The sequence below is a fragment of the Mytilus galloprovincialis genome, chromosome 1 (assembly GCF_965363235.1).
Source record: "Mytilus galloprovincialis chromosome 1, xbMytGall1.hap1.1, whole genome shotgun sequence".
NCBI lineage: Eukaryota > Metazoa > Mollusca > Bivalvia > Mytilida > Mytilidae > Mytilus > Mytilus galloprovincialis.
The window spans coordinates 37,220,044-37,436,005 of NC_134838.1; the positions used below are offsets into that span (position 1 = coordinate 37,220,044).

The 215,962-nt window shown below is 32.1% G+C and overlaps 6 protein-coding genes across 11 annotated transcripts; 3 read left to right on the top strand and 3 right to left on the bottom strand.

Moving 5' to 3' along the window:
- Positions 1-2,868: 2,868 nt before the first annotated feature.
- On the bottom strand, positions 2,869-25,096 carry LOC143073330 (tax1-binding protein 3 homolog). Its single transcript, XM_076248783.1, has 4 exons — positions 25,012-25,096; positions 12,629-12,781; positions 4,275-4,352; positions 2,869-3,109 (listed from the first exon to the last, which is right to left on the bottom strand). The coding sequence occupies exons 1-4, from the start codon at positions 25,051-25,053 to the stop codon at positions 2,930-2,932; spliced, it is 453 nt and encodes a 150-aa protein (XP_076104898.1). The 5' UTR covers positions 25,054-25,096; the 3' UTR covers positions 2,869-2,929.
- Positions 25,097-25,310: 214 nt separating this feature from the next.
- LOC143073338 (nucleoporin NDC1-like) lies at positions 25,311-53,879 on the top strand. 2 transcript variants are annotated; one of them, XM_076248794.1, is made up of 16 exons: positions 25,311-25,427; positions 30,166-30,286; positions 31,173-31,274; positions 31,783-31,951; positions 34,567-34,690; positions 36,349-36,457; positions 40,589-40,634; positions 43,298-43,430; positions 44,164-44,256; positions 45,007-45,088; positions 48,663-48,809; positions 49,450-49,547; positions 51,119-51,233; positions 52,047-52,147; positions 52,836-52,987; positions 53,624-53,879. In XM_076248794.1, the coding sequence occupies exons 1-16, from the start codon at positions 25,395-25,397 to the stop codon at positions 53,685-53,687; spliced, it is 1,689 nt and encodes a 562-aa protein (XP_076104909.1). In that variant the 5' UTR covers positions 25,311-25,394; the 3' UTR covers positions 53,688-53,879. The 2 variants fall into 2 exon arrangements, with proteins under 2 accessions (XP_076104909.1, XP_076104919.1); XM_076248804.1 differs by having other exon boundaries at positions 36,352-36,457.
- Positions 53,880-56,895: 3,016 nt separating this feature from the next.
- LOC143073348 (uncharacterized) lies at positions 56,896-135,962 on the bottom strand. Of its 5 annotated transcripts, XM_076248816.1 has the most exons (69): positions 135,873-135,962; positions 130,985-131,877; positions 130,255-130,459; positions 129,603-129,766; positions 129,165-129,251; positions 127,842-127,974; positions 126,971-127,122; positions 126,466-126,544; positions 125,875-125,953; positions 124,663-124,753; positions 124,046-124,175; positions 123,618-123,721; positions 119,806-119,982; positions 119,111-119,326; positions 118,341-118,518; positions 117,493-117,600; positions 117,020-117,058; positions 113,467-113,627; positions 112,729-112,951; positions 112,249-112,400; positions 111,446-111,603; positions 110,786-110,841; positions 107,267-107,296; positions 104,194-104,268; positions 102,406-102,569; positions 101,573-101,662; positions 100,975-101,110; positions 100,423-100,577; positions 99,912-100,060; positions 99,150-99,223; positions 98,860-99,029; positions 98,195-98,209; positions 97,333-97,419; positions 96,841-96,973; positions 94,879-95,247; positions 94,421-94,474; positions 93,629-93,801; positions 93,170-93,256; positions 92,778-92,907; positions 92,044-92,283; positions 90,850-90,981; positions 87,823-88,052; positions 85,433-85,519; positions 84,936-85,068; positions 84,108-84,259; positions 83,198-83,352; positions 82,642-82,736; positions 81,853-82,040; positions 81,094-81,183; positions 80,216-80,342; positions 79,613-79,770; positions 78,745-78,893; positions 78,244-78,362; positions 76,221-76,384; positions 75,879-75,968; positions 75,103-75,232; positions 73,241-73,395; positions 72,805-72,883; positions 72,336-72,414; positions 71,726-71,856; positions 70,134-70,712; positions 69,178-69,338; positions 68,711-68,803; positions 68,465-68,594; positions 67,872-67,889; positions 62,723-62,877; positions 62,145-62,302; positions 57,468-61,215; positions 56,896-57,177 (listed from the first exon to the last, which is right to left on the bottom strand). In XM_076248816.1, exons 2-68 carry the CDS (start codon positions 131,834-131,836, stop codon positions 60,984-60,986), a joined length of 10,044 nt encoding a protein of 3,347 aa, XP_076104931.1. In that variant the 5' UTR covers positions 131,837-131,877; positions 135,873-135,962; the 3' UTR covers positions 56,896-57,177; positions 57,468-60,983. The 5 variants fall into 5 exon arrangements, with proteins under 5 accessions (XP_076104931.1, XP_076104957.1, XP_076104966.1 ...); XM_076248842.1 differs by lacking the exon at positions 107,267-107,296; XM_076248851.1 differs by lacking the exon at positions 117,020-117,058 and having other exon boundaries at positions 135,873-135,961.
- Positions 135,963-136,108: 146 nt separating this feature from the next.
- Positions 136,109-144,523, top strand: LOC143073369 (uncharacterized protein C8orf74 homolog). Its single transcript, XM_076248863.1, has 5 exons — positions 136,109-136,219; positions 139,016-139,208; positions 140,303-140,706; positions 142,858-142,999; positions 144,125-144,523. Exons 1-5 carry the CDS (start codon positions 136,169-136,171, stop codon positions 144,247-144,249), a joined length of 915 nt encoding a protein of 304 aa, XP_076104978.1. The 5' UTR covers positions 136,109-136,168; the 3' UTR covers positions 144,250-144,523.
- Positions 144,524-150,803: 6,280 nt separating this feature from the next.
- Positions 150,804-176,571, bottom strand: LOC143073378 (eukaryotic translation initiation factor 3 subunit I-like). Its single transcript, XM_076248874.1, has 9 exons — positions 176,453-176,571; positions 162,671-162,851; positions 161,912-161,977; positions 161,392-161,532; positions 160,267-160,388; positions 159,730-159,840; positions 153,052-153,141; positions 151,858-152,024; positions 150,804-150,974 (listed from the first exon to the last, which is right to left on the bottom strand). Exons 1-9 carry the CDS (start codon positions 176,453-176,455, stop codon positions 150,893-150,895), a joined length of 963 nt encoding a protein of 320 aa, XP_076104989.1. The 5' UTR covers positions 176,456-176,571; the 3' UTR covers positions 150,804-150,892.
- Positions 176,572-186,444: 9,873 nt separating this feature from the next.
- On the top strand, positions 186,445-194,326 carry LOC143073384 (NADH dehydrogenase [ubiquinone] 1 beta subcomplex subunit 7-like). The gene is made up of 3 exons (XM_076248887.1): positions 186,445-186,632; positions 193,219-193,387; positions 194,163-194,326. The coding sequence occupies exons 1-3, from the start codon at positions 186,509-186,511 to the stop codon at positions 194,260-194,262; spliced, it is 393 nt and encodes a 130-aa protein (XP_076105002.1). The 5' UTR covers positions 186,445-186,508; the 3' UTR covers positions 194,263-194,326.
- The last annotated feature ends 21,636 nt before the right edge of the window (positions 194,327-215,962 follow it).

Here is a 215,962-nt window from a genome sequence, read left to right on the forward strand (position 1 = left end):
AAAAAAAAAAAGAGTTTATTCAAAGCACTTAACAAAACAATGTGTATTTTTAATTGGTGTAAGTGTGAAAAAAATTTCAATCTGAAAAATCTTGTGCAACAAGCCACTGTAATTCCAAAAATCTTCTTCATACATATTAAACTGATATAACCTAATATTACTCTATGAATTGAAAATCGCCAACCACATTTACATATATACCGATATATTTAATAAAAAATATCACTATAAAGCAAAAGACTTTTTAGTACATGTTGAAAATAGTAATTTGAAAAATCCTAATTTTTTTTGTAGATCATAAACAAGAGGTGAAATAAAGCTGTCTTCAATGTTTTTAATCTTACAAACTCTTTGATCCATATATTGTAAAACAAAAAAAAGCTATAAAAAAAGTTCTTGGGAGGTTAAGCACATTATAAAACGAACCTTACATATATTCAATAAATGCTAAATTGTGTTCAATGCAAACGCACAATATTGACTTTGATGCCCAAATAAAAAAGACTATAAAAATGTAAATACAACCACTTGACTAATACAGCATGATCAACAATTCAAATGAGAATAAAAACAACAAATACTGTGGATTCATATATTTTCTTCGGTACCAATTTTCATGGACTTAGAGATAATGCTATTTTTGTAGATAGGTAATTTCGTTGCTACTCAAAAGTTTGTGCATAAACCAGAAGACAATCATACTTTGTTGACCATTTAAATTCATGGTTCCTCTATATCCATAAACCAGAAGACAATCATACTTTGTTGACTATTTAAATTCATGGTTCCTCTATATCCATAAACCAGAAGACAATCATACTTTGTTGACCATTTAAATTCATGGTTCCTCTATATCCATAAACCAGAAGACAATCATACTTTGTTGACTATTTAAATTCATGGTTCCTCTATATCCATAAACCAGAAGACAATCATACTTTGTTGACTATTTAAATTCATGGTTCCTCTATATCCATAAACCAGAAGACAATCATACTTTGTTGACTATTTAAATTCATGGTTCCTCTATATCCATAAACCAGAAGACAATCATACTTTGTTGACCATTTAAATTCATGGTTCCTCTATATCCATAAACCAGAAGACAATCATACTTTGTTGACTATTTAAATTCATGGTTCCTCTATATCCATAAACCAGAAGACAATCATACTTTGTTGACCATTTAAATTCATGGTTCCTCTATATCCATGAAATCAATGAAAATTGGTATCCCTTGAAATACAATGAATCCACAGTACCTTACAAAACAACCAACGTAATCAATGATATATATTTCATACCAAGAGGAAACGATCTGTATAAAATAGGCCTTGAAAATAACAAAAGAATAAGTGTGCTCAATGAAATATATTTCATACCAAGAGGAAACCATCTGTATAAAATAGGCCTTGAAAATAACAAGAGAATAAGGTATAAGTGTTCTGCTTATGACAAAATAAATAAGATTCTTGTTTGTAATGTTTTTTCAGTAAATACATCATTTGTAATTGAAAAGAGCTTCCCTTTTGGTAAGTGAAATTTTTCAAAATTTGTTAAAAACCATTTGAAAGCAATGAATTTGTAAAGATTTGTTTATAAAAAAATTATAATGTTGAAGCAAAAATATATTTGCCTATAATTTTGGAAAACATGTGGCATAGAGAAAGGAAATTGGGAATAAGTCAAAGAGACAACAACCCGACCAAAGAGCAGAAGACAGACCAAGACCACCAAATTGCACCAATGGGTCTTCAACACATCAAGAAAATCCTGCTACCCGAGACAGGCTTCAACTGGCCCCTATTAAAACAATGATGTATACTAGTTCAGCAAAATAGAGCCTTACTTAACTCTGAAACAAACAAATGAACCAGAATGAAAAATAAACCACACAAGACTAAAATAGGCTAGAGGTACCCTACTTTCGCTATGTGCAACATTCAGTATGATTTTGTATTGCTACTTATTTATTGTAATTAAATTTTGTTAAAAGAGCCAATTGTACAAGTACACAAATATTTTTTTTTCTCCAAAAGACTTTTAAAATGTTTTCTATGATCTTCTATGACCACAGTTTCTATACATAAGACATTTTACATAACAAAACATGATTCTATTTTCACATCTACTTTTTACAATACACAAATTCAACACTAATGACAATTCATTGTAATAAAATCTTAACAAGGAGCACCTCTTTAGTATTTTTAACATAAAATAACTAATGTACAAATGAAAACATATGCATCTGAAAATTTACTGAGATTCAAATATTTGTTTCATGTTACAATATTTATTTTCAATTCATAATTTAGGAAATTTTTTTTTTGCAGAATCTTTGAATTGCCTGAACAAGAAAGTTTCGTAAACCATTTGAAATTCAATCTAAAACTTGTAATACAATGTATGTGCCTACAGGTCTTACCTTTTAGTTTTAAAAGCTACAAATATTTATCAGAAGCCATAATCTAAAAAAACAAAATTCATTGATGAAATATCAAATTTTACTACTGTAGATTAATTTATTTTTTGTGGGTACCAATTTTAATGGTTTGAAGAAGGATATTTGTTTTTTTCTATCTTGCCAATGTTTGCATACAAGCCTATATGAAATTTATACTTTATTGAACACTAAAATTCTTTCTTCATCTGTTCCCTAGAAAATCCATGAAAATTGTTACCCACTAAACTAAAATGATTTTTGGGTTGAAAAATATAAAATGTTATTTGAATTTGGTGGATTTTTTTGTGGCTGAACACATAATTTTTATGTTTAGTATGAAGTGATGCATACAAATTTTGAATCTTTGTATGTGTTTGATATAAATGAATCAACGAAGGCAAGTCCTATACTGGCTCTTATGAAAACATTATTATCTAAAAATATTAAAATACAACGAATAATTTGATCCTATTTTAACCCAGACTACTGATACTGCATCGGATAATCTGGTTGTTGATTATATGCCTGGAACTGAGGTTGCTGTTGGTTTTTCTGTAAATTTGGCACACCTTTACGATAAACTAGCATATTTAAAACTGGTTTCCTCTGAATATACTCCACAGCCTTACGATGTGTGACTACTGTCATATCATGACCATTTACCTGAAATATAAATACATGTAATTTAAATCAAACTTGCTGCTCACAAGCCGATTACTTCTAGTTTGCTGAATGGTTCAGTTAATATTATATGCATTTACAGTTACAGTACTTTTTTTCTATCCCATTGAAAATGAAGTACTTTTCACTCAAATTATGAGGAAAGAAGAATGTGTCCATAGTACACGGATGCCCCACTCGCACTATCATTTTCTATGTTCAGTGGACGGTGAAATTGGGTAAAAACTTTAATTTAGAATAAAAATTAGAAATATCATATCATAGGGAACATGTGTACTAAGTTTCAAGTTGATGTAACTTTAACTTCATCAAAAACTACCTTGACTAAAAACTTTAACCTGAATTTCGCACTATCATTTTCTATGTTCAGTGGACCATGAAATTGGGGTCAAAACTATAATTTGGCATTAAAATTAGAAAGATCATATCATGGGGAACATGTGTACTAAATTTGAAGTTGATTGGAATTCAACTTCATCAAAAACTACCTTGACCAAAAACTTTAACCTGAAGCAATCGGATACACAGACGCACGCACAGACGGACGAACGAACGGACGCACAGGCCAGAAAACATAATGCCCCTCTACTATCATAGGTGGGGCATAAAAATCATTTGCAGGGTGAACTATAGTTGATAACATGTCATTAACTCTCTGCTTGCAAGTTGTCTGATTGGCAATCATTACCACATCTTCTTATTTTTTACATTTTTTTCTATGTACCAAGTTTCAAACTAATGAGACCTTACTTAATGTAATAGGAAACACAACCAATAAATCTTTGAAAGAAAAGCTTTATGCATGGAAATAGTTCTAAAATGTTCCTAAAAAAGTTATCAAAGGGAAGGTAAGCCATTTTGGATTGAAAGACAGGGTCAATAAATAAAATCTTAAGATTACAATAACAAAATTTGGTGTCCTTTGGTTAACTCTATCACTATGACAACTCTGTAGAAGTTGAACATGGGGGTATTGGTCACTCTAACTGCTTTATGAATGCTCTACCTTAATTCATCAGATATTCCTGCAATATACACTTACCAGTAAAGATCATGATTTAATCAGGATTTTTTTATTACATCAGTTGCTCAAGAGAGCAACCATTTAGAATGGAAAAAGGCCCTATATTTTGATGTTTTAAAGTACCTGTAAAATTTTGTCATGAACTGTTAATCCACATCTTGCAGCAGGTCCTTCGTCATGTATGTAAGTGACATAGATACCCTGAAATAGAAAGTTTCTCCCATATTTTAATAATAAAAATAACATATATACCCTGAATATAGAAAAAATAATTCATTCTTTAAACTTTCATGTTTTATTCACATTTATAATTCTGCAACTAAGACTACAGGTCGAAGATACTCTAAAGGGAATCAAAATTCACAAGAAGATGAGAGACTGACATAACTTTACAATATATTTTTGTCTACCCCCTTTTAGTTACAAGGTCATATATATAGAAGCCTGCATTCACAATATTTCAATATTGGGAAACTTCATTATCTCAAACCGATTACAATCCACAAGGACTGAAACTTACAAAATGAAGAAAAATTCTAAACCATAAGTATTGTCTATTAAACTTTAAGAACTCTATTGATTGACAAGTTTTCTGTCTTTTGACATCAAAACACAAATTCTTTTCGACGTCAAGGCCTTAATTATATTTGTTGCAGGATGCAATCAAAGAGACCATAGCACATACCATTGTACAATGTCTAATCAATTTTCAATAGAAATTACATTTTAAATATTTGTTTAGAGAATATATCAACATTTCTTATTATTCTCTAACCAAATAAGGAAGTGGTGTGTTTATACGATCATAGAATATCGAAATAAATTATATTTATAGTTGATCATTCATATGTACCTCTTTCATTTTCAATACAATATATCTATGTAGACCTTGTATATAAGTAATTTTAAGAGAGACGTCATAATGTCAAGATTTAGTAGGGGGAATATTTTAACTTAAGTATAAAGATAAAGAAATAATAATATGTTATGTTGAGAACTTATGGTGCTGTAAATTTCAAACTTTAGCTTTGTACTTTGTTTATCAGATATATATAACTCAACAATTGGCAAAATTGAAGTTTCTCATCGGTATTGGGACGTATACATCCAAGTACCTATACTTAAGTATGACCACGAAAATAAGAACTGTACACACTAATATTTACATACGTATGTAAAGTAAATCTCATTTAATACATTCTAAAATCTATTTCATCTCGAGAGAAAAGTCAAATGGATGACTATGTAATCGATTGCTGATTTATTACATTTTAAATGAACTTTATTAAAAACAATTTTGCAATGTCATACAAAAAAGGTTAAAAGTGCGAAAATAAATTTCAAAATAGAAACTCTTATCTGTACTTCATGATATGCATCTATGCACATTGTACTTTAAGTGAAAGTATGTTGGTTGTGTTTAATTAAGCAGAAAGCAAAATAAACAATAAAGCAAAAGCATTTCTTATTTTTCAACCATTAAAACAATAAGTAGGTTCAACTAAATTTTGTACTTAAAACTCTTTTTCCTTACCCCCTACAACACAGAAAATATTGAATACTTTGTAGCAGTGTCATAAACAAATTAAATGACTTAATTACATTGGGTAACCATGTGTTCTGTAAGGCAATCTTACTGACATCTCTCTACTTTATACTGTAGTAATAAATTTAGAAATGAATGTATGTATTTATTATTGTTATCCCTATTAAATTTCTGGTAAATATTTGAGATATAACTAGACATCATTCAGATGGGAGCCATCTCTGTGGGCCTTGCTGTGAATAACATGTGGTAAAAAATTTGTATCTTTATCATAGGACATGGGTTTGTCAACTGAAACCCATTTTTTTTTACATTGATGTTCAATCTAAGAAGTTGTACATACGTTAGGGAAACTGCTATTCAGCCCTTATTAATACAATTGCATACATTTTGTGAAGGGAAATCACTACTGAAATTATGAATGTAAATTTTGTTTTTAGCAAAACTTCTTCTGTCATAATTTTGCATTGATTAAAACATTGCAATCATTTCTGAAATTACAGTATCCATCACTTTCCATAAGCCTCAAAATCTCTACAACCAATAAACAAGTCTCTTTGAAAATTCCAAACATGTTGAGTTCTTTACATTCACATTTAGATATGAGCAAAAGCCTAACCCAAACAACCCAACTAAAGAGTAGAAAGTGGGGAATGTTTCAAAGAGTCACAAAACAACCCGATTATTATTATATTAATAAGGTTGTTAGTTTTCTCGTTTGTATTGTTTTACATTGTCATTTCGAGGCCGTTTATAGCTAACTATGTGGTATGGGATTTGCTCATTGTTGAAGGCCATACAGTGACCTATAGTTGTTAATTTCTGTGTCATTTTGATCTCTTGTGGAGAGTTGTCTAATTGGCAATCAAATTAAACCACATCTTCTTTTTTATATAAAGATTAAGGCATTAAACATCATAGAACCATTAGAATGGTGTCAAAGTCATGTGACACCTTTCTATCTTATGTAGGCTAAATATAGTTGGCTAATTACTTACAGCAATTGAGAAACTTATATAAGCACAAAAAACAACAAACGCATTGACCATTTATAAACCATAAAAGGGGCAGTATGATTACAATGACTAATATCCTCTTGAATATGAGGTTTGGCTCTGAAAGAAGGTACTAGCATTACACTGCAACAAAAGATTCCTTGTTAATTCAATGTTTATTTATAAACAGGTATTTCTAAACATGCAAAGGTATAATATACCTTATTTAATCGAAGTAATAAAAACTATGATCAAAAACTCTGATTGAAATAATTAACAGTTTAATATCAAAATTAGAATCTGTTTTTTTTTACAATCATGGCATATCGATCAAAGTTTAGAACAAATCTTTCTTTCACCAGATCTACAAGTGATAGTGTTTTTATACTTTGGTCTGATATCTTGAAATTCTTTATTCTTTTAATATGGTTTAACACTACTATTTACTTGTACATCAAACAGGATATAATTATATGTTTCACAGAACCGAACACAAAATTGAGCCTAAGGCTACCAGGTTAGACAAGAGCACATCATAGGGTGAACTCTAAAAATAGCAAAAATGCTGACATGACACACCAGGATTGTTGTCTTATATTATTAATTAATCAATATTTTGTTCTAGCTGATCATTAACACATGATAATCTTCACAATCATTAAAAAATAATTGACCATAAAGAATGTTAGGCCCCATGAATTTTCATTTATGAATGATTAATGGTTGCCAAAAATTCAGTGGCAAATATTACACATATATGCAGAGCACCACAATATTGATGAAATATGAATTAACTGTACAACAGAGTTTCGAAAAACTAAGGATTTTCTTATTCCAGGCATAGATTACCTTAGACATATTTGGCACAACTTTTTGGAATTTTGGATCATCAATGCTCTTCAACTTTGCACTTGTTTGGATTTATAATTATTTTGACACGAGCGTCACTGATGAGTCTTATGTAGACGAAACGCGCGTCTGGCGTACTAAATTATTATCCTGGTACTTTTGATAAACTATTTACACCACTGGGTCGATGCCACTGCTGGTGGACGTTTCGTCCCTGAGGGTATCATCAGCCCTGTAGTCAACACTTCGGTGTTGACATGAATATCAATAATGTAGTCATTTTTATAAATTTACTGTTTACAAAACTTTAAATTTTCGAAAAAACTAAGGATTTTCTTATCCCAGGCATAGATTACCTTAGCCATATTTGGCACAACTTTTTGGAATTTTGGATCCTCAATGCTCTTCAACTTTGTACTTGTTTGGCTTTATAATTATTTTGACATGAGCGTCACTGATGAGTCTGATATTTAGTCAGGCAAATAAAAAGATCTGACTGACCAAAATATAATTTACTGGTCAGATATGAGGATCACACAGAAAAATTGACAAAATCTTTCTAACCATTGGACAGACAGTTGGCAATAGTAGTCTGACCTACCCAAAATTTGCTAGAAATGTCAGGCAGTCATGCATATTTCAGGACCTCTTAAGTTCATAAGGAAATATTCTATAGGTCAACACAGTGTCCTACTTGGACACTCTGTCTTGGTTTGTACTGCTCAATTCCAGGTGCTTGAAACAGTAAATACAAATTTAAAAGTATTTGGTTTGACCTTGTCAGGGATCAAACACATAACCTCCTACACTCACTTTGCAAATGGCTCACCACAAGACCACAAATAATCACCATTGATAACGAATGAATGAAAAAGTTGAAAGTTTATGTAAACAAGGTAGACTTAAGTACATATGTGAAACTTAAGACATAGTTTAAAAGAAAACTTTCGGTCAAAGTACAGTAAAAATAATCTTTCTTTTCATTTTTCACACTCTTTTAAACCAAAAACTAATATTTCCCTCAACATGCTTCATCTAAATAATCCAAGGTACTCATGTTTGTAGTCTTCATATAAAAACAAATATTGGGATCTGGCAACTCTTTCTAAAACAATTTGAATTGTTAGCTATTACCAGGTACATGTACTCACAAGTTAAACCCAAGGTATTAAATATTTTTGGTAAACAGGATGTTGATGAACAATCAATGTGAAACTCATAACATGGTATATCATGCTCTTATTAAAACTGATTTAGATTTTCAAAGTGCCTAGATATGTTGTTCTGGACAAAAATTGACTGAAATTTCATACATTCTTTATCCATTATGCATTTTATGTGTAATAGAATTCAAGTATTCTGTAAATAGAAAGTGGATGAGGAATCAATCTGAAAATGCCTAACCACATGAAGCTTGATTCCATATTTCAGTAAAAATAACTAGAGCCTGTGTCGCTCACCTTGGTTTATGTGAATATCAAACAAAGGAAGCAGATGGATTCATGACAAAATTGTGTTTTGGTGATGGTGATTTGTTTGTACATCTTACTTTACTAAACAGTCTTGCTGCTTACAATTATCTCTATTTATAATGAACTTGGCCCAGTAGTTTCAATGGAAAATGTTAATAAAAATTTACAAATTTTATGAAAATTGTTAAAAATTGACTATAAAGGACAATAACTCCTTAGGGGTCAATTGACCATTTCGGTCATGTTGACTTATTTGTAAATTTTACTTTGCTGAACATTATTGCTGTTTACAGTTTATCTCTATCTATAATAATATTCAAGATAATAACCAAAAACAGCAAAATTTCCTTAAAATTACCAATTCAGGGGCAGCAACCCAACAACAGGTTGTCAGATTCATCTGAAAATTTCACGGCAGATAGATCTTGACCTGATGAACAATTTTACCCCATGTCAGATTTGCTTGAAATGCTTTGGTTTTTGAGTTATAAGCCAAAAACTGCATTTCACCCCTATGTTCTATTTTTAGCCATGGTGGCCATCTTGGTTGGTTGGCCAGGTCACGCCACACATTTTTTTAAACTAAATACCCCAAAGATGATTGTGGCCAAGTTTGGATTAATTTGGCCCAGTAGTTTCAGAGGAGAAGATTTTTGTAAAAGATTACTAATCATTACGAAAAATGGTAAACAATTGACTATAAAGGTCAATAACTCCTAAAGGGGTCAACTGACCATTTTGGTCATGTTGACTTATTTGTAAATCTTACTTTGTTGAACATTATTGCTGTTTACAGTTTATCTCTATCTATAATAATATTCAAGATAATAACCAAAAACAGCAAAAATTCCCTAAAATTACCAATTCAGGGGCAGCAACCCAACAACGGGTTGTCGGATTCATCTGAAAATTTCAGGGCAGATAGATCTTGACCTGATAAACAATTTTACCCATGTCAGATTTGCTCTAAATGCTTTGGTTTTTGAGTTATAAGCCAAAAACTGCATTTTACCCCTATGTTCTATTTTTAGCCATGGCGGCTATCTTGGTTGGTTGGCCGGGTCACGCCACACATTTTTTAAACTAGATACCCCAATAATTATTGTGGCTAAGTCTAGTTTAATTTGGCCCAGTAGTTTCAGAGGAGAAGATTTTTGTAAAAGTTAACGACGATGGACGACGACGACGACGGACGCCAAGTGATGGGTAAAGCTCACTTGGCCCTTTGGGCCAGGTGAGCTAAAAAAGATGTGGTATGATAATGATTTCCAATGAGACAACTCTCCACAAGAGACACAGAAATTAACAACTTTTGGAGTTCCTGGGAAAGTGTGATGACAAAATTTAATACATGTGGTCCAAGGACACAGTAATCATCCTTTGTTTTTCGTTGTCTACGAACATAGTCCCTAGTGTGAACAGTGTATAACTTGCATCTTTTGTTTGATACAATTTCCCAATTTATTTCTTGATATTTAATGCATGAAATATTAAGTATGGGAGTGAAATTACATGTTAAAAAAATTTTGGTGCTGAATCTTTATGTTAAGAAGTCATTTGGTTCAGGTAAAAAAGGTCAATTTTATTAGGTCTGAAGCTGTCAAACTGAATTATAGACCCCCTTAACACAGAATTGTCGGTACTTTGAGTTAGAGTTGGTAGAAGTTTCTATAATTTTGATATTATTTGTCCCACTATTATTAAACTACACTGTAAAAATCTTTTTGAGATAGAGCAGGTGCTATTTTTTTAATTTGAATTTATTGTCTAAAATTAATGCACTACCAAATAAATGTGTTCTCGGGCCATTTGTACATGGCCACCATGTTTAAGAGTCAATAAGTTTTCAGTGTGGATGAATATAAAAATGCATCACTTAAAGCTTGATACCAAATTTCATGGAGCTCTGATTTGTAGTTCCTGAGAAATAAACTGCTTGCTAAGCGCAGCTCGATACGCCCGCAGAGGTCCAACCCTGAACAATTGGGGCAAAAATGTACACAATACACGTCTGAATTTGGATTGTAATTAAATATTTAACGTATTATAGGTTCCAGAATAAATGAAGTCAAAGAACTTGAAATTGGTAATATGAATTAAATTTTGTTTAATTAAAGATTTCTTGCTGTTGTGCAATACACTGTGCTGTTGCGCAATACTTAGTAAATCTGTTGACAGATTATAAACAAATAAAGTTCAATTAATAATTAAAGTCATATTAGAAATTTATAACTGGAGGCTCTAAAGAGCATGTGTCGCTCACCTTGGTCTATGTGAATATTAAACAAAGGAAGCAGATGGATTCATGACAAAATTGTGTTTTGATGATGGTGATGTGTTTGTACATCTTTCTTTACTGAACATTCTTGCTGCTTACAATTATCTCTATCTATAATGAACTTGGACCAGTAGTTTCAGTGGAAAATGTTAGTTAAAATTTACAAATTTTATGAAAATTGTTAAAAATTGACTATAGAAGACAATAACTCCTTAGGGGTCAATTGACCATTTCCGTCATGTTGACTTATTTGTAAATTTTACTTTGCTGAACATTACTGGTGTTTACAGTTTATCTCTATCTATAATAATATTCAAGATAACCAAAAACAGCAAAATTTCCTTAAAATTACCAATTCAGGGGCAGCAACCCTACGATGGGTTGTCAGATTCATCTGAAAATTTCAGGGCACATAGATCTTGACCTGATAAACAATTTTACCCCCATGTCAGATTTGCTCTAAATGCTTTGGTTTTGAGTTATGAGCCAAAAACTACATTTTACCCCTATGTTCTATTTTTAGCAGTGGCAGCCATCTTGGTTCCATGGCCCAGTCACCAGTAATATTTTTAAAACTAAATACCCCAAAGATGATTGTGGCCAAGTTTGGATTAATTTGGCCCAGTTGTTTCAGAGGAGAAGATTTTTGTAAAAGTTAACGACGACGGACGCAAAGTGATGGGAAAAGGCCCTTTGGGCCAGGTGAGCTAAAAATTAAAAGGGAGCTTACATCAATAGATATAAATCATTCACCACACTTTCATAAGAACTGCAGAAAGCATTTTTGAGTATTTGTCTGAAAACTGGAAAATCCCCCTTTTTTATGGATAAAACCCTGCAACTCAGAAACGTAAAAGCTTGAAAGGGAGCTCATTTCAATAGATATAAACAATTTACCACAATTTCTTGCATGTTAAAGAATTCTTGAGTTATTGTACGAAAACAGGAAAATCTACCTTTTTTTTAATGTATAAAACCCCAGAACTCTAAAACATAAAATCTAAAATTTATAAAAAACAAAAGGGGGCTCACGTCAATAGATATAAACAATTAATTTTTTTTTAGCACAGTTTAGTTTAAAGAAATGTACAAAACACTGGAATGCCTAATAGGACATGTATCTCAGATTTGCGGAAATTCACAGTGAAAATAAAATGCCTTTTAAAGTATTTATTCAAACACTTTCTAAAACCACAGATCAAGGGAAATAACTCAAAAGAGTAGCTGTATTATAATTGCTTCTGATCGTATGTAAAGTCACTTTACAACTAAAAATAAACACATAAAAGAAATTGCAGCCTAACATTCAAATAAATCTTTTATCATGTTTAAGTTACCTTATCAGGGTATCCTTGAGGGCTCTTTGAATTATCTTGGTCTATTCCTCCACCAATTCTAAATCCACATTTATATTTAGGTTTGCCATCAGCTCCCATTATAGGATTACCTAACTCATCTTGTTCTGGATCTTTATTCAATACCAATGGAATCTAAAATCATATAACAGAATCAAAATGGCTGATGTCTACTTTTAATGGTAATTATACCTTCTTTCAAACAATCTGTTGAATGGAATTTTGAAGGTATCTTTTCCTCAAAAGGCAAGGAATACAACTAATACTAATATTTATCCATTTAAGGGAATTCTTTTTATTTCTTTCTTGTAAAATCTTTGTTTTCAGTTAAATAGAGACCAAGGATAGATAGCAGAGGCTGGAATTTACCTATTTTTGTTTGACAACTTATGCTTTTTAAGGGGACATATGGTTGGAACCCCATCTTTATATACAAGACTTTCATGTGTTGGAATACCCTCTTTTAAAAATTTGTAAGGGTTCTACAGAATCCAGTGTCTCGCCTTCTTTTGCTGTTAATTGCAGGCTCAACAAAAAAGAGGAAAAAATCAATAAAAATATTCCTCTCGATACTTTCTTTGGTTGTAAGAAGCTTTTATCCCCTGTTTATAAAATTTATAAATGTTTTAAAAACTTTAACTGCAGACTGTATGTAATGTTAACTGGAAGAAAAACTAAGTTCATTTCTAAGTAAAATATGGATAAACAGGTACAAAATTTTAACAAAATTTCCTTCCAGATACTAGACATACTAGCTTTTGATCATAAACAAGCTTCTGTCCAAGTTGGTACAAATCAAGGATAGTATAAGAAAATTATTAAAATTTGCAAACTTTAACCACAGAGTGAGTGAATGTATTATTTCCTGGTAGAAACCAGATGCTCCGAAGGGTGCAGCTTTATACGACCGCAGAGGTTGAACCCTGAATGGTTTGGGCAAGTATGGACACAACATTCAAGCTGGATTCAGCTCTAAATTTGGATTGTGATTAAATAGTTGACACAGCATAGGTTTCTGACACAGAATGAATGTGGTCTAATGAACTTAAATTTTTTTGCCTTTGAGCAATTCACTATGCTGTTGAACATTAATCCTCTCAAAAAAATATTTGAAGAAATTTTCTTTTTATTTATGAAATCTGAAATGAGAAAAATTGAACCCCCAATTTTTTTTCACATCCTCATTTCCCTTATTCCAAAACTGATCTCAATTCAAATTTCTAATGGAGTTTGCAACAATAACTACTCATTTAAATACATCATAAAATATTAAAATGTAAAAAAAAGTGCTTGTTATCACTGAATGGTAAAGATTGTTTTAATTTATCGGTTGGTAGTAAAAGTGAATATACATTGTATATTGTGTAAAACAATGATTTATGTTGATTCAACTACTATTCTGGACAAAGAAAGATAACTCCAATTGAAAATTTCTTGCTATTGCGCAATATTGTGCAATTAGATAGTTCTTGCTATTGCGCAATACTGTGCAATTGAAAATACTTGCTATTGCACAATACTGTGCAATTGAAGATTTCTTGCTATTGCACTGAAAATTTCTTGCTATTGCACAATACTGTGCAATTGAAGATTTCTTGCTATTCCTGAATACTGTGCAATTGAAAATTTCTTGCTACATGTATTGCACAATACTTAATATAATAATTTTGGATCCTGATTTGGACCAACTTGAAAACTGCGCCCATGATAAAAAATCTAAGTACATGTTTAGATTCAGGCTCATTCAGCATATCAAAGAAGCCCAAGAATTCAATTTTGTTAAAATCAAACTTAGTTTAATTTTGGACCCTTTGGACTTTAATGTAGACCAACTTGAAAACAGGACCAAAAATTAAGAATCTATATACAACAAGCTATTATTTGAACTTGGAATTATTTTTAATTATGGAATTTGCATAATTTCTTGTGTTTAAAATTTTTTGATAAATGTCATGTTTATTTGGTATTATAATCTTTTGAGCGGTAAATTACACTTTCCATACAATTTATTTTTGTTAGATAGTGTTGTGCGCGGCACAGCACATTCTATTGAAAATATACTATTTTCTTTGTAATAGAAAGTGTTGTGCGCAGCACAGAACATTTCAGTACAGAATAAACATGGAATTTATTAAAAAATTCAATAACAAGAAATCAAGCAAATTCCATAATTAAAAATAATTCCAAGTTCAAATAATAGCCTGTTCTACACAGTTAGATTTGGCATATCAAAGAACCCCAATTATTCAATTTTTGATGAAATCAAACAAAGTTTAATTTTGGACCCTTTGGGCCCTTATTCCTAAACTGTTGAGACCAAAACTCCCAAAATCAATCCTAACCTTCCTTTTATGGTCATAAACCTTGTGTTTAAATTTCATAGATTTCTATTTACTTATACTAAAGTTATGGTGCGAAAAACAAGAAAAATGCTTATTTGGGCCCCTTTTTGGCCCCTTATTCCTAAACTGTTGGGATCTCAACTCCCAAAATCAATCCCAACCTTCCTTTTGTGTTGATAAATCTTGTGTTTAAATTTCAATGATTTCTATTTACTTATACTAAAGTTATTGTGTAAAAACCAAGAATAATGCTTATTTGGGCCCTTTTTTGGCCCCTAATTCCTAAACAGTTGGAACCAAAACAACCAAAATCAATCCCAACCTTCCTCTTGTGGTCAAAAACTTTGTGTCAAAATATCATTGATTTCTATTTACTTAAACTAAAGTTATAGTGCGAAAACCTAGAAAATGCTTATTTTGGCCTTTTTTGGACCCTAATTCCTAAACTGTTGGGACCAAAACTTCCAAAATCAATCCCAACCTTCCTTTAATGGTCATAAACCTTGTGTTTAAATTTCATACATTTCTATTTACTTAAACTAAAGTTATAGTGCGAAAACCAAAAGTATTCGGACTCGGACGCCGACGCCAACATGATACCAATATATAACCAAAGAATTTTCAATGTTTGCGGTCGTATAAAAACTAAGTCCATTCATAAGTAAAATACAGAAAAAATGAATATTTTTTTTTTACAAAATTTACTTCTGGATACTATCTTATGATCTTAAACAAGCTTCTGTCCAAGTTTGGTACAAATCCAGGATAGTTTAAGAAAGTTATTTAAATTTTAAAACTTTAACCACAGAGTGAATTTAATGTTTCCCACCAGAAAAACTAAGTCCATTTATAAATAAAATATGAAAAAAAAGGATTTTTTTTTTACAAAAATTTACCTCTGGATACTATATATTAATCATAAGCAAGTTTCTGTCCAAGTTTGGTAGAAATCCAGGATAGCTTAAGAAAGTTCTTAAAATTTAAAAAACTTTAACCACAGAGTGAATATTTGTGGACACCGCCCAGGACAGAATGTAGGATCGCTATGTCTCCCTTTTTCGACTAAAGTTGAAGGCTCGACAAAAATGGCTAGATCAGGACCAGGATAGCGATGAAACAAAATCAAAAGCATCAATCGCCATAGTTTGAAAGCAGTTTAATAACAAACATTTCCTAAAAATTATTTTCTTTTTCATTTTATGTAAAGAAATGGCCATGCTTCACATGGGTTATGTAAGTACATGTAATAACATTTATTGTCTTGAGTCAAATGCACTTTTATCATCACAGTAATACATAATATTCTGTCTTACAATGACTAAAACCCATATTTTCTATCCAACAAATTAAAACAAATATTATCTTGACCCAATCATTTTATTTTAAAATATATGGATAAAGGGAGAAAATTGGTTTTATGTAATTGATACAAAAACTCAAGGATACAAAAGCTAGACATCAAATTGGTCAACATACATGTAGGTGTGTGATGATAGTCACCTACATACATGTATTGTGTACATCACATGTCTGCTCTAAATACTGAGTTTATTCAAAGTGTGAATAGCTAATAATAGAGACTAATTGACACTTTTTCTTAAGGAATAAAAGCACTAAGCAGAACTTAAGAAGACAATCCTTGGTATGCAAGTACATGATATCCTAATGGAATGTATTTTCAACAAAAATTATAAAAGCAACTGATTCACTTTAATGATTTTAATTTCAAACAATTTCTATATTTTCACTAAAATTTTGCAGGCTTTATATATATAATTACTGTAAATTCAGTAATACATGTGCATGTACTACTTTACAAGGCCAATACAATTATTAAATCAATTGCAAAGACATTTCCTTGATAACCATTCATGTCATTTTCTTAAAGAAGGCTACTTTTTAATTTTTCTTTTAAAAGTCTTTATTAAAATTGACATAGCATATCTTCCTATATCTATATATGCCATTATTTTGATCATATAGTGACATAAACTGTAAAAGCAAAGATAGAGAATTTCTTGACTATAAAACTTAATAGCTATGAAAGTAAATTGTTTCTGATGCAACTGAATATATACCTTTTTTAACCATGTTTTTTTTTCAATTTGCTGTGCATAACTCTTCAAGTCTTATATATAAGAACATGTGTACTTCAAGTTACCTTGAAAACCTTAATTATAGAAGAGCGGCGAAAAATACCAGTCAAACAAAAAAATCGAAAATAATCTGACAACGCCATGGCTTAAAATGAAAAAGACAAACAGACAAATAATAGTATGTACACAAGAAACAACACAGAAAACTAAAGACTGAGATAGTAACAAGAGCACAATTATTTGTTGTCAGAATAGAATCTTGTATGGCTTATGATTGGATGATACAGGATTGGAATTACTTTTTGAAAGCTAACCCAATTAGTTATAAAATTCTAGAAAATCAAATTCACTTGTAACACGGTATAGAAAATATATTCAATATCTGCATGTGAGAGCCATTTATTTTTAGAATCAGCCTTTTTCACTACTGAGTCTATGCAAAGTGTGAATAGCTTACATACATGACATATAGACAAGCTACATGCAGCTGACTATGCGGCATGAGTCTTACTTGTTGTTGTCAGTTGGTATCTTGTGGAGTGATCATGTAAATATTTTGTCAAACATTATGACACTAAATTAAAAGTAAGAGCTATGTATTTTTTTAATCAAGTTTGTGAGTAGAAATGAATTGCAGTTTTGATTAACAGGTATATTCAGCTTCAAAGTATGAAAGGTTTTAGTGTTATTCTTTAACCTTTTTTATAATTGACTTTAACATATGCTTTAGTCACCCTAACTTGAGAATGAGTGCTCTCATTGGTTAAGTAAGATTTAGGAAACTCCAAAAGTGGGTGTGGTTTCTATCTGTCACTAAATTATTAAAATGTCTGTATTAACAAAAATCAGTCTCAATCTGCCATCAGAGTAGAGACAGGAACAGGATTGTACTGCTTGGCTAGCCAAGATGCATTTACCATGTGAATCCATACTTAAAATTACTCATACATGTACAAAACATACATTGAAATTAGGTTTAAAGACAACAATGATAACACAAGATGTATACACAACATAGCAGGACAGTTTTATGCTAAAGTTAAAGATATGTATAATAAAAGTAAGCTATGTGTCAGAATTGACAACCAATCAACTCCTTTATTTAGATCATTTATTGGAGTGAGACAAGGGGATGTTTTAAGCCTGAATTTATTCAAACTTTTTATTAATGATCTCCCTGATGTCTTCTTGTGCTAACCATGTCAATGTTAATAACCAAAGGGTTGATTGTTTAATGTATGCTGATGACATTGTTATTCTCTCAGATTCACCAGAGGGATTGCAAGAGAGGTTAACCATGCTTAACAATTACTGTTCTAAATGGTGTCTGAACGTAAATGAGAACAAGACAAAAGTTATGATTTTTAATAAAACAGGGAGACATTTTAATCTCCCTTTTTACCTAGGTGAAAAAGCTATTGGTTGTACATATAATTAAAGATTTTGGGAATCACTTTTATACCCAGTGGAAAATTTTTTCAATGTAAAGATGAACTGTACAAAAAGTCTATGAAAGCATGTTTTAAATTACAACAATGTATGTCATCGTCAAAACATAGTGTTTCATTTACTTTATTTATATGACCATACTGTAAAACCAATTTTAACCTATGGATGTGAAGTCTGGGGTATGTTTTCTGTAAACTCAGCTGCATGTAAGAAAAATAATCAATATATTTTAGAAAAGGTGTTTTCAAATGATACATCTGAAAAATCACATATCAAATTTATGAAATATGTTCTAGGTGTAAATAAGAAATCCAGTAATCTTGCTGTGACTTCTGAACTAGGGAGATACCCACTATATTTTTATATTATATTAGCAATGTTGAAATATCATCATCGACTCGATAATTCTAAGAACATGTTATTATATGATGCATATTTATGTAGTAAAGAACTTCACAATAATAAAGTGAATACATGGTTTTCATGTATAGACTGTATTTTAAAAAAGCTGGCCATACAAACATGTAATTTAAAAACCAGTATCTACTCTTTCACGAAATTTATTAAAGATAAGCTATATAAAAACTTTCTCCATTTCTGGAAGGAAAATAGAAATTAAGTTTTACAATCAGATCAAGGTAAACTTAGTACCTACGGTATTTTTCCTTTAAAACTCTATTTTGTTTTAAAAAATATTTGGATCTAAAAGATTTTAGATTAAGACAATCAATCTGTAAAATTAGAATAAGTGCTCATCCATTAAGGATTAAGACTGATAGATATGCCAAACTTTATGTGAATAGGACACTGAGAAAATGTTTATACTGTACATTAAATAAAGTTGAAGATGAGACACTTTGTAACTGAATGTCCACTATATATTGATAACAGAAATGAGTTTTTTACTGAAATTTCTCTAAATTGTAATAATTTTCAATCTTTAGACAATTTTTCAAAGTTTTTACACAAGAAAATTTAAATGTGTATAAATGTTTAGGAAATATAAAAAAGAAGATGTGGTATTATTGCCAATGAGACAACTATCCACAAAAGACCAAAATGACACAGACATTAACAACTATAGGTCACCGTACGGCCTTCAACAATGAGCAAGGCCCATACCACATAGTCAGCTACATGTATAAAAGGCCCTGATAAGACAATGTAAAACAATTCAAACGAGAAAACTAACGGCCTTATTTATGTAAAAAAAGAACGAAAAACAAATATGTAACACATAAACAAATGACAACCACTGAATAACAGGCTCCTGACTTGGGACAGGCACACACATAAATAATGTGGCGGGGTTAAACATGTTAGCGGGCAGACTACACGAAATACGTCGGACCGTCGGACAAATCCGGTGAATAATGGATCGGTCTGGTAAAATTTTGTTGAATTCCGGTCCGAATGTCCGGTGTTTTTTTTCATGGAACATTCTAGCAAAATTGCCAAACGATCTCAAATTCATTTTCATCTTTATTATTCATCACAGCGATGTTTATTTTGTTCAACCGCTAGCTTTATGCCGAACATCGACAACCAGTAATGTGTAAATCCGGGTAAAAACATATCTGACTGTCAAAAACAACAATGGATGCCATCATTGGCACAACCGGAAATGTAAATAAAACCGGATCAGATTCTGGAAATGGATAAGGATAATTCCGGGTTTGCCGATTTGAATACAATAAATGAATAAAAATCCAAGCAGATCACAAAATTTAGCTATGAAATATAACCACAAGAATTGAAAACCAAAAGATATATGAAAAAGAAAGAAGAAACAGGAAATAATATTTTATACAGAAACTCTAAATTATGTTTAGTTCACAAACATTGTCAAAACCTAATAAAATGGGACATTACTCTTCACTGAAATGCATTCAAGCAATTGTGCACAACTTTCATAACAATATCCCCTCTTGTTACATCATTTTGTTTTAATTTGTGCATTTTGGGGAGGAGTAGGGCACAAAAAAGTCATATGTTTGTTGTTTTTTGTCGGATAATATACAATTAGATGTAAAAAACAAGAGGCTCTCAAGAGCCTGAATCGCTCACCTTAATTTTTTTGGTTAAATCTCTCATCAATGATTATTTTGGCTTTTCAATTTATTTAAATGTTCTTTGAATCGTCCTATTTTCTTCAAAAGCAAAAAAAAAAAACATTTTCTCCTATGTTCTATTTTAGCCATAGGAGCTATGTTTCTGACATACAAGGAAATGAAATATAAAATTTATACTAGATACTCTGAAACTCATTTAGCCTAAGTTTGGCTGAAATTGATACAGCAGTTTCAAAGGAGAAGATTTTTTAAAGTAAGTCAACATGATGAACAAATTGTGAAAAAGTCTTTAAAGGGCAATAACTCCTTAAGGGGTCAATTGACAATTTTGGTCAAATTGACTTATTTGTAGATCTTACTTTGCTTAACATTTTTGCTATTAACAGTTTATCTGTATCTATAATAATATTCAAAATAATAACCAAAAACTGCAAAATTTCTTTAAAATCATCAATTCAGGGGCATTATACCTGAAAAACCAGTTACCCAATTCGGCTGAAAATTTCAGGACAGGTAGACCTTGACCTAATAAATACTTTAACTTCTTGTCTTATTTGCTCTAAATGCTGGAGTTTTTGAGATATAAGCCAAAAACTGCATTTTACCCTGTGTTCTATTTTTAGCCATGACGGCCATGTTTTTTGACGAAATAAAAAATAAAGCACAAACTTTATTTTATACACCCTACTGATCATTCAGTTGAAGTTTGGTTGAATTTGGTTTAGTAGTTTTAGAGGAGAAGATTGTTTAAAGTTAGCAAATATGATGAACAAATTGTGAAAAATTGTCATTAAAGGACAATAACCCCTTAAGGGGTCAATTGACAATTTTGGTCATATTAACTTATTTGTAGATCTTACTTTGCTGATCATTTTTGCTGTTTACAGTTTATCTTTATCTATAATAATATTCAAGATAATGACCAAAAACTGCAAAATTTCCTTAAAATTACCAATTAAGTGGCAGCAACCCAACAATGGTTTGTTTGATTCATCTGAAAATTTCAGGGCTGATAGATCTTGACCTAATGAACATTTTTACCCCATGTCAGATTTGCTCTAAATGCTTTCGTTTTTGAGATATAAGCCAAAAACTGCATTTGACCCCTATGTTCTATTTTAAGTAATGGCGGCCATGTTTTTTGACGGATCAAAAATCGAAGCACACACTTTGTGCAGGATAATCTAAGGAACAATCATGCTAAGTTTCATCCAAATCCATTCAGTAGTTTCAGAGGAGAAGATTTTTTAAAGTTAGCAAATGTGATGAACAAATTGTGAAAAATTGTCATTAAAGGACAATAACCCCTTAAGGGGTCAATTGACAATTTTGGTCATATTAACTTATTTGTAGATCTTACTTTGCTGATCATTTTTGCTGTTCACAGTTTATCTTTATCTATAATAATATTCAAGATAATGACCAAAAACTGCAAAATTTCCTTAAAATTACCAATTAAGTGGCAGCAACCCAACAATGGTTTGTTTGATTCATCTGAAAATTTCAGGGCTGATAGATCTTGACCTAATGAACATTTTTACCCCTGTCAAATTTGCTCTAAATGCTTTCGTTTTTGAGATATAAGCCAAAAACTGCATTTGACCCCTATGTTCTATTTTAAGTAACGGCGGCCATGTTTTTTGACGGATCAAAAATCGAAGCACACACTTTGTGCAGGATAATCTAAGGAACAATCATGCTAAGTTTCATTCAAATCCATTCAGTAGTTTCAGAGGAGAAGATGTTTGAAAAATTGTTAACGACGACAGACGACGACGACGACGACGACGGACGCCAAGTGATGAGAAAAGCTCACATGGCCTTTTAGGCCAGGTGAGCTAAAAATTGGTCTGGTAAAATTTCATTCGGTCTGGTAAAGCTAGGATGCTTACCAGACCGAATGTCCTGTAAAAATAAAATTCATTCGCGTAGTCTGAGCGGGATCCCAACCCTCCCCCTAACCTGGGACAGTGGTATAACAGTACAACATAAGAACGAACTATAAAAATCAATTGAAAATGGCTTAACTCAGGCCAAAATAAATAAATAGTGTGTTTCCTATTTCACCCCAAAAAAATTAGGTAGGGTAGGTAGGTAAAACATTTTATTTTATGAACACTTTTTATTTTTTTCTATAGATGACAGCAGCAAAAAGATTCAAAATGAAATCATTTGATGTGCCAACATGCTTCTTTGATAGTTATAATAGTACTTAATTAAATCTACAGGTTTTTTAATTTTCTGTTTTAGTTCTCTGTATTAAAGAAATATGAAAATAAACTGTTATGCAAATTTTATGAATTTCATGGGTCGTAATAGGAATATGTTCTTGGCGATTAATAATCTTAAAGCAAAAATGGCAGTGAAAAATCTGGCATGGTCATGATGGTATTATTGTTTGGCCTAATTGAACCTAACAATGTAAATGACACACAGGGTATACATGTGGGAACAGATTCCTACCCCCTTTTTTTTTAGTTGTAAAAACACTGCAAATCAATGCTAAGCAGCAACTTATGGTTTTTTGAGGGGTAATACTCTTGCACCCTCTTTATTTAATATATAGATGTGTTTTGATGTTTGACAGAATTTAATCTTGAAGAGTGGGGTTCTGATAATTGATATTAAAATTTCAGGTTTTGAGGAGTGAGAATCTCGTCTTATTATTAAAATATATGGAAAAAAATTGTAGATATTAATAGGACATGAATTTTTTTCCTTCTCTAGTATAAACTGTTGTGGGACTAAGAGAAAATTTAAAGGAATAAAAGTAGACATGGTGCTGGGACAGATTCATTTGTAAATGAACATGAATCATACACCATGTCTGCCTACTAGGGAAAGCTTTCTATTTCTTGTTACACATTGTCTGCCCCTTGTGGTCATTAACTCAAACTGTCAAATCCTCAAAAGCATTAACAGCCGTTTATGTTGAGTCCTGAGAACATTTTTTTACAACATTCGTAAGAGCATTTTTTACAACAAAAGCTGGATTGATTTTAGCAGTATATTGATCTCATTTTTAACTCTTAAATTATTTGCCGTCAATTATTACCGACCGAATAAGATACAGTCTGTCCAATCTGAAATGATTCTGACTTTTGGTCCAAAGAAGCACTGGTACAAAACGAGATTTTGTTAATATATGTATATATATATATATACTGAATACACTATTCACTATATATACAAATATTTAAAAAAATATCTCGTCTTGTACCTGTGCAAAGAAGTTGAGCAAAATGCATAACTTCGTAATTTCTTCCGTCTATAGGTCCATCATGGTGTTCTTTAAAAAGATTCATCATATCGTAATTATCCGGAATTAATGTCATTATATTTTGCAACCATGTGATCACTTTTTGCATATTTGACAGCTTATACGCTGCACGGTTGTCGAAAAGCCATGCTTGTTTATTTAAAATCTTGGTTTTTGAAACGCTTGACTTATCAATATTGGTCATAGCTATCAAACGTTTTGAAGATCTGTAGTTTTCTAAACGAATAGTCGGATCCGGACAGACCAAAAAATCCGAATTTTTTAAAAAATTTTTAATTTTTGTCAATAAAATGTTTCGGGTCGGCGTCAGAAACGGAGGTAGGGTCGGGAAACCGGAAACACACTATTTATTTATTTTGGCCTCATCAGATGGACAAATATACAAGTGGAAGTATTTATCTAAAAATCTAGAGATAAGGAAAAGTTCAAATATAATAAATGCAAATTAGCCACAAATATACATATTTTGAGTGGTATCTAATTTTAAATGTAATATTTTATGTAAATTGTATTATCTGGTTCTGTCCTGGCCTTTTATAGCATTTTTAATAGTATTAAACAATGTTGTTTTCTTATATGTCTCTAATTTATGTCTAATCTTATGTACTTGTATGTAATGTCATGAAAGCTCTTTATAGGGCCCTTTAATTGGAAATAAAATATTCTTATTCTTATTCTTATTATAATAATACATGTGATTTAAGTGATAAAGACACTGCTGTAAAAATATCAGAAATAATTTCAGTTTATTCATCAAAGAAGTTATAATTTTTGCATGTTGGAAATATGGAATAGTTCAATTTTGTACATGTCAGACACTTTAAAGAGTATAGAAAAATAAGATGAATCAAAATCTTTCCCAACCAATTTTTACATACTACTAAATGCCAAAAAAATCGTATTGTACTTATCTAGGTATAATTTATAGGATTTTTAACTTGAATCATAGCCATAGGGATTTCAATCATTCAAAATCAAATTTTAAAAAAAATTTCTGTTGTCAGAGTGATTGTTGGTGTCAAGAGAACTTTAAAAAGTGTCTCACTAAGCGTGAATTGAGCAAGCTATTATCAACTTATTCAACTTCAGCATCGTCAATATAAATTCATAATAAAATATCTCTTACACTGTAACATTCCAATGGATCACCAGCAGTATGACCAGCCATGTTTTCAAGTTCTAAAAATAGGAACAGGTGCCCTTCAACTGGTTCAACTTTCATTTTCGGAATCAATATATATCGTTACCAGCAAGAGTAAATGCAACCAGTTTCAAATGAAATTTAATCTTTGTTAGAAAATTCATTTGGTTCTAAAAATCACTGTATAAAGGATAAAATGAACTGGTGAATTACTAGAATTTTAATTTCAAAGCATTTAGGGTAGAAAAAGTCTCGCAAACACGTAGACATTTTTCGGGTGGACTATTTTATTAATCATTTCGAGGTAAAGGTCCAAAAGGTTCCAAATGTCTGAATGGCGCCTATTTTGAACACATGAGAAATTTAGTATGGAAACGATAGAATCATGGTTCAAACGAGAGGTTTGACATTAAAATCTCATGATAGTTTACCTTTGTCACAGTTATATAGAATCTACAGATTGCACCCCAAAATCTGACATGAAAAATCCAGCTTCAAAGCAGATCCCTATTTATTATAAAAGAAAATGATGTAACACCCCATCAATCATTGTCTTAATCAAAGAACTCCTGCTTCACAAATAAATATTTAATTATATTAAAGGAATAATAAAGAAATGTGATAAGTTTTTTTTTTTTTAATTATGAGATAACGGTACCGGTCAACTGCTAGTGATGAGAGGGGTTGGACCTTTATCAGGACTTGGGGATTGAGTGTTTTTAAGCTCGGGATTTCTGGATTGATCCTTTCAGGATCCAGGAATTCTTTTTTTAAATTTCAGGTTGTCAGGATTTAAATTTCTTCAAATAGGAGACCTCAGGATTTCATGTTTTTAAGCCCTGGATTTCGGGTTCAGGACCCCTTGATGAATCCGGGTTCTGGTCATTCCAATCATGTTCGCTCCCATTCACGTTCGCCTCCTTTCACATTCGCACCCTACACGTTTGCACCCAAGGCCAAGTTCGGATGGAACTCGAGTTCTGACTAGAGTTCTATATGAACGGTAAATAGTTTTGAAGAGTAAGGTCTCTAGATTACCGGAAGTACAAGGCCCCTACTCTGAATATGTTAACATTCAAATTTGATTGGATTGATGTCATAACATCCAGGACATCGAGTCGATCTCTAGGAACCCTGCCACAACCCAGGGCTCCTTGAGGCCAAAAAAAAAAATAGGTGTGTTTCCGGTCGCCTGACCGACCCTAATTTTTTGGCGCCGACCCTAACTTTTTTTTCCCGGAAAAAAAAAAAAAAAAAAAAATCTGGATTTTTTTCGTTTTTTTCCGGAAACGGTTTTTGTTTAGTATAGCCTTTGAATGGCATCTTTTAAACGTTTGATTTCAAATAAAATTTTAATACAGTAAGCATTTGTGTGATACAGATTGAAGTCAAACAACGGCATGGCTTCTGCTATGGCCATCAGTCAAAGTGTGTTATCAATAACAATCGATGAGTGTCCACACAGGAACGAGAAAAAAAGTATAATAGCCCCATTTTCTAATTCTACCACCTTTATTGATATATTCAATCAGTATCATGACTGGATTAAAGAACAATGAATTTACTGTGACTGGAAAAAACCATGAAATATCTCCCACATTGACAGTTGGGGAAGTTGTGCAGCTTAGGAATAAAATTGACAGTATAACAAGTTTACAATGTTTTGGCATTTACTTCTGACAGTCTTTTCTAATACAAGAGGGAAGCCAAACGTTCAATTTAGGATTAAATTTAATTTTAATATCTGATATTTGCTCAACCATAGCCCCAAAACTCAATTTGTAATTGATTTTCTTTTAAACAGCTAGTATATAATCAAAATTTCAAAGATTTTCACCCATCCCTCTATCATGTTATTAATATTTGGTATTTGTAGAAAAGCTGGCATCAGTTCTGTGAACTAAATTGTCTGAAAGAAACTGATTATAAAACAGGTCTTTGCTGAGACAGACTTTGATGGGCTTTCTGTGTAAGACTATAGCCTGACCCGTACAGATGGCATATCAGTTCTGAAAAGTTTGAAAATTTTATAAGCTGGAAGTCCTGGCCAAGTCTTCTGCAACTTTTGAACATGGACTATTCATATCTTGTATACTTTATACAATGAACTGATGAAAATATTAAACCTGAAAGAATAACAAACTGATTATAAAAATACACAAAAAACAACCGAAGCAGGCCAGTAAAAAAAAAAAAAAAAAAAAATACCTACCTACCGACCCTAATTTTTTGGGGCATGCAACAGGAAACACACCTATTTTTTTTTTTGGCCTGAGTTCTAATGGCGGGAAAGCTATATCCAATCATAGCAGGTGTTATATATGACCATGTCAATCCAATCTACTCTTGATATCCATCCGAACTTAGCCTAAAGTAAGTTTGCACCCTTCACACTTTTGCGCCCAAATTTTATTTAAACCATCATATACTATGAAATACAAATTGTACATTGTATCTTCATAACATTTTTTTGGGGAAAAAAATAATAATGATCAAGTCAAAATTGTATTGGTTTTGTGTTTGATAATTTGTAAATGCGTTTTGGAAAGTGTATTGCTATATATATAATATTTAGCCATCATACTGTCATACTTGTCCAAACACACATGAGATCAAAGGAGACAAGCTTTTAAAAACAATTATCTTCCATGTTTTTTATTTAAAATCTTCAAAGTCTTAGTTGTACCAAGCTAAATAAATGCAGTTATTTACATCAAAGCAAGTTAAAAGACTTAAAACAACAATCATGATTATTAAACTCTAAAAAATAACACCAAATTAGGCTGTGTATAGATACCAATTAGCAGTAATCATACATAATTAATATTTAATAATTAATCATCAAATTAATAAAAAAAAAAAAAAATATATGATAATTCCTTAAATTTTATTCAAGAAAATAAAATTATTTGGTGTATAGTCCAGACCAACCCAAACATCATCGGACCGCAGGTCATGACCTGTAAAAAACTTGAAGGTCCGCCACCATCCTGTGAACTACAGGACCTCCTGTCCTGTACATTTTTTGCAGCATGCAGTATTAAAATTGGGAAAAATGTGTTGCTATATCAAACAAAAAATACGGTTTTCCTCCCGAGATCAATGAAAAGCATTTGTTTTTATATTAATTAGGATCGCGGAAATACCCTAGTCATATATATAGATATATATATGGACAACACAAATAGTAACCCTATCAGAACAAAATAATATAAACAGCAGCCAATGAAATCACGCTTCCATTGACGCGCGGCGAGATTTTCTTGTCAACTATTTTATGCATTCCCTGAAAATCGGCATTTCTAATACGACTTCTTCTTTTTAAAAACATATTATAAGACAATTTTAAGGCTCACTGGCTTGTCCCCTACTGCCTAAACCCTTTCAATTTGAATATTTTGAAAATCTTGTATCTCGATTGTCATGTCCGTTGCGTCAGTTTCCGGCATTTCTTTTTTTCCCAGTTCATTACGCATGCGCCGGAAACACATGTTGTAAACAATAACATGAGTTTCCTCTGTTTTTATGATGGGGCCGTGCCTGGTCAAAAACGGAAGGCCGATGATCCAAGTACAGCACGCCAAAAAAAGTTGAGACATGGAAAGCGTACGGGGAAAAGCGTGGTGTCAGGAAATTTTGTGACAAATGGAGAGAAGGTAGAGATTGGTTGACATTCAACAACAAAAATGAAACTGGCATGACTTGCTCATAATTTGCATTGAGCTGTATAAAAATGGGAACACATCTACACCTTCCAACTTAAAAGGACAGGATGCCTTTCTCAGTACAGGATAGTAGTTTTGGTTTCTTCATTTATCATAGTCAAAGGCACTCAGAATGCAGGATTTTGCATCTTATTTTTCAAAATTTTTCGGGGGGGGCATGCCCCCCAGACCCCCCCCTAGCATGTTCGTAGCGCTTTGCGCTGCTCACCGGTGATAATAAGTAGGTCCTGTAACAGAAATGAAGGTCCTGTAAAAAAAATTTGTTACTGGACCTCATGACCTGTTAAAACAATTTATGTTTGGCTGGGTCTATTATATATATAAAAAAATCTAATAATTCAACTGAAATTCTAATACCAATTTGGAGCGAAGGTGTAGGGTGCGAACGGACTTCAGGGGAGAACATGCAAGGTGCGAAAGTATATTGGGTGCGAACGGACCTGATACCCCCTCCGCCCACCCCTCAGTGATATGAATTCTTAGGTTGGTTTTTAATTTTGTATTTTTGTATTGTAATTGTGCTGCACTCGTTCTATTTGAGCAGTCAAAATGCGTTGACTGTATATTTCTATGTGATCTATAGTCACAACCCTGATATCACTTTTCCTCATGAATATTTAAAAAGTAGACCTAGAACAATATTGGAATATTCATGATGACCTCTTCAACCTGTCCTTGTCACATAATTATTGTTAGCATCATTTTGGGAAAAAAATTAAAGTGCGTCAAAATCTGTAGATTTTCATATCGTCTAAAAGAAAGAGTACATTTTATCGTCATGCACCAAAAATTACTGTTAACGTCATTTGAGAACAATTCTTAACGTTAATCGTCCTGAAAGTTCACCTGTTACTACCGTCATGCTTAGCCACAGGCCCAGCAGCCCAGGCTTGTAAAATTGCTTTCGGTCATGTAAAAATCCTGAACATGCCAACAGAATTTAACAAAATAAATATTAAAATTGAGCTTTAGTCCTGTGGTGAAGATTTAAAAGTTTACAGTGACGACTGATGACACTCAACTAGCTCAGTAAGTGAAATGCTACAGCTGTACATAAACTTACTCAACTGAACAATTGGAGAGCAAAGGCAATACTATAAAGAACATGCATAATGTTTTTACAAAATCACACACCATCTTGTTGCCAAATACATGTACCAAGCAGATATGCTTTATACCCAATCTTACACTTATTAAGCCAACAATCACTCAATCATAATTTAACAGAACTGTACAGAACATTTTTGACAGAAGTCCAGGATTAACAATAATCAATGCATTTACTCATTTTGTGTATGCCTGTTGTTGATTACATATTTTTTATGAAATATTGAGTTCTGTGGTGGCAGCTTTGTGTTGCTATGATACATGTTGTTGGTTTGTTTTTAACAATATTTATTCATTCCATTTTCAGGTGCAGAGTTGGAGAACTGGAGCTAGTATTTGTTGGACAGTGATTTCTCTTCCTGTTTTGTTCACAGTTTATACTATTTTATCACATTTCTACATCTTCTATCCTTTCACATGGATTTCAGGTAAACATATGTATAAATATTATACTCAGGGATCACAACAGGTTATTTAATAGTAGTGGTCCTCCTAACTAGAAATGTCTAGCACCAGCCCTGAATGTCAATCACCATTTTGAATTTTTCATTACCTACATTTTTAAAATTTTAGATTATAGCAGAGAATGTTTCTTCATATATCATTGTATATGAAAGAAGATTGAATTTTGAATGTTAATAAATTTTTTTCCAATTTTCTTTATTGATTATCTTAAGATAGAAACACACATGAACAGATACCAAGTATTCAGTGTATGTATAAATAAATAATTGCAAAAATGTTTAAATTCCTTATTATTTTGTCACAACTTAAATGATTATGAGCTCTAACCCTGAAAATGAAGCTGTGATATTTGATATAAACTGTGCCTGTGTCCATTTAATTTTGATTATCAGTATTATGAACTGATTTTTGTGGCACTTTTATGTATCTTATTTACCAATTATGAGCAACATGTTTTGCTTGTAATCCCCATCCATGCATTCAATTTGTTATCTTTAATGTTATGGAATTGAAACTGAATACTTGAAGATGATGATATCTATTATTTGTATAGTCAAACTACTGGATCTCTAGCCTGTCAACTCTAAGGCTGTGAATTTCTAATCCTGTCAACTCTAAGGCTGTGAATTTCTAATCCTGCACACGGCAGGTGTGCTGGACTCCAATCTTAAATGAATAGGATTTTCAGTTTGCCAACCAGAGGTTGGCGGTTCTGTTCTAGCACTCTGGCTTCCTCCACCAATAAAAACTAACTGCCATGAAATAGCACAATAGTGTTGAAAGTTTAGAAACAACAATCAATTATTTAATCAATTTATTTTTATATGTGTTTTTAAAATTGTTTTTCAGGATCTATTAGTACAGTATTCTCCGCCTCCTTCGTTTTGTTATTGTTGCTTTTGATCCTAGTGATAGTAGTGGTGTGTGTCTTTTCTATATCATCATACACAGGTAAGAATGATGTAATCTCAGGTAGTTAAAGAACAATATACAAATAGTTTTTCTATATAAACTATGATGTTGGGTTATAGAATACTGTCCATTATTTGTTTTCAATTTTAACTGTCTGTAATTGCTCACCTGGTCCCTATTTATATATTACTATGAATGAACTTAAGCACTTCTGAATAAAATGACTAAATTTTGTCTGTAGCTCAACAATTATGAGTTTTAACCCGTGTGCTCTTTTTGGATATGTTGGACACCTACTCCAGTGTTTTGATCCTTTGAACTAAAGTGGGGGTATGCCAAGCAGAACAACATGTGCATTCTTGTTATTTTTGGGCAGGAACATGTGTGGTGTTCCTTCTTGTAGTCATTAAATTTTCTAAGTGAGCTCATCAGCTTTGGATAGAATATACATTTGTACTGTTTAGTGTGTTTATACATCCTATAAGCTGTATTTTTTTTTTTGGAATAAAGTATTATTATATTTGATGCATAGCAAATTATCTTCCAGTGATTCCAGAAGTTCCTGAGACACGTCTTCACAGTTTAATTCAGTTATTGACCCCGCCACGACCTGTACATGGTATTGTATATGTGATAAGTGGTGCCATCTGTACTTGGATTTGTTGCAATGTTTTAGGGGGAAGATATAGTCACCTTTCTGTCCAAATTGCAAGCAGGTTAGTAATAACAACCTTATCATGTGAAAATAAGAAGATCTGGCATCCATCAGAGTTCAAATAACAAAGATAAAAGCAATTGTATGTCACCGTTTGACCTTCATCAATGAGGAAAAACCCATATTATATATAGCCAGCTATAAAAAGCCTCTGTATGAAAAATGTTAAAGGAGTTCAATTAAGAAAACTCACGGCATAATTTAAACAATATAATTTATGAGAAAAAAGAAAACCTACCATATTTTTTTGATATTTAACATTCAAGTTTTTTGTTTTTTAGCTCACCTGGCCCAAAGGGCCAAGTGAGCTTTTCTCATCACTTGTCGTCTGTCGTCCTTCGTCGTTAACTTTTACAAAAATCTTCTTCTCTGAAACTGCTGGGCCAAATCAAACCAAACATGGCCACAATCATCATTGGGGTATCTAGTTTTAAAAATGTGTGGGATGACCCCACCAACCAACCAAGATGGCCGCCATGGCTGAAAATATTAGAATTTAGAAGTAGAAATTGTCAGTTGACCCTTTAAGGTAGCACAATACAAATATTTTGTCACTCCCAATCAGACAACTTTAAACTGATGTAATTCATTTCATCCTTCTTTATATTTTATAAATGAGGTACCAAAAGAAAGAAGAAAGATTAATCTTTCAAATTGTGATAATTTCATTATGAAATAATTATTACATGATTAATTATTATGTAATTAGTTGCTATATTGTGATGTCCACACTTGAATGAATTTAACTTCTTTGTTCTTCATAGCATCCCAAAATATTTTATATATTCTTGTACAACACAGCCTGACCTCCAAAACTGTATCTCAGATTTCCGAAAACATCAATAGAACAAATTTTACACCCAATTGAATTTAGTGGTCTCTTATGAATTGATGTTGCAAACTTCATTGAAGATTTATGAGAGAATGAAATACAATAGGAAAAATCTGAGACACAGTTTTGGAGGTCAAACTGTGTTGTGCAAGAATCTATAAAATATTTTTGGATGCTATGAATAACAAAGAAGCTAAATTCATTCAAGTATAGACATCACAATATGGCAACTAATTACATAGCAATTAATGATGTAATAATTATGTCATAATGAAATTATCACAATTTGAAAGATTAAACCATCTTCTTTCTTTTGGTACCTCATTTATAAAATTTAAAGAAAGATGAGTGGAATTACATCATTTTAAAGATGTCTGATTGGGGATGAAAAATCTTTGTATTGTGCTACCTTAAGAAGTTATTGCCTTTTATAGTAAATTTTTAACAATTTTCATAAATTTTGTAAATTTTTGTAAATTTTTACAAATATTTTCCTCTTCTACTAATGAGCCAAGTTCATTATAAATAGAGATAATTGGAAGTAGCAAGAATGTACAGTAAAGATAATTCAGACACATCACCATCACCAAAACACAATTTTGTCATTAATTTCTCATGTGTCCTTTGTGTAATATGCACATAGACCAAGGTGAGCAACACAGGCTCTTTAGAGCCTCTAGTTTTAAGTTTACCAACCCTCTTAACCAAGGCTTCCAAAACGGTCATATATTCCGGACATTTGTTTAATGTCCGATAAAAGTCCGGCTGGGCAAAGCATGAAACGGTCATATATATACTTTTTAGTTTTCAAGGCTTTTTCGGTCATTTTAACATAATTCACGATCTTTTTGACATAACCTTTTGCCTTTAACATCCACACATTTCCGGTCAAAAAAGTGACATGATGATTAATTACTATCAAAACAATCTCTACTTCAATGCTCCCTAATTTTAATCAAGGCGAATTAGTTGTTGGACAGTTGAAATCTACCTGTTCAGGTAACAGGTGAACTATTTTCAGTACTGGACATTGTATAAATTGATCGGTCTAGATTATTCACAATTATTTTCTTTCATTTCAGCGGTTTGTATCTAATTGATTTAGTCAAAAAGATTCAAATTATAAGAAAGTAGTTTATCCCATGATTTTATGAAAAATTGAAAAAGGTTTTAAATGAAAAATCGTCAGAACTACGATGTCTGAACTAAAACACGTGTGCACAAGTGGGAAATTTAATTATGCATTCTACATGTCTACAAAAATGCTAAAATTATCATTGATACCTGTATCTAACGTTCATTTTAAGTATTTTGTTGAAGAAATAACGTGGAAAGAGCTTCTTCGCTTAGTCAAGCTTTGTAAACGTACACGGATTTTACGTATCCGTTTATGGTCCATGTTTTACCATTGTCAAGTCAACATCCGGTTTGAGAAAAATGTGGTTTTAAAAACCAAAGTAAAGTTTTTGACAATGTCATTTTGCACAATTAAAGAGTCTTGGGCAGATATATGAGCACGCTGATATGCACACTTGGAATGATGCACTGCCAATTTAACAGTTTACATCCGAACATCAAATTCATATCAAAGTAAAGTTTAAATCGTTTTTTTTTAATTTAATGTCAATTATTGGAATGACCATCTGATTACCATAATTGCCTTTTGTGACTAAGTCTTAAGGGATTAAAATCAGGATCAGATTTAAAATGTCCGGCTGGCTCAAATATTTTTTGGAAGCCTTGCTCTTAACTATGTCTATTTATTATGTTTTCTGTATTTACAGTAAGAGTTACATGTTGAATGAGTACCATTTGTTCCTGGTGTTGTATGGAATCTACAGTGGTTTTATGTACCTGATTTTTCATTATGTACACTTTAACAACTATCTACAATTTAGTATTTTACAGGTATGGTAAATTTATCACTTTCAAAACTGTTTAATGGGACAGTCAAATCTGCATAAAAGACCACCTATATTAAGCAAAAAACTGTTATAAGACCATTTAATTTAGGTTCCTCTCTAGTGCATTTCATGTACAGTGAAACCTTTTTTAAGAGACTTCCTAAGTGAGAGCAAGAAAAGGGGTATTTTATTTTTAAATTAATATAGATTCAATCTATAAAATAATGCACTACAAGTGCATTAATGGTTTTATAATATATGTTTTTTCAACATATACCATATTTTTAGCTCACCTGGCTTTTCTCATCACTTTGTTTTCGTCGTCCGTCATCGTCGTTAACTTTTACAAAAATCTTCTCCTCTGAAGCTACTGAGCCAAATTAAACCAAACATGTCCACAATCATCATTGGGTATCTAGTTGTAAAAAATGGGTCCGATGACCCTGCCCGTGAACCAAGATGGCAGACATGGCTAAAAATAGTACATAGAGTAAAATGCAGTTGTTGGCTCATATCTCTAAAACCAAAGCATTTAGGGAAAATCTGACGTGGATAAAATTGTTCAATGAGTTATTGTCCTTTATAGTCAATTTTTAACATTTTTCATAAGTTTTGTAAATTTTTGTAAATTTTTACAAAATATTTTCCATTGTCACTTTTGGGCCAATTTCATTATAGATCAGAGTTCGCGAAAACTTTATTTGACCCGTCAGTCATGGGACCGAGAAAGCAAGATTATTTGTCAGTCCTACAAAATTTTAGCCAGTCCTAAAAAAATCTGTCAGTTTGATCCTAAAATAAAAATAATAACATATTTTATCCAAAAGTAACTTTATTATTATTAGTTTTATTTTTCACAGCCACGGACAATAAGGACCAGTTCTGATCTTCTGATTGTTCAATTAAAGTCATTTTCTCTATCCATTTCATCATCTGAATCATTTTCTCTGTATTTGTTATCTCCATCTAAGATTTCAATCGCCGATTGTTTGCCATGAACAAATTTAGCAGGCCATGTGTAGATCGGCACTTTGGTTTCCATAGGTTTCAGTTTGTTTATAACAGGAAACCAGTACCGGAAATTAGCAGCATTAAACACATATTGGAATTAGTTGCAGTACAACTAATTACTGATAAAAAAGGTACTGCAACGGCCCTTTTTACATTGGTCATCGGGACCGACACTAGCTTTCAATATACTGGTCCGAGCCTCCTTTTGACCGATAGGACCGACAGGACCGACCATTTTGGCGAACTCTGATAGATAGAGATAATTGTAAGCAGCAAGATTGTTCAATAAAGTAAGATCTACAAACATGTCTGTGTCCTTTGTTTAATATGCACATAGACCAAGAGCCTCTATTTTTGTTGATTCATAACTGTGGTTCAAATGTTCAAACATATTTTCAGATCATATTTTTTCCCTGGTATTTTTATTATGGTCCTGCAAAAAAAAAATTTTTCGGGGGAGGGCAATATATATAGCTATACACTTGTCCGTCATTCTGTAACAAACCATTATACACAATTTTGTCTAAATTCCTTCTGATATTGGGGTGATTTTTTGCAGATTTCAAATCTTATTCCATATATATATGATAATTATTTCTAAATAAATAAAACGTATTTTAACTTATTTTATTTATTATACTTGTTTTTCAGCAGAGTAAATTTTTCCAGGTCAGAGGTCAAGTAGTGGATGTACTTTTGACATCAGTACAATGTACATTATGGCAAACAGCTTATTTTTATCCAGGATTCTGGTTACTAGGTAAGGATTAGAGGTTATTTAAATGAATTATTTAACTTTGGACTATGTATGGACTAATGTAAAATATATATATGAAGGTGGTACCCTAAGCTTGTCTCTTAAGAGATGCCAAATTATTATGATATTGTTGGGGATTCCAATTGGCATAAACAAATATGGATATTAAGGATTTGAATACATCAAAAACTTGAAAAATGTCTCATTGTTCATAATTTCATGCTGACAATGATCAAGATGACAGTATTCACATTTAATTCTTTTTTCTTTGACTTGATTTGTACCATGCGAATAATTCTATTTCTGTGTAAAGAATTCTGACAACAAAACAGATAAGACAAACAGCAGATTTAGAAGGAAATCTTACAATGTAACATGGATACTCCTGGAAGAGATTCAACTGCTATAATTCTATGACAGCTATTTCTCTATTATATATATATATATATATATATATATATATATGTAACATACGGCCACCGAAAGCTTTATTTTTGTGAAGCCTAGGTGGTCGTGTGGTCTAACGGGACGGCTACAATGCAGGCGATTTGGTGTCACGATATCTCAGTTGCATGGGTTCAAATCCTGGCGAGGGAAGAACAAAAGATTTGCGAAAACAAATTTACAGATCTTACATTGTTGGGTTGATGTTTAGACGAGTTGTATATACGTAATGTACACAGCAATGTATCACCATCATTGCTGGTGATCCGATGGATATATCTGTTGTAGAGTTGTTACTGACTCAAACGTACTTATAAATATAATTATTTTCTGTGACTATCTTGCATTAATTTGTAGGATCCTTCACTATAGATAATTGAGCTGATTTGTAACAATAACATCTCCATGCCTTATATATCATGTACTGTAGTACGATGCTAGATTAAAACTGATGAGGAAAGGTAACACATGGCCACTGAAAGCTTATTTTTGTGAAGCCCAGGTGGTCGTGTGGTCTAGCGGGACGGCTACAATGCAGGCGATTTGGTGTTACGATATCTCAGTAGCATGGGTTCGAATCCCGGCGAGGGAAAAACAAAAAATTTGCGAAAGCAAATTTACAGATCTAACATTGTTGGGTTGATGTTTAGAGACGAGTTATATATATATATTTTTTTTGATCTTTTGGAAAATGTTGTTTGTGCTGTATTTAGACCCTTCTACAACGAAATTTGTTTTACATGCACACATATAAAAATTGCGGTTTTTATCCAACACAATCATAGGTTTGAATGTAGTTTTCAATTAAGATTCGTTTATATTTTTCGTTTTGGGCTTGTATCATATTTTCCCTCCGGTTTATATGATCCGTTCATCCTATTGACTCTTAAAATTCAAGAGTCTATCTAAAAATGAGGGTACATTTTATATGGTCTTCCAAATACCGTTTCGATCCCTAACATCACTGAAGAGACATTTATTGTCGAAATCCAGATCTGGTGTACAAAAAGATATTGACACCTTATGTTTGTGGCATAACATCGTGGCCACAAGTAAATTGTTTTCTATTTAGTATTAGATTTATATTAAGATCCATTTTGTTACATCTTGTGATCAATTTTATTTGGCAATCGCCAATGGCAGGCAGCAGGGTTAAAGAACATCAGTTGTTCGACCTGTTAGTCAAATGCGTTTTGTTTAAATATACTTTTTCACTTTTTTGGTCTTTTGGAAAATGTTGTTTGTGCTGTATTTAGACCCTTCTACAACAAAATTTGTTTTACATGCACATGTATAAAAATTGCGGTTGTTTTCAATTTAGACTTGTATATATACACACAAGTCTAAATTGAAAACTACGTTCAAACCTATGATTGCGTTGGATAAAAACCGCAATTTATATATATACGAGTCTAAATTGAAAACTACATTCAAACCTATGATTGCGTTGGATAAAAACCGCAATTTTTATACGTGTGCATGTAAAACAAATTTCGTTGTAGAAGGGTCTAAAAACAGCACAAACAACATTTTCCAAAAGACCGAAAAAGTGAAAAAGTATATTTAAACAAAACGCATTTGACTAACAGGTCGAACAACTGATGTTCTTTAACCCTGTTGACTGCCATTGGCGATTGCCAAATAAAATTGATCACAAGATGTAACAAAATGGATCTTAATATAAATTTAATACTAAACAGAAAAAGATTTAATGTTATGCCACAAACATACGGTGTCAATATTTTTTTTTTTTTTTTTTTAATACACCAGATCCGAATTTCGACAATAAATGTCTCTTCAGTGATGTTACGGATCGAAACGGTATTTGGAAGGCCATATAAAAAGTACCCTCATTTTTGTCGAGCCTTCGACTTTAGTCGAAAAAGCGAGACTAAGCGATCCTACATTCCGTCGTCGTCGTCGTCGGCGGCGTCCACAAATAATCACTCTGTGGTTAAAGTTTTTGAAATTTTAATAACTTTCTTAAACTATACTGAATTTCTACCAAACTTTGACAGAAGCTTGTTTATGATCATAAGAAAGTATCCAGAAGTAAATTTTGTAAAAATAAAATTCCATTTTTTCCATATTTTACTTATAAATGGACTTAGTTTTTCTGCGAGGAAACATTACATTCACTCTGTGGTTAAAGTTTTTAAAATTTTAATAACTTTCATAAACTATCCTTGATTTGTACCAAACTTGGACAGAAGCTTGTTTATGATCATAAGATAGTATCAAGAAGAAAATTTTGTAAAAATAAATTTCCACTTTTCCGTATTTTACTTATAAATGGACTTAGTTTTTTTGCCAGAAACAAAACATTAACTCGGTGGTTTAAGTTTTTAAAATTTTTATAATGTTCTTAAACTATCCTGGATTTCTACCAAACTTAGACAAAAGCTTGTTTCTGATCATAAGATATTATTCAGAAGTAAATTTTGTAAAAAAAAAAATCACTTTTTCCGTATTTTACTTATAAATGGACTTAGTTTTTCTTCTAGTTAACATTACATACAGTCTGCAGTTAAAGTTTATAAGACATTTATTAGATTCATAAACTATCCTCGATTTTAACAAACTTGGAAGCTTTTTTCAATCAAAAGACAGTATCGAGAGGGAAGCGAGACACTGGGTTCCGTGGAACCCTTACAAATTTTTAGATAGACTCTTGAATTTTAAGAGTCAATATAGGATCAACGGATCATATAAACAGGAGGGAAAATAGGATACAAGCCCAAACGAAAAAATATAAACAAGTCTAAATTGAAAACTACATTCAAACCTATGATTGTGTTGGATAAAAACCGCAATTTTTATACGTGTGCATGTAAAACAAATTTCGTTGTAGAAGGGTCTAAAAACAGCACAAACAACATTTTCCAAAAGACCAAAAAAGTGAAAAAGCATATTTAAAAAAAACTCATTTGACTAACAGGTCGAACAACTGATGTTCTTTAATCCTGCTGACTGCCATTGGCGATTGCCAAATAAAATTGATCACAAGATGTAACAAAATGGATCTTAATATAAATTTAATACTAAACAGAAAAAAATTTAATGTTATGCCACAAACATACGGTGTCAATATTTTTTTTTTTTTTTTTTTTTTCTATATGTATATTAAATGACTGAATAAATAGTCAACGATTAATCTTACAGTGCGATGGATCATGTAATATGATTCTGTACACTACAAAATGTAACATATAACAAGTCAAAAAGGGTACAACATCACCATTAAATAACTATAAAATGAACAAATTTTAGATATTTCGGATAACAAATATCCTTCTTCGGTAATTGCACGATGTCAAATGAATCATGTCAATATATTCAAATTGATATACTATCAAAATCTTGAAAGTTTATACAATTTAAGCGGACACCACAGACCCTGGTACAATTTTAAAATTTCCAGACACGGCGCTAAAATTACAAACATATGCCAAATAAAAATAGTTATTTGCAATGTGAACTGGCACAACTCTAAATTTCCAAAGGTTGTGACAGTTTAGATGTTATAACATGTAATATATATCTATGAAGCTTTTTGTTCTCAACAGAAATCAAATTTCAGTTTATAAAACATGTGCCATACACTCCTATAGTCCTGTGGATTCATCCAATGTTCCTCAGAATACTTGTAACTTGTTCATTTGAAAAAAAATGTGTTTTCTTCGTTTTCAGGACAGGTTCCAAAAGATTGGATAGTCCACAATTTGTCACTCCTAAGGTAATAATAAAACTTTGTCATGTCAGTTGATGAAATATAGATCGATCCTGCCATTGCATCCACTTGATACAGTTAAATTTTCAAGTTTTCAACGCCTCTTGCCTAGCATTTTATGTATTTAAGATTTTAGTGTTGAGAGTGGAGAAATACAATTGCATGCCGCAAAAATCCAACAGGTTATTGTGAACATAGATTTTTATACGACCGCAAAATTTGAAAAATTTTTCGTCGTATATTGCTATCACGTTGGCGTCGGCGTCGTCGTCGTCGTCGTCGTCGTCGTCCGGCGTCCGAATACTTTTAGTTTTCGCACTCTAACTTTAGTAAAAGTGAATGGAAATCTATGAAATTTTAACACAAGGTTTATGACCACAAAAGGAAGGTTGGTATTGATTTTGGGAGTTTTGGTCCCAACATTTTAGGAATTAGGGGCCAAAAAGGGCCCAAATAAGCATTTTCTTGGTTTTCGCACTATAACTTTAGTTTAAGATAATAGAAATCTATGAAATTTTGACACAAGGTTTATGACCACAAAAGAACGGTTGGGATTGATTTTGGGAGTTTAGGTTTCAACAGTTTAGGAATTAGGGGCCAAAAAAGGGCCCAAATAAGCATTATTCTTAGTTTTCGCACAATAACTTTAGTTTAAGTAAATAGAAATCAATGAAATTTAAACACAATGTTAATGACTACAAAAGGAAGGTTGGTATTGATTTTGGGAGTTTAGGTCCCAACAGTTTAGGAATTAGGGGCCAAAAAGGGACCCAAATAAGCATTTTTCTTGGTTTTCGCACCATAATGTTAGTATAAGTAAATAGAAATCTATGAAATTTAAACACAAGGTTTATGACCATAAAAGGAAGGTTGGTATTGATTTTGGGAGTTTTGGTCCCAACAGAATAAGGGGCCCAAAGGGTCCAAAATTAAACTTTGTTTGATTTCATCAAAATTGAATAATTGGGGTTCTTTGATATGCCGAATCTAACTGTCATGACTGTGTATGTAGATTCTTAACTTTTGGTCCCGTTTTCAAATTGGTCTACATTAAGGTCCAAAGGGTCCAAAATTAAACTTAGTTTGATTTTGACAAAAAATGAATCAGTTAGGTTCTTTGATATGCTGAATCTAAAAATGTACTTAGATTCTTGATTATTGGCCCAGTTTTCAAGTTGGTCCAAATCGGGGTCCAAAATTAAACTTTGTTTGATTTCATCAAAAATCGAATAAATGGGGTTCTTTGATATACCAAATCTAACTGTGTATGTAGATTCTTCATTTTTGGTCCTGTTTTCAAATTGGTCTACACTAAAGTCCAAAGGGTCCAAAATAAAACTTAGTCTGATTTCAACAAAAATTGAAATCTTGGGGTTCTTTGATATGCTGAATCCAAAAATGTACTTAGATTTTTTATTATGGGCCCAGTTTTCAAGTTGGTCCAAATCAGGATCTAAAATTATTATATTAAGTGTTGTGCAATAGCAAGTCTTTTCAATTGCACAGTATTGCGCAATGGCAAGAAATATCTAATTGCACAATATTGTGAAATAGCAAATTTTTTTTTAATTAGAGTTATCTTTCTTTGTCCAGAATAGTAAGCAAGAAATATCTAATTGCAAAATATTGTGCAATAGCAAGATTTTTTTTTAATTGGAGTTATCTTTCTTTGTCCAGAATCAACTTAAATCTTTGTTATATACAATATACAATGTATATTCACTTTTTACTTCCAACTGATAAATTATAATAAATAACATTCAGTGATAACAAGCAGTTTTTTTTACATCTTAATATTTTATGATGTATTTAAATGAGTAGTTATTGTTGCAAACTCCATTAGAAATTTTAATTGAGATTAGTTTTGGAATAAGGGAAAGGGGGATGTGATTAAAAAAATTGGGTTCAATTTTTCTCATTTGAAATTTCATAAATAAAAACGAAAATTTCTTCAAACATTTTTATGCCCCACCTACGATAGTAGAGGGGCATTATGTTTTCTGGTCTGTGCGTCCGTCCGTCCGACCGTCTGTCCGTTCGTTCGTCCGTCCGTTCGTCCGTCCGTCTGTCTGTCCCGCTTCAGGTTAAAGTTTTTGGTCAAGGTAGTTTTTGATGAAGTTTAAGTCCAATCGATTTCAAACTTAGTACACATGTCCCCTATGATATGATCTTTCTAATTTTAATGCCAAATTAGAGTTTTTACCCCAATTTCACGGTCCACTGAACATGGAAAATGATAGTGCGAGTGGGGCATTCGTGTACTGAGGACACATTCTTGTTTTGAGAGGATTAATATTCAACAGCATAGTGAATTGCTCTAAGAGAAAACAAAAATTTTAAGTTCATTAGAACACATTCATTCTGTGTCAGAAACCTATGCTGTGTCAACTATTTAATCACAATCCAAATTTAGAGCTGAATCCAGCTTGAATGTTGTGTCCATACTTGCCCCAACCGTTCAGGGTTCAACCTCTGCGGTCGTATAAAGCTACGCCCTGCGGAGCATCTGGTTTACTTTTTTGTCACTTGATATGTTTGTAACATAAATATTAAGGTACATATGTTTGCTGTTTTATTCATAGTTTAGGAAATGAATAATGGAATAGTCTATAGAATTAATATTTTGAAGAAAAGTGGTTGAAATGGTTTTTTTTCTTTCTATTTTATAGATCTGAACAATCAGTAGACACTTTTTATGGATTACTGGATATCGGACTATGTTATCAGACAGTATTACTAGGAATATTCCTACATTTTATGTGGAGTTACAGTGCTTTGTTGTATAGGGTGTATTCCACAGAGGTACAGTATATATTTTTATGCTCCATCTAGAGGCATTTAGTTTCTCAGTCTGTGTGTCCGTTCCTTTGTCGTACTGTTCATCAGTCCACCCGTCTGTCCCACTTCAGATTAAAGTTTTTGGTCAAGGTAGTTTTTAATGAAGTTGAAGTCCAATCAACTTGAAACTTAGTACACATTTTCTCTATGAAAATATCTTTCTAATTTTATTGCAAAATTAAAGAGTTTTACAAATTTCATGGTCACCAGAACAGGGAAAATGATAGTGCGAGTGGGGCATCTGTGTACCATGGACATATTCTTGTTATCAGATATTATTACTAGCAATATTCCTACATTTCTGCTGATTTATGGTATGATTGTCAAAGACCATAGGCTGTTAACAACTACAGAATGATGTATGGTACATATATTATAAACTTAAATTTCTTGTCTGTATAGAATTTGTTGCTTATGTTGATTAAAATTTTTGAACAACCTATGTAGTTTAGGTGCAGGTAAGGAGATTTACAGCTACCAAACTGTTGAGGCTTTTGGCTACATGTTGAAGACATGATTGGAGCCTCTTTGTGGAAGGGATTAGATAATATGTTGTTCAAGTCTTAATGTTTTCCTTAATTTACAAGAGTTTTATGTTTCTGCATATCACCACATGCGTGTGAATTATTACCATTTATTCTTTGGAAAATGTTCTCATATTATTATGAACTAATAAATTTTTGTTTATCTTTTTCAGCATCATACATTTCCTATAGAAAGTGCTTTTGACAATACTGCAAACAGATGTTTGATAGATGCTATGACATGTCAAAAAGATAACCTTGTTAAGGTGAGGTTTACAAAATTCTTAAATTTAGATAACAATTTAAAAGAAAAAATGAAAAGTTTGTAGTGGATTAGAATAAATATTGATTTGCAATGAGATTTAAGTGTAAAACACTGCATGGTTAAAATGTAACTTCAAGACCTATACATGTAGCTTGTGGTATAATTCAAGAGAAAGTGAGAACTAAGTTGGGCTTAGGTATTACATTATTGAAATTGGAGCAGAAATTATTTACCATATGTATTTACAATATACAGATTGCATGAAAATAGTTGAATGTATTCTAGTAAATGTCCAAATTAGCTTTTTGAAATCTATTAACATGATTAAAAAGGATGAAAGAAAGAAATTGCTCATATATATACATGTATATATCATGGAAACTCAGGTACATGTAAATTTTACTTGAAACCCATCGCAAGCTAGACAAAAGCAGCTATTACTCTGAAAGTATTATTGCTTATATTGGGATACCAGTTTTAGAAGAATTTCAAGGTTCCTGAAACCAAGATTTACTGGTCCGAACAAAATGTTTATATATCTTCGATCAAGTCAGAAAATATTATCTTAAAACAGTAAAATTAAAATCCTCATTCACAAATCAAGTAGTTGATACACACAAAGAAAATGAATTCCATTATATGTTAATTTGTATGCTGTACAATTTTAACTGGATTGTTTCTATATGTTATATTTAACAGTTAGTGTCTATTAGTAATATTTAACAGTAGAGGTTATATCTTTTTTTTTTAGTATCTTGGATTCTTAGATCTGAGTTGGCTTTCAAAAAATTCAATAGAAAGAAGAGCTCAAGTCTTCAGTCTTAGTCAGCCAGGTAATTATAAAATATCAAGTAACTACAGAAGTTTATTGACTAGATCAAGGTCGTTATTACTTAATTTATTGTTATTATCCTTATGACAGTACCCTAGGTGCCATAGCATGTCCTCTTTAAATTGTAATCCTGCAGCATATCCCTAATTTGGTGTTGTTATCAGGGTTTTCCATTCATTTTGGCCTAACAGGCCAAAATGAATAAGTAGGCGGTCACCGGAAAGAAGGGGGGTCCGGGTGGGCTTGCCCCCCCGAAAAATTTTTGAAATCTAGATTCAAAATCCTGGCATCTGGTGAATTTTAAGACAATATTTCATGCTTGTCAAATTGACATACTACCAGCAGAACTTTTTTTTCTAAAAAATTTTGTCTGCACAATTTTAAGAGTTTGAATACTGCTATAATGTAAACATTGACAAAATTGAGCATACTGTTCAAATTCTGTATTGGATACAGCAATTTTATTTATTAGAAATTTTAATTATAGATAGGATGCACACTTTATTCTATATAATCATGTCTTTTAAGCTTTTGTTTTGAAATAATTTTGTAATATATTTAAGGTCAAATCCAAAACTAAACATGCTGTTGAAAAAAAAAAAACTTTTTCAAGTCATCCATGCATAACTAAAACAAACAAAATTGGATCTGAAATTAAGTCACACTTTTCATCTCTTCCTATCACACATTGTTTTTGAGTGCATTGAAATGGTTCCAAAGATACATGTAGTATTGGCCCTATTGGCAAGAATTCATAATGAAAATTACCATAAAAAAGGATAAAAAATATTTTAAAAAAGTATGAAGCCAAATGTTAATGATCACAAGAAGTAACATTTATAGTTTTGCTTTATTTCAAAATTAGGGTTTTAATTTTACATCTATATTTAATGCCACTCAATTGATGTTTTCTAACTACTAAGTCTTAGTGTCATGATTACATGTATTCTTGTTACGTGTGACTTAATTTTTCAAAATTGAATTATATTTTTAATTCTGTCTGACAGCAAATTTGATTTGTAAATATTCCTTTATCGTAGGAAATTTTCCGTATTTGCTTGAAGTATTCAGGCCTTTTGGGTCATATCAAATCAGGAGACAAATAATGTATTCCATGTCTCCCAATTTAGAGACATCTCTAGATCTGGAGGCTGTCTCCCGATCGGGGAATATTGACTAGCTGTCGAATCTTCGATCCAGCGTAGTGCATTTGATCCAAATTGACAATTATGTCATCGATTCATTCGCGACTATTAATAAAACACAACAGAACAAATTGAAAAATAATGCATGCAAACGTTATAAATTGTTTTATCATAAAAATCCACCCCTTTGTGTCGCTTAGCGGGGAAAAAAATCTGTGATGGAACGTTTCATGGTCAACAGTTCAACAAATGAAAGTTTTTAACGACCTTGACATTGCATGACTTGCATATATAGTCGATATCTCTCGGGATTTTTCAAATAAGTCTCTTTCGATGGATAACGGCCATGTGTTCCGATAGAAATACAAACCGGAACTCTCAAACGTAAATAAAACCTCTAGATAATAATAAAGTTACGACGCATAGAATAGTCGTATAAGTAAAATATGCACCTATTTTTTTTTTTGACTGATGACGATTGAACCGGCCAAATAACTGTTTGAAACGGTCAATTTGGCCAGCGGCCGGTTCTTGTGGAAAACACTGTGTTATACCCCACGTAACAAAGTTGCAGAGGTTATAATGTTTTTGACCCGTCCGTCCGTTCTTAAGTTCTGTTTCTTGTCATCACAACTCCTCTCAAATCACACAATAGAATTTCATAAAAACTGTTTAGATGATAAGGATATAATATGTAGATGTGCATATCGACAGAAAATTACAATTCATTGTTTTTCTAGGAGTTGTGCCCCTTTGAACTTATGCGCTTTAATGTACTACTACAACAGTTTGTCATCGCAACTCCTCTGAAACCACACAACAGAATTTCATGAAACTATGTAGATAATAAGGACATACTATGTAGATGTGCATATCGACGGGAAATTACGATTCAAATTTTTTTCCAGGAGTTACGCCCCTTTGAACTTATTCTTTAATGTACTACTGCAACAATTCGTCATCCCAACTTCTCTGAAACCATACAACAGAATTTCATGAAACTTTGTAGATAATAAGGACATACTATATAGATGTGCATATTGACAGTAAATTATGATTCAATTTAATTTTTTCTAGGAGTTACGCTCCTTTGAACTTATATGCTTCAATGTACATCTGCAACAGTTTGTCATCGCAACTCCTCTGAAACCACACAACAGAATTTCATGAAACTTTGTAGATAATAAGGACATACTATGTAGATGTGCATATTGATAGGAAATTATGATTCAAATTTTTTTTTCTTGTACAATTTTTAACCGGATTTTTGTGTCAAAAATGTCGGTTATTGATTTGGGGATGTACGGCGGGCGGGCGGCAACCAAATGTTGTCCGTGCATTTACTCATGAAGCGTTCAACCAAACCTTTTAAAATTTTAATATGTTGTTACTGACAACAAAATGGAGGTCAAGTTCAATAATGACGATTTTGACTTTTACCGTTCAGGAGTTACAGTTCTTGAAAGTTTAAAAAATGTTGTGTCCATGCATTTACTCATGAACCGTTCAACCAAACCTTTTTAAATTTTAATATGTTGTTACTGACAACATAACGGAGGTCAAGTTCAATAATGACGATTTTTACTTTTACCGTTCAGGAGTTACGGTTCTTGAAAGTTTAAAAAATGTCGTGTCCGTGCATTTACTCATGAACCAGTCAACCAAACCTTTTAAAATTTTAATATGTTGTTACTGACAATAAAATGGAAGTCAAGTTCAATAATGACGCTTTTGACTTTTACTGTTCAGGAGTTACGGTTCTTGAAAGTTTAAAAAATGTTGTGTCCGTGCATTTACTCATGAACCGTTCAACCAAACCTTTTAAAATTTCCTATTAGGAGTTTTGGTTCTTGTAATATTGATAAATGCCAGAACACAAATAAATGTTAAAGAATCCGGTTTACTGTCATTTTGACAGCTCTTGTCTTTTCTTACACTTATTTTTAAAAATTTCTCCAATGAAAATATGGGGATGTGGGGTATGTGAGCACACTCACTAAGGTTCTTTAATTATAACTAATTTCACATTCTGTGTTTTTATCATAAAAACCGTACATACCCAAGGTATCCACTTAAGGGATTCTATCGTACTGTAGATTTACCAGGAGTTGGTTTACTGTCGTTTGTAAAAATATATTTGTGTTAGACAAATCATAACAAAAATGAATGGTACCTTAAATAAACAGAAAACCAGTCGACATCAGGTTGCAATAAGCTTTCCCTCTCTATTTGGGGATATGTGAGATTGCTCACTCAATTTTTTTTTATAATTGTTAATTGTAAACTGAGATATTTGTTTGTTCACAATAGTTCACTAGTATGTTATCATGATGTTTAAGCAAATTATTTCCTTTGGTCAACAGGTTATTTTGCTATCAAGATAATATGTCATTTCTAAAGAGTTTTGGTAATATGTATATGTTTTTTTAGGAGGGCATCCTCACAATTGGAATAAACTAAGCACATCCTGTTTAACAGAAATAGATGCTCTCAACCAGAAAGTACAGGAAGAAAACTGGAAAGTATTTGTAAATGTTCCTGTCAGACAGACAGAAAAACCTACACCAGTTACTGTTGGTTAGTACTTGTGAATTTCCTGTCTGACATTATCGATTGGTAAAATTTATTGATTAATATTTATACAGTATCAGTTTCAGAATAGATGTTGAAAAAAAAAGTTACTCTTCTGAAAATGCGAACACAATATAAAAAAAAAGAAGGTATTTTGCCAGAAAATTAATATGTAAAATAAAATGAGTTTCTTCAAACAAACAAAAACAAATGAAGTTTATTCACTACTTACCTTAACACATTTTTATGGACTGTTATGTTAAAAATCGTCTAGACATTTTTGAAAAAGAACTGTTAAGGTCCAGAATAGGTCCTAAATAGTCTTTGTAAAAGTCAATCGAATAAAGCTGAAGTTGACAATGTTTTTTCATGGAGTTATGATCTGCTCTATCACCCTCTCAGCTATGTGTTATTTTATTTATTATACTGAATTTCTGTTATTGTCTTTTAAATTCTAAACTAAAAGTAATAAACTATGATCATGTACATTAGAAACTCCAAATTTTATAAAGCACAAATGATCAAGTGTCTCTGTGAACGTTAATAAGCCATTGGAAAGAGTAGAATGTCTCCTTCATATTTACCAATTAAATAGTCCATTTTAACATCAAGTATACACTTTTAATTATATGATGTTTAATTTCAGGTGATACCACTACTTTGTCTCATAGAACTACATCAGATAATACAGTAAATGGTACAGGAGATTCTCAGACTAACCCATCGACTACACCTAAGGAAGGGGTAAATTTTCAGTAGAGCTTAATAAACCGACAATTCTCTAAAATAAAAAAAAAACATCATGAATTTGAAAGATATGAAATCAAACATGAATTTTATACATTACACTGTAATGCATATGCTGACCCTATTGATTTTAAACAGGTCGAGAACTCTAGATTTCATGATTTCAGAATATATTTGCATAGTAATTTCCCAAACACAAGACCAATGATGGCCTTGAAAAACTGACCAATCGACTCAATGAACTACAATGCATTGTGGGCTACTATGAGTTTACTATCACTTGAAAACATGTGGAAGTAGTGGAAAAAGTGAAAACTAATATAGTGTCACTATATAATATATGGCCTTTGATAGTCTTGACTGATTTTAATCTTAGTTTCTTGTGTATAATTTGGAGTTAAGTATGACGTCAATTGTCACTGAATTAGTATACATGATTGTGCCAGCTAAAGGACTCCTCTGGGTGCGGAGATTCTCCACTGTATTGGAGACCCATTGGTGGCCTTCGGCTGTTGTCTGTTGTCTGCTCTATGTTTGGGTTGTTGTCTCTTCGACTCATTCCCCATTTCCATTCTCCATTTTATACGGTAAATAGCTAAAACATATTTTGTATAGTTTCATCCATTGATAAAGTCCATCGGTTGCGTATTTTATCCCAAAATATACCTCAGAGGTATTTTTATCGTTTGGCTGCTCTCCTATTGAGGTATGTGCAATATCTCGAATTATCTAAACCCTGTGGATCATATTAGATGCTATATAACCTTTTAAGTTTTCTGAAAACGTGCTTTGTATATAGAAAGAAGAAGATAAGGTATGAGTGCCAAATGAGATATCTTTCCATCAAAGACGCAATCTACTAAACTAAGTTTGTCTTATGGGTAATTGTGTTGATCACTGTTGCTTTGTTGCTGTCTGGCGGGTGAATACATAAAATCTCTGTGTCATCACCAAACATAGTTATGGCTATTATTCGGGTAATTCAAACACTTGTTTCTTCGCATAGAAACAACTCTTTATTAATCTGAGCATGGAACGAATACTTTATATCACGAACTATAAATGTGGATACAAAAAATGAAAAACTAAGCAAAATTGTTAATTCCGCATTGCACGAAAAAATGTGATGTATTTCAGTAAATAACACGTGTTCTTGTTTGATTGTAATCATGTAGTAGTCCATCATGCATTGTTACTCATTTAGTGGATTTGTCAAAAACCCAGGCAAAAATAAATGGTGTCACATGTAAATAAACAATTACATGTGCGAGAACATAAATATAGTATTATGCATTGCCATAAAAGGTAGTGTTCCCGACCTGTTAAAGGACTGTTTGTGGGTGTTACATTCAAATCTAATTGAAAATGTGGAGTTAATGTAGTACATATTCATCTGATCATAATTTATGTTTTCAAATTTGGAAATTAAAGACAATGCATGATCTTTGCCATGAAGTATATCATTCTGTTGCTTTGAAATAACAGAAAGTGTTAAACAAATATGCGCCATTGTCTTTTTAGGCATTTTAAAACACAGTTTCTAGTTTTTATTGACATTTTCTTTACAGATTCTGTCATATTTGAAGAAGAAACCATTCTTTAGTTTTTTCTTAATGGATTCACCTGATGCAAAGAGTAGACAACTCTTTCAAGGAGCACAATTACAAATATGGGCCATAGAAGGTAATGTTAGTTACCTATTAGGTTATTGATATGATTTTCGACAAGAACCCTTACGTGTTAATAATTTGAACGAGGACACCATTTATTGGATCTAATTAACAGTGATGAAGAAAAAAAAATGTTATAAATCAAATCTGCACCAACTAGCAGATTTTGTTTTGGTTATCCTATTCATTAAATTTAGATTTTTATATTTGATAAATAAATGTGTAAATTTGAGGGTGGATTTAGAAATGGTATATTTGTACTTTGAAATAAAAACTTTTTATGCCCCTACAGTTGAAGGGGCATAAAGTGTTACTCTTGTCCATAGGTATGCCCATCCAAAAATTGGTTTCCATTCTCTAACTTTAGTTTGCCTCAACCAAATGTTATGAAACTTATACACAATGCTTATTACACAAAACACAGAGCAAGTTCAAATTTGGTGGTGTCACATATATTACTCTTTTAAGTTCACCCTTTACTCCATAATGACGTCTGTTTAGAACCTCAGTTTAGACACTATGACTATGAAATGTCTGCATCAGACTAAATAAAATTTGTATCCAATATGAAAAGGATATTCATAAGAAATTTCATGAAATATTTGTTTTTCGCAATGCATTTTAAAGCATATTTTCAGTATTTTTTTGAAAAATCCTATGCGAATCAAGTATGCAAAAAGAAAAAATCCATTAGGGAAAGGGTTATGCCCCATTATAATTTTATATGCAAGCAGGGGCAACATCTGTGTCCCTATGACACATTTTCCATTTGTTTAACAGTATGTTTCTTACAAACACATTTTGTATGTCTTTTACTTTGTTACAGCATTATCTAACTTTGCAACAGCCTCTTATACAGAAGATAAGTTTGGTGTCGTACAGAGATCACTTCCATCTACTTTGACTTCCCTGCTTAATTTACAAGAGGTATGTAATACATGTACAAGAGAAAGAAATAAGCAATATTTGGGATTGTAAAGATTCAATTATGGTAATCCTGTAATAAAATCTATATAGATAAAGTATCAGGAGATAGTGGCAAAATTGGATATAACAGCATGATATTCCAAAACATTTTGTATCTGAACAAATTCTACCATACCTATATCCAAGTTAAGAACACTGTTAGCTGATTCTATTGAAACCAAAACTTTTGGGAGCTTATATTATGGTACCATTATATAAATATCTGCCAACTTACAGGATTTAGACATGAAATTATTCATTAAACCATTTGTGCTTAGTGCTTGATTTTAACAATATAACTGAACACTCTTTGTAAGGCTTGGAGATTTTCAAGATTTATTTATAGCACTACAATGTATATATTTATAGAATTTATGTCCACCATAAATATATTAATTGAATATTTTTGTTTAATGCTACTTTCTGCACTCTAAGGGGCCAGTTCTGATTTGTGGAGAAAGCCAGAGAATTTGGGGCTTATCATGGTCTGTAAAAAATTGTCAATACTACTCAATTAAGATAGGAATTGAAGACCCTGTTTGAACTCACAACCTCATTTGTCAAATACATAGCAAAACTTTTAACATATAAGAAAAAGAAAATAGCTATTAAGTGTTTTATTAAAAGTTTGCTCCATGTGTATTTGTAGAATGTTGAGAAGTATTTCAAACTAGCAGTAACTTCAAGCAGACGACAAACTAAAGATTCTATGACAAAGGATGCTGGATTGAAATATTTACTGCAGACAACATTGAAAAGTTCCTTGTATAAAATTGTCAACACATTTGGAAAACATTTAATGTAAGTTTGAAAGCAGTTGTCAAAACAATGAATTATTGAGTTAAATAACAATAATTAACATTGTTCTGAATAATAACCATTAGTTTTTTGGAGGAAATATTATTTGAATTTAATTTTTACCAAAAAAAGGAATGACATCTAATTATTCTTATGGAAAAAAGGATAATTTTTGTGACACTTCCTTAAAACAGTAGTCAAACAGTTTGTCTTTATATAAGACTGGCATCCTAAAGAAGAGAAACCTTTATCCACTAAAGCTTTCAATAAAATGCTGTAATGACTGAATATCATTGACAAGAAATACTTTTATGTAAATATTTTGTTTTAAGGGCATCTATCAAATTGCTCATAAGAGTTGATTTCATTGGAGCTTTTCGGTCTCTTTCCATGTTGTTGAAATTGCTCGATATTGAAAGTTTTTTACTATGTTTTTTTTACTAATATGACAGCCCGGTCTATCAACCTAGCCACATAAAGGAGGGACTCTTCTGAATTAGCTTATTGAAAGGCGTTCACTAAATCTCACTAACAAGGGATTTCCTTACAAGTGTTTATCATTTTTCCGGTTTTGTTTTTTAAATGCAAATTTCTTGATTCATATTTTTAACTATTTATTAATACAATTGTTTATTTCAGGAGTTTAAAATTACAGCCAGATGCAACTAGAAAGTTGAAGCAGTTTATTGAATATAAGGAATAGTTACATTTGAAAAGCATAAGCTAAAACAAAGACAATACATGTGCTTTGATTGAAAGACTGACGGATTGAAGACGTATGAGTGGCAAATGTCTCAGAATAAATCATAGTTTTTGTAGGAATAAATGCTGAAGAATGACTGAAAAGTGCTAGTTTTTTATGATGTTGTTTAAATAAATTTAATGGAAATATCAATTGACTTGTAATCTTTTTAATTTTAGTTTCTTGTGTATAATTTGGAGTTTAGTATGACGTCCATTATCACTGAACTAGTATATATATTTGTTTAGGGGCCAGCTGAAGGACGCCTCCGGGTGCGGGAGTTTCTTGCTGCATTGAAGACCTATTGGTGACCTTCTGCTGTTGTCTGTTCTATGGTCGGGTTGTTGTCTCTTTGACACAATCCCCATTTCCATTCTCATTCTCACAAACAGGTCTTCAATGCAACGAGAAATTTCCACACCCCGAGGTGTCCTTCAGCTGGCCCCTTAACAAATATATACTATGAACGCCATACTGAACTCCAAATTGTACACAAGAAACTAAAAGTTAAAATAATACAAGACTAACAAAGGCCAGAGGCTCCTGACTTGGGACCGGCGCAAAAATGCATACATAATTTTTTTATTCATAGAACATGTTCACCTATACTCATGAAAATTGGTATCCAACCAATAATAATGACTCCTCAGTAAGTCTGCTTACCCTTCAGAGATGATTGGTTATTTTGTGTTAAATGCAACTTTCATCACTTGCATATTTCTTGGTGTTTGGTTCTTATTTGTGGAGGAATAAATAAAAACAAAGGTTATCTACATAGTTTTGCATTGTAATAAAATTGATTTGAGAGACCTATAGTTGTTAATATCTTTGTCATTTGGTCCCTTATTGGATAGTTGTCTCATTGACAATCATACCACATCTTTTTATACATTTTGTACAGCATAGAACAGTTATCAAAGTGTAATTTAGCTTCAGCATGTAAAATACCAAAACTAGTCCCTTAGTATTGAAATTCAGAAATGTGATGATATATTTATGTAAATAAAAGGCTCCACTTGATATGATTAGAAGTCTGAATATATATAAGCATTCTGAAAATTATTTATATAGAATAATAAACAAACCTACCACAAAGTTCTTCAAAATATTTTCTAAAAAATTAAAAAAAAACAATTTCCGAAATATCAAATATCAATCCTCATTTATACAATATCTAAGAAATCTATAAAACTAACATTAATTATTTTTCTAGAAGTATTTGAATGAAATGAAACTTGGACAGAAGCTTTCTTACAGTACAGACCATATCCAGAGCAATATTTAGTAAACATATTTTTTTTCTTCAATTCCTGTATTTTACTGATAATTAATGGACTTGGTTTTATTTGTTTGTTTTTTTTGCTCTTTACCTTAGTCTGGTTTTTTTTTTTTTGCAGTTCACATTAAGATATAGTCTATGGTTTAAGTTTTTCATATAAAAGTCAAGGGCATAGCTAGAAAGAAACGATGTGCAAGCAACTACCACCGAGCGGTGCGAGGCAAAAAAATTTGGGACCCTTTTATGCAAATAAATGGGTTTTTTTCGGTTTTTGGTCATACATTGTCATAGGACAGTTATAAGAGGAGCTATATGTAGATAGGACTTATAAAAAATTTATGAATGTAAAACTATTAATAAATCTTCTGAATAGAGTAAATACATAAACACTGGGACTATTATACTAACATATATATGTAAGACTCAGATCAACGTCTGGTCTCTTATCGACGTCCGTTCCTCAAATCGACGTCCAAATCTGACGTCACAAAAAAATATCCTTCCAAATCGATGGTCTATTTTTTTGCTTCTCTAATCAGCGTCCAATTGTTAGCTTCTCTAATCAACGTCCGTTTTGGACACGGAATACAAAATTAACCAGAACCGACAGTAGCCGAAATCTTTAGACCTTAAAACAAATTATGTGTGATAAATAGGATTTTTAAAGATTTATAACATACTAAACTAAATATGTAAACAGGTTGTGATATCATTTTTTTTTCTAATTTTAGAGATTACATGAAAAGGAGATGTGGTATGACATGAATAATGTAAACAATTAAAATTATAAAATCTACAATCTAATTTATTAAAAAAAAAATCCGGAAAACAAATATGACAGACATAAACCATCGAAAACCACTGCACTATACATGCTATAGGCCTATACAGAATATAACGGGGTTAAACATGTGTGTAAGCGCTCAACCTACAACAGTTGTGTAACAGCACAACATAAAACAGTGCAACATTCTTGCGTATATGTTTCATCCAGGTGTATAACTCAGAAATTTGTTGTTAAATATTTTTCAGAGTCCATATTATAATACTCTAAAAACAATATTGGACGTCAATTTAAGAATGTGACGTCAGATTTGGACGTCGATTTGAGAAATGGCTGTTGATTTGAGGAACGGACGTCGATTAGAGGCTGGACGTCAATCTGAGTCTAACATATATAATATAGAATAATAGTCCCAGATGAACAACACATATTTGTGATACAGAATTTACTCAAAATTGTCCAAAATCTGCTCTCCGGGTCTAGACAGAAACAAACTTCTCTATTACTTTGTCAATATTCACACTGAATTCCTGATAAATATGCAGTCATGCTAGTAACTGTTGTTGTTCATTGTTGATTGTACATTTGTTTTCAACATACGTAGTACACTGATAGATGGCATGGTAGCACTCGCGAGATGTAATTAACTAGCGTACGTGTTTGGCATCGAGCGACCTCTCAATTGAATTCTTCAAAATTACATGTCAGGTCAGTTTCGTATGTCTCAGACAATGTTGAGATTTGTTTGTTTATTATATTTCCTACAACACGATGAAACAGATACAGTGCAAAGAAGCGATTTTCTGATAATACTAGACGAGACTCCACTCTCCAGTTCCCTTAGGCAGCAACCATTTGATTTTCTGGGGGGGGGCTATGGTTTTTTTTGGAAAAAAAAGTTTGTTTCCACCAAATGCCGTTATTTAATGATATTTTATCATTTAAAAAAGTGACATAGGTGTTTCCTTTAACATACAATTTATAAATTTTTTTTTTGCCATTTTTTTTTTTGCATGCCGAATCGATGTGCACTCAACTGCATGTTAGCGTGTAGGGAGCTACGCGCCTGAAAGTATATTACTGATCAAAATATAAAATCAATGTGATACATTTCTATCTTTATTACCCAATTATAAATTCACAGTACAAATTGTGTGGTATTATGCTTGTTTCTTTTTAACAAACTAACACTCCAATGACTTGGTGAAATATTTATATTTTAACAAGTGTTTATATGAAACTTACAAATGTAAAAATCTACTTCTATCCTAGAAAACAAGCAAACTGAAATGATGAATGAAAAATCTGACCCAAATCTAAAGTGCATTTTTAAAATTGATATTACAACAAGATAAAGTCAATAACAAAACACCAAAAAACTAAAACAACTAAGGCAGCAACCATTTGATTTTCTGGGGGGGGCTATGGTTTTTTTTTCTGTGCAAACTTTTTTTTTCGCCTGCGGCGAAAAACAATCTATTTTTTTCGCGAGAAGTCGAAAACAATTTTTTTCTTTCAATTTTAGCATTACATATAGTGGCAGCTGGGGGTGAAACAAACAATTTTTTTTTCTCAGAATCAAAAACAAATTATTTTTTTCTCCAAAAACTGGAAACAAACTTTTTTTTCCAAAAAAAACCATAGCCCCCCCCCCCCCAGAAAATCAAATGGTTGCTGCCTAACAATTTCAAGTTTTCCACAAAATCTTGTAGAAATAAATTAATAATGGATTTATTTCAAAGTATAAATCAATTTCAAAAGGGACACACTGTTGTCAGTAGACAAACTATGGATATGGAGATACCAGAAGATGTGGTATAAGCGCCAATGAGACAACTCTTCATCCAAGTCACAATATAAGTAAAAGTAAAGACACAAATTTTACCATTGCATTCAATAAGAAATAATGTTTTGTTTTATAGATGAGTGTTAAAATACATGTATGTCTCCTAGTCTTTTAAGTAACTAAATAGTTTACATTTAACTCTAGTCACTTTTAAACTTCAAGCAGATATGGCTAAATAAAATAAATAACCCAACTTCTAAAATACTCTATGGAAAATATGAAAATAATGTGATAAAGTATAGCAATTATTGATTTAAAGGCATTTTCCCAACAGTTAAAACAATGTAAAATTGAAAGTCAACACATATGGGTCACTTCAATCATGCAATGCCTTTAGCAAATGCCAAATAAAACCTCAAAACCAATCTAGAAATGTGAAAAATTCATGCTGCAACAATCAGCTTGATTTATTTATTAACTTCAAAGGAAAAAACAAATATGAAGACAATGAAAGTCACTAAACTATAATTGTCCTGGCTTTGGACAGGCACATTATTGTATTACATCACTTTGTGCCTGTTATTGTTTTGTATAAAAAGGGGAAGGCACACTTTGGAGATTATTTGAATTTTTAATTTATTTTTTAACATGAAGCAAGATGGGGAAATGGCACTGAAATGTTTGATTATTTACATCATATAAAATCTTTTTTTTTTAAATTGTATTTCATATGACAAAATTGGTGGATAAAATTCATCAATTTTGTCATCAGCAGATATACACATGAATAAATAACTAAGAAAATCATGGAGTGTATAAATAATGTTTAAGTACATGAATAGTAAATGAGACAAAAATAATTTATTATCACAGACAATCAAATATCACAGCCAGACATGAATAACACATACGTGTATAAAATTCTCCACAATAATCACATAATCGTAAATAGATAAACATTTATCTTAAAAGTAAACTGCATTTCTAACTTTGGGGTTTGTGTCTTGTAAAGCTTTTAAATTTACCTATTGAATGCTGGTTGAAAAATATGGGTAAAAAACTGTACAATGTATAAATTGGCACCTGTCAAATTAAAATTGGCACAAAATTTTCTCATATTGCTGTGCAGAAACAATGAACTACATTCATGTTTCCAGACTTGTATATGATATAAAGCACTTTACCATTATAACTGTTCTTTAGAGATCAGCACTTCTGCAATCAATAAGTTGCCATCAAAAAGTTATCTTTCAGCATTAAAAAACAATTATATTTTATTCAAAGTAGAAATTAATTACAATATAAAATGGACAGATGTACTAAAGACTTTATATGCACTCTATCCAGTACCTGTAAAAATCTCTAATGGGGGCAACATTTGAGATAATTCATATATACAGTTCGCCATAAGTTAAGCACCACCTATTTTTATTGCATCCATTTTTTTTTCATTTAAAAAAATCAGTTAATCCTCGAAAAAGAAAAAAAAATAATCATGAAGCAATTTTGCTAGCATATACCATAAACAAACCATAAACTTAAGTTTGGTCACTTATGCAGATTTTATGCATTTGAATTCAAAGAAATAGTGAAAGTTTCACAAATCAGAAACGAAATTTTATTTTTTTATAATAATTAATCACCCTATATCATTAAAAATCTCTACAAATAATCTTTGATATGTTCGTCAAATTTGATGTCAATTTTTGAGTCAATAGGATGTGTTACTACTCTCTTCCGGTGAAGTTCCGTAACACAGTGTCTCATAATACACAGTACAAGCCTTCTGAACTTTAATTGAAAAAATTTATTCCATTCATCAACAATTGTCCCTCTTAAATCAACAATATTTGCAAAGGTGGCTCTCTGCAATTGAGATATCTGCCAGTGGTATCCCAGTGTCAATGGCTTCTTGCTCTTTGTACTCAGTTACAATCCTTGCCCTGTGTGGTCTAGTGTTGTCGTCTATGTACAAGGGTCTTGACGCAAATGAATGACTATCTAAATGAGGGACTACAATGTTTCTGAGCACCAAATACCTGGATGTCTGTCAGTTCATGATACCCTGCATAATATGCATACACAGCTTACAACAGTATGTATGAGAAGCAACCCCATACTGTAACACCACCAGCACCGAATGCAGTCGTTGGGCAAATGTTGTTTTGGTCATAGGTAGTTTAATATCCACACCAAATTTGTATTAAGCCGTCTATTGGTCGTAACAGAAACCGATTCTTATCTGGCAAATGAACATTTTGCCAGCTTCTCATATTCCTGGGTCGATGGTCATTAGCCCTTTTAAACCTGATTATATGGTGCCTGACTGTTAGGGCAGGTCACTTGATGTGCTCTTAGGTAGCCTCTATGAGGTCAACAGACCAATGTTCACACTAAAACGACCACCTGGAGGCCAGTGGTGTCTTAGCAGTGGGGCAGGAGTAAATGGTTTGGCTTTTGCAAGACCAATAAGCAGACTGTCATCACGACAGGTCACGACAGGTCTTCTGGGCCTTGGTCTATCATTTACAGTTTCCGTGTCAACATGACGTTGTAAAAACTGCCAATGACGGTGTGATTAACATTGAAATGGTTACCTATGCTCCTAGTGCTCCTATCGGCATTTGACATGTCAATTGCTTGTGAACTTTCAGAAACAGATAACTAATGCCTTGCCATATTGTACAGTGACTTGGTGAAGGTCAAATTTCACCTGTACACTGTACAGTAGGAAGATGATGTTAAGGCATGGAAACAGTGTATTCGTAAAAGTGCTGATGACCTTTAATAAAAAGTTACTTGGGAGGTTCATCAGAGTTCAATTTTTTTGGTCTTTATGAAATTTCTTAGTGTATGTTATAGGCAATTCATACCACCAAATATAAATATTTTTTTCGCAATAATTACAAAAAAAGTTATATTTAGGTGGTGCTTAACTTTTGGCGGACTGTATATATGGAATTGTATGATAAAATGCATTGTTTTACTATTTTTAAAAGGTATCATGTGTATCTAACTTAAAGAACATAACTTATAAGTTTACATAAAATCATTTACCTTTTTTATACACATAACAAGGATAAGGAAATGTTACAAACAAGCAACTTTCTGAGGTCATTTTTTTTAACAATAAATACAAAACATTTTCAATTCACCTTTCAATATAACAATATACTGATTTACATATCTGTTTTTATCTAGGACTATTGGCAAGGACAATACATTTGCTGTAGATACATAACTAACAAAACAACTTTTTTTCCACTCTGACTTGTTACAACAGGGTGACATCTTATTATACCAAAACTATTCCTACTTGTGACATATTGATATAATTGCTCCTGCACATAATGTTTGAGTGAATTTTTGAAGTTCAGCAAACATTTGAAAGATTTATTCTAAAATATTTTAAGTTTCTACTCTATCAATTTCATCACTGTTTCTGTGTTCAGTATTATCAGGTGACTTGTTATCATCATTATTTTTAGTGAGTTTATTTGATTGATCATTTTGAGTATTGAGTTCTTCAGTGTTAGCACCATCTGTTTCATCTGCATTATTATTTTGATCTTCTTTCTCTACACGATCCATATATAACTCAAGCTCTGCTACACCAAGATCATTATCGTCTAGTAGCCAGCTGCAAGTTCAAAGTATATGTATTTTACATTTTCATGAATGAATTGATTCGAACAATAAATGATCTATGAAAAGCTAGCAGACCTACTGGTTGCTTCTCAAAGCTCATAATTTGACAAACAAATGAGACATCAAGAGACTAAAAACAAGAATGTGTCCCAAGTACACGGTTGTCCCATTGGCACTATCATTTTCTATGTTCAGTGGACAGTGAAAATGGGATAAAATCTGTAATTTGGCATTAAAATTAGAAAGATCATCTCATAGGGAACATGTTTACTAAGTTTTAAATCGATTGAACTTCAACTTCATCAAAAACTACCTCGACCAAAAACTTTAACCTTAAGCGGGACAGACGGACGGACAAATGGACGGATGCACAGACCAGAAAACATAATGCCCATATATAGGGCATAAAAATGTATATAATACACTGGTTTATTTATACTGTGTATTCATTATTATTCGTTGGATACCCATTTTCGTGGATTTCGTGGGTACACGTGAACCACCAATTCAAATGTTCAACGAAAAACAATTTTCTATAGGTTTTGTATGCAGAGATGGACAAAACCACGAAATCAAATACCCATGAAAACATAAGTCTTCCTCAATCCATGAAAATTGATACCCATCAAAATAAATGAATCCACAGTAAGCAAGAAAATGTAGCCCCTTAATACCAGGATTTCCAGCTCCAATATAAAAGGATGTTAGCAGAATCTGCCTTTTTTTTTTAAACATGACAGCTTAATAGAACAATCATTTTGTTCTTTCTGATTTAAAGTCGTAGAGACTAAAACATATGTCTGACGTTCACAATTTGAAGCCTTTTAAAAAATATTTGATGAGTATTTTTATTAAACAACCACATATATATTATGGTGGTATATTGTAAGAATTGAAGTAAACATAACAATCAAAACAAACCTTCCACAAGGAAATATGTATTTAGTTGTATCTGTAACTGATTCTTTCACAGAAACCTTCTCCAGGAACCATGCTGAACTTGGGCTATGTCCATGGTGTCCAACAATTAAGGCTTCTAACCTGCCTAAGTCGACAGCTTCAATAATGAAGGTGTCGGTCTAAAATTTAACAAACAGAAATCAATTTGTAATTAGAATAGAGTTTAATCATTTGTTTGAAAGAAGTCATTAATATTTTTAGCTTATTATATTAAAATAAAAAATCATAATACTCAATAAATTAAAAATCAATTCAATAATAGATCAAAGAGACTTTACTTGTTTTTTTCCCTGCTTCTTAATAAAGCATTACAGCGTTTAAAAGTATATATGCCAATATGGCTTTGCTACCTAAGAGTCAACAATAATTCCATGTATGGTACTGTGTAGGCTTAGTGCATTGAAAATCTGGCTAGGCCTGTTTATTTCAAATTTTATATCACTGAAATGTTATCACTCACTTATGCATATTATAAGTGCTGCTCCACATTTAACAACCACTGACCAATCAATCATAATACCATTCTGGACAGTTCTTACCTGACCTCTCTGGAATTTACTTCTTTTCTCTGTATTATGAATGAGATATCGTTTGCCACTATCCCCTAATGTACCAAACAGGTTAACATGTATAACTTCACTGGTTTCTGCTCCTTCTTCATCACCTGTCTCTACTTCTATTACATACTGGTTTACTAAAATACACCAAAAGGTAAAATTAATAATGAACAATAATAATCTCTATGTTTTTAAATGCTGGTTGAATTATGTAAGAGATGAAATCACTTTTTTGTTACCCATTTATATAAAAAAGTTTGCCTTTAAAGCAAATATTTAACAAGAATGTGTCCATAGTACACGGATGCCCCACTCGCACTATAATTTTCCATGTTCAGTGGACCGTGAAATTGGGGTCAAAACTTTAATTTGGAAAGATCATATCATAGGGAACATGTGTACTAAGTTTCAAGTAGTTGTGACTTTAACTTCATCAAAAACTACCTTGACCAAAAACTTTAACCTGAACTTCGCACTTTCATTTTCTGTGTTCAGTTGACCATGAAATTGGGGTCAAAACTATAATTTGGTATTAAAATTAGAAAGATCATATCATGGGGAACACGTGTACTAAGTTTCAAGTGGATTGGACTTCAACTTCATCAAAAACTACCTTGACCAAAAACTTTAACCTGAAGTCGGACGAACGAACGAACGGACGAACGGACAAACGAACGGAGGCACAGACCAGAAAACATAATGCCCCTCTACTATCGTAGGTGGGGCATAAAAAAAAATTTACAATGTGAATATGTGACACTATGAGTCATAAAAGTTAGCTTATGGTGGTGGAAAGGTAACTTTTAATTGTATCCATGTCTTGAACTCTGGTGGATAGTTGGCTCACTGGCAATCGTACCACATCTTATTATCATATAACCAGATGCTTTGCAGGGTGCAGCTTTATACGACCGCAGAGATCAAACACTGAACAGTTGGGGCAAGTATGGACACAACATTCAAGATTGATACAGCAATGAATTTGGATTGTAATCAACTTTTTGACATAATATAGGGTTCTGACACAAAACAAATGTCTAGTTCTTACCAATCTATTGTGAAATAATGTGCAATTAAAGATATCTTCTTGAAACTTTTCAAAAATTTGAAATTTAACAAATTTTGAAGAAGAAAAATTTGAACCCCTTAAAGAAATTGGACCCTTTTATACCCCCCACCCCCTTGGAGCAATTACCCCCACACTCACTCCCATACACTTAAACGCAAGTTATTGTCTGGAAACTAGAAAAATGCTTGTTTTTGGCCCCTAATTTTTGCATGAATGAGAAAATTACTCCCAAACTCTATGACAGCCTTCCTTTCGTGATATGAAATCTTGTGGAACAATATAAGAGAGATCCATACACTTACACACAAGTTATTGTCCAGAAACTACAAAAAAGCTTGTTTTTGGCCCCTTTTTGCCCTTAATTCCTAAACTGTTGGCACCAAAACCCCCAAAATGAATCCAAACCTTCAACTTGTGGTATTTAACATTGTGGTACAATGTCAGAGCAATAGAAATACTTATATATTAGTTAGTATTCAGAATGTAGAAAAATAATTGTTTTGGGCCCCTAATGCCTAAACGGTTGGGACCATCATACCCAAAATCAATCCCAACCTTCCTTTTCTGGTATTGAAACTTCTTATTAAATTTCAAAGAGATCCATTCACTTAAACTAAAGTTATTGTCCGGGAACCAAATGTGTCTTTGGCTGACAAGGCAGACAACATCATACCATTATACGATCCCCTAAAAAATTTTGCGGTTGTATGTAAATTAATACAATTTTACAAGTGGATTTTTTTTTCAAAAGAATTTTCCTCCAAACAAATTTAACTGATATGTGTAAACTTTAAAATGTACCGTCAGGTTATGAAAATCTTCTGTAAAGATTTGGATCATTTCAATGTAATCTCCAATGAAGCAATACTGTCATGTTTATACTACTATAGAATGATTCATTTTTGTTGATACAAATTTTTGTATATTGAACAAAAACTTGCATTTTTGTGGGTATTTGATCTCATGATTTGCCAATGTCTGTATACAAGCCTTTACTAAATTTGTTATTTGTAAAACATTTAACTTCGTTGTTCACTACTACCCATGAATCCCACGAAATCTGGTATACAATGAAAAATAGTGAATTCACATTATTCCAATGTAAAACTGTAGGAGATTTTGTACAGACAAATTTGTGACTAATAAACAGACTAAGACGGGACAAATCCAATATGTTTCCCAACATATACATGTAGATATGTAGATTAGACCTTCAAATAAGTGACGTTAAGCATTATACATAAATATTGGACATAGAAATATGATATCATTTTAGGTACACAGCATAATAACAAAACATGCAGCAGAAATATAAATAACACTTTATTCAACACATATATATTATCTAGCACATGCTACAGAACTAATTAAAACTTTGCATGCATCAACTTATGTTTATGAAATAATGATAAAACTGAGACCAATTAAAAAAAAACATCAAATGAAAAATCTTAAATACTCCAACCCCAATATAGAGGAGGAACAAAACAAATACTCCTTACTACTTTGTACCATAGATTATGATAAGATGGTCTCATTAGGGTCTAAGCCTGATTCAGGATTGATGAATATTTTGTCAGCAGCAAAACGGGACACTTGAAATTACAAGCAATGGACACTTGAAATTACAAGCAATATCATTACAATGAAAAGTAGGATACGGGAATTAGACAAAACAATAAGTGGAATCAGGGATCAGGCTTCCTAATTGAAACCTTTAATAACTTTCAAAAGTTTAAGGCAGATCATGATGAAGATGGTTTATATATTTAATAAAGAAATATCTACTGGTGTAATTGTTTGAACTTTTTTGCAAATGTATAATTATCAAAATTGTTATATCTTTTTAATGCACTTTCAACAGACGAGAAGATATATTTAGTTACAAAGTTGATATAAAGCATCCCTGCTTTAATTCTTACAACATATTGACATCCAACACTACAAATTATAATCGTTATTAATAAGTGAAATGTGATATTACTTCAAACAAAAATTATGTGTCTGCTAAACGCTAACGTCCAGTTTAAAAAATTTGAAAAACAAGAATGTGTCCCAAGTACACGGATGCCCAATCTGCACTATCATTTTCTATGTTCAGTGGACCGTGAAAATGGGATAAAATATTTAATTTGGCATTTAAATTAGAAAGATCATATCATAGGGAACATGTTGATCGGACTTCAACTTCGTCAAAAACTACCTCGACCAAAAACTTTAACCAAAACTTTAATCTAAAACGGGACGAACGGACGGATGCCCGGATGCACGAACGAACGAATGGATGAACGTAATGGGGCATAAAAAAATGGTAACAAAAAGGTTGGTCAACAGCCTTGTATCATATATATCTATAATACTAAAAATAGCGAGGTCCAATTTGTCAGCCGTCATGGGGTAAAAATGAGAAATCAAAGAATTCAACTTTATATATAGCTAATATAGGACAATGGTGTTGATTAAATATTACACCACTTCAGACCCTTTTGTTTTCCAAATAATTAATATTGCCAATAATTAACAAGTTCCATGTCGAATCTGATACCGATACCAATAGCATATTCACATGTTACCTATACCTTATCTGTACATTCCGCATCTGACATGCGCATCACCAAATGGTGTATTTAGGATTTGCTATATACATGGGTCATAAGCACAAGGATGACATTACTAAATTCTATCATTTTCACATTGTTTCCTATTGTAGTATTTTAATCAGTATGACTTTTAAAGATGACAATACGAATACTAAAAATCTAGACTTAAAATAAGCTAGCGTATAGGTACAGTTTCCAGTTTGTTAGCGGTCATGACGTAAAACATCGAATCAAAGAATTCAACTTTATTTATAACTGATATAGGACAATGCTGTTGATAAAATATTACTCCATTCCAGGCCCTATTGTTTTACAAATAATTTAATATTACCAATAATTGATAAGTTCCAGGTCGACGGGTTTAAACAGAAAGATTTTGAAAGTAGAGAAAACTGTGCATCTTATAATCAGCATGACTTTATCAGATGACAATATCAATACTAAATATCCAGGCTGAAATAAGGCTTACACATAGTTATATACTTTAATTCAGTCACGGTGGACCAGCGATTTCACGGGTGTGTTCTAGTGTACTGTATAATTCCAAAATATATTATGTTATGTACTAAACACAAAACTCAATTAACACTGAGGTTGTTATTTCGAATTCTGCACATGGCCGATTCAAATTTATTTGACCAGGATTGTCAGTTTTCCTATTGAAGGGTATTCACAGGTTTTCTCCTGGCACTCCATCTTTCTCCACCTATAAAACTGACCACCAAGAAAGTGATTAAAGAAGTGTTAAACATCAATTAATAGAATAGGGAATAGAAATTAGACATTGGAAAGGGACAAAAATTCAACCTGGCAACAGACCTACAGATCCTTCTAGAGTTGTTGGAAGGGTTCTTTATTGTACAGTATTACCTGAACTAATCATACCTGCCAACTTTTCAAAAAGTCCATGGAGGTTTTGCATGTAAGATGGCTCTTATAGTCCGAAAAAACCTTCAAGGGGGCCTTCAAATGTTAATTAATGTTGTTTTTTGGCTTCCTCATACTTTTAAAAGCCTATAGCAATTGTAAAATTAACTGTTTTGTTTAAAATTGTAGACAAAATTGCTCTTACAAAATTTCCATTTGGGAGTTTTCATGGGGGAAATCCCCACAAAAAGTGACAGTTGGCAGGTATGAGTATGACTAATAAAAACTATTATTATTTTTTTCAATAAACACTAACACATCTATCTTTGTCTATATGAGATATTTATAGCACTAACATAGCTGAATTGTATATGTGATGTAAATCACACTAATACGGTTAACTTTGTACATGTGAAAACAACTAACTTTGTACATGTGATATAAATAACACAAAAGTAATATAAATCACTTTGAACATGTGATAAAGACTAAATTTGTATATGTGATATAAATATGGAAGTTATTTGTTTATTAAGAGCATTCAAAAGCTAAGGTGAATATTGCCATAAAAAAATCTGACACTAACAACTCTTACCATCAACTCCTGAACTCTCTTCAAGAAAAATTAGAATCACTTATTTCCTTACATTATATATAGTATATACATGTACTTAAACATCCCAAAGGGAGACGGAATTGGTTAAGTTCTTCTTGTTTCTGAATCCGTGTATTTTTATTGTATAATTGTAATTTGTGGACTTTTGTAAAATAAAATGTTGTTTAAAATAAAAAATAAAACAAATAATATGCATTAACTTATTGTACTGAAATGATGTAGCAAAAAAAAACCAAACTAAACAAACTTAAGCATACAATGACAGCAAAAACTTTAAGTTAAGACCATTAAAATCTTAAGCATACAATGAAAGTTTTAAAATTGATTTGCTGTCCACAGCTCACCAATGTTTATTTGTAATTTTGCAGAAAGTTACTGAAGTTTCCTTTAGATTTGAGTCAAACATGATCGAGGTGACTTATAAATCCTGTGATCTGTATCCAAACTATCCATCTACAGAGACCATTTAACCAGATACAATCCATGAGTAGCTATTTTTTTAACAATTTTATTTCATTGTAATACTAATGCATGTGATGTTAATGATATGATTTCAATACTGTGTAACATACCTGGCCAGACATGGTTCTTATGGTGTGCTGGTATTTCCACAGATATATCACTTCCTGGGTCAGCTAAGGTCAAATTCTTGTTTACTGGGAATTCCATTGAATCATCTCTAAATAAGTCTTCCAGAATGATCTAATAAAAAAATAATGCCATTAAAAATCAAGTTTCTTAAACATTAATCATAGGCAAGACAACTGTTTGACTGTAATGATAGAAAATTTGAATCCTTTACATTTGACCACACATACCTTGTCGACAGCCCAGGCAGCTCCTGGTTTTACATCACTATGCTCCAGTCTTATTTTACGTGTTTCTCCAAGTTCTTCCAGTTCCAGTTTAATCTATAAATATGAAAGGTATTTTATAAAGTCTCAAATACAATTGTCAGTGCCATTAAAATTAGATGGAACTAGAGACATTACAAGCAAAGCTCACAAAATATTCTATGGTAGATATTGATGATTAAACAATAACCTTATCTTCTTTAACATTTATTAAGTCAGACTGCAGAAAGGTGAAAATGAGGTCATGGCCAGGTAATAACTAGTTAACAAAATTTGCATAATAAACTATTATACAAATATATAGGTGTACTCAAACCAAATTGTTTAAAATATAGAAGATTTTGCACATCTATTATCACCATTAACAAAAAAGTAAAAAATTTCCTCTTGTAAAACTCATGTTACAGATAAGAAATGTATATCCTAATTACCGGAAATATATCTGTGGTTCCTGCCTGGAACAGTCCTGTGCCAGGTTCTCCTAATGGTAACTGTCCTGAGTTACCAGCATCGCCAAATACTGTTAAGTAAACTTGATCATCAAACCCTTTAGACTCACCACTAGTGACCACTGTAACTTTGAAGTCTCCATCTACAAATATACATATGGTTTTATATTCTTTGGTTTCATCTTCTGACATCAGATTCGGACTTCTCTTGAACTGAATTTTAAATGTGCGTAGTGTTATGCGTTTACTTTTCTACATTGGCTAGAGGTATAGGGGGAGGGTTGAGATCTCATAAACATGTTTAACCCCGCCCCATTTTTGTGCCTGTCCCAAGTCAGGAGCCTCTGGCCTTTGTTAGTCATGTATTATTTTAATTTTAGTTTCTTGTGTACAATTTGGAAATTAGCATGGCATTCATTATCACTGAACTAGTATATATTTGTTTAGGGGCCAGCTGAAGGATGCCTCCGGGTGCTGGAATTTCTCGCTACATTGAAGACCTGTTGGTGACCTTCTGCTGTTGTTTTTTCTATAGTCGGGTTGTTGTCTCTTTGACACATTCCCCATTTCCATTCTCATTTTTATATCTCATTATTTTTTTTAAAGTCATTTACTTGACAGATCAGTTACATATCTTAATATATTTCCAGTGAACTTGTATTTTACTGAATTAGTTACTTATTATTAGAGTAGTATACATAAATCTGAGGTGGCACTATATCATAGTGACTTTAAAGATATACAGGTTTAATAAAGCGTTAAACCATTTATACCTTTTTCATTTATGTCAAAACTCAATATTATACAGTACAAACATGTTTTACATTAATGAAACATCTATTTTCTTGACTACAACATATATCCAGAAAAAAGCAAACTATTCAAATTCTGTGTATTTCTTAAACCTCCACACAAATAGTATAAGTGCCTAAGCTTACCAACAGGATCCTTTTTAGGAGTTTCTGGTTTGGGAGATACCAAAGGTTGAGTGGTCTCTGGAGATGGACTTCTAACAGGTTCATCAGGCTGTTGTTCTTCATACCTTGGGGATTCTATTCTTCCTGCATCATCTTCTGTTTTGACTTCTACCTCTCCTGGTTCAGGTGATGGGGACTTGCCTTTTGGTTCAGGTGATGGTGACTTGCCTTTTGGTTCAGGCGATGGTGACTTGCCCTTTGGTTCAGGTGATGGTGACTTGTCTTTTGGTTCAGGCGATGGTGAATTGCCTTTTGGTTCAGGGGACGGTGACTTCACTTTTGGTTCAGGTGATGGTGATTTAACTTTTGGTTCGGGAGATGGTGATTTGTCCTTTGGTTCAGGTGTTGGTGTTTTTGTGTTACCTTCTGTCTTTGCTTCTTGTTCTGGTAAAGTGTTGACTAGTGGATTTGGTGGAGGTGACTTTATCTGAGTTTCAGGAGTTGGTGATTTTGTTTGAGGTAGTGGGGTTGGTGTCTTTGGTTTTGATTCTGGCTCTGGTGATTTTGATTTTCGTTCTGATTCGAGTTTCTCTTCAACCACTGAAAAATAACATGGAATTTAGTGCTTGCAAAGCAAAAGTGCCAATTTTAAAATAAGAGTGGACACACTGAAATTTTTTCCCTGCTTGCTTTACGGATCATATTAAATTATGTTGAAAGTCTTTACAGTAAAAGTTTTACTACAATTATCACACAAACTTTAAATGATCACTGATGTAAATTAGGTCAAGGTCAGTTGAGTGCTGTCAGACAGTCAGATACACTATAAAATCATTACATATACACTAAATGTAGTTGACGTTTAACCTATAGTATATGGAAAACTGACCTTAAAACAAGAGTGTGTCCATAGTACACAGATGCCCCAATCATACTATCATTTTCCATGTTCAGTGGACCATGAAATAGGGGTCAACACTCTAATTTGGCATTAAAATTAGACAGATCATATCATATCATTAACACAGGTACTAAGTGTCAAGTTGATTGAACTTCAACATCATCAAAAACTACCTTGACCAAAAACATTAACCTAAAGCAGGACAGATGGACGAACAAATGAACAAACAGATGAACAAACAAACGGTTGGACAAACAAAAGAATGGATGTGCAGACCAGAAAACATAATGCCCATAAATAAGGCATAGTAAATGGGCCATAAAAAACTTCTCTTTGATCACAGATCCATGAAAATGAGGTCAGGACCTTTTGAAAATGACAGAAGGACACCAAAAAAGAATGCAAGTGTTTCTAGCTATGCATACACCCAATCATAACTCAATAGTATAATAGAGCAGTTACAAAAATCTGATGACCCTTCTCAATTTTTTACGGTGACAGATGTTACTACTTTTTATTAAGTCAGGTCGAACTGTTACTGTAATAAAAGGAAACTTTATCAGTCATTTATGAGTAAAATGTATGTCGATCAAGATAATTCAAAAGGATACAGATCAGACAATGAAAAACAAACACAAGCGTCTTAACACACATATTCATGATAACTTATCAAATGTGATTAAAAGAAAATATGTTAGTGAATAGATTTTACCTGGAGTAGGAATTTTAGGTCTGACTTTTGATGAAGGAGTTCTGTCCCTTAATCTATATGTTTCACTTCCAGGTCTCTTAGCAATCAAAGTTCTTTCTATTTTACCATCTCCTTCTTCTTTGGACAACCACCTATAAATAACATTACAAGTTGTTTTACTATTTCACTGAAACACACATACCGGTAAATTGAATTTGATAATTTTTACATATCAAATTAATTGATTAATCTATTTGTTGCAATACTGATACATAAAGGCTAAATAAAATTTGAATATCTCCAGATTATCTAGTTAAGCATAAAGTTGACTGATTTTCCCATCAGATTTTAAAAAGGCATAATGCTTAAGCAATTGAAAAGGATCAAAACCTATTACAACAACCCTTTCAGAAATAATTGGATAGGGGTTAAACAAATCATTTAAATGTGTCATAGCTATTATATTTTATACAAATGTACAGCACAATAATTTTATGAATTCTTTTAACTTTGAACACAGTTGCTACTAAATATACATTTACATGCCCTAGCAAACAATCTTCTTAAACTTTCATAAAATAAAATAAAATCCATTCCTTTAAATTTTTGTTAATTAAAGTCATCAACTTACTGATCACATGGGAATACAATTTCTTCTGTGGCCGTCTCTGATTCAGTAATCACAACCATCTGGAGGAACCAACCAGATCCTAACAAACAAATCAGGATTATATAAAGTAAAGAAAATTTTTCTCATACTTAATTTTTTATTAGGTTAAATACATTTATTAATTCTGAGTTTCCTAAAATTAAAGTTATTGAGAGAAATTTTGAGAGCGAAATTTTTTTACATTTTCAGTAATAAATTTCTGGTGAACAAGATTTACTGTAAAAAATTGTTCACAATGACACATCTGTCATAAATATTTTCTACTTAACATATGATAATTGCAAGTTAGAATTAACATCAGAAGCAGTACCAGTAATATAATGTCAGCATATAATGAATTAAAGGATTATTATCCAGGTTATCAAGGATCAATATCCATTCAAAAACATAATACAACATACAAAGAAAACTTATATTTATAAACATTTACCTAAACCTTCGTCATTGTGACCAATAACAACTTTCTTTAACTTCCCTAAGGATACAGCCTCAACAACAAATAAATCTTCCTGCAATTACACAATGTGATAATGTTTAAAAGATACAAGATCCATATACAAAGTGATACTGCATGTACAATCATATTTTACATATATTTTGAATTTAAAATTACTATAAAGTCCCCTGTCCTTTTCCAACACCTCTGACTACAAGTATATTTTTTTCAATTTGTTGTACTTTTTAAACAAATTCAGAAAACTGAAAGCAAAATATATTATTCCATTGTATGTAAATATTGATAGTGAAATAAGCATTTGGTTGCTTTAGACAATCCCATGTGAAATTGAACAAATCTTCATATTCATAATGTGCGTTTAACAGCTTGTAACAGAATAAATAAATCTAAGAACATTCCTGTAACTTACTTGATTCCTCTCAAATTTATCATCATGTGTTTTAGACTTTTTCAGTAATCTACGACCAGTAGTACCTAGTTCCCCATGTATGTAGATATATACATCAGAATCTGTACCAGCACTACGAACATCTCCTGTGTACGTCTTTATTTGGTATTGTTGCACTAAGAATAAAAATAAAATTTGATAGTGCATATAAATATTATACATATTAAAATTATTTTAAAATGTAACGAATAACCCTCAGAATTGTAAAGAAGAATGTATTTCTTTCACATAATAATAACAAGAGTGCACACGCTGAAATGTCTCGCCTTCTATACTAATCATTGATATTATGTTGATAGTCCTAAGTATAAAGCTTTATTACAATTGTCTCATAAACTTAACATTAACCAAGATAACTAAACAAAGACCAATGAACCATGAAAATGAGGTCAAGGTCAGATGAACCATGCCAGGCAGACATGTACAGCTAACAATGCTTCTATACAAAATATATAGTTGACCTATTACTTATAGTTTAAGAAAAATAGACCAAAACACAAAAACTTAACACTGTGCAATGAACTGTTAAAATGAGGTCACGGTCAAAAGAAACCTGCGTTACTGACATAAAGATCATAAAATATTTCCATATACCAAATATAGTTGACCTATGGCATATAGTATTAGATAAAAAGACCAAAACTCAAAAACTTAACTTTGACCACTGATCCATGAAAATGAGGTCAAGGTCACATGACATCTGCCCGCTAGACATGTACACCTTACAATCATTCCATACAACAAATATAGTAGACCTATTGCATATAGTATGAAAAAAACAGACCAAAACACAAAAATTTAACTATAACCACTGAACCATGAAAATGAGGTCAAGGTCACATGACATCTGCCCGCTAGACATGTACACCTTACAATCTTTCCATACAACAAATATAGTAGACCTATTGCATATAGTATGAAAAAAACAGACCAAAACACAAAAATTTAACTATAACCACTGAACCATGAAAATGAGGTCAAGGTCAGATGACACCTGCCAGTTCGACATGTACACCTTACAGTCCTTCCATACACCGAATATACTAGCCCTATTGCTTATAGTATCTGAGATATGGACTTGACCACCAAAACTTAACCTTGTTCACTGATCCATGAAATGAGGTCGAGGTCAAGTGAAAACTGTCTGACAGACATGAGGACCTTGAAAGGTACGCACATATCAAATATAGTTATCCTATTACTTATAATAAGAGAGAATTCAACATTACAAAAAATCTGAACTTTTTTTTCAAGTGGTCACTGAACCATGAAAATGAGGTCAAGGACATTGGACATGTGACTGACGGAAACTTCGTAACATGAGGCATCTATATACAAAGTATGAAGCATCCAGGTCTTCCACCTTCTAAAATATAAAGCTATTAAGAAGTTAGCTAACGCCGCCGCCGCCGCCGGATCACTATCCCTATGTCGAGCTTTCTGCAACAAAAGTTGCAGGCTCGACAATAAGTATCTTTAAATTTTCCACTAAATTTCAGTCGACTCATTGAATAACATTTCCTATAAACATGTATTTATGATTATACTCATTATATTTATCAAGTTAGATCAAACCTGATATTCTGTCAAGCAACACTGCAAGTATTACAAAATACAATCTTGATTCTCTTTAAAAGTTTATTCTATATAACCTTCTATTGTTTAAGTTTGTTTATAACCATAATATGGTAAATTTAGGGTTATTATAAAAAAGAAGATGTGGTATGATTGCCAATGAGACAACTGTCCACAAGAGACCAAAATAACTATGGCTATTGTCAGAATTTTATAATCCTGTTGAGATTCCTATAAGTTAAAGTTACCTTTAGGTATATTGATGGCTGGCCATGCTGCAGGCACTTCCTTCCATCCATCACTATAGTCATCAACAACCATCCAATCTTTTACTTCATAACTAAACTTATCACCCGTATCTAAATCTTCACACTTTATCTACAATACATTAAGAAATGAGTATCATCTTCACACTTGATCTACAATATGTTAAGAAATGAGATTCATCTTCACACTTTATCTACAATATGTTAAGAAATTAATATCATTTAAACAAGATAACCAAGTCTCTTTAACAAGAAACAGACAATCTTATGTAAATTTTATAGAGAAAGACACATGAAGTATTGTAGTTGTCTATACTAAAATCTTTTCCTGATTTGTGTACCTCCATAAAAAAAAACACACAAATTCTCTAGATAATATAGTCGCTTTAAACAATTTTTTATTTTAAACTCTGTAAAATGGTTCTCACTAACACCAATGTTTGTTTTACAGTATTCTTGAAATTTTTCAGTTACATCTACCACCTCACCATTGGAATACATGGAATATGTTTATTTTACTTTTCCAGGCATGATTTATGAAAGTAAAACTTACCAGCTTTTTTGTTGATCTATCAAGGTCACATTTAATTGAAAACATTGCGTAGACCATTAAACATGGTAACCTCAGATAACCTAAGTCCGTATATTTTTTTCACAATAAAAATGTCTCCCATAAAAGGTTTAGTTTTTTGTACACAGACTAGAAACATTGCACAGCCAATAGCATAATCAGGGATTCATTGGCTCTAATACATTACCTTTTTGATGAGCCATCCTTTATTGCTTGTATTATCTTTGAATCCAAGTCTGATCTTATATAACTCTTCTATAACTTCAGAAAACTTTGCCTGAAAAGAGTATAAAAATGATATTCTCAATTTCTTTCTCACAGTGATTTCCTAAACCAATGGAGTCAATGTATATTATTTTATCTAACCAAGAAACCATTTACAGTTAATGTCTATACAACACAGCAAATTCAGCATAACACAAATATCAAATCTTACTTGCAAGACCCATTGCTAACCTTGGAAAAAAAAAATAAAAAAATGCAAATAAAAAAATGCATTTCTTCTATGGCATTTCTAAATAGTTCTTACATCAAATACATCTGTCTGGCCAATCTGGAATGGCTTCTCCTTTGTTGTGACTATTTTGACAGGTTGTGTTTCTTCATCTTCTCCACATAGTATCATGACAATATCTCCAAAGTTCTCTTCTCCTTTATTACCACCAGTCTCTGCAGTCAGCTTCCATCTTCCTTCTTTAAGGATAAAAGTTGACATTATATAGAATTAAACACATTTTTAGAAGAGGCTATTAATCTGTAAAGTGGTTGATTGACTCACTAACTTAATAAAACTACTCAACTCAAATATGTGTTATTTTTTCTTTTAAATTGAACTTTCCTGGCACCAAATAAATCAGAACATGTGTATTGCACAGATGTATATTACATTGACATTGACATAGTGTTTACATAGGTTTCAATTTTTTTTTGGCAAAATGGATTAAGAGCAGACTTGGGGTAATTGTAATTGTAATCGTTAATCAGCTGTAATTGATTACTATTGTTCAAGTAATCAGTGTAATCATTAATCAGCCAAAAATCTGATTACATGTAATTTAATTTAATCAATTACTTTTCAAAATACCCTGTAATCATGATTACTTTTTGATTACATTCTGATTACAATGAAAAAAATCTAAAAATTGTGTTTTTGGTCATTAAATGAACCTCTTTGTTATTCATATATGATAAATTTTAAACATACTAAAACAGTTTGGTTACTTCAAGCATGTCTACTTCAGTAAAAAATAAAGTTACAGTATTGAAAAGTCATCATTAGCCTAAGCAGAGACATATAATACAATTATATACCTTTTTGGTAAAAGATATTGTACATACATGTATATTCATCGCTTTATAATAATCATATTAATATTTGATGACTGTATACTTTTTTTTAACCCTGAATTATAATCTTTTGTTAATTTTTGTGATTTTTGTCAATGTTGAATTGACAGGTAGGATACTAATTAAGGTTTGTTTTTATTGCAATTACCAATTGAGTATAGCTGTAGGGAAATATATATGATAAAAGATAAATCAGACATGAAAATTTATCTAATTAGCACAAACTAAATTAAAAGTTGGACAAATGTGTTGTTTAATTTTTTTTTGTATTTGGAATGGACATGTAAAATGCAATGATTTTTAGTACTTACATATTGTTTACAATTTGATTAAACATTTCTATTAAAACATAGTTTTAACTGGCAACTTCATTTCATCCATATTTAAACTTCCATAAACTGTAACTTGGAATACATATAAATTATAAAAGAGGTCAGAAGACAAACAAAAAAACTCTTGATTATGAAATATCGTTATTAAATTTAATTCAAAATAATTCAGAGATCATTGGTGATAAAGTGTTATGTATATATATACATGTATATGTAGTAAAATTTGGTGTTTATTTAAATAAATGAAGTTTAATTTGAAGTTATCATTTTATAATTGAACTAAATAAAATACTTTCTCAAAAATGCTATAGTTATATTGAACGCTTATTCATTCACATCATTCAAAATGTTTTGTTTTAAATTCATTGTAATCAGATGTAATCATGATTACTTTGCCAATGTAATCATTAATTTAATCAGATACTTTCAGAAATGATGTAATCATTAATTTAATTTAATCGTACAAATGACAAAGTAATTGTAATTTAATCAATTACATTGAAAGTAATTGGACCCATCTCTGATTAAGAGTATTCACCAAGGGAAAAAGTTGCAACTAACCAATCACATTTAAGTTTTTGTTAATATGCAATTCAAATAGAAATTATTTTATATTAACACAGAGAAACTATATTCAAATGAGATGATATTTTTGTCCTCAGGAGTAAGAAGAAACATATTCTGACCTTAATATCATTTTAACTTATAATAAAAGCCAGAAAAGTAAACATAACAGAAATAGTTTTGTGCTTTTCTATTTGTAAAGAGTATATATAAACGTTAACTAAAAGTTTTCAACTGTTAACATGAAATATGAAAATATTCTGCAAAGCATAAACTGTTTACATGAAATATGCGACAATTAGTTCTTACTAGATATAGGTAAGTTGTCTGATCCCAAGGCTGGTATAACAACATGACTGTTCTGTACAGCTGTTAATCTTATAGTCTCCTCTATTTCTGCTGGTGTATCAGATTTCTTCCCTATCCACCTGTAAGCATAATTAATGGTCACTAAAACTCATATCTATAAATACCAGTCATTAAAGATTGTCAAGAATAATATTAATTAAACATTTTTACTGTAAGTTCATTTATTATTCTTGACACAAATTTCATGGATTGGAGAAAAAATAAATTTCAATGATTTTTTATTTTTGGTTTAGTCAGTCTATCTATATACAAGCATATAAAAATGTGTTATTTGTCAAACATTTTAAATTGAGATTAATCTTTACTCACAAATTCCACGACAAATTTATATCAAAATAATGATAAAGTACATTAAAATTAATCAATTAATTAAGAATTATTATTTTGGCAGAAAGGAAAATTTCTACATGTTTTTTAAATGAAGCTAAAGTATTTACTTACTCATTATGAGAGAATATACTCTCTTGTGGAGCAAAGTCAGAGGTTTTAACAACAACTTTTTCTAACAACCAAGGATTCCCAGGTCCTTTTGTCACTACAACTTTCTCTAATTCTCCAAGGTCTACAGCATGCACAGTAAATATATCTATCTATATACAGAAAGATAATAACATTTATAATAGCATAGATGAAATAAAATCATAGTAATATAGATAGATGTTCTTTGTATTCAACTGCAATACATGCACAATCATTTTGTGAAGATTTGATAATCTGTAGATATCTGTAGAAATTGATTACACCAAAATGGTACATATACTATGTTTCACTTTAAGTTTAGGTGAAGAAAAATTGTTAAATTAAGTTGAGAAAAATGAGACTAAAACCTAAAGTAGGTGCACAACTTATGTGCAATCCTTCTGTGAAGTTTTCGGGAAATTGCAGGATTGGTGGAAAACTCTTAACTGGTACAATGTTTTGAAAAGTTTGCTGAAAAAAAGACTACTTTAGTTCCAGTATGAAAAAAGGAAACAAATTATCACAAACAATAATAGCAGGTGCACATCTTCAACATATGTGACAATCTTTCTGTGAAATTTCAGGGATCTGTGTTTTAAACTGTACGATGAGTTGATTATATGAACTAGGAATCCCTGCTGTTTTGTGATCTGATGTCAGAATAAAAGTTTGTATTTATTACATTTATGAAAATAATTTTCCATTTTTTCATTAGAAAGTCCAGTAAAATTCTTCTATTTACACATATTGTAGTGTTATAAACATGTTTACAACAATTTTTGATGATTAAATAGAAGGTTAGACACATTTAAAGTTTTTTGAAAAGATTAAGAGTTACAACATAACAAACCTGTCCTGTTTGGAATTTTGTTTTATTGTTCCGACTTTTACTTAAAAGCCGTCTGCCAGAATCTCCCAGCATTCCATACAAAGTTATAAACACTTGAGAATTGGTGGCTGCATTCATTTCTTCTTCACTTGTGTGAACTTCCACATGATAAGGATATACTGAAATTATACAATACATTTATTAGCCAGCTGTTATGAATGAAGAAGAAATGTGCATTCTACTCAATGCAAAAAATAGGAAATGAATTTAACTAAAATTGATACTCATGAATTTTATTATTGGACAAAAACTTTCATGAGACATGATTTCTTCATCATAATAAATTTAACACCAATTTTCCTTACTACCAGTACCAGTATTATTACATAATTTAAATTATCTCTAGCATATTCAAAGTTGTTTTTCTGTGTAGCTTGTGAAATCTGATAATGCTTAGTGTTATCAGATGATAAAAATGGACTAGCTCCTATACTAGTTTATAATTGAAACTATCAAATTCAGAAGATTCTGTGGAAGTGCCAATCAGACAGCTAAACTTTGCAAGACCAAAAACTCATCCTTTGTAAAGTAGTAAAAAGAAAATTACGTAAATATGAAACTTACTTTGTTTTTGACCTTTTCCTAATCTTAAAACTGGTAATTCTTTCCTACAATCACCTTTGACCTCTCCAACCCAATGTGAAAAGTCAAAGGTGAAAATATCTTTAGTATCATCATCTTCTAACTCAATCTGAAAAAAAACATGGACATAAATTAAAATATTTTCAAAAATGAATGAAATTGCAATTTTATTTTCAAGTCATATGAAACGAGTGAGTGGTGAAAAATAATGTTTATCCAATTCTTGAACCAATGCATGTATATATCATCAACTTAGTCCTCTGAACATGATTTTATCATTTTTTACGCAAATATATGGTATAATCGTCAATTTTTTTTTCTCTCTGTCTTTTGTGATTTAACAAATATGGCTGCTCATTGAATGCCGTGTTTTGAAGCCGAAGTTTACCGATTGTCACCTTATAGTAAACAAATAACAAAAACATGGGTATTGAGCATGTGTTTAACATGTACAATCAGATAATTGTTTATTTAAATGACAGATCCATGCGTATTGCAATCACCAGATTTTTACGAGGAGGGTTACGCTCAGGTCACTATGCATACGGAAAATATTTCGGCGAATTGGTTCCTGGAAGCAAGCAATTAAAAATAAGTAAACTTCTTCTAAATGTGGACAAATTAAAGAATTTTCCTCAGAAAAAAGTATATGTACATAAGTTGTATAATGAATACTATCCATTTAGTTATTAAAAAACATATGCATCATTTTTTTTAATTTGAGGTTTCATATGACTTTAAAACAGTATTATATCTTTATTTCTGTATTTTCTCCACTATCAACTTTCTTTCACATATTCAATAAATACAAAACAACGACTTGTTAATTATGAATGACCTGACACATATTTTATACCTACTTTTTCAGTTGTCCAAACAGATTCAGGATCCTCTTCATATCCTGCACAAACTCGGATTTTCTTGATTTCACCAACATCAATAGATAATCCCTAGAAACATAATATAAACTTTTTCACTCATATTTCATTTAAAGATAGGGATAGCACTCAAGGGTTCTCATCCTGAATTCCTCAAAAAAGAAATGTCAAATAAAAAAAATTGTGATTAAACTTATTTATTTTTTTCATCCTTCTTATCCTTGTATAACAAATTATTCTTTCATTTAATGATGTTAGTCTTTAACAAGAATGTGTCTATAGTACACGGATGCCCCACTCCCACTATCATTTTCTATGTTCAGTGGACCGTGAAATTGGGGTCAAAACTTTAATTTGGAATTAAAATTAGAAAGATCATATCATAGGGAACATGTGTACTAAGTTTCAAGTTGATGTAACTTTAACTTCATCAAAAACTACCTTGACCAAAAACTTTAACCTGAACTTTGCACTATCATTTTCTATGTTCAGTGGACCATGGAATTGGGGTCAAAACTATAATTTGACATTAAAATTAGAAAGATCATATCATGGGGAACATGTGTATTAAGTTTCAAGTTAATTGGACTTCAGCTTCATCAAAAACTACCTCGACCAAAAACTTTAACCAGACGGACGGATGGACGGACGGAGGTACAGACCAGAAAACATAATACAAATATTTATGAATGTTGAGTTTCATTTGAAATTCTCAATTTTAACATGTGAATTACTTAATACCTTGAACACATCAACATGACCTGGTAAAAATAGATCTGCTCCTGCTTTGTCAAGCTCTATTGGTCCAACCACAGATTGACTACCATAAACCATTAGTGATATCAAGCGAGATTTCTCACTTCTATCTAAACCTTTTGGAGGTAATCTCTCTCTATCAGCAGTTGTCACTGTACATGTGTAGACACCCTCTAAAGGAATGATAATTTCAAATGTTTAATATGTAATTTACATTTTAACTAATCGATATTCAATCAATTAAATTTGATTGTTCATCAAAAGGACAGAATTCAACAATATGAAAGATAAAAAAAAAAAATCTATAAGCTATGATGAAATTCATTTACAAAAATAAATGCACACAATTCATCAGCTGACAGATATAATGGAATTTTACGTCACAAAAATATCTCAAAGTCGTATTCTTACAAATTTCAGCAAATAAAAATAAAATCATTCTTCTATATTAAGGTGGTACCCAACACTTTCACTAAAATTAATTTGGCTCGTTTAATTTTCATAAAATTTTGTCAAAGTATTTACTTTGACCCTCTAACAAAAATATAAAAATTTCAAAAATTTTAAACCAACCGTTTTGTCAGAAAAAATACACTGGTTATATAGCAGTTTGACAAACACCAATTTTGATCATTGAGAAGCTTAATATTCCTTTTACAACACAATGTAATTAAAACGTTGAGCTGACTTATTTCCCTGTAGTGCTAGGTACCACCTTAAATCAAAGCAATCAATAGAATATTCATAACTGCAATTATTATTCCATAGCCTTACTTGATGTCCCTGAAGGTGGAGCCACTACTGGCATATCTCCAATATATGGCAATTCTCTCATCAACTTCCTGTCTTCACAACCTGTGTCCATCCATCTAAAATAATAAAGAACAATCATACAGTCATTTCACAATTTTTACAGTCAATAACATTAAATGGTGTTGTTTTATGCATGCATGTATATTTTTTCTTTGTTTGGTTTTGCATTTTTTTCATTTTAATAACATACAGTAGTCAGTGTTTTGCAAGTGGTAACAGTAACAGATTATTTGTTAAAGGCGAAATGCAGAAAAGATAATCATGCCCATTTGAACAACTGAAAACCAACCACAGCCTAAGGAAAATCCCATTAATTAACAACTTGATGTTGTATAACAAATTCATACTGGGATTAAGTTTGATTAGTTTCTATAGTTAGTCAATGGTTCCAAAAAGTTAGGAATAAAAATGCAAAATGTAAGATGATTCATACAGATCTCTGTACAGACTAAGATATTTCGACTACACAGAAAAGCTTGCAAGGCCATTCTTATTTTGTGATAAGAGTATTTATTACCTGTTACATGGAAATATCTTCATAACAGGATGAAGTTTGGATTTGATTTGTACACGTTCACAAAACCATCCCCTTCCTCGTCCTTTCTCATTATGACCAATAACAACTTTCTCCACTTTCCCAAGATCCAAACTTTTAATTACAAATTCATCAACCTGTGACATATGATAAAGGTAAATAGCTCAAAAAAAAATCATTTAACATTGCTAACTTGTCTAGACAAATAAAATCTGTACCCCTTTTTATACCAAAGGAATTTTAGAGGTCATCATAATGACAATCAGGCAGTAACAGTTTAAGATGATTCTTTGAATAAAAGTTTATCAAGTATTACAGTGCACATGTTTTCATTTCATATAACCATACTATTATGTGAAGGTTGGTTACAAATATCTTGTAATTGATTGCTGTCAAAACATGTACATGTATTGTAATAAAATACAGAAAGAAGTGAGTGAACAAAAAACCCATAATAAAATCATTAGCATGTCTGGAAATAAACAAGAAGTCTGTATAAATAGAATGAGAATACATGTGCTGTTGTGCCCAGTATATCCCAATATAATCAATAGACAGCTAATGCTCTGAAGAAAAGATTTTTAATTTGACAAGGCTATATTTACAGATGGCAGAGCTAAAATTTATTTTCTGGGTAATTATCTATCATTATTACGTATATGTAACTGACAAAAAATAAATAATTTTAGCACTAAAGATTTCTCTGAAATTACAGATCTTTTTGGTTTTAACATCTTTATGCAATATCATCTCTCAGACTTAAATAATTGGGATTTTAGTTAATGGTTTCCAATGTGAAATTGTTGTAATGTATATTTTTCAATGAAATCTAGTCATATCAAATTATTTATATACTACAACATTAATATTATTGAAAAGTTTAAGTTTTTACCTGTCCCTGTTTGAATGGAATTGGTGAGTTTGACTTTGACAGCATACGTCTGCCTGTATCTCCAAATTGACCAATGAGACAACAGAAAACATCAGCCTCTGTATCTGCCATATCCTGGTTACCAGTGGCAACATACAAGGTAAATTCATCTTCTATAATTCATAAAATATAAACACAAATTTTAGAATAGATACAAATATGAACATCAGATCACTTAAAAGGAATTTGTATAGGGGTTAACCTTAAAATTCATGAATCTATTACATAGGAATAGGTGATTGCCTTTATTGGCTAAAAACTTATAAGGCCTTTAAATATGCATTAGTTGCCTATAATTGCTAACATCCACTTTGACCTGAAAGGGTTAAATCCTTCAAACATGCTTAATCCAGCCACTTTCTAAATTTGCCTGTCTCAAATAAGGCGCCTAAGGTTAAGTAGTTGTTGTTGGTTCATCTGTCATATTTGTTTTTTATAAATTGATTTTTTATAAGTCAGGCCCTTAGTTTTCTCAATTAAGTGGTTTCATATTTTCCATGTCCTGCCTTTTATAGCTGACTATGCAGTATGAGTTTTTCTCATTGTTGAATTTTGCACAATTGCCTATGCTTACATCTACTTCGTTTGATCGTAACGGATAGATGTCTCATTGACACTCATACAAACTGTCCTTGTATTTGTATATACAAAATGTATATATATAACTTTATATGTAAATGCAGGTAAACAGTTTTCATTGACTGGTTTTTAAACAGACCCTATAAGTGTCATGGAACCAGAAAATGGTTTTCATATAGTTTTAACTTGGTCTTTCTACTAATTGCCTACCTTCTAATGGTGATAAATCTGGTCTAGTTACTGGTAATTCTAAACTCCCATCAGGATTTTCTTCAGTTCCAACTAACTCTTTATTAACTCTCATAATAACTTCTTGTAATGTGTCATGGTCCTTCATTTTCAACTACAATCATATGTAACATCCAAACCATTAACTATATTTTAAAAACAAGTTACCAAAAAAATCATTTTAAAGGTGACCTTGAATATTCAACAAATCAAAAACTTAACCTCGATTTATTTTAATAAAAAATCTGAAAACAAAAGTAAGAAATTCAAAAATTTTGGAAGGTTAATGTAAATAATGTGTGTGCATTGCAATTAAAAAGATTTCACAACCTGGATTTGTTACATACATCATTATTACAAATGCATGCAATAATTTCTGAATTTACAGTTTAACTTATCAGTATACGAAGCTTAAGGGATCTATGTCATAAATATTTATAGAATTCATATCTTTAAATTAAGACGAGAAAGGAACTTACACTTGAAAGGAACCATGGAGATCCAGTGTAGTCGCCACCAAAATATAATCTCACTTTAAATATTGCACCTATGTCCCCTATAGTAATCTGAAAATACAAATTTCACAATATAGTGTTCATCCTTAAAAGCATATCAAATAGTACTATCCCATATTTATCTAAGGTATCAATTTAAAGTAAAATGTATCACTAATTTAAAGTTTTACTTATAAATAGAAATAGCAAACTGATAAATAATTGATGAATGCAAACAAAATAATGATAAACTATTGTATAAATAAGAACAAGAGAGGAAAGCCAAAATCTTAACAAGTCAAAAAGAAATAAAAGGCATGGTTGATTCATTATTCTGATATAGTGTAAACTGATTATAAGATAAGATAAGATAAGATAAGATAAGATAAGAATTTTATTAATCTAATCAAGAACCAATAAAGGGCATCATTTTACAACACAACTAGAACACACCCGCGAAATTGCGGGGAAATAGAGTGTAAGTAAACTGTAAAAAAAATATACTGACTGGAGAATTTCAGGAGAGATATCAAAAGTCAAAGGTACTTAGGGACTGGGCACATTTTTTGCCCTCCCCCTATTTTCCAAATACCGATTTTTATACCTTCTGTTTTTCTGTAATCTATGAACATGCATATATAATTTAATTACAATACAGAGAATTTTAGAAGAGGTATCAAAAGTCAAAGGTACTTAGGGACTTGACACATTTTTTTGCCCTCCCCCTATTTTCCAAATACCGATTTTTATACCTTCTGTTTATCTGTACTCTATGAACATGCATATATACTTTAATTACTATACAGAGAATTTAAGGAGAGGTATCAGACGGTGACCGCCGTTGATAGTAAACCAGAGGCGGATCCCAGGGGGAGGGGGCGTTGAAAAAATTTTGTTGATTATATGGGGAATCACTGAAGCATGAGAGGAACACCCACCCCCCTTTTAGGTCAGTCAGTGCCCCCTCCCTTATGAAAAGTTCTGAATCGGCCACTGTAAACTAATTGATAGTAAATAGTAAATATTATTCATTTTCGTTTTCCTCCCAAAATAACCCAAACTGAAACATGTTAAGCAAGTATGATAAATGCTAGAACTCAAAATGATAGCAGAAAGCAAATTTATATACTTTATTCATAGTCTTTGTATGTTCAAGGTACAGAAAAGGAATTTATAGTAAATTATAACAAATACAGTTGTAGGTAAGTATGTACAGAAATATATCCGCAGTGACCGCCGTAGATTATAAACCACAGGCGGATCCCATTGGGGGCCTGGAGGCCCTGCCCCCGTTTTCGTTGAAAAAATTTGTTGATTATATGGGGAATCACTGAAGCATGAGAGGAATGCGCCCCCCCTTTTAGGTCAGTCAGTGCCCCCTCCCTTCATGATGAAAAGTTCTGGATCCGCCACTGTAAACTAATTGATTGTAAATAGCAAATATTATTCATTTTCGTTTTCCTCCCACAATAACCCAAACTGAAACACGTTAAGCAAGGATGATACATGCTAGAACTCAAAATGACAGCAGAAAGCAAATTTGTATACTTTATTCATAGTCTTTGTATGTTCAAAGTACAGAAAAACACAAACCGGAAGTCTAATCTGACTTAAAGTTTTGTCCAATGACGGGAAAATATCCGGACGCATTCTTTTTTGTTTTTATCCCAAAATAACCCCAACTGAATGATCATAAGAATGGATGACAAATGCGACTATACATGTTACCTATAGGACACAGAGGCATGATGATTAATTTATTGTGGAAGGAGGAGAAGCGACACCCAAAATGAGGTCTTCTCGTTTAATAGTATAGATATGATTGGAAAAAGCAAAACAGAAAACAAATACCATACTATAACGTTATGGACAGGATCAGAGCCTAACACAACATGTGTTTTATATAACTATTATATTAAATCTTATAACAATAAAATATTATATTATTTCATATATTTTGTTTACATCTGGATCTTATTTCTAAACCTTTAATGATGTAATTTCCTAGGCACATGAGAGTAGGTAAATGCTCATTTGTGAACAGCCATCTTATCATTAGGTAGTTCTTTAAAATTAGTACAAAAAGTGAAAACTTTATCAAATAATAATTTCCTCTGTTATCTGTCTATTATAAATAAACTCATCATATATACCAGGATTGAAATTTTATATAAGCGCTAGACGCGCCTTTCGTCTACAAAATACTCATCAGTGACACTCAAATAAAAAAATGTTAAAAAGGCCAAATATAGTAAGAAGTTGAAGAGCATTGGGTAAAAGATAATTTCAAATCAGCATGTTTTCAGTTAACACAATATTTTAAAGAACATGGTAAAATCCAACACATTATAAGCGATAAGCAATACTTAACATACATCAGTTTTGACTATTGATCTTTGATTGAATTCCATTTTATCATTTAGTTGAATAGGTTTGGACTGTCCGTTGAGTCCATATACAATCATATGGACCTCATCCTTGGTCCCTCCGTTACTGTCTGGTCCACAGTGTATCCACACAGTCCAGTTACCACCAGATACTTGTGGTCTTATATCTTTATAAAGACTTTGTACAATCTCTGATGGACAAGAGACAGGCATCGTTTCTATTAAATAAATTGGATGCAGTTAAAAGTTGAGCTATATTAAATGATGTAATAGCAGCTTTTGGAAATATACTTCAACATTTAAATAAGTATCAAAATTTTGTAAAATGGTGTTGACTGTTACAGTTGAGATTACTCAAAGTAATATTTAAGATAAATGCCTGCTAGATACATGAAATAGAATCCTGAAGTTTTATGCATTATGTACACATAAATTTCATTAAGATAATAAAATAATTTTGGGGGTTTATTTCTGTCTGTTTTGACATTTTTTGATGCATACATTGACTTTCAAGTGTAGTTCTGACAGATTTTCATTTTATTTTCTCTTTGTTGTCTACTAAATATAGAAATGGAATACAATACAAACTACAAACTACATTATGTGCCTGATTTCAGTTTCATTCGTAAACTAAATAAGTCTATTTAGTTGAAAAGTGAGAAGTACATATTTACAAAGGCGAAGGGGCTATAAGGGGCAAAATTGGCCCCACTTCAGAATCTATTGATATTTCCTTCAATTGATCGCTATGATATGGAGCTTATAAAACACCAAAAATTTTATAGTTATCTCTTTCGGTTTTCTTGTTATGACGTCGTAAAAATGGTAGGCCGCCTAAGCTTAAATATCAGATTTTTACGTATTTTATCCTTTTTTATGTATTGTGTACATTTTACAATAAATTACACCTCAAATAATCAACGTGAATACATTATTACTAGTGACCAATTTTATTAATACAATGAAGAACAAAATTGATATAAAGTTTAACTATTTAATTTCAGTAAAATAGTTGCTATGGTAACAACAAGTTAACATTCGTTCTATGTATGACCGAATTATAGAAATTTTTCACCAGAGAAAATCTACAGTTATCGTTTGTATAAAAAAGAAGATGTGGCATGATTGCCGTTGAGACGACTGTCCACAAGAGACCAAAGTAACACAGACATTAACAACTATAGGTCACTAAATGGCCTTCAACAATGAGCAACTCTCATACCGCATAGTTAGCTATAAAAGGCCCCGATATGACAATGTAAAACAATTCAAACAAGAAAACTAACGGCCTTATTTATTTTTCTTTTAACTTGAATAACCAAAAATGAGTTTTTGTGTACTTTAATGTACTCGGCTGATAAAAACACAAGAAGGTGGGACATATTACGTACTAGTATACATATAATATATGAATAAAGATCGCAATTTCATAAACTATACATTTCAACAATTAATGGCTCAACCTTAATAAAACTTAAATATTGTTAGCACATTTTTTATTTTTTGTTGTTAAGGTGTCTTTACAATATCATGATAATGTGATTTTAAACGACAAATGTAAAAAATTACGAAATGATGAAAAAACAATTGGATTTGATGAGACTCAAACGCACACCATCATGCCCATTGCGCAGCTTGAAGGCGATTTGAACCACATTGACACAGCAACTATTTGAAGTAAATAACTCATATTGATCATTTTGATTCATCAACATTAGGAACAATTTTTTTTTTTTTTTTTTTTCATTTCTTTACTTCTTATTCAAACTAATTGTTTATATCAATGATATGGCCATTTTATCATTGTTGATTATGTCATGGTCTAAATTATTTTTGTTTAACCAAACAGACGTTAATAGTGCAAAATGGAAACTGAAGTTTTCGTCTGGGGCGTGTTTTATTGGTCTCTTCTGCACATCTTCAGAATGTATTCTGGTGAAGAGTAAAATAAAAATTAATTTTGACGTCGAATATAGCAGATTTTTGTTATGTTGGATGACATAAATTAAGTTTTCGATGACTTTTTTTTTTTAGAAAATTAAGATACGTCCCGTAGACATGCATGACTGTAAAAGTGTGCTCTGTTCGTTACTATTTTCTTTGTGCTTTCCTATATCTAATTTTTCTAAACAAACCAGGCTTAATCTCCCGCTATTTGATTTTTTTAAAGAATAATCTTACACTGCATGAAAAATCGTCAATGTTTGTCTGGAATATGACTGATCAAAAAGTACATCTCAATCTATACATTTTTTTTAAAAGTAACCAAACTGGAATTTTTTTGTATAAAGCTAAGATATCTGGAAGATCTAAAAATCGTTTTTCTATGGTGCTCCTTGAAGATCATCTTCTGGTCCTAACTAATTTCTAATGCACAATTTTGATGGTCAACTTTCCTTATGTAATATTTTATCCTTTGTGAAGGAAATTTTCTTATAGCATTGGATAAAATATTATATAAGGAAAGTTCCCAATAGAACTTTTGACATATGCTAAAAGTTCTTTGGAACAAATATTATGGGGGAACTTATATTCTGTCACACGATAACGGTACATATGAAAAACGGACGAAAAATTTTGGAACTTTGATGCCGGTTTTGAGCAAGTTTTTAATTAAAATTCAGTATGAGGGCAGCTTTGCCCCACTGAAATAATTCAACATAAGATGCTTTTTGTTGGTATTATTGCTCCGACAAAATATTTCGTTGGGGCAAGAATGCGCTGGTACTTTTTTTGTAAAAAAAGTTAGTGAAAATGAGTAAAAAATTGTGAAAAGCCAACAAATATGCACGTGAAGTGTTGTCAAAACACGGCATTATGACGTCATAACTACAAAAAAAAACATTTTTTTCATAAAATGAATATGTCCAACGGAAAAAGAAAGCCATACACATACGAATAAGTAGAATTTGAAAAATTCTTGAAATTGAGGCCAATTTTGCCCCTAATAGCCCCTTCTCCTTTAATGATCACTACAAAATGATATTTAATTTTAATAAGGTTCTATAAACTCACCTGACAAATCAAATTCTTTATTGACAGATATCTGGTCAGTTTCTGTACTTAACAATGTGTAACAATTGAAGATAGACTTAGAGATAGCTGAAACTTTGTCAAATATACTGATCCTGTCCAGAAACCATTCCTCTGCAAAAAAAACCAACACAATTAAGACATAACTTTATTTTTATTTGTAAGTTTTAAGGTGGTACCAAACGCCTTGACTAATATTAATTTGGCTTGTGTAATTTTCAAATTTTTAATTTGAACCAACCAATTTATCAGAAAACAAGAATGTGTCCCCAGTACACGGATGCCCCATCCGCACTATCATTTTCTATGTTCAGTGGACCGTGAAAATGGGGTTAAATCTCTAATTTGGAATTAAAATTAGAAAGATCATATCATACAGAACATATGTACTAAGTTTCAAGTTGATTAGACTTCAACTTCATCAAAAACTACCTCGACCAAAAACTTTAACCTGAAGCGGGACAGACAGACGAACGAACGAACGAACGGACGGACGAACGAACGAACGGACGAACGGACGCACAGACCAGAAAACATAATGCCCATAAATGGGGCATAAAAATCATTGGTTATATAGCAGTTTGACAAACACTTATTTTGTTCATTGAGATGCTTTATGTTTCCTTAACAATATAATGTGATTAAAACGTTCAGCGGATTTTTACAGAGTTATCTCCCTGTAGTGTTATGTACTACCTTAATAATACTAAAATCTTGAAAAATTTCAACCTAGGCATATATGCTGTAATTATAAGTTGATAAATTCTTACTCGATAAAATGTTCAGGGTTGAAGCACCAAAGGCAAAACTTTTGGTTTGATAAAGTGTGTATGTTTTGTTATATAAAAAACAGAGCAAATATTTCAGTTATTCTAAGATAGTATTATATACCTAACTCTTCACCACTAAAAAACAACATTTTCATCATTATCGTACATTAAATTGCCTTATCAGAATCTTATGCATTCTGGGTAATATTTTCAAAAGTGTACGTCAAAACCTTGTCTTGTTTTACAAATAAAGGAAATTCATCCAAAGATGAGATGTTATTTTGATTTTTAAATACTTTAAAGCAATTACATATAATAAATTGGATTCTGAAATAAATAATGAATGACTAACTATTTTCTTAATGAAAACAATTTACACTTAATCAAGGGTAAGCTAAAAACTAACCTATTCCCATTCCTTCGAATCTAACATGTATTTTTTCTATTTGTCCAACAGATATACTTTCTATCATGTAAATATCTTCTTGTTTTGGTTTCCATGGTTGTGAATTGGAAGTCAATGACTTGTTTAATCTTCTCAGTCCTGTATCACTATGGTTACCAATCAAATTCATATATACAGCACCTTTACTAGCTGAGGCATTTGTTTTGCTTCCTGTCTCAATTATAATGATATACTGACATGCTGAAAAAGAAATCATTAATCTCTAAGGTTCTGCCATTATAAGAACTAAAGAAGTAGAGACTTTTTAAACAACAGCTAATCCCATCGACCGTTATTTCATTAATGGAGGTCAAGGTCACCTAATTGTAGTGTGGACCTACTCCCTTAACTTGATACATCATTTAACGAAATATACTTCCTCTATGATTTGTAAATCTGGATCTGTAGAAATACTTGACCAAAGCCATATATGTGCAAATAAAGATGCATTTGACTTCATATGGGACTATTTCCCAATCCAAAATGGTGGTGCAAAAATTGTAAATATAGTGCCAGTACTTCACTTAAAAGGAATAAATAAATACTACAGAAGATTATATCAATTACCTTATGGTAATTTCTTTTTTAATTGAATGCCCCAAAAGGCTCAAGCCAGAGCAGACCATGCAAGGGCTGCATAGCCAGTCATGGTTGTTTAAAAATCCATCGTCGACAGAAGTTTTCAATCTACTTACAAGGCTGTGGTACTCTATCTGAATTTATTACAGAGAATTCCCTGAGTATCTGTCCATCCTCTTCGTCTATAGCAAACCATTTGTTTATATAAAACATCACTTCATCATTGTCACCTGCTGTTAATTTCACCTGTAAAAAAAGGAATCTTCTAAACAAGGACACATAATAACTATACAAACAATATAAAACTTCAATCAGGTTAACAGAATTTCCATGAACAGTAAAGTTTTGTTTATGGCATACATATATAAGATATAGGTAAAAAAAAATGTTCTAAAATTTGTTTTGTAAAGTTATCAAGACAACTGTTGTTTCTATAGCTTTTTTAAACTAAGAAACTGCATTAGTTTGCCTACTCAAAACCTGTCTTCAGAAAGAGCGTTACACTTACCCAATCAACATGCCATGACGGATGTTTACTGGTTCCATCATGTTCTAATCTGATCTTTGTTAGCTCACCAATATCACCAAAAGATACCTGTAATTTATATGCAAACATGTGAAATGAAGAATGACTTTTAAAATAAAACTTGCAAGCACTGTAGTAAAGAATTTTTAAGATTATTGGTATTTAAAAGATAAGTGTCCAGTAATAATCTTAAAGCTGTCACCAAAAGACAGACAAGCTTTAATCGATACATTAAGATTGTAATTTTTTCCAAATAATGTAACTGTACTGCAAACAAAGCAGCAACTCTTAGCAAAGTTTGATGTTCATTAATTTTGTTAGATCTGTTTTGAGCCTCCCAACTGTTTTATGTAAAAAAAATTATTTGCCTTCAAAAATATTTTGTCTGATAAAAGTTTCTCCAGAAATCAGTGTCATACATATATATCAGTTTCCACTTACATTGATTTCTGATTCAGCACCTTTAGCAAAGACATGAGCACTATCTGGAGAAGTCAATGATAGTTTATCTGACTGTCCTTTATCACCATAGGCTGTGAGGAAGACCTGAGCTTCTGTTCCAGCATTGTCCAAGTCACTTGTCTTAACTGTTACCTGGACGTTCTTCCATTTACCTAGGGATGTAATTTTCTCCTATATTTATTGACAATACCAGTATATTCAAAAAATTTATGAAGTTTATAAAAAACAAACCCCTACAATTTTTTTTTCTAAACACATTGATAAACCTGAGATTGTATGTTATGCTTTTGTTTTCCATGATAAATAACTATAAGGCTTAAGGGCTTTTCAATTAAAATGTATGTGGGAGGGTATACATACGAAGGGAAGTTTAATCATTGAATGTGGGTCATGGGTCTTTTTTTCAGTATGTGCCTATTACCATTATGAAAAATCATCTAAAAAATGTTTTTTGGTGTAGGTGTAACACCACTAACTGGACCCGTCCAGAAAGCACATACCAGAAAGTAGTACATATTTAACATTTCATTCCCGATCTGATGTCATTTTATTATAAAACCGGATGTGGGTATGCGTAGCCTACGAATGGCAATTTTGAAAGTCCCTTCCTACTCTCCCACATGCATTTTAATGGAATAGCCCTAAACAAAATTCCCTCTATTTTTAGGACTCGCTCTTATTATTATTGTGAAAATTCATAAATAAAACTATGAGATACCAGCTAGTATACAAACCATGTGTACTTGGTCAAAGTATTGTTATAACACTTACCTGCACTTTTACTGGAATCAATCTTGGGCTTAGCCTTTTTAGTATCTAAAACATCTGAAAAGGAATTAAAAACATGTATAAATAACCTTTTTACAATGCCTTTTTTTTAATTTACATATTCCCATGCTGTATCATAAACAAAATAGTCTTCTTCTTTGGATTCACATATATGTAAATTCAGAATTGACCTTGAAATGCAAAAGTTTTTGGGGCAGAACAAAATTGCAAACGAAACTGACCTTTGTGCAATTTTTGTGGCAATACAAAACCTCAAATGAACCTGACCTCAATGCAATCATAGGTAAAACTAATTCCGCTTTTCTAAACATTTGGACAAATAACATAAGTATCTAATGAACCCAAACTATCTAAACTTAACAGAAAAATAGTTATTTAAGTCTCTATGTCTCCAATCATCCACCTTATCATACAACATTTGACTGTAAAAGTGATCTTACCTAAAACAGGAAGTGTCTTCCATGTTTTACCATCACCCTCTCTGTCATCTAACCATGCACGACATGGGAACACATACTCTTTAGCTGAGTCATCTTTCTCAGATATCACAACTTTATCTAAATACATCCCAGCACCATGACCTTTTCTGTCGTGTCCAATCTCTATGTGTGTTAAATTTTCTAAAGATACAGCCTCAATTTCAAATAAGTCTATTTGCCCACGTTGGAATTTTTGTGAGTTATTTTTGGAATGGTACAAAAGTCTTTTACTTGTATCTCCTATAGTACCAAATATATTGATAAAAACACTGGCATCAGTTTCTGCTCCCCAATTGTTTCCTGTGTGAATGCTAACTTCATAGATTTTAACTGCAAAAAACAAAGTAAAATAAATCAAATACCATAAATATACTCATAAGGTTCTCTAATCCAAAGTCTTTTTGGGATACGATTGCTTTCAAGCAATCTGTAGACTTATACCGGTGGCTCAGAGCATTGCCCTCACGTCAATCGTTTTATTCTAAACATTAAGGAACATCTCAGATTCTTATGATTGTCTTGCTTTAAAAGGTAAAAACAAACAAAGGGATTGAACTTAAACAACTTTCCTATAATGTTCTTTTCATAATCTTCATGTTTGATAATTCCCTCGACTTATATGCGTGTTTTTAACAACACGGAAAATCAGAATTAAGCAGTATTTATATTTAGTGTTTTATAAATTTAGAATCACGTCAGAGTGAATTCCCAGTTTTGATAAAATGCGAGAGTTCTCTGAATTCCGATAAATCTATTTCTGTCATATAAGAACTGAAGTGGAGTTTTTCTTATATGTTACCGTTATGAAACTGATATTTGAGATTGTACTTCCATAAAGAAATAGAGAACCATCTAGGTCGTTTAATAATCATTTAATATACGTTCTTGCTCAAGGGTTTGTTTTGGAATTATGCGCATGCATATTGTTTCTTGACTTCAAGGGGTTTTAGATTGAATGGTTGCTCTGGATTCCCCACTCAATTAACTAATTTATAACTCATGGGATCTTTTCTATGTATGTCTGCTATTGAGAGTTATTGTTGTTGCATAATTTTAAATCATATGCATCATTTAAATCAAAATAAATGTAGTCTGCATCGTAGAACACCCCTTCAGGCGAAATGGAGTCTTCCATTTTATCGTTTCGAGTTGTCTCCCTTCGGAAGTAACTTCCATGAATTCTGAATCAAAACACGTCGAGCATTAGCTCGTTCTGTCAATAAACGTCGTATTATATTAAAAACGATTGCAATTTAAACCTAGGAATGTGTACGGAAAGGAGTCATCACTGACCCAAAGGAAATTAAATATTTAAAGAGTTAGAAATGGGGTTCCTCCTGGAATTAACATAGGAAAATAGGTGATAAGATACCTTCTCTCACTCTGAGTCTCAGTGACTGCTGTGGAAAGTAAACTTGGAATTGATAGTACAAAAATGGGTCCCACGGCCCCAGCTTGTCTGGCAAAACAGCCGTCGGACGTCAGAGTAATCTCGGACTAGCTATTTTGTAACTATTTTACATGTGCAGTTGACTTAGTCTTGAAAATAGTATTATCCAGCTACATGTTCACATGTGTCAATGAAACAACGGCAATCGTATCCCTCAGAGCAATCTGCTCTTTGATTTTTTCATATAGCTCTGAAAGAGGTTTTGGTTCTTTTACATCCCTTACTTTCAAATATTTGGCTTTGAGCGTTCCTTATGAAAGTACATCCAGAAAAGCACTTCAAATACATGAAATTTATAAGTGCTGTTTTTTGTTTTCTTGAATAATCTACATTGTACTACAAATAGAACTTATTTTTCTGTTGTAGCTAAAATGGACATAGAGCGTAAGAGATTGACCAACAACCGAACTTTACAAATATCCTATAGTGTTGACATTTCCAAATATTTTCAAGGAACAAGCCTTTATATATACCTTGTGGTGTCGACCCAGTCTTCCTACTAATAGGGAATTCTCTTACAACATCAAAATCTTCCTTGTCCCGAGATAACCATCTATCACAGTGGAATGTGTATTCTTCATCGGTTTCTACATCTTGCATTTTTATCTATAAAATTTGTAAGCTACATTATACAATGATTATTTTTCCACGCGCTGATTCTCATCACTGTTTTAAAAAGTAGCAAAAACTCATCAAAGATGCACGGCTTATAGTTTGGTATGCCAGACGTCTGCTTCGTCTGCAAAGACCTCACCAGAGGTGCTCTAATTAAGAAAAATATATGACCAAATCAAATATCAAGTTGAAGAGCATCAAAAATGGAACATTCTTATAAAACATTTCTGTTGCAAAATTAAGAAATAATTACGATAATTATGTTCCAACTCCCTCAGGCCAAGATGACCTTAAATTGTGTTGGCCATACTCTCAAAGTCCCTCTTTGACCTTATCACCAGTTAACTTACCTCTAAAAGATGCCATCCTTCCCACTGAATTATATCTTGTTTTGTCAGCCTGATTTTATACAGCTCTCCAAGTTCTCCTGCTGATATCTAATATAAGGAAGAGTAAAAAAACAATTATACAAAAATATACAGATATGAACTATTTAATTTCACATTGGGATGCAAAATACAATCTTCATGCATTGTTTTTTTGAAATATAATATTAACATTATACCATTTATCAATTTGATACAAAATTTATAATTTATCAAAGAGTCATTTGTAGTTTTGTTTATTACCATTGTTGAAATATTTATATCAAAATCTGAAACTATTGTGATGTTCATATTTATGCAAAAATGCAACTGGTTTGCAATGATAAAAACTTGCATTCGTTATTTAAGAAGCGATTTTCCTTCAACAAATTTTTTCAATTGCACTTGAAGATTTTACATTTTTGCATGTGGCAAAGGATTTACAACAATAAATGATAACTTTAATTTCTTCAGTATTTTAATTTCACTAGGCTATTTGGACTGCAAAATTAAAAACAAGTATTTAAAACAACCATTTCATTAAATCATGAACTCATGTGCTACAGCCAGTCAATGATTCAAAGAATCAACAAATCATTTCTAAAACCAACATGTAACAATATGAATGTGTAATATCTTAAATGTAGTGTTCAAACTAAACAGTAAAAAAAATCCTTTCACCAACAAGATAAATTTTGTAAAGATGAAAGCAAAAGTTAAATGTAGCATTCATACTGTGCATTTCCAAACCCCATTTTCACATTATTTGCTTTTAAGAAAACACATTTCAAACTCCTGGTCTATGGTTAAATAAGTACAAAATGTATTATAATCAAAATTTGCTTACTGGTACAGGGAAAACCTATTAAAGTCATGCAATAATAGTAATTAATTGTTTACAATGTGAGAATAAACAACTATGAGTTTAAGCTTTACTTTTAAAATCTTTTGTATTCAATATGTTTTCTCTAAAAATTATTTATATCATGTCATGCTTTAAAAATGATGGTATTGTTATAAAAAATACTCATGCATGTAAGTCGTTTTTTAACATTATTTTAGACAAACCTGTTCATTTGTCCCTGATACTGTTATAATCTATTACAAAAACCATAGTTATTTTTTTTTAATTATTAACTTGAGATTTTAGCACATACAGCATGATCTTTACAGGGCAATGCTGATACATGTTCAATGACACAAATCAAATTGATGAATAATTTTATCATGAGCAAAACTATCAAAAGGGGAAAAATTGATAGAAAGACGGAACCCACGCTCATCTTTTCACTAATTTTCAAAATTCCATTCAAAATTTCATTTTGTTTAGCATCTTTTCAGCTTTTAAAAACCTTCCCACATAATTTATTCAGATTTAATTATAGCACTTAATCTAGTTTATTCTAAAATTAATGATTCTATTAAATTTTAACATTTATCAATCTTGCAGACGGGAACAAATAAGACTCTTCATCATCAGGACTAAATCACATGAAACACAGGAATAATCACCTCAAACTTATCAATGTTTCCTGGTTCAAACAGACTTGTTGTAGATGTTTGAGAGAACAGTTTGATCTCCTCACTCCTCCCCACATCCCCATACAATACAAATGTTACTGATCCACCATTGGCTGGCAAGGAATCTTCTGCTGTCTTTATAGATAATCTATATTCTCCTTCTAAAATAAAAACAATCAGTTTACCATTAAGACATATGACATGAAGCTTTATTTAAAGTCGGTATATTCAAGATAATTAAGGTTTCAGAATGACTTCACATTTCTTTAGACAAAACTTACTCGATTCTTTAGGCATTGGTTTAGGTTTTAGGGTGACTTCACATTTACCATCACCATCATCTTGTGTCAACCACCTACAAAAAAAACATAACATTTGTCAATACAAATTTGACTATTTTTTATTGTGACATGTCAGAAGGGAATTAATAATCTAATTTGTATTAAAAATGAGCAACTGGATGGGTGCCACATTGTTGTTGTATTTTGTTGCCGTGGAGTTGTTTGTTTTCCTCTTACTAATGAATTTTGAATGTCCTTTCGAAATCTTCCACTCTTATTTATGATATGCTTTTCTGAGTAAACATTTGACAATATCAAATGTTTTTCTGTAACTTTAACACAAAATTAATAATCAACATTATCCCTATTTTACAAAACTTTCCTGTGATCTTGCTGATTGGTAATTTTCTTTCTCAGTGGAGTCAAGATATAAAAATTATCGTTAAAGACTAAGGGGGCATGTGGCATTGCTAATGAAATTGACATGAAATTGACAATGTCGTCAAAGGTAAAATAGCGATAAACAGATTATCATTGGTCAACTCAACTCGATTGCTTTTCTCACTTTTGCCGTACCAGCTCAAGCGAGAAGATCATTATCGTTGAGATGATCAATGATAATCTATAATTCTGTCATTCATTCGATAAATCAGCTTACTGCTTCTTGTTAAAGTTCATGATAATTTTTTTTATCTTGCAAGATGGTCCTTTTGACTTAGCTAGTTAAACAATTAACTATGGACTAGACTTGTGCTTACATACCTGTCACATGGGAAGAAAAACTGTTCATCTTTGACACTGATGATAACTTTGTCCAGATATAATCCTGGATAATCACCATGGTTATCATGGCTGATGGTGATTTCCTCTAAGTTACTCAAAGATACAGCTTCTATTTTGAAAACATCTTTCTGCAAATAAAAATGACCTGTTAATCTTTAAAGAAATCACCAAAATACTGTATAATCTGTGATTTGTTTAATGGCTTTTAAACAATCAATATGTGAATGTATATGTGTCAAAACATAACTCTTTATGAAAATTAACAATTCACAATTTCAGTCCTTTAAGAAAGTTGGGTAACATTTTCAAAAGCCTTCATCAAAATCACACACAATCATAGCAAAATAGAATACCTATGTATTTCATTAAGCTTTGTAACTAGCAATGAAGCCTGTAAATTAAGCTCTAAGATCTCAGATCCTGCTCAAAAGAAAATTGGGTATATCAAATATGAAATGTTATTGATGGTTGTGTTTATAGTTTCCCTTACACTTCCTGTATTAAAAGGTGTATTTCCTTCCGATGACTCGTACAGCCTTCTCTTCCCAGAATCCCCTATCTCACCCGTCATTAGTATAGATACTCTAGAGGTACATGCTGACTGTTGCTGTTCTCCTGTATATACCTCTACTGTATAAACTACAACTGTAAATAAAAACATATAATTAGTTTCCAAATCTATTCATTATATATAGGTCAAGAGGACTTTGCTGCTGTTACCTTTTACGAATACATTTTCTGTAAAATGTTCATGACATCAATCAACTTATACAACATGTCAAAACTGAAAAAACTTTCACACACAATTTGATAATTATCTCCCTTGTCACAAATTGTAAGAAAATGACATTCATCTGTTTCAGATCATTTCCACTATTCAACTTTAAAACTCCTTGAAGTTAAACTTTAGAAATTAAGGTATCCCTCCATAATTTACCTGGCAGCAGGATTTACCAAAGAATGTTACATTTTATCTTCACTAATATACCTTGCAGTAAAAGTGTTGATCAAAGAATGTTATATGCATCTTTCCACAATTTACCTGGCAGTAAAGGTTTATCAAAGAATGTAACAGGTATTTCTCTCCAGACATCACAATCCTCCTGTTGTCTTGACATCCATCTATTTACTGACAAATCAGCTGTTTTGCTATTGACCATTAAATCCTGTAACTTAACCTGAAAATTACGGTAAACAGATATTAATTGTAATATGTCAGTAAAATTCATTACGAATAAAAATGACAAAACTTATGGTCTATTCTATGTAAATTTGTTGTAAGATCACTTTTCTTTGGGTTTTTCTTACTTAAATTATGTGTTATAACAAACAGAATACACCTACTGGTCAGGAATAAAATTTTTAAAAGCAATAAGCTTTTGAATTCAATAAGTTTCCTTGAAACAACAGGATGAAAATCTTATATTAATCCTTAAATTACCATTTACTGACTTGCATTATACTTTTGCGTAGTTTTTTTGCAGTGTTGAGTGAACTGTTGTATGTCTTTTTTGTCTTTTTGGTAATGGTGTTGACTCTTTCTTTCTTTCTTTATTTGGCTTCTGGTTTTTTATTGTTCCTTTGTATCTTCATATTTTTTCAGAGGGAGATAATACGAAAACCAATATAAAAATAATTACCTTTTCTACAAACCATCCACTGTTATCTTTCTCTTCGTCATGACCAATCCTAATCTTATAAATGTCTCCTAAGTTACCACCAAGGTTAACCTTTAAAAGACGATACATATTATGACCTCTATTTGTTTATCAAACTTCTGCATATTAACTCATCTGAAGATCTTCAAAAATGGCATCAATTGTTAAACTTTACTACTAATGACGTCAAAAAGGGTATGTATTCTAAGGCTTTAACAATTTTGGTGATATATGTCAGCTTCATCACTTTCACATTCTGTTTTGCAATCCAAAGATTTTTGATTATATCACTCAGAGTGAAAATTGTCCACAAGCTTCTTTTTTTAAATAAAATTGAGAATGAAAGAATATTACTTATCTGATGAGTTAAGCCTTTTTCAACTGATTTATATAGTTCATTCTTATATATTGTACTGTTACACCACTGTCCCAGGTTAGGGGAGAGTTGGGATACCGCTTACATGTTTAACCTCGCCAATTTCTGTATGTATGTGCCTGTCTCAAGTCAGGAGCCTGTAATTCAGTGATTGTCTTTTGTTTATGTGTTACATATTTGCTTTTCGTTCATTTTTTGTATATAAATTTAGGCCGTTAGTTTTCTCGCTTGAATTGTTTTACATGTCATTCCAGGGCCTTTTATAGCTGACTAAGCGGTATGGGCTTTGTTCATTGTTGAAGACCTCAAGGTGACCTATAGTTGTTAATTTCTGTGTCATTTTGTCTCTTGTGGCGATTTGTCTCATTGGCAATTATGCCACATCTTCTTTTTTATATTAGCTTCCATATCTTTTAACTATTGTATCATAAACTCATACCTTAAATTCATCAGTAGCACCAGCCTGGAAATGTCCCTCTTTACCACTTCCAAGTACCATAGGACCTGCCACATTGTTTGACCCATATACATATAACATGACACGATTTAATGTTGACATATCTTCTTTCCCTCCTGTTGTTACCCATAACTTCCATTCTCCTTCTGGAAATATAAAACATGTGTTTATGAACCATTACCAATGTTTTATATTCATATAAAGCAGACCTTATAACTGTCTGACTTAAACTTTTACAAAGATTAGCAAATTCTGGATGAAATTGGTGAACTTAGTAACAAACAGTAGTTAGATACTTTAAACTAAAACTTGTAACTGATTATCTTCAATTTTCCCACAATTTGTTTAGCCATAGACCTAATGTTCTTAACCATTATAACAATCTTTCATATTTTCTCCATAATGAAAAACATTATTTCTATTATAATTTTTTTTTTAAACTTGCATTCACAACCAAAATCTGTATTAATCTAATTCTGTCAAATTTCATTTTATTAAAATAAAATTGTTAAAATATTTTGCCATGAATATCTTTATATGTGTAAATATGTCAAGATTCAATTTTGTTACTATGAGCCACCACTCCTGTAAACAAACAACATCATAATTAGGTGCACAACTTCACTGTTCATACCTGTAGACAGGGGGTTGGGACCCCCTCCCCCCTTGAAACAAATAAGCACTGTTAAAATCAACGTTCTGTTCGAATTGTGACTGTTAAAGACTGTTGTTAATTAGTTTTTTGTCAAGTCTCTATCTACTCTAATGTAAACTGTAGATTTTCCAAAGATAAATTTGTCATCTCTAAAAAAAGTTAACATTTGTAACAGTAAACACATAAAATCTCTCAGACATAGTCCTTCACGCTTTGTTAAAATTGAAAGGACAAATTTTGTAACAGACAAACAGATTGAAACAGATTTTGAAAATATTTCTCCAAGCATAGTTTTCAGCTGGTTTTATAGAGCCATTAACATTTATTAACAGTTCAGCATCACATTGATCATCTTAACATTATTTGTTGATGTAAAATTTCAATGATATATCATATATCTATTCACTTAAATTAAGAAAAATAAATAAATAAATGATAGTGGATAATTTCAAAACTGGTAAGTACAATCATCAAATGATTTATTCAATACTATATATGTAAAGCTGAAACTATCTGATTCCCCTGTGTTTTTTCACTAAAAGAAAAGGAGTTGTATGAAAGTTCTTTTGTATATTGTTTCTTCAAGATTTGGTTCAGGGTGATCTACCATACAATTGAAAGGGTGACAGTTTTTATAATATATACCAAAAGGCCAGACAGCAGACGTCTGCATCATAACAAATAAAACACCACAAAACAAGAAACCCACATCCTAATACATCCCAAAACCAAATCACATAGTAATTAGTTCACCTGTAGTCACAGCGGTTTCTTCTTCTGCAATATTATTACATGTATAATAAATCTTAAACTTCATTTACTTAACACATATTTTCAGTGCGTTTTAAAATGTCTCAGTTAAAAAAAATACATGCATATTTCCCCTAACATTCCTCCTCAAACAAAAACTAATGAAACACTTGCAAGGAAGCGATTGAATTTTCATACTCTGTTGAATGCTTCAATCTATTTTTCATATGACAAACATTTTTTTAAACTCTAATTTGCAGTATTTAAATAATTGGATAAATATTTTGGTAAATAATATTTCAATATTTAAAAAAAACAAACTTTTTTTTAGTTTCATCAAGTCTGATAGAAGCAACTTTTTTTACCTTTGGGTGGTTCTTCTTCTTCCTCTTGTATAGTGGACACCTCAGGTTCTACACTAGGATGTACCTCTCTTACTTCTGTAAAACAATTAGTGATACAAATACATAAAGTAAATAAAGCAAGCAAGACTTATGGTTTTCTTCAGAAATTATTCAAGAGTTATCCTTCTTTATGCTGTAGTCAATTCATAAGTATAATTTATTTAAAGGATTACATCACAGTTTAATTATAAAAACTTTCTAATGAAATGAGAATTTTCTACATTTCTATATGTTTTAAATAATTTTGATTGTAATTTCTGGGCCATTTTATCCAACTTTTAACTAAATCAAAGCTGCATGAAAGTAAAACATTATGCAGGGGAAGAAGGTCTATGTTTATCCAAGTAGTTTGTCTTTTACAAATACCATTGGACCAAAGTATTTTTACAAGTTGAAGTGAGAAGTAATTTCTTTAAACAGATTAGAAGATGAAGAATTGTAGCCATAAGTAGAGAAAAGATTTTTTAGTATAAATCAAGTGTAATGAAAATATACATCAACCAATTCAAATGATAGACTTCTTATGTGTCTGATAACAAGGTCTGTTTCATGTTTTTCTGACCATTATATCATTTGAATTGGAAGGTGAGAATATTATCATTGCACTACACTTTCTTTTTACTACATTGTAACAGTATTTCTCAATGGGCTAAAAAATTCACTAATTGGTCAATTTGAAGACCTAAATCAGTTTATACTTCAACTTAAAAGCGTTTTGTTCCAATCGTAGTACGAAACAGCAATGTTAATTCAAAAAAATTAAGTCAAAGCCTTATTCTGTATCTGTAGGGGTGCATTATAGAATCCCTATGGGTTTTATTACAGTAGCTGATATTTCAAGAAAATTCATTTCTTTTCCAAAAGTTTTTTCATTAATAAAAAAGCTTATTTTTAGTGGACAATTTTCTCTTTACATGAAGAAGGCATGTAAAAAATTACACCTACAAAAAGAAATATTTGCAATTAGGTAATTCAGCTATATGAAACTGTCCAAGTGGAAAAAAAAAACATTTCAGCTATTCAAATTTACATGAATTAGAAAGGAACAAAATAATAAAATGTCCATATATTTATTTAAATCCTGTTTTTTTTCAAAAATCATGCAGAGACATTCATTCACCTGTCCCATTTACATGTATTAACATATCTTAAATTTATCTGACCAAATATTTGGTTCAATTCAATTTAAAACCCACTCTTCAGAAACCTCAATGACTACACTTTTATTTTGTATATTCAATGAATCAAAACATAAAATCAATTTCAAAAGGAAATGTTAAATGAAAAGATTTTTCAGTGAATTCATTTCTAATGAAATATTAGGTCATTATAATGGCAAGGAAATTGTTAGTATATACAGTAACTTTCTAAAAGAATTTCTTTTTTACCAATTTTCTACAGAATATCACAATAATACAGTAAGGTTATTAAATACTCTTAAATGAAGATACAGAATGGATTTTATAATATAGACTTTTAAATGTCCATTACAATGAAGCATCATTCTTGATTTAAACACTTTTTTTTAATCTGACATTGACTTGGTGCATTTTAAATACAAAAAGGTTGACAACCACATTATCATATGCAAACATTAAGTATTAATCTAACACAAGTTCAAACACACTATATATTATCATAATTTTCTCATATACATGTATAAATACAATATTTTATTAAAAGGCAGCAGTCACTAAAATAATACCTCTCTGATTATAAATTATAAACATATTAATTTGCATTATCAAATGGCAATACAAACATATCTTCTTAATCAAACTGTAAATATTTATTCCATTAAATTCCACCAATCAAATCATAGTTTTAATTTTACAAGTCCCTCCCCTTTAGACCCTCAAAATTCCACCATCATTTCATCTTACAAATTTAATTAGAATTTATATAATTGATTTTTCATAGTAAATGTTCTTCTTTGAGTCCCATGTGAGTTTGATTACATGCATGTGCTGTAACTATAGGATCAGCCGGAAAATTGATTCGCTGTTTTTCTTATTGTCATTTCAGAACTACTCTCATTTTGAAATTAGAATCAATATGTTTAATTTCTGTTTGAATTTTTATTTACAAAACACTATGGATTATGACCTTGTTGAATAGAAAGTGACATTAATGGGTTATTACAAGTAATAATAGGACTTGAAAATGTAATTTGAGACTTTGTTTACAAATGGAAATATGTAATATTGACACTGCTGATATGGGTAATAAATGGATTACATCAACTGCTTGATCAAACACTTTCACAAAGATTAAAGACCATTCTGACAAAACAAGTTCACCTTTTGACAGAGGATGAAATCAATCTTTAATCATTGCTATTTAAAGAACACTATATAAGTTTTTATAAGGTACAATATGACCAATGGAGCATTGATAAGTAAACTATTCTTTACTTGTACTAAATCTGCACTTTTTAAAAAATCTCACTTTTAAAACAAACAATACCCTATATCTAATTTTATAAATGACACTTCTACCTCCAAAAAGTTAATGTTTTCTCATATTAATAATTTATCAATTTTAGTAAAACATCACAGTAAAGACAAAGGCATAGCATTTCCACATCCTTTCAAATAAAATTTCACCCTTATCTAATATTATTTTTATAACCAAATTGAAATTAAAAGGGCTTCTGGTGCCTTTTCAGTAAGAACTGTATAAAACAATATTAACTACTGTAAATTCAGAAATTATTGTGTGCATTTATAATTGTGATTTTGTCCTTTTTGACTAAAATGTGATTTATTTTTTTTTTTTTTGCGATATTGTGAAGAACCTGTTAAATTCATATAAAACATTTCCAAATGCAAGTTTAAATTATTGCGATTTGTCACATTTTTCCAAATAATTATAACATCGCAATAACTTCTGTATTTACAGTAATATCTGTCAGTCCAGGAATGCAATCTGATTTTAGTCTTTATGAAATCATTTTTTCGTGAGTTTGGTTGGTTAGCAAACACTCTTTAGGAATTAAATTCAAACAGGGTTACAACACGGAGCACAGACTCACCCTTGACAAATCTTGCACATGGGGCAGGTTCTAACAATAAATTGAACAAAGATTAGAACAGTAAATTAGTTTTATACCTTTATTTCCATTCTATCTATTGTACATAAATATATAACATATAATTCTATCACATATTTATAATGTTTAAAATTAGCACTATCCTTACAGCTAATTTCCTAATGCTTGTAGAGTAAAACTTTGGTTGGCTTGCTTGTTCTGTTGGTATTAATGTATACTCAATCTTAGTATTTAAGATCAATTGATATCTTCAATAAATATTTATAGGCATAGCAAACCTGTATATTATATTTAAATTTGAGTGGACGTTATTCCAATTACAATTATACAAAACTCAATCAAAGCAAGCAAGCTAACCAAAGTATTGCTCTAAATGCATTAGGAAATTAGCTGTAATGGAAAAATATACTGAATTTGGCTGTATATCAGATTTTTATGAAATTTTGTATGCAATAAGAATTCAAACAAAATAATGCTATTTGTAGAAATTATACTTCCTAAGAATTAATAAATCAAAATAAAAGAGAGGTATCATGGTATAGAATGCACATAAAAATCTGAAGTACTGCTTTATTTCATATATTTATCCATAATGCATCTAACTTAAGATTAAAACAAACTATTTTATTCAAAGTACTGGTCTTTATTTCTGTTATGAATTCAGTTCTCTGATGAAAGTAGGAACGGAACAGATTTCCTCCCCTAAGTGCATGTATTTGGTTGGCAAACGTAAAATTAACAGAATTATGGGACAAATGAAATTACATCTCTAGTATGAGAATCTACTAACAAACAGTGTTGTACAATTCAAATACTATACATTACAGATTATCCCTACATTATCTGCCAAATTTAAATAAATTAATATTATGAAGCACTTGTGAAACAAACTACTGTGGATTCATTTATTTTAGTGGGTACAAATTTTCATGGATTAGGGAAAATTTACATGTTCGTTGATATTTAATTTTGTGGTTTTGATGAAGTCTACATACAAGCCTATAGAAAATTTGTCATTGGTCAAACATTTAATTTTGTTGTTCACTTTGTGCAGTCGGCTAGGAAAATTTTGGCAATAAGAATGTTGTAAAAATAAAAGTCTGACTAAACTCAGATGTCTGTACACTATAAAAGTGTCTGCCAACATAACAATTTTTCAACAAATGGCCATATTTTCTTATAAGAAGGCTAGGGACTTGTAAGGATGAGAACTCAATTTGAAAATGAAAATCAGAAATTGTATGCTAATAACATTGACAGAACAGCATATCCAAAGCATTAATATGTCTATATCTACAAGCATGATAAGGCAAACTGTAAATGAATACAGTTTTCAAGGTTTATTGGTATTAATTAGGTTAAAAGTAGGTCAATTGGAAAGAAATGTATTTAGATCAAAAGTAGGTCAATGAAAAGAAATGTATTTAAGTCAATAGTAGGTAAATTTTAAGGAAATGTTATTTGAATCTTCAAGCAACAAAAAATCTGTGCAACTAATGTATAAATTAAGTTAACATGACCTTCGTAAGTTAATTTGTTTGCAAGCAACAGAATAGGCATACAGCTGAGTATTTCAAGAATAAAATAATGACAATTAGATGGCCTTTTTGGCTTTGCTGGATGAATATGAAAATTTCTATGCATGTATTACATAATAAGACAATGTTGTGTTGATTAAAAGTAACCAAAGTCAAAAGTGGAAAATGAACTTGTGTACTGATATTTTGACCAAGCCCATGTCCTAAAAAGTTCAAATAATCTCAAAATGTACCAGACATACCGATCTATACAAGAAACTTCAACAAAGTCAGTATTGAAACAGGTCTGAGTCATAAGTTTCTATTAATAGGTTATGCATATTTAAATGCATGTTAGTAAACCAGTTATTTAACTTTAAAATTCTGCATGATATACAATCTAGTGTGACAAAACCATGAAACTAAGTCTTTCAAGTTTAAATGTGTATGAATCTTGATTTCTCAATGAAATTTTACTCTGTAACAAAACAAATGTATCTTTGGCAGTCAAACATGTTGTAACACTCTAAACACTTTGTTTTTTTCTAATAATCTAATGTTCCTGGGTTAGGCATAACACAGCAAAACATGCAAATAAAATATTGTTTCTGTTGAAAGTATCAGTGTACACTGCAACTTTGTTGTAAAAGATAACAAAAATAAAATATAACAAACACGTTTTTTATGGCACAATCGTGGCAGAATCTAATATCCAGTTAAATAAGTACAAATATGTGAGAGAAAGAAATTCAAAGAGAGGCTATTGTATACATATTTATGACATTGAATGTTCAGAAAACAAAACCACTATGGTTTTAATCATATAACTCATATATTAAATTTATGTAAAATGTATTACAATATTAAAAGCCAATACTGTTCCATTTTATGGATTTTTTTTCATTAAAAAGGCATGAGTTCTATAAATTATAAAATAAAAATTAAGAGTCTGAAAAGCCTGTTCAACTCCCTTGGTTGCTATGGACAATGTTCAACCCCAAAAAGCCTACTCATCACCAATAAGTTCTGTGTCAACTGGGTCTTAACAGGATATTCAAAAAGTTTCTCATGCATTTGTTTTTTTATTTAATTTCAAAATGTTCAATCATTACCAAGAATATAAATGTTAATTGTGGTCATATTTTTAACACATTTCAAAATTTACCCGTTATACTAAAGCAATACTTTACCCCAAAATTCACACACAACAAACAAACAATGGCAAGACAGGATGCAAAACTTATTAAACAATATGACTTTGCATATATTAATAATAATTTATCCCCAAATGAAATCTATCTTTACATTGTTTTATTCATCCAAAAAATATGTAATTCTGTAATCCATATGAAAGTTGATAATTTAACAAACAATTTCTAAATTCAACAGCATTTTCAAAGAAAAGTTTGCTAAAGTAAGTAAAAATGTATAATGTTCATTTGCAATCCAAAATGGCAGAATACTCCAAAACTACTTGTGACAACGAACACATGTGATTCAAAACTAAATAACAGTGTGGAATAGTATCAAATTAAAACATAATTAGCTTTTCTATTTTAACCTAAAATTCAACTATAATTTGCCTAATGATTACATTTTACCTACTCCAAATGTTATATTTCTGAAATTCACAGCTACCCATGTACAATTCCACCAACATCATATTTTTTAAGCTAAATAAATTTGTATCACATTTTTTGACAACATTGCACAAACTGCTGGAAGCATTAGATTCTTTCTAACATGAGCACACATAAAAACAATGAAATGAAATTGAAATGACCAACTCATCTTTCTGAACACCTCTGTTTATTATTGAATGTGACAAGTCTAAATGATCTCAGTATAAAATAAATCAAACACACATACAAATATCATTGTAACATAACACATGCATTTAGTGAAACACAAAACAAAGCAACATGGAGTAACATGAGCGTAATCTCAGGAAGACAAGTCAAGGGGAATAACTCTCATCACCTACCCTTCACATAAAGCACTCTTTCTATTTTTCTGTCTTCTTCTCCTGTATCTAACCACCTGGAAAATAAAATTAGAAGATTAAAGAAAGATTTAAACTGAAGAAGATGAAATATGCACATACAAAACTATTAATTCCTTTTAAAATACTCCAACATTAAAAGGACATTCTTAAAATAACTGTTCATTATCATGGGAGTTAGTATGAACATTTTCTATGAGGAACCCATAAACCTATTAATTCCCCTTACTTATATCACCCCATTAAGTCGAATGGTAAATCTCATACCACAGATTTTAGACGTGAGCAAACATTATCAGCAACATCACAAGGAAACCTTTTCAAACTTTTGATTATTCAAGCATAAAACTGTCTGGAGGTTGGGGCAAAACCAGTAATAAAACAATAAACAGATAATCAGGTTTTCTATGTATAGATATAATAAAATATCAACCACTCTACACAATGTCAAGCTTTTTTGCTCCTTTGCTGCCCTAACTTGCCAAAAAGGTTCACATTGTAGCTGGCTGTTGTGAATTTACAATATAAATGTGTAGAGAACCTGATTATCCATACTTAAATACTTTGTTATGCAAAAAAAAAAAGATTATGTAATTGATTTTCAATCTTAAAGATCAGTAAAATGGAGAAGAAATGACTTACTTTTCACATGGGAAGATATACTCTTCTTTGGCATCTTCAAATTCCCTGATAACAACCTCGTCTAAATACCAACCCTGTCCTGCCATTGTTCCATCATGACCAATGGTCAGTTTCTGAAGTACACCTAGTGATACTGCCTCAACATGGAATATGTCAGTCTAAAAATAAATACATAATTGTTGAATGAGATATCATTACACTGACTAAGGCAAGATTTTAAAGAGAGTAAAAAGATATTTGGCATTACTGTGGATTTTATATTATTTGTGGGATCTAATTTTCATGGATTTCACCGGCATTGGTTAACCAGGAATCTGAATGATCAAAGAAGTACACATTTTCTATAGACAGGTATGCAGACTTTGGAAAGAACAATAAATCAAATTTCCATGTCAATACTATTTTTCAATCCAAGAAAACAAATGATTATCAACAGTTTTACGCATCTCAACATTACTTGCAATTGATAAGGTACAAACATTTTAATCTTTGTGAAAATGTTGATATTGTTTAAACATCAACATAGTTAGAAAATAAAAATAATAGAAGGGTGAAATGTAAAAAATATAAGTATACACCAAAATAAGTTGGTCCATAGTACTGCAGGCATTCAATTCATCAACACATTGATATCATATATTGTCACAACACTTTTAAAAACACAATACAAACTGTGAATTTCATTTCTAATTTTGTAGATACCAATGACTTTATCTTTAAGATTAATTCAATATCTTCGTCTCTTTATATTCAAAGTTTACAATGTAAAAACAAAAACCAAGAAATACAAGAATGTAACCTACCTGTCCGACCTTGAACTTTGATACATTATTGGACTGTAAGAGCATACGTCTTCCTGTATCTCCTTTCTCACCAGCGATGTTGATATATACATTGGAATCAGTTTCTGATCCAGGTTCTTTTCCTGTTGTTAATATCACATGGTATCTCACCACTGAAATATTATAACCAATGTTAACAAAATGTTTATTTTATTCATTACTGTATATGAAACATACTTAAACTGATTGATAGGTCTGAAAGACAGAGATGATGTACTGTAGAAAAGACAGTTGAGAAAACTTGGTCACGATACCAAAAATATACATAACTAACATTAACATTAACAACTTAATCAAATGGAAAATAAAAAGTCTTGACAACTATTCATGAATACCCACATGAGAAAATATCTGACTAAAAATAAAAATTTCACAACACTTTCTTAAAAGATTTGAAAACTAGTTTCAAATAACTATGTTTTATTTGATAATGGATCTTACATGGCAAAACTGGTTCCCCATTTTTCCTGACTGGTTGTTCTCTCATGGTTTCCCTGTCTTCCTGTACTTTAGACAACCATTTACTGAATGGGAACACAAGTGTTTCATTGGTGTTGAGATCTATCATTTTGACATCTTTGACTTTCCACGACGGATCAGCTGTACTTCTTGGTATTAGTTCAAGTCTTATCTTGTAAATATTTCCAACTTTTGATAAGTTTGCCTAAAACACAGATAATTACAAAACTGATTAGTTTCAAAACATACATATGAATTTAGTGATCATCAAAAACATGTGTATGCTAGTGGCTTGTATTAATATATTTGAAGTTTAACATCTATGACATTCTATAATATTTTCAGAAATTTAATATATTGTCAGAAATTTTCTACATATCTTATTTGTATGAAATAACCTTAAGTTTTAAGAATGATACATGCACTGCCAAAAGTAAAAGAAATTATAAAGAATAAGGGCAAAACAGATGATTTGAAGGAAATATTTCCATTTCAATCTGTTATGAATGATAATTGTCCTCTTCAAATATAACAGTCTATGTACAGTATAAATGAAATACAATTTACCATCAAAAATAGTTATCTGAAAGGACACATGATAAAAATCATAAAAAAAATCAGAGATAATTGGCATTATATTTGATTTTAGGACTAATTTGTTCCACATCGTACATTATCATCCTTTATTCATTTATTCATTCAACAACAAAAATGACTTACCCTAAATTCATCGTTATTTCCTGCTGTAAATATTTTCTTGCCTGGTGGTGCTCCTAATAAGATGGATCCTGACTGACCTAAATCTCCATAAACTACCAAGGCAACATCAGCATTCTCATCCAGAGATTCCAGTGTTGACACTTGTATACTCCAATCACCATCTGTAATCAGAAGTTCTTACTTATTATAACATATACTATGATGTTTCATTTGTATACTCAAATTACCTTCTGTAATCAAAATATGCTACATAGGATATCATATACTATAATGTTTCATTTGTATACTCAAATTATCATCATCAATCAAAATTTGCTGCAAAGATATCATAAACAGTGATAAACTACATCATTCTATTTTACTAAAATTAATACTTAAATTGTTGAAAATATGTTCTGCTTAGTTTTTTGGGTAATATCCTCAGAACTGGAAATCTTTGATACCAAAACAAGAATGTGTTCATAATACACGGATGCCCCACTAGCACTATAATTTTCGATGTTCAGCGGATCGTGAAATTGGGGTCAAAACTTAAACTTGGAACTAAAATTAGACAGATCATATCATATTTAGGGAACATGTGTTCTAAGTTTTAAATTGATGTGACTTCAACGTCATCAAAAACTACCTTGACCAAAAACTTTAACCAAAAATTTAACCTGAAACTTTGCACTATCATTTTCTATGTTCAGTGGACCGTGAAATTGGGGTTAAAACTTTAATTAGGCATTATTATAAGAAAGATCATATCATATGGAACATGTGTACTAAGTTTCAAGTTGATCGGACTTCAACTTCATCAAAAACTACCTTGACCAAAAACTTTAACCAAAACTTTAATCTGAATTTCGCATTATCATTTTCTATATTCAGTGGACCATGAAATTGGGGTCAAAACTTTAAATCGTTGGGAACATGTGTACTAAGTTTCAAGTTGATCGGACTTCAATTTCATCAAAAACTACCTTGGCCAAAAACTTAAACCTAAAGTGGGACTAACGGACGGACGGAGGCACTGACCAGAAAACATAATGCCCCTCTACAATCGTAGTTGGGGCATAAAAATCTGAGCAATAGACCAGTCAAATAATTTTAGCTTACAATATCTATGTATATTTTATATTACTTATGTACAAAAATAAAATTATTAGACAATTATTATATGCATTGGTTGTGCGACCTTATCATTAAATAGATATGGTTGATGTCACGGATACAAGAATCTGGACACCTAAGTCATGCCTCCATACTTTTCATTACAAGTGAGACAAAAGAAATTACAGCTGATTTCAATGAGTATGTAACTAAAGGTAATATCTTTGGTTAGCTTGCTTGCTAGCTGAACCATGAAGTCATTGTTAGGTAAGGTATAATACCCTCCTTTCGAAGTAGCTTAGTCCTACAGACAGATATATTGGTTATTTGTCAGACTAGTCTACTCTTTAAGGAGGGTAGTTTACCTAACCTAACAATGACTTCACAGTTCAGCTAGCAAGCAAACTAACCAAAGATATTACCTTTAGCTACATACTCATTGAAATCGGCTGTAATTAAACAGAAGTTATAAGAATAAATAAAGTAATTAATTCTAAGATATTCATTATTTTCAAAATAAATCTATTGTTATTAAAATCAAACTGAAGTGAAAATCATAAAGAAAATTATTAATATTTTATCTAAATCATAGATGTTATTAAGTGATCAAAACTATTCATAAGATACAAAAATGTGTGTGTTTTTCAAATTATACATGCAATCCAAACATGCATGCATTCCAGTCAGCATGCAAAACAATGAATAAGATTAACATATGTATATTTCACAAACAAAAGCATATGTGTGTTAGGATCTTGATGTTAACATCTAAACAACCCATACAACAGAAGAATAAGTTTCAGTTGATTTTCTATAACAGAAAATGATCTTTGTCACAACTGGTATACAGTATTAAAACAGTAACCTTTTGCAACAATTTTAAGGAAAACAAAAAAACTTTCTTTAAATGTCTCTTTAATGTCTCACAGAAATAGTCTCAATAAAAAGCAGTTACTTCATAAAACTATGTTCAGATCTTTCACTATTTTTGGCTTAGGGAATAATTGGTTTTGAATGACCATTAGAATTTCCACAACACTGTTTAAAGCATACCGGTACATATATTGATTTCTAAATGGCATAATTATGTTGAATGCCATACAGTGACCAGTACTTGTTTAATTAGATTTGTCCTTTTGGTCTTTGTGGATAGTTGTCTCATTTTGCAATCTAGCCATATCTCACTATCTCTTATCATTCTATAAGAATTAGATACCTTACCAAATTTTTTTTTTTTTTTTACATAATCCAGTTTATGCATGTGATGCTTTAGAAACCTTATGTAATGTGGATTTACAGTTATGTTAAAATAAGGAATAATTATTGATTTCCAGACTTTAATTCACGGTATAAACATAACAATCTGAACGAAAGCATGCAATCAAAATATCAAAATTCACCGTTTTCATTCACACTATAATCCACAAAACTTTAAAAGTACCAAATAAACTGAGCATTTTCCCGGTATGCAGGGAGAGTCTCATTATTTTCTTAAAAAAAATAACAATAAGATTGCAAGAGCTCTTGAGCCTAAAATGTTTCATTCCTTTAACAGTCAATATATGATCAGTTTTTAAGTAAGCAATGAGGAGATTTTATAAGAGCAAGCATGGTAACCACACATAGTGAATAATTTGTGAGACAGGACTTAGTAACAAGGTTGTATGTACAAACATGCTGAGAGGTTCAAACGGGGGGAAGTGTAAATTGTATACCCTGATTACTGAAAACAGAAAGTTATAATGTTATTAGCAATTATGGCACTCCAAGTCACTACAAAATTAGCCAAACGAAGCTTATTTTATACAAAATTGAAACACATAACATTGCACATCCAAAAGTAGTCTAGTTTCCCTTTATTTAAAGAGTCTGATTTAATAGGCAAATTAAAATTATCTGTGCCACAAAACTTTCTATTAAATCATGTATTATGCCATTTGAGTTGTTACTGATATAATATAAACTACAAATCAATAACTTTATTTTAAATTTGTGTTGACATTAAAAAGTTATTTTTTAGCTGATAAACAATCTAAATATTTCATAAAATAAAATATTCTTGAAGAAACTGTTGGTATTTATTCCCAATAAAAGGGTTTTAATGTTTTAGCTGTCCTGCATTTCTTAGAATTTCCAGAAACAATCATACTTTTTTTTTATCAGAAACTAGACTATTTGTGGATGAACAACAGTTATTACAAAACTCAAGTTTCAGCAATTTCAGTGAAAGTAAGAGATCATCATAAAAAAAAACCAACTAAATGTTGAGCTTTTCTCTGCCTTATTAAAGATATTTCCCTGGAACTGTAATGACCCCACTTAATAACCATCTCAATTTGTTGTGAATTTCTAGCACTAACACACTTTAGACATTTGAATATTAGCTACAAGCTATTCACTTGAGTTAGGTATAGTATGAATTAGATTAGAAATAAAACAACAACATTCCTAAACTCACCTCCAAATAATGATGTGTCCATATCATCCGTCACATATACTATATATAAAACCATTAAATGTTAAAACAAGTGAGTACCCAAAATTATATATCCATATCTCATATTAAAATGTTAATAACATTTCACTGTTTTATAGCCAAATAGTGTATGCCTGTTTCCTTTTGAAAACTTTATATCTAGATTTATAAAAGAAATTGGGTACTCAAAAACTGGTACTCCAAACAACTAGTCTATTCATGTATAACTATGCACCATTTGCCCCTAGTGTTAAAAAGCTCACTTCATTAAAAGTATACAAACACAATATTGGAAAAAGGAACAAACACATCACAATAAGTGAGACTCTCTCCTCTAACTTCCCCCGTTATCAGTGCTTAACGGTCAATACAAAAAAACATTTCAGAACCATTTCCAATCATACATGTGTAGAGTTCTACCAGATATCCCAAACATCATAATATCATGTACAAACCTGCAAAATCTTTCTTGATAGGTTCTGGTTTAGGTTTGACTGGTGTTTCTTCTCTTCCCATTTCTTCTTCTTCTATAAGCTCTGTGCTCTTACTCTTAGGGACACCAACTGAAAGTGAAAATTTCTCCCTTTTGAATCTGAATGAAGCCAAAATTCAAGCGAATGAAAGATGTCAATGAGACATCTAAACAAACACAAAATTAACCTATAGGCAATTATTTCTTTTTACTGATGTCAAAGTATTTTAGGCGACACTGTTTAAATTAGTCTGACATAAAACTCATATATTTTTACTACTGATTTAAAATTAAAATTCTATTCTTATCTAAAATGTATGTTGTGTTTGTAACTAGCTTTATAACAAGATGAACTGTGAATTATTGCTCACTATAGATATCCCTGCTTTAAGTATTCTGTAAACATTGATACACATTTCAGGAAGCTCTAATCTGTAGTTCCTTAAAAGAATGCAATCTAATTATCATGGGATGATCTGAACGATGTACAGATTTAAAGCAGTCAACCCCCTCCTTTGGATCAAGGTTATAATTACTGTTCTATGTTCTATGCTGCCATGTTTGGGGTTTGAATGTATAAACAGGCATGTAGTTTGACCTAATTGCTTGTATGTTCATAATAGATAATTAAGAAGTAAAATTTCACCATGCTTTAAAGACTAAGTTGATATTTTTTTCTTTTATTCTGTGTGTATGTATTTATATGTATGTACATTTACATTTTTAATTTATGAATTTTTTAGTTCAATGTAGTCTATACTCAAAACTTTCTTTAAAAGATATGAGCATAACAAAACACTTTCTAGAAATCTTTTTTGTAAGTCAACTTACATTCTATGACTTCAGGAAACAAACTTGTATTTCTTACTCCAGTATCAACTGTTGGCCACACCCTACCATCTGGCTTCATCCCTAGATACAAGCCTCTCTGTGAAGCAGATTGTAAACTGATGCTGCCTTCTTCTGGATGTTTTTCTACTATGAAATGTGATGCTTCATCTCTGCTACCCTATGAAAAAAGAAAACATTGATGCATGAAGCTATTTTTAAATATTAACAGATCGTTTGACTTATTTTTCTAATTTTCTTAAGCCATTGTAAACTGTTATTATATTATACAATTGCTTGTTTGTCTAATCAAGAACATCATGACAAATTGCATACAGCATTGATTACATTTTTGTTATAGCAATTAAACAGGGTGAAATGTGTTTAACTGACTGTAAACAACATGAAATTTCAGGATTTTTATAAGTTTTACTTGTCAATTCCTTTTACTTTTGCCAAAAGCTCTATCTTAATGTAAACAAATGTGAGTTACATAGGGAAAAAACAATAATTGATTTTACCATCAATACTAATTTCTAGCCCATGTTTTTAATTTACCCTGTCTTTGATTGATCCATTGACACCACACACATAATACAAGCATGGTACTGAAAGTCAATGTTCAATGAAACAGCTTCCAAACAATTTAAAAAATCTAATACACAAATGGCCTGCACTTTTAAATTTGAGAAACTTACTTTCTTACTATTCTCAAATAAGATCTGTATGAATATCATAGTATAAAATGTGTACCAAATCACAAACTGACTTACCAAACAATCAATCTTTCCATCTTTCAGTCTGATATATTTGCCAGGATGTGCTATACTTTCAAACATCCTAACACCACCAGTATCAACCTTGTGTACCATGAAATGAGCACCTTTACTTTTCTTGCCTGTACTGGTCATTGTGAAGTCTGAGTTGATGTTAATACATTGAGATGATGATGTATTCAGTAAGACGGTACCTCTATGTCTAAATATTCCCTGTAAATAGTAAATTAACTCAGTGAACATAAGATATCAGAATCAGGCATTTGTATCATAAAGATTAAATTTTAACTTTTATGCATACTGTTGTTTTATTTATTTTCTTTGGTACAAAGTTTCATGGATTGAGAAAACACATATTTTTAAAGATATTTGAATTCAAGGTTTTGCCAAAATCTGCATAACACCCTATAGAAATTTGGCTCTTCAATGAATACTTAAATTCATTTCTTACATATGCATATACCATCAAAACTCCTAAAAAATAAAATCCCATCAATAACAATGAATCTACAGTATAAATGATTTATTTTAATAACAATATTTTGATTTTTTTTTTCTGTAGAAAAAATATGACAATTGATTCTAAAGATTCTGTTGATGAATTGATGGTAAATATTTAATGTTCTTCTCAGTTGATAAAGATAAGTTGCTTGTTTACACAAATATATGCGTACTTTTTAAAATGTACGTACCTTACAGTAAACAAAGAACCTTCTTGATGGCTCTTTATCAAGGATAGCTCTCACGTCCTGCGGATGTCCATCCTCTCCTACTGTAACAAACTGTAATGGATTCTTAACAGACTCCAGAATCACAGACCCATCACCCTGAACACGTATTCTAAATTCACAAAATGGACCTCCTTTACCCTGTAAATAGTACAGAAATTAAATTATTACTACATGTATGCTGCTCAATTTTGAAAATCATTGTTGATGCAATTATCTGGAAAGACTTAACCTCTTTGAAATGAGTCAAAATTGTTAACAGTATTTAATTTTGTAATATTATTACTGTAAATTCAGAAATTAACATTTGCATTTATTATTGTGATTCGCCCATTACAGAGAAATGTAAGATCAAATCAATGAAAATGCTCCATTGTTTGCATTTTAAATGATAAAAACATGGCAATTTATTTTATCTACTATAAAATGCTTTGTGAGTTCAACTCTCTTTATACTTCTTTCACTGTCTACAATTGGCAAAATTTATGGTTTCCAGATGATAAAATCTATTTGTTATGAGGTTTGATTGAAAAAGTTTTTTATTGTTTTTTTTTTCTGTGAATGTGTCATGGACCCTTCGCTTAGCTGCTATGACGTATGATAATCACTGGTCATCTCAACTCAATTGAGCCGTACCAGCTCAAGCAAAATCAAAGCGCTGTAAGCGCTGAAGGCAGTTAACCAAAAACCAAGGCAACCGTAATTATGAAAACTGTGGCAATGTTGCCTCAACATTAAACATTCATATATAGTACATTCATGTTTATCTAATGATTTATTTATTAAGGCAAATAATTTAAATGTTATCAAGGTTTCAAAAGCAATGCATATACGGTATCAATGTATATTTTTTATGGTGAATCTGCAGTGGTACAAGTTCCCAATGATTGCAGTTGTTCTACTTGGTAGTTAACCTTGGTTTTATTTGACTGCTAGAAGTTCAATTTGACTTAGTATGAACATGTAATAGTATGAATGGACTGGTTTCCCTGGAAAGGAAACTGAGTTTGTGTTCTATAGTACAAAAGTTATGAGACACGAATCAGACAAATGTTCACTACAACAGGGATCAAAGGTGAGGTCTGACTGACCTGCCCATAGTAAATGTAAATGATTTGTTATTTTGTCCCATACATATGAATATATATAATTTAGGGGTGGGGATCTCAACGGTTTTCAAGTTCTCAAACAGGTAGGGTAGGCAGAGGATTGAGGGGGGGGGCAGGGGGCCCGGCCCCCCTTTTTTGGAAAAAATTTGGTTGCTTATATAGGGAATCACTGAAGCGTGACTGGAGCGGGCCCCTCTTAGGTCAGTTAGTGGGCCCCACTTATAAAAATTTCTGGATCCGCCACTGGGGGTAGGGTGACCCTAGGGACTTCCCCTATATTTCATTTTATTTGTTATATTGTCCCATACATGAATATATATGGTTTAGGGGTGGGGATCTCATTGGTTTCCAAGTTCTCAAACAAAAGGGGTAGGGTGACCCAAGGGACTCCCCCTATATTTCATTTAATTAGTTATATTGATCCATACATGAATATATATTGTTTTGGTGTGGGGATCTCGACCGTTTCCAAGTTCTCAAACAGGAGGGTTGGGATGACCACAGGGACTTCCCCTAAATTTCATTTGATTTGTTATATTGTCCCATACATGAGTATATATGGTTTAGGGGTAAGGATCTTGACCATTTCCAAGTTCTCAAACAGGAGGGTTGGGATGACCACAGGGACTTCCCCTAAATTTCATTTGATTTGTTATATTGTCCCATACATGAATATATATGGTTTAGGGATGGGGATCTCGACCATTTTTAAATTCTAAAACAGGAGGGGTGGGGTGACCCCTAGCAACTCTTCCTATATTTCATTTGATTTTTCATATTGTCACAAACATGAATATATATGGTTAAGGGGTGTGGATCTCGACCGTTTCCAAGTTCTCAAACAGGAGGGGTGGGGTAACTCCAGGGACTCCCCCTATATTTCATTTTTTATTTATTATATTGTCCTATACTTGAATATATGCAGGGGCGGACTCAGGCGGGGGAGGGTTGCGGGCTTGCACCCCCCTTAAATTTGCCAAGCATGGGTTGTTCTCAGCTTAATAAAGAATATTCCGAGAATTTTACCTCAATTTTTTTTTTTAGCCTCGCTCTGCTCAGCGAAAATTTAAGTTTGCGCCCCTCCTAACCTAAAATAATGGATCTGCCCCGTCATATGGTTTAGGGGTGGGGAGCTCGACCGTTTCCAAGTTATCAAACAGGAGGGGGTAGAGTGGCCCAAAGAATGCCACCTATATATCATATGATTTACTTGCATTAAGGTATATATAATATAGTTGCATTATTAGTGAAAAAAAAAGAATGAAACTTTCAGCTACTTTAATTGACCTTTCAAAATTGAGAAAAAAACAAATAACCCCTCGAAATTGCAGTAAACTTTACACTTTAAAAGCATCTCACATGCATTATCATCATTTATCATTTATAAAGAAAATTTAGACTGTGACCATGAACATGTATATTGTTATTGTTATGTCGGTTAAAAGCTCATTAGAGCTTATGTTTGTCTATCATGTTTTTATATACCATGCCGACTCTAAATAAAGCTTATTTATTATTCCCAGCTGTCACGTTGTATTGGATTTTTAAATTAAAATTTGTCAAAAAGTAATTTTGAGTTTCTGAATAAAATATTTTTCTGCTTTTTCTTTCTTTTACATATATCTTTTGGTTTACAATACTAGTGTTTATATTCATTTACCATGCATAGATGTATTTTTTCACCTGCTTGGATTAGTTTTGTAAATGATCGCCAAACCCGGAATTACCCTTATCCGCTTCCAGAATCGGATCCGATTTTGTAAAATTTTGTCTTCACGGCCGCCATTGTTATGTGTTTACAATGTTGTTTTTGTCAATCAGATACGATTTTACTCGAATTTATACAATATTTGTCGGCGATTTTCTGTATAAAGCTAGCGGTTGAACAAAATGAACATCGCCGTCATGAATAATAATGATAAAAATAAGTTTTTAGCTCGTTTAATTGGAGACTTTGGTGAACATGGTGAAAAGGTTTGCAAAGTAATTTCTTATTTTCTTTCAAATGTAAGGTGACTACGTCGGGCGTAGCTAGAAACCAACTATCCTAGTCGAAATTCCGCTTGCAAAAGTGGAAGGTCGCGGACCTCGGACCACCGCTAATTTGCACACCTGCCTCCAAATTGAAAAGCTACGAAAATTTCTTTTTCTAATTTGAAATTGCCGCCAACAGCATGAACAGTTGAAATTATTATATAATAGACTACTGACGTAGTTGTACTACGTATTGATGACAAACAATATTCCTACGACTTTTGTCATTTGGGAAATCTAAACTACTTGTCTTAAGAGATTTTCGGCGATTAAATATTTCATACAATTGTTCTTTGACATCTTAGCTAAAAGCACAAGTCATAATGAACTACAAAAGGATTCTTAATAAGCACTACTTCCTATGTGTAACTTTAAAACTTTTGGATAAATCGACGATCATTTAAGGTTTTTCTGGTCATTTTTTTTGTAATCCAGAATAAAAAGTATTAAAAAAGTGTTCAATTAGTTATATATAACATAGTAGCAAGCTAGATAATAACAATGGCAAGTATTTCAGGATTTATTGGGTAGAACACAAATCTAGGGTGCTCGCATAATGCAGCTTAACTGCATAAAAAACAATCAATCTGGTTGAGATGACCTACAATAATCTATAAATAAAACATAACTTACCAGCATTGTAATTTTCCCATTATCAATTGCAAGATAATGATTTGGATTACGAACGCTGTTAAACATCCTGATCATTGCCTTCTTTAGCGAAACATTAAATATACCTGAAATTAAAGGAGAAAGAAGCATGTATTTCAATGTAAATCATTTTTTTAAAATAATCAATTAACATATGTTCTTTGTTCTAAAGTATAAATTCGTTAAAAAAAATAACAACACAGAAATACTAAATTTACTAACTTTTTATCATACTAAATTTAACTGAAAATTGATATGGATTTACTGTTTACAAAAATAGCATCACCTAACTTTAACTTAATCATATCACATTTACAGCTGATCATTTTAATTTTATCTGACAGAAAATTAAATATATCTATCTTTCTCCATAAACTAGTATTCAAAACACAAAAAGAAAAATAACGTACTTTCAGGGTCCATCTGAATACCAAGTCCATCAACACTCATGTCTTTTTTAGCTCTTAATGCTTTACCAGAAGCAAGAGAATAAAACTTCACCCGACAGTCCTTCTCAAACTTCCATCTTTCTTGTTCCCACTGAAATAGAACATTCAATTCTAAAACATAGTTTTATTTACATATTGTAACATTTAATATTTGCAAATCTTCCATATATTCCATTATTAAGACATCTTCCTAAATTGACTACCTTTACAAATTTCAATTTTCATTTCTAAAAATTTTCTGATAATTATATTTCTCTTTATCAAAGAACTACCCCCAATAACTACTTTCTCAATTTTTGAAAAAAAATATCAACAGCTTAGAGAATGCAATCAATTGAAATTTTTCATTGTCTTTTATATCCAAAAATGTATATATTTCTTCAAATTTATTCAGTAGCGGATCCAAGGGGATCTAAAGCCGGAGTTGGAACCTCCCTTTTTTTGACGATCAATTCATTTGAATGGGGACATATAGTAGGAACCCCCTCTTTATCCTGGGTTGTGAACACCCCTCCATCTTAAAATGGCTGGATCCACCCTTAAATGCTAATATCCCGCTATACAATCTTATATCTTACATTTCTCTTTTCTAGAATGTCATCCATGTATTCTTCTTGTATCTTTAATTCCCTGACAATCTTGCCATCATCTTCACCTTCATCTAACCATCTACAATAATAAAAATTTACATTTATGATGACTTCAAAATATATGTGTGAATATGTGAAAATGTCTAACGACTGATAGTCTATAACTCAATATGTTTTAAAGTATAAAAAAAAGTAACACATGAAAAAAGAAACTGTACAAGATTTCAGGTAAATCTTAAAAAGTAAAATAACAAAAATACCTAACTCTGAGGAAAATTCAAAATAAAAAGTCTCTAATCAAATGGCAAATCAAAAACTCAAAAACATTAATCAAATGTAAAGTAAATGTCATATTCCTTACTTTCTTATGAAGAAAATGGTAGAATAAACCCAGTTTTATAGCTAGCTAGTTATGTTGACAACGATATGCGAACAAAACAAACAGACATAATAGTAAACAAGATTGTGCCCATGGTACACGGATGCCCAACTTGCACTATCATTTTACAATTTGGCATTAAAATAAGAAAGATCATATCATAGTTAACATGTGTACTAAGTTTCAAGTTGATTGGACTTCAATTTCATCAAAAACTACCTTGACCAAAAACTTTAACCTGAGCTTCACACTATCTTTTTCTTTATTCAGTGGACTGTGAAATTGGGGTCAATACTTTAATTTGACATTAAAATTAGAAAGATCATATCATAGGGAACATGTGTACTAAGTTTCAAGTTGATTGGACTTCAACTTCATCAAAAACTACCTTGACCAAAAACTTTAACCTGAGCTTCACACTATCTTTTTCTTTATTCAGTGGACTGTGAAATTGGGGTCAATACTTTAATTTGACATTAAAATTAGAAAGATCATATCATAGGGAACATGTGTACTAAGTTTCAAGTTGATTGGACTTCAACTTCATCAAAAACTACCTTGACCAAAAACTTTAACCTGAAGCGGAACGAACGGACGGACAAACAAACGGAGGCACAGACCAGAAAACATAATGCCTCTCTACTATCGTAGGTGGGGCATAAAAATGTTATTAACTTTTTCCAAGTTAATATTGTAATTAGAACTTTGAATACTGTTTTTATCATTATAAATATTGATTTTATTATCAATTAATTTAAATCTAACTTAATATTACTGCTGTATCAAAGTATTAAACAATTATCTAATGTTACTTTACTTACTTTCCACAGTAGAAATTGTTTTCTTCATGCTGTCTTGTTGATTCTTTGATTGATATTTTCTCTAAATACCATCCATTACCTAAATAAAACATTATATTTTTATCAATATAATCATTTTTTCATCCATAATTGTACTTGAGAGAATGTTCACATATTGCCGGTATTAAACTACACAACATTAAAAGTTTTGAGATTATTCCCCCATAAATCATGTAAAAAAAAATTCTTCATGAACTTCTGCTAAAATATAACAATAATAATTAGGGCTATCCCACTAAAATGTATTTTGGAGGGTAGGAAGGGAAGTTTAATTATGGAATGTGGGTCATGTGTTTTTTTCATCATGCATCTATTACCATTACACAAAATTATCTAAAAAAATGGTTCTTGGTTGTAGTGATATTTTGAAAGTTTCTTCCTACTCTCCCACAAATACAGAGAAAGAAAAGTAAAATGTGTAAAAAGAGATTACGACATGGCAAGTGTATATAGTAGAACTCTGCACATGTATGAGTGGAAATGGAAATAGCCCTGTCATATTCATTGGTTGGAAGAACATTAAATTATTTTACAGTTAATGATATTTCTTACCGTTGCCTGTACCATCGTGACCAACAATGATTCTCTTCAGATGTCCTAGAGAAACAGCTTCCACAGTAAACTTGTTTGTCTGCAAATAAATAAATACAAGCTACAAAGTTACATGCCAAATGAAATAAATAATGTTCAGTGTTTAGTAAGAGATACTAAATATAGATTCAATGTAAAAATTGGTTTTATTTCAGTTCATTTTTTTTGGGGGGAGGGGGGGGGGGTAAATTATATATCTTAAATCAAACAGAGACATTTGCTTTTGCACAAAGTTTGTTGAAATCTTACAGGAAAAAAAAACCCTGATGCATATGATCTAATAATTAGACTTTAGTTTTCCATGTTGTGTTTTAAGTTCTTTTGTTTGTTTGTCTTTTTTCTTTTTTTAGCCATTGCGTTGTCAGTTTATTTTTTAAGTATGAATTTGAATGTTCTATTGATATCTTTTGTCTCTCTTTTATATTCTTGACAAACAAAAAATAACCCTTTCTTAAGATTAACTTACCTTTCCTTTTTTAAATAAGTCTACTTTGTCTTTGGAATAGAGTTGTCTGACTCCAGTGTCTCCCCTATCACCATAAATGGTAATGTAAACATTTGCATCTGTGCCAGCATTCCATAAATCACCTGTTTCGCATGTTACTTCATATCTTATTGCTAAAATAAAAATAGCATAATATTATGATTTTAAATATTTTCTCTTAAATTATTTTATTGATTTTAAAAGAGAATTACAAGACAAAAAGCAGCATATGGAAAAATCTGATTTTTTTTATTAATATACATGTAACATATCACTGGAGATTAGTTGAAGATTCAAGCACTCAATTATCAAATATCGAATATGATAACTTGGTTCTTTTGTAAAACACCAAAGAAACCAACACTTCAAATCAGGTCAGTATAGATTGTATACCTTTAGTTAAAATTTAGGTTGAAAATAAAGTTTAGATTAAACAAAGTTTGATGTGAAGAAGAATAAATGGCAATAAGACACTTTATCACTGAATACAAATAATAGCAAATGTGACTGTAAAATAAAACTTATCATTTAAAATATCAAGATGTACCCCATTAACAAGAATATGTCCATAGTACATGGATGCCCCACTCGCACTATCCTTTTCTATGTTCAGTGGACCATGAAATTGGGGTCAAAACTCTAATTTGGCATGAAGATTAGAAAGATCATATCATAGAGAACATGTGTACTAAGTTTCAAGTTGATTGGACTTCAACTTTTTCAAAACTACCTTGACCAAAAACTTTATTCCGAAGAGGGACAGACAGACGAAACAGACATCAAACTATGCTACTACAAGGCATAGAAGCTATTTTTAAACATGTTATTTACAAGGCATCATGTATATACTAACCTGGCAATATAGGTTCTCCTTTTCTAATGGCTGCTATTTCTCTTGTTATTTCTCCATCATCTTCGTCTCGTGCCATCCACCTATGGCAGGTAAACGTTAACTCTTCACTAGTATCAATATCAAACATTTTTACCTGTAAAATACAAACTGATGTAAAGATTCAAGCAAAGCTTAGAAATAGCAGGGTTTATTTTTCAAGTAGTCTGAACAAAAATGTGCCAAAATGTGAATGAATTTTTGGTAGTACTTTTTCAGGAAGATAGACCGCTGTAACAACTAGAGGCTCTCAAGAGCCTGTGTCGCTCACCTTGGTCTATGTGCATATTAACAATAAACACAGATAAATTCATGACAAAATTGAGTTTTGGTGATGGTGATGTGTTTGTAGATCTTTCTTTACTGAATATTCTTGTTGCTACAATTATCTCTATCTATAATGAACTTGGCCCAGTAATTACAGTGGAAAATATTTCCTAAAAATTTACAAAAATTAACAAAAATTTATGAAAATTGTTAACAATTGACTATAAAGAGCAATAACTCCTTAAGGGGTCAATTGACAATTTTGGTCTTGTTGACTTATTTGTAGATCTTATTTTGCTGAACATTATTGCTGTTTATAGTTTATCTCTATCTATAATAATATTCAAGATAATAACCAAAAACAGCAAAATTTCCTTAAAATTACCAATTTAGGGGCAGCAACCCAACAACCGATTGTCCGATTCATCTGAAAATTTCAGGGCAGAGAGATCTTGACCTGATAAACAATTTTACCCCGTCAGATTTGCTCTAAAATGCTTTGGTTTTTGAGTTATAAGCCAAAAACTGCATTTTACCCCTATGTTCTATTTTTAGCCATGGCAGCCATCTTGATTGGTTGGCGGGGTCACGCTACACATTTTTTAAACTAGATACCCCAATGATGATTGTGGCCAAGTTTGGTTAAATTAGGCCCAGTAGTTTCAGAGGAGAAGATTTTTGTAAAAGTTAACGACGACGGACGACGACGACGGACGCCAAGTGATGGGAAAAGCTCAGTTGGCCCTTTGGGCCAGGTGAGCTAAAAAAGAACTCATAAAAAGAAACCTAAGGGATCACTACAAAGAAGTGCGGTTTTACTTTAAAATCAATACCCCTACAAAATAGTCAGCATTATGAAAATCAAATCTTAAACAATACAATGACGACATATTATATATTTCAAATGGGTAACGCTTTTTAAAATTATTTAAAAAAAACCATTGAAAATGCACCAAATGTGTTGCTATAAAGCATACCTCAAACATTAAGTTTAAAGACAAAACTATTTATAACACCTACCTCATCACATAACCATCCAGGAGAATCACCAGAGTCATCATGTCCAATCCTTATCTTGTATACTTCACCAACATTTCCTACATTTACCTGCAAAATTAAGTTTCATCAATTACAAGCAATATTAATAACAAGCTTAGAATCTGGATTTTTCACAATGCAATAAATGTAAATCTTGTTTTCAAAATATCTTGTTTGAAATTTTAACTAAAACAAGCACAGTTGGGGTAATTGTGCACCAAAATGTACATTGTGTACTTTTTGCTTCTTGTTCCATGCATGATGAATGAAATTGTCCATCCTTAATTATTAAGAGTTTTTGGAGTTTCAATAACCTGTCACTACATTAAAAATAACCAGCACAATGTGTTCCATAATCAAGCTCTTCTCTGTTAGAACCATGAACAATAAGAAAAAGTTAGATCTGAAAGTTAATCTTACGTCAAATTCATCAACTGTACCACTCTGAAAATTTTCTCCATCACCAGTACCAAGTGATATTGGTCCAGAATTTCCTTTATGACCATAAACAGTAAGAGTTACTTGAGCTTGTGTACCAGCATGTCGATTCTTGTTTGTAATAACATTTACTCTCCATCTTCCCTCTAAAAAATATCATATATAAAAAAATCATATAGTATTTGCAGCAGCACAGGTGACAATAAGACTAAGAACTAAACCATAGCTGAGTTATTTTTATTTGCAGTGGGTTTTTTGTTTACACAAATTAAAAGCATCAAGGAAATACAAAAAGTTGACTGTCATGGTATATCTGCCTCACATATGGCCAATGACTTTTCAATCTATCAATGCTGGTGCCCTGTCCTTTGTTCTTTGTTTACTACATCAACCTAACACTGGTGTTTCACTTGTCATAAGAAGCATAGAGGTTGCTAGCTGTGGAGCAGGAACTGATTAATGTACTGAAGTTATTCCCTGTTTTTAAATAGGATAAGACTCAATCTTTAATTTTTCTCTTGTGTTTTGTAGATTGTTGTTTTTGTTTTATCTCGAGTTGTTGTCTGTCTTTTCTCATGGTCTTTAACTGTTCTTTTAATATCTACCTAATTATGTTTACATATAAAAAGATTACTTGTATTTGCAAGTCTATCCCTTCTTGTTTTCATTCTGCTAGCTACCATATCAGATCCTCTGGTACCCATGCCAGTTCTAGAGAAATTTCTTGATGTGGCCTGGCTTCCTCTTGAATCATAAGAACCTTCCATATTCCTAAATGGTTCCCGTCCAGCTGCAATCAATACATCTGGTCCACTGAACAGGTTACCTAAACTCAATATCTATAAAATACCAAAAGAAATTTATGTGGTATCACTTTTTCATGTGTTTTCTTCATATTATTAAAATTAACATATTCAATAAACATTGGTACAATATCAACCAGATATAGTAGCCGCTCCCCCTCCCCCTTATAACTTGATACATTCATTTACGTAACATTTGATACAGTTACTGTTCATTAGCCGATATGTACATTGTTCCGAATTTTCGTCACAATACTACATTTAATAAATAGGGTATATCAAGCATGTTGTTTGACTGTTATACAAGTGAAAGGTTAGCTAGCTATTAAACCAAATCTAATCCACCGTTTTCTACATAAAGAAATACCCGTTCTAAATCAGGAATATGACAGTTGTTATGTTAGAGCTTTTGATGTTGCCATTTGATAAGGGATTTTTCGTTTTGAATTTTTCTTGGAGATCAGAAATTTTTGTATTTTACTTTTTGCAGCAAAAATTTGCATACCAAAACCCAGTTAATGAACATGAATCTGTTCAAAATAAAAACATGATAATGCATACCCTTCTGCCTTCTATTGTGTATAATCTCCAAATAGCTGTTTTAAACATATCACTTAAATCTTTTAAAATCTGTTCAAAGTTCTGAGCTGTTTTTCTGTTAAATAACATCACATGGCGATTTGTAGGTTCACCATTGCGTAAAATTGTCACTTTCTTTGGTTGATTTCTATTATATACACTTGTCATGTCGTAATCTCTTTTTACACGTTTTACTTTCATGTCTCTGTATTTAACATCTTCCTTTAGTATATCATTATAAGCCCTCCTACCACTTGGTGGGCGTGTCATAAACCAAGACGGATTATGGTGAACTCGGTTAATATTCAATGGTCTACATCTGTTTCTGTTTGAAGAGCAAACATATTTACCATCATGAGTTAACCCATCCAGATTTGAAATGGCATCACTTCCCCCAGGTGTATATACACTTCTAACACCAAATCCTAAGCCAGGAATTTTTTTAGATAATTCTAAGAGCAAGACATCCCATTTTTTATATTTTCTAGGGTTAACAGGAATTTTGACACCAGAAAATGTATAGTCTTGTTCTTTGTAAAAGTAACATGTCTTGGCATGGTCAGGTGCTGTAAAAGATTTACGCATATCTAATTCTGTATCCTGACCCGTTCCCATCTCAACCACACTCCTCGCATCACTGATAGGAGGTAGTCTATTTCTAGGCTTCTTTTTTGGAGAAGGTTTATCATCTTGTCTGTCCTTTTTGGTAGCTGCTGTTGATGGTTTACTGTCTAACTTTGAGTCTGATCCTTTTGATTCTGCTTTTGATGTTTTGCCATCACTCTTCCCATCATTGTCAACAAACTTATCTTTCCCTTTCTTCTTTTTATCCATGGTATGTACTAAGTTTTCTTTAGTTTTTACATCAAGATACTCTAAAATATATAAGGATTGAGAAATGTCAAATTCTTGTTGTCAACAGATAGTGTAAAATGGGCATGCAAAATTGTAAATAAAACATCGCTTAATTACATATTGGTCAAAGAAGCCAAACTTCTGTAACAATACTTATATAGATATATTGGCACTAGTTTTAACGAGTCCCAGCCATTGACAAATATATAGCTCTTTGATATAAAATCTGGCAACATTTTTTTATGTATGAAAGGGTAAACTGGTTTGAAAGAAGACTGAATGATGTGTGTGTTTTTAAAACCGTGACAAAAATTACAGTGACAGTCACAAAAATTACCCATAATTTAACTTGAAGTTTCAGAGATAATCAAAGATCAAAATTATTAGATATCATTTTTTTAAGTTTCAGCATGAATACACTAATTTAACATTGCAGATAGGCTCCATTTCATTCTAATGTTTGAAAAGGTACTAAATAAAAAAAAATATTATGTTATTTTGTCATTTAGTTCATAAAGTGTCACAAATTCTCATGTGAAGTGTCAGATTCCCAAAAATTGAAAAGGTGATCAGTGCCTTCTAAAAAGATATGAATCTGGCATTATATCATCCATCCAAGTACCTGTTTGCCCTAATTATTATCCATTAGCCGTTATTTTTATTCCTGCTATATTGTTATCTAGTTGCATAATGATAACTATAGTTAGTTGTGTTATAGTAGTCTCAGGATTTGCATAGTACTAATACAATGTCTTTCTTTTTATTGATATTTGTTAACAAATTATTAATAATTCTTGTCAGTCAATTTTATGCAGTATAATAATAAATGATTTACAATTCATCCATCACTATATTTACTCACTCCAAGCCATAATTCAAGGTGACTTGTGTATCAAAATAAAATGTTGTTTTCATTGTTAATCCATCAATGAAAGATTATATTGCATTAACCAGTGAGAATTAATATCATGAACAGTTTATGCTCCAAAACAAGCCATCAACTTTTAAATATTTATATGTGCAGGTGTTTTCTTAAATTTCGAGAATTTATATACCATATAGAGTGAGTATATGAAAAAGTTTATTAAACCCATGCAGGGCAAACAGACACTAAGGACAAACAGACTCATGTATGATAAGGGCAAACAGACATGATATCAAAAGACAATCTGCTTAGGGTATATATGTAACAGTGGTCACTAAATGTTTACTTGTTTATTCAATTTATTTGAGAAAACTTGTTAATGTTGGTAATTCAAAGTTGCGTAAATCTCTCTCTTGAGATTTGGTCCGACTGGGCTTCGTCTTCTTGTCCCTAGAAACTATGAATATGATGTCACTTACCGTGTTTAGAATTTGAAATAAGCAGAAGCTCATCCTTTGGCTCGCACTAAAAATAGGAACCGTTACAATGACAAGTTCATTTACTCACCACCACCGTATTTGTGTATTTACTGTATATTTCATGTACATGTTGTATTCAACCATATATATGTATCAAAATAAATGTCCCAGTACTTAGGTAGTCCAAATAATTATAACCTCTTGAAAGGCTATTAAATATTTTTTCTTTGACGCCTTACGTCGAAGTAAGGCGTCAAAGAAAAAATATTTAATAGCCTGTCAAAGTAAGGCGTCAAAGAAAAAATATTTAATAGCTTTTCAAGACGTCATAATTATTTGGACCAAATACTTGTGTAGACAATGGAAAGACAAAGAAGTCTTTATGATAACACACTCCTAAGACTATTAGTATTACATATATTTTTCAATTTCATAGGCGGATCCGGTATCAGGTCCGTTCGCGCCCAATATACTTTCGCACCCTACACGTTCGCACCTCGCACGTTCGCACCCAAGGTCCGTTCGCACTCTACACCTTCGCGCCCAATTTTAATTCAAATTCCAGTTGAATAATTGGAAAATCATCATTGTTGTTTTTAATTGCTTTCGTGTAAATACTGAATGTATTTATAGCTTGGTATGAGTAAAAGATTGAAGATTAGGCCAGGATTTTTTAATTTGTTGGTTTACGGATCCGCCGACCCGATTTTTCCGATTTCCAGAATAAAAATAAAATTGACTTTTCTTGCTTTTTTATTCCCGCCGACCCTAGCAAATGCATTATCCCTGAAAAATAATTAAATAATTTTTTTTTATGAAATGAAATGCATTAATCACTAACAAAATTGATAACACTTTCTGTTGTGAAAAAATAAAACTTCCAGTTTACGTTTCTAAAAATAGACAAATCAATTATAACTGACCTTGAAATGTCGTTTGCGCAAATAATATTGCGGAACGAAACTTGTTTTTAAAACCAATTACACAATAAGTTCGTTTCCCTTATTTGTCATCAGTCCGTAAGATCATCATCTCATAGAAATAGACTTGTCCAAATGTGGACAGGGTAAAGGCATCAAGTTGAAGTACTGAATATTAACAAATCATTTGGAATTTTCTTGTTTCATAGATAATGAAAAAAATATCGTCCATTTGGATAAAAAACGGGAATGCGAGACAACAGATTAACCCGATAATCTCGTTTTCCAGTGGACGAGTCTATTAGGTTTTTAACACGTGTGTTAAAACTTATTTTCGTACGACGTTTTTACATTTTTTTCTTTATCAGTTTTCGTGCTTGAAGATCATTATTCACCAAGTTTTCTGGAATTGATAAAGAGCTACGCGAATTTATTTTTCTTGTTTCTGATATGACGATTTAATTTCGTCTTTGTCCGTGCACCCCCCTTTTTTTACTGTAATTTATTAGACAATGTCATGCGATGTTTATAACATTTGAGCAATAATATTTCATCGAACTAAAATTTAAGAAATGATGATAAAATAGCATAACAAACATATTGTTAGAAAGGTGAAATATATATTGATTTTGCATATTTTTCTGTCTTCAAAGATGATTTTTTTTCTTTTTTTTTTCCCGACCGACCGACCCGACTTTTTCATTGGGAAAATCCGTAAACCATCAAATTAAAAAACCGTGGCCTTATAAATGAAAAACACAAAAAATAATTGTTTTTAACAGCTTGGTCCCTTTGATCTGAAACAATGAAACAATAAAATATAGCAATACACTATTATAACCAAAACATGATAAAATTTATTCAAGACAAAAAACGTAGTCAGAATCTCACTTCATTTTGAAACAAGTCAATGAAACAAAGTTATAGTAATACACTAACCAAAACATGATAAAGACTTATTCAACACAAAAGAAAACGTTGACAGAATCCCACTTTATTTAGAAAGGAATATTATTTTTTATAACAAATTACACTATCCAAAAAATGATTAATTAAGATTTATTCAACATAAAAAAATGCTGTATCACTTTATTTTGAGACAATGAAAACAATAATACTTATAAGAATACTACTTAATTACAAAGTTAAAATTGGGCGCGAACATGTAGGGTGTGAACGGACTTTGGGTGCGAACATGTAGAGTGCGAAAGTGAAAGGGGGCGAACATGAGTGGGTGCGAACGTGAATGGGCGCGAACGGACCCGGATTCGGCGGATCCAGGGGGGGGGGCCTGACGGGCCGGGCCCCCCCTTTCGTGGGAAAAATTTGGTTGATTATATAGGGAATCACTGATGCATGACTGGAGTGGGCCTCCCCTTAGGTCAGTCAGCGGGCCCCCCCTTAGGAAAAGTTCTGGATCCGCCACTGAATTTTAAACTGTGATTTTCTGTCCTGACCACTACCAAACTCAATGGTTGCCGCAGAACTAATATATCAGATGTATGAGGTAACAATTGAATGAAAAATTATCATGACAGAAAGCTCAAATTAATTTGCAAGAAGGGAAAACTATGACAGCATATGAGTGAACAGATATGAGTATATTTTTCTTGTTTATCTTTGTTTCTGAATAACTTTTTGCATTATTTTGGTAATAACAACATCTCAATAAATGATTAATGTCACTGTTGCCAGTGTTTGAAGTTAACGTGATAAAATAATTACAGCAAAATAGTTTGGAAATTACCTACATTATTATTTTGTGTATTGCATTTTCTAACATGTTTTCGTATCGAGTGACAAGCATCTGTCAATCTCGTTTCCAGTCATGTGACATCAAAAGTTATTGATAACTTTATCCTGTTATTACTTTGTTTTCATGTTTTCTATGGCAAAAAGATGAAAACAAATCAATTATGTTATCATAAAGATGGTCTGGTAAAGCAATTGTAAGTTTAATACATAATTAAGTTGTAAAAACACTTTTCCGAAAACCAGAGGAAATCGAGATTTGAACGAGAACTCGTCAAAGCTTGGTAGCAACAAAATGGTGGACAAACTGTCAACAAGTGCTGTGCAAGAAATTGCCGGGCTTTCGGTACGAATACTGTATAGACAACTGATAAAAAGTGAAAACGAACAAACAAAATTTTACATCTAGGAATTTAACCTTTATTTCATAACATCCATTTAGCTGTCATTCCTTGTAACATGCATAATTTCACTTTTTTTCAGTTTTTGTTTTCTGGTTTTGATGTCCTAAGGGAATGACCATTTAACTTCAAGGGGTTAGGTGATTATGGTTATTTCCTTAAAAAATACTCAGATCCCCAAATTTAATGAAAACAAATATCCTGTGGTTGTGATGACCAAAAAAAAAAATTCTAAATAGTGACGGGAATGCACAAATTCAAAAGTCATCTATTGCTAATACGTCATTTCCGGAATCATGTCTTTCACAGGAAAAGATCGTCAATTTTGCACGCCTTTATAATGTCATTTACCAGATAGAGGGCGCACCTGTATCCCTGCTCTTAGTCAAGGGTTAATCTGACGTCCGTTTCGCCAGACAAGCTGGGGCCGTTGGACGTCAGAGCTAGTCCCATATCAAAAAGTGGATATTTGCCCGTCCTAAATAGATGCGCTGCTGTCGCTTCTGGTGTCGACAAACAGCCTTGGAATTATATAAATCGGTATCAATTTGTTAATTTTTCATTTATCTCTTCATTTATGTAAGTTCATGCACCTACCTGCCATCCTTTATTTTCTCATATTTAGACAGTTTTCACAGTGACCCATCGATTCTGGGATTTAACTTTCATTTTGAAAGATTGTCATGTGTTCACGAGAAAAAAGTAAGGCACAATGGACTATGGGAGACGATGTATGCAAATAACCCTAGGTCAATACCTCGTTCATTTATGATGCAAGTAATGTAAATCTTGAGAGCTTCCGATTGTTATCGTGGTTGTCTTTATTAGATCTTTGATACCGATCTCCTATAAAGGAGGTAAAAAGCCATGGTTGGCTTCTAAATGTGTAATACCAATCTCTTATAAAAAGAGGTGAAAAAAGCATAAATGTTTGCATATTTGTGTCTCCAGGTTGTGAAGTCTCGTAACTTGACGTCCATTTGATAGCCTTTCTACTTAATTTTGTAAATATCAAAATAAACCAATGAAATTTGATTTTTAAACAGCCATCTACAATTAGTCTAAGAGCAAAATAAAACTCGCATCTAAGCAATTGAAAACCATAAGATTTGCATTTATCACAGCTTTCATTAGTTGGACTGTACTTCAGATCTCTGAAAATTCAATATAATTATAACAAAGCAGTCATAGACAATGTAATGTGTATGCCTAACTTCCTTATAAGTCTGTCAAAGAAGGTTATAAATGATTTGCGACAATGCAAATACTAAACTTTAGTATATAAATAAATATCTTTAACCAATGAATTCAAAATACCAATATCTATTCAATTCACAAATATGTACTTATTAAGCATCATGTAAAATCATTAGATAAAGAAACATGAAACTTATAGTTTTAAACAAGGGAAATAACAATGACATAATTATCCAGATATGATCAATCTGAAACTGATTATACTGAGTAAGGGAGACAACTACATATGCATATTCAGTCATCGTGCATCACTATGCATTATATATAAATTCAATCTAATTAAAAACTGATCCCTCACGACAAATCAGAAAACACGAGCGATGAGAGATCGGTTTTTAATTAGATTGATATAAATTATGCAGCGAAGAGGAATGATTTTGTTCAATACAATGAATGTACCTATTATAAGAAATAGATGCAAACAACAGAACTAAAGGTGGAAATAAGAAAAGATTTAAGGTCCATTCAAGATAATTGTCTTTGTCTAGTGAAAATAAGTTGTGATTGCATTGCGCATTTCAACTTCCTGTAAAATATAGAGTTATTGTTCTTTTCAACCTAGTGGCAGGTAGAAAGGCTGCATTTGAAAATAAAAGTAAAAATATCTGAATCGATGGGTCACTGTGAATACTGTCTAAATATGAGTAAATAAAGGGTGGCTGTGAGGTACATGTAGGTGAAACTTACATTAATGAAGAGATAAATGAAAAATGAACAAATTGATACCCGATTTATATAATTCCAAGGCTGTTTGTTGGCTCCAGAAGCAACGAAATATTGCATCTATTTTGGACGGGCAAATATCCACTTTTTGATATAGGGCGAGCTCTGACGTCCCACGGCCCCAGCTTGTCTGGCAAAACAGCCGTTGGACGTCAGAGTAATCTTGGACTACCCTGCTCTATGTAAAGTTTTCAGCACTTTCATAATCGTCATTCTGTAGGGTAGTATAGAAATAATTAATGTTCCATAAGTACATAATCAGGATTACTGTATGACTGAGGGAGGGTGACCATCCTTTTAGATTTTAATTTCCCAATGATTTTGTGCAGTATAAAATAAAACTTTTTCGCCAGTTTGGTCGACATGTGTTAGAAATTTCTATGCATACATTTTTGTCATACATGTGGTGATGAATGTCACATGACAGATTCGTCTGAAAACTGTATCCCGGAACTTGCCTATTAGAATCAGTCTGATCAATATTCAATTCAAATGCATGAATTCAGATACATGTACCTTACATAAACTGTAACAAAGATATTCAAGTTTCTTTTTGACATTTCTTCAAATCCCTTCTTCGAATGTTTTTCTTGAAAATCGTTTAATTTTTTTTTTTTTCATGCAATGTCTTGTAAATATCTTATTTTTATTCTTGCAAATTTTTGATACATGCACAATATTGGTGTATCATGCACGTGCTTGTTATTCTTATTTGTATTACACTGCTGCTCAATTCATTGGGTTTTTTTTTTCATTTTCAGAAACAGAGAGGGCAGAGAAAGCTGGCAAAACATCTTAACTTAACAGCTGAGGATGGAGAACTTGATATGAGACAAGCTATACATCTAGATTTTTTATATGATAACTTAATGTTTGCTGCAGAAAAAGGATTTCCTTGGAATCATGTGTGTTTGGTTATAAAATTTGCTGAAAATGTTCTTACTAATTCCTTAGGTACATTTGCATGTTATGTCTTATATTTTATTTTTGAAATACAAATCTACATTTTTTTATGTTAAAGTACCATAATCTCACACATTTTAAGCAATAGCTGTGATAGCAATAGTGAAATTGTAAAATTATGCTATTTAAGGTGGTACCCAACACTTTCACTTAAATTAATTTGGCTTGTTTAATTTTCATAAAATTTTGTCAAAGTATTTACTTTGACCTTTAAACAAAAATATAAAATTTCAAAAATTTTGAACCAACCGTTTTGTCAGAAAAATTACACTGGTTATATAGCAGTTTGACAAACACCAATTTTGATCATTGAGAAGCTTAATATTCCTTTAACAACACAACGTAATTAAAACGTTTAGCTGACTTTACAGAGTTATCTCCCTGTAGTGTTAGGTACCACCTTAATAAGAAACACTATGCACATTATCTTGTCAAAGCAAGTTCGTAATTATTTTTGTTCATGGACATTTTTATGGTGAAAATGGTTTAATTATACCGGTAATATAATATCTCATTCCCCACTTCATATTTATCTGACTGAGACCTCTCTACTCATGAAAGTAAATTTCCACTGTCTTATAAGTGAGTCATATTGTATTATAAACTGAAACTCACCAATTATAATTGAGTTTTATGAATTTTCACTTTATGAAAATTATTCTGAAAAATCTAGCAAGTTCATTTTATTTTCAAGTGTTTTACTTTAAATTCACTAATTTCACTCAAAATTATCTTTAAGTCTATTCCGGAAAACAATGTATAAATTGGTGAAGCAATTTTCTATTACCCCACCACCTAGTGAGGCTATAATTTTATTTCATTTGTAACAGAATTGTATATATGCTTCTATTAAATACACACAGAATAATATAACATTTTCTGCCTAGAATAGCCCTTAGTTTTACAGGCCGAGGGAATATCATTTCATTGTTTTAACATTTTATTTTATTTGCTCAAATAGTCTAACATTAAACACATTTAGAAAATGGTAGAAATGTATTTAATGTAAGTCTTGACGAGCAAATAAAATAAAAAATTTACAAGATGAATTTAAAAATTTTAAATCATTCATTTTTTAATTACAGGAAAAGAATTGGTAGCTGTACTGAAGTATATTCAGTCCGAATCTACAGAGATTGGTTGTGAACTTGGAGAAAGAAATTTTAAAGTGTACATAGATTTTTTATTTTCAACTTTCCTTCAACACATTAAGTTATTTCAGTTTGTATTTACACGTGAGCGTGAACGAATGTCCCCTAATGTACAGTTAGAAATCATTCCTCCAAAATCATCTGAACCTTTAAAAGAAGCTAAAGAAGTCAAAATTTGGGACTATCAACAAAATTATGAAGGACTTCAAAGAAAGGAAACTGAAAAACAGAATGAACGGTTGCTTAAAAAACAATATATAGCAGAAACTGCAGATAAACGATTGGAAGAATCAATGAAAAAAATTGAAAGTAAAAAGGAGGAAAAATTTACAAAAGAGGTAAGCAATCCATTTTTAATCATCATCTTTGCATAACATACTGATTTTAGTATATGATTGTCTTATATTTACCTATCTTTATTCAAAATCTTTATTTAGCAGTTCATACCTGCCAACTTTTCAAAATGCCCACGGGGGCTTTGCGTACAAGATGACTGCCATAGTCCTAAAAAACCTTCAAGGGGGCCTTCAAATACATTTTAATGTTGTTTTTTGACTTCTTCATACTTTTATAAGCCTAATGTCTTATAAAAGTAATTGTTTTGTTTAAAATTGTGGACAAAATTGATCTTTCAAAATTTCAATTTGGGAGCCTCCATGGGGGAAATCCCCCACAAATAGTGACAGTTGGCAGGTATGGCAGTTATAGGATTGTCAAGTTAAAATCATTTTATTTTTATCCAAATGAATCTGAATTATTATAATTTATATAATCTATTATGTTAGATTTACCAATTTCTCACCCAACACTTTCACTAAAATTAATTTGGCTCGTTTAATTTTCATAAAATTTTGATGAAGTATTTACTTTGACCCTTTGACAAAAATATAAAAAATTCAAAAAATTTGAACCAACCAATTTGTCAAAAATATTACACTGGTTATATAGCAATTTTGACAAACACTGATTTTGATCATTGAGAAGCTTAATATTCCCTTAACAACAAAAAGTAATTAAAACGTTTTGCTGATTTTACAGAGTTATCTCCCTGTAGTGTTAGGTACCACATTCAACATTAAGGAGGCTTGCAGGTACAAAAATTTCAGCAAAATATCAAACATTTGTTTTTTCAATACAAATTTTATTTATTACACAATTAGTTATTACTTTATGATATGGTACAAAAATCACCCAAAAAAATCGATTTGGTTTGGCCCCAGATGACTTATAAATTGGGTATATCATTGAAAAAGCTCCAAATTATCTCCCTTTGCTGCAAAAATGCCATATTTTGGCATTAAAATTGAAATATCTTTTTTAACTCATCGGTGACCTATATTTTTTATTATTGTTTTCAAATAAGCTGTACATAAACTAAATAATTGTAAATTTAAGTGATTTCTGTAATTTAGTTCTTTTTTTATTTCGATATTATCTCTATTTCTCCTATTAGTTCAACAGAAAAAAAGGACATTAACAAAAATGTATGCTTCTTTCGGAGGCAGATTGTGAGCTTAAATGAACGGTGACCCCATTTTTTATTTCATTTTTCTATTAAGTATATGATAAAGTTCATTTATAAAAAAAAATTAGCGAAATCCTATATTAGGGAAAAAAAATTATTTATACCCACGAGCCCCCTTAAAATATAAATTATTCCATTATTCTGATAACCTTTTTTTCTTCAGTAAACAGTACATGTACTGATATTTCACTTGAAAGGCAGTCAATGGCAGTGCTAATCTTTCTTCTCTAAAATTTTTATCAGAAAAAAACAGTAAAGTGCAGAATTTGCTGCACCTCCATCATGACAGATTTGTTATTGAATATTGTCAAAGAAATTCCTGAAGGTCTGATATCTCATGAGGATTTTGTTATTGAATTTGTGTAACAATTTCTGAAATTTCATTATCTGCTTTCTTATTGTTTACAGTGCATTTTGTACAATTTTTAAGTAATTTCATTTCTTATAATGTACACATCATCATAGCTGTAATATGTAAATTTGGGAATTCCAGTAAAAATTTGTTGACTGAAGAAAAATTTTAGACTTAATATTGGTTGAACTTGCTGTGAATCCTTCATGATTTTGTATGAATTATTTTTTTAATCCCAGCCATATTATTTTTATTTAGTTTCTTATGAAATAACAAAGGAGCAACTGTCTAACACATAAACATACATATCAAAATCACATATAAAGTTTGTATAACACATCTTTTTGCTCAATGTTTTTGATGATATCTGATTATTACAATTTAATAGTTTTTGTAAATTTTACATTTCTTAGTTACATGCACTTAGTGGCCTGAAGGTGAAAAAAGTAAGAAAAATAAATACATAACAACTTAAAACTGACAATGACTGGCTGATTTTATTTGATGAATTTTTCATACTTAGGATAATTTGAATAAAATTTTAAAGAATTAAAAAAAATCAAATTATCCTATCTTCTACTAAATAGTACATGTAATGTATTTATTTTTTAGACAATCACAGATATACTTAAAGAAGTAATAGGAACTTATACTGCCAACACCTTAGACAATATGAAGTGGAATATTGAAGATACCAAAGAGGATTTAGAGATTAAATTACAGAAAACAAGTCTACCTAGACCTCAAGCCTTAGGTATTGTTATGTTTTTGTTTGATTGAAATATATTAAAACAATACTCTTAGTACTGTATTTATCTTTTCAACATCAGCATGTTCATATTACAAATGGACTGGGTCTACAGGCCAATGGTTATATTGTATTGTAAAAAAATAAGCAATATATAAAAAACAATATGTAGTATGTTTGCTAATGAGACAACTTTCCACCCAAGTTCAAATGAAGTGGATGTGAGCAATTATTGGCAACAGTGCAGCCTTCAACAATGATTATTATTTTCGTTGGATACCAATTTTAGTGGATTTCATGGGAACAGGTGAACCACGAAATTAAATGATTAACAAATAACAAAATTTCTATATGCTTGTAAGCAGACTTCGGAAAAAACCACGAAATTACATATCCACAAACATGTAAGTTTTCCTTAATCCTAGAAAATTGGTACCCACAGTATATGACATGTAAAATATAAAACAATTCAATTGAAAAAACTACAGTAACTGCCTAATGTATAACAAAACGATTACATGTAGCTGTCAAATTCATGTTCACCCGTCTGTTTAATTTCATATTATATATATTAAAAATATATGTTAATCATCATTTTTACCTGTACTTTGCGGATGGAATCAGTCAATCAAATGATCTACCTTTGTTTCAATTTCAATGTTGACATTCTTTTCCTTTAAATAGATCAACACTAACAATGCATGCATTATCCATCTCTAGCTAAGGGGTTAAATTGAAGTTCACATGAATACAGATTCAATGCGGTCCAATTATTCACTTGCAAGTGATTAATTCATCATCAATGTTTCTTGGCCTATTTTGTCAATAGTGAACCTAACTGGTCGCTAAAAGCAAATTATCATTTCACTATTTCACTTTCATTAATGATTGAACAAACAAAAAAATCATAGTTTAGACTTTTTATATATCTCATAGCTAGTGCCCCTTTATTGAAAAACAAATATGACAGACATGAACCAATAACAGGCCCCTGACTTGGGACATGCACATACAGATTATTGTGAGGTTAAACATTTCTGAAGGCACCAACCTTCATATGAACTGGAACTGTAATTGTTAAAACACCAGCAAGTCCAATTGCATTGAATTCTATCTTTTTTTTCATTTCAGGTGCTCCCCCACGTTACACCTTGAAACCCAAAACTCCTGGATCACCTCCAAAAGCAGCAAAGGCCATGAAATCAGCATCTCCAGACCGTAAAAAATCAGGTTCTGGACGATCACGTAAAAAGTAAAAAGATATATAAAAATAACTTGTATAAACTCTTAAAAAAAGAATACAATCCAACATTCAGATGAACCAATTGTTTGAATAATCATGGTGATTTTAACCATTATACATATTCAGGATTGTACAAAGATTGTTTTTTTGTCTGTGGATAAATGCATTTAGTTTTGTCAGTGAATATGTATTGCTACCCTTCATTGTTGTACATTTAACTATCATTTTGTTGAAAAAAATAAATTTAATGATGTTGTTTATGTTTTAAATAAATTATTTACACTAAATTGTTATATCTCATTGCATTCTTCTTAAAAATCATTAATTACTGCTATAGGTTGCATGTCTGTAAATATTGACAATGCATTTTCCCATAGGAACTCCCTTTACGGCTAAAACTGTACCACTTTTACTATGATATCCTAGAATGGAAAGTTCATATGCACTACTATTTTTTTTCAAAGGTCAGAATACAGGGCTGTGCGGCATATTTTCAACGTTTATATGCCCCGAACTTCTAAGAGTTTGAACTAACACTAAATTTCTTAACTACCCATACCTCGACTGTAGGGTTACCACAGATTTAAATATAAACAATATTCACATGTATAGTTTACTGGTAACATTCCCATGTTATGTCTCTATGAGATGAACCTACAGATCAGAACTGGGAACCAGTATGTAAACAAAATTAATTATCTATGAAAATATTCTATATCTCCCCAAAAGAGGCATGGTTTGAGAAACAGCTGTATTTACAAAGTGCAACCTATATACCTTAAATTTTATTTACTTATCATTGGCTTCCATTAGCATTTTCAAGTCTGTGTCCATTGCATGATTTCATAACGCATGAACTTATTATCATGTAACTTATAGACAAAATTGCTTTGCAGTTTTGAAATGTCAACAGACAATAATATGACAACAAAGAATCCTACCAAGTATAAAAGCTCTCTGTCAAAGATCTCTAAAATTGATGAGCTTAAGATGGACATACAGACAAAAACCATTACCTTATCCCCCATGGCAAAAAAGTGCTACCTTGCTGTTGCTTATACATTTTATTTTGTCGTGTTTGCTTGGGTTGCCAGCTTATTGACTTACCAAAATATTGTACATGTATTCAATTGTATAGTACAGTCTATCTTAGTTGAAAGCTGGTAGTAGATTGTCATTGTTCTTTCTAATGGAAGACCTTTCCAAACTAAGGGACTAATGCCTTAAGGTAGTATAAAATGTAAATAATTGTTGAACCTCAAATGGAAATAAAAAATACAGTATGCCAACAACAGTGTCCAATCAATTTCATAATACAACTGATTTTTTTAAAAACTGAATTTAAAAAAAAACCAACATATAATCGAATGACAAATTGTAGAGTTTGATATAATTTGAAGAAGCCATGAAATCTAGCTTGATAAAACATCTATCATTCAACAGTATTGCTTCTTCCACGATGTGTTAACACAATACATTATGAATACAAATGTCTGAAGAGTACACTGCTGGACAACAGATACACAAATTACATTATAATCATAGTTTATATTTTTTTGTTATAATTCTACCGACATGCGGTCAGGCAAATAGTCTGCAAGGAGTTGCTTTCACAAGGGGTCATTGTATTATAATAATAAAGGTGTATCACCACCTATTTGAACATGGTCATAAAAAACATACCAGAAAGTCATACAATATTTAAAACAAAATAGTTCCTATCCAGAAGTGTTGAAAATATTTAGAATATTTTGGTAATTTTGATATCAAATTAAGCAGTTTATGAATAATAATAAAAATGTATGAAATTTAAAATGGTCTAAAGTACCTGTCTTGGTACATCTGAAGTTCTGGGAACCAATACACTCTTCAAAGATATGTTGTTTTTTTTAAGTACAAGACAAGTTAATAACGTAAGTCATGAAATGACTGTCACTTTATTTGAACTTAAGATAAACAAGCTATGAATGCTTCACAAAGGAGCAAAGAATAAATGATGTGACAGTCACTAATAAAAAACAAGAGTGAACAACTGCACACTCTGAAATGTCTTGCCTTCCTTACTAACCATTGATTTTATAGTGAGTCCTAAATATAAAGCTTAGCTACAACTATCACATAAACTTAAAATGAGGTCGAGGTCAGATAAACCAAACTGGAAATACATGTACACCTTACAATCATTCCATACACCTAATAGTTGATCAATTGCTTATAATATTAGAAAAACAAAGCAAAAAAACTAAATTAACAATGAGCAATGAACCTTAAAAATGAGGTCAAGGTCAAATAAAACATTCCAGACTGACTTGTACATTGTAAATTTTCATACACCAAAAAAAGTTGACCTATTGCTTACAGTAATAGAAAAACAGACCAAAACACAAAAACTTATCTGAACAACTTAACCATGAAAATGAGAACAAGGACACACAACACCTACAAGTTGGACATGTTCACCTTACAATCATTCCATTCACCTAATACAGTAGACCCATTGCTTATAGTATCTGAGATATGGATTTGACCATGAAAATTTAACCTTGTTCACTGATCCATGAAATGAGGTCGTCAAGTGAAAACTGTCTGATGGGCACGAGGACCTTGCAAGGTACACACAAATATTGTTATCCTATTACTCATAATAAAAGAGAAATTAAGAAGACTAAAACTCTTAACTTTATTTTCAAGTAGTCATTGAACCATGAAAATGAGGTCAAGGACAATGGACATATGACAGACAGAAACTTCATATAATAAGGCATCTATATACAAAGAATGAAGGATCCAGGTCCTCTTCCTTCCAAGATATTAAGTTTTTAAGAAGTTTGTTAACGTAGTCGCCACCACCGTCGCCAACAAGACTGCCAGACGACTATCCCTATGTCAAGCTTTCTTCCACAGAAGTCGCAGATTCGACAAAGTGATGTCCCTGCAATCCATTCTGAAGTAACTGTATTATAACAAAGTCAATGAAGAACTTTCTTTGATGTATTATTGTGTCTGGGAGACACAATCCATGCCCCTGCAGATGCAAAGTGTTATTTTAAAATAAACAAAGTTGAGCATGGGAGCACATAGGTCTATGGTTCACAGTAGGAGGAGTTATCCGGAAGCGCTATATATGCACCTCTTATGCAAGTATATACTCTAAAATGACAAAGTTCAACTATCTCCCAAAAGATCAAATATTAAATCAAAATCAAAACCCTGACCACATGCACACCTTCTATATATGTACAAACAGCCAACAAAGTGAAAACTTCCTAGCATTCAAACTGTAGGAGGAGTTATCCCGAAACACTATGCACCTCTTATGCAAGTATATACTCCCAAAATGACAAAGTTCAACTTCTCCAAAAAGAGCAAATATCAATAATAAACTTTTATCACAGAGATATGACTCGCCTTTTTGTAATTTTCATAATGCAAATGTTGAAATTAAAATAGCAATACTATAACATGTTATGCAAATATTCAAAGTCGATGAACCATGACTAAAGATACATGGCTGAACAATTTCCATGGAAATTAGATGTGCCAATGTTAATACCAAATATCATTGACTTATCAATAAGTTGTTCCCTTTAAACAAACCTAAACACAAACATTAACTTGTAAACTATGTAAAAGTTTCAAAGTCAATGAACCATGATGAGGGGGTGGGGCTTTATAATCTCCATGGAAATAAGACTTGCAAATGCCAATAAAATTGTTTACCAAATATCAATGACTTAACATTAGCAGTTCATCTTTAACTGATCTAATCACAAACTAATACATATAAACTAAGCAAATGTTTCAAAGTCAATAGACCATGACTGAGGGGTGGGGCCAAATATTCTCCATGGAAATGAGATGTGCTAATGCATATACAACTGCATACCATATATCATTGACCTACCACTAGTGGTTCCCCATAAACTGACCTAATCACAAACTAATACATGTAAATCAAGCAAATATTTCAAAGGTCAATAGACCACAACTAAGGGGACAAGGACAAATAATCTCCATGGAAATGAGATATGCCAATGCTTATACAACTGCATACAAAATTTCATTGACCTTCCAATTGTGGTTCACCATAAACTAGACCTAATCACAAACTAATACATTGTTGACGCCGCCGCTGGAAACAGCATACCTCACATGTCTAATATCCAAAATCTAAATACATGGTTAGATTCAGCATATCAAAGAACCCCAAGAATTCAGTTTTTGATGAAATCAAACAAAAGTTTTATTTTGGACCCTTTTGACCTCAATGTGGACCAATTTGATAACAGGGCCCAATACTCTAAATACATGGTAAGATTCAGCATATCAAAGAACCCTATATATTCAATTTTTGTTGAAATCAAACAAAGTTTAATTTTGGACCAACTTGAAAACTTGGCCCATAATCAACAAGAGGCTGTCACAACGACAGCAAACCGGATTTATTAATATCTATTTGTGTCCTGGCAATATCACAAGAACCATTACTGATGAATGGTGAAAGTGAAAATCGTCAATATCAAATTTGACCTCCATTTTGTCATCAGTATCAACATCTTAAAATTTGAAAAGCTTAGATTGAATGGTTCATGAGTAAATGCAACAACGTGAATGGAAACGCCATTTCACAATCTTTCAAGAACCACAACTCCTGAACGGTAAAAGTCAAAATCATCATTATTGAACTTGACCTCTAATTTGCCATCAGTAACAACATATAAAAATTTCAAAAGCTTTGGTTGAATGGTTCATGAGAAAATGCACGGACACGACTGGAAACACCATTTTTCAATCTTTCAAGAACCATAACTCCTGAACGGTAAAAGTCAAAATCGTCATTATTGAACTTGACTTCTATTTTGTCATCAGTAACAACATATTAAAATTTGGGAAGATTTGGTAAAACAGTTCATGCGTAAATGCATGGACACGACTGGAAACACCATTTTTCAATCTTTCAAGAACCATAACTCCTGAACGGTTAAAGTCAAAATCGTCATTATTAAACTTGACCTCCATTTTGTCATCAGTAACAACATCTTAAAATTTGGGAAGCTTAGGTAGAACAGTTCATGCGTAAATGCACGGACACGACTGGAAACTCCATTTTTCAATCTTTCAAGAACCATAACTCCTGAACGGTAAAAGTCAAAATCGCCATTATTGAACTTGACCTCCATTTTGTCATCAGTAACAACATATTAAAATTTGGGAAGCTTAGGTAGAACAGTTCATGTGTAAATGCACGAAAACGACTGGAAACTCCATTTTTCAATCTTTCAAGAACCATAACTCCTGAACGGTAAAAGTCAAAATCGCCATTATTGAACTTGACCTTCATTTAGTTGTCAGTAACAACATATTAAAATTTTAAAAGCTTTGGTTGAACGGTTCATGAGTTAATGCACGGACAACATTTGATTGCCGCCCGCCCGCCCGACCGCCCGCCCGACCGCCCGCCCGCCGTACATCCCCAAATCAATAACCGACATTTTTGTCACAAAAATCCGGTTAAAAATCGAAATACATGTTTCGATTCAGCATATCAAAAAACCCCAAGAATTCAATTTTTGTTAAAATCAAACTAAGTTTAATTTTGGACCCCAATGTGGACCAATTTAAAAACGGGGTCCAAAATCCAAAATTAATACACGGTTAGATTTAGCATATTAAAGAACCCCAAGAATTCAATTTTTGTTGAAATCAAACTAAGTTTAATTTTGGACCCTTTGGACCTTAATGTAGACCAATTTGAAAACGGGACCAAAAATTAAAAATCTAAATACACATTTAGATTCGGCATATCAAAGAACCCCAATAATTCAATTTTTGATGAAATCAAACAAAGTTTAATTTTGGACCCTTTGGACCTCAATGTGGACCAATTAAAAACCGGGACCCCAAAACTTAATACATGGTTAAATTCAGCATATCAAAGAACCCCAAAGTTAAATTTTGGAAACCCCCCCCCCCCAAATTTTTGAACCCCCTCATGATTCATCACCCCCAAACTCTATCCCAGCCTTCCCTTTGTGGTATGGTACCTTGCAGTGCAATTTCAGAGAGATCCATACACTTGAACACAAGTTATTGTCTGGAAACTAGAAAAATGCTTGTTTTTTTTGCCCCCAAATTCCTAAACGTTTAGGGCAATTACCCCCAAACTCAAACCAAGCTTTCCCTTTGTGATATGGAACCTTGTAGTACAATTTCATAAAGATCCATACACTTGCATACAAGTTCTTGTCCTGAAACTAGAAAAATGCTTGTTTTTTGCCCCTAATTCCTAAAATTTTGAGGCAATTACCCCCACGGTAAAATTTCATAAAGATCCATTCACTTAAACTAAAGTTATTGTGTGCGTAAATCAATGTGTCTTCCGGCGACGACAACGCCAATGTCATACCAATATATGACCACAAATGTTTTTTGCGGTCGTATAAAAAATACTGCCACAAACACTGATTTAACCTTCAATGATCATACATCACACCTATAAACTTTTTTAAAGATGTAGACACAATATTACAAAACTCTCCTTTGCGAAGGTTTAAAACAAAAGCAATGTCCGTTTTGAGATTTTATTTTTGTCATAGGTCCACATTTCCATTCAGAAGGTATCTAGTCACAATAATTTCTTCTAATTTTAAACACTTTTAGTAGTCCAATTTGAAATCAAAGTAGTTAGGGTCAAAATAATGAACCCTCACATAACCATCCTCTCCACCACTGCTGTAACTGAAACAAAATAAAACTTTATCAAAATATTGATTAATATATATATCCCTTCAATTATGACTGTTTTTAGGGTTCATGTTTTTTATTTCATTTTTATTGGAGAAGGAGATTCATGTCAAAATTCTTGTGCAAACAGTTTTGAAGTGTAAAGCAAACTTTCAATTTTTTTCGACAATTTATTCACCCTTATCCCTAAATTCACTGTAAATAATGCACAAAGGAGAAATTTCTTAGCAGTGATATGCCATCAAACTTTCTGCTTTTACCCCTTAATAACACTCCATTGCAGCTATATTAATTTAATGTCTTTAATCTTACCAACAAACTGACAACTATTAAGGGACGACATCAAAAGTTCAATGTAGGATAAAAAACTTAATTCACATAGTTTTTTCACTGACCCCCCCACCCCCCATCTTAACTTAATTTGAGAAAAATTGATTTACCTATATGGATATAAGTAAAATCGATTTTTTATTAACAAAACTTGCAGCAATGTTGACCCCCCCACCCCCAAACTATTTGATTTAAGTTTTTTATCCTACATCGATCTTTTGATGTCGTCCCTAACAGTCAATGATACAAAAGTATTGAAGACTTACAGATGCATTTCTTACATGCACTTTTTTATATATCAAAGCCAGCATTCTCTACACACATTAAAACCAGAAACTATTTGTTGATTGTTGAATATTATTTGTCTGGCGTATATAAAAACTTATATCCATTATTTTTACACATAATAATTGCAAACTTTTATATAACTTTGATGAAGGAAGAAGAATTTCTAAACTTAACTCGAGTTAATATTTCAATACTATCAGTTAACTAAAACTGACTTGAAGTATGGTAATATTTAATAAAACTATCAGTTATAACATACCTTTTACCATCTGGATGATATCTAACACAATTAATGGGACCAAAATGACCTTTCACTCTTCCAAACTCTTCCTCAAATATTAAACTGAAGAATCTTGCATCAAACTTTCCTATTTTTGTTGATGTTGTGGTTACCATGGAAGCTTCCTGACCTCCACCAACAACAACCTTAAAATAGTACATGTACCAATTACTTAAATGACATCATTGATGATAATATCAATAATATTTGGTCAAAATTGTAAGTTCCTTTTCTTTAAACAGGGTAATGATATTTTTTGTCTATTGAAATTCCAGGTCTATTCAAGGAGTATTCATCATTTTTTTTCAAGGTCTGTTATTGGTAATGATTTTAGGCAAAAATTGGAAACATCTCTTTTAATTCATACTTGAAAACAGTATAAACCAGAAGCCTTTCTTTTAACATGGTTATAAATATCTGCTACCATGACTAATACATATCTTTTTACAAAGTTTCAACAGACATACAATTACAACGAAAAACAAAACAAAAAATTCTTGATAAACACTGGAGCTATATTATATCTGGCTGACAAAACTTGTCACAAGTCAGTATAGGTGCGAGAATGGCTATCATTAAGGATGTTCGCTCCTCTTCTATTTGAATTTTTGCCAGATATTCGGAATCCTCTGGTTTTATCCATGTAGTGCCATTAAAAAGAAAATTCCGCTAACCCCTACTTTTCTTTTCATAATTTTATTACATATAGTTTAAAAAGTCGTATTTGAAAATGCTATAAAATCCTTGATATTTTTTCATAATTTCTTAAAGAAAAAGGGTGCCAATGTTATATGTATGAAAAGTCTAGAGAGAATTATTTCCCGCCAAATTTTCAATGGCATACATCTCGAAAACATGCACACAGACCCTTCATTTTATTCTGCTTTTTCAGTTCCTTTATTTATATACTATCAACAGTCTTTTAAAAGGCTTGTTATTTTGAAACATAGTAGCAAACATCCTTAAGTTTTTGAAAACTAGGTTTTGTTTTTGGATATACAAAAAAATTTTCCAAAGGAGAACACACACAATAAAATTCAGGCCTATTTCCCTGTTTTCATGGAAGCATGCAAGTGGAATCCAATAAACCTATACTCAATTTAAATTACACATTAAATTTAAGATCTTTTTTTATATCAAACCTCATTTCAAAATTGTACAAATATTACTCACATGTTCTAAGTTAGGACTAATAGATGCTGAATTTACAGGTCTCTCAGTTTTATATGTCTTTATAAGTTCTAAACTGTTTGTATCAAACAACTGAAATATATAAACGTTATGTTAATTAAATATCATGTAACCTAAAATTTAAAGAAGAAATTAAAGTATTCCACAGTTTAGATGCTTCATACTATTTTCAAAAGGTTTAAATTCTAAATTCTAGTGTTTACATCCACTTACTGTAAATTCAGAAATTATTGCGTGCATTTATTATTGCTATTTTGTCATTTTTTACTTAAATGCGATTTTAATTTTTACAATTTTCATCAAAATCATGATAAATTCATGTAAAATATTTCAAAATGCGAGTTTAAATTATTGCGTTTACAACTCTGTAGCATTTTTCGCAATAATGAAAACCTCGCAATAATTTCTGAATTTACAGTATTTGATTCAATCTGGATTAGGCTAATTTTATGCAATTCTACCAGCCAACTAATGAAATGTTATTGTTAAAAAACAATTTCTGTAGTATTAGTTTGACATAATGTTTCCTCCTACTGTGAAAACATGAAGATACATATGTAATATATAATGGAATCTTCCTACTGTGAAAACATGAAGATACATATGTAATATATAATGGAATCTTCCTACTGTGAAAACATGAAGATACATATGTAATATATAATGGAATCTTCCTACTGTGAAAACATGAAGATACATATGTAATATATAATGGAATCCTCCTACTGTCATAATTAATCTTGTAGAATTTTGAGAATTGAATTATACAATTAACTGCAAGAATCTACCTTGTTTTGACTTTATCAGGGGAAGGGTTAAAAAGGGAATATATAGCAAAGAATGGGAATATAAACCTATGCCACATAAAAATCCTCAAGACTGGTATAAACCTTTGATCCAAGTTTCATAAAAATAAGACAAGAAATGTAGGTGTGAGAGCATCCATGTGAACTACAAAGGAACTATTTTAAAAAGTGTCTAGTTTTCATTTATTCAATTCAATTCAATTCATTCAATTCAATATTTTATTGGAAAGAGCACAATAGAGGTGTGATCCAAATACAGACAATAATATATTCAACAACAACATCTATTATAAATGAAATAAAGATCCATGTAACAACAAGTCATAATTAATTTCTAGATATGGTTTATGGATACCATTACATTCAGAATTCATAATGATATCATACATATATACAGCATGATTATTCCAAGTTTTCATAATTTTACTTAAAAAACACAATCACCTATATAAGATATATGTGTATATGCACAAGCGGCTATAAAGAATTATTATCCGACGAAACAGTATGGTGGTCTCTCAAATCAAGAGCTTCTTCAATATACATACAAATTGATTTTAGTTCTTTTTCAGAATTGGGATTTCAAATTATTTGAATTTATTTCATTGATTTTATATTTAGATCTAATTTTGTTATATTGAGGACATTCAATCAAGAAATGTATCTCATTTTCAATTTGTCCTGTGCAAAATTTACAAATCTCTCATTAGAGGGTATTATTGGTCTTGCATACCTATATTGTACCAGTTCTATTGCTAATAAGTGTGCACTTATGCTTAATTTGGTGAGTTTTTTTCTAAGATATTTAGGAACATTAAAGTTTAAGTATTCTTGTTTTTTAAATTCAGTATAAATTTTACTAAATAAATGGGGAATGTGTCCATAGGGACACAGATGATGCCCCCGCTAGCATATAACGCTATAAAGTGTCATAACTCAAGAACCATAAAAGTGACATTTCCAAAAATTGAACTTAAACTGAGTTTTGTGGTAAAAATTATATATACATTTCATTACATTTAGTTGAGACAGATTAAACTCAAGTTAAAGAACGGAAACGAAAAATCAGCATTTTTTTTTTTCATTTGTAAAGGGCCATAACCCTAGAACAGTAATCAAAGTGCTTGTAAGCACTAAATGGTAAAGATTGCTTTTATTTATCAGTGGGAACTAAAATTGAATAATGCATTGTATGAAGCATTGGTTGTAGTTGATTCAACTACCATCTGGACAAAGAAAGATAACTCCAATTTTCAAAAAAGAAAATATTTGAAACTTATGCAGAGAGTATAAGTGTTGTTTATTCAGATGGAATGGTTTCTTCCATGAAATGGGGCAGTTGATTCCATTGTAAGGTCAAAGGTCATGCCTAATTTGGTCTGTCTGATATCAGGGATTAGGTTCTCAGGTTACAATTGCAGGCTGCCAGCTTCTCACTTTTGATTTGGCTGTTGAATACAAAGGACGTTTACTCTATAGGAATAAGTTTTCAATTTCACCCACCATCCACCCCAATCTACCACCTTCAATATTTCACTGAATGTGGGAACAGTTCTCAGCAACCCAGTGGTGTTTTATTAATAAATGACCATTACTAATTTCACCACTGGTTTATTTCTCTTCTTATCCCCAAGTAATTAACTACTTTTCATCTCTCCACCGTCAATTCAACCCCTTTTCGTAGCACCCTGCTACGAGATGAAGCATCGCTTCATCCCCTTTTTGGAAACCTCTGCGTTCCAGTTGATTGGCGGAGTGTCCATGTCCACGGGGCTTGGCTACCCACTATACCAAGTGTCGTCGACAGGGCCTGGAGCAAAATTTTCCCAGCTGAGATACTGACTCCCAAAGGGCAAACTTATATTATAACTAGAGGCTCTAAAGAGCCTGTGTCGCTCACTTTGGTCTATGTGAATATTAAAGGAAGCAGATGGATTCATGACAAAATTGTGTTTTGGTGATGGTGATGTGTTTGTACATCTTACTTTACTGAACATTCTTGCTGCTTAAAATTATCTCTATCTATAATGAACTTGGCCCATTAGTTTCAGTGGAAAATGTTAGTAAAAATTTACAAATTTTATGAAAATTGTTAAAAATTGACTATAAAGAACAATAACTCCTAAGGGGGTCAATTGACCATTTCAGTCATGTTGACTTATTTGTAAATCTTACTTTGCTGAACATTATTGTTGTTTACAGTTTATCTCTATCAATAATAATATTCAAGATAATGACCAAAAACAGCAAAATTTCCTTAAAACTAACAATTCAGGGTCAGCAACCCAACAACGGGTTGTCCGATTCATCTAAAAATTTCAGAGCAGATAAATGTTGACCTGATAAACAATTTTACACCATGTCAGATTTGCTCTAAATGCTTTGGTTTTTGAGTTATAAGCCAAAAACTGCATTTTACCCCATGTTCTATTTTTAGCCATGGCGGCCATCTTGGTTGGATGGACGGGTCACCGGACACATTTTTCAAACTACTAACCCAAAAGATGATTGTGGCCAAGTTTGGATTAATTTGGCCAAGTAGTTTCAGAGGAGAAGATTTTTGTAAAAGATTACTAAGATTTACGAAAAATGGTTAAAAATTGACTATAAAGGGCAATAACTCCTAAAGGGGTCAACTGACCATTTCAGTCATGTTGACTTATTTGTAAATCTTACTTTGCTGAACATTATTGCTGTTTATAGTTTATCTCTATCTATAATAATATTCAAGATAATAACCAAAAAGAGCAAAATTTCCTTAAAATTACTAATTCAGGGCCAGCAACCCAACAACGGGCTGTCCGATTCATCTGAAAATTTCAGGGCAGATAGATCTTGAACTGATAAACAATTTTACCCCCATGTCAGATTTGCTCTAAATGCTTTGGGTTTTGAGTTATAAGCCAAAAACTGCATTTTACCCCATGTTCTATTTTTAGCCATGGCGGCCATCTTGGTTTGATGGCCGGGTCACCGGACACATTTTTCAAACTACTAACCCAAAAGATGATTGTGGCCAAGTTTGGATTAATTTGGCCCAGTAGTTTCAGAGGAGAAGATTTTTGTAAAATATTACTAAGATTTACGAAAAATGGTTAAAAATTGACTATAAAGGGCAATAACTCCTAAAGGGGTCAACTGACCATTTCAGTCATGTTGACTTATTTGTAAATCTTACTTTGCTGAACATTATTGCTGTTTACTGTTTATCTCTATCTATAATAAATTTCAGGGCAGATAGATCTTGACCTGTTTAACAATTCTACTCCTGTCAGATTTGCTCTAAATGCTTTGGTTTTTGAGTTATAAGCCAAAAACTGCATTTTACCCCTATGTTCTATTTTTAGCCATGGCGGCCATCTTGGATGGTTGGCCGGGTCACCGGACACATTTTTTAAACTAGATACCCCAATGATGATTGTGGCCAAGTTTGGTTTAATTTGGCCCAGTAGTTTCAGAGGAGAAGATTTTTGTAAAAGTTAACGACGACGCCGGACGACGCCGGACGCCAAGTGATGAGAAAAGCTCACTTGGCCTTTTAGGCCAGGTGAGCTAATAAAAGTGAAACTTTATCAAGCCTTTGTTATCAACAGCCTTATCAATTTGTCGAAGTACTTGCGTTAGGTTTAGTCATTTGTCTGGTTCTGGTTTTATATGGTCAGTAATTGTGGTTCTTCATCTAAAGACTGGCCGAGAGACTAGCATTGGTCCCATGTGGTATATACATGTACATGTTTATGATGAGTATGATTTGCCACCAGCTGTTCCAGGGTTAAAGGGCAACACATAAAGAAACTATGTTATAGAGGATCCTCAAACTTAAGTTAGAGGTCTGAAGGTAATCATGAGGCACAGTAGTATCCAGGATCACATAGAATGTGTTAGGGGCGTCACTTGGCATTCGTCGTTCCCTATATGTGCTAACATGTCATGTAGATCTCAAGTCATCACTGGGCATCCGTCTATCAATATTACTTAAGATGTCATTTCCTCAAGGACAAAAGAATAAATTTAGAAAAAAAATGAAAAATTTTTAATTTAAAGGGCCATAACTTTAGAACGGTAAAAGTGACCCCACCAAAATTCAAATTTGAACTGTGTTAAGTGGTAATAAGCATTGTGTATAAGTTTCATAACATTTGGTTGAGGCAAACTGAAGTTACAGAACGGAAACAAAAAATTTAGCAATTTTTCCATTTGTAAAGGGGCATAACTTTAGAACGGTAAAAGTGACGCCACCAAAATTCAAACTTGATTTGTGTTTTGTGGTAATAAGCATTGTGTATAAGTTTCATAACATTTGGTTGAGTAAAACTAAATTTAGAGAACGGAAACCAATTTTGGGACGTACAGACGTACAGACAGACAAGAGTAAAACTCCACTACAGCAAGGGCATAAAAATAAAAGTTTACCACAGTTTCCACCTTTTATTCTAGATAGTTCAAATATAATTTTTTTTTGTAGAAATCTTCGTTTCTGTTTGAAATTTATATTACAATGATTGTTTAAGGGTATTCTAATATATTTTGATAATACAGATAATTTATTAGACCATGAATTTTCACTACTTATTAGAGTTTTGTCCACTTCAAAAGCAGCCTTGAGAATTTCATGTGGACCACCAGACTGTTCAACAATATCACTGAGAAGGACATAGTATTTATTCAAGTTGATAACATTTAATGCAAATAGGTAATGTACCCAATCCACACCGCACTGCTAGATTGGAAGACTTTCCATGAACCCCAAGTATGTTTTTAAATATGGAATTTTGTGTTTTTTCAAATTTACTTTTGTCTAATGTTTCAAAATTTGGTTTGAATTCTGATATCCATACTTCTGATCCATAAGTTAAAATAGGAATTATCACAGAGTTTAAAAGCTGGAGCCAAATTTTAACAGACAAGTTTTCAATGTATGGGAGTTTAGAGGCAACACAAAATATGCTTTTTTAGCTTTATCTGAGAGGCTTGACACTACCTGTATAAATTTTCTAGAGCTATGAAAAAATCAACTCCTAAATATTTATAATAATCAACGATTTCGATAGCATTAGAACTGTAATAAAGAAGAAATTTTCTTTATTTACTTTTTTTAAGAGAAAATTATAATTTTTGTTTTCTTGAAGTTCACATCTAGTTTCCATTCAGCACTATATTTTTGCAAAGAATCAAGACAGTTCTGGAGACCAGTTGCAGATTCAGATATCATTAACAAATCATCAGCATACAATAAATGGTTCAATTTTTGATCATGTAAATTAACTGCACTAGTTGATTTGGTATCAAAGTATTTTCCTATATCATCGACAAATATATTAAATAAAGTAGGACTTAAACTGTCTCCTTGTTTGACTCCCTGACTAGCAAGAAAAGGCTTAGTAAACATATTCTGATATTTACATGAATATAACGTATTAGAGTACATGTCATGCAGTATGTTATAAAATATAGAAATTAAGTGTGATTATCACTTTGGTGAACAACTGTTTCACAATTTTTATGTTGGAGCTTTTTATATGGTTTTCTCATTGTTGAAGACCGCACAGTGACCTATAACTGCTTAAATCCACTTCATTTGAACTCTGGTGCATAGTTGTCTCTTTGCCAATCATACCTCTTCTCCATATTTCTAAATAAAATTCTTTTTTAACAATTGTGAAAGCAGAATTAAACTTTGAAAACTGATTCAACAGTTTTGTACACCTCCACTGATTGTGATCTTCAAAAATGAAGGTATTTGTACGATCTGCTGATCTTTTCCAATCCATACCCACTTTAAAAAAAATGATCTGTACATCAGATTTTTATTAAGCTGTGCTATTTATAGAATACATTTTTCTCCCTAACATACCTTGGCTGTGTGATCTTTAGATGCTGCTATAAACATTGTCATATCAGCAGAATACTGCATATCATTGATAGCCTTTGTATGGATTCTACAATTGTCATTCTTTTCACCAGTCTGAAATAATGGAAATGATGATAATAGACAAGGAACATGTAGTATAGAAATAATTTTGGCGAAATAAAAAATATTGATAGTAAGAAAAAAATGTACACATTATCAATCAATAGTAAACAAAATACCTTAAGTGCAAAATGTATCAATAGTCAAGGGGAACAACTGCTATAAAGTTAAAAAGTATGTTTAACTTTAATACAATTTTGTTATGTAGGAATATTGCCTTTTACACCCACACATCCATTTTCTTTGCATAAAGGTTTCAAACAATAAATTCACAACACAAATGGTTTGTAAATGGTAAATTAGTCCTACATTTACGCTATTCATCCTACGTTTGTGCTAATTTGTCCTACGTTTGCGCGAAAATTTTCCACAAATGTGCCACAAAACTCATAAATTTTGAGCTTTTTGAGTAACAAGTACCTTGAAATCATATTGACAGATTTCTCCATCCTCATGTCCTGTCAGTATATATTCTTCATAAGGTCCCCACATAGCAGATGTAATCTTCTTGTCAGGCATAGGTATAACCATTACTGGGGAAGCTAAAATCATGGAATTAATGATAAAGTGTTTAATATAAACACAATTTAACATATATTGCGTTGTACTACATGTATATGATTATTGCACTAACATGGAGGAATATTGTTCAGAGCATTATATCATATTGCACAAGCTTGCAAGATTTGACATATTAATACCTTTTTATGGGCAGAATTTTTATGGTAAGCAGTTACTAAATCCTGATTTTACCCAGGGGATTCTATAATAATGATTACTTTAACCCTCTCCTTTGACAGGAGAACATTTGAATCAAGTTCATAAGATTTACCTCATTATTAAGTTATTTTTCAGCAACTTATATTTAAAAATTATTCTTTTTATTCAACTTTGTTAAAAAAAAATTTACTGCAAGGCATTCACATTCTATTATTTATAACACAATACCCTCCCTATATTTTCAAAAGTACAAAATGCTGAATCTAAATGCATGTGTAAATCATTACAGCACATCACTTTTAAATTTCCCAATTTAAGTTGTCAGTAGCAAACCTATATTGTAAATCCTAATTCTTTGAATTTATTAGCAACTGGAGACTTCCTGTTTATATTTAATAACTCAAAATCTAAAGTACCTTACAAAAGAAAAGGGTCTCATATTTTAGAGTCATGGGACACAGATTTGAGAAAAGGACAATATTTGAGGCTATACATACTTTTGACTTTTACATTTTGATCTCCATATTCAGTTGTTGTCTAAATTCTAAGGTTATTTTTCAAAGGAATTAAACATTTTCAATTTCTTTATTTATCTTTCTTCACTTTTTGTACACCATTAAGAACTTGTCACATGTTGAATTCTTCATTTTTTATTTTATTAATTTAGTTTAAAGTTTCAACACTGAGTGATTTTTATACTTTCTATAAACTATTACAAGTATTAAAAACAATCAATGTCAACAACTGAGATAAATGACCAAAGTATATTGTTTGTAAATTTGAAATTTGTTGGTTTTTTTTTAGTTCTTAAATTCTGAAACTTACAAGTATCTGTCACATCATAGATGTAAATTTCACATGGATGTCCCATAGTTTTGTCTGTTGTAAACATTATATATCGACCACTGAATGAAAAGTTGCATGCTCTTACAGCTGTTTTGGTTTCTATATTAGCTAACTGTTTTCCTGGAAAAAAACAATGAATAAATGTGTTTAAAAAAATCTGCAGAGCAATAATAGAATGGAAATACTTTATTAAGAATAACACTGATGATGTTTATAGAAATTCCTTATCACAGCAATTATCGTACAGGTTTAATTTTTTTCAAATTTTTTTTTTCTCCACGACTGACTGACAATACAAAATATTACAAGGTCAAATGAATAAATTTTTATGGCAGCTTTAATTTAAAAGTAATCAAATAATATAAGTGCTTGTCTATGAAACTGTTAGATGAAAAATGACAGCCATGAAATAGCGCAATAGTGCTGAATGTGGCGTGAAGCACCAACCGATCACTCAATTTATTTACTTACTTTTTTAGTAATATTAGATAAAGCTTACCTGTTTCACAATCCCATATTCTACATGTGTTATCAGCTGATGCTGTTAAAACTTTTGTTGTATCCCCTGATTTATGTTAAGGCAACAATCAATTTGATGATTATAGAATAACTAATCAAGGAATTTAAACAGAGAAAAATATTCAACAAGTGATTAAACAACACCTTAATTCACGTACGCGAGTACACATGAGTTAACTATCAGTGTTATTTGGTCACAAATATTTTATGATATTTGAATTCTTTGATTAGTTATTCTTTTTATTACATTGGCAAATGCCTTTTTATTTTATGAAATTAAATTAGAAAATGTAAGGAACTATATCTTTGTCTACGCCTTCACAATTTGTTTTGATCTAACGTAATCGACAACGTCTTGACAACGCCTACTGTTGTATGACGACAGACATGTCAGAGGAGTGAAATAACTACGTTTATTTCGTGAAATTATCGGTTTTTATTTCTATGGGAAATCAATGTAATTTATTACAACCGTAATTCATTGCAACCAATGTAATAATACAATTTAACACTGAACTAAGGCTATGGGGATGTCTCACTGTCAAAAGGTTACTATCATTAATAAGTCAGTCAGACTACAATGGTAAAATGACTTACAGAAAAATTACTTTGGGTTTGTTAGAAATGTAAATTTACCAATCTGTACTCTCAAAATGAAGACCAAATTTACAAAGATTAATGATAATTCATGTGTTTTACTATTCTTCTTGACTTAAACAGAAGTATAATTTGAGGATACAGTTGACATCAATACTCCACACTGCACCATTATGTCCTCTGAATGATCCTAATCTCTCTCCATTTAGGGAGTACCATACATTGGGCTGGTTATCTTTAGCACTTGAAAATATCAAGTCACCTTCTCTGTTGTACTTAATACAGGTGATTGATCTCTCGTGTCCGTGTAATAAAATTGGCTTCTGTAAATAGAAAAAAAAATATTCCCTTGAACTTGACAGTTGTAGGAAATTATAAAAGCATTTCATTGCAGTAAAAACCAGATGCTCCGCAGGGCGCAGCTTTATACGACCGCAGAGGTTGAACCCTGAACGGTTGGGGCAAGTATGGACACAACATTCAAGCTGGATTCAGCTCTAAATTTGGATTGTGATTAAATAGTTGACACAGCATAGGTTTCTGACACAGAATGAATGTGGTCTAATGAACTTAAAAAAAATATGTTTGCCTTTAAACAATTCACTATGCTGTTGAATATTAATCCTCTCAAAAAAATGTTTGAAGAAATTTTCTTTTTATTTATGAAATCTGAAATGAAAAAAATTGACCCCCCAATTTTTTTTTCACATCCCCCTTTCCCTTATTTCAAAACTGATCTCAATTCAAATTTCTAATGAAGTTTGCAACAATAACTACTCATTTAAATACATCATAAAATATTAAAATGTAAAAAAAGTGCTTGTTATTACTGAATGGTAAAGATTGTTTTAATCTATCAATTGGTAGTAAAAGTGAATACATTGTATATTGTATAAAACAATGATTTAAGTTGATTCAACTACTATTCTGGACAAAGAGAGATAACTCCAATTGAAATCCAATTGGAATTTCTTGCTATTGCACAATATTGTGCAATTAGATATTTTTTGCTATTGTGCAATACTGTGCAATTGAAAATATTTGCTATTGCACAATACTGTGCAATTGAAGATTTCTTGCTATTGCACAATACTGTACAATTGAAGATTTCTTGCTATTGCTGAATACTGTGCAATTGAAAATTTCTTGCTATTGCACAATACTTAATATAATAATTTTGGATCCTGATTTGGACCAACTTGAAAACTGGGCCCATAATCAAAAATCTAAGTACATGTTTAGATTCAGCATATCAAAGAGGCCCAAGAATTCAATTTTTGTTAAAATCAAAATTAGTTTAATTTTGGACCCTTTGGACTTTAATGTAGACCAATTTTAAAACGGGACCAAAAATTAAGAATCTACATACACAGTTAGATTTGGCATATCAAAGAACCCCAATTATTCAATTTTTGATGAAATCAAACAAAGTTTAATTTTGGACCCCGATTTGGACCAACTTGAAAACTGGGCCAATAATCAAAAATCTAAGTACATTTTTAGATTCAGCATATCAAAGAACCCCAAGGATTCAATTTTTGTTAAAATCAAACTAAGTTTAATTTTGGACCCTTTGGACCTTAATGTAGACCAATTTGAAAGCGGGACCAAAAATTAAGAATCTACATACACAGTTAGATTCGGCATATCAAAGAACCCCAATTATTCAATTTTTGATGAAATCAAACAAAGTTTAATTTTGGACCCTTTGGGCCCTTTATTCCTAAACTGTTGGGACCAAAACTCCCAAAATCAATACCAACCTTCCTTTTGTGGTCATAAACATTGTGTTTAAATTTCATTGATTCCTATTTACTTAAACTAAAGTTATTGTGCAAAAACCAAGAATAATGCTTATTTGGGCCCTTTTTTGGCCCCTAATTCCTAAACTGTTGGAACCAAAACTCCCAAAATCAATCCCAACCTTTCTTTTGTGGTCATAAACCTTGTGTCAAAATTTCATAGATTTCTATTAACTTCAACTAAAGTTATAGTGCGAAAACCAAGAAAATGCTTATTTGGGCCCTTTTTGGCCCCTAATTCCTAAAATGTTGGGACCAAAACTCCCAAAATCAATCCCAACCTTCCTTTTGTGGTCATAAACCTTGTGTTAAAATTTCATAGATTTCTATTCACTTTTACTAAAGTTAGAGTGCGAAAACGAAAAGTATTCGGACGACGACGACGACGACGCAGACGACGACGCCAACGTGATAGCAATATACGACGAAAAATTTTTCAAATTTTGCGGTCGTATAAAAAACTGTCATAGATATTCATCTTTGGTTTTTCAAAGCACCATTATCTTTTTATTTGGTGTTTCTATAGAATATTTTAGAAACTTGAGGTTACATGGTTACTACAGCTTGTACACAGGAAGAAAAGAAACATAGAACTGGACGAAATAAAACTTTACTCATACCAAGTATTTCTTTATTAGAACAAAGATAAATTCTGCAAATTTTTTGAAAAGTGCAAATTTAACAAAGACTAATAGGGGAAAATCAATGGCGGTATTACACCTGTACAAATGTATTCATGCCAATTCTTCATCTAAACCTCTGAGTTTTTGAAAATCATGGTTACTCATGTTGTATATAGCCAAGGGTTTCACAATGTTAATTTCTACTTTAAGCAAATATGCAGTGATGCTATCCATGCCAGATATATAACATTGTACATTTACAATTCATGACAAAGTGAAATTTAGAACACCTTTTGAAAGATGATGAGATAAGTTGTTTCCTGAAGTCATTTAAGATTGAAGCAGTAAAGAGAACAGAATCCAGACAATTCAACTACACTACTGGATTTGCTAAATTCTTCTCTACAAGCCATGGCCAACAGAATCCAACTAAAAATTCAAAATAGTTATCAATCAAAAGTACCATGCTTAAAATTTAATACGCCAGATGTGAGCTTCGTCGACATAAGACTCCTCAGTGATGCTCAGATCAAAATAATTTATAAAGCCAAGCAAGTACAAAGTTGAGGAGAACCCAAAATTCCAAAAAGGTGTGCAAAATACGGCTGAGGTAATCTATGTTACTATAAAATGGACCATATAATTGACAATCATGTCAACACTGAAGTGCTGTGGCATCGACCCAGTGGTGTAAATTGTTATCAAAGGTACCATGCTTTCAATATATTACGCTAGACACGCGTTTTGTTTACATAAGACTATTCAGTGACGCTCAGATCAAAATAGTAATAAAACTTAACAAGTACAAAGTTGAAGGGCATTGAGGACCAAAAATTCCAAAAAGTTGTGCCAAATACCGCACAGTAATCTACTGAGTTTCTTGTTTGTGGACTCAAAAGTTAAGCTTGAAGGATGACACTTTTCTATATGACTAAGATTGCTTTGTATAGTGGTATTGTTGTCTTTTTTTCAAAACTACCTCTACCGTATTTATTGGGTAAAATGCATTATTTTTATTGAAATTGGGAAATTTGTTTATTTCAGAAACTGTAATATTTGTTCTGTCTATGAAGAAATAACATCAAAAATGTGGTGCACACTGAATGTGTAGCGGGTTGTGTTACAGTGTGCACCACATTTTTTATGTTATTTCGAGAAAAGACCAAGGATTTGTAGGACCACATTTAAAAAAATGTTGGTTTGCCATAGCCCGAGTGCCAGAAAAAAGATTGGGTCGGTAGGTAGGTTTTTTTTTTTTTTTAAATATAAATGGACTATTTAATAATAAACTCAGTAAAAGAAGTTGTCTCTGTTCTTATTGGTGATTTTTTAGTTATATAACTGTGATCAATTTTTCTGAAAGTGCAGTTTAAACTTTCTCTGAGGAATGTGGGATACATGTTTCCTGTGTATGGTATTGGTAGTATTAAAGCATTGTTGTGTCAGATGTATTGTACCTGTGCCTCCATGCAATTTAACAAGAATTTTAATATGTAAATAAATTTATTTCAAACTTAATCAAATAATCAAGAAATTTGCATTTATGTCTGACAAGTAATACAACATTACAAAACTTAGTACATGCAGCAGTAATAACAAGAACAGTTTCAGAGTTGTAAAACATTTTAACCAGATGCTCCGCAGGGCGTAGCTTTATACGACCGCAGAGGTTGAACCCTGAACGGTTAGGGCAAGTATGGACACAACATTCAAGCTGGATTCAGCTCTAAATTTGGATTGTGATTAAATAGTTGACACAGCATAGGTTTCTGACACAGAATGAATGTGTTCTAATGAACTTAAAATTTTGTTTCTCTTAGAGCAATTCACTATGCTGTTGAATATTAATCCTCTCAAAAAAATGTTTGAAGAAATTTTCATTTTTATTTATGAAATTTCAAATGAGAAAAATTGAACCCATTTTTTTTAATCACATCCCCCTTTCCCTTATTCCAAAACTAATCTCAATTAAAATTTCTAATGGAGTTTGCAACAATAACTACTCATTTAAATACATCATAAAATATTAAGATGTAAAAAAACTGCTTGTTATCACTGAATGGTAAAGATTATTTTAATTTATCAGTTGGTAGTAAAAAGTGAATATACATTGTATATTGTATATAACAAAGATTTAAGTTGATTCTGGACAAAGAAAGATAACTCCAATTAAAAAAAAATCTTGCTATTGCACAATATTTTGCAATTAGATATTTCTTGCTTACTATTCTGGACAAAGAAAGATAACTCTAATTAAAAAAAAATTTGCTATTTCACAATATTGTGCAATTAGATATTTCTTGCCATTGCGCAATACTGTGCAATTGAAAAGACTTGCTATTGCACAATACTTAATATAATAATTTTAGATCCTGATTTGGACCAACTTGAAAACTGGGCCCATAATAAAAAATCTAAGTACATTTTTGGATTCAGCATATCAAAGAACTTCAAGATTTCAATTTTTGTTAAAATCAGACTAAGTTTAATTTTGGACCCTTTGGACTTTAGAGTAGACCAATTTGAAAACAGGACCAAAAATGAAGAATCTACATACACAGTTAGATTTGGTATATCAAAGAACCCCATTTATTCAATTTTTGATGAAATCAAACAAAGTTTAATTTTGGACCCCGATTTGGACCAACTTGAAAACTGGGCCAATAATCAAGAATCTAAGTACATTTTTAGATTCAGCATATCAAAGAACCTAACTGATTCATTTTTTGTCAAAATCAAACTAAGTTTAATTTTGGACCCTTTGGACCTTAATGTAGACCAATTTGAAAACGGGACCAAAAGTTAAGAATCTACATACACAGTCATGACAGTTAGATTCAGCATATCAAAGAACCCCAATTATTCAATTTTGATGAAATCAAACAAAAGTTTAATTTTGGACCCTTTGGGCCCCTTATTATGTTGGGACCAAAACTCCCAAAATCAAACCCAACCTTTCTTTTATGGTCATAAACCTTGTGTTTAAATTTCATAGATTTCTATTTACTTATACTAACGTTATGGTGCAAAAACCAAGAAAAATGCTTATTTGGGTCCCTTTTTGGCCCCTAATTCCTAAACTGTTGGGACCTCAACTCCCAAAATCAATACCAACCTTCCTTTTGTAGTCATTAACATTGTGTTTAAATTTCATTGATTTCTATTTACTTAAACTAATGTTATTGTGCGAAAACCAAGAATAATGCTTATTTGGGCCCTTTTTTGGCCCCTAATTCCTAAACTGTTGAGACCAAAACTCCCAAAATCAATCCCAACCTTCCTTTTGTGGTCATAAACCTTGTGTTAAAATTTCATAGATTTCCATTCACTTTTACTAAAGTTATAGTGCGAAAACCAAGAAAATGCTTATTTGGGCCCTTTTTGGCCCCTAATTCCTAAAATGTTGGGACCAAAACTCCCAAAATCAATACCAACCTTCCTTTTGTGGTCATAAACCTTGTGTTAAAATTTCATAGATTTCCATTCACTTTTACTAAAGTTAGAGTGCGAAAACTAAAAGTATTCGGACGCCGGACGACGACGACGACGACGACGACGACGCAGACGCCAACGTGATAGCAATATACGACGAAAATTTTTTCAAAATTTGCGGTCGTATAAAAACCTCTGACAAATATCAGTGGCGGATCCAGGGGGGGGTTCCGGGGGTGCGCACCCCCCCTTTATTTTTGCCGATCAATGCATTTGTATCGGGACATATGTTTTGCACCCCCCCTTTGCCCTGGGTTAGCCTGGGTTAGCACCCCCCCTTTCGAAAATTCCTGCATCCGCCCCTGAATATCTAATCAAAGCACCAAAGGGTGCTATAGGCAGTTAATCAAAAACCCAAAGGCAAACTTGGCCACGTTCAGATGAATAGTGTAAAGAATTAGTCAAAATATTTATCTCAGGCATTGTTCTCAGCTATTTCTAAAGTATCAAATAATGCTTGTACAGTAATGTTTATGTTATGCAATCCTACCACTTTCAAAAGTTATTTCCAATTTATATTTATAAAGATTCAATGTCTGAGATTATACACATACACTGTCCTATGTTAGGGGAGAGTTTTGTGCCAGTTAAGATGTTTAAGCCTCCACATTCTGTATGTACCTGTCCATAGTGAGGACCCACTAATGCGGTGATTGTTGCTGTATATCATATTTATTTTTCATAATTGTTTTGTACTTTTTTTTAAATTTTATTAATTTCTTGTGTATACTTCTGATTTTAGTATGATGTCCAAGTTATTGTAAATACTCTTTTGTTCCGACGTTGGAAAGTCCCAGGCGGAAAGAACTGACTACCGGTAGCCGAAAAGTTCTCCAGAACTTATTAACTACATTGTAGTTACTTTGTTCTTCCTCTGGTTTAAAAGTTCCACCTGAACATGTGACTAGTTGAAATAGTTTACATTTTTGTTATCATGGTTATTGTGTTAAGGGGCCAGCAAAAGCAATCTTTTGGGTGTAGGAGTTTCTCCCTGCATTAAAGATCCATTGGTAACCTTCGACTGTTGTCTGCTCTAAGATCTGGTTATTGTCTCTATGACACATTACCCATTTTCACTGTCTGTCGATTTTTTTTACGTCTCAAATTATAACTGAATTAAAATATGTTGATTACGGTTTAACTGTCTTCCATTACTAATATCATAATAAAAAAAAAACATTTATTTAAACTTTCAATAACTGTAATAGTAAGAATTATGAAAAACTTGTTTAACTTCAACTTGTTGAAAACATATTAAACGTTTCTCGAGTCTCGTTAGTCGACTCGTTACCTTTTTATCGTATCATGCGATTTCTTTTCTTATTATTTTCATGGGGAAATCGTTTACCAGCATAAAGTTGCTGAAGGAACCGCATAGAATTGATTCAATAACACTTAACGAGTGTTTAAATGTGAAAAATTATAAAAAGAAACATAAAAAAGTCGTATTTTTCTGTACCGGAAATCGAAAAGTCCTTGTAAATCAAAAACAATTACGGTGTGATACGCGTCACAGATTCGGACTTAATATTTTACAAAATATGCGACTTTGAAGTTAAATTATGCTGTCCTTAAGAAAACAGTTGTAAACACATCACAATATTTATTGAACCACATCGAGCTTAATCAAAGCACGTGTAGCATTATGTTACATTGTACACAAAAGCGAAACAATCTTAAAATGACCTTGACATCGACCAATCAGAAAACTACAATAACAACAACTTAATTTGACAAGCATGAAGGTGATTTGCTAGAAATCGGAATAATATTAACAAGAAAACAAATGAGCATACATTAAAGATTACTGAATAAAGATGATTTAAATAATCTCAATCCCACAAAAAAACGAGTAAATTGATTAATAATAAAGTACCTATGTATCATCAGAATTCTCCCAATTTAAAAGGTACGTAAATTTCGTCTTCTATGTAATTTGAAATTGGCGCCAACTTATATCAGCTTATTAATAGACTACTGACGTATGTAATACGTATCGATGACAAACAATATTCCTACGACTTTTGCCATCTGGGAAATGTAAACGACTCATCTTTATAGATTTTCAACGATCAAATATTTCATACAATTGTTCTTTGACATCTTAGCCCAAAGCACAGAAGGTAATAAACTGTAGAAGGATTTCTATCGAGCACTACTTCCTATGTGCAACTTCAAAACTTATGGGAAAATCGACGATCATTTAACGTTTTTATGGTAATATTTTTTATATTCCAAAATAAAAAGTATGAAAAAAGTGCCAAATTAGTTATAAATAACATGATAGCCAGCCAGATAATAAAAGTGGCACATATTTCAGCATTTATTGGATAGAACATAAATCTAGGGTGCTCGCATAAAGCAGCTTAACTGCTTAAAAATGAAAATGACTTGAAGTGTTTTATACTTGTCTGACAGACACTGAGTCTTTGCATATATATTAACTATATAAATATATATAATATTAAATTAAAATGACCAGATACTGATTTATGAGCAGTTTAAAAATTTCACAAATTGATTTCTTGACCATACTACTTGGTGACTTTGATGGAGAGTTATCTCATTTACACTCATACCACATATTATTTATATAGCAGTAAGTACTGAAAGGGACTTAAATAGTAGTACATGTATATAAATTACTAGATATTGATTTCTGGACATGTACATGATAAATGTAACCTCTCTGATAATGGCAGCAGTATTTTCTTTTGAATATTTGAAGAAAATGCAAAATTACAATTTTAAAACCGTATTAAACTATTCACAGTAAATACTAAGATTATAAAAATTAAAAAGAATAGTTATAACATTTTCAACACAACCAACTGAATAGAACTCTTGCAAATTGCACATCAAGAGATTTCTCTGTGTTTATTTGATAGGATTTCTTTTTGGAACTTCACAGCCTGCCTGAAGACAGGCATTACAGACTGGCAACACTATTCTGTATTTGGCAGACAATTGTCTATCTTTAGAGGTTTCAAGTGTGCAACAGTAACAACAAATGTCATTTCTATTGATCTGTGATGCATAGTATGGAAACTCTATAGGTTTTCTGCAATCAAGTTGTAGCCAAACAAAAATCTTTCCATGAAGAATGTCTCCTGTAAAAGACAAAAATATTCAAAAACTGATATTTATTAATATATAAAAGCATCTCTAGGTCTATTTACACAATTCATAAACACAATTGACATATTTTACACTGCCAGGAAAATAATTTTACATCACAGGATATTTTCAAGCCCTAAATTCAATATGCTGTCTAGTGATTCTGTGACACAGTCAACTATCTTACTTTAAATTTGTATTTCCATTTACAAAGAATGACCAAACAAAATGTAACAGATGTACAAAAATAGTATTCTCATAAAAGTACAGTCTGACACCTTTCAGACTTATAAAAAATATGACAATTATTACCATCTGGACAGAGAATGCTTCCACAGGAGTAGTCAAATCTCTCAAGGAGTCTGTTGAGAGCTCTGTAGTCTTGGGTGGTCAGCTTGCTTTTACTGTATCCGGGCCCTTTATAGCTTCTAATTTTCTTTTCAATAGTCCATTTGCCAATTACCATTTTGATTCTGTTATTACACACTTTTTAAACAAATTACTTCCCTTTGTCAATCGTAGACTGGTTCCATACCGGACAAAAATGGCTTTTGCCAATGCAAAACATGATGAATTGAAAGTGATGTATCTGCGGTTTAACTAATTTTTCATGAAAAATAATTTCTGATGTCAAAAGTATTTAGCTGGACAACAAATTAATGTAATTAAAAGATTTGAAAACCTTAAAGATTACTCACATTACACACAGGTAAATTTGCTTTTCCTGCTAGCTCTCCATTGTAAATAAAAATTTATGTCCTCACAAGGGAGACAACTAAAAGAAGGGATCTCTTATTACAGGGTCAATTACGGGAATTGGCAAATAGCCTATTGGACATTGTTGTTAGCGTCCATGTCTGGACATCCGAATCAGTTTAGTGCTTTAAACCACAAGTATACACAGGTTGACATTCAAAGCAACTTTACGACCAAGACCGAAGTGGAGGAGAAAAAGACAACCGGATACGGAAAAGAACCCAAAAAAATCCGGAAATCGTAAAAATGAAAACAAAAAACACTTTACGATTTTTTGTCAATCAAACTTTACAGTAGGAAGGGTTTCAATCGGGTCGGTCGGGCTATGGTAAACAAACCCTTTTTTAATTTTGGCCCAGACAGAACAAATATTACAGTCATTACTTATAATTTTATTAAAGTAAAACATGACAAACATTCATGACGTCACAGTCTCATGACAAAATTATGACCATTAGTTGATAGACGCAACACTGTCAGCCAATCATAAGACGTGTTGCATCCAAAATTAAATTATTTTTATTTAAAACACATCTCTGACTTTTTTCTGACCTTTGCTGTCTTTTTTGCAGTTCATTAGGCCTAATAAAACCCTTTAAACTAAGTAAACCTATTCAGTATTTCACTTTATTAGATGACTCCTAATTTTGAAACAATTAAAAACTATCTGTATCTGTATGGGTACGTCGTAGATACCAATTCTGGCTTTTATACAACGGGAGTGAAGGCACCGTCGATTTACTGACGTTTCGCGAGAGCAGATTTAAAGCTCTCTACACTCGTTGCGCGAACAATAGTGTCTTCTAGATGGTTCCAATTTACAATTGTGGACACAAAGAATAAATTTGAATGTTGTGGTGTTTTACTGGTAGGAATGTCAAAACACCTGGTATTGTTCCTCACTTGCTTTCCAACTATGTTTGTGGCTTGATAGTTGTCAAACATTTTAGCTGTGATGGTTCATTTTGGTCTTGCTGATTTGAGGAAGTCGTCTGGATCAATAGCAGGTACCAGCCCCTCAACCACCTTGTACAAAAATATAAGTTTTTGGCTTGTGCATCTCAATTGTAATTCCTGTAGCTCTAATTTTGTAAGCATGTTTGTTATGCAGCCATCTTCTCTAGTTCTATAGTCGCCTGTGATAAAGCGTGCTGCTTGTCTTTGTATTTGTTCTAGCTTGTTTGAGTCTGCTATACTGTAGGGGTCCCATACTGTTGCAGTCTTCACGACGAGTGGCAGCCCAGGCAGCCCAGGCTAGTAAAATTGCTCTCGGGCCTGTAAAAATCAGACCTACAGGCCAACAGAATCTAACTAAAAATTTTCAAAAATTGAGCTGCGGGCCTGTAGATTTAGCAGTTCAGCGTGAGGAGACTGCTATTGATGCATATTCCATTGTTGATCTTACTAGAGAAATGTAAGAAGTTTTCTTACATTCCTGTGGTCAGTATCGTAAATTTTTTCTGAGGAAGCCCAAGGTTGAATTTGCCATTTTAGCAACGTTAGTTATGTGCGTGCTCCACTTCAGGTCTTCTGATATCTGCTCTCCTAGGTATGGGTTGCTCTGAACTTGTTGGAGTATGTGGCCGTTGAGTGTATAGAATCTCTGGCTTTTGTTCTTTATGCTTAGTATGTACATATAGCACTTTTTTGAGTTAAATCACATACCCCATTTATTTTCCCACTATATATCTGACTAAGACTAAGTTAAAGACAATAGTCAACAGAGATGCAAACAGTTTTTTTTTCCTGTCAGACATTGGGGCCTTCAGGGTACCAAGTTTTGCCAGACCCATCACATTTCTGCCAGACCTATATTTTCACTCAAAATTATCTATTTTTGTAATATTATGAAAAAAAACCAGCCCCCCCCTTTTTTTCCATTTTACCATCCCTTTAGTAGATGTAGAGTATAAAAAGTATTATCAGTTTCACCTCAAGAATTTTTTTATTTTTCATGAATAAATGTTAGCAGGTAATAAAAATGAAATTCTTACTGTTTATAAATAACAATGAAATGTAACTGTTTTCTGTTAAGGGGTTTCCCGAATTTTCCCGCCAAAAAGCACATGGCTTTCAACAATTGTAAACAAAGCATTCAATTTGTGATCATGGATTACAGCTTTAATTAATTGAATTTGGATATAGATATTCAACTTAAGGTACAGTCAGGCAATGTTTTTAATTTTTTTATGGATTAAAACTAATTTGAAAGAAAAGTTTAAAAAATAAAACAATTTTTGACATCAAAACAACAGACGATCTGAAATATAATATGAATATTCAGTGACTTATATATTTTTGGAACTCTGCTAGGGGTCAAAGTTACATCATTTTTCAAGCCAATGGTGTGTATTCTCTGTTACAACTAATCAACTGCGTTTGATATAAATATTTCAATAAATTGAGATGTCAAAACTTACCATTTCAAAACAGAAATTTATACTGCAAAAGGTTTATTTTTTGGGGGGATATTTGGAAGTTGTGTCAGGTTATAATATTTATCATTAAAACAGTTTGAACTCCCGATTTCTATTATGTAATCGAAGCCTTGCATGTTGTTCTATCTAATCATGCAACGTGGTTGTAAAATCACAATTTTATAAACAAAATACTCTGCTGGGACCGACAGGGAAATCAGTTTTGGCTGACCCAAGCAGACTAAAATATTGCCGGCCATCAGGTCCTGCAGAGCAACTAGTTTTGCCGGACCTGCATAAATTCTGCCCCTTAGGTCCGACAGGTCCGACGATTAGTTGCATCTCTGAGTCAATACCAATAAAAGGGTGCGAACGTGAAAGGGGTCTAACGTGAATTGACAGTAAAACCTCGTCTGACCCACTAAACAAGCCCCTGTGAACGGACCCAGCAGGTTGACAGCACAGGTATTTGGGGCATAGACCCCCCTTTTTTGGACCTCACTAAAATAGAAATTGTTTGGTGTTTTTTTATTTATTTTAAATTTTCTACAATGTATGAACATATATCAAGTCTCAACAATCCATTGCTAGTCGATTGCAATAACTTTTTTACTATCCATACGAGCCCCAAGTGAAAAAAGAAGAAGGTAATTACCTTTGATGACTGACCTACTTTCACTTTGGAGGATCAGGTCAGGAAATCGATAAAAATTTCATATAAAAACTCACTTACTTTTCATAAAAAGTACATCCTTAGATTCCTGAGATATTTTTCTCGACGTTTAAATAGGTCACATGGTGATCTGCGGAGGTTTTGTGTCTTGTTTTACTGGTTTTGTTCTACAATTGTCGTCCGTTTGAACCTCGATTCACGGAAGTGAAAATACATCGCCATCTGCGTGGTCTTTCGCTATGTTTCTATAACTCCGTTTGACTAAACTGCTTTCCTGTTTTTGGTTACCAGTTTTACAGATTGGTTCCAAATGCAATGTAGCTATAAGAAAAGGTAAGAGATATTCGAAAAAAGTATTTTTGCCGGTCTTTTAAAAATTAAAAAAAACAGTTAACAGGAAAGCAGTTTAGTCAAACGGAGTTATAGAAACATAGCAAAAGACCACGCAGATGGCGCTGTATTTTCACTTCCGTGAATCGAGGTTCAAACGGACGACAATTGTAGAACAAAATCAGTAAAACAAGACACAAAACCTCTGCAGATCACCATGTGACCTATTTAAACGTCGAGAAAAATATCTCAGGAATCTAAGGATGTACTTTTTATGGAAAGTAAGTGAGTTTTTATATGAAATTTTTATCGATTTCCTGACCTGATCCTCCAAAGTGAAAGTAGGTCAGTCATCGAAGGTAATTACCTTCTTCTTTTTTCACTTGGGGCTCGTATGGATAGTAAAAAAGTTATTGCAATCGACTAGCAATGGATTGTTGAGACTTGATATATGTTTATACATTGTAGAAAATTGAAAATAAATAAAAAACACCAAACAATTTCTTTTTTAGTGAGGTCCAAAAAAAGGGGGGTCCATGCCCCAAATACCTGTGGTTGACAGTTTAAAAGTGTATTGCCATCTGGTCTCGGTTTTTTTGGGAATAAATCCAATAAACTTGAAAATATTCCTTGGAACATAGCTTATTGGTATACTTTTATATGTATGTGTTTCATAAACAACAGTGAAAAATACTTTTCACTTATTATTCTTACCATTCTATTTGTTTTATTGTGAAATTCGTGTATAAACTTTCATGACAGCACGTTGACCGGAAATGAATCTGATTGGAGAAAGGGTTAAAACCTGTCATTCATGTTTGAGAACAGCTCCGTACTGTAGGCGTTATAATTTTCATTTCTTCTACCATAAACCAGGTAAATCAGTTTAACTTTTATATAATTCTTTGTCAATCACAAAGTAAATTTGAATACGAATATGATAACGACAACATTAACACACCAGTTCAACTCTGATTTAATATCAGTCAAGAAGCATATAAGATCAAATAAGAACATATACCGTGATATAGAATGAGAAGAACATAATTCAGTATAGAAACAAACAATATAGATACATAGTTACAATAAATTCTACTCATACATAACAAAAATACTTATCATAACACTAGACTATTTAGTAAATTCTCCAATTCGGCTCAGTTTAGAAGCCTGCAGATGCAGTCTTCAACGCTTATTGAAATGATTATGCATGATAATGTAACACATCGAAAAATTGGTACTTTTTGCGAACAAAATCAAAGAGAACAATCCTATTAGATTAGGCAATATAATTTTCACATGGTAATGGAATATGATACATTAGGCATTTTACATCTAATCTTTATTAGAGTATATGATTCTTTACAAAGAACAAAAATGTCGGCAACCACCCTAAAAGCTTACCAAATCTTTAAACAGATTTATTCAAGTTAGAAGATATATAGTTACAAAACTGTTGTCAGTTTATTAATGGCATGTTTTGGTATTAATATTGATCTACTCATCGGGTCTTTGCATTCGAAATAACTGACACATTCAAAAACCAGTTGTTGACATAAAACGGGTTTTAAAAGTTCTCATACATGTATATTTTATAGATCTAGGAAGATGTGGTGTGAGTGCCAATGAGACAACTCGCCATCCAAATAACAATTTATAAAAGTAAACCATTATATGTCAATGCACGGCCTTCAACACGGAGCCTTGGCTCACACCGAACAACGTAGCTACATACGGTCATATATATATATATATATATATATATATATATATATATATATATATATATATATATATATATATATATATATAACAAGTCAAAAAGGGTACAACATCACCATTAAATAACTATAAAATACACAAATATTAGATATTTCGGATAACAGATATCCTTCTTCGGTAATTGCACAATGACAAATGAATCATGTCAATTCAAATTGAGACTCTATCAAAATCTTGATTTATACAATTTAAGCGAACGCTGGAACAATTTTAAAATTTCCAAACACACCGCAAAGACTACAGAAATATGCCAAAAATAAAAATAGTTATTTACGATGTGAAATGGCACAACTCTAGATTTCCAAAGGTTGTGACAGTTGAGATGTTATAACTGCATTGAGGGCAGTCCTCAAACAAAAAAATCAAAAATGTCCTAACCGATCAAGGATGGTATAAATTAGACAACGGTAGGGCAATTACAACAGAAACTACATATTTAAGCCTCCCAAACGAATATCAGTATAATACTGATTGAAAAAATAAGTATTGTATAATGAGGTAAAATAATTGAACGTGGCAACGTACTTATACATCATCCCGAATCAATGAAAACCTGTAATTTAAACTGTTATTTTAAAAATAATTTCGAACTGTAAAGCCAGTACTAAATCCGGCGTTGTTTGAAACAGGTAGTCACAGGAAAATGAGGGACTCGTTCTATGTTTTTTCATTTATACCCTCTGGGGAGACTGTCCGTAACTTTCTTATCCAAAATCTTTCACGAGCGACTCTGTCGACCTTCGACCAACCCTCGTTGTGGTCTATGATCGTGATGGTAAGGTTTTTGAGATCAGCTTGTGTGTGTCCAGGTGATCTCAAATGACGACTTACGGGTAGGTCGGGCTTGCAAGTGTAGTCACTTCGATGACCATTCATGCGTTTGTTAAATGGCTGCTCTGTCTCGCCAACATACTGCATGCCACATCGACATTGAAGGAGGTATACAACATTCTGGGTTTTGCAAGTTACATTACAATATATAGTGTACACAGACCCAGTCGAGTGGCAAGTGAATGTTTGAGTATTCAGTATTTGTTGACAAGTCAGGCAACGTCTGTTACCACATGACTTGCACCATCCTGCAATTGAACAGCTTTTATTTGAGGAGACGTCAGCTCTAACAAATAAGTCTTTCAGACTTGCTGGTCTACGAAAAGCTAAGACAGGAGGATTGGGAAAGATCTTGGATAATTTAGGGTGTTTGGCAATAGTTTGCCAATTGGCACGGATCAAACGTGAAAGGTTATTAAAGGCTGGATTGTATGTAAGAACAAACGGGACTATTTTGCTGCGCCTCTTCCGTTTGTACTGTAAGAGGTCATTGCGGCTGTTATTGTTAGCGCGCGCAAACCCCTTATCTATGTCCAATTTCTTATAACCTCGTTTTGTCAAAAATCCGCGAAGTTCCTGTAACCGTTTCGTGACAGCCTCCTCAGAGGAGCAAATCCGCTTGACTCTGAGAGCTTGACTGTACGGGATACTTTTTGTACAGTGTTTGGGGTGACAGCTTTGGGGAGAAAGGTATTGATGTTTATCTGTGGGCTTACAGTAAAGGTCTGTTGATATGACACCGTCCTTTATAGATGTGGTTGTGTCTAAGAAAGATATCTTAGAGTCGGAAATTTCATACGTAAATTTAATTGAATGGTGGGCGTTGTTTGCATGTCTGATGAAATCATCCAGTTTTTGTTGAGATTCAATCCATTTCATGTCAACATCATCAATGAAACGGAACCAAGACAAAGGTTTGGATGAAACTGGGAGATGACCTTGATAACTTTGCTAGAACCCTCAGAATCAAAGAATATTTTGGTAACAAGGATAAAGAGGTGGATAATGAGAAAGACACAGACACGTCCGACTCGGAGGAAGAAATCATAATTCCACATTTTAAAAAGAAGAGTTCATGGATTCCAAAACCTAGTAAATCTGCTACACTGGAAGATGTTATCGACAAAATCAAATCGGATGTTGTTCATCTAGCTAGCAACAAGTACTCGTCATTTTACAACACCTCTCCTGACGAGAAAAAAGCCATACAATCGCTAAGAAACCGAGATGATATTGTGATAAAACCAGCAGACAAGGGCAGTGCCGTTGTGATAATGGACAAAGCTAACTACATCGCGGAAGCAGTGCGTCAGCTCTCTGATGAGAGATTTTATAAAAAGCTAGACTATGACCCTACTTCCGAGTTTAGCTCCAAAATTATCACTGCGGTACAAACCATGTACAATGACGGTCATATAGATGAGGATACAATTGGTTATTTAAAGCCAGAGAATGCCAAGCCTGGTCGATTGTATCTTCTTCCCAAAATACACAAGGTTAACAACCCTGGTAGACCCATTGTATCCGCAAACGGCCATCCGACTGAGAAAATCTCGGAATTCGTCGATTTTCATTTAAGATCTCATGTAGAAAATCTTCCTTCCCACATTCAAGACACTACAGATTATCTTCGTAAAATGGAATCCATGAACCCTCTTCCTCCGGAAACCCTCCTTGTCACTTTAGATGTCACCTCATTGTATACCAACATACCTCATGATGACGGCATACAATCTTGTAGGGAAATATGGGACTCGCGCAACATTTTAGAACCACCTACTGAATGTTTAGTCCAGCTTCTTACTCTGGTCCTGAAATGCAACAATTTCACCTTTAATGGTGAGCATTACCTTCAAATTAACGGGACAGCGATGGGGACGAAAATGGCACCGTCTTACGCCAATATTTTCATGGGCAAATTAGAAAAACAAATTATTGCAACATCTTTATCCAAACCTTTGTCTTGGTTCCGTTTCATTGATGATGTTGACATGAAATGGATTGAATCTCAACAAAAACTGGATGATTTCATCAGACATGCAAACAACGCCCACCATTCAATTAAATTTACGTATGAAATTTCCGACTCTAAGATATCTTTCTTAGACACAACCACATCTATAAAGGACGGTGTCATATCAACAGACCTTTACTGTAAGCCCACAGATAAACATCAATACCTTTCTCCCCAAAGCTGTCACCCCAAACACTGTACAAAAAGTATCCCGTACAGTCAAGCTCTCAGAGTCAAGCGGATTTGCTCCTCTGAGGAGGCTGTCACGAAACGGTTACAGGAACTTCGCGGATTTTTGACAAAACGAGGTTATAAGAAATTGGACATAGATAAGGGGTTTGCGCGCGCTAACAATAACAGCCGCAATGACCTCTTACAGTACAAACGGAAGAGGCGCAGCAAAATAGTCCCGTTTGTTCTTACATACAATCCAGCCTTTAATAACCTTTCACGTTTGATCCGTGCCAATTGGCAAACTATTGCCAAACACCCTAAATTATCCAAGATCTTTCCCAATCCTCCTGTCTTAGCTTTTCGTAGACCAGCAAGTCTGAAAGACTTATTTGTTAGAGCTGACGTCTCCTCAAATAAAAGCTGTTCAATTGCAGGATGGTGCAAGTCATGTGGTAACAGACGTTGCCTGACTTGTCAACAAATACTGAATACTCAAACATTCACTTGCCACTCGACTGGGTCTGTGTACACTATATATTGTAATGTAACTTGCAAAACCCAGAATGTTGTATACCTCCTTCAATGTCGATGTGGCATGCAGTATGTTGGCGAGACAGAGCAGCCATTTAACAAACGCATGAATGGTCATCGAAGTGACTACACTTGCAAGCCCGACCTACCCGTAAGTCGTCATTTGAGATCACCTGGACACACACAAGCTGATCTCAAAAACCTTACCATCACGATCATAGACCACAACGAGGGTTGGTCGAAGGTCGACAGAGTCGCTCGTGAAAGATTTTGGATAAGAAAGTTACGGACAGTCTCCCCAGAGGGTATAAATGAAAAAACATAGAACGAGTCCCTCATTTTCCTGTGACTACCTGTTTCAAACAACGCCGGATTTAGTACTGGCTTTACAGTTCGAAATTATTTTTAAAATAACAGTTTAAATTACAGGTTTTCATTGATTCGGGATGATGTATAAGTACGTTGCCACGTTCAATTATTTTACCTCATTATACAATACTTATTTTTTCAATCAGTATTATACTGATATTCGTTTGGGAGGCTTAAATATGTAGTTTCTGTTGTAATTGCCCTACCGTTGTCTAATTTATACCATCCTTGATCGGTTAGGACATTTTTGATTTTTTTGTTTGAGGACTGCCCTCAATGCAGTTATAACATCTCAACTGTCACAACCTTTGGAAATCTAGAGTTGTGCCATTTCACATCGTAAATAACTATTTTTATTTTTGGCATATTTCTGTAGTCTTTGCGGTGTGTTTGGAAATTTTAAAATTGTTCCAGCGTTCGCTTAAATTGTATAAATCAAGATTTTGATAGAGTCTCAATTTGAATTGACATGATTCATTTGTCATTGTGCAATTACCTAAGAAGGATATCTGTTATCCGAAATATCTAATATTTGTGTATTTTATAGTTATTTAATGGTGATGTTGTACCCTTTTTGACTTGTTATATATTATATTTTGTAGTGTACAGAATCATATTACATGATCCATCGCCCTGTAAGATTGATCGTTGACTATTTATTCAGTCATTTATATATATATATATATATATGACCGTACTGTGAAGCTAAACCTCTTACGAGAAGTATTGTGCTTGATTTGAATAGGATGAAGACAACATCTTTTAATCAGTTTAATTAAGGTCTGCAGCTGGTGTGTCATTAACTGTTCGTAGTCCTTTGTTGATTTTTATCATTATCATTTTTCTTAGTTTCTTTTGTTACCTATTCCTGAGACTATTATAAAATCTGAGCCTATTCTGACATCAGACTCGGACAGTTTTACTGTGTGTATTGTTGTGTGTTTGTTTTCTCTTCATTTGCTAGGGGTATTTAGGGGGGTGTTGAAACTTGAAATCTTACTAAACATATTTAACCCCACCGCATCTTTGCGCCTGTCTCAAGTCAAGAGCCTCTGTCTTGTATCATTTCTATTTTTTTTTTTTTTTTATTTTAGTTTGAAGTTTAGTATGACGACAATTTTCACTGAACTAGTTTTGTTTAGGGAACAACTATAGCCCCTTTTGGGGTGCGGGATTTTATCGCTGTGTGAAAACTGCCCCCTTTGTTGTCGTGGCCTGTTTTCTTCTCTATGGCCTGTTTTCTTCTCTATGGCCTGTTTTCTTCTCTATGACCGGGTTGTTGTCTCTTTGTCATATTCCCCATTTCCATTCTCAATTTTATTCTCTCATTTCTAGGAATATTTGAAAAACGACCAACCTTAAAGCAAATCTTCGTTATTTACATATGTTGATATTCTGAAACCAAAATTATTCACCAAAGAAAGATAGTATTTAACCAAAATATCATTTGAGCATAAATAATTGAAGATATAGTTCCCATTAGTAGTATTGTATATATATATATTTACGTTTATACTGCCTAATTGTCAGTGACTAAAACATAGAATAAAAGGCTGGTGATACCTTTACAATGTAACTCTTCACAAAAACAGTAAAATATCGTTTCATCTTGGCCGCTAATAAGTGTTCTGCAACTAATCGTTCAGTGCAAGTTTTAACTAGTTTTTAAAAGTTTTAATTTCTAGCAAATTGCAAAAGAAACATTGCTTAACCGGGTTTATAGCGGCAACTGAAATGACACATTAAGAAAGGCATCAAGTACGACCATAGTTGCATTCTTTTAAATGTCTGCACGATGTTAAACAGTTCAGAATGTGAGTGTTAAAATAAAGCGGACTCATGTTTTTAAAGGGGCATTAGCTGCCAAATTCATGTTCAACGATTTGACTCTGTCTCAATTCCTCAAATTTAATTTATAAAATACTAAAACGACTTCGTATATATCCAATTTACAATAAGTCTGAATTAAGCAGTTGATAAAGCATGTACTCGATAATATATATCAGAATTTAATGTCTATTTTAGTTTAGACGCCATCCAAATAACTGTCGAGATGACCTCCGAATACTCCCGACATTCACATAACCCGATATAAACATAAACATAAATCTAAATAGATTGCGACTTCGTCACGGTAATTGGATTTTATGGGTCTATTTGATTTCATGTTATAGGTTAAAAAAATAAGTTAACGTTTTTACCTGTATAAGAATAAGAAACCTATGTTTCACTTCTATGTTGACATTTTTTTCCTTTTAATGACTGAACACGACTTATGCATGCGTAACCAATTTAAATTCAGCGATATTTCGTTGTTTATTTTGACAAAAATGTAGCGTCAAATTTGCTGCCAAAAAAAGAATCATTATTTCATTATTTAACTTTTATGAACGATTGAACCAAACATAATCATATTCTATTTTTTTCAAATCTCGTAGCGAGTGCTTTTTAGAAATTTTCAAAGTCTAACAATAGGCGAGAAACTATCAAATTGTTGAGCAATGATGCACGTTTATCATAAATTTACGCTTAAAAACTGATATTATAGTTTTATGAGGGTCACGATGACCAGTCCAGTAGTCAGCAATTCTGTATTGACATGACTTGTCATTAAAATGGTCATAATTATAATACAAAAGTTAAACTTTGAATTTTGGAAATAATAAGGCTTTTGCATCTCAGGCATACATATCTTACCTGTATTTGGCAAAACTTTTGGGAATTTTGGGTTCTCAATGCTATTTAACTTCGTATTTTTGGGGCTTTTTAAATTATTTTTTTTATATTCGAGCGTCAATGACGAATCTTTTGCATCTCATGGCGTACAAATTTCTCTGTATCTTTGATGAGTTTATTCACAGCCACTTCTAGTGATTTTTTTTTCTGTTTACAAAACTTTGAATTTTAGAAATAGTATAGGCACTTCTACACCTACATGACCTAGTCCGAATTTACTCTGACGTCCAACGGCTATTTTGCCAGACAAGCCGGGGCTGTGGGCAAAATAGTCGTTTGACGTCAGAGTGATCTTGGACTATTCTACACCAGTAATATATTACATTAGCTGTGTTCAGCAAAACTTTTAGGAATTTCGGGTCCTCAATGATCAACGCCTTTTTAACTTTTTTTTTATATATATATTTGAGCGTCATTTATGAGCTAGTGTTTTGTAGACCGTAAACGCGCGTGTGACGTACGCAATTTCAGTCCTAATTTTATCCAAACTTTCGTTTGCAGACATCAAAGAAAGATAGCGAATGAGATGGCGAACTGTTGTTTAATGTCCAATGACAAATTACATAAATAGGTTTTTTTTCAGGACGAGAACATGATAGACTTGAACATTAATATGAAATGATTTGCTATCATTGGAAGTCACATGACGTCAACGACGGCACAGTTCTGTCTGCAAATGTGTATAGACATTGTTATACTGTAATCAGCTATTTTACTATACAGATAAAGCTATACGTATAAACGTTAGCTTTATACGTCAATGACCTCAACTCACCTATAAGGCTGCCCTGCCTACTTACAACGTCACGTCACAACCATGACAACGTGTAGTAACAATGGTCAAACTTTTATGAATTCAAACCTGTTATGTCTTCAAATTGGTAATTTATATACCATGTTTATCAAATGTTATTAATTAAATTCATTTTCCCTTTCTTATTCCTTAAATTGTCAATGCTTTCCGCCTAGACTACGCTCATAGGGAAATACCCCAAAATGGTACCCCAAGGGGGAAATTCCAAACACTTTTTTTTAATAATATAATTGTTTCATATTTTTATTATTTTTTAATTTTTTTATCGATTTCAGTATAAAAACAATATACGTATAGTGTCTAATTACAAGTGACCAGTCCCGTTTGTATAGACTGTCCCTGATCTCATACAAAAACGTTGATATTGACATTGACCATAAAATTTCATACATGGCCTTTTATAGCAGATCAACTATATATGCGGTATTGGTTTTGCCAGAGACATATAATACTATTATGTCTCTGGTTTTGCTCATTATTAAGGTCGTACGATGACCTAGACTATTAATTTATTAATTTATTACAAACCAAACAGACCAAGTAATTAATATTTGCTCAGAGAATATTTGTGTGAAAATGTTTAGTTTTATTATCTTAGACGACTATAACACTTATAACATTAGTAGTCTCAGGTTTTATATGAAATCATATAATCATCTCAAATGACGGCTTACTTAATACAAAATGTGTCGTCGTCATCTTCATCAAAGTAACAGATTAGGAAAATTGTCATTACTATGAATAGAATAGAATAGAATAGAATAGAATATTTTTATTTCCCAAATTACAGGGCCCATAAAGGGCATAAAATCAGATACAATTGATTTACATAATTGGTAACAACAACAATAGAGGCATATACACATATATTTGGAATATAAGCATTGGTCAGAATCAAGCTAAAAACCACATACATTGTATATATTGTGAATAAAAGAATAATAAAATTACATTATACATGTATATGTATTTATTCTCAAATTATTTACTTGACTTAGTGTCAGTGTTCATACCTGATCTCCTTAATTCAAAACAGTCACAAATATAACAGCCCAGTTTTTGTAACATTTTCTTGGGTCAAGAGCCATAAAAATTTAGAAGATTTATTTAAATTTATAAAATTACAACAATTGTTAGAAATGTCTTTAAAAAAACCGTCCCTTTGAATATCATAAAAAGGGCATTCTAATAAGAAATAAAGCTCATCTTCAACTTTACCAATGTAATTCTTTTCTGTAAATTGGATACACAATCGGATAGTAATCTAGGTTTTGGTCAAACTTACGGCTTATATCATTGCAAATAATTTCATTTTACATTTTTATTTTGTTTAATAGTTTGATATAAATTAGCAGATATCAAAGTAGTGAAGTTCTGCGCTGGTAAAATTTAAAGATTGAAACATCTTTTACTTATATTTTTTGTTTTAATAAACACATGAACACATATTTTGTCAACGATATAAGGAACTTCGTCTTGTCCCCTCTGTCCTTCGCAAATTCTGGTAGCGACCGCTACTATGGGTGGACATATGACAAGGGCCATTGATGCCCAGATCTTGAATCCAGATGTTGCTCCTGATTATCGCAATGCACCAACATTTGATCCTATGTTAGGATTTCAAAATGGAAGAAAAGAAAGAGGTTAATATTACACATGTATAATATTTCAACTATAAATTATAGTTGAAATATTATAGTCCAAATAATTATGACGTCTTGAAAAATAGCCTTTCGAGACGTCATAATTGTTTGGACTAGAAATATTATACAAGTGTTGAAAGAACACTTATTAGCATTAGGCCAAATTTGAGCTAGAATGCTAGTTAATCAGTCAACTCAAGTAGTGGTCCCTTTTCAAAACGGGTTAAAGTTGGTCGACCAAAAGCTTTAATCAAAATGGTAACTGATCTATACTATGAAAAGTAATTTTCAGAAATATTCCTCAAGATTCTCTTTAATTATTTTACTCTATCTCAAAGGCTGAGACAAATTCTAACCAATGTCAGTGTTCTCCCCAGGCCGATATGACGCTGCGGTGCCGCAGCGCCTTCATGATATTTTCGTAGATCCCGCAGTATCTTAATTGGCCTCTGTCCCTTAATACTTGATCCCGCAGCATGTTAATTTTCACATTTTAATTATAAATGTTGGTTAAAATTGTCAAGTTGCTGATCACCGCTGAGAGGTCGGTCAGTGTTACGCAATAACTGATAATTAGTTTTACCTGAGCCACACTTATCTCAGCCTTATCGGACTATGTTATCATGTAATAGCGTAAAGGATCATCAAGAAAATCGGTATTTTCAGAAGAGAATTAAAAAAATTAAAAACTTCAGTGCAGAAATTGAAGAAATAGATCGCAAATACATTGTATTTACACATCGTGTGTGTGTGATTACATGACCATTTAAATAACGAATTTTTTCATTGGTCGAGAAGAAGAATCTATTTATACATGACCAATGAACGTATTGAATACACGTGATAAATTTGAATACACATTGCTAAAGATATTTACGATGAAAATTATGAATGAGAGTATTTGTAGTTGAAAAAATTAAAATAAACTTTGAATAAAGATAACGAGGAGTGATTTAAATTAATAGAAAGTGAAAAAATGTTGATTGCTAGCTCAAATCGTCTCAAACTGTCATGTTTTTAGAAATAAAATGATCATTGAACATCGATCTCGAATCCATCCGTCGGGAATTATGTGACAATCCAATCAACATGGGTAGAATCGCCGCAGCTTCTGTTTAATGTCATAAGTAAATAATTTCAATGGTCTTAACTTTAACGAATTTGTAAAGTTTCGTTTATATGTACCTGTCAAAGATAGGTTTTAACAATAATACACACGGAAGCGTAATGTCAAACTACGGAAACTGTTCAGCTGTTCATTAAAATATTTTAATAAAGACTTTTTTATTTAAAAAGTTGTATACCAAATATCTAAACCATATTCGATTTTAATAATTCTGAATAAACATGTTCTCTGCAAATAACAAAGGGTGACTTCTAAGCAAAAGGCAGATGATGGAAGTAAAAGTTTTGTTTTTCAGACCAATGACTTCTAATGAAAAGGGGAATACATAGACAGCACCGTCAGTATTATAAGCAGATGGCATTGCTTCTCCCAATCCCAACCGAGCTCAAGTTATGGCAAGTGATAACAGCAAGCACCATGTTTCTGGTTTCAGTGACAAGTGGCTCACTGAGTTTTCATGGCTTAGAAATGTTAAAGGGGGTATAAGCAAAAGTTATTATGAGAGGGGGTTTTCAACCCTAAAGAGGATAAAGACAATTGTTGAGGAACAGATTGTCCAACAAAATAACACTATCTTGAACCAATAACCCTAGAAGGAGCAGAGAGTACAGATATTTTGACTTCTTTAATTGACTGAATATAAATAACTTTTGTGTTTAAAATCAATTTATTTCATATATTCTTGTAATTCATTAGTACTCTGCATTATTAAACACATAACACAATGCATTAAAATTTATATTGCATGTCATGATTTATGACTAATTGCTTAAGATCACAAAAGTTCACTCTAAAAAAAGAGTTACGTGCCCTTGAATTTTGCGCCTTAAAAAAATCCTGGGGAGAACACAATGTGATACCACTCCCGAGGCTGCTGTTTTCTCATTGCGAAGACCAAAATTTCAAATTTTGTCTGATAGATACATGTAGATCCCATTGGCATTAAGGTTTATGACCCCTTCTGTAGCCATTTTTGTCGAGCCTGCAACTTTTGTTGCAGAAAGCTCGACATAGGGATAGTGATCCGGCGGCGGCGGCAACGGCGGCGGCTACGGCGGCGGCGTTAGCTCACTTCTTAAAAGCTTTATATTTTAGAAGGTGGAAGACCTGGATGCTTCATACTTTGTATATAGATGCTTCATGTTACGAAGTTTCCATCAGTCACATGTCCAATGTCCTTGACCTCATTTTCATGGTTCAGTGACCACTTGAAAAAAAAAGTTCAAATTTTTTGTAATGTTGAATTCTCTCTTATTATAAGTAATAGGATAACTATATTTGATATGTGCATACCTTGCAAGGTCCTCGTGTCTGTCAGACAGTTTTCACTTGACCTCGACCTCATTTCATGGATCAGTGAACAAGGTTAAGTTTTGGTGGTCAAGTCCATATCTCAGATACTATAAGCAATAGGGCTAGTATATTCGGTGTATGGAAGGACTGTAAGGTGTACATGTCCAACTGGCAGGTGTCATCTGACCTTGACCTCATTTTCATGGTTCAGTGGTTATAGTTAAATTTTTGTGTTTTGGTCTGTTTTTCTCATACCATATGCAATAGGTCTACTATATTTGTTGTATGGAATGATTGTTAAGTGTACATGTCTAGCGGGCAGATGTCATGTGACCTTGACCTCATTTTCATGGTTCAGTGGTCAAAGTTAAGTTTTTGAGTTTTGGTCTTTTTATCTAATGCTATATGCCATAGGTCAACTATATTTGGTGTATGGAAATATTTTATGATCTTTATGTCAGTCGAGCAGGTTTTATTTAACCGTGACCTCATTTTCACGGTTCATTGCACAGTGTTAAGTTTTTGTGTTTTGGTCTATTTTTCTTAAACTATAAGTAATGTGTCTATATATGTTGTATAGAAGCATTGTTAGCTGTACCTGTCTGCTTGGCATGGTTCATCTGACCTGGACCTCTTTTTCAAGGTTCATTGGTCTTTGTTTAGTTATCTTGGTTAATGTTAAGTTTATGTGACAGTTGTAATAAAGCTTAGCTTTATACTTAGGACTATCAACATAATATCAATGATTAGTATAGAAGGCGAGACATTTCAGCGTGTGCACTCTTGTTGTACGAACTTTTCAAACTTCAATTGTATCAATACTTCAGACCCTATTTTTTAAAAGTATGTAACTGGAACCACACATATATTTTTATTTGGCCTAAGGTTTGTGACCCCTTTTGTAGCCTTTTTTGTATGAATTTTTCAAACTTTAATCATTTGTTAATTGTATAAAAACTACAGATATAATGAATAATGTAGATATGCCATTTTGTACATATACTAAGGGGAAACTTTACGCAAAGCATTAATATGAGACAGGCATTACCTGTGAATGGGGACGAAGTCTGTACTTATTTTTTTTTTAATTCAAACATGTTGATAAAAGAAACAGAAATACCATAACGTTTCCGATATTGGTTCTGTTGTTAGGGATTTAGTTGTGACGTTATTTAAGTTATGACATCATAGTAAATGTAAACAAAGAAACGCTGTTATCAGGTAACGTTTTTTTTTTTCATATCAAACAGTTATTAGAAATGATTGGGTGTTGAATTCCTTCCTATAATTGTTGATGAATATACATTTCATTCAAAGTCTCATGCAAACAAGACCGGACATGCATGCAAACAAAACCGGAACAGGAAGTAGATCTGAAAAAAAGTGAACGATTTTGAGTTCATTAATAGAATGACAATTCGGGAAATTTTCCCGATTTTTTTTTTTTTATTTATTTATTTTTCTTCCATAAGTTGGGACTTCGTCCCCATATTATTTACTGTTTCATTGGGTTTATTAATAGAAAAAGAGTACTTTGTGGCAAATAAACCAGGGCCGTAACTACATTGAGGCAAATGAGGCAAATGCCTCATGTAAAAAATTTAAAAAAAAAAAAATGAAACAAAAGGTTGTTTTCGTATCAAATTGTTTGCACGGAAAGTGTCTTGCAAGAAGCAAGTTCTCTTCACTCTCTGGTGTATCGTGTATCTCCTGTATTTTTTTCGTTATCCATGTTTCTATTTTCCTTTTAGTTTTCAGAGTTGATAGTCTATTGTTTGTTTCTCTGTGTTCCGGGTTTGTCTTTTGTTCATTTATTGTCCTACTTTATGACTATAGTCTGAGTGTTGATTTTCATTTGTAAACGTGGTTTTGCAATGTTGAATGTCCACCGATGTCCAGAATTGTGCGAGAAATATATTTTAAGAACATGTAATGCTACTCAGTGGACACAAAAAAAAAATTGTCTTTTCTGCCTGGATAATTGAAATTGATTTCAAAGAATACAAAACAGTTTGTTTTATTGTAAATAAAACTAGATAACTGACATGGTTTGAATTAAAGTAAGGTCACATATTTCCCGGTATCAAATAATTTGAAGAAAAAAACAAGGTATTGCCATATATGACCTTATACATTGAAAGGTTAAACTTGCATTAAGTCGTGTTGAGACCCCTTTAACAGATAATAAAGGAGTATGGGGACATAGTCGCACACAAAGTCAATGCATAGAAAAAATACAAATGATCAATGGTCAAAGTTTGTGTTCCTGCTCTTCATCTTGATAGTTGCAGGATGGTCTTCAACAATACGTTTAAAGAATCATTAATACCGTAAAAGATCGTAAAACAAGGTGAAGATGGTCCCTAGTGTGGACTTAAGCAGTACTAGTACTTAAAGTATAATACTGCAATGTCACTATATTTAAATCTAGTCATAAAAAAATCACCAAATTCTAATCAAAATACAAGACAAGAACAGACAGACAGATACAGTATTAATAATTATGAGAATTTCGATTTTTGCTTTATACTACATATCGGTCTTTTAATGTTGTCTCTAATACCTTAAAGTCTTAAATTACAATGAATCTTTGTTTTTGCTTTGGGACCTGATTGTCGAAAAAATATCTTAAAATTAATTAAGCTGTTTCAATGCTTATGCAAGAAAGAGTCTGGGAAACGCTCAGAATGCATGATTTTGCGTTATTTTTCTCAGAGCTGCTGGGGGCCTTAAGCGGCCCCCAGAAGCTTGCCCAAAAATATATTTTGCCTCACTATTAAAAGAGGCTAGTTATGGCCCTGTAAACCAAGGTTTTTATAGAAAATCCACAGCCTTTAAAACAGAAATTTTTGTTAAAAAATTTGAAACATAGATTACTCACTTGCTTTCTATGATGTGCTTGTGTACAAGTTCTAATCAACCTGTAAATTCAAAAATACCTCGTGCTGAGTCACTAAAGTCAAGTGTACCCTTAAAGGTGTACTTTTTTGGTCCATATTTTTATTTGTTTTAACCAATAACTACATTAGTAAACTTTTTTTAAGGAAATCAATGCTAGCACTGCATGCAGTAATCCTATACCTATCAGTCATCAAATTACCAAATATGAGAGTACAAGGATAAAGGCTGCGGATTTTCTATAAAATTTCCATATGTTTAGCATTGAATCAACACAAGGGTACATAATCTTTAAGGATAAGAGTAGTTTGTTTCAAACAAACCAAGATTTTTATAGAAAATCCACAGCCTGTAAAACAGAGTTTTTTGTTATAAAATTTGAAACATAGATTACTCACTTGCTTTTCTATGATGTGGTGTGTTTATTTTTTACAAAAAGTTCTAACCAACCTGTAAATTCAAAAATACCTCGTGCTGAGTCACTAAAGTCGAGCGCACCCTAAAAAATGTACTTGATTTGGTCTATATTTTTATTTGTTTTCACCAATAACTACATAATTAAACTTGTTTTAAGGAAAGCAATGCTAGCACTGCATGCAATAGTCCTATATCCCCACCAGTCATTAAATTGTCAAATATCAGAGTACAAGGAGGAAAGGCTGTGGATTTTCTATAAAATTTCCATATGTTTAGCATTGAATCAACAAAAGGGTACCTAATCCTTAAGATCTACATCTGAAATTCCAAATCAATACATTAACTTAATTGCACCCACTGCTTAACTTAAATTAATAAATTTGTTAATAATCACACACAAAATCGTTACCCTTTGAACCATTTTACAAGTCAGTCTTTACAATACTTAGTCTTGTTTGTCCAAAGTTATTAAAAACTCTGTATACTGGTTCTAACTATGTATTAACTAAAAGATTTGTATACTGGTTCTAACTATGTATTAACTAAAAGATTGCCCTTTTCTCTGCTGCAGTATTTTTGGGAGTCTCTCAAACTATGATCTAGATTTCAGCATCATTATTTTTCCATATTAATGTTTTGATTTAACAGAACCTTCTATATTATGTACTGCTTTATCAATACTCTTGGATTGGTGAAACTTAGAAATGAGTTACGGATATAAACTTAATAAACTGTCTGATCTAAAGACATTTTTCGTTATGATATCAATACATGTACATGTGTACGAATTTAACTTGTTTTGATTTTCTAGTATAGCTGCTATAACTAATTCTTATTGATCTAATTTTTCAGTCATGATGGTTAGTGCAGAAGACATGGATGTTGCAAAGGTTCCTTTGAGACATCGTGGTTACTGTGCCCATCTATATATAGAATGGAGAAAATGTATGGAGAATCATTTCTTTATGACATCTAAATGTGGTCATTCAAAACATGACTTTGAAAACTGTGAATTTGAGGAGTAAGTTTACTTTCTAATTGGTTTTCAATTCTTGGGTAATGTAAGGTAATTCAATATAAAAAAAGAAGACGTGGTATGATTGCCAATGAGACAACACTTCACAAATTATCAAATGACACAAAAATGAACAACTATAGGTCACCAACAATGAGCAAAGCCCCATATCGCATAGTCAGCTATAAAAGGCCCCTTAATGACAAATGTAAAACAACTCAAACAAGAAAACTAACAGCCTAATTAATGTACAATAAATGAAGGAAAAACAAATATGTTACACAGTAACAAATGTTCACCACTGAATTACAGGCTCCTGACTTAGGATTGCCTACATACATATAGAATGTGGCGGGTTAAATATGTTATTGGGATCCCCATCCTCCCCTAAACCTGAGAGAGGGTAAAGATCCTGCTAACCTACATTTTGAACTTTGACAGAAATTATTTTATACAACGAACCAGTATACATGTACATGCATTATATTTCAGCCCTTCTTTTAAATACAGATGTTGAACAGATTTTTCTTGTAATATAAGCTTGAAAATTATATGTAAACTTGTTGATTATTTAGTTTTGCTAATTTTAAAGAGGTTCTCAAATAAGTTTATCCTTAATATCAATATTTGGTATGCTGCTGAGTTATTTAACATCCCTGCTTTCATTAAACCAACATCTTTGAGCCATTAAGCAAAAATTCTTTGGAAGGTAGTGATCAATTTGAAAACCAAGTGCTATAGTGTGATATTTTTGTAATAATTTTTTTAATTTTGTTTTCAGTTATGTGCTAAGAATGAAGGAATATGAAAGAGAAAAGAGACTGCTTAAACGTCAGAAAAGAATTAGGGAAAAACAATTACGAGAAGATATTGGTGGTTAATTACATCTTAATTAGATCTATTTTATTTGTTTGTTTTCTATTAAAGTTTTGATGACTTCTCAAAGACTTGAAAGTTGCCTTCATTTGTAGCTCGTTTTATACGACCGCAAAAATTGAAAATTTTTTGGTCGTATATTGGTATGATGTTGGCGTTGTCGTCTGTGTCGTCGTCGTCCGAATACTTTTAGTTTTCGCACTCTAACTTTAGTAAATGTGAATAGATTTTGGAAGTTTTGGTCCCAACATTTTAGGAATTAGGGGCCAAAAAGGGCCCGAATAAGCATTTTCTTGGTTTTCGCACTATAACTTTAGTTTTAAGTAAATAGAAATCTATGAAATTTTGACACAAGGTTTATGACCACAAAAGGAAGGTTGGGATTGATTTTGGGAGTTTTGGTTTCAACAGTTTAGGAATTAGGGGCCAAAAAAGGGCCCAAATAAGCATTATTCTTGGTTTTCGCACAATAACTTTATTATAAGTAAATAGAAATCAATGAAATTTAATCACAAGGTTTATGACCACAAAAGGAAGGTTGGGATTGATTTTGGGAGTTGAGGTCTGAACAGTTTAGGAATTAGGGGCCAAAAAGGGGCCCAAATAAGCATTTTTCTTGGTTTTCACACCATAACTTTAGTATAAGTAAATAGAAATCTATGAAATTTAAACACAAGGTATATGACCATAAAAGGAAGGATTTTGGAAGTTTTGGTCCAAACAGTTTAGGAATAAGGGGCCCAAAGGGTCCAAAATTAAACTTTGTTTGATTTCATCAAAAATTGAATAATTGGGGTTCCTTGATATGCCCAATCTAACTGTGTATGTAGATTCTTAATTTTTGGTCCCGTTTTAAAATTGGTCTACATTAAGGTCCAAAGGGTCCAAAATTAAACTTTTAGTTTGATTTTAACAAAAATTGAATCCTTGGGGTTCTTTAATATGCTGAATCTAAAAATGTACTTAGATTTTTGATTATTGGCCCAGTTTTCAAGTTGGTCCAAATCAGGGTCCAAAATTAAACTTTGTTTGATTTCATCAAAAATTGAATAATTGGGGTTCTTTGATATGCCAAATCTAACTGTGTCTGTAGATTCTTAATTTTTGGTCCCGTTTTCAAATTGGTCTAAACATTAAAGTCCAAAGGGTCCAAAATTGGTCCAAATCAGGATCCAAAATTATTATATTAAGTATTGTGCAATAGCAAGAAATTTTCAATTGGACAGTATTCAGCAATAGCAAGAAATCTTCAATTGCACAGTATTGTGCAATAGCAAGAAATTTTCAATTGCACAGTATTGCGCAATAGCAAGAAATCTTCAATTGCACAGTATTGTGCAATAGCAAATATTTTCAATAGCACAGTATTGCGCAATAGCAAGAAATATCTAATTGCACAATATTGTGCAATAGCAAGAAATTTTCATATTTTCAATTGGAGTTATCTTTCTTTGTCCAGAATAGTAGTTGAATCAACTTAAATCATTGCTTTATACAATATACAATGTATATTCACTTTTACTACCAACTGATAAATTAAAACAATCTTTACCATTCAGTGATAACAAGCACTTTTTCACTTTTTTTACATTTTAATATGTATTTAAATGAGTAGTTGTTGTTGCAAACTCCATTAGAAATTTGAATTGAGATTAGTTTTGGAATAAGGGAAAGGGGGATGTGAAAAAAAAATTGGGGGGGGGGGGGTTCAATTTTTTTCATTTCAGATTTCATAAATAAAAAGAAAATTTCTTCAAACATTTTTTTGAGAGGATTGATATTCAACAGCATAGTGAATTGCTCAAAGGAAAAACAAATTTTAAGTTCATTAGACCACATTCATTATGTGTCAGAAACCTATGCTGTGTCAACTATTTAATTACAATCCAAATTTAGAGCTGAATCCAGCTTGAATGTTGTGTCCATACTTGCCTCAACCGTTCAGGGTTCAACCTCTGCGGTCGTTTAAAGCTGCGCCCTGCGGAGCATCTGGTTATATACATGTTTGTACATGTACTGTACATGTTTTTTGCCCTTTGGTTGGGTTGCTGTTTCTTGTACACATTCCCTATTTCCATTCTCAATTTTATAGTCTTAAATGAGCATTTTCAAATAACTGTGAAGTATGTTCTGTAAGTATGATCACATACATCTTGGAGGATTATTATTAATCCTGTCTGCCTTATTGTTCACACTTTCTCCTCATATGTCTATCCATCTGTCTGTCATAGCATATCTTGTGCTAATTCAAGTTAATAAAAAAAAAAGATGATGTGGTATGATTGCCAATGAGACAAATCTCCACGAGAGACCAAAATGTCACAGAAATTAACAACTACAGGTCACCGAACGGCCTTCAACAATGAGCAAAGCCCATACTGCATAGTCAGCTATAAAAGGCCCCGAAACGACAGTGTAAAACAATTCAAACAAGAAAACTATCGGCCTTATTTATATAAAAAAAAAAATGAGCGAAAAACAAATACGTAACAAACGACAACCACTGAATTACAGGCTCCTGACTTGGGACAGACACATTCATGCATATAAATGTGGCTGGGTTAAACATGTTAGCGGGATCCCAACCCTCCCCTAACCTGGGACAGTGGTGCAACAGTACAACATAAGCCTTGCATATCTTCATTGCATTTTACAAAATGTGTGACACTACTAAGGAAAGCTTTATTATGATTTGGATGATAAACAAATTTGTGTTTCCAAGTTAAGGGATGTAATTGTTGTATTTTTATAGATAATGTTGAGCATATGTTGTACCAAATCAAATTTGCTTTAGTGAAATAAATACAATTCCTATAAAAATGTATATACATGATTTACATATTTGGTCCAAAAACTTCTCTTGATTTTTTTCTTTTTTCTTGGAATTGTCTATCCACAATCAAAGGATGTAATTTATTAAAATAGGCCATTTAAAGCAAACCTTAATGTTAATTCAGAGTTGCTTGTTTGCATCTTTTCAGTAAGGGGTTCAACAATGAGTGTTCCTTAATTTCAACAATCTTCACATTTGCCATTCTGAATATAAGGGACCGTTTAAATCCATCAAACAAAAAATAATTTTAAAAAAGTAAATGAATAAACATATTACATTTTTGAGCATGTAACATCTTCATGAACATACTGTACATTTTTAAAGTCTATTTTAAAATACAACAACAAAAAAAGAGATACTGACAGGGCAATAACCCTTATTAAAGAAAGACAGACAACATTTAACATAAAATTACCCAGAAATTCATGTTTCTGCAATCTAAATACTCCAGATGATGGTAAAGTTTGGCTTTATGGAAGGGCAAGCCATTCCTACTCTTCTAATTTCAGTGCTATTTGCTTTTTAAGCGACCACCAAAAAAATTGCGGTCATATATTGGTATCAGGTTGTCTAAGACGCTTGGTTTCCAGACAATTACTTTAGTATAAGTAAATAGAAATCTATGAAATTTAAAGACATGGTTCATAACCACAAAAGGAAGCTTTGGATTTTTTTTGGGGGGTTGTGGTCCCAACAGTTTATGAATTAGGGGCCAAAATTGGGCCCAAATACTCATTTTGCTAGTTTCGAGACAATATCTTGTGGGACTGTGTATGGATCTCTCTGAGGTTATAAGCTAGCACAAGGTTCCTTACCAGGAAGGGATGGTAAGGATTGGCTTTGGGGGTTTATGGCTCAAACTCTTTAGGAATTGGGAGCAAAAAAGGGAAAAACAAGGGTGTCATTGTTAATGGACAATTACTTTTAAGTATAATGTTAAATTTGGATTACCTCCCTTACACTGCTTTTAAATTATTAAATGGGTAATTATGGTTGCAATCTCAATTGGAAATTTGAATTGATATTTTGACCATATCTTGAAAGACAGAATTGTTTTGGTTTTTTTATTTTGGAAAAGGTGGCCTTTTATAGCTTACTATGTAGTATGGGTTTTGCTTTCTGTTGAAGGCCGTACAGTGACCTATAATTGCATGTGTGGTAATGTTTGTGTAATTTGGTCTCTTGTAGAGAGTTGTCTCATTGGCACTCATACATCTTTTTTTTTTTTATATTCGAGTATGTTTAGGACGAGCAAGTAAAAAACAGATACAGTAGGTAGGTCTTACAATAGAGGTCGGGGAAATTTGGACTGACACGGGTAAATGATGTTAAAGTGGATAGGGCCGGAAAATGGCCTTGCCACTATGATAGAACATGATCATATTATCTGAAACTTTACTAAGGGAAAATTTAAATGTTCAAGTCGTATTACGAGGCGCAGAACGGGACTCCTATACGGACAAAAGTGAGTTTTGTTCAACAAAAATTAGTTCAGTTCAACAAAATTTGTAGCATACTTCAGCGAACAAAAGTAATTTTTGTATCACAGACTTTACTTTTGTTACCTAATTTGAAAATGGGGCGACGAAAATCAATTTTGTCTACACAAAAATAAACACAAAATTGAATTTTGTGACAAAATCTGTGGTGTATGCAAATTATTTCACAGAATCCAAACTAAACTAATTTGCATATAAAACAGATTTTGTCACAAAATTCAATTTTGTGTTTATTTTTGTGTAGACAAAATTGAGTTTTGTTAAATAGAAGTAAAAATTTAACAGAAAAGTCAATTTTGTGCCACAAAAGACATTTTTGTCACCAAAGTCATTTTTTGGCACAAAAGTCATTTTTGTCACAAAAGTCAATTTTGTGTCACAAAAAAAATTTGTCTACACAAAAAGAAACACAAATTCATTTTTGTCATGACAAAATTCAATTTTGTGTTTATTTTTGTGTAGACAAAATTTACTTTTGTGACACAAAAATGAGTTTTGTGACACAAAATTCACTTTTGTGTTTTAATTTCCATATCAGCTAACAAAAGTCAATTTTGTATGCAAATAAGTTTATTTTGCATACTTATTTGACAAAATTGATTTTTTTCATGACAAAAATGAATTTTGTCTATAAAAATGAATTTGTCTACAAAAATGAATTTTGTCATCACAAAATTGAAGTTCTCATAAAACATGTCTGTATCACTTAGTTTTGTAAGACAAAAATGATTTTGTTATGACAGAATTGAATTTTGTGTACACAAAATTGATTTTGATTACAAAAAGTTCAAGTCCCATTCGGCGCCCCGTATTAGTGGCCTTCGTCTGTTTTCTACTCTTTGGTCGGGTTGTTGTCTTTGACAGATTCCTATGTTTAAGAGGCTCGTCAACACCCGACGAGGTCGATCCACTTTTATTATTTTCCAACTTTCATCTTTTTCGTTCTTGTCATTGAAAAAGAGGGACGAAAGATACCAGAGGGACAGTTAAACTCATCAATCGAAAATAAACTGACAACGCCTAGGCTAAAAATGAAAAGGACAAACAGACAAACAATAAGTACACATGACACAACATAGAAAACTAAAGAATAAGCAACACGAACCCCACAAAAAAACTCGGGTTGATCTCAGGTACAATTCAATTGTTAAGGTGCATATAACATTTGTTTTTACAAACTTTAAAACTATGTGACTAAAATGGTGCGGAGCACATATATTCGCTACTTATCATTGTCTCACACCTTATTCCACCGACTTTGCAAACATTTGCAAACGACGACTGTTATAGAAGAGGGACGAAAAATACCAGAGGGACAGTCAAACTCATAGGTCGAACATAAATTGACAACGCCATGGATCAAAATGAAAAAGACAAACAGACAAACAATAGTACACATGACACAACAGAGAAAACTAAAGAATGAACAACACGAACCCCACCAAAAACTAGGGTGCTCCGGAAGGGTAAGCAGATCCTGCTCCACATGTGGCACCCGTCGTGTTGCTTATGAGATAACAAATCCGGTAAATAGTCTAATTCGGTAGGTTACATTTTTTAAAGGGATGGGGATTGTAGTTACGACGAAAGGAGCATATTCGATACCATTTGTGAAACGGTTATTCCATAACGGTCAACCAACTCGTGATGTCGTCCGAAAAAAATTATGAAACGTTGATTTCAACTTCACCATTTGGAACTCTTGATTTAATAGCTTCCTTGTTAGCAACAGTCCTCTATCAATAAAATCATGATAGGAAATGCAAGCACGGGAATATCGTATCAATTGGCAGACATATACACAGTATGCAGGTGCTGCTGGAATGTTGCTACTTAGAAATGGAAAGTTCACAATTGGAAAGCTGAAATCATCTCTTTCGTCGTAAAGTTTTGTTTCCAATCGACTCTCATTGTCAATTTCTAGATGTAAGTCAAGATATCAGGCCGACTTAACTTATCTGTTGTACCCTTTATCTCTAGCTCAATGGGATAGATGCGTTCGACATAGGCACCAAATTTTGAATTATTTAGTGAAAGAACATCATCTATATAGCGGAAAGTAGAGTTAAAGGATATTGCTAACTTCTTATCTTTCTTCCTAAGAAGTTACTGTATGAAGTCAACCTCATAATAATAAAGAAACAAGTCGGCAAGAAGAGGGATACAATTCGTTCCCATAGGAATGCCGATAGTCTGTTGAAAAACACGTACTCCGAACGTAACAAATATGTCAATCAAGAAATCAAGCATCTTGATAATGTCAGTTTCAGAGAATCTTTTGTTAGAATCAGATTGATCCTTTACAAAGTAAGATTTATTCCTTCCTAAGACAAGATACTTGTATCTTCGTTTGCCATTATTTTTTATAAAACAAAGCAATACCAACTCTTTCAATTTGTCTTTTAGTTTGGAATGTGGAATACTAGTGTACAGAGTAGAAAAGTCAAATGTTTTAATGCTGTTACAAGATGAAAGAAAGTTAGATTGTATGTACTCTAAAAGATCTTTGGAATTTTTAAGTATCCACATCTGATTCACGCCCCCTCTAGAATAGGCAGTTTCACAATAACTTTGAAAGCAGTCGTTGATTGCTGATAAAATAGATGTTAATAATTTAGAAAGAGGTTTCGTGGAGCACTTGGAAGACCCAGCAATATACCGTTGTCTGTAAGGACACTTATGCAGTTTAGGTATCCACACTTGATGGAAGATCCAGTGCATCATCTTTGGTTGAAGCTATGATACGTCTATAACAGTCGTCGTTTGCAGATGTTTCAAGATTGCATATTTTCTTATTCTTTCAATTTATTTTCTATTGGTTAAAATTGAGAATGGAAATGGGGAATGTGCCAAAGAGACAACAACCCGACCATAGAAAAAAACAACAGCAGAAGGTCACCAACAGGTCTTCAATGTAGCGAGAAATTCCCGCACCCAAATTGTACACAAGAAACTAAAATTAAAATATTACAAGACTAACAAAGGTCAGAGGCTCCTGACTTGGGACAGGCGCAAAAATGCGGCGGGGTTAAACATGTTTGTGAGATCTCAACCCTCCCCCTATACCTCTAGCCAATGTAGAAAAGTAAACGCATAACAATACGCACATTAAAATTCAGTCCAAGAGAAGTCCGAGTCTGATGTCAGAAGATGTAACCAAAGAAAATAAACAAAATGACAATAATATATAAATAACAACAGACTACTAGCAGTTAACTGACATGCCAGCTCCAGACTTCAATTAAACTGACTGAAAGATTATGATTTCATCATATAAGTTTTATTTCGAGAATAAACAGGCGTTGGAATAAGGTGTGGGACAATGATAATAAGCGAATATATGTACAGCGCACCATTAAACTCGCATAGTTTTAAAGTTTGTTAAAAACAAATTGTATGTTCCCTTTGAAAATTAAGTTATAAAACATGAACATACAGCATTTCCATATCTTTGTCGAAACATTAGGGAATCGCAAAAATAAACCTCCAAAGGAATTGACCCAATACCCATATCTGTCGTGAAATTATCTGCTGTCTCATTTTCAAAGAGGTATATCAGGTCTCAATTCTTTGTCTCGTGTAAAAAAAATGTTTTCCATTCATTTCTAAGATCCAAACATTTATCTATGGAATTAAAAACTATTCAAAGCTTAGTAACTTTCTCCGTGACCTCCCTCTTGCTTTGTAAAAAAACGAATAAGCACGCGACTTTAGCAATTAAAAATCGTTGTAATATACCTGGCATTGTACTTTGGACGTATCAGAGAAAAAATAGTCAAAATATCTGTTGTTTTATTGCCGTTCTGATACAATGTAAACAATACAACCAGCACCAACCAGCATAGAAATTGTCTGGCAGGACAACCTTACCCAACATATACTGTCCCAAGTCCGGAGCTACTAACTTCTGTTATTTTTGTGTATTTTTTTAAATTCTAGTTCATTATTATGTTTTGGAGTTATATGTGTTGTCCAGTTTTATTGAACTTGTACACGTTTTGTTGAAGGGCCATGTGAAGCAGGGTTCCAGGTGCGGGATTTTCTAGCTGTATTGAAGACTCATTGGTGGCCTTCGGCTGTTTTCTGCTCTTTAGTCAGGTTATTGTCTTTGACACATTCCCCATTTCCATTCTCAATTCTATTACGTAGAAAAAAATGTTCTGGATAGACACGTCAATTACGACGGGAACCATCCACTTTAGTTGGTCTCCAACTTTCACCTTTTTTGTTCTTGTCATTGAAGCTATGAAACGTGTATTACAGTCGTCGTTTGTAGATTCAGAGTTGGTAGTATTTTTTTTTTATTGGCTAAGTTTTATTTCACGAATAAACAGGCGGTGAAATTATCTGCTGTCTCATTTTCAAAGAGGTATTTTAAGTCTTCATTCTTTATCTCGTGTGTTTTGGTAAAAAAAGAGTATTTTCCAATCATTTCTTAGATCCAAAACATTTATCTAGAAATTTGAATTTATTTTCAAAATTATAGTTCAATTTGTTTCAGCAATAACACTTAACTTAATTTATCAGGTCTATACAATAATTATATTCATTCAAAAAAAGATAAAAATTAAAATGTCAATTGTTCTTGAACAATTGAGAGGTCTTTCCTTTTGTTATGTAAAATACATGTTCCAATAGACGTAGAATGTATTGAAAAGTTCAGAAACGTAAAACAGGGGTTATGCCCCTTACAGAAAGGTCAAATCTCTTCGGTCAAATGTAAAAAAGTTGCGCCTCATCCACCTCAACGTTTTTCACTATTTACTATTTCTGTAAATACAATCGTTTTTGAGATATCGACTAAAAAGTTGTAAGGTCAAAGGTCAAGATCAACCTTAAAAAGCTTTAAAACACACTGAAAATCCTTAAAATAAGGTCAAAAACACATAACCCTTGACCTTTTGACCTTTATCAAGGTCATTAGTCCCCAATGTCATTGCCGAAGACCCCATGGGTCTAGGACCTTTGGCCATATAGTAAAAGATGATTTTCTGTTTTCAGAAACCTAAAACAGGGATTATGCCCCTTACAGAAAGGTCAAATATCTTCGGTCAAAATGTAACAAAGTTGCGCATTAATGACCCAAACATTTTCCACTATACAACACTTCTTAAAGTATTAAGGTTGCTGATATTATCCGCTAACAAGGTGTTAGGTCAAAGGTCAAGGTCAACATACACATTTAACCTTGAGGTATTTTTCAAAGTCACATGAATTTGAACAAGGAAAGACCTTAATAAACGAAGATGAGATGAAAAACCAACTAATCCATTGATCTATTTCGCTTCTTAATTACTTCCAATATATATAGGAAGATGTGGTGTGAGCTTGTTTATATTTTTTTTTCAATTTATAACAAACGTGAAATAAACGTGTACTAATTATAAAGAATAGAGAAATAGACTATATTTATTTAATGTTACATTAGCATAATGATTAAAGTAGATAAGGGGGTTTCCAATTTTTAAAATGGTTATATTTATTGTGGATGGTCCGACAAGCACATGTCTGAGAAAAAAAATAACACACTATATATATACCTGAAAGTGAGGTTTATGTACAAACATATTTTTTTTCTGGGACAAGTTCGTGCGTGTATGATTAATTAATGACAGGGAATTCATCCTCACCGTTTTTCAAAGAGGTATCTCATGTCTCAATTCTTTGTCTCGTGTAAAAAAGTGCTTTCCATTCATTTGTAAGATCCAAAACATTTATCCATGGAATTAAAAACTATTCAAAGCTTAGCAACTTTCTTCGTGACCTCCCTCTCCATTTGTAAAACACCGAATAAGCACACGACGTTTGCTATATAAAAAATCGTTGTAATATACCTTGCATTGTACTTATTACAGAATCAGAAACCTCCAGCGGCCAAAGAAGCCTGGAATTCCGGAAATTGACCGTCTCCAAAAATATTAAATTCTGAAATTGAGTTATCGTCCTTTTCGCGCCAGACGACTATTGAAGGTGGCACGGTAGTATTTCCTGGCCCATAAGGGATAATGATAGCCTTTTTAGGATTTTCACCACTTTCTAGCACTGGGAAAAATTCTACATACACAATTAACTGAAGTACTTTCATTATACTAATCAGAAATAAATTTGAATATGTATCATGACCGTTTACTTTTTTTGCTATTTTTAAAAACCTAAGGCGACTAGTGCTTTAAGGTCTTTTATCATGCAGTGAATACAAAATTAAAAAAAAATTCTCAAAAAATCATTTTCACCTGTATGTAAAATTATTTCATATTTTTCTACACCTGATTCGTCCCTCAGTTTTGAAAAGTATCTTCAGTTGATACTGTATTTTTAGTCCATTCAACTGTTCAGATACATTGACTTAAGTAGGTTACACAACAGAGCAACCTAAATTCTGGAATGCAAATACTACCGTGCCACCTTAACCAAGACATTATAAACTTAAAATCAGTCATGACACCTATGGTGCACAGACTTCTTACTAGGAAAAATATTACAATAAAGAATACTAGTCTTCACTTATTTCTTACCAAAAAAAAAAATTAAAAAGTATACCCCTACCCCAGCTGGCAGATTTTCATTTTTTTTCATCTGTACAGTTTTACTTAAGGAGTGAACAAAACCCAAATATATGTTGTTTCAAATCAACACAGAAGAAAACCATGGTGATTGAGGAGGAATTATTGGATTGCCAACTTTATTTATAGTTAATCTGACTGAAAGAAACAGTTTAAGCACCAAATCATGCAAAATGATAGTAAAGTCCATTCCACATTTTACAGCATGCCTTACATTCCTTTAAGCATTTCCAGATTATGAAGGCAATATAACAAGACTCTTTAGATGGCAGTTAACTATAATTCAAAGATCTTTTTGACAATACATGTACTAGAATACATCTTTAAGTTGACTCATTGTCTATTTCTCATGTATGAATTCAGTTAAATTATGTCCCTTTACATAATCAATTTAGCTTTATTGTGCTTTTCAGGGTCAGAAGATCAAACAAATTAATGACATTTGCATGGAAAATGAATAAACTATTTAATCTTGCTGATATACATTCATAATCACATTTTTTGTCCAAAAAATTGTCTTGTCAATGTAAAGAAACCCCTAATGCTATCTCTATTTCAGCTAAATATGAGGGCTAATTGAATAAGTAAGGACCCCTTGACCACTTACTAGTTCCAAAAAAGCTCTTTACTGGTGTCATGTTACCACAGAACTACAAATTAAACCTGAAGAAAACTAGTATAGCTGTACATTTGTTTGAAAAAAATAAAAAAAATATGCACTTTATTTATTACAGTGAAAATTATAGGACGTACAGGCAACTAAAATATGTCGCGTCTCAAATTCCAGTTGTTGCACAAGTGTCAGACACTTCGAAAAGTTAAAACAAAACTTTATAATTAAAAATGTATTGCAAGTTACTTAAAAATAAAGAAATTTTACTTTCTATGTAAATTTTAACATTATTACCCACAGATCAGGCAAAATTTGCTGAATCAGCAATTATCACTCCCAGGGGTGAAATTTAAGGGCTGTCCCCGAGGGTATCACCAGCCCAGTAGTCAGCACTTCGGTGTTGACATGAATATCAATTATATGGTCATTTTTATAAATTTTCTGTTTACAAAACTTTGAATTATTCGAAAAACTAAGGATTTTCTTACCCCAGGAGTAGATTACCTTAGCCGTATTTGGCACAACTTTTTGGAATTTTGGGTCCTCAATGCTCTTCAACTTTGTATTTGTTTGGCTTTTTAACTATTTTGATCTGAGCGTCACTGATGAGTCTTATGTAGACGAAACGCGCGTCTGGCGTATAAAATTATAATCCTGGTACTTTTGATAACTATTTATTCTAGTTGCCCTTAATCAACTTTTTATTGATAAACTTACAAATTGCATTGGTAAAAAAAATACTTTTATTGATTTTGTGTAAACATATATATCCCAGTTAAAGTATTTCCTGGCCCATAAGGGATAATGATAGCCTTTATAGGATTTTCACCACTTTCTAGCACTGGGAAAAATTCTACATACACAGTTAACTGATGTACTTTCATTATACTAATCAGAAATAAATTTGAATATGTATCATGACCGTTTACCTTTTTTGCTATTTTTAAAAACCTAAGACCACTAGTGCTTTTAGGTCTTTTATCATGCAGTGAATACAAAATTAAAAAAAAAATCTAAAAAAATCATTTACACCTGTATGTAAAATAATTTCATATTTTTCTACACCTGATTCATCCCTCGGTTTGGAAAAGTATGTTCAGTTGATACTGTATTTTTTTTTTGTCTAATCACACTGTTCAGATACCGTGATTTACTTTACTTTACTTTGTTGACCTAAGTAACCTAATTCTATAATGCATATACTACCGTGCCACCTGAAAACGCTATCATCTACTAATTTCAACTTGTACATGTAATATGATTCTGCGTTAAAGTTTATAAAAAACTTTAAAAACAAAAAACTTGGAAGTAATTAAACCTAGAATCTACTCAATGGGCACTAGTAAGTTTTTTTTATTATTTATTTTTGTCTATTTTCATCATTTTAAATGCATTTAGTTATTTTGATTGACATTGATTCATTAATTTTAGTTTTATTATTAAAATGAATATTAAGTATTATTTTGAAATTGAATTTAAAGTTCCTATATACATGTTCTAGATCTTAGAAATTAATGAATAAACTCATCATAGATACCAGGACGAAATTTTGAATATCCGCAAGACGCGCGTTTCGTCTACAAAAGACTCATCAGTGAATTTTGTGACAAAAAATTTTGGTAAAAACCAAATTTTACCAAAAAGCAGCGGACACCAAAATTTGATCTGTTATTTTTCTTTGCAAACGAGACCGGATAATTTCACAGTCGATTTGTGGAGGGGGTTAATTCTGCTTAACGTTTATTTTGAGATTCTTTATATCTAAATGTTTTCAATTGAATTGTTATCCCAAATTCATGTATTTGGTTTTCATGTTACATTTGTTATTCTCGTGGTGTTTTGTCTGATGATTGGTCTGTTTCTGTGTGTGTTGCGTTTCGGTGTTGTGTCGTTGTTCTCCTCTTATATTTAATGCGTTTCGCTCGGTTTTGGTTTGTTACCCCGATTTTGTTTTTTGTCCATGGATTTATGAGTTTTGAACAGCGGTATACTACTGTTGCCTTTATTTAAGGTGCATATAACATTTGTTTTTACAAACTTTAAAACTATGTGACTGAAATGCTGCGGAGCACATATATTCGCTAATTATCATTGTCTAACACTTTATTCCACCGCCTTTGCAAACATTTGCAAACAACGACTGTTATAGAAGAGGGACGAAAAATACCAGAGGGACAGTCAAACTCATAGATCGAACATAAATTGACAACGCCATGGCTAAAAATGAAAAAGAGAAACAGACAAACAATAGTACACATGACACAACAGAGAAAACTTAAGACTAAGCAACAGGAACCCCACCAAAACTAGGGGTGATCTCAGATGCTCCGGAAGGGTAGGCAAATCCTGCTCCACAACGTCGTGTTGCTTATGTGATAACAAATCCGGTAAATAGTCTAATTCGGTAGGTCACTTTCATGAAAGGGATGGGGATTGTAGTTATGACGTAAGGAACATATCCGATATCATTTGTGAAACGGCTTTTCCATAACGGTCAACCAACTCGTGATGGGGTACGTAAAATTTACGAAGGAATGATTACAATTTCACCATTTGGAACTCTTGGTTTGATAGCTTCCTTGAGCAGCAACCCTCTATCAAGAAAATCATGATAGGAATCGTATCAATTGGTAGATATATACCCCGTATGCAGGTGCTGCTGGGATGTTGCTACTTAGAAATGGAAAGTTCACAATTGGAAAGCTGAAATCATCTCTTTGGTTGTAAAGTTTTGTTTTCAACCGACCCTCATTGTCAATTTCTAGATGTAAGGTTAGACGTTTTATAGTTTCAATGACAAGAACGAAAAAGATGAAAGTTTGATACTAATAAAAGTGGATGGACCCCGTCATGTGTTGACTTTGCGCCTATCAAGATCATTTTGTCTACGAAATAGAATTGAGAATGGAAAAGAGGAATGTGTCAAAGACAACAACCTGACTATAGAGCAGAAAACAGCCGAAGGCCACCAATGGGTCTTCAATACAGCTAGAAAATCCCGCACCCGGAATTGTGCAGCAAATTGTGTACTAGTTCAATGAAAATGAACAACACATATAACTCCAAAACATAAGAATGAACTGGAATATAAAAAAAATAAACATACAAGAATAACCAAGACCAGAGGCTCCGGACTTGGGACAAGCGCAAAAATGCGGCGGCGTTGAGAAATTTCAACCCTCACCTTATACACGGTCGGTAAGGTTGTTCTGTCAGAGAGCGTTTTGTCCTGGTGTTTCGGTTCTGGTGATTCCTGATTCTATGATAAGTACAATGCAAGATATATTACAACAACTTTTTTTAAAGCAAACGACGCGTGCTTATTCGGTGTTTTACAAATGCAGAGGGAGGTCACGGAGAAAGTTGCTAAGCTTTGAACAGTTTTTAATTCCATAGATAAATGTTTCGGATCTTAGAAATGAATGGAAAGCACTTTTTTTACACGAGACACCTCTTTGAAAAACGGTGAGGATGAATTCCCTGTCATTAATTTATCATACACGCACGAACTTGTCCCAGACAAAAATATGTTTGTACATAAACCTCACTTTCCGGTATAGTGTGTTATTTTTTTCTCAAACAAGTGCTTGTATGACCATCCACAATGACCTGCGGTCATCCGATGGTCAATACATCAGTTCTCTGATTAAATTTGAATATAGTGTTTTAAATAAATGCACTACGAAATAACTGTTTTCTCGGGCCTATTGATTTAACATGCAAGTAGTTTAAATATAAACTTTTTTTAAAAATTGGAAACCCCTTATCTACTTTAATCATATGCTAATGTAAAATTAAATAAATATAGTCTATTTCTCTATTCTTTATAATTAGTACACGTTTATTTCACGTTTGTTATAAATTGAAAAAAATATATATAAACAAGCTCACACCACATCCTTCTATATCTATTGGAAGTAATTAAGAAGCGAAATTGATCAATGGGTTAGTTTGTTTATCATCTCATCTTCGTCTATTTTCATCTTTTTTTTGAATGAATATAATTATTTCATAGACCTGATAAATTTAGTTAAGTGTTATTGCTGAAACAAATTAAATATAATTTTGAAAATAAATTCAAAGTTTCTAGATAAATGTTTTGGATCTTAGAAATGAATGGAAAATACTCCTTTTTACCAAAACACACGCTATAAAGAATGGAGACTTAAAATACCTCTTTGAAAATGAGACAGCAGATAATTTCACCGCCTGTTTATTCGTGAAATAAAACTTACCAATAAAAAAAACTACAAACTCTGAATCTAAAAACGACGACTGTCATAGACGTTTCATAGCTTCAATGACAAGAACCAAAAAAGTGAAAGTTGGAGACCAACAAAAGTGGATGGCACCCGTCGTATGTGACGTGCCTATATCCAGAACTTTTTTTCTACGTAATAGAATTAAGAATGGAAATGGGGAATATGTCAAAGACAACAACCTGACTAAAGAGCAGAAAACAGCCGAAGGCCACAAATGGGTCTTCAATACAGCTAGAAAATCCCGCACCTGGAGCCCTGCTTCACATGGCCCTTCAGCAAAACCTTTACTAGTTCAATAAAACTGGACAACACATATAACTCCAAAATATAATAATGAACTAGAATTTTAAAAAAATACACAAGAATAACAGAAGCTAGTAGCTCCAGACTTGGGACAGGCGCATAAATTCAACCCTAACCTTGAATAAGTTGGGTAAGGTTGTCCTGCCAGACAATTTCTGTGTTGGTGATTCGGTTCTGACTGGTGCTGGTTGTATTGTTTACATTGTATCAGAACGGCAATAAAACAACAGTTATTTTGACTATTTTTTTGTCTGATACGTCCTAAGTACAATGCCAGGTATATTACAACGATTTTTAATTGCAAAAGTCGCGTGCTTATTCGTTTTTTTACAAAGCGAGAGGGAGATTTCGGAGAAAGTTGCTAAGCTTTGAATAGTTTTTAATTCCATAGAATTGATACCTGAGATACCTCTTTGAAAATCAGACAGCAGATAATTTCCCGACAGATATGGGTAGTGGGTAAATTCGTTTGGACGTTTATTTTTGCGAATCCCTAATGTTTCGACAAAGATATGAGAATGCTGTATGTTCATGTTTTATAACTTAATTTTCAAAGGGAATATACAATTTGTTTTAACAAACTTTAAAACTATGTGAGTTTAATGGTGCGCTGTACATATATTCGCTTATTATCATTGTCCAACACCTTATTCCAACGCCTGTTTATTCTTGAAATAAAACTTAACCAATAGAAAGTAAATTAAAAGAATAAGAAAATATGCAATCTTGAAACATCTGCAAAAGACGACTGTTATAGACGTTTCATAGCTTCAACCACAGATGATGAACTGGATCTTCCATCACTGTATTGGATGCCTAAACTGCAGAAGTGACCTTATAAACAACGGTAAATTGCTGGGTCTTCCAAGTGCTCCACGAAACCTCTTTCTAAATTATTAACATCTATTTTATAAGCAATCAAAGACGGGCTTCAAAGTTATTGTGAAACTGCCAATTCTAGAGGTGGTGTGAATCAGATGTGGATACTTAAAAATTCCAAAGATCTTTTACAGTACATACAATCTAACTCTCTTTCATCTTGTAATAGTATTAAACATTTGACTTTTCGACACTTTATACAAGTATTCCACATTTCAAACTAAAAGACAAATTGAAAGAGTTAGTATTGCTTTGTTTCATAAAAAAGAATGGCCAACGAAGATACAAGTATTACAATTAACGGTATCAATTTTCTTGCACCAGATGCGCATTTCGACATTACATGTCTCTTCAGTGATGCTCGTGGCCAAAATATTTGAAATCCAAAGCTTATATAAAAGATGAAGAGCTATAATCCAAAAGGTCCAAAAAGTATATCTTGTCTTAGGAAGGAATAAATCTTACTTTGTAAAGGATCACTCTGATTCAAACAAAAAATTCTCTGAAACTGACATTATCAAGATGCATGATTTCTTGATTGACAACATATTTGTTACATTTAGAAGACGTGTTTTTCAACAGAATATCGGCATTCCTATGGGAACGAATTGTGCCCCTCTTCTTGCCGACTTGTTTCTTTATTATTATGAGGCTGACTTCATACAGGAACTTCTTAGGAAGAAAGATAAGAAGTTAGCAATATCCTTTAACTCTACTTTCCGCTATATAGATGATGTTCTTTCACTAAATAATTCAAAATTTGGTGACTATGTCGAACTCATCTACCCCATTGAACTAGAGATAAAGGATACAACATATACAGTTAAGTCGGCCTCATATCTTGACTTACATCTAGAAATTGACAATGAGAGTCGATTGAAAACAAAACTTTACGACAAAAAAGATGATTTCATTGGTGGCCTTCGGCTGTTTTCTGCTCTTTAGTCAGGTTGTTGTCTTTGACACATTCCTCTTTTCCATTCTCAATTCTATTTCGTAGACAAAATTATCTTGATAGGCCCAAAGTCAACACACGACGGGGTCCATCCACTTTTATTAGTATCAAACTTTCATCTTTTTCGTTCTTGTCATTGAAGCAATGAAACGTCTAACCTTACATCTAGAAATTGACAATGAGGGTCGGTTGAAAACAAAACTTTACAACCAAAGAGATGATTTCAGCTTTCCAATTGTGAACTTTCCATTTCTAAGTAGCAACATTCCAGCAGCACCTGCATACGGGGTGTATATCTCCCACTTGATACGATTTTCCCATTCTAGCATTTCCTATCATGATTTTCTTGATAGAGGGTTGTTGCTCACAAGGAAGCTATTAAATCAAGAGTTCCAAATGGTGAAGTTGAAATCATCTCTTCGTAAATTTTACGGACGCCATCACTAGTTGGTTGACCGTTATGGAATAACCGTTTCACAAATGATATCGGATATGTTCCTTACGTTGTAACTACAATCCCCTTCCCTTTCATAAATGTGACCTACCGAATTAGACTATTTACCGGATTTGTTATCTCATAAGCAACACGACAGGTGCCACATGTGGAGCAGGATCTGCTTACCCTTCCGGAGCACCTGAGATCACCCCTAGTTTTTGGTGGGATTAATGAGTTTGACTGTCCCTCTGGTATCTTTCGTCCCTCTTTTTCAATGACAAGAACGAAAAAGATGAAAGTTGGAAAATAATAAAAGTGGATCGACCTCGTCGGGTGTTGACGAGCCTCTTAAAAATTGTTTGTTTACATTATACAATCAAAATTTAGGAATCTGTCAAAGACAACAACCCGACCAAAGAGTAGAAAACAGACGAAGGCCACTAATACGGGGCGCCGAATCGGAATTGAACTTTTTGTAATCAAAATCAATTTTGTGTACACAAAATTAAATTCTGTCATAACAAAATCATTTTTGTCTTACAAAACTATGTGTCACAGACTTGTTTTATGAGAACTTCAATTTTGTGATGACAAAATTAATTTTTATAGACAAAATTCATTTTGTCATGAAAAAATTAAATTTTGTGAAATAGGTATGCAAAATAACCTTATTTTCATACAAAATTGACTTTTGTTACCTGATATGGAAATTAAAAACAAAGTCATTTTCGTCACAAAAGTAAATTCTGTCTACACAAAAATAAACACAAAATTGAATTTTGTCATGACAAAAATGAATTTGTGTTTATTTTTTTGTAGACAAAAATTTTTTGTGACAAAAAAAAATGACTTTTGTGACAAAAATGACTTTGGTGACAAAATAGGTACCAGGATTATAATTTAGTACGATAGACGCGCGTTTCGTCTTCATAAGACTCATCAGTGACGCTCATATCAAAATATTTATAAAGCCAAACAAGTACAAAGTTGAAGAGCATTGAGGATCCAAAATTCCAAAAAGTTGTGTCAAATACGGCTAAGGTAATCTATGCCTGGGATAAGAAATTTTTTTCGAAAAATTCAATGTTTTGTAACAGGAAATTTATTAAAATGACCACATTATTGATATTCATGTCAACACCGAAGTGTTGACTTACTGGGCTGGTGATACCCTCTGGGACGAAACGTTCACCAGCAGTGGCATCGACCCAGTGGTGTAAATAGTTATCAAAGGTACCAGGATTATAATTTAGTACGTCAGACGCGCGTTTCATCTTCATAAGACTCATCAGTGACGTTCATATCAAAATATTTATAAAGACAAGTACAAAAGTGAAGAGAATTGAGGATCCAAAATTTTTAAAAAATGACTTTTGTGGCACAAAATTGACTTTTCTGTTAAATTTATACTTCTTTTTAACAAAACTCAATTTTGTCTACACAAAAATAAACACAAAATTGAATTTTGTGACAAAATCTGTTTTATATGCAAAATATTTCACAGAATCCAAACTAAACCAATTTGCATACAAAATTGATTTTTGTCGCCCCATTTTCAAATTAGGTAACAAAAGTAAAGTCTGTGTTACAAAAATTGCTTTTGTCCTTTGAAGTATGCTACAAATTTTGTTGAACTGAACTAATTTTTGTTGAACAAGACTCACTTTTGTCCGTACAAAATTGAATCTCGAGTACAAATCCAAAAGAGTCCCGTTCGGCGCCTCGTAATACGACTTGAACATTTAAATTTTCCCTTCGTAAAGTTTCAAGTAATATGATCATATACTACTTTAAACTTGTACATGTAATATTGATTCTGAGTTAAAGTTTATAAAAAAAAAAACAAAAAAAAACTTGGAAGTCATTAAACCTAGAATTTACTCAATGGGCACTAGTAAGTTGTTTTATCATTTATGTCTATTTTCAGCATTTTAAATGCATTTAGTTATTTTGATTGACATTGATTCATTAATTTTAGTTTTATTGTTAAAATAAATATTACTATTATTTTGAAATTGAATTTAAAGTTCCTAAATACATGTTCTAGATCTCAGAAATTAATAAACTCATCATAGATACCAGGTCGAAATTTTGAATATACGCCAGACGCGCGTTTCGTCTACAAAAGACTCATCAGTGAATTTTGTGACAAAATCTGTTTTATATGCAAATTATTTTACAGAATCCAAACTAAACTAATTTACATACAAAACTGACTTTTGTCGCCCCATTTTCAAATAAGGTAACAAAAGTAAAGTCTGCCTTACAAAAATTACTCTTGTCCACTGAAAACACCAGATTTTACCAAAAAGCAGCGGACAACAAAATTTGATCAGTTATTTTTCTTTGCAAACGAGACCGGATAATTTCACAGTCGATTTGTGGAGGGGGTCAATTCAGCTTAACGTTTATTTTTGAGATTCTTTATATCTAAATGTTTTCAATTCAATTGTTAAGGTGCATATAACATTTGTTTTTACAAACTTTAAAACTATGTGACTAAAATGGTGCGGAGCACATATATTCACTACTTATCATTGTCTCACACCTTATTCCACCGCCTTTACAAATATTTGCAAACGACGACTGTTATAAGAGAAAGATAAAGATAAAGATAAAGATATTTTATTTCCTAATCATAGGGCTCATAACAAGCATGTAATTACATAAAGTAAAAATAAAAAGCCTTTCTCTCCCACTCGCATACACTCACACATACAACTATCGTTCTGATTAAGGATGATTGATTTTACAGTACAACATGTAAATGAAAAAAATAAAATACAGATAAAAATACCATTACAAATGTATTTTTTTTGTGAGGAGAGTCAGTTGGCTACATTGTATATATATATGGAACGAAGGATAACTCTTACTGCCCAGAAAAGAACAATTCAAGTATATAATGTTACAATGAACTGGTGACGACTATAAATAAGTTTTATAAGTTTCAGTAAAGCAAATATTTAGTTTCTCAATGTGTAAAATGAGGATAGCAATTCACATAATTTAGAGTTAAAATGAAGGCTATCGTTTGACATAAACCAAATAAGCAGATTACTATCGGATATTTGGGATAAATACGGGTATTTTGCAAAGAGTTCATCCAGAAAGGTTTTTCTTTCCTTATTATAAAGGGTACATTTAAATAAAAAATGTTCTTCATCTTCAACCGAGTTCATTGAACAAAACTGGCATGTTCTCTCTGATCTTGGCAGTGTAATATTTTTTCCATGGTCATCAATTTTTCGTTCGTTCGTTTTGTTATAGAAGAAGGACGAAATATACCAGAGGGACAGTCAAACTCATAGGTCGAACATAAATTGACAACGCCATGGCTGAAAAAGAAAAAGACAAACAGA

Bases quoted from the DNA above. Each gene is read 5' to 3' on its own strand.
- LOC143073330 (XM_076248783.1), bottom strand. From the start codon at position 25,053: ATGGCTGGTCATACTGCTGGTGATCCATTGGAATGTTACAGT. The intron at 4,353-12,628 runs GTAACTTAAACA...TTTCTATTTCAG, and splicing joins CTCAAGGATACCCTGATAAG to GGTATCTATGTCACTTACAT. The intron at 3,110-4,274 runs GTACTTTAAAAC...TTTATATTTCAG, and splicing joins TTCATGACAAAATTTTACAG to GTAAATGGTCATGATATGAC.
- LOC143073338 (XM_076248794.1), top strand. From the start codon at position 25,395: ATGGAAACGATAGAATCATGGTTCAAACGAGAG. The intron at 25,428-30,165 runs GTTTGACATTAA...TTCCATTTTCAG, and splicing joins AATCATGGTTCAAACGAGAG to GTGCAGAGTTGGAGAACTGG. The intron at 49,548-51,118 runs GTAAATTTTCAG...TTTTCTTTACAG, and splicing joins CGACTACACCTAAGGAAGGG to ATTCTGTCATATTTGAAGAA.
- LOC143073348 (XM_076248816.1), bottom strand. From the start codon at position 131,836: ATGGATAAAAAGAAGAAAGGGAAAGATAAGTTTGTTGACAATGATGGG. The intron at 130,460-130,984 runs GTATGCATTATC...GGTATTTTATAG, and splicing joins ACACAATAGAAGGCAGAAGG to ATATTGAGTTTAGGTAACCT. The intron at 78,363-78,744 runs GTAAGTAAATAC...TTATGCTTACAG, and splicing joins AGTATATTCTCTCATAATGA to GTGGATAGGGAAGAAATCTG.
- LOC143073369 (XM_076248863.1), top strand. From the start codon at position 136,169: ATGGTGGACAAACTGTCAACAAGTGCTGTGCAAGAAATTGCCGGGCTT. The intron at 136,220-139,015 runs GTACGAATACTG...TTTCATTTTCAG, and splicing joins AAGAAATTGCCGGGCTTTCG to AAACAGAGAGGGCAGAGAAA. The intron at 139,209-140,302 runs GTACATTTGCAT...TTTTAATTACAG, and splicing joins TGTTCTTACTAATTCCTTAG to GAAAAGAATTGGTAGCTGTA.
- LOC143073378 (XM_076248874.1), bottom strand. The intron at 161,533-161,911 runs GTAAGCTTTATC...GTTTTTTTCCAG, and splicing joins AATATGGGATTGTGAAACAG to GAAAACAGTTAGCTAATATA. The intron at 159,841-160,266 runs GTACTTGTTACT...CCATTATTTCAG, and splicing joins TCTGTCAATATGATTTCAAG to ACTGGTGAAAAGAATGACAA.
- LOC143073384 (XM_076248887.1), top strand. From the start codon at position 186,509: ATGGGTGGACATATGACAAGGGCCATTGATGCCCAGATCTTGAATCCA. The intron at 186,633-193,218 runs GTTAATATTACA...CTAATTTTTCAG, and splicing joins AAATGGAAGAAAAGAAAGAG to TCATGATGGTTAGTGCAGAA. The intron at 193,388-194,162 runs GTAAGTTTACTT...TTTTGTTTTCAG, and splicing joins GAAAACTGTGAATTTGAGGA to TTATGTGCTAAGAATGAAGG.